Below are 288,358 nucleotides of genomic sequence, written 5' to 3'. Positions count from 1 at the left end.
TAGTTGTAATTTGTCATCATTTCTATTTGGTAAGGGTGTAATTAATTTCAAGTCCAAATCAGTCCTCGTCATACGCAACGGTTGATTTACTCCCCTTTTAAAAAAAATAGGATAAAGTACAGCAACACCCCTTGTGGTTTGCTAAAAGGATACGCATATGAAAGTTACCTGTTTTTGGGACAATGACAACCCTTGAAGATTGAAAAGTGGACAAAGGGCACCCCTTGAAACCAACTGGCATGAAAATTTGACCATATTGCCATTTGACCATTTAGTTAACCTTTTTAACTTTTCAAGTTAATAAATTGGATGAAACTACCCCTTAGGAACAAACAGTCATAGTGCTAGGAATATAAACTACCCCTAATGAAGAATATAGACTCTCTCTCTCTCTCTCTCTCTCTCTCTCTCTCTCTCTATATATATATATATATATATATATATATATATATATAAACAGATTAATAAATTGGACGAAATTACCAATGTGTGAATTAATAACAAAATTTTTAGTAAAAAAAAAAAAACCATTTGTTTTCATTCTGTCACAATTTCTCAAAATAACAACATTGCATATTTCTTTTGCTGTAATAAATTTTCAATTTCTTACAAAAAGAAGAAAGTTTGACCAATCTAAAAGGGTGTCTATAGGTGTTACTTATATCTGTCAATGTTGTTCAATTTTGCCTTAAAATAATTGTGAGAGATTATGGATGGGTATCCAACCTCTGAATGATGTCTTTCAAAAGCTAATTGATGCTATTGGGTGTTATTTCGCTGTGTAGTCCACATTGGATTCGCTATTTTAGTTATGGTAATAACAAAATTGATAACCCCCCATTTGTTAAAAAAAATAAAAAAATTAATTTCATTATGGGCAATTCACGGGTTGTTAATCTGGCGCTAAGTGGCGTTAATTTATGGCCATAAACTTTCAAGGACAATTGCGTCATTTTGACAGGTATGATATTTTGTAATAAATCTGAATTTAATGTTAAGTGACAAATTTATCTTCTCATATGATATAAGACCTTGTTTGGATGAAATTTCTTCAAAGTGTCATTGTTCCAAAAACATATGACTTTCGTCTGGGTATCTTTTTGACAAGCACCGATAGAGGTGTTATTATACTTAAACCTTATTATATATATATATATCTAGTTGGCCATTCATTATAAAAACTAGGACCACATGGAGACATGGTAAGGTGACACGACTATTAAAACTAGGACCACATGGAGACATGGAAACGTGACTCTACTTTATAAAGCAAGTAGGCCTAGTTAAATAATAGAGCAATGGTTGGGTCGTGTCTTATCAGGACAAAATTTGTCCTGCTGACGTGGACCACTAAAACACCAATATCTGTCCCAAATTAAAAATAATATTAAAAAGTTTAGAGATGGATCCAACCCGTTTTAATCGGGTGAATCCTTGAAAAATCCAGTCTGACGGCAGAAGTATAGGTCATTGAGCATTTCCAGTCCGATTGTTCATGAAGTTGGAACGGGTTTGAACAGCCAATTTCTGGGTACCCTCACAGGCTCTTTATTTTACTTCACCGGTTAGTATGCTATCTGTTTAAGGTTACTAGTAATGCATCTACAATATATTACTAACAACAACCACAACTTAATCATGAACTTTGTTTTATAGGAAAAAATTATGATTTAATTAGTAGTAATTTTTCCTTAGTTCTGTTTGGTGAGGGTAAAATTTCTCTCTTGGGCTTGGGATAGTGCATGAAGTGAAGTCCAAGTCAGTCCACTCGTGATACACACCTGTCGATTTAGTTCTATTTTCCACATGAAACCACTTTATTTATTAATCATCCTTTTGGGTGGGTCAGTCACTCTTTTCACTTTTTTTCTTTGTTCCCCAGAGTTGTGTATGGATAATTGTCAAACTTAAAGTTGTTTTGGACAATAATTTAAGAAGTTTATATATTAATTTATGTTCTGTGGTTTAGAGCTGAGCACTGGCTGATATTAACTACATATATCATTTGTGTGTGTTTCTTTGTGTGTGTTTCTCAAATGAAAATGCTTTTAGCAATAATTTCATGACTACAATCCCGGGCGACAAAAATTACTAAAAAGAAAAAAAGCTACTTAATTTGTTTGGATCTATGAACTGTGACTTAAAGATTGACCAACAAATCCTCAGGGTTATGTTATGATTTGTCATCAGAACATTTTTGTTTTCACCAGAGAAAGATAGCATTTTAATCATAGGCTTGGTGACTTGGTGTCTTATACTTACCATTTGAGGAGAGTAGCATTTGAAATAAATTAGGTGAACACTTCAATTTAATTGACATTACCTGAAGTCAAGTGCAAGTCAGTGAGACTCATGATACACACCAGTCGGTTTACTTTTATTTTTTATTTCCAAATGAAACTACTTTATTAATTAATCATTTGCCTTCTGAGTAGGTCAGGCACCCTCTTTTCACTTTTTTTCTTTATTTCGGGGCCTCTTTCACTTTTTCCTTTATTCCCCTGAGCTTTGGATGGATAATTACTAAACTTAAAAGTTGTTTTGGACAATTCTATATGTTTTGGTATTTTAGAGGTGAGCAGTGGATGAAATAAAGGACATATACAATTTGAGCTTAATTAGTTCTGTCAAAGGAAAATGTTTTAGCATCACAATCTTTCGTAAAATATTTTTTTTAAAACTTAAACGTTGTTTTGGACAATTCTATATGTTTTGGTATTTTAGAGGTTAGCAGTGGATGAAATAAAGGACATATACAATTTGAGTTTAATTAGTTCAGTCAAAGGAAAATGTTTTAGCATCACAATCTTACATACATATTTAGACTCAGTTTATTTCGACGTAAAATATTTTTTTTTTCAAATAAAATATTTTTTTATTTTTACTTTTTCATTGTTCTGTAAAAATTTACGTTGAGGTTGAGGTCGAATCTATCAAGTGGGGCGTGTAAAATAGCTTGTCGAAAATTTATGAATAAGTTATTTTTGTTAAATTTTAATATATATTTTTTTTCGTAAATATTTTACGACAACTAAATACCAAAAAATAAAAATATATTTTACATCCAGACAAACGAAGCCTTAATTAAAAATGATTTATTTAAGTTATAAAAAGTTGGTGGGTCAAAGTCGAACATGATATTTATAAATCATAGAGAGTATTAATTAGCTTGTCACTTTAGAATCATACAATTATAATCTGAACCCAATTTAGTCAAATTCAAAATCACTTTCCTAATAACATTTCATGTTCACGTCGCGTCAAGATTTGTCATAAAGATTTCTTAATCGCTTAAGGTCATGGATGCTTTGTTATTGCCCAATTAAGTTAAATACAACACTTTATACCTGTACGATGTCATAAGACTTTTAGATAGGCACGATTATAATTTTTGTCAAAAAAACTTGACATGAACACGACACGATTACTATTGGTGTCAAATTTTTTTTGTTATGAACGCAACTCAATTATTAAATAAGTAACTCAACATGAATATTGTAACATGTTTAATAATGAGTCAAAACCTGACACAACACAACAAGAGACATAATTAAAATTTTAAATTATTAAGATTACTCAGAACCCATATAAGTTCTAATACTTTAAAAAAAAATCCTTGCAACATTATTTGTTGTATAATTAGGAAAATGGTGAAATGCGTCCAAAATCAATAATAATGTTTGATTGAAACATGACCAACCATCTTATTCTTATCAATTAAACCATGTGCCACAATTCACAAACCCACACCTTCAGACCATATTTACCAGGAAAAAAAAAAAAAAAACATGAACAAGCATCAGTTGAATCAGCGGCAGAATGATTCTATTATTTAAATAAACACTACATGATACGTGGTTTAAACGAAACAAATTAAGAAAGAATTTGCCATTTGATACTCCCATATTCTCTTGCTTCTTGTTATAGTGTAACTGCATCATCACCAAACTTATCGAGAAAATAATAATAATAATAATAATAATAATAATTAATGCATGCCACCACGTCATGACTGCATCAGGAGCCTAAGCGACAACCGTGAAAAGGATTGCACCCACGGTTGACTTGTCCATTTTCACCAGGAAGGCAACTTCCGTATCCTCTATCACACCCTGCGCCGACTGATTGTTGTGCATTAAGGGTCCCTTCAGCCACTGATTCTCCATTCCCCTGGAGTAGCCTTCTAGTTATTTCAGGATCCATGGGAAACACCAGCTCTTCGTCCACGCGGCATTCTCCAATGGTACCATTGCAGGAGTAGTGTGAGTTGAAGATGACATTAATGCTATCCTTATGTGAGATAGAGAGAGATATATCTCCACATACAATTGTGCACAGCATTACCAAAAGGAATGCTAATGAACACCACCATCCTTTCCTCACAAATAATGTAACCACCATTTTACTAGCTACTGATCCAACCCAATTCCACTACTCTCTATCAATGCCAGCATTTACAGAGTAGTATCCTTTTATAATTGGATGCTTCTCATTCTTTGCTCCAACTTTTTTAGTTATTGCTACTTTATTCAAAGTAACTTCCCACTTTCTCTTTTTTATCTAGTGTCAAATATTTCATATCCCAATCATGCACATTCACTACATATTATTATGATTTTACAACTTAATCGATATATTATTGTTTTCAAAGAGATACGTATGATTTAGGCTTTATTTGTTTGGACGTAAAATATTTTTTTTCAAAAATATTTCTCATTTTTTGGTAAAATATTTTTTTTATTTTTATTTTTTTGGTGTTTGGTAAATATCTAGGTCGAGGTTAAGAACAAGTTCATCATATGAGACCTGTAAAATAACTTGTCGAAAATTGATACGTAAGTTATTTTTGTTAAATTTTAGTATTTTATTTCTTCGTAAATATTTTATGACAACCAAACACAATAAAATAAAAAATATATTTATTTAAAAATATTTTACATCCAAACATATGAAAGTTAATTTCAAGTCCAAATCAGTCCTCGTCATACACAACGGTTGATTTACTCCCCTTTTAAATAAATAGGATAAAGTACAACAACACCCCTGTGGTTTGACAAAAGGATACGCATATATATATATATATATATATAGTTGGCCATTTATGATAAAAACTAGGACCACATGGAGACATGGTAACGTGACACTGCTTTTAAAACTATGACCACATGGAGACATGGAAACGTGACTCTACTTTATAAAGTAAGTAGGCCTAGTTAAATAATAGAGCAATGGTTGGGTCGTGTCTTATCAGGACAAAATTTGTTCTGCTGACGTGGACCACTAAAACACCAATATCTGTCCCAAATTAAAAATAATATTAAAAAGTTTAGAGATGGATCCAACCCGTTTTAATCGGGTGAATCCTTGAAAAATCCAGTCTGACGGCAGAAGTATAGGTCATTGAGCATTTCCAGTCCGATTGTTCATGAAGTTGGAACGGGTTTGAACAGCCAATTTCTGGGTACCCTCACAGGCTCTTTATTTTACTTCACCAGTTAGTATGCTATCTGTTTAAGGTTACTAGTAATGCATCTACAATATATTACTAACAACAACCACAACTTAATCATGAACTTTGTTTTATAGGAAAAAATTATGATTTAATTAGTAGTAATTTTTCCTTAGTTCTGTTTGGTGAGGGTAAAATTTCTCTCTTGGGCTTGGGATAGTGCATGAAGTGAAGTCCAAGTCAGTCCACTCGTGATACACACCTGTCGATTTAGTTCTATTTTCCACATGAAACCACTTTATTTATTAATCATCCTTTTGGGTGGGTCAGTCACTCTTTTCACGTTTTTTTCTTTGTTCCCCAGAGTTGTGTATGGATAATTGTCAAACTTAAAGTTGTTTTGGACGATAATTTAAGAAGTTTATATATTAATTTATGTTTTGTGGTTTAGAGCTGAGCACTGGCTGATATTAACTACATATATCATTTGTGTGTGTTTCTCAAATGAAAATGCTTTTAGCAATAATTTCTTGACTACAATCCTGGGCGACAAAAATTACTAAAAAGTATATATGAATCAGTGGTTGATAATAAATCGTGTCTTAACATGAGTATCATGTTTAATACAATATCCACATGATTATAATTTTTCTTAAAGTACTTTCGGATAAACACGCTAAGATTATTAATATTTTGTGTCAAAACCCAGTATTACCACCAGGAATGCTAATGAACACCTCCAGTACCTTTTCTTCACAAATAATATTGTAACCACCGTTTTAATTATTACTTACTCATCCAACACGTATAATTCACCACTCTATTTCTTTCAACAATCATGTACACTTGGGTAGTATCCTTTTGTAATTGAATCATGTGCTTTGAATATTACATGAATGATTCTCGTTCGTTCCTGACCCAATCTATTTTGTTATTCCGACTTTAATAAAAGCAACTTCCCACTTTCTCTTCTTTTCATTTCATTTTTGTTGTACTTCAGTATAAATTAATGTCTTGTTACCATTTTTGTTAGAGAAACTTTATCAACATTCTAATAGTTCCTCTGGGTCAGCATATTTGAATTTAAGTATGACAATCAAACAAATGTCCCCTAATCAGTACAAGGTAACACGCACCCCTAACCGACCACAATTTGTTTTTATATAGACGAAAAAGCTAGCATGATTTTACGGTAATATATTTTTCCATTCGATAAGGGAATAATTTCTATCTTGGCTTGGGACAGCACTTGAAGTCAAGTCCAAGCCAGTGACTCATGCATGATATACACCAGTCGATTTACTTTTTTCCAAATGAAACCACTTTTATTAATTGGTCATTTGCCTTTTGAGTAGGTCAGGCAACCTCTTTCTCTTTTTTCTTTGTTCCCAGGATTTTTGGATGGATAATTATCAAATTTAAAGTGGTTTTGGGACAATTACTTCTACTACATATGTTTCGGTAGTTCAGAGTTAAGCATGCACTTAGGCAATAATACCAGCTTTTAGATATGTACCATTAGCTTCGCGTATGTTGTTTTCATTCCTGGCTCCAACTTGTTTATTTATTGCTACTTTATTAAAAGTAACTTCTCACTTTTTCTTCTTTTTATTTCTGTTAGTCTGTCTCAATGTCTTATTGCTAGGATTTTTCTTAGAGCCTGAGCCCCCGCTGGCACATTAAAAATTTGACTACTGCATGTTTATATGATGTATATAACTTTTACGTAATGCCTCTCTAAAATTATATTTTTCCAAAATAGCTCTCTCTATTTTCTTACTTCTTTTCATAGTTACTCTACTTTTTCTTCTTCATTTTTTTTCTTAATCGTTACAAAAATAAAAAAATAAAAAAATAAAAATTACACTCTTTCTTCAATCAAATCTTCATTTTTTTTTATCCTGCATGCATTCGTGTATATTGCCTTAGTTTGGGGGACAAAAATAATCATTCATGTATAATATGTCCTCCTAATCAAATTCCTAGCTCCGCCTTGTTCATGTCATATTTGAATTTTGGGTAAGGTACAAACACCTCTTGAGATTTGTCAAAATACTCATTTTTTAGATAATGACACCCTCTTTCTGAAATTCCAATCAAACAAAGCCTTAAATTATCTGAAAAGAAAAAATTACCCATTAATATTAAAATCAGATTTATTGTAAAATATCAGACATATTAAAAGGACACAATTGCCCCTGAAAAAACCCAAATTCATCTCATCTCTCTCCTCCTCCTCCTCCTCCTCCTCCTCCTCCTCCTCTCTCTGTCCCCCCTAATCAAATTCCTAGCTTCACCCTGTTCATGGCATATTTGAATTTTGGGTAAAGTGCAAACATTGTCAAAATATTTGTTTTTTTGGATAATGACACCCCCTTTCTAAAATTTCAACCAAACAAGATCTTAAATCATTTGAAAGGACAAAATTACCCTTTAATATTAAAATCAGATTTATTGTAAAATATCAGCCAAGTTAAAAGGACATAATTGCCCCTCAAAAAACCCCCCAAGTTAAAAGGACACAATTGCCCCTCAAAACACCCCCACCCCCCCAAAAAAAAAAAATTAATAATAATCTTCAAATCCACCATCTCTGCAAACCCCCACCAAAACCCTTTCTCTTTAAACCCTTACAGCTTCGCCATCATCTTGGAACGAGTTGTGGGTACTGAGTTGGATAGAGAGCGAGGAGTGCATGAGTCGACTCAGCCGGGACCATTAACAGACGATCGGATCTCTTGCAATCATCTTGAAGCCTCGTCACCGACACGTTCCACTGATGGGTCCCCGATGTCATCGACGCCATCGGTGTCCCCAAAGTCATCTTCAACGGCAATCGTTGCTTCGCTCATTGCGGGGCTCTGTTCCTGTAGATCCGTGCATTCGGATTTGATTGGCCTCCATTTTTTTGGGTCTCTGTTACGACTCCCTCATCGACGACAACGAGAGAGAATTCCGGCGACCACCTGACCATCACCAACCGCCGGTGGGGATTCAAAACTATGATTGCCAAGGCGGCTGAGACCGCTGGTTTAGCAGTGGCGAGGTCGGGCAATACAGTACAGAGGGAGAAAGAAAATTAGGTGACAGGGTGTTGAAATTACATATACATCCACAGTTTTAATGATGTCCCAGGTTGTAATAAAGGTTTTGTCCGAAAATTGGGAAAATACGGGGTGTTGAAATTACATTCACATCCACAGTTTTAATGATGTGGCAGGTAGTAATAAAGGTTTTTTTTGTTTGAAAATTGGGAATGTATATATATATATATATATAGTATTTATTTTTTCCTATATATGTATGTATGTATGTATATAAACCAGTATATATTGTATTATATAGGGAAAAGTGCATTAACACCCCCCTCCCCCGTTCGCGAATTTTCTTTTCTTTCCCATAAAATCCCCTTGAACTATGACAAAAACATTTAACCCCCTAAATTATATCACTTGTTGTTCACCGTTATAAATTTAATAGAAATGAGAGCACTTAAGTCACGTGAGGGGTCAAAATTTTTTAAAAGGACAAAATTAGCCTTTATAACATAACTAAGAGATAAAACACTTGCCCTCGTCAGAGTGAATTTGAGTCTCTGGCGTTGGTCCCCTCAGCCACATATCCTTCCTCTTCCCACCTGCAAATCTAAAAACTTAAAAAGTAATTTATCTCATATGGATTTGCATTCTTGGTCCACGGACTGGGTTGAATTTGCATCATCTTGACCTGTAATTTTTTTTTTTTCGAAAAGTCTGAGAAGATAATCACAAATAATTATCTTGACCTATAATTGCATTCCTTAAAACCCACTAAAAATAATCTCACCAAATCCACCAAATGATTAAAAAAAATGAAAATAAAATGCACTATATAATGTCTGTAATTGCGTTCCTTCCATGGCAATCAGAAACTTAATAACTTCTGCCCCCCCCCCTCCCAACCCACCTACCTGCCCACCCCGATCCACCCCAACATCATTGTTCTTTGCCGAAACTCAGTAACCTACGAAAACCACCCCTCAACCCTCCTATGACTAACTGTACTGCCTCTAGGGGTTCTTCGGTCGGGTGCTTTTCTTCGGGCTCCTCATTCTCCTCGGAAGAAGAGGAGCATGGTAATTGCTATTTCAGCAATTGTTTTCCCTTGTCATTTGATTTGATAGTGGTATGGTAGCATTCCTTTACTGCTACTTGATCTCCCCATATATTTATAATTTCTCGCCCATTGGGACCAATGTATCTCATAATTTGATGCAATGTTAACGGGACTCCTTCCATTCGATAGATCCAGCCTCGACCAATAAGTAGGTTGTAGGTCGGGGTGGATGTTGTGATACCCCTCGATTCTAGAACCACGGGTGATCAAGTCCGGGCACAAATCCGAAGGATACCAGACAATCAATATATAAACAAGCAGGAATAAAATTTGAATTAAGAATAAAATAACAAAATGCTGAAAGAATTCTAAAATAAAAATCCCCAACTTAAAATAATAAATTAATAACATTTAAATCCTTCAAATCTGTACAACTCGGGAATCCAACTAGTGGACCCCTAATAATCCCAACTGATAAAACTTTACAGATTAAAATCCAAAACTAAAACCAGAAAGAAAAATCCTATTTAGTCGGAAGAGTGAGTGACTGTATCTGCATCACCACAATCAAACCCTAAGCCTGGTACTCACGAACACCTAAAAAATAAAGGTGGGTCATACCCACATGCAAGTTCCATCCTACTACAATCCGTACATAAACCCGATACGCAGATACATCCTAGATAGCTCGGCAATAGCTAAGATAGTCCATATAAATATAAGTACACACTATAGGACGTTCACCAGCCCACATAATCCGTCTCAACCCGAGTAGAACAACCAAGGAAACATCATCAGGCCTGGTTATCAATCCTAGGCGATATACGCACCCTAACCATGATCAGAAGACTCAAGCTCGTATCACGGCACTTAAGTATATATTTAAATCTCTTCCTAATACAAAAAATTAAAGCAACCATCCATTATGTCGTTCAACTGTTTTAGTTGACAGGACATGCATCCATGTAGGAGTTAACTGTTTGACTTAATCCATTCCATATGTATGAAAGGGGTAGGACTTAGCTTTTTGATCTAATCCATCCCTGATATGTCACCGTCCCATACCGGTACATATAATGTAAATGATTCACAAATGATGCACATCCATTAGAACATCAAGTATATCCAGAAATCAGCATAATAGAAAGCAGATATTGATAAAATCCTATCATGCATCCAGTATATGTTTATAATCATAGATCCTCCTTTTAAATTGTTAAAATAAGAATAAACAATTTAAAACATCCATTTCCATGTAATTGACAGAACCAAAATTAAGACAGTTCAGCAACTATCCTCCATAACATAATATAATGAATATCAGAATTTTAAACTGCACATTATACTAGAATTCCAAATCAACACATCCATACTAGTTCATTTTAAATGTTAAAATGATGACTAGCATTTACATCCTCCCATATCCTTTACGGCATGCAAATTTAAAATTAAATCTCATGGCATCTATGTAATTCCCCATTATAAATTCTGTGTCGGATATAATGACACTCCAAAGTTTAAGTACATCATATGAAACTTCAAAAGTATTTTATACCAGTTTCATTTAATTTGCTAACACGAAACTAGCAACTAACTTTCCACTACTCCCGACAATATACAACTTATTAGATACGAGTACATGACGTCATAACCAACATTCCTGGAACTAAACTATGCTAAATATATCATTGATATAAATTGTAACAATAATTACAATGTCAGTCCAAATTAAGTTATCAAAACAACTTAGCAAAACAAGCATTCCTCCTTCCTTGACAGTAGGCCTATTATAAGCTTATGTTTTATGACATGCATTTAGGTTTAGCACCTTAGCATAAACCAACTATTTGAAAGCTTTAACAAGTTAATTTTAATCATTTAAAAGCCCCCATCACTTTCCAGTAATTACCTTTAAGCCCCTGAACTTCAGAAAAATTACAGAAAACACCCGTAGGGGTTTTTTTCCCATAGGAGCCGGCTCCCCTTTATTGGAGCCGGCTCATAGGCTTCTAGAGCCAGCTCTCCCTCATGGAGAGCCGGCTCTCTCTTCATGGGAGCCGGCTCCCACCATTTAGGAGCCGGCTCTCACCCCTGAGAGCCCCTCTCTGCTTCACTACTTCGTCTTTGCTTCCGACAGAAGTTCCAACTGTCTGTCCTAAGTTTCTTAAGGATTTTAAGAGTTCAATTTAAGCCCTAATACTCCTAGAAACTCCTTTGATTTCCCTAAGAATAGTTTGGCAAAAATCTAATTTGAAGACAAAAACAGTTTATGCAAACAACCAATTCAGTTCTTCTTCGCTTTCGGCGAAGTCCAGTGTCATATCCCAAACTTTTGTAGCATTCTTTGGATTCTATTTAAGTTTTTATAGTCCTAGAACCTCTCATACTCCAGTGTAAATCAAACGACAGAAATTAAACTCACAACAGAATAGTTTAAGCAACAACGGGTTTAAACTTTAAAAACACAGAACAGATTTCAGAAATCATCTAGCAATGCATAAAATCCGTTTTTAATAGTTTAATTAAGTTCCTGGAGTCTATATAAGATGCACAGAACACAAGTTTATGGGGAAAGAGATAATCTGAAACTTGCCTATGAGATTTTGAATTAAAACCTCTACGCCGTCTCTACGTTTCAGAATTCCACAGATTGTTTTCCTCCTTTGATAAACCTTCTATTCCTCTGTTGCTTCTTGACTTACCCACGAGTAACTCCTCTGCTCGTCCTCTATCCTTCCTCCATTAGCCTCACAGATTCTCTCAAGAACCCTCTCTATTTTCCTCTTAAAATACTATTCCGTGAATAGGGTTTTGTTTTTGTTTCTCCAACCCTAGCAGACCATACAGTTTTATATATATAGGCTATTATTTAACCTATGTTTAATTCAATTAAATTTACAAGTCGGCTACACCATGAATAAATGAAACCCTAACTTAAATTAAAATAACCCTAAAATATAAACCATATAAGCCATAAACAAGACACGTCAGTTAAAACCAATTAAATTAAAATAAATAATTAATTAATTTAAAACACCAATTCAATTAAACAATTAATTTAAAACCAATAAACAATTAAAATAAATCAATTAATCTAAAACAAATAATTCACACTTAATCAATTAAACAAACCAATTCACTATATAACAATTAAATTAAATACACACAAATAATAATAAATCAACTAATTTAACCAAATAACAAATAAGTCCAATAATTTAAATAAAAATGAAAAACAAACCAAAATATTCCCATTTTATCCTTTTGAAAACTAGGGGTATTACAGATGTCTACAATCACAAAGTTTTCCTTCAAAGTTCTTTTGGCTATGGTGACTAATAGTGTGATTACGCCTAAGAGCTCTACTCTTCTCCCATCGAATCCTACTAAGGGTTTCTAGTGGGGCGGACCAGATTCAGAGTCAATTTCCGTTGGTCGAATGTCCGCTTAGTTATGATGTTTGGTGTGGTGTCGTGCCAATGCACCAAATTGCAAAAAAGTGTGGCAAAGTTTGAATTTATAAAATGCCACTACTACCTCTAACTACTAATATAGCTAAGGTGAGTAGGGATCGTCCCAAGGGATTAGTTGCATATTTGAAATGGAAACAATGTTAGATTAGTAGGTCAAATGATCAAAAGATGGTTTGATTGGTTAATTAAACTAAAATGTAAATAAATTCAATACAAAGCAACTAATGTAAATAAAGAGTAGAGAACAAGAGAGAGAGATCTTGGGATTTAGAGGTCACCACTAAATATCACCATTCTAGATACTCAATGTGTAATGAATGAGGGGAAATATGTGTTGTAATACAAATAGGTATAATTCATTGAATCAATAAGTATAGATGACTAATTAAGTATGCATTGTCTAGACAACTTAGTGAATAGCACAATATATCAAACTAAGCCATTATTCATTCCTTAAATCTCATAATCAACACACTAACATGTTAGAGAATTATACTACTTGCATTCATAAGCATGGAACATCAAACAATAAGTATGGATTGTCCTCACATCTAAGAAAGTAAAGCAACTACACTACATCTAAGCTAAGGACAAGAAAATTAAACTAATTAAACTAAGGTAAATGCACAATCCATCAAGAAATGAGTATAAACCATCAAACAAATCACAAAAGTGTTCTATTTAAGCATTATACCTTGACAATCTCTAGATTTATAGTATCAACACACATAGACATGCATCAATATCACAAAACTAAGAGATAAACACATGAACATCTATTCTAGCATACATAGACATATGAATAGAATGAAATAATCAATTGGAAGTATTAAACAGCACAAATCATTGTAAAAACAAGATTCATATATAAATTAAATGTCAAGACAAGATTACAACACAAATCCCCTCAAAATACAAAACATCAAGATCTAGAAGGCATGCTTAGGGATAACTCTAGCCCCAAGAAGATGTTTAGCCACTCATTGATGTAGTCATCCAACCCTCAAGGGCCATCTCCATGGTAGGAATGATCTTCTTTTTAATGGAAACCCTAGATGAATGGAAGAACTCCCAAATGATGTGTATCTCTCTAATCTCTAGTCTCATCTCTAAGATTGTAATATATATATATATATATATATATATATATATATATATATATATATATTTATTCATTCTTTCCTTTTTTTTGTAAAATGGCTCAAAATCCTTATATAGGCAACTCAAGTGTCACACCCAATGGTCAGGTCTCGTGCACTAGGGCCCTCTCAATGATTGCACCACGAGCCATCTTTTAATGAGCTAGACTCTATTTTATTTCATATTTGAGGAGGTTCGATCGATCGAATTCTGATGAGATCGATCGAAGTATGACCAGATCGATCAATCTTTGGCAGCGCCTTTTTAGAATACGACATATCTGAGATATTTTTGGGATATTTTAGGAAAAAAAACAAAAGTGGTAGGTGGGAATAAGATCAAAGAAGTTTGATCGATCTAAAGGAAAGTTGGATCGATCGAAGATGGAAATTCTTGAGAATAAGGATAAGGGGTTTGATCCATCTTGGTGAGGCTGGATCGATCACTGTGAGATCGATCTGGGCTATGTCTGATCGATCGAAACTTGCTATTTTCCACCATTTTGCTCATTTCTTCCATTCAGCTTGAGATTGCTTCTTTTATGGTCTAATTTGGCTGAATTGACTTATTTTAGGGATAAGCACCTGAAAAGGGTAATAATATGAAATTAGTCTAAAACGGGAAAATCAGATAGATAAAGATCCTAGAATACTCGAGCTTAAGGGGTTTAAATGCGCACTTTTCAGCGCTCATCACACCCCCAAACTTAAATATTGCTAGTCCCTAGCAATGAGCCACGAAGTAAAGGAATGAATTGAGCAACTATACAACTATAAATCTAGAAAGCAATAAATGGATAACGCCACTTTTGTAGGGAACACGATTGCATTTAGCACATGAAACAAGCCTTTTAAACCCCTAGGTTACCCCTAGTAGACGAGTGAAGTCTCGTGAGGGTTTCCAAAAATGATACCTGCAAACATTAAGCTCATTCTCACAAAAGAGGCACCAATATTCCAAACAAGCATTGGGAGAAAACTACCTTAAGTATGAAATTTTTCAATTATTTTCAAACAATCTCCCAAAATTTCAACATCAAATAAGCAAGTATGGTCCTTCACACATCATGATCATGCAAATCAAAACAACTCTAGAATCCTTTTTTAGTGGACCAACATCAAATATGTTGTTATCTAAGCCAACTAAAGAAATGATCACATCCTTATCCTCAAACTAGCACACAAATATAGTACCGATCATCAAGACAAAGAGTAAACCTTTTATTAAAACTTTATTGATCTAGGTGCGTTTATTCTTTTCACTCAAATTTTTTTTTTTTTTTATTATCCTAGAGGATCAAAGATGGAAGCATAGTGCAATGTGTTGATCTATTAAGCTTTTTAGCAATCCATGAGGTCCAACGTTAGGTCAATGGATCCCAAACCATACAGCTTTAGGGCATTAGGTGTTAAAACACCCCTAAGAACTTATAAGCTCAAATCAACTAGGCTACAAATCAAAACAACCTCCATCCAATCATTTCACACTTCTCACCTTTTGGAGAAGTCCGCACTTTTTATTACTTTTTCAACTTTTTTTTAACAAGTTATTAATCTAGAGTTTGGGCCCTTCACCTTTCGATGCGAGAAATTCAGTGCTTGATGAGGCTAGAATCCCGACTACTTAGTGAAAAGGGTTTGTTATCCACCTTTATCAAGAATGAAAATTTTCATACTAGCTTAATTGGGATATAACCAATTCAATAATCAACAAAGCATATACCCCACAAATGAATGCTAGTGTGCATCTGTGCTAGTGTAGAATCCTAAAGTGAATCTCAAAGAAATCACAAAATCAGGATGATGTGGACCACAAGTGTAAACAAGATATCAATCTTTCAAAAAATTTACTCATAAATGGCATCCACAAGGCATACAAGGAGTATTGGACTCTCAAGTCAAGCAATTTTTAAATTTTAAGAAATATAGTCCTCAAAAGATCAAAATCATAGCTAGTCATGAACCAATCATAGAAAATCCCTCAAATACACAAGTCATGCTCAAAATTTTAAATTGAAAACAAACACTGCAAATAACACCCATTACCTCCAAGCTTAAATGGCACAGTGTCCTCAATGTGCAAAGAGAACAAAAGAAAGAGTATACCAGTGCAATTAAGGCAAAGGGTGGCTGGGACACAAGTATCTAAAGTGGGTGATATAACCCCCCCCCAAACTTGGGATTGACTGTGGTCCTGAAAAGATGGCACTGGGAGAAAAGCTGATCATATAACAAGGGGATAATAACAATCCACAGTGGACATGCAAGTGTAAATAGGATAATAAATGAACTAAGAAGAGAGGAATGAGAATGGTCCTGAAAAATTTTGTGCAGCACTCTCTCACTGAAGTCACTGGGATGTACCTGATAATGGAGTCAATCACAGATAAATAGATCAATATAATAACCTGACATCCAAAAATATCATGCATAAAATGAAGAAAATAAAAGCAGTATAAGGTATAACACATGATCTGGGCCAACATACTGGCCGCAAAAATAACAGTATTAATGTCAAAGTAACAGTCAAATAGCATAGATATATAAAACAATGAAAGAAAGATATGGAGATTAAGGAAATGACGTCGGTCTAATAGGGCGTGATCCCCAAATATCTCTAGAAATGCCCTGCAGTGCAGTCAGTTTGTCTGAGCAAAGAGTAGTCATATCTACTCGAAGAGAGACAACCGCATCCTCCAATGTCTAGATACGCTTTCCTAGGCTGGGTGTCAGAACTGAAGCGTTAGGGATGACTGGATCATGAAACTGAGGTACATCCTGACTCAGCTCCTGAGAATGTAATGGTGTGGTACCCCTCAATTCTAGAGCCACGGGTAATCAAGTCCGAGCACAGATCCGAGGGATACCAAACAATCAATATGTAAACAAGCAGGAATAAAACTGAAGTAAGATTTAAATAATAATAAACAGAAAGAATACTAATATGAAAATCCTCAAACCTTAAATAATAATTTAATATAATTTAAATCCGTACAACTCGGGAATCCACCTGGTGGACCCCTACATACAAATCTTTAGATAAATTTAAAGAATTAAAATCCAAAACCATAATAGGAAGGAAATCCTATGTAACTGGTAGAGTAAGTGTCTATATTTGCATCAACACGATCAAACTCAAAGCTGGAACTGGCGAATACCTGAAAAATAGGAGTGGGCCAGGCCCACATGCAAGTTCCAATCTACTACAATCCGTACATAAACCCGATACGCAGATACATCCTAGATAACTCGGCAATATCTACAATAGTCCATAAATATATAAATACACACTATAGGATGCTCACTAGCCTATAACATAATTCAGCCTGGGTAGAAGGTGACATATAAAACACGTTTTCCAGCGGCCAAGTACCTAGACCTACCAGGGAACATTAGCTATATCCAGCTACTCTACCTTTGCGATATACACACCCTAACCATGATCAGAAGACTCAAGCTCGTATCATGGTACCATAAATATATATATAAATTCATTCCTAGTGCAGAAAGATAAAACAAATATCCAATATGTCGTTCAACTGTTTTAGTTGACAGGACATGCATCCATGTAGGATTTAACTGTTTTAGTTAATCCATTCTTTATGTATGAAGGGGTAGAACTTAGCTTTTTGATCTAATCCATCCGTGATATGTCACCGTCCCATATCGGTACATATAATGCAAATGATCCTTGAATGATGCAACATTTTCAACAGTTCATCAAATCATACCCACGTAATTAACGAGACAAAGTTTAATAATTCATCAAGTTAAGATCCAGTATCCATCGATGTCATTGACAATTTAATTCATTTCATTAAATTTCAACTAACCCATAGTACAGTCCAGCAGTTGACAATATTAACAATAGTAAGAGTCAATTATAAAGCTGAGAATGCCAAACTATAACTCAGAAAAATCCACAGTACTAACCAATAGTTGCTGAAACATAAAGAACAGTTTAACCATTAAAATAACACTCTCCATTTAATTAATGGAACCTAATTTATTAGTTCCTTAATTAAAATCCAACCTATGCACAAATAAGGTCTAATAAATACATGACCCTATTCTGTATCTAACATAGATTTTAGAACCATCCTCCAGTCATCTAAGTTGCTAAATTAAATTTACACAACTAGATACTTTACAATCGCCAACAATGTGCGCCATTACTTAAAACTCCCACACTGTGAACCCTTAGCATATTAGGATAAATTATTCATGATGAGTTCTAATATAGCATAATATCATATTTAGATTCCATGCAATAGTCCGTTAAATTTTTAAAACAAAACTTAGCGCACTAGTCCTTCCTATCCGTTAGCAGCGTACAAAGTCGCTTATTTTTACACTGTTTATTCCATTTGCCCTATGAACCAAAATATACAATTAGAGGAATTAAAAACCCTTGAAAATACTTTTAGAATTCTCATTCCAGTCCCTAAAACCATTTAGAATTTCAAACTTAGCCCAAATAGCTCCAAAATGCATCCAAACGTGTCTTAACCAAGGGAGCCTGCTCTAAAATAAAAGAGCAGGCTCTATTCTACCTAGAGCCGGCTCCCTAACCTCTCGGAGCCGGCTCTAAGAAGGGGGAGACAGCTCCCACAATTTGGAGCCCTCTCTCTCTCACTTTGAGCCTTCTCCTCTGCTCCAAACTCATCTCTGCTTCGTTCGGTTGCCTTCTGTGCTTCCGGCAAAGCTTCCCATCCTATCCCCAAACCTTTGTAGCATCTTTAGACTCTATTTAAGTTTCTTACAGTCCTAGAACCCCTCATACTCCAGTGTAAATCAATCGACAGAAAGTAAACTCACAACAGAACAGTTTATGCAACAATAAGTTTAAACTTTAAAAAAACGCAGAACAAATTACAGAAAACATCTAGCATGCATAAAGTCCATTTTTAAAAGTTTAATTACGTTCCTGGAGTCTATATAAGATGCACAGAACACAAGTTTACAGGAGAGGAATAGACTGAAACTTGCCTTAAGATTCCGGTTTGTAATCTTCATCGTCGTCTCTAAGTTTCAGAGCTTCTCCAAGACTGTTCATTCCTCTAATCACTACTCCAGTTCAATCTCACAGTAAACCATTCCTTCCTCCTTGATATGACCTTCAGTTACATTGCTGAAAGCCTTTCCCCAGTTTTCCTTTTATGTTTTACCCCTCAGCCTCTCTGTTTCTCTTTTTCTCTAGTTACGGGAACATAGTTTGTTTTTTTTAAAACCCTTGCCAGACCTACAACTTATATATATATAGGCTCCATTAAAACCCTAATCCTAATTTCCATGACTCATTATATGACGGCTATACCACATAAACCCTAAACTTAATTTATAAACCATATAAGCCATATACAACACACGTCAGTTAAAACCAATTAATCAATCAATTAAATTAAAACAAATAATCAATTACTTTAAAATACCAATTAATCATCCAATTAAATTAAAACAAATAAGCAATTAATTTAACACAAAAACAATGCTAATTAAACATATAGCCAAATACTTACACAAAACACAAAATTCAAATAATTAAATAAAAATGAAAACAAAATTCAAAAAAAAATTAATTTAAATTCCAACTATATCCTTTTAAATATTAGGGGTATTACATTCTTCCCCCCCTAACAAAAGGAATTCCGTCCTCGGAATTCACGAATCTCTGAATTCTTTTATTTTAAATTCAGTTCCGTTCCGTTGTAGATTCTGCCGCTATGTACGGGCTCCACTGAATTCCATATCCTTAGAGAAAATTTTATGGTACCGTTAGTTAAGAAATACCAAAAACTATCCTTATGTTGTATTACGCAACAAATTATCCTTACCCAATATTCACATCAGGATACTAAGTTCATAATCCTTTAAGTGCCATAGAGTACACAAAAAATTCCTACACATGCAACGCTGAACATGTTGGTTATGTTGAACTATAGGCTATTGCCTAAATAGATACACAAAATCGATGAAAAGTCAATTTAATACGTAAAACTGACTTTCCTCCACAAACCACGTTGCTTTCTATATGGAAGACATCCCAACCAACCATTTCCAGATAGGAACTTAAAGACACGAGTTCAACCATTTACTAAATTCGACTACCGCCTTCAAACCACGCGCAATCCCCTACAAAAGAGAGTACGTATCTCCGATGTATCCTTAAAGATGACAAGGTCTTATTATATACCCTCGCTTCACGTCAGACCAACCAGTGAGAGGTCTGTACAACATACTATCCTAAAATCCCAAACATTGTCGCACTAACCCCCTTGTACCAACAACATCACAGATAATAACTGAAAAGCTAAGTAACCCTTTCAATGACCCATGCCAACCTAGGATATATATCCTAAGCATATTTGCCATGATCCAATATTATAGTGCGATTAAATCTTCCATTTAGAGATGCGAAACATAGTTGTTGCTCCAACACGTTCAAAGACTCCGTTGCCATAGCAGTGTTTAATACGTATAAGAGATAACCACCTACTACAACTCTGTTATTAGTGCAATGTAGAACTGACATAACACGCCAAAACAACACCACTCACAATGATGTCCACTGATGAGCGCTGAAAAGTACACATTTAAACCCCTTAAGCTTGAGTATTCTAGGACCTTTATCTATCTTATTTACCCGTTTTAGTACTTATTTGTGTTTTTGTCTATTTCAGGTCAATAATGTTAAAATGGGCTTAAAATGAGTTCTTAAGGCCTTTCTGGAGTCAAACTAAGTCTTAGCGATGATCCGGAGCAAAAAGAGGCTGATTTGGAGCAAAAAGAAGCTGATACTGAAAAGCTGAAAAGTTGGATGGATCGCAGAAAAAGTTGGATCGATCGAACTTTTAGTTGGATCGATCAGATAAGTTGGATCGATCAGAAAAGTTGGATCGATCGAAAATAAGTTGGATCGATCGAACTGGACATGCTGGCAGCAAGCTGTCACTTTTTCCGTGCGCGCCCAAAAGTTCACCTACCAAAAAGTTGCGGGATTAGATATTTTTGGGCATATATTCTAGACTTAGTGACTAAGAAAAGGACCTTCTATATAAAGGGAAGTGACCCATTTGTAAAGGAGGATTTTTAGCTTTTATCATGTTATTTTCTACATTGTAATTTTTATTTCTCTCTCTAGAAAAGTTAGAGATTAGGGTTAGAAGAAAAGAAAGAAGTGGAGGCACATCTCAAGAACACATCTCTAAATCTACTATCTCTCTATCTCTAGAGCTTCAAAGAAGAAGAAGAAGAAGAGGAAGAAGAAGATGGAGCCATGTTTGGAGCTCGATTCCATGACTACATCCACCTCCTCCATGATTGACTAGATCTACACTTAGGGCTTGGATGAGCCCTAAGTCTTGTGTAATCTAAACCCTTGTATTTCTATTTTTGGGGATTTTTATATATATTGTTGTGATTAGTGTTCTAGCCTTGTGAATTTCGTGAATCTTAGTATATTTCTATGATTTCCATGGTCTAATTCTTCCTATTAATTCTCTAGTTTATTTACATGTCTATGTGTGATTAAATTAGGAATTATGTCTCACATGATTCATATGGGTTAATTCTTCCATTGATTCTCTATTTTAATTACATGTTGTCTTATGTGTGATTATTTGGGGAATTGATCTCTACACTAGTTTTTTATATTAATTGCATGTCTATGTGTGGTTGATTGAGAATCTAGTGATGGCTAGACATTAGTGCTTAATGGAATGCTCTTGTTATGTCTTTTGATGATTCATACTTATTCCTTGATGGATTGTACCTCTCCCTTAGTTTATTTTCATGCTAGTAGTGTAGTTGTAGTGTAGTGTTAGATGGGGGAGACAATTCATGCTTGTTCTTTGATGTTCCATGCTTTTGAATGCAAGAAGCATATGCTCTAATATTGTGGTGTAATGGAATTTTGAGCTTAATGAAGGATTAATGACTTGTTATGATATATTGTATCTTTCACATGTGTTTAGACAATATATTCCTCTCCCAATAGATATATTGTGGCCTCTCACATGATGTTTAGACAATACATGTTTAACTAAGTCATCCTTGTGAATTATTTGGACTATGAGCTTAATGAAAGGTTTAATGACTTGATTTGATATTTTGTTCTCTTCACATGTTGTCTAGACAATATATTCCTCTTTCAATAGATATATTGTAGCCTTTCACATGTTGTTTAGACATTATACACTTGTTGAGTCACCTTTGCTAGTCGAACCATTTTTGTTCACAACAATGTATTCCCCATTAATGGAAAGCAAGTGGTTAATTACATGAGCTTAGTGGTGATTCCAACACCCTAAGTCCTCTCTTCTCATCTCTTAAATCCCTATCTCTACTTAGTTTTATTTTTATTGCATTTTAATTAATTCTTTTCTAGAAGTAATCAACCAACCCAACTTTCTTTTGCAATCATTTGGTACGCTAGAGTCGAAGTTGAAATTCCAACACGTATAATCCCTTGGGACGATCCCTACTCATGGTCAGATTTTGGCGCCGTTGCTGGGGATTAACGACTTTGTTGGAATTAAACTAGACAATAGTGTTCATTAGATTGCTTCTATTTTTATTTTATTTTTCATTGTATATTCTTTTCTCTTGATTCTCATTATTATTTGTTCAATTAGGTACTTGACTACAAGGAAGGCGAACTTTGGAACTTAAAGCAATCATTGGAGCTTAAAAGCTAAATCTGGAGTTGAATTGCTAAAGGACCATTGTGAGCAATTCTTGAAACTCTTGTATTTTAATTGTTTCACTTCTTTGCATGCTTGTGATAGCCCTTGTTGAGGCTCATTTTATTGCTAAATTTTTGTCCAAGCATAGGCCCTTGTTGAGGCTAATTTTTTCTTGCATTTGGGTTTTAATTGTGAATGGAGAAATTGTTTGATCCAAGTTTGGGGGGGAATTACATCCCTTCACCTTATGCTCCTCCATCACATTTTAATCCTTATGAAATTGAGTCCAATTCATTTCATGCATCATATTATTATGGACTTGATCACTCATTTAATCCTTCTTATGACTATTGCCCTCCACCACCATTTTATGATGAATCAATTCCACCACCTTCTAAGTACTCACCCGGATTTGAAGAAAAAGTGTTAGCTTTACTTGATGTGCATATTTCACACACTTCACTTATTAATTCTCATTCTCAAACTTTAGCCAACTTAGAAGCTCAAGTTGAGCAAATTGCAAGTACTCTTTCTCATCAAGAGGAGGAGGAAGAGGCAAATGAAAAAATGGCAAGAACTTCAATGTATATAGATGAGGATGATGAGAGTGAGGAGAATGAAACAAGTGAGCTAATGCCTAGCACTCTATCTTGTATAGAGGAAGAAGTGGCAAGTGAGTTAGTGGCTAATCCAATAGAACATAACATGATTAATGAGGACTTTCCTTATTTTGATTATGATTTTATCTCGGAGATGGCTACTCTAAAGAGTGAGGAGATGTTGACCACACTTGAGGTAGGAGAGAATGAGGAGGAATTTGTTGAAGAGGGCCTTCCTTCTATTATCTCTAATGACCCTCTTGAGGAGTGTCTTTTGGAAATGTATAAAAATTGTGGTTTTGACTTTAAAAGCTCTAAAAATGAAATAAACTCTCTAATGGACTCCTTAGCTTACTTAGAAGGTAAGGAAATGGTAATTTATGAGGAGGAGAAGAGGGATGAAGAGAGGGTGTTTCTTATTAATCCAAATGAGTCTTTGAAAGACAATGCCTCACCAATTATCAATGTGGATGATCATTTGAATGTGTTTTAAGAACACAACAAAGAGGCAAGCTTAACCATGATTGATTTTGTTTTCAAGACCGTGGATGAAAGGAACAATATCATCTCTTTTATTTCTTTTCAAGTCATTCTTTTGGAGGATGATTTCATTGTCATAAGTGGGACATTAAATGAGAAAAGTGAAAAGAGGGTCAATAAGGATGTTTCATATCCAGTTTTTGATTCGTTTGATTAGTGAGTTGACCTAACGTCTTGCTAGAGACGTTAAACACTAGAATTCGTAAAGTTTCACAACTCTATTCCTACCTCATTTCTTTTTATTTTTCATTCTTGTGTACATTCTTCCATCTATTTTTCAAATTTTCATTCTTGTTACCATCATTGGGGCTTAGCATAGGATTTTCTGCACTTTCAGTTCAAAATTAGGCATTTGGTGCCAGTTCGATCGATCACAAGAGCACCTTCGATTGATCGAATTGTTCTTCGATCGATCCAACTATGGATTCGATCGATCGAACTCCACTTGAGTCCCAACACTTAGAAAAATTTTGGACCTGCATCCAAATTCCAAAATGCATGCTCTCGGGATCTCCAAATTTTCAAAAGTTCGATCGATCGTAAACCATTTCGATCGATCGAACTACCTTTCGATCGATCCAACATGTGGTTCGATCGATCATGAGTCCCAACAATTAGAAAAATTTTGGACATGTTTCAATTCTGAAAATGCATGCTCTCGGGATCTCCAAAATTTACATGTTCGATCGATCGAATTTCATCTCGGATCGATCACAGCTATGTTCGATCGATCGAACTTCATCTTCGATCGATCACAACTTTGCCCCTTTGACCCTTTCACTTTTTGACTTTTTCCTTTTTCTATTTTTATTTTATTTATTTTATTTTATTTTATTTTATTTCATTTAGTTACCTCTCTCTCTTGACTAAAAAAAAAAAAAAAAAGAAGTTTTTGGAAATTTGTTAAAAACACAAAAATATTTTTGTTAATTTTATTTTATTTTCAAAAATTCCAAAAATATTTTTATTTTATTTTCATTTTTACTTTTATTTCCAAGCTTTATTTTTATTTTTATTTCAAATATTTAAAATTAAAAAAAAAAAATCAAATCCCAAAAACATTTTTCTTTTATTTTATTTTATTTTATTTCCTTTTATCTTATTTCCAAAAATCCAAAAATATTTTGTTTAACTTTAATTTTTAATTCTTCTAACTTATTCAAAAAAAAAAAAAAATCTTTGCATTCCTTATTTTCTTACATTTTTATTTACTTGCCTTTTTATTTTTATTTGTGTACATATTTGTTTTGTCTAAAAAAATAAAAAATAAAAAAATGAGACGATTTTTCAAAGAAGCATTCCGTCTTGCTAGAGACGTTAAACTTAGCACCCATTTTGCATATTTCTTACATTTTTCATTTTTCTTTGCATGTTTTCATATATATATTAAAAAAAAAAAAATGAAAAACAAAAAGTAAGAAAATTTTGTATATACTTGCATTGTACATATTCTTTCCATTTTTTTTGCATTGTACATGTTCCTTTTCATTTCTTGCATTGCACATATTATTTTTCATTTCTTACATTGAACATATTCTTTCATTACATTTTGCCTTATTTAATTTTCTTTTTATATTTTGTTTATGCATTTTATTCTTTGTTTTTCTTGCATTTTGTATATACTTGCTTTTATTAAATGAAAATTATAAAAAGATTCATCATTGTGCCCTTATGTGTAGTCATGTATACTTTATGCTTTAGTTAGGGCTTAATCTTATATCTCTCTTGCATCATGTGTTACATTGCCTTAGAATGCTTGATTTGATTATTCTTATCCCATTTGATATTTGATGTGAGTTTGCTAGCGTGGTTATTCAAGTAGGTTGTTGATTCCAAGTTTAGGGGAGACGTCTTTCGAATTGGATCATGACCGGGCTTCATGTCTACACCACCACGGTATACTCTTTCCACTTTTTTTTCCATTGTTCTCATTGCACATTGAGGACAATGTGCGGTTTAAGTTTGGGGGTAAGGTGTCTTGTTGCATTCTACTTAAGATTTTAGCTTTAAATGCATGATTGAGATTTGAGATTGATGTTAGCTATGATTTTGATCTTTTGAGGACTATATTGCTTAAAATTTAAAAATTGCTTGACTTGAGAGTCCAATACTCCTTGTATGCCTTGAGGATGCCATTTAGGAGTAAATTTTTCAAAAGATTGATATCTTGCTTGCATTTGTGGTCTACATCATCCTGAATTTGTGATTGTTTTGAGATTCATTCTAGAATTCTACACTAACACCGGTGCACACTAGCATTCATTTGTGGGGTACATGCTTTGTTGATTATTGAATTGGTTATATCCCAATTGGGCTAGTAATGCATTGAAAGCTTTCATTCTTGATAAAGGTGGATAACAACCCCTTTTCATTGAGTAGCCGGGATTCTTGCCTCATTAAGCAGTGAACTTCTCGCGCCGAAAGGTGGAGGGCCCAAACTCTAGGTTAATAATTGAAAAAAAAAAAAAAAAAAAAAAAAAAAAAAAAAAATTTGTTGCAAAAAGCAATAAAAGTGAGGACTTCTCCCAAAAGGCGAGAAGTGGGAAATGATTAGATGGTTGTTGTCTTGATTTGTAGCCTAGTTGATTTGAGTTTGTAAGTCCGTAGGGGTGTCTTAACACCTAATGCCCTAAAGCCATCTGGTTTGGGAGTCATTGACCTAACGCTCGCTACATGAATCGTCTAGAAAGCTTAAGAGATCAACACATTGCACAATATTTCCATCTTTGATCCTCAATAATAAAAAAATAAAAAAAATAAAAAAATAGAGTGAAAAGAATAAGCGCACATAGAAGAATAAAGCTTTAATAAAAGGTTCACCCTCTTATCTTGATGATCGGTACTAAATTTGTGTGCTAGTTTGAGGGTAAGGATGTGATTACTTCTCTAGTTGGCTAAGATAGCAACACACTTGATGCCGGACCTCTCATATGGATTCTAGACTTGTTTCGATTTTCATAATCATTTTCTTGATATGTGGAGGACCATACTTGACTGCTTGATATTAAAATTTTGGGAGATTGCATAGAAACGGTTGAAAAATTGCATACTTGAGGTAGTTTTCTCCCAATGCTTGTTTGTAATATTGGTGCCTCTTTTGAAAGAATGAGCTTAATGTTTGTGGGTACCATTTCTGGAAACCCTCACGAGACTTTACTCGTCCACTAGGGGTAACCTAGGGGTTTAAAAGGCTTGTTGCATATGCTAAATGCAATCGTGTTCCCTACGAAAGTGGCGCTATCATTTTATTGCTTTCTCGTTCATAGTTGTTTAGTTGTTCATTTCATTCCTTACTTCGTAGTTCATTGCTAGGGACTAGCAATATTTAAGTTTGGGGGTGTGATGAGCGCTGAAAAGTACACATTTAAACCCCTTAAGCTTGAGTATTCTAGGACCTTTATCTATCTTATTTACCCGTTTTAGTACTTATTTGTGTTTTTGTCTATTTCAGGTCAATAATGTTAAAATGGGCTAAAAATGAGTTCTTAAGGCCTTTTTGGAGTCAAACTAAGTCTTAGCGATGATCCGGAGCAAAAAGAGGCTGATTTGGAGCAAAAAGAAGCTGATACTGAAAAGCTGAAAAGTTGGATGGATCGCAGAAAAAGTTGGATCGATCGAACTTTTAGTTGGATCGATCAGATAAGTTGGATCGATCAGAAAAGTTGGATCGATCGAACTGGACATGCTGGCAGCAAGCTGTCACTTTTTCCGTGCGCGCCCAAAAGTTCACCTACCAAAAAGTTGCGGGATTAGATATTTTTGGGCATATATTCTAGACTTAGTGACTAAGAAAAGGACCTTCTATATAAAGGGAAGTGACCCATTTGTAAAGGAGGATTTTTAGCTTTTATCATTTTATTTTCTACATTATAATTTTTATTTCTCTCTCTAGAAAAGTTAGAGATTAGGGTTAGAAGAAAAGAGAGAAGTGGAGGCACATCTCAAGAACACATTTCTAAATCTACTATCTCTCCATCTCTAGAGCTTCAAAGAAGAAGAAGAAGAAGAGGAAGAAGAAGATGGAGCCATGTTTGGAGCTTGATTCCATGACTACATCCACCTCCTCCATGATTGACTAGATCTACACTTAGGGCTTGGATGAGCCCTAAGTCTTGTGTAATCTAAACCCTTGTATTTCTATTTTTGGGGATTTTTATATATATTGTTGTGATTAATGTTCTAGCCTTGTGAATTTCATGAATCTAGGGTATTTTTCTATGATTTCCATGGTTTAATTCTTCCTATTAATTCTCTAGTTTATTTACATGTCTATGTGTGATTAAATTAGGAATTATGTCTCACATGATTCATATGGGTTAATTCTTCCATTGATTCTCTATTTTAATTACATGTTGTCTTATGTGTGATTATTTGGGGAATTGATCTCTACACTAGTTTTTTATATTAATTGCATGTCTATGTGTGGTTGATTGAGAATCTAGTGATGGCTAGACATTAGTGCTTAATGGAATGCTCTTGTTATGTCTTTTGATGGTTCATACTTATTCCTTGATGGATTGTACCTCTCCCTTAGTTTATTTTCATGCTAGTAGTGTAGTTGTAGTGTAGTGTTAGATGGGGGAGACAATTCATGCTTGTTCTTTGATATTCCATGCTTTTGAATGCAAGAAGCATATGCTCTAATATTGTGGTGTAATGGAATTTTGAGCTTAATGAAGGATTAATGACTTGTTATGATATATTATATCTTTCACATGTGTTTAGACAATATATTCCTCTCCCAATAGATATATTGTGGCCTCTCACATGATGTTTAGACAATACATGTTTAACTAAGTCATCTTTGTGAATTATTTGGACTATGAGCTTAATGAAAGGTTTAATGACTTGATTTGATATTTTGTTCTCTTCACATGTTGTCTAGACAATATATTCCTCTTCCAATAGATATATTGTAGCCTTTCACATGTTGTTTAGACATTATACACTTGTTGAGTCACCTTTGCTAGTCGAACCATTTTTGTTCACAACAATGTATTCCCCATTAATGGAAAGCAAGTGGTTAATTACATAAGCTTAGTGGTGATTCCAACACCCTAAGTCATCTCTTCTCATCTCTTAAATCCCTATCTCTACTTAGTTTTATTTTTATTGCATTTTAATTAATTCTTTTCTAGAAGTAATCAACCAACCCAACTTTCTTTTGCAATCATTTGGTACGCTAGAGTCGAAGTTGAAATTCCAACACGTATAATCCCTTGGGACGATCCCTACTCATTCTTGCTACGTTAGTAGTGGTGTTGGTAGTGGTTTTTATAAATTTAAATTTGACATAAAAGGCTTTTCTTGAACCACACATTCACTACATTTAGTTTAGCGTATTGGAACGGCCGTTGTCATCCACCATCGAACTTGCTTATCCACAACTCTTAATCCATATGGAATTAAAATTTCAAACAATGTCGGTACTTTCTACCAACCATCTATCTCCTGATTAGTCCTACTTCCCTGTTGATATAGGAAGTGGCTAAAACCTCCAATGATATTCGAGCCTCAATTTTTCACCTTGTTAGCAGGTGATACACTTTGAGACAGTGATGTTCATGTCTCTATTTGTACCGTCTCACCAAGACGAATCTAGTAAGTCGTGCTGTAACTCCTATCCATTTGACTGCACCGTAAAATTTATGAATTTTACATCTCAGTCACTCCGACCGTCCGGGAATTAGTAAGACATCTACCAAGCCTCCTTCAGTAACTTAAACTCCTCTGAGTAAAGTACGACTTCCTGTGGGGTCAGCTCAAATATTCTAAGTTGACCGCCTCCCTTTCCCTGGTAATAACAAGCATTAATATTTCCATATGCTAAAACTCAATTACCTTCTCGGTTGATAAGATCATCCTCCTCCCTATTACTTTCACCAGATGAAGCTTAAAGCAAAGTGTGAATCCCCACATCTATCCATTCAATCCGTTTCGTAATTCATGCCATTCGTAGGAACTGATATCTTACTAGTTCCCAAAATAGACAAAGTGAAGCTGATTTAATTTTATCAGTCAACCGATATCCCAACCAGAATCCTGACCCTTGTGTAGAATTAGAAATCTCTCACCCAGATCCGTGGAAACTACTCTGTCAGTCCCGCTCTAGCATGAGAAGTGGCCGTAAGGATATATGATCTCTGACGGTCCATCTAGATTATTTACCAGACATCAGACTTTGAGATAGATATTAGATGTTCGGTCTCATCTTCAAGTCTTTAACATCTTACTTTTCTAACACAAGTAAGAGTCTATTAGACATCCCGTCTAACTGCAACCGCAAATGGAAATCTTTTCTTCCTCCAAATAGTTAACAATTTCCGAGCAACAACTATTTGTTGCGAACGGTAACCAAAAAAAAAAATTTCCATATTATTTGTGTAAATGAGTGACTCTGCCTTCTCTTTGATATGCATCTTTAACACCTCCTCCTAATGACACTCCCTGATGAAAATAAAATTCTTGTTTAAGAATTGACTGATGACTAGTAAATCCGTCAACTATTCTCAGTCGGTGTCATTCCAACAAGTACTTAAACCAGTACCAAAATCCTTCTACTGACTTAGGAACACCTGTTTAAAATTTTCCTAGAAGATATTCAGCCAAGCCAGTTCCTCCGATAAACCAGCATAACGTTACAGCTTATCAAATGAATCTATATCATTTGACTCAAATTGTTGGTTTTCTTATCCCATCCTGAACACATACTATAACCACGCATGTCTAGGTTCATTAGATTGGCTAAAGTTCGATATACTTACCAAATCCTATGATCACATGCCTAAAATCCTAGCGTAATTAACGCTATTCCTCTAAAACGGTAGTTAACTGATCACTCACTTGTGTCCCCAACTAAACAGTATTCCCAATCCTGAATACTTGACGAAAAAGAAACACATAAAGCACACACAATAAAACACAATAAACCCCTACGTAAAACATCGTTCCTCCTAGCAAAGAAAATCTCTTTTAGAAATCAACTTTACCCGATTGGTTCACAATCTCCTTTCTACAATTTCGGAGGTAATCATCCAACCTCGAAACATAGCTCAAAACAACTCCATTTGCCTCAGCAAATGCCAAAGGCTTAACCTTCATCCTCCTTATACACAGAATACAAACCGTCTAATGTAGTTGTATAAAGCAACTTAGATCGTTAAAACCTAATCCCCCTACTTCCCGGAACGTGCTATATAATCTTTGCTTCGTTCTGAGAAGAACTCCATCCGATTCCTAAACCCCTGAAGAGTTCCCTTTATCTACCTCGTTTAAAGGTAATACACAAGGTTAGCTATCCACCTCAACTTTATGAGTATTGTTCACTATACTATTAGCGAACAAGATCACTTTCACGTGATCCTTGATTTTCAACATTCAATACCCTTTTTCTTGGGTATGTTGAAATCTCCTCCACTAAAATCCTCTTTGGACTCCTATTCCTTGGTTGTCTCCTTTATGAGAACAACTAAAATCGTGTTAGTCCCTTTATACGGTGACCTAAAACACACTCCTATATCCCTCATTGGCTTATACTTCGAAAAGTAGCGCCAACCGGAACTAAACCTTCAATCCCAAGATTTGCTTCTGATAGAGAACTCGATAATGTACTCCTCTACTCCGTCGGGTCTGATTCGCTGTCACCTTCGACCCCATCCTCCTTCTAGTGTCAACCATTCCATAATTATGGAATATAATTGACATCAGTTGCTCTTCCTAACGAACCGTAACAGAGTACAATGAATCCTGATATAGCTCTAAGTTTTTAAGAGACGCAACGCGAAAGACTTCTAATGAAAGACACTCTTAAAGACACTAGAACTTGGAGTGCTCTGATACCAACTGTGGTACCCCTCGTTTCTAAAGCCACGGGTGATCAAGTCCGAGCACAGATCCGAGGGATACCAAACAATCAATATGTAAACAAGCAGGAATAAAACTGAAGTAAGATTTAAATAATAATAAATAGAAAGAATACTAATATGAAAATCCTCAAACCTTAAATAATAATTTAATATAATTTAAATCTGTACAACTCGGGAATCCACCTGGTGGACCCTTAAATACAAATCTTTAGATAAATTTACAGAATTAAAATCTAAAACCATAATAGGAAGGAAATCCTATGTAACCGGTAGAGTGAGTGTCTGTATCTGCATCAACACGATCAAACTCAAAGCTGGAACTGGCGAATACCTGAAAAATAGGAGTGGGTCAGGCCCACATGCAAGTTCCAATCTACTACAATCCGTACATAAACCCGATACGCAGATACATCCTAGATAACTCGGCAATATCTACAATAGTCCACGGATATATAAATACACACTATAGGATGCTCACTAGCCTATAACATAGTTCAGCCTGGGTAGAAGGTGACATATAAAACACGCTTTCCAGCGGCCAAGTACCTAGACCTACCAGGGAACATTAGCTATATCCAGCTAGTCAACCTTTGCGATATACGCACCCTAACCGTGATCAGGAGACTCAAGCTCATATCACGGTACCATAAATATATATATAAATTTCTTCCTAGTGAAGAAAGATAAAACAAATATCCAATATGTCGTTCAACTGTTTTAGTTGACAAGACATGCATCCATGTAGGATTTAACTGTTTTAGTTAATCCATTATTTATGTATGAAGGGGTAGGACTTAGCTTTTTGATCTAATCCATCCCTGATATGTCACCGTCCCATATCGGTACATATAATGCAAATGATCCTTGAATGATGCAACATTTTCAACAATTCATCAAATCATATCCACGTAATCCAAATAGTTGATATACAGAGTTTAAACAGTTCATCAACTTGCAATCCAGAATCCATCCATGTAATTAACGAGACAAAGTTTAATAATTCATCAAGTTAAGATCCAGTATCCATCGATGTCATTGACAATTTAATTCATTTCATTAAATTTCAACTAACCCATAGTACAGTCCAGCAGTTGACAATATTAACAATAGTAAGAGTCAATTATAAAGCTGAGAATGCCAAACTATAACTCAGAAAAATCCACAGTACTAACCAATAGTTGCTGAAACATAAAGAACAGTTTAACCATTAAAATAACACTCTCCATTTAATTAATGGAACCTAATTTATTAGTTCCTTAATTAAAATCCAACCTATGCACAAATAAGGTCTAATAAATACATGACCCTATTCTGTATCTAACATAGATTTTAGAACCATCCTCCAGTCATCTAAGTTGCTAAATTAAATTTACACAACTAGATACTTTACAATCGCCAACAATGTGCGCCATTACTTAAAACTCCCACACTGTGAACCCTTAGCATATTAGGATAAATTATTCATGATGAGTTCTAATATAGCATAATATCATATTTAGATTCCATGCAATAGTCCGTTAAATTTTTAAAACAAAACTTAGCGCACTAGTCCTTCCTATCCGTTAGCAGCGTACAAAGTCGCTTATTTTTACACTGTTTATTCCATTTGCCCTATGAACCAAAATATACAATTAGAGGAATTAAAAACCCTTGAAAATACTTTTAGAATTCTCATTCCAGTCCCTAAAACCATTTAGAATTTCAAACTTAGCCCAAATAGCTCCAAAATGCATCCAAACGTGTCTTAACCAAGGGAGCCTGCTCTAAAATAAAAGAGCAGGCTCTATTCTACCTAGAGCCGGCTCCCTAACCTCTCGGAGCCGGCTCTAAGAAGGGGGAGACAGCTCCCACAATTTGGAGCCCTCTCTCTCTCACTTTGAGCCTTCTCCTCTGCTCCAAACTCATCTCTGCTTCGTTCGGTTGCCTTCTGTGCTTCCGGCAAAGCTTCCCATCCTATCCCCAAACCTTTGTAGCATCTTTAGACTCTATTTAAGTTTCTTACAGTCCTAGAACCCCTCATACTCCAGTGTAAATCAATCGACAGAAAGTAAACTCACAACAGAACAGTTTATGCAACAATAAGTTTAAACTTTAAAAAAACGCAGAACAAATTACAGAAAACATCTAGCATGCATAAAGTCCGTTTTTAAAAGTTTAATTACGTTCCTGGAGTCTATATAAGATGCACAGAACACAAGTTTACAGGAGAGGAATAGACTGAAACTTGCCTTAAGATTCCGGTTTGAAATCTTCATCGTCGTCTTTAAGTTTCAGAGCTTCTCCAAGACTGTTCATTCCTTTAATCACTGCTCCAGTTCAATCTCACAGTAAACCATTCCTTCCTCCTTGATACGACCTTCAGTTATATTGCTGAAAGCCTTTCCCCAGTTTTCCTTTCATGTTTTACCCCTCAGCCTCTCTGTTTCTCTTTTTCTCTAGTTACGGGAACATAGTTTGTTTTTTTTAAAACCCTTGCCAGACCTACAACTTATATATATATATAGGCTCCATTAAAACCCTAATCTTAATTTCCATGACTCATTATATGACGGCTATACCACATAAACCCTAAACTTAATTTATAAACCATATAAGCCATATACAACACACGTCAGTTAAAACCAATTAATCAATCAATTAAATTAAAACAAATAATCAATTACTTTAAAATACTAATTAATAATTCAATTAAATTAAAATAAATAAGCAATTAATTTAACACAAAAACAATGCTAATTAAACATATAGCCAAATACTCACACAAAACACAAAATCCAAATAATTAAATAAAATTAAAACAAAATTCAAAGAAAATTTAATTTAAATTCCAACTATATCCTTTTAAATATTAGGGGTATTACAAATGGCGACCCTGCCGGAGAGTGATGTGGTGACTCTACTGGAGGCTCCCGCTCCAAGTCTATATCCATATACGCATCCGCAGCCACCTGTGGGTCTGTTGGATCATCTGCTGCTGCTTCTATTGCTGCTGTCTGCTCGTCTATCGCTGCTAACTCTGCCTCCTCTGCTTCCTCTGTTGCCAAGATGGCCTCATCCTCGAGACTCTTTATGAGAGCATTGTAGCTCTTGTTCCAATCCTTCTTGCCATAGCGGCAAGCCCTGACTCAGGATGTTCTACTGCATGAAAAGGATAATGCTGATCTCGGAGGATCTGGGTAATCAGATGTCCGAAGGGAAGAAAAGTGGCTCACCTAGGCTTGGTCTTAGTGATGAAGCTAGCATATAATCTCATCGTGACACATAAGTAGAGAGCAGGAACGCAAAACCAATGGTCTGTATAGAAGGCGTAGAGGGTTGCCTTGGTCAGAATCGACCGAGAAAATAAAGCAGTGTCAAAGATAGACTCATGCGCCATTGAAATGCGTGAGCATCTCCTGATAGGTCTATCTCGGACTTGGCCAGGCTGTGCTGGTGATGGTGAAGGGGGTGGTATGTGCTCAGCCTCATCGACCGATGAAGAAGATGAGGATGTAGAAGTAGAAGAAGTAGAGCGCTCAGACGGAGCTGGAGCTGGCTCATCATGCTCCTCAGGCTCCTCTACACGCTGTTGCACTCTAAGCTCATACTGCCGGCGGGCAACAGTCTTGACTCGAGCCATAGCGTGCAAAAGAAAGAAACACTCGCAATAGTAGTCAGTATAGAAAATAATATATGAGATATAAAATTTAAAGTACACAAATAGAAACATGTTTGTCAAGTTAAGACAGACAATTTAGAATGAATCACAAGTGATAATGCAGCCAGGTATAGACATTGAATGTTCAGATAAGTGAAGCATGCTAAACAATATAAGTATGAAATGCATCCAATGTGGAAAACACAGGCATTGGGCATAAATAAACTAGCATAAACACTATGGAGGGTGCAGGGGTATGAAAATGCAAAGCATTGAAATTCGATCGATAAAAAAAAAAAGATGAGATCGATCCAAGTTGGATCGATCTCGATCGATAAAAAAAAAAGATGAGATCGATCCAAGTTGGATCGATCTGGACATAGTGAGATCAATCTTTCTCTGATTGATCTGAGAACTATTGTGTGATACCCCTCGGATCCGAGACACGGGTTGATCAGGCCCAGGCCCAAACCCGAGGGAATATCAAACAATTAATATTTTATAATGAACACGGAATACAAAATAAATTAAGAAATGAAATTAAAGCTAGAAGGAACTAAAAATAGAATCCGCAAAATATTATAATTATTAAAATCCATCAAACCCAAACTCCAAAACTCCATCAGTTTACAACTTGGGAATCCATCTCTAGTGGACCCCTATTAAACATCCAAACGGAAGATAGAACAACTGTAATAAACGTCCAGAAATAAAACTATAAAGAAAACCCTACATCGTCGGAAGAGTGAATAGAGACCTCTGCTCAGCACGAACACGTCTAAGCCTGGAACTGTCGTGTACCTGAAAAATAGAAGTGGGTCAGGCCCACGCGCAAGTTCTATACTACTACAATCCAAACAGAGGCCCGATACGCATGTACATCCTAAACAATTCAACAATAGTTGATAGTCCGTAAATATATATATAGTCACACTAAAGGACTCTCACTGGACTACAGGCCGGTCTCAACCTGAATAGAGGTAACATGCTAAAACGCACACGAAGTGGGCATATGTACCTATACCTAAACAGGGTACACCTCCAACCATCGTAGCCAGCTACACATCCTGATACATATACGCTCCCTAGCCATCGGTCCTGAGGCTCAAGCTCATACCGAGGCACCATAACAGTACATATATAAAATCCATCCAAACTCCCTGGTATTGCCGCTCAACAAGTAGTTGCCATTACAATACAAATCCACATGACTTAACTTTTAGTTAATCCCATCCTTATTCCAAGTAGGTGGGTAATGGTATTGTTTTAAAAAACCAAACCCATCCTTAGTATGCCACCGTCCCATACCGGTGCCTACTTTCCAATCCTCCAGTAGTCAATAATACCAATAAATCAAGTATATATCAACTAAATTCCAACATCCAACATTCAATGTTAGCAGTGATAAAATAAGCATTGATAAACAGGGTCACAACAACAACATATACATGCCCAATTTAAGTTGTTCCCTTTAGTCTGATATAAAGACAGAATTAATTAAAACTTCCATTTAACACCTTACAAATGACATACAGATATGTAGGGTATGTATCACAAAATCCTAACATCCACAGTTGATACTAACTGTGATAATGTAAGCATCAAAACAATATTCACAGTATGTATGTAGACATGCTCAAATTATAGTGTTCCACAAAACCGATCTAGTGTTAAACTCAAATCCTCCTAGTATTTAAATTCCAACAGTTGTTATTATAGAAGTTAAGATAGCTATCATCTAGACCCATCCTTCCAATAATTTATACTAGCAGTGGTAAGGAAAAACGTGAGCCACAGAACCACAATGCATCCACAAACATGCTTAGTCTAGGTTGAACAAGCATACAACACTACTGTAACTACCAGTTTCATAGCAAAACAGATATCATTTTAGTTTGGTTTAATCTTCATTAATCCTGGAATCATTTAAGAGTGCAAAGAGTATGAAGCCTAAGGGAAAGAGTAAGGATAGAATCTTGCCTCAGAAACTTTTGCTCAAAGTTTCAACGTTGTCTTCTTAAAAAAAATCCCGGCGAGTTCCAAAACCCGGTTACTGTTCATGGGTACGAAACACTATTCCCGAACTCAAAATCTGATCTCCACCATTCAGATTGTGCGACACTGAGTCGTGAACCTCTCCTCCAAAATTCAGCTCGATCGGACCACGAACGAAGAAGGATCGGATGTTTGATGAAATCTGGGCAGAATGGAAAAAACCTGTGCGACCCGGTTACTGTTTACGAGTACGAATCACTGTTCCCGAGGTCAAACTCTGATCTTCACCGTTCAGATTGTGCATCACTGAGTCATGAACCTCTACTCCAAAATTCAGCTCGATCGGACCACGGACGAAGCGGGATCGGATGTTTGATGAAATCTGGGCAGAATGGAAAAAAACCTGTGCGACCCAGTTACTGTTCACGAGTACGAATCACTGTTCCCGAGGTCAAACTCTGATCTCCACCATTCAGATTGTGCGTCACTGAGTCGTGAACCTCTCCTCCAAAATTTAGCTCGATCGGACCACGGACGAAGCGGGATCAGAGCTTTGATCAAACCTTGGCAGAATGTGAAAAACTGCGTTTTTCCTTTTCCACTTCCACAAAACGTGTGCTTTGTTTAAAAAAAAACCCTACACAGACATCTACCTTATACTTATAGAGTTTTCCTAAACCCTAGGTTCATTTAAGTCCAACTCACAATCCTAACTGGCCCATCCAATTAACGTAGAAACCTACGACGGCTATAATATAAAACCCTAATTTATACTGTAATTAAAACCCTAGTTAGATGTATTTACCTAATTACCCTATTCACCATTAAATACTTAACAAATAATCTAATTGAACAAAATAATAATTAGTAAACCCAATTAAACCAAATAAGACACACATAAAATAAGACACACATAGAATAATTAAACCAATTACACTTAAACCATTAATGCCAATTAAATAATTAAAACACTAACAAGTAATTCCAATCAAATAACTAAACCAATTACACTTAAACCATTAATGCCACTTAAATAATTAAAACACTAACAAGTAATTCCAATCAAATAACTAAAAATAAATATCATTTAAATAAATTAAATCATCACAAAAGAAATAAATTAAATCACCACAAAAGAAAATAATTAAGCACCTAATAAAAAAAATAATGACACATAATCAAATAAAATGCACTTAAATAATAAATTAAATACCATTAAATACCAGGAATATCCTTTTTAAAATTAGGGGTATTACATATTGAGATCGATCGAACTCTGCAAAAATACGAAAAGTCATAGATCTGTGATCCAGGTGAGAAGGGCGCAGTAAAGGTCCAAATCAAGGGAGAGAAGTGGAGACCGAGAGAGAAAGAAGATCGAGATCGAGTTTGGAGAGCTTAGAAGGTCGCCGGAGATTCGCCAGAGATGGGAAAGAAGGTGAAATAGTGGTGGGAGAGAGATAGGGTCGAGATCGATCTAAATGACCCTTGGGTCATATTTTTAAAAACGATCTCCCACATCTTCAATCGATCACTAGGAAATTAGATCGATCGAACTCAGATCGATTATGAAATAACTCAGATCGATCGGACTCACAAAACGACAAAGTATTTTTGAAAAATTTTTGAATTTTTTTTTAAAATTAAATTAAAAACAAAATTAAAAAAGAAGTCAAAGTCAACAAAAAGCACTCAGATCGATCGAACATAGATCGATCAAAGCTTGATCAATCCAACAGGTGAAAACCTGCAGACATGTTCGATCGATACATAGAGAAGTGATTTTTCAAGGCTTAAAAAATTTTCTAAGTATGGAATGAAGATCAATCCAAGGAAAAACTGGATCGATCTTGGAATTTCAGATTGATCGAAAATGAAGTTCGCACAATACACAGAAAGCTGAAATATGTAGGAAATTTACGCACAATGGGACAGAGAGATGATTGGATGCAGAGATGATTGTTCGATCGATCTGACTTCTTCTCAGATCAATCGAATAGACACTAAATGTCAAATTCGAAATTGAAAATGCAAGCATTCTCAATCAAAGTCCTTAACAATGTGTATGAACTAAGAACATATTTAGACAACGCAAGAAATGAAAGGTAAAATAGAAATGGGGGAGGAATAGGGTTGTAAACCCTATGAAGCACTAGTCTTTAATGTCTCTAGCAAGACGTTGGGCTCTTTTATCCCGAATCGAAAATCTTGTTGTGCATCCCCTCCTTGACGGGGTGAAAGACACTTTGAATCCCACCCAACAAATGGTTCCCTAAAGAACTTGTTGGATTTGACTCAAAGGAGATTGATAGTCCTTTATCCATGCAATTCTTGGGCTTCCATGCCCTTGGAACACTTGGTATGCACACATTTTTCTTTGAACTCTTTTTGGTAAGCAAACTATGGGAATGTTCAACATCAAGCAAAGACTCAACTTTATCAAGTTAATTTTCAATACATTTTTCAACACAACAAACCTTTTCATGTTTATCCATTGAATTCGGGGTTGGATTAAAAATGTTTAACTTCACTTTCATGTGGCCAAATGTGATTTTCATTATCCCCGTCCAACAATTTATGTTGGCATTTGCTGTTGCCAAGAAAGAACAACAAAGAATAACGAGAATTTGGCTCTTGGGATTCGGAACCGATTCCGTGTCAATGACAACGAAATCAACAGGGAAAAAGAACTTATCAATCTTAATCAAAACATCCTCAATAATACCCTAAGGATTTTTAATAGATTGGTCGGCAAGTTGCAAAACTACCGACGTCGGTTTTAAGTCTTCTAAGCCCAATTTAACATATTCTGAGTATGAAAGAAGGTTAACACTTGCTCTTAAATCTAAAAGAACCCGATTAATGACATGGTCACCAATGATGCAAGAAGTGGTAGGTAAACCGGGGTCTTCAAATTTTAGGAGAGTGTTATGTTGCAAAATAGAGCTCACTTGTTCGGTCAAGACCACTTTCTTTGGTTCTTGGCTTTTAATCTTCCTCTTTTGGGTGCAAAGATCTTTCAAGAACTTGGCATAAGCCGAAATTCGTTTGATTGCATCCAAAAGTGAAAGATTAATCTTCACATGCCTAAATACTTCAATGATTTCATTCACTTTGGTATTTTGTTTATTAATTGAAATGGATCCTTTCAAAACATTCGGGAATGGAGGCTTTGGCTCAAAAGCTTTTTCAAAATCTTTCTTTGAATCACTTTCAACACAAGAAGTTTTCAAATCATTGTTCAAATCATTTTTCACCACTTTCTTAACAAGATGATCATGGACATGCAATGAATGAGGAATAGAATGTAAAACGGGACGTGTTTCAACTTTTGGTTGCACCGGTTCACTCTCTTCATTGGAAACACCAATTCGATTGTCAACAATTTTCCCACTTCTCAAGGTCGTCACCGTATTAACATGTTCAATTGTGTGACCTTCATTGGTATCTACAACAAATTGTTGCTTTCGTAGGGCATTTAGAGGCATCTTCCTTTTCTCTCTAGTATTTAAAGTACTAGCTATTTGCCCGACTTGGGTTTCTAGCTTAGCAATGGATTGAGAATGGGAATGAAGCAATTGAGTGTTTTCCTCTAGAGTACCCAAAGCGGTCAACATTTTCTCCTCAAAAGCGGGACTCCTAGAATTTCCTTGGGAATAAGATGATTGATTAGGAAAATGAGAGTTTGAAAATTGGTTTTCATGTGATGATTGAAATGAAGATCTATAACCTTGGGAACCTTGGCTTTGCATTAGAGGTGGAACATACTTTCCTTGAAAATCACCTTAGGGAGGGTTTGAGCCTTCCCATTGGCTTTTCCAAGAGAAATTTGGATGGTTCCTTCACCCAGGATTGTAGTGTGTGCCAAAGGGATTATTCCCTTGGTTGACAAATGCAGCATTAACTTGTTCATAATGCTTATTTTGCACCTATTCATGTGGACAATTGGAAGTAGAATGTAAGACACTAGAACAAGTCATGCATGTTTCATTAGATGGATGATGAACATGATTATGGGAGGAAGACACTCGGTTCACCGAATTATGGTTGATGAAAAATTGATCAAACCTTTAAGTTAAGGATTTGTAATACCCCAATATTTTAAAAAGATTTATTAATTGAAATAAAGTACTTTAATTTTATTTTAAATGATTTATTTGATTAATTTGAATTAATTGCGTTTATTTTCATTTTTAATTGATTTATTTTATTGAGTGCTTAGATTAATTATTTTATTTTAATTATATTTCGTGATTAAATATGATGATCGTTTGTGTGTGTGCTTGATTATTAATTGAATTATTGATGTATTGATTTTATTAGTATGGTGTGACTTATTTGTAATTTCTTATATTGTTTATGTGTTTCATGTAATTATTTATTTTAATTTAAGTATTTATTTAATTATTTGGTTTATTTAAATTAATTGGATTTGGGCTCAAGGGAAGTGGGACCAAAAGATGTGGTCTTGGGCTTATATAAAGCCTTATTGAGTTAATTAATAAAGGCCCATGGTTATTTAATTATTTAAAGGATCATTTTTGTATTAATTATAAATATATATAAAATTATATATAAATATAATTAATTAATAAATGTTATGGAAAGAATTATATAGAGATATATATTTATGGATATATATATAGGTGTATAAGATTTAATTAACCAATGGTTAATTATGGAAGGTATGTGTATATATATGTAAATATATATGTAATGTAATATATGTTTATGGATATTGATTATTTAAAGATTATTATCTTATTAGGTAGTTTTAGTTGGAATAGGATTTAGGTTTTAATGTATATAAATATACACATAAGGCTTTAAAGTTAAAAGTTTACACGTTAGAAAAATAAGTGAAGCAGAAAGAGCGGAGGAGAAGACTGACAAGGAGAATGCCGGATCTGAGAAAAAAGACGCTGGAATTGGAAGAAACAATTAAAACTTGTAGCGTCGGTTTCGTTTCGAAACTTTCAGGCGAGTTTTCTCTATCTTTCCTCTTAGAACTCATAAATATTTCACCTTGAGTATTAAGGCTTTAAATTAAATTTATTAATTTTAATCATGGATAAAACAAATTAATCAAAGCATTAAATTAAATTTATTTGATTAAATCATGTGTAGATCGGATTATTTAAAAGTATAAATTATTATATTTTATTCTTTTAGAATTTTGGAATTTAATTGGTATATATGTGTGTTGCATATTTTTGAAAAAATAAATTTAAAGGCTTGATCTGGACTCAAGAGGGTTAGATACGGGTTATGAGATTTTATAGTTTTTTTATAATTTGCTAGGATTTTTTTTATGTATTTTTTTTAAAGTTGTTTTATTAAATTAGTGGGTAAAAATATATAAACTACTAAGCTGTTAGTGGCTGTTGATTGGCACATCCCAAGGGATTTGGATTCGGTGTGGGCGTATGCATGGAAAGTGGGTGCACACACTAATCTTGACCATTAAAATTATTTAAAGGTAAGTGGATTGATTTGGTGCATCGCAGCACATGAAGGGTTGGTGCGCATGCGCATCTAGGCCATACAAATGGTTTAGTCAATTGTGGATTGATCTAGTGTAGCGCAATCCATGGAGAGTGGTGCTTACTCAGACTTGGTGGAGGAAAATAATCCAGTGTAGTTGCACTTATACAGCAACCGGGAGCTCAGCCAGTCACAAGAAGACACATCAGCCAGAGGGGGTTATCAGGCACGTGTACAGCGCGTGAGCGCGCGTGGGAACGCGTGAAGCCAAGTTGCTGCTTGTGGTGGCACGTTGAGGCTCGTGTAGAGAGTGTGAGAGCATTTGGTGGCGCGTGAGGAAGTGTTTAGGGTTTCGGTAAGCTTCTGTGGTGTCCGGTGATTTTCCAGAATATATTTTAAGCTTGTTAGGATTGAAAGCAACCACTAAAGGATGCGTTTGTGGTGTTTTGAGAGCTATACAATATCATTACGACATTTAATGGGTTTAGTCTATATTTAATTAATCACTGGGGATGGAAGGAAGTGTAGATATATATATATATATATATTTATACGTCCTTCCATACTAATCATATATTAATTAACTAATCATATATTAATTAATTCATATATATACATATAATATAATATAATATATATATATATTTATATATATATTTATTATTTTAATAATCAATGGTTATTAAGGAAGGTGTTACACACACACACACACACACATATATATATATTAAATAATATATATATGTATATATCATTTAAGATAATTAATGTTATTATTCTTATTTGGTATATCATGTTTTCTAGGAGTATGATTAATTAAATTATAATGGATTGGTTATTAAATTTATTTTATGCATATAATATGCATGAGATGGCTATATATGAATTAACTTACTGTTAAGTTTAAAGTTGATACATAGTTGAGTTATAGGTATGGATGAGTTGTCATAAGCGTAAATATATTGCCTGAGTATTTGTATGAATAAAATACATAAAATGGAAGTATAGATGAGTTGCTAGTTTATTAGTATAAATATATATACTTGTAAAGGCATGGTTGAATTGCCAATGTATAACTAAATATACTTTAAGGAGGCATGGTTGAATTGCCGATATATAAATAAATATATTTATAATGGCATGGTTGATTTGGCAAAGTGTAATTATAATGTTATGTGTTAGATGATTAAAATATATCATCTATGGTTATTGTATGGATAAGTTGGATTAGGATTAGATATTCTTAAATTAGAATAGTCTATGTAATACCCCATATTTAATTAAAGAGCTTAGTTTATTTAAATTCATTTAAGTGTAGATTTCTTTACCTATTATTGTGCATGCTACATTATTATATTAAGTTCATTTAATTGTGCATGTGAATTAATTGTGTATGTTAAAGTAGTAAATTTATTCATTTAAGTGTGCATGTATTCTTATTTTATATTTTTATTGGTAAGGTTTATATTAAGCAATATTAGTTAATTAAAGTATTATATTTATATTGTAAAGTATGATTATGATTGTAATGTATTCTTACAAAAATAATAATAATAATAATAATAATAATAATAATAATAAGATAATAATAATAATATAATAATAATATAATAATAATAATAAGAATATAATAATAATAACAATAATTATTATTATTATTATTATTATTGTATTGGTATTAACCAAAGTCATGTGATATGTGTGATTATGATGAGTTCATTTATGTTATAAGGAAGATTTAGTGGCATGCCTTAAAGTAATAATAATTATAATAATAATATTAGTAATAATAAGACTAACTAAATATTACTTAATCAATGTAATGATGAAAGAAATTAAATCTTAGGATAGGATTTCATTCCCATAGTTGAACCTTAGGACATTTTGCTTGACTTAGCTTGCTTGGCTTAAATGTGATATAGGTAGGAAGATGGGAAGGTGGAAAGTTAATGGAAAATTTGGCATTATAATATTTATATTATATAAGTTAGTTATATATATATATATGTTGCTACCTTTGAGTAGTTCAGATACGTAGAAGTAAGAAATAATATTGTGGGCTATTCTGTAAGTGTGGAAAAGAAAAGAGAGAAAGAAAGGAGCCTGGACCAGTGTAGGTATTTTTACCCGACTACGCGCAACCGACGGATTTATTTTAAATCCAAAAGACAAGTTATTATCTACTTTTCCCCTTTGAATCCATAAATTAATTGTTTAGTTTATTTAAATAATTATAGAGCATAGAGATCATGCTAGGAAATTTATTAAATTAATTTTTTTAATTTATTAAAGAAAGGAAATTTTAATTATTAAAGGTGATAGATAATTATTTTATGGCCTATTTAATTAAAATATAGCAAAAAAATAATTATTATGGCCTTTGGGATTTTTTTAGAATTTTCTAGAATTTTTCGGTAAGTTTCGGCAATTTCCGGCGACCTTCCGGTCACCGGCAATGGGGGAGATGACCGGAGTGATCCGGTGTGATGCGGCGCACCATAGGAGGGTATGCGCGCGCATCTGGGCCATTAACAGGAGCAATTGATCCGGTGCACCGTGGTCCATGTTACCGCGGTACACCCGGATCTGTGAGCGTTGGATGGAGGGAAGATAGGGTGAGATGATCCGGTGTGACGCGCCTATAGGAAGTGGATGCAGGAGCGAACCAGGAGTCGCTGCGTCAGCAAATGACTATTACGCACGCGTGGATGATGCCACACGCGCGTGGAGGCGCGTGTGAGAGTGGAAAACATAGGGCTGCGCGTGGGGGAGCATGGGGCGGCGCGTGGGGGTGTGTGAAGGGCCCTGTCAGCTGCTGAAAATTACCAGAATACCCCTAGGGCCTATTTTGTAAATTCCAGAACCTTAAACTTGGATTTTTAGGTACTGTATTGGTATTTACGGGTTTAACGGGCCACGAAATTATTATTTTAATACCCGTTAAGTATTATTATGGCCGATTAATATTTCTAAACCTTAATTGGCCTGTTTACCGTACGGATATGAATGTGATTCATTTAACAACATTACTATAGATGGTGTTATTATTTTATTAAATGGTATTCATTATTATTGTTCAAATATAATAATGTCACGGTTATCGTCATATAAATTATCCATTATATATTATGGGATATTTATACTGTTAATCATATATCAACCATGATTATTATGCTGTGTGCATTTCAGGGAATAAATGGACTGATTAATTATGTCACATTTATATTATATGGATGTGTTGCCATATAGAACCATGTGAGCTGGCTAATAAGTTTAGACTCATTTATACCTTATGCATTCGTTGCCATAGACAGATGTGTGGCTGTCGGGGTATATGGTTTAATATTATTGGCATGTGTTGCCTAAGTGATATGCTCAATACATTCATTAATACCTTGAGATGTGTTACCACTGTGTAGGACTTATAGTCTGTGTTGTCAGTACCGTGCACCATGTATTAATAGTTGATTTCCCAGGTAGGGAAAGGAGACACTTAACCACCTAGTGTGAGTCTAAGTGATCCCCGTCTATTCTGGTTGAGGTCATATTATACATTGGGTAGTTCCATTTGGATGTAAACAGATATAGTACTCATCCGATTCATAATGATTAATTTATTTGATTCTCTGATTTGGGTCATAGTAGAGAGGACTTGCTCGTGGGGTTGACCCACCATTGTTGTTATTTCAGGATACGGTCAGTACCCGTTCCAAGGTTGAGGTTAGCAGTGAGGGACCATCATCCGAACTCATCTACTCTTACGATCCAGTTCAGGGTAGAAGTTTTATGTATTACTTCAGTTTCAGTTTTGATTTACTTTTGACGTTGAACTCTCAGGTTTATATTTAGGAATCCTTGACATAGGATTTCCAAGTTGTAATGGAGTACTGTATTAAATAAAGAATGGATGGATATTGTATTATTTAGTGTTCATTTCCTGTCTAAATTCTTTTATTATCATCATTTTGTATTCCATGCTTGTATATTACCAATTGTTTTTGATATCCCTCGTTTTTCGTGTATAAGCCTGATCAACTTATGCATGGAAAATGTTGGGGGTGTTACAGTCTAGTACTTACAGGTTAGTGTATATTTTTATATATTAATAAAATAATACTGATGGTGACATGGATAATTTGTCAAAGCCTAGATCGTGGCTGTGTGATTTAAAAACTTAAAAATCAGTATTGGTTTTGGAATTTAATATAATGTTCCTTTAATTATATTTTATTGTTTAAATTATTAAATTGTTGTCTAGGATGGAATTAAGGTTGGAGGAGTTTCTATAAATAAAAAAAAAAAAAAGAAGAAGAAGAAGAAGAAGAAATTGTGGATTGGGCTAGTTATGATTATTATTTAATCATTCATAATGTTTTTGGAATTAATGTGCCTAGTTATAGATGTTGTTGATATGTTGTATATAATCAATTATATATATGTATATCATTATTTATTAAATGTAAAAGACTTTATTATGTTTGGTTTTGATCAGAGATGATCTACTTATTGGTTTTCAGAGGCCTGGTAGAGTGAACTTGCTCGTAGGGTTTAACCGACGATTTATTTTTCAGGTTATTAGAAGTTTAAGTCTCAAGGTTGAGGATTCGCAGCTGGAGGACTTATCTATTCTTTCTATTTTATTTCAAAGTAGGATAGTATTACTTCAGTAATTATTAGTGGATTTATGGATAGTGGATTTTGATTAAGGGGTCCTTAAGTTACGGATTCCCGAGTTGTAACCATTGAGAAGTTATTAATGGAAATTTTTATCTATTAGTTTTCTTCAGCGTATTATTTATTTATACTTGTTTAAAATACTTTAATTGTTTTGATATCCTCGGATTTTGTGAGCGGATTTGATCAACCCGTGTTCCGAAATTAGGAGGTATCACAGTTGGTATCAGAGCACTCCAGGTTCAAGTGTCCCTAGGGTATCTTTCGTTGTGTGACTTCCGCGTTGTGTACTCTTTTACTTAGAGCTTAAGTTTAGGATTCATTGTATTCTATATTCGATTCGTTAATGCGTCCTAAAGTTAAATCGTATAGTCTTATCAGCAAATGGTAGGACACCGATTTGGAAGGTATTAGAGGAGGTAAAAGTGTAGGTGACAGGATCGAATACTAAACTAGTATGTAGAGAGACAATATCTAGTGTGGAAACTGCTTGTATAGCTTAGACTACGAAGGTCGATCGTTTATGTTCATATAGTACACACAGGTGCAAGATTGAGTAGATAACTGAATTGTGGAAAGTTATTACTTCTACACTCAGTATTATCCAGGGAGGATGAAAGTAGTTGCAGATATTCTCAAACCTTCACACAATATAAAATGGTTGGTATGTTTAGAAATTATCTGGTTTAGGTATAGTAGGAAGGTTGGTACACCTGCAATTACTCACAAGGAGACTATGGGTCAACTTGAAAACAGGGAGTTGATTTTCGGAAAATTTTTATTTATTTTTACTCAGTGGAATTCGACAGAGTATGGGTGATAGGAATTGACTAATAGGTCTTTGTGATAATTTTTAAGGAAAGTGATGATGACTGAAGAGCTTCATTCTCTATTCTCGATTATTCAGGAGCGCATGAGAAAATCATGGAGGTTATTACCTCATTACGTGGGTTCTTCCTATTTGCTATAATTTAGCAATAGACTGTTGTTGGCGATGTTATCTATTTTGCGTGATGTGTGTAAAAGGGTTTTATTTGTTTTGCTGCAAGAAAATACAGCCATGGGAATATTTATTTTCCTAACGCATGTAAGTTGGTGCGGTTGGGTTGCAAATAAATGCAACAAGTATGGGTTAGCTTAGCATCGTCTTAATAAATTACGAGATATGTCTGCTAATTATGAGGGGGTGTGGATGGATTAATTTCACACAGAGAAAGGAATAATGAAAATTTGGATTAAATAAGCAGAGTTTCATGTCATGGATTCGTGAATTCCGAGGACGAAATTCATTTTGTTAGGGGGGAAGAATGTAATATCTTGATATTTTAAAAAGATTTATTAATTGAAATAAAGTACTTTAATTTTATTTTAAATGATTTATTTGATTAATTTGAATTAATTGCGTTTATTTTAATTTTTAATTAATTTATTTTATTGAGTGCTTAGATTAATTATTTTATTTTAATTATATTTCGTGATTAAATATGATGATCGTTTGTGTGTGTGCTTGATTATTAATTGAATTATTGATGTATTGATTTTATTGGTATGGTGTGACTTATTTATAATTTCTTATATTGTTTATGTGTTTCATGCAATTAGTTATTTTAATTTAAGTATTTATTTAATTATTTGGTTTATTTAAATTAATTGGATTTGGGCTCAAGGGAAGTGGGACCAAAAGATGTGGTCTTGGGCTTATATGAAGCCTTATTGAGTTAATTAATAAAGGCCCATGGTTATTTAATTATTTAAAGGATCATTTTTGTATTAATTATAAATATATATAAAATTATATATAAATATAATTAATTAATAAATGTTATAGAAAGAATTATATAGAGATATATATTTATGGATATATATAGGTGTATAAGATTTAATTAACCAATGGTTAATTATGGAAGGTATGTGTGTGTGTATGTGTGTGTGTGTATATATATATATATATATATATAATATGTTTATGGATATTGATTATTTAAAGATTATTATCCTATTAGGTAGTTTTAGTTGGAATAGGATTTAGGTTTTAATGTGTATAAATATATACATAAGGCTTTAGAGTTAAAAATTTACACGTTAGAAAAATAAGTGAAGTAGAAAGAGAGGAGGAGAAGGCTGACAAGGAGAATACCGGATCTGAGAAAAAAGACGTTGGAATTGGAAGAGACAATTAAAGCTTGTAGCGTCGATTTCGTTTCGAAACTTTCAGGCGAGTTTTCTCTATCTTTCATCTTAGAACTCATAAATATTTCACCTTGAGTATCAAGGCTTTAAATTAAATTTATTAATTTAAATCATTGATAAAACGAATTAATCAAAGCATTAAATTAAATTTATTTGATTAAATCATGTGTAGATCGGATTATTTAAAAGTATAAATTATTATATTTTATTCTTTTGGAATTTTGGAATTTAATTGGTATATATGCGTGTTGCATATTTAAAAAAAAAAAAAAAAAAATTTAGAGGCTTGATCTGGACTCAAGAGGGTTAGATACGGGTTATGAGATTTTATAATTTTTTATATAATTTGCTGGGATTTTTTTTATGTATTTTTTTTGAAGTTGTTTTATTAAATTAGTGGGTAAAAATATACAAACTACTAAAATGTTAGTGGCTGTTGATCGGCGCATCCCAAGGGATTTGGATTCGGTGTGGGCGTGTGCATGGAAAGTGGGTGCACACACTAATCTTGACCATTAAAATTATTTAAAGGTAAGTGGATTGATCTGGTGCATCGCGGCACATGAAGGGTTGGTGCGCATGTGCATCTAGGCAATATAAGTGGTTTGGTCAATTGTGGATTGATCTGGTGTAGCGCAATCCATGGAGAATGGTGCTCACTCAGATCTGAACCATTAATTGTGACTTGATGGAGGAAAATAATCCGGTGTACTTACACTTAGACAGCAACCGGGAGCTCAGCCAGTCACAAGAAGACACATCAGCCAGAGGGGGTTATCGGGCGCATATGCATCACGTGAGCGAGCGTGACAGCGTGTGAAGTCAAGTGGCTGCTTGTGGTGGCGCGTGGAGGTGCGTGCAGAGAGTGTGAAAGCATTTGGTGGCTCGTGGGGGCGCGTGAGGAAGTGTTTGGGGTTCCGGTAAGCTTCTGTGGTGTCCTGTGATTTTCCAGAATATATTTTAAGCTTGTTAGGGTTGAAAGCAACCACTAAAGGATGCGTTTGTGGTGTTTTGAGACCTATACAATATCATTACGATATTTAATGGGTTTAGTCTATATTTAATTAATCACTGGGGATGGAAGGAAGTGTATATATATATATATATATTTATACGTCATTCCATACTAATCATATATTAATTAATTAATATATTAATTAATTAATATATGATTAGTATGGAATGACGTATAAATATATATGTATATATATATATATATTATTTTAATAATCAATGGTTATTAAGGAAGGTGTTATACACATATATATATATTAAATAATATATTTATGTATATATCATTTAAGATAATTAATGTTATTATTCTTATTTGGTATATCATGTTTTCTAGGAGTATGATTAATTAAATTATAATGGATTGGTTATTAAATTTATTTTATGCATATAATATACATGAGATGGCTATGTATGAATTAACTTACTGTTAAGTTTAAAGTTGATACATAGTTGAGTTGTAGGTATGGATGAGTTGTCATAGGCGTAAATATATTGCCTGAGTATTTGTATGAATAAAATACATAAAATGGAAGCATGGATGAGTTGCTAGTTTATTAGTATAAATATATATACTTGTAAAGGCATGGTTGAATTGCCAATGTATAACTAAATATACTTAAAGGAGGCATGGTTGAATTGCCGATATATAAATAAATATATTTATAATGGCGTGGTTGATTTGCCAAAGTGTAATTATACTGTTATGTGTTAGATGATTAAAATATATCATCTTTGGTTACTGTATGGATAAGTTGGATTAGGATTAGATATTCTTAAATTAGAATAGTCTAGTACTTACAGGTTAGTGTATATTTTTATATTAATAAAATAATACTGATGGTGACATGGATGATTTGTCAAAGCCTAGATCGTGGCTGTGTGATTTAAAAACTTAAAAATCAGTATTAGTTTTGGAATTTAATATAATGTTCCTTTAATTATATTTTATTGTTTAAATTATTAAATTGTTGTCTAGGATGGAATTAAGGTTGGAGGAGTTTCTCTATAAAAAAAAATAAAAAAAAAAAAAAAAAAAAAAGAAATTGTGGATTGGGTTAGGTATGATTATTATTTAATCATTCATAATGGTTTTGGAATTAATGTGCCTAGTTATAGATGTTGTTGATATGTTGTATATAATCAATTATATATATATGTATATCATTATTTATTAAATGTAAAAGACTTTATTAGGTTTGGTTTTGATCAGAGATGATCTACTTATTGGTTTTCAGAGGCCTGGTAGAGTGAACTTGCTCGTAGGGTTTAACCCACGATTTATTTTTCAGGTTATTAGAAGTTTAAGTCTCAAGGTTGAGGATCCGCAGCTGGAGGACTTATCTATTCTTTCTATTTTATTTCAAAGTAGGATAGTATTACTTCAGTAATTATTAACGAATTTATGGATAGTGGATTTTGGTTAAGGGGTCCTTGAGTTACGGATTCCCGAGTTGTAACCATTGATAAGTTATTAATGGAAATTTTTATCTATTAGTTTTCTTCAGCGTATTATTTATTCTTTTTATTTCATTTTATACTCTGTACTTGTTTGAAATACTTTAATTGTTTTGATATCTTCTGATTTTGTGCACGGATTTGATCAACCCGTGTTTCAAAATTAGGGGGTATTACAGAATTTCACCTCGGCGACTATCTCATTGGAATAGTCAACTTGATATAAGCCGACATTCTTCCTTCCACCTAGAATTTTATCATTTTTAGAGGACAAAGATCGATACATGGAATTTTCACTCATACTTTCATACAATTGCCAAACATCATTTTCATGTTTATCAAGATAAGAACCACCGATAGATGCATCTACCATTCCTTTTTTATTATCCGGCAAACTTTCAAAGAAGTATTGGACTAATTGCCACTTAGGAATGTCATGATGTGGACACTTCCTAAGCAAATCATTAAATCTTTCCTATGCCTCATGAAACGATTCCCCATCCCCTTGAGAAAATTCACGAATAGAAGTTCTCATAGCATTGGTCTTTGATACCGGGTAGGACTTATTCAAAAACTCTTGTTACATTTCTACCCAAGAAGTTATCGAAAAAAGCCTAAGATTGTTGAACCAATATTTTTCTTTGTCTTTAAGGGTAAAAGGAAAAAAGTTTGAGTCTTAAAACCTCTTTCGGCATGTCCGTGTATTTCACGGTGGAACACACTTCAAGAAACTCATCCAAATGCTTGTACGGTTCTTCACTTGGAAGTCCATGATAGTTAGGAAGTATTTGAATAGTTTGCGGTTTAATCTCATAGCGATGTGCTCTAAATGGGGGCAATTGAATGCATGTCGGTGCATTGTATGCGTTTGGAACATAATAATCACGCAAAGCAATGAGAGGATTCCCAGCCGGTGATGCTAAACGAACACCATGATTAAGTTGAACCATGGGATGTTGTGGAACAAAATTGGCTGAGGCATTCCAAATGGAATTTACCTTGTTGTTGTGGTTGAATGAATGGTCTAGGCATGCCTAATGGTATTTGAATGTTATCAAGATGCACATTAGAGTGGAGGATGCCTTGTTGATCTATGTGACCAAGGTCCTCCACAAGGTCGTCATTTTGCTCGTCCATTGATGAAATGGAGTGATAAGAACTACCTCTTCCCTTAGGATTACGAACAACCGCTTTAAGATGAAAATCAAGTGGGACAAGGGTATGATTTAATGACCTACGACCATGCATGCACTAACAAAACAAATAACAAGTAATTAATCAAATAACAATCACTTCGCCCCCACAACAAATCAATCAACGAACATCCTCCACATACATTGATCTCATACTCCCATGCTTTGAACAATATGCGAAGAAAAGTAAATTGCCTCCACGCGGGTTCACGATTATCTAAGAAAGTAAAAACATGTCTCCACGCGGGCCGACGATTTAACTAGAGATTGAGTTAAGAAGAGCTTACAAATGGTCCTTAAGCAACTTCAATTCATTTTTCAATTTTCGCTTAGCTTTGCAAATTTTTTAGATTTTAGCATTTTTATGCTTAGCTTAGCTCCTTACTTTTCAATTCTCCCTTACTTAACTTCCTTTGCTCAATTCACCTAGCCAATCAAGAACAAACACAATAAGTAACTAAAAGTAAAATAAGGTAAAAACACGATAAAAAGAGTACTAATTCCTAATTGTTCCCAAAAATACTGCGTTGCCAAATCCCCGGCAACGGCGCCAAAACTTGGTGTGGTGTCGTGCCAATGCACCAAATTGCAATGAAGTGTGGCCAAGTTTGAATTTATAAAATGCCACTACTACCTCTAACTATAGCTAGGGTGAGTAGGGATCGTTCCAAGGGATTAGTTATGTATTTGAAATGGAAACAATGTTGGATTAGTAGGTCAAGTGATCAAAAGATAGTTTAATTGGTTAATTAAACTACAATGTAAATAAATTCAATACAAAACAATTAAAGTAAATAAAGAGTAGAGAACAAGAAAGAGGGATCTTGGGATTTAGAGGTCACCACTAAATATCACCATTCTAGATACTCAATGTATAATGAATGAGGGAAAATATGTGTTGCAATACAAAGAGGTGTAATTGATTGAATCAACTAGTATGGATGACTAATTAAGTATACATTATCTAGACAACCTAGTGAATAGCACAATATATTAAACTAAGCCATTATTCCTTCCTTTAAGCTCACAATCAACACACTAACAAGTTAGAGAATTATACTACTTGCGTTCATAAGCATGGAACATCAAACAACAAGCATGAATTGTTCTCACATCTAAGAAAGTAAAACAACTACACTACATTTAAGTTAAGGACATGAAAGTTAAACTAATTAAACTAAGGTAGATACACAATCCATCAAGAAATGAGTATGAACTATTAAACAAATCACAAGAGTATTCCATTTAAGCACTATGCCTTGACAATCTCTAGATTCCAAACATCAACATACATAGACATGCATCAATATCACAAACCAAAAGATAAATACATGAACATCTATTCTAGTATACATAGACATATGAATAGAATGAAATGATCAATTGGAAGTATTAAACAAAACAAATCATTGTAAAAATAAGATTCATATATAAATCAAATGTCAAGACAAGATTACAACACAAATCCCCTCAAAATACAAAACATCAAGATCTAGAAGGTATGCTTAGGGCTAACTCTAGCCCCAAGAAGATGTTTATCCACTCATTGATGTAGTCATCCAACCCTCAAGGACCATCTCCATGGTAGGAATGATCTTCTTCTTGATGGAAACCCTAGATGAATGAAAGAACTCCCAAATGGTGTGTATCTCTCTAATATCCAGCCTCCTCTCCAAGATTGTAAAAAGAAATCTATCTATTCATTCTTCTTTTGTGTAAATGGCTCAAAATCCTTATATAGGTAGCTCAAGTGTCACACCCAATGGTCAGATCTCGTGCACTAGGGCCCTCTCAATGATTGCACCACGAGCCATCTTCTACTGAGCTGGATTCTGTTTTTTTTCGAACTTGAGGAGGTTCGATCGATCAAATTCTGATAAGATCGATCGAACTCTGGCCAGATCACTCGAAGTATGACCAGATCGATCAATCCTTGGCACCGCCTTTTTGGAATACGACAGATCTGGGATATTTTGGGGAAAAAGACAAAAGTGGTAGGTGGGGATAAGATCAAAGAAGTTAGATTAATCTGAAGGAAAGTTGGATCGATCGAAGATGGAAATTCTTGAGGATAAGGACAAGGGGTTTGATCCATCTTGGTGAAACTGGATCGATCACTGTGAGATCGATTTGGGATATGTCTAATCGATCGAAACTTGTTGTTTTCCACCACTTTGCTCCTTTTTCGCTCCTTTCTTCCATTCAGCTTGAGATTGCTTCTTTTATACTCTAATTTGGCTGAATTGACTTATTTTGGGGAAAAGTGCCTGAAAAAGGCAATAACATGAAATTAGTTTAAAACGAAAAATTAAGATAGATAAAGGTCCTAGAATACTCGAGCTTAAGGGGTTTAAATGCGCACTTTTCAGCGCTCATCAATGTTGGCACTGCTACCTGGGTCGATGAGGACACGCCTGACTAAGTAGTTTGCTGCGAGTAGGCTGATCACCAAAGGATCTTCGTGTGGTGTTGCACTCTCTTGAGGTCTCCTTCATGGAAGAAAATCTACGCTGAGTTCAACCTACATTTGACTACATTGACTTCCCCGATTCTTCGTAGTTTGTGCGCTTGTTTGAGTTAAATCCTGCAGGAATTTTCTGGTTGTTCATCCTCTTCTGGATGGCCATAAATCATGTTGATAACCCGAATGGGTTGATTGTCTCTTACAGCCTTTGGGGATGGTCTGGTTTGCTCGGGTTGCCTCTGGTGGCCTGATTCGGTGAGATATTCGGCCAATTCGCCTTTGGCTATCAATGTTTCTATTTGTCTTCTCAGATTCCTGTAATCATTGGTTAGGTGCCCAAAATCACTATGGAATGCACAGTGTTTACTTTGGTCCCTTTGTTCCATCGGTTGTCTGATTAGTGGGGGGATTTGGAAAATTTTCTTGCCCTTCGTCTCCTGGTACAAAATTGTCAGTGTGACTTTGAGAGGTGTTACCTTCTCTGCTATTCGTGACTTTTTCTCAGGAGTTCTTCCTTCAATGCTCAGGGGTTCCCGTTGAGTTCTTGAGGTGTTCGGCCATTCTTTCGGTCAACTTTCCACTGTAACCAGCGTTGCCCTTCGCTGCCTTATCATCTCATTCTCTTCGAGTCTGATATAATTTTACGCTCTTGCATTCAACTCCAACATGTCTATTGGAGTCTTTTTCACCAACGAGGAATGGAAATGTGTACCTTGTACCATGGCAATTTTAAATGTCTCTATTGCCGTAGCCTGGTTACAGTTCGGAATGCCTGAGGACTCCATGTTGAACTAAGTGACAAAGGTCTGAAGGCCTTCCCGTTTCATTTGCCGAATTATGAAAAGACTGAAAATGGTCTTCTTCTGCTTCTTGTTTTCGTAGTACTGGGCTAAAAACGCAGTGCATAGTGTCTCAAATTTTGAGATCGATTTGTGTGGTCGGTTCTTAAACCATTCAAAGGCTACTCTTGTTAGGCTGGAGGGAAAGATTTTGCACATGAACAGATCATTTTGTGCTTCTAAGGTCATCTCCTGTGTATAATGATCTAGATGCTGGAGAGGATCACCAGTCCCATTAAACTTGATGAACTTTGGCATCATGAATTTTTGGGTTTTTCGACCTGTACTATTTCATCTGTCATCCGTGAAGGGAGTTCTGATTATAGAAACGGTAAACTCCCTTGCCATGTTCTTGGGTGTTTAGGCCTTCAACCCTTTGATACGCTTGTCCATTTCCTTTCAGAATTTGGTAATGACGTCACTCCCTAGCAGTTGTTGATCGTCGACCGGAACCCACATGCTTTTTCTTCCCGACTCGGCATGATCTTTTGATGCTGGGACTTTGGTGGTTCATGGTCCTCCCAATGTAGAGTCTGTCATGACACGAGATTGCCTTGCTATTTCTTAGCCATCGTTTCGGTCCAAAGAGTCGTGTTGGACGTTGAACTGCTGTCGTGGAGGCCTTGGCTGTGGAGAAGGGTTATGAAGTCCAGGCGCTATAGGCGGATCCACTAGCTCGTTCTGGCATTCTGGTTGAGGGGCGATTGGTGGATCGGCCTGTTGAACGGTGACCCGTAGTCCTTCGTTCTCCTGACGCAGAACATTGAGTTGTGTTATATTAGCTTCGTTAGCTTGTTTCAATGCATTGATCTGCTCGGTACTAGCCTCATTGGCTCGCCAAAGGATGTCAAACTGTGTTTGCATCTCTTCACGCATTTTCTGAATGATTTCCTGCTGTTGTATTTATGCGGCATCTGACCCTATCGCCATTCCGGAACGATGTCGCATGAAAATGATAGTGAAAAGACTTTTTGTAAACGTCTTCCCACAGATGGCACCAAAGTGTAGGTGCAGGTTTTTACACCCGAACACTTAAGAAAAATGCAGAAAATTATGAACAAGAAAGTATGACTGGATGTAAGCAATTTGGACAACAATGGAAATGTAATTGGAATTTGATGGATCTATCTTTTCATTCATCCTTTATTTATATGTTTTTACAGAGCTTTTCAAGGAGCCGTTGCTGGTGGTTTTCAAATGTGGGCATTCATGGTCCCTTGTTTCGCGGCATTTCCTTCATGGTGGGCATTATAGAGCTTTGAATGTGCACGGCTTGGGCCATTTGCTGGTCTGCATTTTGCTGAGTGAGCTATATTATACCAAATGGGTTGATCGAGCCTTATTTAGGTTTTCTTATTAGGCCTCTGGGCCGTGTTGGGCTCCAGGACTATTTGCCATAGATATGGGTTTTCCTTATTCCCTGGACACATGGTTTATTATAATTGGTGGAAAATTTTCCCTCCACAGTGGTCCAATTGCTGTTGTCGAAAATGGAGAAATCATCACAATGACATTCATAAGAAGAGAATATATGTTCATTTATTAGATCAAGAGATGGAGTAGTGGAGGAGGACGCTTGCACATAAGGCTGATCGAGGAGTTTTGTACAAGGTATGTAAAATCTTATTTGAAGACCATATGAAAAGACAGAAGATAGAGAAGGAAAGATGAAAATCGTAAGCATGAGAATAGGATGGAGAGATAGAAGAAAGAGAAAGTGTTGTATCTTGAGAGAGAGAGAAAGAACAAAAACGTCAGATAAAGAAATTGAAACTCATAACTATTTTTTAATACAAAAGGTGTCGTTTCCAGGTACAACATGACCAGGATACAACAAAGGATCCCAATCATATTCTAACACCCAACGAGGGGAGGAACTAGTAATGGGCTAACTTGGGTTATAGCCCAGGTCTAATTGAAAAAAAAAAAAAAATTTAGTACTATTATTCTTATAAGCCCATGTATTATTCTTCCTCTTCCTATCAGCCCAGTCCATAGTTTATCTATAAATAAAAGGAGTTATAAAATTTACAAAGGTCAAGCCTTAAATATGAGCAAGTCCATGAACAATGGACAGACCCAATCACAAAAGAAACCATAATAAAACATAATAGGGTCCAGTCTAGCAAACCAAACACATTGTTAGTCTATAGAAAAGACCTAAACTCAATGTTTTATTAGTGTTAATCCAGTGAAATATTGATTTTTATTCTTGTAAAAAAAAATAAAAAAAATAAAAGCTTTGTTGATGACTTGATGGTTTCTTGTTAAATTGGATAATTTACTATATAATGGATTAATAACTAGTCAGGGGCGAAACACATAGGTCTTACTCTCTAATGTGAAATTATTGATAAGGAACATATATATCTTGCATTCTTGAAGGCGTTTGTTTTAATACTTGTATGAAACATATTTTAGTGGATTCTTGACTTTGAAAACACATTAGAGTTTGGACGTGTACTTAAATGTGTTTGAAGGTTGTAGATTATTAGGTTTAATTGAATGACTGACGCATGAGAATTTTGTATTTAGAGTATGAATGACACACTAAGTAATCATGTGTTTAATTATTTTTAGTCCTCCCTACTTTACAATCTTGGCTTCGCCCCTGCACCCAACCTTTATATGCACAAAACCCTCATCCGGAGTCGCTGTGAAGCAAGAAGCTCTAAGGTTTAAAATCTTTCTCCACTTCCAAACTCTAGCACATAAATGGTACTGCTTGCCTCTTGCTCCCCTTTTTCATTCATACTACATACACAATTTCAGTTCGATTTTGCCAAATGAAAATGTTTTTTAACAATTTCATAATTAAAATCCTGGGGTGATAAAAATCACTAGTAAAGATTTTAGAACTCAATAGAAAACAAACGGAAACAAAGCTACTTTGTTTGGATATTTGAACTGTGACTTAAAGATTGACCAACAAATCTTCAGGGTTATGTTATGATTTGTCATCAGAACATTTTTGTTTTCACCAGAGAAAGATAGCATTTTAATCACAGGCTTGGTGACTTGGTGTGTTATAATTACCATTTGAGGAGAGTAGCATTTGAAATAAATTAGGTAGACACTTCAATTTAATTGACATTAACCGAAGTCAAGTCCAAGTCAGTGTAACTCATGATACACACCAGTCCGTTTACCTTTATTTTTTATTTCCACATGAAACTACTTTTCTAATTAATCATTTGCCTTCTGAGTAGGTCAGGCACCCTCTTTGCACTTTTTTCTTTATTTCGGTGCCTCTTTCACATTTTCCTTTATTCCCCCAAAGCTTTGGATGGATAATTATTAACCTTAAAAGTTGTTTTGGACAATTCTATATGTTTTGGTATTTTAGAGGTGAGCAGTGGATGAAATAAAGGACGTTTACAATTTGAGTTTAATTACTAATTAGCATCACAATCTTACGTACACATTTAGTTAAAAATGATTTATTTGAGTTATAAAATGTAGGTGGGTCAAAGTGTAACACAATACTTATAAATCATAGGGAGTATTAATTAGCCTGTCACTTTAGATTCACACAATTATAATCTGAGCCAAAATTAGTCAAATTCAAATTCAATTTCTTGATAACATATCATGTTCAAGTCGTGTTAGGGTTTGTCAAAAAGATTTAAGGTCATGGAAGCTTTGTTATTGCCCAATTAAGTTAAATGCAACACCTGTCATAAGGCTCTTAGATAGGCATGATTATAATTCTTGTCAAGAAATCTTGTAACATGTTTGACAATAAGTCAAGACCTGACACAATACAACAAAGGACATATAATTAATTTTAAATTATGAAGGTTAGAACCCATATAAGTTCCAATACTTAAAAAAAATCTCTTGCAACATTATTTGTTATATAATTAGGAAAATGGTGAAATGTGTCCAAAATTCAATAATAATGTTTCATTGAAACATGAACAACCATCTTATTCTTATCAATTAAATCATGTGCAGAACCCTAGCCACAATTCACAAACCCACACCTTCAGACCATATTTACCAGAAGAAAAAAAAAAAATTATATATATATATATAATTTAAATCATGTGCAGCAGAATGATTCTATTATTTAAATAAGCACTACATGATACCTGGATTAAAAGAAACAAATGAAGAAAGACAACAAATTAAGAAAGACAAGTGATACATGTTTCTTGAATTTGGCATTTGATACTCTCATATGCTCTTGCTTCTTGTTATAGTGTAACTGCACCGCCACCAAACTTTACGAAAAAAAAAAAAAACTTAGGGCATGACACAACGTCATGACTACATCAAGAAATTTAATTTTTGTCTTAGCCCAGGCGACACTTATCAAAAATTTTGCACCCACGTCCGGGTTTTCCATTTTTACCGGGAAGGCATTTTCCGTATTTGACTCTGTCGCACTTTGCGCCGCCTGCTGTTTGTTGTGCTTCAAGGGCCGCGCCAGTCACTGATCCTCCATTCCCCTGGAGTAGCCTTCTAGTTATTTCAGGATCCATGGGAAGCACCAGCTCTTCGTCCACGCGGCATTGGCCAATGGTACCATTGCAGGAGTAGTGTGAGTTGAAGATGACATTAATGCTCTCCTTATGTGAGATAGAGAGAGATATATCTCCACATACAATTGTGCACAGCATTACCAAAAGGAATGCTAATGAACACCACCATCCTTTCTTCACAAATAATGGAACCCCCATTTTACTAGCTAGCTACTCCAACCCAATTCCACTACTCTCTATCGATCAATGCCAGCCTTTACACAGTAGTATCCTTTTATAATTGAATGGCTCTCATTCTTTGCTCCAACTTTTTTTGTTATGGCTACTTAATTCAAACTAACTTCCCACTTTCTCTTTTTTTTTCTTTTCTTTTTTTTCTTTTTTTCTGTCATTTCTGTTCTGTCTAAATGCCTTACTGCTATTTTCCATAGAGAAGTTTTATCAAGTATCTAATATTTCATATCCCAATCATGCACATTCACTACATATCATTTTGATTTTACAACTTAATCCATATATTATTGTTTTGAAAGAAAAAGTATGATTTAGTTGTAATTTTTCCTCATTTCTGTTTGGTAAGGGTGTAATTAATTTCAAGTCCAAATCAGTCCCTCGTGATACACACTTGTTGATCAGGGCCCTTTTTCACTTTTTTGTCTTTATTCCGGTGCCTCTTTCACTTTTTTCTGCCCTCCCTCCCGCCCAGCTGTGTATATATAGATAATTATCTAACTTGAAGTTGTTTTCGACAATAATTTAAGAAATTTCATGAATTACTATATGTTTTTGTAGTTTAGTGGTGAGCCCTGGCTGAAACAAAGTATCAATTTGAGTTTGGCTCTGTCAAATTAAACTGTTTTAGACTCCGTTGACGTGCGATATTTTTAAATTTTTTTTTTTTTTGTTTCGTTAAAATGTTTTTTTTTTATTTTTACTTTGTCAGTATTTGATAAAGGTCTACGTCGAGATTGAAGTCGAGTCCATCGGACGGAGCATGTTAAGTAATTTGTCAAAAATTGATGGATAAGTTATTTTTGTTAAATTTTAATATATTTTTTTATTCACAAATATTTTACAACAACCAAATACAAAAAAAAATAAAAATAAAAATAAAAATTTTAAAAAATATTTTACGTCCAAACAAACGGAACCTTAGTAATAAATAATTTCTTGACTACAATCTTGCACAACAAAAATCACTAAAATTAGTTCTTAACTAGGGGTTGGTAATCTGCTTGTGTCGGTTTGATTATTATGTTATATAGATGGATATTATTATCATTCTTATCAAGAAATTTTAACATGAACAAGACATAATTATTATTTGTGTTAAGAAACTTTGACACAACATACCACTATTATTAAACATGTTTTAATAATGAGTAAAACCTCACATGACTCAATAAGAGACATTTAATTAAAATTTCATAATAAAAATTAAATTATAATAAAAATGATACTTGTGTCCGAAATTTTACCTAGTAATATTTATGAAAAATTTAATCATCCCAATTAATCATAGGAAATATTAAATTAATATTATTTTCAAGTTTTTAAGAGAAATAAATTGACAAAAGATAAAATAATTACAGTAATGGCTATTATGGCATTATGATTGGGCTTGATTTAACACAGAGTTGCACCTTCCGGACATAGGTTTTTTTTTTTTTTTCGGTTTTTTAACAGGCGGCGGAATAAAAACTCTATAGAAATAGCAAACATATCATATTGGAAGTCCGTAATCTAACTAATGTAACCCCCAACCCACATACACAACCCCCAACCCAAAAAAATATATATATATCTTATGGAGGCCCTCTGCTTTCACGACAAATTGGTTTTTAATTACTCTTATATTGTTTGTTTAGATGGTAGGAAACAGAGTAAGAACTATGTACTCCAATGTGGAGGAAACAATCTGCTTGCTCCGACTTCTCAAAAAGATGCATGAAGCATCTGCTTTAAATAATCAAGGTTTCCAAAAGCATGTAGAGGATTGACAAATGAAATTGGTTAAAGAGGATAGGACTGCAATAAACGTCAGAGCTGAAGCATGTTCCTTGAATTTGAACTTTCCTACTAAAAAATGAAATTGGTTATAAATACATGTATGAGATCAACGTTCAATTTTACCTTAAAAAATAAACAAATTAACAGAATTACAGGTGATTAAACTTCCACTTTCCCAGTAAATTAATGTTAGCCATCAAATCACTACCATAAACCATGTAGAGATTTTAATGAGGCTTCCCCAAAAGCTACCTTCTCCAGTACCACTTGTCAATTGAAACTAAAAAAACATGTGTGTTTACAAAATTACATATTTCTGGGAAGCAAGTCTGGAAGTCCTTGCCCATTTTGATCATAGAATTGAAACTACCGCACGTGCTGATTTGGCTACAATTTAGTTATAATTAAAAGTGAGTATATTAGTCCCGTTAGAAATGTTTTTTTAAAATCTTCATAGAACCTCCATTATCTCATATTAAGAGAACATACTTTTATCACATTTCAAATAATGTTATAAATGACAAACAACATACTTATTTTTTTTCTTAGTTGGTATTCATATAGATATGTCTTTATTGAGGTTTGAATCCCTGATCTCTCTCTTTGAGAAATAAGCATCTAATACCGCTAGACCACTACCCAATTCGTAAAAACAACATAAGACAACATGTAAAATTTACCAATTAATCAATCTAAACATCAAAACTATGAAAGGAAACAATGGAACACTAATAATATGTTAGATAAATTGCACTGACACCCTTGAGGTTTTGGTTAACGTCTCTCAGCGGATGGTCAATGAATTTTTTTATATTGACATTTATTGAGGTTTCAAAAATGTACATTGACATCCCTTCCAAACCTCTAAAATCATATAAAATTACCTTTTAACCATTTGATTTGTCAACAACACCATTTAAATTATAAAATTACAAATTTAACATCCTAACTAAATTTAATGGACCAAATTAACCTCTTCATCTCTTCTATACATATAGATATAGTTTATATATAATAATACTTATACCACCACCACAACATAATTATAAAAAATAAAATTAACTTTTTAAAAATAGTCAGATAAAGAACCACCACACACAAACAACCATAGTAGAAAAAAAATTAAAAACCACTATGGGCAATCCATACTTAAATGTCCAAAATGCCACCAAAACCACCACAACACCAAGACAACACCACCAACACACCCAGATGAACCACTACAACTACACCCAAATCACACCACGAAAACTACCACCAGAGTAAAAAATAAAATAAAATAAAATAAAAACAGTCATGGCCAGTCCAGACCCACCACAACGGGAAAAAAAATTAAAAAAAAATAGCCACGTCCGAGATCGGGAAGAGTGAGTGGGAGTGTCGGCGGGTAGGTACTAAAATGAAAAATAAAAAATAAAAAAGAGAGTTAAAAATTATGATAGAGAAAGAGACTTAATGATGATGATAGATTTGTCAATTAATATGGCTGATATTTTGTAAATTAATTAAATTAAATAATCAGGCACAAATATGACATTTGAAATCACGGTGGTGTCATTTTTGAAAAAGTCGTTAACCTGTATTCGAGTAACATTGGCCGAAGTCAATGCAATTTACCCTAATATGTTAATGCAACCTGGAATACAATTTGAGATAATGGCATGTTAAAAATATTTTACCAGGGGCAATGGAAAATTATCCTAAGATCATCTTCAATAGTTGTCTATATATATATATATATATATATACTATTATTAAATGTGCAAAGTGTTTCATAGTTTCAGTATTTCAGTATTTATTTATTTATATATAAAAATATTTATTAATTGATATAAAAATAATTTTTGTAAAAATAGTTTCTATAAAACTCTAAAAATTACCTAATAAAATCAATCACACTCTATATAAAACTCTTATTTTTAGTTATTTTTTATGGATAATTATCACAGTATAACCGGCTCGGCCCAGTTATGATTATGTTATTATCAAAAAAGGACACATGCCATCATCATATTCATCAAAAAGCCCATAAATAGATGCATGGAGGAAGGAGAAAGGGGTACAGAAATTAAGAATTCTAGAAATTCATAATTCCAGAGTAAAATACAAAAGCTCTGCCAAAGAGTTTTAGTATTTCAGTATTTATTTATTTATATAAAAAAATAATTATTATGTAGAAACTAAAACCTACATAATAAAATTTAAATTAACTCATTTATCTATTTATTATTATGAATTTCTTAATAAAAGAAAATCTAAGTAGACAAGAATTATTAATGTTGATGTGTAAATCCTCACGACTCAGAATGACGGCGTTTACCTGCAAAATAAAGGGATGTCACCTAGAATGGCACCAGTGGGGTGCCAGCAAAGGACCCTCCAACGATCAAATTAGTACTTGTAATCATATCACATAATAATTATGTATATTATCTTTAGGGTTTTTTTCACGTACCTTTTTTAACGGCTTAATGCCCTATTTATGGCTATCAATCATAACTAAATTGCCGCGGGAAATCTGCTTGTACAAGATCAGAGGAAATCGTCTGTTGCCAAATTTGTCGAGGATATGATTTACTCCTTTGACTTTCTCAAATTATGCCAAGGTTATCCTCACCCTATTAAACCACATCGTCATTCATTATCCTAGATAAGAAATGTCATCATTCTTATCCGATGGAAATCTTTATCTCTGATAACGAAATATGTCGAAGAGGTCTGGCGGCTGGTCAAGGTAGGTTATTTTTCCCTATCAGTTGCCCCCCATTCCCAAGCTTGCTCGTCGAGCTTTGAGAATGTAATTTTTTTTTTTTTTTTGCCATAGGAACAGTACCCCGCAGGTACTGTTCATGTGAACAATAGAAGGTTTTTTTTTTTTTTTTTTTTTCTTGCCCTGGGAACTCTTCCCTTGTGTAATTTTTTCCCTTGGGTACTCTTCCCTCGGGTACTATTTTTAGTACCTTTGGGTAATCTTCTCGCGGGTACTATTTTTAGTACCTTTGGGTAATCTTCTCCTGGGTACTATTTTTAGTACCTTTGGGTAATCTTCCCTGGGTACGATTTTTGATACCCTTGGGTACTCTGCCTCTGGGTATTCTTTTTGGTATCCTTGGGTACTCTTCCCTTGGTAAAGAAATAAATTGGATAAGCTTCACTCAGGTCATCACTCCTTTAATAAGGGAATTAAATTTTACGAGTTTTATTCAACTCGTCCCCTTTAGTAAGGAATTTTTATTTACTATCCCTTATAGTACAGGGATATTAATTACGGGGTTCATTCAGCCCGGGTCCTTGTAGTACAGGACATTTATTTACTATCCCTTACAGTACGGTGATATTGATTACGGGATTCATTCAACCCGAGTCCTTTTAGTACAGGACATTTCTTACTATCCCTTATAATACGGGGATATTGATTACGGGATTCATTCAGCCAGTCCCTTTAGCAATGGAATAAATTTTACGAGCTTCACTTAGTTCTTCCCTTTAGTAAGGGAATTAGGTTTTATGAGCTTAACTCAACTCATCCTTTTAGTAAGGGAATTAATTACCACATAAGTATAACACATGAGGGGGAGAATCGTTTTTTGACCTGACCTTTGTAGGTTAAGTCCTGATCTCTGATGACCATATTTTTGTCAGTTAGGCCCTGGTCTTGGTCTCTGATGACCAGACTTGGGGTGACCGGGCACTGATCTTGGATGACCAAGCCTTTGTAGACTTTGGGCAATCAATTCTTAATCTTGGTTAACTAGGCCTTGGTTTTGGATAACCAAGCCTTGATTTATGATAACCAAGGGTTGTACCATTCCCGGTGTGTAGAGACTTACCTGGTTATAGTTTCGGAGGATCGAGCACCGGTCTTGGACGACTAGTGCCCCCGAGGGGTCGCTAAAGGAAAGAGACTTAAAACCCGACTAGCTCGATGTACCAAGGTACGTCAATCTTCTAAACCTTGTCATCATATGTAGATCGACGATTGATATCGTGTGATCCACTATTCTGCCCCCAATACTGGGATCTTGAGTGATGACCCATTCTATGGACGTTTATACAACGGACGGGGTGTCTGGTGCTGCAACAATTTACAGTTATCTAAAAATATTAAATTGTGTTAGAAAGAATTACTGAAAATTAACCTGCAATGGATTGTCAATCCAAAATTCTACATAATCTGAAGTCGATAGGTAATTCCTGCAAGGGAAGAGAGGTGACGACTGTCGTCTGGTAGGTGGAGGCTTAGTGTCCAGCTACTAGCTTGATGCTTGGTGGATAGGGGCGTGGCACCCAACGGCTGACAAATGACGGTCTGGTGGCCAGTACCAGATGACGGACTGGTGGCCAGTGCCTCGTTGGGTTCAATGATCGCCCTTAACTTAGGAACCTCCTTGGGAATACAGATCTAAAGGGACATTGAACTCTTTGGACCTGAAGGCCTCGATACATTCTTGGGTGTAGAAGGCCACCCTGATTGCACAAACGGACGGAGTAATGAGACTCCGTTGCTAAAGACATCCTCAGTAGTAGAAGCTTTACTAGTAGGTAGAGACTCCTTTGTTGGTGGTGATCTTCTTGATGGGTGGAGACCTACCCATTTATGTAGGTGCAGAAGGACCAAGCCTTAGTCTTCAACGATCAGGCCTTGGTAATTAGCTGCTGCCCGATTTGAGATGGAGTCTGGTCTTAGACGACCAAACCTCAGTAGTGAGGGGACCAAGCATCGCTAGATGGAAAACACCATATTGGACTGCCTGGGTCAACGTGCCAAATTTTGATTATTGTCATCGTACACTGGATGGCATCACGCAACCCACTGTGTTGCCCCTAGTATGATGGACGGGTAATCAAGATGTAAAGTCCCGTCCTTATATAAGAACATAGAAACTCGTTGTCAACTGATGACTTTGGGATGGTTTCCATGATCGGAAACTTTGTCTTGCCGTCCGAGCCAAGTCGCGTCAGAATTATTATTTCTTCAAAGAACTAATCGTTCCCACAGACGACGCCAACTATTGATGCGTAAATCCTCACAACTCGGAACGATGGCGTTTACCTGCAAAACAAAGGGACGTCACTTAGAATGGCACCGGTGGGGTGCCAGCCAAGGACCCTCCGACGATCAAGTTAGTACTTGTAATCATATCACATAATAATTATGTATATTATCTTTAGGGGTTTTTTCACGTACCTTCTTTAACAGCTTGGTACCCTATTTATGACTGTCGATCGTAACCAAATTGGTCCCGCGAGAGATCTGCTTGTGCGAGATCAGAGGAGATCGTCTGTTGCCAGATTTGTCGGGGATATGATTTACTCCTTTGACTTTCTCAAATTATGCCAAGGTTATCCTCACCCTGTTAAACCACGTCATCATTCATTATCCTAGATAAGAAATCTCATCATTTTTATCCGATGGAAATCTTTATCTCTGATAACGAAATATGTCGAAGAGGTCTGGCGGCTGGTCAAGGTAGGTTATTTTTCCCTGTCAATTAATATAAAAAATATTTATTAATTGATATATAAAATAAAATAATTTTTATAAAACTCTACCACAAATTAGCTTTTATTATGAGTTTTTTAATAAAATTAAATCTAATTAAACAAGAATATATTAAAAGAAAATAAAATAATTTCTATAAAACCCTATTACAAATTTATTTTCATTAAAACTCTACTAACAAAGATATATTTAAAGAGTTTCTATAAAACTCTAACACAAATTACCTATTTATCCACTTATTATGAGTTTTTTAATAAAAGGAAACCTAATTAGATAAGTATTATTAATATAAAAAATATTTATTAACTGATATAAAAAAAAGGTTTTAAAAGAGTTTTTATAAAACTCTAACACAAATTACCTATTTATCTATTTATCATGAGTTTTTTTTTAATAAAAGTAAATCTAATTAGACAAGAATTATTAAAATAAAAATATTTATTAATTGATATAAAAAGAGTTTTTAAAAAAGTTTATATTAAACTATAACACAAACTCTATCAACAAAGATATATTTAAAGAGTTTCTATAAAATTCTAACACAAATAACCTATTTATCGATTTATTATGAGTTTTTAAATAAAAGAAAACCTAATTAGATAAGTATTATTAATATAAAAGATTATTTATTAGCTGATATAAAAAGAGGTTTTAAAAGAGTTTTTATAAATAAAAAAAAAAAAGAAAAAAAAACTCTATAAAACTCTAAAATCAACCTAATAAAATTCAAATTAACCTAATTATTTATTTATCATTATAAATTTTTTAATAAAAGTAAATCTAACGTTTCAGTATTTATTTATTTATTTAAAAAATATTTATTAAATGTGTAAAGACTTTCAGTATTTCAGTATTTATTTATTTCTATAAAAAAAATATTTATTAATTGATATGAAAGGAGTTTTTATAAAAAATAAAAAAACTCTATAAAACTTTAAAATCTACCTAATAAAATTCAAATAAACCTATTTATTATTATGAATTTTTCAACAAAAGAAAATATAATTTTCAGAGTAAAATATGGAAAATCTGTCAAGGTGTTTCAGTATTTATTTATTTATATAAAATTTATTTATTAATTGGTATAAAAAAAGGTTTTATCTATGCTATTATTAAATGTGCAAAGAGTTTCAGTATTTAAATATCTATTTATATAAATAAAAAATATTTATTAATTGATATGCAAAGAGTTTTTATTAAAAAATAAATAAAAAAAAAATAAAAAAAATAAAAAATCTATCAAACTCTAAAATCTATCTAATAAAATTTAAATTAACCTATTTATCTATTTATTATTATGAATTTTTTAATAAAAAAAATCTAATTAGAGAAGAATTATTAATATATAAAATATTTATTAATTGATATATAAAATAAAGTAATTTTTCTAAAACTCTACCATAAATTAACTTTTATTATAAGTTTCTTAATAAAATTAAATCTAATTAGACAAGTATATATTTAAAGAAAATAAAATTATTTCTATAAAACTCTGTCACAATTTATATATTTTATTTTCAATAAAACTCTATCACACTAGATAAAGATATAATATTAAAGAGTTTCTATAAAATTCTAACACAAATTACCTATTTATAAATTTTATTAAGAGTTTTTTAATAAAATGAAATCTAATTAGACAAGTATTATTAATATAAAAAATTATTTATTAATTGATCTAAAAAGAGGTTTTAAAAGAGTTTTTATAAAAATCTAACACAAATTACCTATTTATTTATTTACTATGAGTTTTTTAATAAAAGAAAATCTAATTAGACAAGAATTATTAATATAAAAAATATTTATTAAGATTTATTAATAAAAGGAAATCTAATTAGACTAGAATTATTAATATAAGAAATATTTATTAAGAATTATTAATGTAAAAAATATTTTTTAATTGATATAAAAAATAAAATAGTTTTTCTACAACTATATCACAAATTACCTTTTATTCTCTAAAAATTGCCTAATAAAATAAATCACAATAAAATATTTATTAATTGACATAAAAAGAATAATTATTTTTTATGGATAATAATCACAATATAACTGGCCCAGCCCAATTATGATTATGTTATTATCAGGAGATGACGCATGTTATCATCCAATTAATCCAAAAGCCTATAAATTGAGGTATGGAGGAAGGAAGAAGGGGTAAAAAAATTGAGAATTTTAGAAATTCAGAATTCCAAAGAGAAATTCAGAGGGGGTATAAACCCAGAATTACAGAAGCTCTGACAAAGAGTTTCAGTATTTATTTATTTATATAAAAAAATATTTATTAATTGATATAAAAATAGTTTTTATCTATAAAATACGAGTTTCAGTATTTCAGAACTTATTATTTATTTATATAAAAAAATATTTATTAATTGATATGAAAAAAGTTTTTATATTGAAAAAAAAAAAAAAAACTCTATAAAACTCTAAAATCTACCTAATAAAATTCAAATTAACCTATTTAGCTATTTATTATTTTGAATTTTTAAATAAAATAAAATCTAATTAAACAAGAATTATTAATATTAAATATTTATTAATTGATATATAAAATAAAATAATTTGTTTCTAAAACTCTACAACAAATTAGCTTTTATTATGAGTTTCTTAATAAAATTAAATCTAATTAGACAAGGATATATTTGAAGAAAATAAAATAATTTCTATTAAACTCTATTACAAATTACATTTTTTATTTTTATTTTTTTAATAAATTAAATCTAATTAGACCGGAAAATATTTAAAGAAAATAAAATAATTTATGTAATACTTTATCACAAATTACATATTTTATTTTCAATAAAACTCTATCACATTAGACAAAGATATATTTAAAGAGTTTCTATAAAATTCTAACACAAATTACCAATTTATCTATTTATTATGAGTTTTTTAATAAAAGAAAATCTAATTAAACAAGCATTATTAAGATAAAAAATTATTTATTAATTGATATAAAAAGAGGTTTGGAAAAAGTTTCTACAAAACTCTGACATAAATTACCTATTTATCTATTTATTATAAGTTTTTTAATAAAAGGAAATATAATTAGACAAGAATTATTAATAAAAAAATTATTTATTAATTGATATAAAAAGAGTTTTTTAAAGAGTTTCTGTTAAACTGTAACACAAATTACTTATTTATTTATTTATTATAAATATATTTCCAGAAAATAAAATAATTTTTATAAAACTGTATCACAAATTATCTATTTTATTTTCTTTAAAACTCTATCACATATAACCAGTTTTTATCTATTTATTATGAGTTTTTTAATGAGGGAAATCGAATTAGACAACGATATATTTAAAGAAAATAAAATATTTTTAAAATTTTTTTTATATAAAGCTCTACTACAAATTACCTATTTATGTATTTATTATGAGTTTTTTAATAAAAGAAAATATAACTAGACAAGAATTATTAATATAAAAAATATTTAATAATTGATATAAAAAATAAAATAATTTTTCTAAAACTCTACCACAAATTACCTTTTATTATGAGTTTTTAATAAAAGAAAATCTAATTAGAAAATGATATATATATTTAAAGAAAATAAATAATTTATATAAAATTCTACCACAAATTATCTATTTTATTTGCAATGAAACTCTATCACATTAAACAATGATATATTTAAAGAGTTTTTATAAAACTCTAACACAAATTAACAAAACTTTACCACAAATTAACTATTTTATTTTCTTTAAAACTCTATCACATATAACCTGTATTTATCTATTTATTATGAGTTTTCTAATAAAAGAAAATCTAATTAAACAAGAATATATTTAAAGAAAATAAAACAATTTTTAGAACTCTATTACATTAGACAAGGATATATTTAAAGAAAATATATAATAATATAATAATACATATAAATAAAATATAAATATTAAAGAATTTGAACATTTCAGTATTTTTTTTTTAATATAAAAAATATTTATTAATTAATATGAAAAGAGAACTCTATCACATATAAGTATATAACCCTTGTATTTATCTATTTATTATGGGTTTTTTAATAAAAGAAAATCTAATTTTACAAAGATATATTTAAATAAAATAAAATAATTTCTATAAAACTTTATCACAAATTACCTATTTTATTTTACATTAGAGAAGGATATATTTAAAGAAAATAAAATATAACCTAGGGTATTCCAAAAACCACAAACTCCATATAATAAATTTTTATATCAATTTCAATCTAATGTATGTATGATTAGTATAATTGAATTTCTATTTTAAAATTTAATTAAAAATTAATATAATTGAATTTCTATTGTAAATTAAAAATTATACTAAATTTCAAATTACCTAATAAAATTCAAATTACAAATTACCTAATAAAATTCAAATTACCTAAAAGAATTTGTTACTTTGCAAAACTCAAATATTTCACTATTAAAATAAAAAAAAAAATTATTAATTAATAAAATATAAAATATAAATATTTCAGTATTAATATAAAAACCTAAAAGAATTTATTAATTTACTAAACTTAAACTCTACCACCAATTTCAAAATATTTGAGTATTTCTTTATTAATATAAAATAAATATTTATTAATTAATATAAAAAGAGTTACAAAAATTTGCAATTTGTTTGTAAGTTTATTATTACAAGCTTCAAATCAATAAAAAAAAAATGAAAGCAAAAATTCTATAAGTTACAAAACATTCACGACGTGTATCGCACGTGCCTTTTCTTAATATATGCATATGTATGTATGTATGTATTTATGTATGTATGTATGTATAAATTTGATGTCTACAATTTTGGACTACTAAAAAATGAAATTGGTTAAAAATACATGTCTGCGATAAACATTCAATGTCACCTTAAAAAATCAACAAATTTACAGAATTACAGGTGATTGAACTTCCACTTTCTCAGTAAGTTAATATTAGCCATCAAATCACTACCATAAACCATGCAGAGATTTTAATGAGGCTTCCCCAAAACCTACCTTCTCCAGTACCACTTGTCAATTGAAACAAAAAATCATGTGTGTTTCCAAAATTACAAATTTCTGGGAAGGAAGTCTAGAAGTCCTTGCCCATTTTGATTACAGAATTGAAACTACTGCACATGCTGATTTGGCTACAATTTGATGAAGACATGTAAAGGGACGGGGTATCTTACATGTAATCTTAATATGTGTTAAATGGAAGATTTCTCGTAACGTATCCGTTTTAACACGATAGAGTATACATATGCTAATAAATGTCGAACAAATATTTCCAAATCGAACACCTGGACACTCAAATTTGAGATGGCAGAAAGAAAAGTTCAAATTTTATATCAAAGAATGGTTTCCTACTTCTAAAATAGACGGAATTATTATTAAGTATATTTTAAAGAATATCAGCATCAAGTGTTACATTTTGATGCCTCGTCCTTAATTGCAATAAATATCAAATTTTATTGTTTCTGCAAAATTAAATTACAATAACGTAGTTTTTTTGGACTTAGAGCATTAGAATTTTTTTGGGAGTTCGATTTTATAATTTTTTTTTTAGAAAAAAAAATATATGTTTAGTTAAGTAATGTATTTCTTTTTTAGCGCCATGTAATAATTTCTCCCAAGCCTTTCATGGGGCATGGAAAAATTGAAGGGGGCTCATTTATTTTCTTTTAGAAACCTAAAAGTGAAGAAAATGAGTAAATTATATTATTCGAAGAAAACTTGTGAATTGGATTAATTAATATTTCCCAATTATAAAGAGAATTCTAATAATCAATACGTTTAGAATTCTCTAAATATATATAGATACATTCTTTGGAGTACATTCTTTGGAGCATTTAAAAAAATAAAATAAAAATAAAATAAAATTTGACCGATTGAAACTTGTATATATCTTGACCATTCATGTTTTTTGACCTCGACTTATATAAAGAGGTAGAGTTATAAAGAGAAATAGTATAGTGATCAAATTTGACTGAAGTATTACTGTATTATGCAACCATCACATCCTCAAAATCGACAACATTTCTATCCTTAAAAAATTTTAAGTGTTAAAGACGTGTACCTGAATCCAAATTTTAGATACGTTTCAAGCCTAGTCTATGTATCCTAAGATCTAGTATTCAGGGAGGCCCTGCACTTACACACATACCCGATACATGTAAACAAGTACAAGTAAGGTAGATTCTAATGATTGTAATTCTGACAGTTAATATGCTAACTTGTTCGTGAACATGTAACTTCCACATAGCACTTCTGAACACAAATATATATTGGTATGGATCAATTATACCTTTGCCACCCCATCAGCCTCTCCTTACCTCCCAGTTACAAAGGAATACAGAAAAAAGGTCGAACAAAATTTCCCAGCTGATGAAGATCCTAGAGGTATAGCCACAACCCTGCATGCTATTAGGGACCAAACTAACCTCTTCTATCTCTTCTATACATATTGATGAAGAAAAGTTTAATTCTTTTTGCTGACACTAAAAGAAATGAAAGAATAAACAAATGCAGGATAAAAAGATATCCTAAACAAGAACCTCCAAGTTCTAAGCAAAAGATGGAATCTTGCTAAAACCGTGACAATATATAATGAAATAGCAATAAGAATCTACTTGTGGTGGGTGGGGGGCGGGTTTGGGGTATTTTTCTTCAATAATTCCAACAATGACATCAGAATCAGCAATCCATTTGTTGGCGGGTTTAGGGTATTTTTCTTCAACAATTCTAACAATGACATCAGAATCAGCAATCCATTTGTCGTCGAATTTCATCACAGGCACTTCCACTTCTGGGTTGACCTCCAAAAACCTAGCAACCATCACGACAGAAATAACACAAACCCAATTGTTTAATACACATAAAATCACACACAAACACGTTTTGAGAAAATAAAAAAAAAAAATGCACTCAAATTAATAGTTCTCTAATCTCTTACCAGTTCTGTTTGTCGCTGGTACTGATCAGATGCAACTGGTAAGGGATTTTCTTCTCCTCCAAAGTCAGAAGTAGCTTTGGTTAAATGGACCTAAAACCCAAATATGTATTTGTGGAACAAATTCGTGGGTGATGTGTTGGTATATATGTGTGTGTGTGTGTGTGTATATATTGATCATATTTATATATATTTGTGTGTGTTTAGCAGAACCCAGAAACCATCACATCACGCACAAACTTGTTACAGGATCAGAAATATCTTTAACCACAACCCATGACACAATTGATCACATATATATGCATGTATGTTGTGTGTTTGTGTAGATTATTGAGAGCTGGGTGAGAGGCTGAGAGCGACTAGAGTCTCCAAGAACATTGCTGAGAGCGTTGTCCGCGGTATCTGTCTCAGAAAACAGAAGAGGCATAGAGGATCATATATGTATTACTGTAAACTGATAACGGTGTAGTGTGTGATTTATATATATATATATATATATATATATATATATAGATCCAATTCATAATTGGGTGTCAGTGTGTGACGCCAAGTGCCTGACCCGAAAAGCATTCAGATGAGCCACTCGGATAAACAGGGTGGCCCGACCACAACGAGAGCATTGCAAGTTCACATCGGATTTATCCAACAGCATAAACTTTTGAGATGGTAGAAAGTTCTGCTAAATATTTCCTGCCAACCACAAATTACATGTTTTTTCACAAGACAAGAAATGTTAGAAGTCCGATTTATAGAAGCATAGAGTTGAAGTCTTGCACTCCAAAATTCACAGAAAGCACTAACTCACTCAACTTGCTATTTGAAAATAAAAGATGATACCATATGAATTAATGCTTATAAAAGTAAAAATTAAAATCTTATTGACACTAATTTTTTTTCTTTTTCTGAAGGATGGTGCTTTCATTAAAATACAAAAAATAAGGGCGGACAAAATGAAAGCATAAAAAAATATTACAGAATAAGGTACAAATCTGCCAAAGACATGCCAAGGACAAAGGAGGGACACAAGGACTGAAGCAACACTAATTTGATGGTAATTACACACCACAACAAAATTTTTATGACTCCACGTAATATTATCAGCATGGGATATATATATATGTAAAGCCCTTCTCTCATTTTTCCACAACCAAAGCGCCTTCGAATGTGGTATATATAGTACGGAGCAACATATCATTGTAAATCAATGTGTAAAATGAATGAATTGTATTACTTAGAAAGGGTTAAGTGTAAAAAACACTCAATATATAAAAAATGTGTAATTATTCTTTTATTGTTTAATAAATTCTTTATATTTTTTTAATTTTTTAATTTATGCAAATAAGGACCATGGAAGAAATTGAACTATGAATTGACTAATGCACCCTTATAATAAAATAAAATAATATATGTGTAAGTATAGGAGAAAGCTTTATGTTCGATACTTTTCATTGGTGCTTAAAAAATGTCCTTATGTGGCTATTTGTTTAAACTCCTATTTTATATAAAGCAAAACATTTTACATATGTTCTATGTACTTGGTGTGGAGTCATTTGATGCTCAATTTTGTTAATACATTGTGCCCTACCAAATTAACAATGATAGTTCACTTCACACGCTATACCTTTTTAATTTTAATAATTAAAATAACAAGTTTATCTTTTATCTCTTAAATTACGTTTATAGGATTTATTTGAAAAATAATATTAAAAAAAAGGACAAAATAATCATTTCAATTTTATAGTCTTTTATATAAGTAACCGTCATTTCAATTGCTAAATTTAATACCCCATCATTCTAAAATATTTGTCCACCTTATAAATTTTCAAGATGAATAAATATTTTTGAACGGAAGGAGTAGTAGAGTGCCGGGTCCAATATGAAATGTTTGTGTTTTTATCTTTTTACTAAAAGCCAAGCAAAATGGTATAGAAAAGTTATAATAGTCAAACACGGCACAACACGAGACACAACAATGAGCAATTGGGCATGCAGAGGTAGGCTGAAATGATTATTTGGAGTTCTGTAATATTCTTTATATCAGTAAATCTAGTGGTACTATAATTTCATTTTCCCTTATCCAAATTTCAAAAGATGGTTCTCGACAAAGCATGAACGTTTTCACACATCTATGATTTTTTATTTCGGCAGTCTTGCTAGAAAGGACGGATTCAGTTAGAAGACACAAGAAAGACAGGCTACAAACAGAGTGGTACGAAAAATATTTTTAAAAAAATAATAATAATAGGACAATACATAATTTTTTTTTTCCCTCCGTAGTTACTTTTGTTTTCTTAAATTTGATAGGATTACTTTTGTTTTCTTAATTTTATATCATTTTAAATTACATTGAATCTCATTCTTCTAAAAAAAAAAAAAAAGGTAATTACAAATCATTATCCAAAGGTGTCTCAAACTTTTCCTCAACGTGTTCATGACCTATCTCAGTCATGTCCATGTGTGTCTAATAAAAAACATAAAAATATTCAAATTTTATGACACTTTTAGCCATGTCCAGATCATGTATTGTGTATGTTTGGGTCTCGAATATCGCCACCACATTTCTAAAGAGAAGTGTATGTACTTCCTAAATCCTCGGTCAAAATTTAGAAGAATTTGAGTCTAAATAATTAAAATAAAATAAATTGAAGGCTCCACAATATTCAGGCTCCGCTTGTTTCGATATAAAATATTTTTTTCAAAATTTTTTTTTCTTTTTCAAGTAAAATATATACGTAACATCAATTTTGACCAACACATTGGTATTTGGCAAATGTGTTGGTCAAAATTAATGTTAAGTCGATCGAGCGGGGCATGTAAAATTACTTGCTGAAATTTGGTGAGTAAGTTATTTTTGTTAAGTTAATTTTTTTTCTTGGTAATATTTTAGAAAAACCAAATATCCAAAAATTTAAAATAAAAAATAAAAAATTTTTATATCCAAACAAAAAAACCTATATTTAATTCGAATTCCGAATTCATTGTCTGGACCCAAATCATAGTGATCTTTAATGGACCAACAGAGTCAAGGACCAGCCCAGCTTCTTATCCAGACTTTTGGGATTGCTCAATCAAGGCCCAAGCTCTATCAAAGTATTGGGATGGTGAATCACGTGAAGGCGATTTGCCGCACGCGTCGATTCGTAGAACGAAATATATGGCATCTTAAAACTTTAAATTACACAGATTTTTTTTTTATATTTTGTTAAATTATACACGGATAGTGGCTCGAAATATATGGCATCTTGAAATTTGTTGCATAACTTACATGTGCTTAACGAAACTCCTTCTCTTAGTTTTTTTTTAATTTATAAAATGGTCATATTGTCCTTCCTTTGAATGGGAATATTTTTAAAATAATGTTGGACAAAAAATAATTTTTATTTAAACAAATTAAAATATAAAGGATATTATTGACTTTTCATACTTACAGGAGAGATCAAGTGAAAAAAGATCAAACAATATATCCATATGCCATAAGAGATGCTAGTGTAATTTATTCAATTTTTAAATAAAGGAATATTTTTATCGGGCAAGAGTTGCCTACTCACCAGTGAGTGTTATTCATACTCACCGCTAATGTGGTAGAATTACAAATGTACAAATAGGTTGTAATTACAAAATTAAGAATGTGATAAATAAGAATAATAATTTTTTATTTCATTTTTAAATTGAAAATTAAATGTATATTTTTTATTGGACCACATTAGTGAGTAGGCAAATTTTTTGTCCATTCCTATATCTCCACTCCAAATTGCTACCTCAAATATTCAACAAATCATAGAAAATTTTAATTCATTGACCAAACATAAAATTAGATTGTTAATGATTTAAATATTTAGATTAAGTTAACCGGGTAATTTCATTAATTTACTATGAATTAACAGTTATTTTTTTGGAGAAGAGGGTGTAAGGTTCGAATACGAATTTCTAAACACAAAGAGCAACACAACCACCTGGATAATATAGCATTTGTGAACCAACAATTATTTCTTGGTGTGGTTAACAAATAAAGATTTTTTCTGATGCATTACAGGTTTGGCTATTGTGGAAAAGAATAAACCTCATAAATTTCAGAAACATTTTTTCAGAAACTATTTTTAAAAAATATCCCAAACGAATGTTTCCTTACTTTTAAATTTTAATAAGGAACTATTTTCATAATAAATGGACGGTTAAAAATATTAAGATAAATCAATTCAGTGCTTAATTCTGAAGCCTTTTTTTATCCAATTAGGTTTGTTTGATAACATTATTTAAATATCACTGAAAACATTAAACAACACTTAAAATGGAATAAAATAAATTTTAAGTGACAAGGGCATCACTTATTACTGAATGCTGTATCTTGAAATTTTTAGAAAATATTTAAATAAAATAATAAATAGAATCAAATACACCTATAAATCCTTAAATAAGTATACACGCATTTTAAAACAAAAATACATATGTATATATCAATATATAGATAATTGAAGAGGAAATTAGACCATCTCTGTAGCTATGCGAGTATATAAGAATAACTTAGGGATAAGAAAAATAATCTACTGCCATTTAGTACATTATAGACAACTTTGAGATGTTCTTCCTTATGGAAGAAAAACAAATTGGTGAATTTAAATAGGTTCTCTGATTTCATTAATTTTTATTTTATTTTATTTTTTTTTTTCAGTTTGAAAAGAGTTTTAGTGGGAGAAATAAATGATGGAAGCAATCAAGCGGAATGAATATAAGAAAATAAATAATAAAGAAATTGCTTACAACTCTAATACTTAGTCTATATACAGGGATAAATATAAATATATATTGATATTGTTGAAAAAATGAGTTTTAAAAATATTTTCAGAAGGTGTAATATTCCAGAGACCCTTGTTTATGCGTAGAAATTAAGTCATAGATTTATTTGGAATATGTATGATTGATATATCATAACTTCGTATAAGATACATAAACCTAAAACAAGGGACAGACCTAAAATTTTACAACCAGTATTTGAAAAAATCTCAAAACGCCACTTGCATACTTACTCGTGAGTAGATTATCTCTATTCATCACCAGTGTAATCCAACAAAAAATGCACAAATAGTATATAATTAAGAAATAAATAAAAAAATTAAGAGGGTAATTGAATTTATTTCAAAAAAAAAAAATTGTCATGCTTATTATTACTTTCCAAATTTTATAATTATAGAGTTATTGAACCACATGATGGATCTCCGTGAGAACGAAAAACTTGTCCAATTTTTATACAGGAACTACTAACCTGGTAGGCCTCTAAAAGTTTAGTAGGTACTGAGTGATTAATATTGCGAAGCCGCACTCTAGTATTCCTTGTTAAAAATAGATTATAAATTATCATACCTAAGATTTAGTCTCTTTCGAGACCTGGACCCATTATCGTGACTTTTGCTCGTTGCATATCTTAATCCATTAGCATACAAATAATGTTTTCTCTTACAGTTTGAGTAAAAAAGGTGTCCCACTTCTCCTACCCTTAAACTCACAACTGCGAAAGCTACTAAGGGGCATGACCTAAATTGGTACTTGGCTCTTAATTATGAGCCAAATATTATGAATTTAGCATTTATCTAAGTATTGAGCTTGCAACAATCTATATAGTTTGATATTTACTGAGAAAAAAGATGTATATATAGTTGATAGATGCGGCCTAAGTTTGGATAAGGAGGACCAAAAATTTTGGACCGCCATAATTCAAAAAGCAAGGTAGTCTATCACGAGTGTCACTGTTCGCTACCACCATAATTAAGCCTTGTCACCTATATTGGCTTCCTTTGAAAATACACTGAATACAGAATCCAATAATGTTTAGCGATGAAAATAAAATGGATAGAGAGGACAGTCCATCCCAGTCCCATTTTGTTGCTTCTTCAAAACGATGAAGTAACATTTCCTACGTAATTGTTTCGAAGGTATGTAATATAGTATATGTTTGTTATATATATGAGTTTCTCCAAATCAGGAAATAAAATTATCATCTTTATGACCTTTGTTTAGGGTTTGGATTAAAAAAAAAAAACAAAAAAAAAAAGCTTAGCCCAATACTTGTATATGATGTTTTTTTCGTTTTTCCTCAACAATGAAAAATAAAAGTTAATTATTATTAGAAGATTTAGTCGGCGATCGGAATAAAAATCCGGGTGTAACACATGACACAATGATAAAAGTCCCATTATCCTTTTGACAATTAACTTATCATATGCAAAATTATTATTTTTTTAAGACCCATGGCTTATCACATCACCCTTTAACCTACCTATATCAGTCCCAACCCTATCCAACACCAATCACCTCACATTCAAGGGTTTGTGTTGGTTCTTGCTGGTACAATAACATTGATTTCGTTTTTTTTTTCTATTTCAAATAACAGCTTTTTACAGACAATATTTTTTTCAAAATATCTAGACATTTTCAAAAATTTCTCTAATTTATCACTCCCAACCCTAGCGAACACCAATCACCTCACACATTGGTTTTTTTTTTTTTTTTTTTTCCTGTTTCAAATAACAGCTTTTTACCGATCTCAATTTAATTCTTACCCTTTATATATAACAATTTTTTTGAAAATATCCTAGATATTTTCAAATTTATCAATTTCTATTGATTTTCAGAATCCATGACCTTCAGACTCTATCTAGAGTTTTGCTGGTGTGGGTGCTTCCGGTTGGGTCCGTCCTTTATTTAGTTATTTATATCTCCTTTGTGAATTTTTTTGTTTTAATGCCTAAATTAAATTAATAGCGTTAAATAGTCACTTAAGGTAGCAGAAGAGAAAAGGTGGTTTGATTGGTTATGTAATTACTTGTAGGATTGCATGTAATGCGACTACTTGTCATTGATTGTTTAGTTAATCTAATTGCTAATTTAATTATTTAATTTAAATGTTGACTCTGTATAGTATTTGCAAGACATAACAAGATAAAAGGTAATAAGAGAATATATAAGGTCCCTGGTAGGCTGGTATCAATCTTTTATCATTCAGTAAGTTTCATTTAGTAAATAAACATTATCTAGTTACAATAGTCAAGGATTTAGGTGGACTATAGCTAACATTAAGTGTATACGCCTGTCCGTGTGATTCATAATATTCATTAGTCAAGGATTTAGGGTGGACTATAGCTAACATTAAGCGTATACTGATTCATAGTATTCATTTAGAGGAGAATGCTTAAACATCTCGTGAAATGTAATAACGACTCAAAACATTATTGATGTGAGTATTTTATTTTATTATATTTGTTTTATTACATTATTTAATTCGCATGTTACATCTGTTAGTGGTTAATAATGTTTTTTCAGAACCCTATAAAAAAAAATAAAAAAAAAAACATATCTGAAATTCAATCACTGTCTAATTAATTGCAAAATATTATAGATTAATAAAATTTTAATTTCCCAATTAATTAGTAAGTGCAATGGAAATATGAATGCAGAGTGTACACGTGACTAAGATAATAAAGGAGAGCCAATCTTTTATGTTGTTCAACAACTTGAAATAAGCATATCTCAAAGTGCTGGTTATTGAAAAGGGGAAGATGCTTCCTTCATAATCTTTGATTTAAGAGAATGCCAGCCACTTATCCTACAAGAAAAGATTGCATATTTTCCTTTTGGTATCCAAATTTTTTTAGGACCCTGTGAGGCAATGAGCTATAGTAGGAAGGAGTGTAAGGAGAAGATTGAGATTGCTCTTTCAGAGGAGATCTCATGGACACAAAACTCTCGAGCTTTGTGTGGCTAGTGGAGGGTGGCAAAAATACAAAAGGCTGAGTGAATGCTCATCCGAGAGGAAATCATATAGGGATAATAAGGGTTGATGGACAAGTGTTGATTAAGGAGGAAGAGGTCAATAATGTTACAAAGGATAGGCTTTTTAATAAATCCTTAAATGGACATGTCACTTCTAGTGAAATACAACTCGTGCCAACAACCAAAGAGGTACATATATGCATAGGTACATATATGCATAAAAAAGGTTATTCAAGGCGATGCCACATAAACGTTGTTGGTCCCATGCTAGTATCATGGACAAGCCTAAACACATGTGGTTTTGTAAACATGTGGTGAGACTGAATTAGGCCCAAAGCATAAAGAATAATATTTATAAAAGGAATACTTACCCGCGTGTCCATGCCTTTGGACTTGAGGATTTGATGAATCTGACTCTCACGCCCAATCAGCCTCTGAAACACATCATTGCAGTTTCACGACAATAGCGTCATAATTTTATCTCATCATTACTTTATCCCTAGACACAAGTTTGCCCTTAATTTTTTTTGGTCTAGCTATGAAGGACTTAATTGGTATTGTGACCAAAGCAAGTCGAGGTAAAATAAACTCAGCTATATTTGTCAATTTACATGAACCCCTTACCTCTCTTTTGAGGGAGGAGAGATTATACAAACTGGACTAATGACTAGTGATTTTTTTTTTTAACACAAATAATTTTGAATATTTGAATTAATTATGACAAAATTTTACTCTATTATCATCATTCTCAAAATGCCTATTAGTTCATCTGCAATAATTTCGATTAGATCGGGGGCATAATGTAGAGGTCTTGGGAGGGAGCACTTGCTGCTGCGACTGCTGCAACAAAATTCAAGCTAGGTGTTGAAAGAAGCCTGGATTTTTTATTTTTTTATTTTTTATTTTTTTATTTTTTTTTTTTTCTTTCTATCTTCAAGATAGCTTCCCACAATTACTTGGAAATAAATTAAAATTGTTCACAACTAAGGCTGAGTAAACCCTTTGGCTACCAAATGAGCCTTGTACCGATCAATAGAGCCATTAGGCAGAAATTTACTTTTTGACCCTTTTTGGCTTGTGGGTTGTGTACCCTAATTAGTACTCTTGTAGCCCGATATATAAGGGCATTTAGGGTTTAGAGTGTATGATCGAGAGACACCCAGGACTAGCCCATTGCAAGGTCTGGATAGCTTTAAATGTATGTACCCCGTACCCCCTTACTCCCACATGCGGATATACTATTCTTTTTAGGCATTTTTATGGTTTGAGAAAAAAGGTTTGGGTTTTTAGGGCTTTTGGTATGGTGCAGGATTGTTCTTGGGGTGAGTGAGGGGCTTAATGACATCAATTTAGCTAGCATGAAAATTTTGCAAGAAAATTATGTAAAATTATCATTTTGTGATTTGAATAGTATGTAACTATTAAAAAAAAAAAAGACAATATTGTAAATTCACAAATTTTTCTCAAGAAATCAAAATTTTCTAGTATTTTTGGGAAGAAAATTTTATGGGAAAATTAGGTGGTTATGAAAAGTGATTTTCTTCAAAATTTTCCTTTTCTGCTAATCAAAATCCTAAAAATTCTCTTCCTTTTTAACTAGGGCTGCAAATGAGCCGAGCTGTTCATGAACAGCTCGGGCTCGGCTCGTTAAGGGCTCGGCTCGGACTCGTTCATTAAGCAAACGAGCCGAGCTCGAGCCCAATATTTAGGCTCATTTAGTAAACGAGCCGAGTTTGAGCAACGCTGGGCTCGGCTCGCTTAGGCTCGTGAACATGAGTTCGTTTAGGCTCGTTAATGTTCGTGAACAAAGCTCGTATAAGGCTCGTTATATTTATATACGTAATATATTATATATGATTTTATTATAATTTATAACATAAGTACCCAAAAGAAAATAGATTAAATTGGGTGGCTATGAGTTTTTATGTATGCCTAGAATATTAGTTTTCAGTTTTCTTGATGATGTTTCTAGTGGTTGGGTTCTCAATTTGGATGAAATTTTACTTTCTTAGCTTGTTTCTAGTTTGTACTCTGTAGGTTTCCTAAGACCTCTATGGCAAACACAATGAATATTGTAATGACACAAATATAGCAATTTGTTGTTATTGTTGTGTTTTTTTTGCATGATAGTGTGTATGTGGCCTGTAGAATACTAATTAATTTTGAATTTTAATTTAATTTTTTTGTTAAACGAGCCGAGCCCGAGCCCGAGCTGATCCCATAAACAAACGAGCCGAGCCCGAACAGCCTAAAGCTCGGCTCGGCTCGGCTCATTTGCAGCCCTATTTTTAACTAGTTCATGTTAACTAAACGAACCCTTAACCAAACAGGGAATTTTTTTTTACAAATTGGTTGGAGTGACAACTAACCAACAAAACCTTTAGCCAAGCAATGAAAGTCTTTCTTATTTTTGTGGATTGCTCACCGAGCAAAATGTCTAATCAAAGTGCACATTTTAATTCAAACTTTTGTTCAGTTCGTTTTCTCAATTTTAAGAAAAATAGTATATAATTTGAGATGGATAAATATGCATCCTTCACAAGATGAACTCTGCAATTCTTAATTCCTAGCAAGATTTTCCAATGTGAAGTGAATCAATTAAAAACAAGCTAAACCTCCGAACAAGATTTTAGAGTATCCTTCTCACCGCAAGAAAAGTTGGTGCTTATATTGTAACGAATTAAAATACAAAATGTGTTTGGTAACGTTTGTTGGGATTTTAATAGTGCATAAACGCTTCTAAGAGAGAGGCCAAAATTGAAAGTACCAATTTGGTGCCTATGTAACAATGAACAATACCAAAAAAAAAAAAAAAAAAGTTCTCTAAAATGATTTTTGTAAGGAGGGATTTTATTTTTCAAACTTGCAATATTTTTTTACCAAACTTGTTTTTATATTTTTATTTCTAAAATTCTTATAAGAAATATATGTTATCAAACATGCTTCAAAACAATATTGAACACACTCCAAAACAACAACATTACTTTTACTTGAGGTGAAAGCAAAAACACAAAGTAACTATGATTCCGAAACAGGGTCTTAGTGTAGTAACTTTTAGTTGTTTGTCTTTCTATTATTAAAAGGTTTTGAGTTTATTTCAATGACACTCATCCTACCCTCTAAGGTTTGGACAAATCTATACCCAAATGACACAATGTTAGAAACATATAAAATGACAATTTTACCCCTAACATTTTAATACTTTCCGGACTAAATTATTAGATTATCAAAATAGTAGATTATATATCTTTAGCCATGATCTGAGTGGTGCATCCATGAAGAAATAAGTGAGATGAATTATATTAGAGGATCAAACAATGAACTTAATGCGATACATATTTTTTTCTCTTTACCATCATCTATCTCTTTACGTTCCCTTTGTTGAATGTTACCAAACATTATTGTTTAGATTATTGTTTCTCTATACAACAACTCGTCAGTCAATCATTCCAATTATATATATATATATATAGTCGATCATAACTATATAGACGAAATACTACTAAATTCTCTCTCTCTCCAAAGCATTTTAAAAAGGCCTTTCTACCTTATCATTCAAAACTAGCATAAACTACCTCACTTCTCTCTCTCTCTCTGCATATATATATATATATATATATTATACATATTTAGTGAACATGTAAGTATGGGTCTATGCCTGCTTCCACCATTAACGGCTACTTCTCCGTTCCAGGTGGGTGCTTTGTTTATTCTAGGCCTTGGGCTGTTAAAATAATGTATTTTCCTGTTTGGGCCCTGGGCTCTCTTTTCCCCATTGTATGGGTTTGTTTGGGCCAAAGCCTCCCATGAACAGTGCTTTTTAATTTATAATACTAGCTTCAACTCTCGGAAAAAAAAAAAAAAAAAAAAAAAAAAGTATGGTTGGGAAAGTGGACTTTTTTCGGTGTGTAAAAAGGTAATTCCATATTAATATTTGTGGCAGTTATTTAGTGATACTTACACCAAACTCTAGCGGTGATACTTACACCACACCGAACTCTTACAGTTAATTGTCTAATTAAATAATTTTTAATTGCCTATTTATATCAAATACAATTAAATAGAGGATTTCACTTTCTTATTTATTGTATAATTGACCAATTAAAATAGTAGCACTATCAACTCACTGCAATTATTCGGTGTAATAATCATTTTTTGTGAATTGCCTAACCTAATAATTTTTAATTGGCTATTTATACCAAATATAACTAAGTAGAGGACTCCACTTCCTTATTTGTTGCATAAATGACCAATTAAAAGAGTATGTCTGTTAATTCACTCCTATTATTCTGTGCAATAATCATTTTCCTATTTTTATACATAGGTTTGGCTATGTATATATAAAGAATTATTCACTTGCTCCGATTTAATTTGGATATAAATTCCTTACATACCAATAAACAGGTGAACAATCCTAATATATATATATATATATATATATATATTTCCCCACTATTTGATATATTTGGGTATATAGTGCATTCACACGTATAATTAATATATATTAATGTTTTCATCTGATCACTTGCGAATGCGTATATTATATAGTATTGATATAAATTATAATATAAATATATATTATATATAATAATCATAATTTTACAATTACAAAGTACTGAAACCAAATTTGCAATCAGCAATGAAATTCTCTAGGTAAAAATATATAAAATATTTTTTGTTTTTGTTTTTAATGTCTTCTGTTATTGTTGCAAAGTGATTTTGTTTGCCAAAGATATAGGCCCTGTTTGGGGGAGCTTCTTGATGCCAAGAAGTCATTTACTAAGAAAGTCCTTGAAGAAGAACTTTCGATAAAAGGAATTTAAATCAAAAAATATGTTTGGTATATTTAATTTTTAAAGTCCTTTTGAATTAAGAAATAATTTCAACCACATAATTTAATATTTTTAAAGTGACAATGTTATCCTCACATTTCCTGAACAAGAACACCATGTATTGGAGAACCAATTATGAGAGAAAGTATATGCAGCATTACAAGTTATAAGATACAAGTATATACATATAAAAATACACAATTAATCATTTTCCCTTAGATTTGGATAACTCCATAATTATTCATCTCCATGTTAATCTTAATTTGGTGCAAGTCCATCTCAAACGAAAATATCACATCAAAGCTACCTCTTTCGGGTCACAGTTTACACCAGAGTCATATAAATGCACCATTACCATGAAACACACTTGCGTTAGTTCAAACCCTTCTCATATATATATTAACTCCCCCCATTTCTAAGTCATTTTTTTTTTTTTTTTTAATTTTATCATCAAAGAGGCTAAAAAAGGGAAAATCAAGCAAAGCACATGTTCACACCCAACAAAAAAGAAATAATAAATAAATAAATCTAAACATGATTCTTTATTTTCTGGTCAATGGAATCCATGGCGACGCACAGAGGTGATGCATCACCAATCGGCTGGTGGTGCCAACAAAGAAAACTTAATGCCTAAATCCGAATAAGGTTGCACTGTTTTAATTTTTTGAAAACTCCACCAATCGGCTGGAGGTGGTAGCGGTCACCATCAATTATAACAATGCCGGCAAACAAACTGGGATATAAGAGAGAGGAAGGAGGATGAGGGACTCCTGATGTAGTGTGTTGTACAGAAAAACAAAGGTTGTAATTCAATAAACAATAAAGGTTAATATAGGCAATGTAATCAATATTTAAGGATAAAATAGTAATCTTATAATATTCCAACAACCCTATGAAGCACGGATACGGATACGGGACACGGGTACGACACGACACGGATACGGCGACACGGCAAATTTCAAAAAAATAGGACACGGACACGGCGGGGATACGCCTATAAAATTATATTTATATATATATATATATATATATATATATATATAATTATATATTCAAAATATAATTACTAGAATCTTGTACAGATAAATAAAATAACAATAAAGAACAAAATCAATTTCAATAATTTCATCTCTGTTATAAGAAAAATATAGACAAGACAAAACAGAAAATAAATGAAAAATAAAGTTGATCCAAATTCTAAACGAAAATGTGCAGAATAGACATAGCTATAATGAACTAAATATGTATATGAATAAACATATATACTTTCAGTCTTTTACAAAGTTTTGTTTATGTAACTTTTATATATATATATATATATATATATATATATATATATATATATATATATCTTGTTCGTGAAGAGAGATAATTGAAGAAGAGGAGAGACTGAGAGGAGTGAGAGAAAATAAATTATGTCTCATAGAAGTGTCGGACCGTGTGTCAGAGTCTCGGATACGCGTGTCCAATAAAAAATAATATTTGAACACTTTACAGAAGTGTCGGATACGTGTTCGAGCCTCGGATACGGGTGTCGGTGTTCGAAAAATATCCGACACTGGTACGGGGCCCCTGGGAGGAGTGTCCGTGCTTCATAGCAACAACTCATATTTTGCATGTTTTGAGAAGCCCTATATTGGAAGCATGTATTTGTAGCTTTGGTTAACAGGCTTTTGATGACTTCCACTTTTGTTAAAAGCCCATCCCATTCAAATTTTTTTTTTTTTGAAGGAATGCCTTTTTGGGCTTAGGAGTAAGCCCTCAGGAAGCTTAGCCACACAGGGCCATATACTCTAAATGGAAAAGTTAGAGACACGTAATTTTTACGGTATTTTTTTTTTCCTATAATAATACATATACAAAAAGGCCATCTTTTACTTCATAATTTTGTTGTAGCCGTGGGATGCAAAAGTAAGTTGACCCTCCATTCGTAGCTGTTAGATTACTGATGGACATATGACTCTATATACACCTTTACATATAAGGCAATCTAATGGGGTATAAATGTCATTTTAAACATCAAACAATTATTTTCTAAGTCAACACAAAATCAAAAGGTTAATAATGTCATTTTATGTGCAAAAAGTGTCATGATACGACTGAAGAGTGAGTTTGGAATGTAAATGAAAAATGGACTAAACTCTATAATTTTGAGTGATATTTATTTTCAAAATATGTCTTTACGTGAGATTTGACCAAATTTTAAATGATGTCATTGAAATTAATTCTAAAATTTTTACATTTATGCTTCGTTTGGTTGGAGGGATGAAAAAATGGATGGAATGGATAAGGGAATGGATGGATGAGGCATCCCTAAGGAATGGAAGGTGTCTCTTTCACTTTTTGTTTGGTTGAATAGAATGTATAGTAGAAATGATGGATGTGGTGACATATTTTTTTTGTTTGGTTAGAAGGAAGGGAAATAGGGTTTTTATATTCTTTTTACTAATATGACCTCAGTATTTAAAAATTCTATATCTATCACAAATTTTTAGAAAGGTTAGAAGTGAAAAATTGATATTTGTGTTAGTTATTATTTCTTTCTCTCTCCTCTTCCTCCCAATTTTGGGCGGATAAAGAAATACAAATGAAGGAGGGATGAAGCCTTCATCCCTCCTTGCTTCCTCCCGCTTTTCCCTTCCCTTCAACCAAATACGAAAAAGTTAGTTTATTCCCCCTCTCATCCATCCCTCCTCAATCCTTCCCTCCAACCAAACATAACTTTAGTTACAAGTTTTTTGGCTTCTTTTTCGTGTTTTTGTTGTAAATGTTGTATAGTTATAGCGAAACAAACTTTTACCAAATTAATGTTTTCGATTGTTTTCTTATTGTAGTAACAAACACTATCACGATGAACAGTGCCTTAAAAATTTACAATACATTTTTACCAAATATGTTTTCATATTTTTACTTAAAAAAATCATTCAACAAATTTTAGGTTATTAAATATGTTTCCAATCACTATTAAACACATTCCACAACAAAAACGTTGTCTATTTCGAATGAAAACAAAAACACAAAACATTTTTGATTGCGAAATAGACCGGTAGCAAATGGTGAATCTTTGCAATTGGAAAAGAAGGAATGTAAAAAGGAAGTTGCAGGAGACGGTGAATCACCTTGCAAAACTAGAGAGGCTATTACATGTGTATAAAATCATAACAGTAAGGACTGTAGGTATGGCACAGGTTGCTGGAAAGACCATTGAGATTAGGCAGCCATATGTGTGCGAAGAGAGACCTTTAAACCTACCCAAGAAGGGGAAATCATTATATAGTCTTGGGGGATTATTTGTTTTTTTTTGTTTACATGTCACCTTACAATTGATCGGAACCAATGATTTCAGAAATCATGTTTGTTAATTATTTCGATGCATGCTTTCAAACTTATTGAAAAAGAAACAATATAGTCAAATAGAAGAAAGTAACTAAAATCATAGATCTTCTTCAAGCTTAAATAAGTGGTTGCTATGTGCTCAATAAAACCGCCATAGAAGGCTTTAGATACTCCCTAACCCTCTTCTCAAATAAAGTTGTTTTTGTGGCAAAACTAAACAACTCGTTCAAAGTCCCACATGTGGTTTTTATTTTTATTATTATTATTTTTATTTCAAGAAGTTGCAGAAACCGTGAACATTCTTGGAGAAACAATTTGAGAAAAATTAAATCAGGACAACCAAATTCTTTTGGGATTTGGAATTGGAAACAGAAAAGGAGAAGGAATGGGATTCAATTTGAAATGAAATTCCATTCCAGTGTTTGGAATCAACTGGGATTTAATTATAAAAGAAATAATATTTTATCATTTTATTTTTATTAATTTTGATTTTAATCTTGTGTTTATGGAAAAAAGAAGGCCAAGTTGGTAAAGTTACATACCTAAAACTAAATCTAATTTACAAATCCTATCAAATTCCACAAATTTTCATGGGATTTGAGGTAGTTGTAATTTGGGATTTCAAATCCCATAAAATCCAATTTCGTTTTAAATTCCTTTGATTAGAAACACTAGAAATTTCATTTTAAATTCAAAACTCCATCAAATCCCATCATATCAAACAAAAAGTTTTCTATTCAAAAATGATTTTGTAAACAAATACATCAAACAAAAGTAAAAATAAAGCAAATACTTATTATAAAGCATGTTGGCCAAGACTGCTTAAGGCTTTCTTAGGCCTCTGACTCCATTAAATACAAGTTTTAATTCAAAGGATTTTAATTATCTTATTAGGTTATGTTTGATGTAGAAAAAAGGGAAAGAAAAATATTGAACAATATGAGTTATGTGGTAAAAATAGAGAAAAAAAATACATGTGTGTTTGGTTGATTAACATAAGAAAAGAAAAGAACAGAAAATTAATGTTAACAACTAAATATGTTGAAAAGGAGACACAATAAAAAAAAAATTATTGAACTTATCACTAAACTTTATTTACATTAAAGGGCTGAGCTGTATTTTGTATATGTTCGTGAACATATCCAGTGAATTTTTTAATTAAAATTTGTTTACTTCTACATTTTCCTTTTTTGGAAGGAATAGTTTTTCCTAAATTCCTTTTCCATCCCATTCTCTTGAACCAAACTGGATTTAATTGTCCAAAAAAGTACGTGGTGGACCGTGGAACCAAGGACGTTTCAGTATTTTCAGACAAGTCACTCCGCATTTTCTTCTCTATTTCGTCAGAGTCCTTACCTCCAACTCAGATAGAGAAACTGAAGAGAGACAAGCTGGAGAGAGGGAGAGAGAATGGAGGATGGCCATGAGCTTAGAGCAAAATCTGCAGCATCCATGCCCACCACAGCAATCCCTAATTCAGAGGCCGACAACAATTGCTCTAAAAGCAAAGAAGAAGGCGAGCTCTCTTCATCAGGCGACGATGTAATTCCTTCCAAAACCCTAATTCATGAAAGATTGTTTTTCTACTGTGATTCGTGTTGTCATATGATGATATTGATCGTGTACGTGCCTGTCTTTGCATCTCTATGTATGTGGGAGGCTCTTCACTGTTCTCTGTATTCTTTGGTTTATTTCTGTTTGTGTCTTTTTTTAGGGATTTTTACTTTATGTCACATTTTCATCTCTTTCCTTGTTGTACTGGTTTTTGCTGAATCTGCATTTACAGTTCGGTTAATATCTGGTGTTTAGGGTTATTATTATTATTTTTTTAATGATTTCGAAGCCATTTCAATTTACAGAATAGGGTTTGGTCTGTTCTTACTTGATTATACTTTTACTTGTTCGAAGCCATTTCAACTTACAGAATAGGGTTTGGTCTGTTCTTACTTGATTATACTTTTTCATGTTTTACGCTTATGGATCTGAATGGGTTTATACTCCATTTATATTTAATCCCTTTCTAGTATCAATTTTTGTTGGGTGTTTCTAGATTCACCTTACTTTGTCAATTTATATTGGTTTTGATCTGCAATCCTGAATGAGTGAGCTTGACTCCACAGGGGTTTCCCGCTGCTTCTCAGTTCAACAGTACTGCTCCTAGACCAGTGCCTGTTAGAGCTGCTTCGTTGAAAAAAAACTCCCGAAGTCTTGAGGCAGGTGAGTGTCATTAGCCATTACCTAATAATATATGCACTTGAACAGTTGATTTATTTTTTGTTGCTAACCTAGTGGTTGGATCATTTGTATATCAGTGCCCCCCCATTTCCTGCTTTTGCTACAAAACATGCCCAGACATGTTTATAGTTGATCTTGTCTTTGCCTTGCCATTAATGAATCATGATGATATCTACTGCATAAAGATTTTTAATACATATATGAATTTCAGATATTGGAACAAGAATGATGACAATATTTTCTAATTAAAATTTGGGACTTATTTATTCCCATATCTAAATTATGCGCATGTGCACTTTGACGCTAGCTTCTGGCAATTAAACAGTGGACATGGTTAGAGTTTGAGATGATCTTAAAATCATTCCCCCTAATGCTGAGTTTTGGTTCATTTGCTTTTATATATCTATTAAGCTACACTCAGTGATGTCTAATTTTATTGCTGTTTTTCTTAGCAATGCTTTCTTCCTTCAATTGTAAAGTAGTTCATATGTTACTGAATTTGTGCCTATAAAAAAATCGTATTGAACTTGCCTTTTGATGGTTCCTACCCACTTTGCAGGGACGACTATTTCTACCGTTAATCCTGCCAGTGCTGTTGATATAACTTCCAAAACTACTGTGCAGCGGAATTATGGCAAGAGTGCTGGGAAGAATCGAGGGCCATTTGTGCCATTTTTGATAGGATTCTCAGATGATGACAGCGGTAGTGACTCTGAAGAGTACAGACTAGGAAAAGCTTTAAAAATCACAGGCAACTCTATTGGAGTGGATGATAGAACAAGTCCACTCCCTTCATTGATGGAGAAATCGCAAATATTACGACCAACCACAAGAAATGAGACGAAAGTGATACCTAAAAAAGTGTCTTCGAGTCACACATTTGTCTCCTCAATGGCTAAAACTAATAGAGCCACTTCCAGCAACAGTACACCCTCATTAGTTGGACAAAGATCTCGTTTAAGAACTTTTAATACCCTCAACAGAAAATCAGCTGGCCGGGGACATGGAGGTGACCAGAGCATGCATTTGAATAGCAGTAAACTTCAAGACTTACGCCAGCAGATAGCAATTCAGGAGAAAAAATTGAAGCTCAAGTCAGCCCAGCAAAATAAAGAAATGTTCTCAGGTTTGTGACAATGTTTACTTTTGAGGTTGCCTTGGGGCCTTTGTTGGTAACTGCCTCTGGCTGGCTAACATTGGGTCGAGAAGGTGTATTAGCTATCTAGTGAAAAGTATTGTTCGAGAACTTTTATTTTCCTTAATGTGGGAAACTAATTAACTTTTAACAAGGGTTCTTGATAAAGGTTAATTTTATAATTAGTCCACTTTAACTAAAGTTTTGGATTTTGGGGCTCATTCATGATTTGGGTGTTTTTAGCCATCCCAAAACATCCATAATACAGGTTATCATATTCATTACCATGAACTTTGTGAAGTCCAATTTTTAGGATTGTGTTTATTTCATGTCTAATATCATTAATGGTCAATAACAAAGGAATTTTATATTTATTATTATTTTTTGTTAATATACTTGGATTTTGTAGCAAATGTTTGCAAAGGTAGCTCTTATATGCTAACTGGTTTGATGCATGGAATGCGACCTCTTGATCCTAATCTTCTTGGCGAGTGAAAGAAAAATAGAAAAGAGTGTTAAATATTATAATGTTTAATTTTATATTTGCCTGTGTCAAGAATAAGACCATAGTTACTCTTGAGAAATGAAAAGGTAAATATAGAACACTAGCATTGATTTTTCACTCTCATTGAGAATTAGAGCATATAGCAAATATCGGGTTTATTTTTGCTCCTAACAGTCACTTGGAGAGAGAGAGAGTGAATTTTGGAACATTTAGTAGTGTTGACTTGATTTTTCTCTTATCTAGAACAAGATGAATGTTAATATTGGACTTATTATCTTCTAGGAACTTGGAAAGTTAAAATGCACGGGGAACACTTGTTATTTTGACTTTATTACCACGAACAAAACCAAAATTACTGGAATTAATGTTGTCCTTTTGGGCACTTGAAAAATGAAAAGTGGATACGGAACATGTGGTAGTGATGACTTGACTTTTTCCTTATCAAGAATAAGATCAAAGTTAATGCTGGTTGTAACTTTATTTTAAGACGCTTACAAAATGAGAAAATAACTGGGTAACACTTGGTGGATTTCAAACCTTACTTCTTTAGGCATGTATATATATTGAGAAATATTTTTTGGCACTTGAATAATGAGAAGAAAAGAAAAGGATTAGCATGGAACATTAAGCAGTGTTCATGATTTAACCTATGTAATGAACGAGGAAAAGTGACTGGCAGAGCCTTTTTAGGTATTTAGAGAAAAGAAAAGTTTGAAAATTACAGTAAAACAGATCCTAGGACCATAGTAAGCTCTTATTTTATTTTATATTATAGGCTTTTGGATATTTATGACTTATTTGCTTCATACATTAACCCTCGCATGTATAGTTTCTTAAAGTAGGTTGATGGATGAAGCAACTGAATCATAAAATATCCAAAAACTTTTAAGAAGCTTTTCATGGTCCTAGCTGCTAGGAAGCACGGACACGCCTAAAAGGTCGAAGTGTCTGTATTTGACACGTGTGAAACACTCACATTGCCCGACACTTGTTGGACATGCCAAAAATATGTTTGAATTTTTTTCCTTTTTGGACAAATGATGGGTCAAAATATAAAGTAGAAATTTTTCTCCAAGTAGTTGCGAAAAAGGCTTTGTTGTTGTTGATGTAGAATTTTTTGAAAATTTTCAAGAATATGGAGGTCAAAACATAAAATAATAAAAAGTTTTTCAAATAAATTCGTCAACACATTTTATTTATTTGATCATTCTATGGTTATTACTTTTTTGAGATTGTGAAAGATCACAAAGAGAAAATTGTAAGAATCTTGCTCTTTTTTGCAACTTCTTGAATGGTAGCGAACCTCCTCCTTCAATAAATTCTCTCTCTCTGTCCAATTTTTCCTTTTCTTTTTGTCATCTTCTTCATCTTACAAGCCCCTTTCTTCCTCTACGTAGTCTCTCTTTTATTATCAACAAAGTGCCATTTTTTTTCTCAACAAAACCATACTTTTCCTTATTTCTTTATTTTTTTCTTTCTGTAGTTGATTTTATCTCTCTCTTAATAGATTTCTCTTTCCTTTTTTTCAACGAAGTCCTAATTGAGAAAGGGTGAAGAAATTCTACGTCAGCCAATTAACCATAATATTTTGTTTAGTTATGGATTTGGATTACAATAAATAAAGGGAGTTCAGGAATTATACTTCAACCCATTCTCTTTTCTTTTTTCTCTTCTTAAATAATGGAATTGTTGTTGTAGTTCATTAATTATTGTGATTTGGATTTTTGTTTATTAATTTGATGAAAGTTATATTAATCTTCTATGATATATTATCACATAAAAAAATATAGAATTTCGATTCACAGTGTCTCCTCCGTGTCCATGTCTTAAATTTTTAGGATTTGTCATGTTGTTGTGTCTGTGTCATGTCCTATCCATATCCGTTTTTGGTATCCATGCCTCTTTTAGTTGTAGGACATTTTTTTTTTTTTTTTCCTGTAAGTTCCCTGGTTACCTTTGCCTTTCTCTAAGTACCTAAAAGAGCATTCATACATTTTCTTTTCTTTTAAGCTATTGTAGGATTTTGTGCTTCCTTAATCATCCTTCTCATGAATAAGTTTCTAGTAGAGCTTGGAAAACAAGTGCAATACCACATACAGGTTTCTTTTGATGGGTTTTGGGATTTTTGGGATTTGGTTGCATCATTTGTCAACCAGGACTTGTTTCTAGGAACATTAAAAAAGTAAATGCCGTCTGCATTAGATTCATTCTTCTTCCAACTGAAAATGGTTGCATTTTCACTTCCATATTTCGCTCACATAATGCGTTGCATGTCACTCGCAGCTCTTTTAGGAAAATGAACTTATTAATAAATCCTAGATAGTAGGGAATGCACCGAGAAATCCTCTGCTCGTGGTAGCCATACTTGAAGGTGTGGCGGGATGAAGTCCATGAAAGGTTATAAGAACTTGTTTTTGGACTGTTTCAATTTAATGGTTTTCTTTGGGGGAAGATTTAGACTAATTTTGGCATCATTTCGCAAAAACAACACTTCATCTTATTAATGGTCAATTTTTTTTGACACAAATTTTGGCATTAAATGGAGATGATTGGGATAGAAGGTGAGAATGATGGTGATGAAATGTAGATGATTGGCCTTCAGTTTGATGCCCTGTCAAAACCAAACCCGTGTCTTGATGCATTTCAGCTGGTCAACTTTACTCAACACAGATCGTAGACATTTATGAGGTGCTTAGGCCCTTGGAGGATGGGAATGACAGCTGCCAAAGTGAAACAGATGATGCATTTTTTGCATTTCCCGCCAAAAATGCACATATTAATGCGTTGTGGGCATTTTTGTAATCAATGAAACTTTTATGGCTCGACTGTCATTTCTGGATAAATCTGGAGCCAAATTTGAGTGGTCATAAATCTGGGGCAAAAATGGAACTTGCAAAACGGAAGAGACCTCCTGTAAAATTTGACATTTTATCTTTTCCTTGTGTTTTACTGTTTTCTTTCTTTTCCTTTTTTAAAGGCGGTGGTGAAAATGGGGGTGTCTAAAAAGTTTATGCAGGGATTATAACTTTATGAAATTAAACATGATGCAGCTAGGAAATGTGAAGGAACTTCTTCTGACTTTGTACGGTTTGAACCAAAAGAGCCGGACAAGAAGCGTGTAAAAGTCGGTGAACCTCATTCAAGCCCGTCAATTTCAGAAGACCAACAAGAATTGCCTGTTATAACATCGGCATTGGCATCTCAAAAGTCTGTGTTGGAGAGCTGTGCTCAGCAGAATATAAATGATCATAGGTGCCGTGACAAAGAAGTTCTATTGGGGACAATGCACTCGAACATTCCTCAATGGCCAAAGAAAGATGTTGACCGGGGCCATGTATCTTCAGCAAATCTGTCAAAGGGGGTGCAAGATGGTGATTTATTTATTTATTTCCTGTTAAATTTATCTTACGCTGACCACCACCACCTAGCTTTGGCGTATCTCTTGCCATCCCATAAGGAGGTGCAGGGTTCAAGTCGCCCAGTTGGGATGTTGGGACATTGGTGTGTGTGTCTTTTTGTTTGTCCTGCACTTTCCAACCATCACCACCACCAACAACAACCACCACCACCACCACCACCACCAACAACAACCACCACCACCAAGCCTTTTCCCAATTATTTGGTGTCAGCTACATGAATCCCATATTTTCATTCTGCTCTATTTAAGGTCATAGCCTCAGTCAATCCACATGCTATCATATCTTTCTTTACTAACTCTACCCACGTTAACTTTGGTCTTCCTCTTCCCCTAGTATTACCCTCAATGTGGACTATGCCACTTTTCCTAACCGGCACACTTAAAGGTCTTCTTTGCACATGTCCAAACAATATTTCTTTACTAACTCTACCCACTTTCCAACCGTCCTTCAAAAAAGAAAAAAAATTAGGGAGAAATTTTCTTTTACCTACGCTGAGGTGTCTAATGAATGGGTGTTTTTGGTTGTGCAGGTACTGACGTCATCACTAATAGAAGTCGGTGTGACAGGAATACTAAGCTGGTGGAGCCTTATACTCTGTCACAACAAATTGCATGCCTGGTAAATAGAAACACCGAACCTTTTCCAAAGAAACCAGTGCAATCTGTATTTTGGTTGAGATTTCTTATATTCTATTGTATGTGGGACACATCTGCTGGGAAAAAAATGGCATGACAGACTCTTAGTTTGGATGTTTGCAAAAAGTTATTTTCAGTTACCTCTAAAGTGTCATTTTCATCAAAAAATTTATTACACAGTTACTATTGTCACCTTTGCTACTATATGTTTTTTTTATTTATTTAAACACACATTGTTAGGAAAACGTGTTGTGGTTATATTCCGTGAGCAAAAGTTATGTTCTATATGTCGTGTCACTTTAGTGGAAGGTATGGATCGACATTGAAGCTTTGATTGTAGATTGAAGACTAAGCCGAAGGATTGCTTCAACATTTTACTTTTACTTTCATCAATCACACAATACAAAGAAGGTAAGTAAATTTATGAGACCATAGGATTCAAAGTGAATAATTTAGGAAACTTGAGTGAATTTGGAGTTAAATTCAAATCTAATTATTGATTAGTTTTAATATAATTAAAATTTAATGTTGGATAGTGTTTAAATGGGAATGAATTTAGAAACATTAATGTTGGTTAGAAAACTAGGATTTTGAATTCAGGTTGAATTTTACAGTTGATTTTGGTGAGGATTTCAAGTAGTAAAATTTAACCTTTATGCCTTCGAAAAATAATTAGATATAAATTTCACAATGAGCTATATATTTATAAACTAGATTCAACAAACTTTCCAACTAATATATGACTATTGACTAATTTCTAATCCATATGACCCCTTAACAAAGCATCATTTGAAATTATGCTGTGTAGTCAGGTTCAGCAGTAAAGTTCAATCAATTGAATCTGAATCTCGATCGATTGATGTCACACCAGAATAATTTGACCAAAAGCTTGATCAGACGAGAAAAACCCAGAAGGTGCTGATACATTGATTCCCAAAGTCAATAAAAAATGTGTTTTAAAGTTAGTAAAGGCTTCTAAACTTTCCCCCCTCATCCAAAACATTCCTAATGAATTTTTAGTCATTCCAACACTATAAAAAAGTGTCTTAGGGTCCTCCATAGTCTATACACCAGAAAATCATAAGAGACAATTACACAATTGTGAGAGAGGTTGAGAGCTCCTTTTTTAATCACAAGTGAGGTTCTTCATAGAATACCTTGTTATATTGAGTGATTGTGTTCTAAACCAAGAAGTTTCATCGAATACTTGAAGATTAGTCAACCATAACACCTCCATATCAATGGATTGGTCCACTGATCATAATAAAATCATGGATTAAAGAAGCGAATCACATGAGATACAGTTCTATTGATGAAGGACTGTGTGCCTGAAGAAACTGGGTGAGAGTTTGGTGGATTAGATCCGTGTTTGGAGGCAACTAGGGGTTCCAGGGTTTGGGAGCTCTTAACCCCAGGGTAAATCTCTTTCTCATTGTACATTTGATTTGTTTGGACTAGGCCTTGTGATATTTTCCCATTGAGGTCTTCCACTTAAAAATCAGTGTTCAGTTGATTGTTCAAATTGAAATTCAGTAAAAATTATCAAAGTGTGCAAGAGACCTGTTCAACCACCTTCCCCTCTTCCCCTGTCCAGGTATCAGAGCCTTGGGTCACAGTCCCTAGATTTCTCATACATAAATACATATGTTTTTTGTAATAACTTACAGATTTGCAGAAAGATGGCGATATTTGGGAATAGGATTTACTCATCTATGAATCATAGATTAAACTAGAACTCCTAATACTTGATCTGTATGCAACATTAACATCTATTTTTGTTATTTTTTTTTGTCTCTCCAGATTAGTTTTGGGTTGCATTTTTGTTTACAGCTTTTTGTTTGTAGGAGCCAAATGATGTACATTTTGGGGAAAAACATATTTTTTGGTAGTTTTTAATAATATATATATATTTTTTATAGAACCAACTAGCTATTTATGAAATCTTTGTGGAACCTTATTTAGTTATTTTTCTTTTGCTTCTAATTTTCGTAAATAGATGACCCAGACTCCAGCAAGGCTCAAAGTTTACAAGCTGTGCTTTTTGTTATTTTTTTCCCACTTTACCTACAAGATGCTCAGAGCAATGATGGTGCCATAATTCCTTTTCTCAACCCATTGCCTTTTTCTTTTTAAGTATTTGCTAGCTGAACAAGATCAACATCAGTAATTCACTCCCTTCCCCCGTGTGTAAGATATTGTTTTTTGTGCTCGAGGCCATTGCTTGACAAGCTGGTTAGTGTATATTTCCTTTTTTCTTTTCATTTATATCTGTGTCAACTGCCCAAAATGTGAGTGGTTGGATAAACGTCAGTCATGGTTTTTATTTATTTTTTCCGAAGGCAGGCATTAAAGCTTGACTTTTGCTCTCTCGCTCACTTGTTATTTTGGTCACTTTGGCCATTTTATTATGTATCTCATAAACTCCCCCTGGATTTGTAATGCCTTTTGTATTATAATGTTCACATCTATCTCAGATCTGAGTATCTTGTATCCGTTCCTATCATTTGTTCTTTAGTTTCCTTAAGATTTTGTTTTCTTATTGATTTTTCCCCTGATCCAGTCATGCACCAGAGGTGTCATTTCTTTCTTTTTTATTCCTAAGTGCCAGAGGTGTCATTTTGTAAGGGCTAAGGTGTTGTAGGGTAAAAACTGTACTGGGATTTAATTAATTTTAATCAGAAACTGTAAAAGTAATGCAGTGGTACTCGTTTTTGGAATTTTTGTAATATAATGTTTATTTGGAATACTCTCTCTCTCTCTTTTCCTATCTCATGCAGACATGATTACTAATCATGTTCTAAATTTCCAGAAAGCCAAAACAAGCAGCCAAATGCAAATTAGCTTTGAATTTCTATTTCTTGTACAACTTTGGTGGTGGTAATGTTATTTCTTGGCATGATACTGATTCTTGCTTTGAAAAGTTGTTCGCATCTGAAATTTCTCATAGTGAATCTTGGAAGAGAGACTCTCTTACAATCTCCTTGTGAGTTGTGAGGATGAGCTTCAATGCTCTCACCTGCGGTGCAGTGAGAATTAAAGAATTTTCTACATGCTTAATAAAGCTTTTGGATCTTGTCATTCATGTATTGGCTAGCTCCGGGGCTCCTTACAACATTATATGCTAATATACTTTGCAAAAAATTAGTGTGCTTTAAGTGAACTTACAATGCAAATTATTCAAGTATTCAACATTGACCTGTATGTATTATTAATTTTCAATTTATGCTTGTTACTTTACAGAGAGCTGAGGGTTTGGAGTGTCCAAACGGTCTTAGTTATCACCATACATCCAGTTCTGTACCAAACAAAGCAACACGTGAACAAAATTTAACAGGAAGCTGTCAGTTTCATGAAATCAGATCTGATGACAAGACAGATAAGCCGACATTGGATGATACACCTTTGGCACGCTCTCTCCACGTTGCAGATAACAACTTAGAGACGTCAGATGTATGTTCTGGATGTATTTTAGTTGTAGTGACTTTTTTTTTTTTATCTTTGGTTTTGATTGTGACTGCTTTTTATTTAATTTGTGGAAGGCATCTTTAAACAATGCAAGTCTCTGGGATTGTTTGGGTAAGGTAAACATCTCAGGGAATAGCAACATGGACATACAGTCATTACTGGAATTCGAGGAATTGCTAGACAAGGAGCTGGAGGAAGCACAAGAGTATCGGCATAAGTGTGAAGTTGAAGAAAGAACTGCTCTTAAAGCTTATCGTAAAGCACAAAGGGCTTTAAGTGAGGCGAATGCTAGATGCTCTTATCTCTATCAAAAAAGGGAACTATATTCAGCCGATTTTCGATCACTTATGGTGGCGGATTCGAGTTTGTTCTGGTCCTCTAGGCTGCACAATCATGTTGGATCTGGGCTGAATTTCTCAAATAAGATGTCTGAAGTTAATGTGCATCTGGCACCCACATCAAGCCATCAAATGCAGGCTGAATCCAATGTTCGTAATCTGTCTGATTCAAATATCCATTCTGCTAAGGGATTACTTCAAAATGGGTCTGGCTGGCATGCGGATGGACAAAATTTGGCTGCCAATCCATGCATTGACCCTGATGCCAGTACATCAGAGCCTCACAAGGATGATGGTGTGACAAATGGTGTCTGTTCTCCGTGCAATGATTTAGAAATTTCAGGAGATGAAAGTGAAGATACATTTCCATTTGACCATAGATCTGTTCAATCCAATCCAGATTGTCAGCTAGAGGAGATTTATGAAGAAAGTGTAGACATGAATGAGGTGTCAAAAAGAAGATCCTCTTTTGATAACTCTCAGGATTCTTTGCTTCTTGAAGCAACCTTAAGGTCTCAACTGTTCGAAAGACTTGGAATCAAAACTTTGTCAGAGAAGACAGGCTTAACTCATAGCATGAAATGTGCAGTTGGAAAAGAGATTGAAGATGATGATGGCGGGGAAAAAATGGAGATGAGTATGGGCATTATGCCATGCTCGGAAGAAGAGAAAGACCGACATTTTGATCTTGGAGGTAACTTTCCTTTAAGGAAGTTGTGTTTGAGTCAGTTTTTAGTATGGTCTTCTGTTGTTCCTTATTAAGAATTTTATAACTCATTATATTAAAATTAAACTTTGTTTAACCATATGGTCCTTTACTTTCCCATTTTTTTTCCCACAAGTTTTGGGAGATCTTCATTGAAATTTGTGTTAAAAGTATTAATAATTGGTATTTAGCATTGTTTATTTTTGCTGATGATAAATGAAAGAGAGTAGGAATCTTTTGATTTGAGAAATATGTCGTTTCATGTACTCTATTCCTGTTTAATGTTGTCGACATTTACTTCCTGTACGACACTTTTCATTTCCTTATTTTGTTTTCCTTTGACAAATTTTATTTTATTTTTTAATTTTTTGGGGGGTGGGATTGTGTCTCTTTTATTTATTATTTTGCATTTGGCTTTTTTTCTTTGCTTCGCTGTCTTTTTTTTGGGAGGGGGGGGGGGGGGTTGGGGTGGGGGTGGTTGGGAAAGAAGTTGCAGACATAGTTCGAGAGTACACTGGTGCTTCAAATATCCCTACCATCTTCTATTCTTGCCATGAGGTTTATACCGTACCCATTTTGCAACTAAGGGTTACACTGGACTATAACAGCTTCTGATAGTTGCAGTTATATGTCCTCACTTGATATGTTTACCACCCAAAATGTTGGTTATTTTGTTTTCGCCTGTTATTTATTTATGTATTAAGTTCAAAAATGGTACTGATTGGGAGGAAGGGAATATCTATGAGCTTCCTATCAACAACCGCTGCCATGATCAGAAAGGTTCTTCTAATTATGCATCTCTTTCTAGTGCTGATCCTTTGGGCTGCTTTTTTTTTCCATAGACGTTCACCAATCCAGAATATCCCTTATGCCTGCAAGCCCTATTCTGAGGAGTGCATTTGGGCCCATGAAAGCTAAAGCCTTGAGCGGCTTAAATGTATTACAGGCCGGAAATCAGCTGATTCACTCTTATGATATTTACAATGGCAAGGGCAATGGTGTTGGCTCTGATGAAGCCCAGCCAAGAATTCTTAGTGTGAACTTGATGGAAGATACTTCGATCGATAAATGTTTCAAAAACGATGGCTCTTACTCCTGCAATCTTGCAATTGACCCCTTTTGGCCACTTTGCATGTACGAGCTCCGAGGAAAATGCAACAATGACAAATGTTCCTGGCAACATGTTAAAGATTATGCTAACATAAATATGAACCATGATAAATCTGACAGTGCAGGTAGGAATGCCATTTTTGATATATAGAAACCTACCTTTCGTAACTGTACATATTTATGAATTCTTTCCCTTTGCAGATTGTCAGGTTGGATTGTCATCAAACAGGGGAAATTATGGTGCAGCAAACCTTTCTAAGTGTATCAATTGCCTTGTTTTGGCTCCACCCACTTATACTGTGTGCTTAGATATTTTAAAAGCTGATTTGCATTCATACCGATCTGTTTTAGACCGATGCATTGGGCAATGCTGGATAAAGTGTTTCAGCTTTTACTTGGTTCTTTCAAATTTGCTTCCAACTGATTTGGCTTCAGATGAGCGACTCTTGCATGGCAGTGAAGCTCGTATTGAAGTCCATGGGACTTGGAATAAACAATCATTGTATTTTCGCACTAGAAATGGCACATTGGTTTGTCAAAGCTTTCTTTTTCTTTTCTTACTTATATATATGTTTTATTATCTCATAATGTTCTTTGTTGCTGCAGTTTCCTCTTTGGTATTTTATTTGCTTTTCGTATTTCTGTCTCTTTTTTTCTATGTTTTGTTTTTTGTGCTTTGCAATTTTTGCCAGTCAGGTTACAGAGTAATAGGAAATGCTTTTCAACTGGAAGTTAATCACAAGTTCTTGTTGTTATTCATGGTGTTCTTTGGATGAAACAATATCTTTGGGTAGTGAAGCATAAAACATTAAGCATACATGTTGTAGCTAATCACTAGTTCTTCTTGTTATTCGTGGTGGTCTTTGGATGAAAGTGTTTCTTTGGGTAGTGAAACATAAAATATTAGGCATACATCTTGTGGTTTTCTTACATAAGGATTGAAACGCTGATATGTAGTGGATTTTGATGCTATGGTGGTTGCAGTATACTTCAATGCGGACTTTGGATACTTATGTTTTGTTTCTGTATTATGTCTTGAGATTTTGTACAACTCTAATTTAACAAGACCTTAATCCCAACTGCTAAGTGTTAGCTAGATGAATACTTCTTTATCCATCCAGGTTCATACAGAGCTAAGAAGCACGGACACTCCAAAATGGGCGAAGAATCCGTGTCCGACACGTGTCGGACACGCCCCGACACGTGTCGAACACGCCAAAAAACGTGTCTGGAATTTTTTTATTTTTTTTTATTTTCGGACATGGCTTGGACACGGCTCGGACACGGCACAGACACGGCTCAGACAGCTCGGACACGGCTCGGACAGCTTGGACACGGCTCGGACACGGCTCAGACACGGCTCGGACACACTTTTCTGGATTTTTTTTTTTTTTTTTTAAAAAATTTTAATGCTGATATGTTAATTTTTTTTTTTTTTTTTTTTAAATTTTTAATGCTGATATGTTAATTTTTTTTTTTGTACTACCCTAAAGATGGTGATATATATATATACTAACCTAAAGATGCCACAATTCGCCGTGTCCGTGTCCTAAAGATGCTGATATATATATATATACTAACATATCAGTGATATATATATATATATATTCCAACCTAAACATATCAGTGATATATATATATATATTCCAACCTAAACATATCAGTGTTTTTTTTTAAAAATTATTAATGCTGATATATATATATATATATACATATATACTATTCGCCGTGTCCGTGTTCTAATTTTTTTGGATTTGCCGTGTCGCTGTGTCCGTGTCGTGTCGTATCCGTGTCCATGCTTCTTAGATACGGAGTTATGAATGTTTACTTTCAGGCAATATGTCATCTCTCCCACCATTGACATGTGTTCTCAACTTTTTCCCTGGCAATCATGTCTTTTTTCTGTTAGATTTGTTGAGTGCTGTCTATTCATTTTCCCTCTCTCTTAATTCTTTAGAATTAATTGAAGTCATGGATTTTCAACCTTTTTTTTTTTTTTTTCCCATAGTTGGTACTCACACACCCCCCTCTCCAAGGAATTGTTTGCACCTAAGAGGCACCAGGGCAAGTGACTTACCCACTTGAGCCAACCCCTTGGGTGCAGCTAATACACAAGTGATTTGGAAATTTCGTCGACCTGCTAATTAATATTCCCTAGATTTGTTAAAAATAAAAAAATAAAAAATTGTTTACTTGTTATGTTTTGATATGAGAGCTTCATCAATTCGAATATTATTCTTGCTTACAAGTTATTATTATTATTTATTATATGGTTCCATGTCATTGATTTGACCTATTGTTATCTCTTTGTTCTTTGATTTGGAAGATTTAATACTTCTCTTCGCTACGATACATCTTTTAGTCCTGTAAAAATTCCTTGTTTCATATTACAGACAAATAATTGTCTTCTTGTCTTTTAGGAATGTGCTCTTATTTGCTCTAACTTTCCTATTTGCATATTTACTTTAGAGTCAATCGGGTCAATATGTGGTTGACAATGATCAATCCCTAGAGATGGCTCTCCTTACTCTGAATCAGGAGGTCAATAAAAAAAGGGGTAAATCAGAGGTAAAGTTATTACTTGACCAGAGATTATTGACCAGTAGCGTTGTGATTATGTTCAGAAATTTTTGTACATGTCATCTTATTCATATTTTGGAAATGTGTAGGCTCTTAAAGTGCTTGGTCGAGCTGTTGTAGCTGATCCAACATCTGCAGCTATCTGGATTGTTTATTTGCATATTTACTATAGCAATGCAAAGCCAATTGGAAAGGATGACTTGTTCTATCATGCGGTATGCTTATGTGTCTTATTATTTAAACTAATACTATGTTGTTTTCAACATTATGTGGACTCTGACAAAACCTTAGAGACCCATATCTGCACTAAGCTGTTATTTAATTGATCTTCATGTCAAAATCTTTAATGATTGTGTCGGTATATGCACCTGTTGAATCTTCCTGATTTTTTATTTTATTTTCTTATTTGAGATTAATGACATTGTGGATCAATGTTCTTGGTGCTCTGTGTCCTTGTCTTGCCATTTAAGGGCAAAAAAAAAAAAAAGGGACAATTAAATAACACCTTATATCTGAAAGGTGAGGAGAGGAGATACCACTAGGCCACAGGCCTTGGTAATTTAGAATAGACTGGACAATCCACATTATACATCTGACAATTTCTGTGACTGTCTATTTGCTGCAATATATTGATGACTGCAATCATACTTTTTTCTTTCGTATTACATTGTGAATCTTGATCATGGTATACTTTGGAATTAGTTTTTTCCCTGCTGAAAGAAAATTTTGAACTGCAGTAAAATCCACTTCATTTCCTTCCCATTGAGCTGACATCTAGTACATTCGGCTTTCAATTTAAAAACATTCTATAACCAGACCTGAGATTTTCATCTCATACAAGTCCTCCTTATCTGCATAATGAGAATTATACATGGAATAAAATGTAAATAATAAAAGATTCGTCTAGTCTACATTGCTCTGTTTTAATGTAATTTTGAGAATTAAGTGTATAAACTGTAAACAGTTTTATTCTGTTCTTCAGGTTGAAAAGAACAAAGGATCTTATGAGCTCTGGCTTATGTACATCAATAGTCGGATGCAACTTTCTGATCGATTGGTTGCATATGATAATGCTCTCTCAGCGCTTAGCCGTCATGCATCTTCTTCTGACAGGGACCCATTGCATGTTAGTGCATGCATCCTGGACATTTTTTTGCAGATGATGAATTGTTTTTGCATTTCCGGGAACATTGGCAAGGCCGCCGAAAAAACCTATGGGCTGTTCCCTACTACAAAAAGTTCTGATAATCCTGGCCCTCTATTGCTTTCTGATATCCTTCCATGTCTAACGATTTCTGACAAATGTATCTTCTGGATATGTTGTGTGTACGTCGCAATCTACAGGAAACTCCCTAATGCGATACTTGAATTATTTGAATGTGAAAAAGAACTTTCTGCACTAGAGTGGCCTTTCACTCGTTTAACAACTGATGAGAAACAACATGCAGTTACGCTGATGGAAATGGCAGTAGATTTTCTGGCGCTGCACATTGATGGGGAATCACTTAAAAGTGAAACTACTCTTAAAGCGGCACACCTGTTTGCTGTCAATCACATTAGGTGTATAACAGTGCTTGAAGGCCTAGAATGTGGTCGAAACTTGTTGGACAAATACACCAAACTGTATCCATCTTGCTTGGAACTTGTCTTGATGTCAGCACGAGCACATGATCATGATTTTGGTGATTTGAGTTTTGTAGGGTTTGAAGAGGCTCTTATTAACTGGCCAGAAGAAGTCCCTGGAGTTCAGTGTATCTGGAACCAGTATGCTGAGTGTGCTCTCCAGAATGGGAGGTTTGATTTTGCGAAAGAACTCCTGGACCGCTGGTTTCATTCTGTTTGGGAAGTTCAATATTCTCAAAATCAACTTTTGAATACCATGTACGGTGAGAACTTCCTCAGCACGCCAGAATCAGCTGAAGCATCAGATCCTCACAGTTGGATTTCTAATTCTAATCAAATAGATATTTTGTTTGCTCTTCTTAATTTCTGTCTCTATAAATTGTTGAATGACAATCGCTTTGAAAGTCGTAAAGCCATTGATAGGGCATTGAAGGCTGCTGCTATTGCTGGTCCTGAGTACTATAAACATTGTGTGAGAGAGCATGCTGCGTTTTTGCTTATGGATGGTTCACAAGGTAAGATGGATGCTCCCAGAAGTGGAATATTGAAGATCGTTAAAAGTTATCTGGTTGATGCTAGGGTTTTTCATGCCTCCGAACCATTGTCTAGAATGTTCATTCAGAGCACCAAGAAACCTGTCCAACATCTAATTAGCAAGATTTGGAGTCCAGTGTCATCTGACTTTTCACTGCTGAACTTGGTTCTTGAATCCTGGTATGGCCCATCTCTCTTACCCCAAGGGTCCAGTAATCTAAAGCAACTCGTGGATTTGGTTGAAGCCATCATGGATATTATGCCGTCCAACTATCAGCTTGCAATATCTGTCTGCAAGCTACTGAACAGAGGCTCTAATTCTTCCGATGTAGCTTCTACCGGTATTTCGTTCTGGGCAAGCTCACTTTTGGTCAATTCACTATTTCAGGCTGTTCCAGTTGCACCAGAGTTTGTGTGGGTAGAAGCAGCTTATATTCTACGCAGTCTTATAGATATTCAGTCCATCACCGAGGGCTTCCATAAGAGAGCTTTATCTGTATTCCCATTCTCCATTATGCTGTGGAAATCCTATCTCGATTTGTCTAGGGCTACTGGAAATATGAATGCAGTCATAGAAGCTGCAAGAGAGGTGGGGATTGAGCTTGATTGTGATCTCAAGTAATGAAGATTACTGGTTGGTATGCATTGGGTGTTCAACTGATGCATATTTGATGTCCTCTTGATTAGAAGTGATTTAGGAGTTTAAGGCCAAAGCTCAATTGTAGATGATACCAAATTAAACTGTATATCCTTGTCTAGACAATTTTGGGTGGATAGGAGGATCATGAGTGCTGATGTCATGTCAAAATAGGAACCTCAGGAGTATACATAACAATACTGTTGATAGATTTGTCTGTCAAACAAAAAGCAAAAGAGAAATAGAGGTTTTTTGTGGAGTGCTTCTGGAGAACTTGTAGAGAATTGTTCTCTCAAGTAGGAAGAGAGCTATATATGTTTTTTTCATGTGTTTTCTTTTCTAGTGCAAAATTCAGAGTGAGTTCTGTACTTAGAAAGATAGACAGCAAAAATTTATTACAGATGCTGAACCTAATTTGTATGTGTTAGTATAACAAAGTAGCATTGAAGAAAAGAAGAAACTACTAATCTTGTTTAACACACGCACACGCGCGCGCACAGACAGTAAGTTTCCTGTGTGTTACTTTCTGCACTCTTTTCATCTTTGTTTTTCTTTCGAGCTTAGTTCATATTCATTCTTAAAGAGATTTTTTAATTTATTTTATTATTATTATTATTTTTTTGTGGACTGCTTGTTAGGGTAGAGGATAGTAATTTGGAAATGTGATTCAGTTTGTAGTGAAAGAAAATATTTTTAATTTACTTTGGCCATTTGAAGTGGATTTTGATATAACTTGGACTAGTGCATCAAAATTGTGTGTGGATAATTGTCAGGGGAAGGAAAAGAAAAATAACATCAGTTACAAGATGATAGAAAGGAGAGAACTATTTCCCATGTTTGGATAATTAAAGCGTGAATATAAAAATAGAAATGTCATTTGAAGTGGATCTAGTGTATCAAATTTCTGTTCGGACAATTGTTGGAGGAGGAAAGGAAGAATAACACCACTTGCAACACAATAGAAAAAAAAAAATAATAATGAAAAAGTATTAACTACCTCTCATATTTGGATAATTAAATAGTGGGAAGAAAAATAAAAATGATAGTAGTTCCTTGCTTGTGAGGAAGTCAGTTCGAATATTCCTCTTATTTTCCTTCGTCACCATATCAGTTTCGTGTTGCATCTTAATTACGAAAATCGATTTTCTGAATGTCCCTTTCCTTTTAATTTTTACGTACATAAAAAAAAAAAAAAAATGCCGCTGGTTCTTCGATCATGTTTGTAAAGTTTATGAAGAGAAAAAGAAAAAGAAAAAAAGAAAAAAAGAAAAGAACCCAAAAATAAAATAAAATAATAAAAGAAAAAGATAAGAAGAAAGATAGATTGTTTAATTTTTGTAAGTGATGGAGAATAAAATTCAATTAGTGGTGTTTGGTAATTCAATCCCGTGTTTAATTCTGAACGGATTAAGCACTTATCTAATTAAGAGTGTTATGCAATTTGAATATCACTAAAAAAAATTTAAAAAATATCAAAAATCATTTATTTTTTAATTATCACTTAAAAATTTCAACAGTTATATTTTAAGTTATAAAATTTTCAACATTTAATTGTCAATTTTATCAACAACACTTTTGTATTATAAAAAAAGACAATATGATAATTACTATTCCCTTGTCAAAGTCAATATACATTTTTTTTCTTTTTCTTTTTTTTTTTTTTTTTTTTTTTGTAATATTACCAGCATTGAACCTATATAAAAAGTAAATTATCACGTCACTAAGATTCAATAAGGATAAATTTTGTAATTCATTAAGTATTAATATAATACAAAATTAATAAAATTTAGGGTTAAGTGCCACAAACCCCCCTAAATTATTGCCCTTTTGCAAATAACCTCCTTGAACTAAAAACTGCCTCATGAACAATTGATTTGTTGCAATTAAGAACAAATCCATCACAAAGACTATTTTACCCTTTCTCATTAAAATTTCTATTTCTTATTAAATTATTTTTATTATCTTTTCTCTTATGTAAATATTAATTATACTATTTACCTTAATTTTATTTTTACTATCAATTTATCATAAAAATGAAAAAAAAAATAGATAAATAGATTTGTAACTACCATTTTCTAAATTGATTAACTTATTATTAAAACTTTATTATTTATAATAAAAAGTATTATAACCAATATAAACATTTTTTTCGTAAAAAAAATATCATTTTTTTCATACAGTATATTGATGAAAAATTAATAAAATACTTTTGAAAAAAATACCTTCTTTTCATGTAATATACTCATTAAAAATTAAAAAATTAATTAATTTTTAAAAAAATTTCTACTAAATTTTTTTATTTAAGTAATTAATTAAAAAAATTAAAGGTAAATTTATGCAAATTTAATGAAAAATATCTCATCAAATTAGTTTGAATTTTTTCATAATTTATTTAGATAAAAAAATATATATATTAAATATAATTCAATAAGAAGGGGCATTATGGTCATTTAATGAAATATAGTATAGTCTTTGGGGTATGTTGCAACAAAATGAGACAGCTTAGGGGTGGTTTTATGCATAAAATATAGTTCAAGGAGTTATTTACAAATTAAAACATAGTTCAATTGGATTTTTTGCACTTTATCTTAAAAACTTAAAATTCAGATAAGACACTTATTTAATTTTGGGAGGGATGGAGTAGTATATATTATTTATTATTTATTTTTCTCATTTATTTTTTATTTTTTGAAGGATAGATAAAGAAGGGTGAAGCATTGTTTCACTTCCTTTTTCTTTCCTTTCATTTTATTATAATTCCTTCTATTTAAAAACAAAATATATGGTGGACTCAAGGTAAGTCACTTACGTTAACTTCATTACTGTTAAACCCTCAAAACCCTCCGAGAAAGCTAGGGCACGACTCTCTCTACCCCCTATCTTCTCTCTCTATTTGGCAGTTATTCTTCGAGTATTTTCGTGCATTTTGCTCAGTTGGAGATGAAGAATCTGAAGCAATCATGGGAGTTCTCATCAAACATCGAGTTGCTCTCAAAGGAAGAGGTCCTTCGATTCGCAGCAATCGATATCGAGCGAAACCGCTTGTTCTTCGCTTCTTCAACCAATTGTATATATACCACTCACCTTCCATCATCCCATGTAAGTTCCTAAATTTTCATTTCCATTTTATAATAAATATTTCGAATATTAAATAAATCAATTAGATTGACTATGAAATCGGATTTGAAACCCAAATCAAACCTCACAACTGGTTTATTTGGTTCTGATTTCTGAGGTACTACTTGATAATATATGTGAGCGCATGTTAGTATTCTGATGAATCAATTGTGAAATTGACGAGTAATTAGTAGTAGCTGTGGCATAAACTGTACCAGCTAATAGAGAATGCAAATTTTTTAATGGCTGATTTTGCTAGATTTGATTTCTTTAGTTGCAATTCAAACTGGGTTTTACCAGAAGGGTTTTGCAAGGGCTTCTTTCTCCATGTGGGTCCTATCAGTTCAATTTTTAGCTTCAAATATATGTTTTCCCATTGGCAGTGGTCAAGAGTTGAGGTCAGTTAACTAAATTAGACAAATTAGACTAGAGGGAAGTGATGTTAACACTGGTAATCCACTATGCAGTCTATGCAGTTATCTGTTTGTTTCAAAGTATGTCTCAGACAGTGTTCTAGAATGGCATGTGGTTGATACGCGCCTTTGCATTAAACATAGGAAATGTATTCAGGATTCTCTTACATAAATTCGGAGCATCGGTGTCGCAAGATTAAGCGGAGATTTATGTACTTGATAAAGAACTCAGATATAATGTACTGAACATGGAGATAGTTTAAGAATTCTTTCACTACAGATACTGTTCATAATACGATTATTTCTTATGTTATTATACAGATTGTCTTTTCCCTTATGTTACTACACACGGTTGTTTTCCTAACACTAATTATGTATGTGCCAGAATGAAAGAGCATGGACCAAAACTTCTTCATGTGTGGCAATCGAGTCTGTCAATTTAGAACCTGGAGATTTCATTACTTCTATGGATTATCTCATGGAGAAAGAAGCGCTGATCGTGGGAACTTCTAGTGGATTACTATTACTGTATACCGTTGATGATAATGCAACAGAAACTGTTGGTAGAGTGGAAGGTGGTGTTAAGTGCATTTCACCTAGTCCAGATGGTGATCTGCTTGGTGTAATTACTGGTTTTGGTCAGATACTGGTAATGACTCATGATTGGGATTTGTTATATGAGATGGCTCTTGAGGATCTTCCTGAAGATGTTGACGTACGTAAGGACTTCTTTCCAACATTCTTTTGCTTTTATATTTTCTAATTATAAATGCTCTTTTATTTATATTTGCAGTTTTGGCTAGTTATTTTCTTATGGAAAAAAATAAAAAAGAGAACCACTTCATTTGTGCTCCGGCCCACATAAATTTTTTGTATGCTACATCATCATCGTCCTTGCCTTAAACCCATATGAATGGGGTCGGCTAAATGAATTCTCCTTTACCGTTCCCTTTTTTTTTTTTTTGAGGATGGAGATTATACCATTGGGCTAAAGGTCCTTTTTCCATTCTTTTCAATTACAAGACATCTCTCATTTAATATTTATTTAATCAATTTTTTGTATGCTACATGAAGTGGAAAATACAAAACAATTTATTATTTATTTTTCCCAACCCTAAACAAAGAAAATAAGAGGGCCCAATCTAACTGAAAAAGGTATGCTATGATTTCTTCACTATAAGTTGAAAACAATTGATAAAAAGAAATGGTTTCATATTGTAAACAGTAACACAGTAAAGCAAAATTTAACGGAACACCAACACTACAGAGAATAAGACATGGCTGCATTGAACTCTGGTCTAATCAGATCACGCAATAATGTTTCTCAATTTCAGAAAATAATTTTTAATATGAATTTGAAATGACAGTTGGCTGTTCATTTGGGAAAAGGAACAAATCTAATTGATAGGTCTTATAACCTGTGGAACGTAATTTGATTACAAGATTGATAATATAATAGAGGCCAAGCACCTTAGATGTTAATCCTTCAAAAAAATTGGTTTCATTGATGTTGAATGTAATTATGTAATTTATGCCAGATCAATAAACTCTGAGGACATAATTTTGTAAAGTAACATTGAATATCCAGCACTTCTTTAAGCTAATTTCAATATAAGAAAGTATAAATTTTATTCTTCTTCAAATTTTCATTTATCATAAATTTTATAATGGGGAATGTGTCTCTAGTCTATGATATGGTTGAATGATTCTTTGACTTGACACTTTGGTTTCAGGTGAACCAGCTTCTTCCAATTATTCATCTGAGTATTCCATTTCTTGGCGAGGTGATGGGAAATACTTTGTGACCTTAAGTGGGGTGCATGATTCTGTTTCCCTGCTCAAGAAGCTTAAAATTTGGGAAAGGGATTCAGGGGCGCTTCATGCTGTTTCAGAACCAAAAGCTCTCATGGGAGCAGTTTTGGAATGGATGCCCAGTGGAGCAAAAATTGCAGCTGTTTATGACCAAAAGGCTGAAAATATATGTCCATCAATAGTTTTCTTTGAGAGAAATGGGTTGGAAAGAAGCTCATTTAGTGTCAATGAGGGAACGGAGGCAACCATTGAGCTTCTAAGGTGGAACTGTAATTCAGATCTTCTTGCAACTTTGGTCAGATGTGAAAGATATGACTCCCTAAAGATCTGGTTCTTCAGCAACAATCATTGGTACTTGAAACAAGAAATTAAATACTTGAGGCAGGATGAAGTTAGATTCATGTGGGATCCAACAAAGCCACTGCAATTAATTTGCTGGACTCTTGGTGGCCAGATCACAATCTACAACTTTATCTGGATTTCAGCTGTCACTGAGAACTCAATTGCACTAGTCATTGATGACTCCAAAATACTAGTAACCCCCCTTTCCCTGTCCCTAATCCCACCACCTATGTATTTATTCAAGATAAAATTTCCCAGTGCTATTCGGGATATGGCTTTCTGTTCCAGGAGTTCTAAGAACCGTTTGGTTGCATCTTTGTCAGATGGCTGTTTGTGTGTTGTAGAGCTTCCTGCACTTGAAACTTGGGAAGACCTAGAAGGCAAAGAATTCATTGTTGAGGCTTCATATTCTGAAACAACACTTGGATCCTTTGTACATCTTATATGGTTGGATTCAAATGTGCTTCTCAGCATTTCTGGTTCGAGTCATAGTGGCTGCTCTCTGGAAACCTCATCCAGTAAGGATGGGCCCCCTGGATATTACTTGCAGGAAATTGACCTAGTGTGTTCTGAGGATCGCATCCTTGGTTCAGTGACCAGCTCAGGCTGGCAAGCAACAATTTCCAATCAGACCTCTCTAGAAGGGCTGGTAATTGGTATTGTTCCTAACCCTGCTAAAAGATGTTCAGCGTTTATTCAGTTTGATGGTGGAAAAGTTTTTGAGTATACGTCGAAGTTAGGCATCATGGGGGGACCTCCTGAGCCTGATCTCCAAATATGTGATGATATGGGATTCTCATCCTCTTGCCCATGGATGAGTGCTGTTCCTGTTAGAGACTGTGGGCTGTCAAAGCCTTTGCTTTTTGGGCTCGATGACAGTAGAAGGCTGCATGTTAGCGAAAGGATATTATGCAACAACTGCAGCAGTTTCATATTTTACTCAAATTCTGCCGACGTAGTGATTACACATTTGATTCTTACAACTAAACAGGATTTGCTTTTTGTTGTTGATATTGGTGATATTTTGCATGGACAAGTACAGTATCAATACCAGAACTTCATGCCTGTTATCAAGAAGAGGAAAGAAGAAGAAACAATTAAATACATTGATATATGGGAAAGGGGTGCCAAAGTTGTAGGGGTCCTCCATGGAGACGAAGCAGCTACTATTCTACAAACAACTCGTGGAAATCTAGAATGCATCTATCCAAGGAAGTTGGTCCTGACCGCAATTATTAATGCTTTGGTTCAAGGGCGTTTCAAAGATGCACTGCTCATGGTAAGACGGCACAGGATAGATTTCAATGTTATTGTTGACCATTGTGGTTGGCAAGCCTTTCTTCAATCAGCTACAGAGTTTGTCAAAGAAGTAAACAATCTGAATTACATAACTGAGTTTGTTTGTTCCATAAAGAATGAAAATATCATGGAGACTCTGTACAAAAACTATACTTATTTAACCTCCCCAAGGGACGCCAAAGTTGTTGAAGCCAAAGATTTCAAGAGTTCTAATCCTAATAGCAAAGTCTGTTCTGTGCTGCTGGCCATAAAGAAAGCTCTCGAGGAGCAAGTAGTAGAAAGTCCTGCAAGAGAGCTTTGCATTTTGACCACACTAGCTCGAAGTGACCCCCCAGCTCTTGAAGAAGCTTTGGAGAGAATTAAAGTTATTCGGGAAATGGAACTGTTAGAATCGGATGACCCAAGAAGAAAATCTTACCCTTCTGCTGAGGAAGCTTTGAAGCATCTCTTGTGGTTATCTGATTCCGAGGCCGTTTATGATGCTGCTCTAGGTCTTTATGATTTGAACCTTGCAGCTATTGTGGCATTGAACTCACAACGGGACCCAAAGGAATTTCTTCCGTTTCTGCAGGAACTTGAACGTATGCCAACATTATTGATGCAATATAATATTGACCTTAAACTGCAAAGGTATGAGAATGCACTCAAACACATTGTTTTGGCTGGAGATGCTTATCATGCAGATTGGATGAACCTCATGAAGAATAACCCTGAACTATTTCCCCTGGGACTTCAACTGATCACAGATCCTGCTAAGAAGAGGCAAGTCCTTGAGGCGTGGGGAGATCATCTTAGCAACATAAAATGCTTTGAGGATGCTGCTACAACTTACATATGTTGTTCTAGTTTGGAAAAAGCTTTGAAGGCTTATCGTGCCTGTGGTAATTGGAGAGAGGTGCTGACAGTTGCTGGTCTCATTAAACTGGGAAAAGATGAGATTTTGCAACTGGCACATGAGCTCTGTGAAGAACTACAAGCCATTGGTAAACCAGGGGAAGCTGCCAAAATTGCCTTGGAGTACTGCAGAGATGTTAATAATGGGATCAATCTATTGGTGAGTGCAAGAGATTGGGAAGAGGCTCTGAGGATTGCTTTTTTGCACAGGAGAGATGATTTAATCTCAGAAGTGAAGAATGCATCTATTGAATGTGCTGGCACATTGATTGGTGAATATGAGGAAGGGTTGGAGAAAGTAGGCAAGTACTTGGCCCGCTACCTAGCAGTTCGACAGCGAAGATTATTACTTGCTGCAAAGCTCCAGTCAGATGAGAGGATAAATGAACTTGATGATGACACTGCTTCAGAAACTAGCAGTAGTTTCAGCGGAATGAGTGCTTACACCACAGGGTATGTCTTTTAAATGTGTATTGCATTTCTTATATTATGCTTCACTAGAGCAACTGGTGTTGGGGATACAGCTGATTTTCTTCAACTCAATTCATCTCAACTAAACCTTTTCTCAACTATTTGGTATGGAATGATTCAATCTAGTTTGAACTTTGAAGGTGCTGTACCAGACAATAGGGAAAGTAAAAAACTTGAGGGTTCAGGCAATAATGAAAGAGATGGCTTGATAGCTTGTGATACAATAGGTAGTAATGGACAGAAATGGAGCTTCATGGAAAGAAAAATGTGTAGTTAGATGAGTTTTGTAGCTTATTGAGTTTAATATATTATCCTCCTTAGGCCCCCCATGAAATTTGGAAAAAAAAAAAAAGGAAAAAGAAAAGAAATGTCAATACTCAGGAAAAAGGTTTTTCTCTTTATTGGTACTCACACTTGGCCATCCAGTTGGTTCTACATGCATTTGAACATTTATTTCTCTTATTATTCAGAATGCCTCAAGTGAATTATTTATTATTATTAATATTTTATTATGAGCAGGACAAGAAAGCGCTCTGCTGCTTTTATTATTTAGAATGCCTCAAGTGAATTATTCTTATTTTTTATTACCTCTATTTATTATTATTTTTTATGACCAGGACAAGAAAGGGTTCTGCTGCTTCAATCAGCTCATGTACCTCTAGTAAAGCAAGAAACACAAAGCGTCAGCGAAATAAAGGGAAAATCCGTGCTGGCAGGTATATTGGTCATTGAAATTTTAGTCATCTTTGTTCTGTTATTCGAGTTTCCTATCAGTTCTCATTGATGGTATAATAATCTATCATATAGCCCGGACGAGGAGATGGCTTTGGTAGAGCATTTGAAAGGGATGTCTCTGACTGCTGGAGCAAAGCATGAGCTTAAATTATTGTTGGTTTCCCTTGTAATGCTCGGCAATGAAGATATTGCAAGGAAGTTGCAACGTATTGGAGAAAACTTTCAATTGTGTCAAACAGCAGCAGTAAAACTAGCTGAAGATGCTATGGGCAGTGACAGCATAGATGAGCATGCACATTCTTTGGAGCATTACGGTCAAAAGATGAGAAAAGAACTGCTGCATTCAGAGGCTTTCTCTTGGCGACTTAAAGTATTGCTTTCATTTTAAACAGGTAACCTTGGCAAAAGACATTTTTTCACTGCAATGGTTCCTGTATGATGTGCATATATTTGTTTTTCAATAGTGTGGATCTATGTGGAAACCTGCACGATCTTGAGATGTTCAGTCATCTTCTCCGCGATGTGTCTTGTGCTCCAAAAACGAGAAGACTAAAATAAAGTAGAGTGGACAAATAAAGAAGGGGAGCGGAAATAGGGTACCGAATGCAAGAATACCAGAGGGGGAGTGCAATAAGAAATCCCTACATCTGTTTTCATTTATCATCATCATCATCATTATAATTATGTTTTATTTTTTGGGGGGTGTGCTTCTAGTCTTTTTACTATTATCACTTTTTTTTTGGTGGTGCTGCTCTTTTTTGTTTTTTGAAGCGGCTTCGATTGGGATCTCTTTTATGGATTGGCGTGGCCTCAAAAGTAGCCTTATTTTGCATCATGTGTCTTTGTGGAATCCCAGAACCAGAGAGTTTGATGATTATAATTAGTCTGTCCATTTTTTGGTACTTGATATTCTGTAGTGAAAGAGTAAGTATTCTCTTAATGGATGCTATAAACTTAACAGTAGGGCTGCAAATGAACCGAGCCGAGGAGCTTGAATCTGTTCAGAGGAGCTTGAATCTGTTCAGGGTATGCTCATTCGTTCGTGGGCTCAGTTCGGGCTCGGCTTGGGATTGTAAGGAGCTCTAAAAGCAAAGCTGGGGCTCGGCTCATTTGAAAACAGAAGTCATTCGTGCTCGATTGAGCTCATGTTCAAGATCATTTTGGCTTGTTCATAAACAACCTATAGAAGCCTATGTTTATGAATGTGCTCACGAGCTCTATACAAGTTATGTTCACGATCACGAACATATACGAGCCTACACGAACCAAATCCAATATTGTTCAGGATCAGTTCGTTTACTAAATGAGCCTAGAAATTGTGCTCGAGCTCGGCTCATTTGCTTAACGAGCTGAGTCCGAGCTGTTCAGGAATAGCTTGGTTTATTTCCAACATCGATTATTCATCTAAATTTTCTTTTTCAATTTTTTTTTAAAGTGATGATCAAGCTGGCTCAATTGCAGTAAATGTAAATCCATGATTAAAATTTTAAAATAAAGTATACTTTTAAAATGAGGATAATTTGTAGAAGAAAATTTTCCTTCCGAATTATTCCACTTGCTCTGTTATTTAAGTCGCATGAGCTTGTACTCATCTAGTACTAGCATTTTTTCCTTCTTTTTCTCATTCAAATTGGTTCCCAATTCTCTCTAATCCATAGAGAAGTACCTTTCTTTATCTCTGTGTCAAAATTTTCACAATTTTTTTGCTCATCGTTGGGGCTTAATTGAAATCTTATAGCCAGTAATTGCTGTGAATCAAACCAAGCGAACCTGAGCTAACCATTACTTTGCTCAGCTTGGTCCAATCATCTGATCCATATTAGTGTTTTGAGTCATGAAGATGGAAATTAGGAAAAAGAAAGATATAAAGGATAGAGCTAAATGAATGGATTAAAATATCTTCAACTTGCCCATTCCTGTGTGGCATAATGGTCTTTCTACGAGAAGCGTGATTTATAAATTTATGAATTTGGCAGATGCTTGCAAGTATTACACTGTAGGGTGGGTTCTAATGTCTCATTGTAATTGAATGGCTCCATCATATCTTACTTGCCATTTGAAGGTACATATCCATTATGATGAACGGGTTCGCATTAGAAATTATAACCATTTATAGGTTAGTTTGAGAAACTGAATGAACCAATACATTGGTTCTATTTGGCTACAGCATTATACTTAGTTTCCTTGAGACGTATGTACTTGGTTTAATTTTTACTGGTTTATATCTATAGCTGCACACACACGTATGTATATATATTACTGTACTGCACGTCTTTATTTATCTTTTGTTTGGAAACTTCAAATGTGAGATAGGTCATAGGAGATACCAAAGCATGTTCGTGTATTGGGTTGTGATCATTTGTTAATTTTTGCTGCCTATAGTCTTATATATACCTATTCTGTAAAGGTGCAATTATTTTGCTTGCCTTGTGGTTTTACAGGCTGAGATCTGAACCTGATATGCGCGCCGATTGTTCCAAACACTGCTGATACTAATGAAAGATTGGAGGTAGCACGAGGGCAAAATTTGAGGTTGTACTGGAACTTCTAGTAGATTTTTAACCTTTCTTGTTTCTGTTTACTGTTTTTGTGGTTGAACAACATATTTGCTTAGCAGTACTCATATTAGAATTTTGGTTTAATTTCATATTTATTTTATTTTAACATGATAATTCATTGTCTGGATATATATGATTTGGCATGTTATTTCTATAATAGTGATTTTAATTTGCGAACTTGACTTGAGAAAATACTTCACGACACTGGCGTCAGTCATCTCATATCCTTTCATAATTTGCATTTTTCAACTCTTCCCCCATTTTTTGCATCTGTAATGGATGGAAACAAAAAAAAGAAAAAAAAAAAAAAGAAAAAAAAAAGAAGAAGAAATTTGAGTAGTATTCTGATATCAAGCTAATTAGTAAAGATTTTTGATATTGTAAGTTTGTGGGTATGAAAGTTTTCATTGATGCAGACTGATATCAACTGGGTCATTCCTTTGTCAATTTCTGCGTAAATGATACCGGAACCAAGCAAAGCCCTCTGCTGCGTAGGTCAAGTTGTGTCTCTCCTGTTTCCTGTGAACAAATCCAGTTTATAGAAAATGATGAGAAGAAGAAACCTCATAGTTGTATATGCAGAATCAAGCAAATGAGCATCTTGAATTCTACCTGTGAATACGGAGACTTTGTGCCGATATACGTCTGAATTAAATTCTGTTAATAACCCATAAATGAAGAACAATCTTTAGTGAATTATTGATGCTTTGTATTTTAATCCAAGAAGTAAACTTTCACAGCAGAGGAACTTTGATTTCAGTTTTTTTGGGGCTTTTTATTTTTTATTTTTATGACAATTTATTACTAATAACATGTATGGGAAGGTGATGTGAAGCTGTGTACCTGAATTTGATCCTGAAGTATCTTGATAGAAATGGAAGCCTCTTGAAGTACTGAAGCTGTGTCAGTCTGCAATAAATTCAAATTCCCAATTTCATTGGCTAAAACAATTAAACTACTTCCATTTCCATAACAAAATAATTTTGACAATAGCTTTTTCCTATAATAAACCCTAACTTTGGTGGAGATGCTGACCTTGCCATAAGGAGAAACTAGCTTCTGAAGAGAGGTGATCCTGTCACTTACCTTTTGGCTTCTCCTCATGGGAACCTGCAATCACGAGAAGAAAGAATGAAAAAAAGAACTTCAGAGTAAAGGGAGAATTTTAAATTTGAATTAATGTTGTGTTTGAGAATACCGAATTGATTTAGTTGAAATTTCATTATCGAAACTGCTGATTTGCTTATTTAGCTACCAAACTCTACTGAGCGTCTAGTTTTAGAACTGGGTTCAATCAAAGAAACTCGAAATTGAAATGAGTTGGGAGGGATGGTGAGCATGTTTGATTTATCAAGGAAAGTGATGGAAAAAAGAAAAGAAAATAAATAAAAGTAAAGTTGAAAAAACACATACTGATCTTGGTCTTTGGATCTCCCTTTGTTCTTCTTCCTCGACTTGCCATTGCTTCTCTGAGCACGCAGTCTTCTTTTTGTTTGTTGCCCACTCCATCAAAACTGGTTGCTTATTGCCGACCCCATTATTGAATCTCATTTCTGGTTCGAAATCACGATTAACATCAATGGGGCGTTTCCTTGAACTTTGTATTGCTGGAGTATTCTGAAAGAAAATTTAACGAGTTTTAGATGACACGACCTTTAAAAAAAATAACTCTGTTATGTGCAGTCATGACCATACATACAACAGTAGCTCTTGATCCTGTGAAGTTTTAGAAGACTTGGGCTTTAAAACGAGAACTCTTATGTGTAGTCGTGATTACATAACTGCAACTCTTGATCTTGTGACTCTCACGATAGGGTTTTACGGACTCAAAGATTAATGTCTGATTAATGTAATGCGACTATAATTATCATTTCCGGCAACAAATACTGGATTAGACAGCCCTTATATCATTGTAATCAATAATTAATATAATGGTCACAAACGAATCATATTTATATATATATATATATATATATATCATGCCCAGCACATCAAATGGTCATGTGGGTCACCTGTCACATATATTTTCCCATAAATTTAGAGGTTTATTTGAGAAAAACAAGCCAAGTGATGGGGACAAGCCACTTGGCGCTCCCTTGAGAGTTGGCACAGCGGTCTCAATCACCAGTTTCTCTAAGCATAGTGATTACCTGATTTCTATGACTTTGTGGTCTAAATACATTTAATGGAACCAATTGATGTACAAATAAGCTGAAAATTACATTTAAAATGTGATTGAATTCTCTTCTAGAACACAGCAGGCGTAATGTAATAAGTTATTATAAGTCAACGGTTCGAATTATTCGTACGTATAACATAGTCATACGTGTGAGTAATTCAGGTCGTTCATTGCAATAGAGCAAACGTGTTATATTATAGAGGATCGGAACTTTAAGTTAATTTATGGGTTATATTATATGTGTGTGAGAGAGACAAAATCTACATACAGATTCAAGCTGTGAAACAAAAAGACTTGGATGCAGAAATATGCTGAAAATAATATTAAAAAGGTGTTCGAATCATCTTCTAGTAAAACACACGTAATTTAATAAGTGGATGGTTGGAATTATTCACACGTATAACATAGTCACACGTGTGAGTGATTCAGATCGTCCATTGCAATAGAGCAAACGCGTTGTACTGTAAAAGATTCGGACTCATGATCTCATATGCGAATAAACTTTAAGTTAATTTATGAGTTATGTATGTGTGTGTGTGTGAGAGAGAGAGAGAGAATCTACATACAGTTTCAAGCTGCGGGACTGAAAGCTTCTTGCTGAAGGACAATGGCTGCTGATCAGAAAAACTCTCATAGGTGGATGTGGTGATAGTTGGATAACCCCCTACTAGAAAAGGGCAATCTAGTCTTTTGATTGTCATTGAGGAGGAAGGTCCTGATCAAAATTGAAATATATGCAAGTGTGTGTGTATGTGTGTGTATATATATATATTTATATATATCAGCAAGAGTAGTTGAAGAAAAAGTGAACAAAATTAGGCCAATATGGGTAGAAATATTTTACAAAATTAATGACAGATAGAGAGAGATTGATGGAACCTGATTGATAATCAATTGGTGATTGAAAAGGAAAAGCAATCCCTCCAACTCCAAACTGGCCTTCATTGTTGTTGTATAACACTTCTGAATCCATGCAAAAATTGTTGACATAGACATTTCTGTTCAAAGAAAATCAAACAAAACATTATTTGAATTTGAAGAGAATAAACCTAACTTATTTTTAACTCTGATGCTTCAGGTTTGGAATTTAATTATATATATATATATATGTATATATATATCATCAATTCTATGTTCTTATTGAAAAGAACAAAAAATGACTTGAGCAATACATACATTTACACACACATATATGGAAAGGGAAGCTAAAAAATTGAAGGCACTGCCAAAATTGGTAAATGCAGTAATACAACATCACATGACAGGTTATCATAGTGCATCAGAGCCTTCAACTTCTTGTTGTTTGGAGGAAAGGAAAAGAAAAGAAAAGAAAATCCTATATTGCTAGGTGTTTATTACATTCAAACTCTAAAACATTCACCCAAAAATATTATTTTACTCCTAGAATTTAGGAATATGTTACACACTTCTTTTTTAGATTCTAATTTGTATGTAGTTTCCAGATTAAGTTTGATTCTCCCAAAAATCCTGTGTTTGGTTCCAAGGAAAAAGAATCAGAGACCAGAAAGAAAATGCTTGATCAAGGGACTTTCTCATCTCATCATTAGTCTTGATCAACACTCTTCCCACAACCAAACACTTGATTAAGTTCCCAAAAAATCTCAAAACAGAACAGAACACATACAATTTGCTGTCCATCTGCAGTGGGACATGATCAGAAATTGCCTCATTGTTCCCTGAAATTAACAAGAATCAAAAATGAAAAAGTTATAAAAAAAGAAAAGAAGTTAAAAAAAAAGAATCAAAAATGAAAAAGAAATGATTGAAATTAACCAGAAAGTTTCTAAAGATTTAAATAAATCTGACCATAGATATAAAGCTGTGATGAAACCGGAGGCAAAATCGCGTTCTTCATCCTGAGTAACAGCAATTTCCAAATTCAAACAACGGAGAATCGGATCAAAAGGCTGCAATCAAATGCCTTGTGTAAAGCTTTGAGCAGTGTTCTTCAATGACATTCAGGAAAAAGGAACATACAGAATAAAGTTATTAAACAAATCATGTAATTTTAATATCAAGAAATGTAGTAGTACTACACATTATGATTATCATAAAATGAAATTCCTCTTACTTGGAGACTATTAATTCATTTATATTCAAGAAATAAGTAGATTAAATAGGTTAGTGACATGTGGTTTTTTAATAACAAGCACAAAAATTAGTACAAGCATGGATAGATTTCGAATATCGTATAAACCTTAGCTCAGAATGCTGTATGAAATTAATATTCATCTGTGCAAATTTTGCAGAGGATTTCAAAGAAATTTAAATTAAATTAATATTTGATTAAATCATTTTTCACTTTCATCTATAGACCATCATAATTTACAAAAATATTAAAAAAAAAAAATGTGATGGTGAACATGTAATGTGTGTGTTTGTGTGTGTGTGTGGCTTTTCTTCCTCACCTCTGATATGCACCACAGACCCTCCTCCACCTTAAGCTAACCCCCTTGTTAATTTGGTCACCAATGTTGACAATCTATACATGTTCATATGCATATATATACACACACATTGACATGCACATAAAGGGTGTTTTTATTTATTTATTTATTTATTTTTATAATTATATATAACGGCTATATATATATATATATATATATATATATATATATATATCATTTGAAAGAGAGTCTAAATAAGGTCACAGCTTATTTTAATGCATGGGGGAGAAAATGAGACGTCCAAAAGAGTAGATAGATCATAAAATAGTTTTTCTTACTTGCTAAGGGCGGCTATATTAAGCAAAATTTTGTTTCATTTCACTTTCAATTAATTTGACTTGTTTATATAGGTTAAGGAAATTAAAGTATTCCCTTTAAATCAATTAAGAAAATGTTGAGATTGATTAAAAAAATACTGATGTTAACACGTTGGCCTAGTTGAACCAATTTAAGAAAACTCTTTTTAAAATGTAAACGCAATGGATGTTTTTTTTTTACCAAAAAAAAAAATTCAAACAATCGCGTAAACACTCACAATATTTTTTCAATTTGTGAACCAATGTTGTTATAACGTGGCGTGTATATATATATATATATATATATATTATCTCATCATTATCAATTGGTCACATTTATTTCCATTCTGATTATTTGTACATACAATCAAGTCACTGCATATATTACACAAAGTTGTACACAACTCAGAGAGCCTTGTGTTACATATACTAATATATATATATATATATATATATATATATATATGTAGAGATTAATAGTGTTTCCCTTGTCGTCCTCTCCTGTTTTTGTTTCTTGTCGCTTGCATATGCCACGGCTATTGTTGTACTCTAGTTCGTAGAAGTTAAGAATAATATCATGTTTGAATCTTCCATTATTATACAGCTTCATCAAATTTAAATTGTTTGACTGACTTATGACTTTAAAGTCAACAAACAAGTTTCTACTTTCTTCTAATTTTTTTATATTATTTTTGCAATGGTCTGCTTAATATAATACATATAGAGATGATACAAATCTTTACAGGATAAAAACATGCATGTAGCGATATATCCTAGATAACAATTATTATGTTTTAATCAGCCTACCTAATCATGTTCCCAGAAATGTTCTTTTCCTCTAATCTCTATTACATATCTTATATAATATATATACATATGTGTGTGTGTGTGAAATTAAGTGTGTGTTTGGGTGTGGCTACTATAAAACTGTGTTTAATTATATTCTCTAATGTTTATGTGGAAAGTCAGCCTGTCTTGTTTTAAGTAAACATTAGGGCTCAAGAACTATATGATGACATGTGGAGTATGCACATAGTTTAGAACTTGTCATCAACACACCAACCATAATTTCACTAAGAGATTAAATTAATTAACTTAATATATTAACTGATATTCATCTAAAATGTCCAACATGTGGAGTAAATTTATGTACTAGTAGCAACAAAGGACAATTGAAGAAATGCATGTATGACAACCGTGGTCCATATATGTTGATCCAATGGTTAATTATGAAATTCTAGGCATGGTTAAAGCTGTGATTGTAAATAATTAATCCACAATTTTAGCATCTAATGAAAGGAAGTATTAGAACAAGCTGTTGAAGATCGAGATTAATTAGTTTTTACTAGCAGTGGATGGTCGACTTAAGATTGAAAGTACTATAGGGGTGTCAAAGTAGGTTGCAAAGTAGCTAATAGTACTCGTATTTTCTTTTTGATGTTGAAATTCATTATTTTCTTGTTTGATGGAATGATTAGAATCCGGATTTTCTCTTATGCATTGGACAATGCACTGTGGAAGATGGAGATCGATCATTCCACAAGTCAACTTAAATTGACAGTACCATAGGAGGTGTCAAAAGTAATAGGTTGTAAGCTAACTAACAGTACTCGTATTCTCTCTATGATTTGTTGAAGTTCATTGTTTTCTTGCTGGATTGAATTTTTTTTCCCTAAATTGTTGGATTGAATTACTTGAATATGGATATTCTTTTGTGCATTAGATAGTCGGTGCACAGTAGAAAATAGAGATCATCTCGCATGCCGTCTTAGGTTGAAAGTAATATAAAGGATGTCAAAGTAGGCTGTAAGCTAGTTAACGATACTCATATTCTCTCTATGATGTTGAAATTCATTGTTTTCTTGCTGGATTGAAAGACTTGAATATAGAATTCTCTTATGCATTAGACAGTTAGTGCAAAGCGGAGGATAGAGACCATCTCACATGTTATTTTAGATTAAAAGTACTATAGAGGGTGTCAAAGTAGGTTTTAAGCTAGTTAACGATACTCTTATAATTAAGTAGGTTGTAAGCTAGTTAATGATACTCATACTCTTTGTGATGTTGCAGGATTGAATAACTTGAATCTAGATATTTTCTTGTGCATTGGACAATCAGTGCACAGTGGAGGATGGAAATCATCTCACACATCGTCTTAGATTGTAAGTACTATGAGGAGCGTCAAAATGGATTGTAAGCTAGTTAACGGTACTCGTATTCTCTCTGTGATCGATGTTGAAATTCATTATTTTCTTACTTGATTGTTTGACTTAAACCTGGATCTTCTATTAAAGGGTGGAGATTACCTTACAAGCAGAGTGAACCTTATTGGTGTGGGATGATCACCATTTCACATGAGAGGATTCCATGTATTGAATGACTTACACCATGCAAATATGTTATTGGTGCATGACCGTCAACTATATGTGTGTTTTCAAACATATATAATATTCATATAAAGGATGAATGAATGACTACTACCCATGCTATTATCTTATTAGATATGGTTTTCTGCCAAGGTCTACTCTAAGGGCCTGTTTGGAGTTTGTAGTGTGGTGTGGTGTAGTGCTTTAGCCTAGGACAGAATAAGTGTTTTGTAGTGTGGTGTTTTGAGATGAGAACAAAACATGTTTGGCGCGTTACAATTGCTTTGAGAATTTTGGAACAAAAATATGGTAGAACATGTTTGGCAATGTGTTTCGTTCTAACAATTATGAGAACAAAACATGTTTGGCAAAGTTAAAGTGTAACCAAAATCAATAAAAAAATATTATTAAAAATTAAATATATAGTAAAAATTAATTATTGCATTATTTTAATATACAATTAATATAACATTTAATATATTTATACACATATATATATATATATATATATATATATATATATATATATATATATATATATATTGTTAAAAATTCTTCTTAATTTATTATAAAAACCAATAAAATATATTCTAAATTTTAAAATTTATTAATGTTGCATATTATTTTGACAGCATTATTTCAATATCGAACTGAAATAAACTTTCAATATATTAAACATTACATGAAATTGTTTATATTACAGACATTAGTTTCATAAATATTACATCATTTGTCAACATGCACAATAAAAGTGAGTACAAAATAAAATTAAACTAATATATTACATCATTTATCAACAACCACAATAATCAACAACAACAACAACATGAGAAATAACATAAAGAATATAGTTATAGTAAGACAACAACAACAACCATAGATAATATAATTTTGCCGATTTTGTTGAGCTTGCATAACAGCAACTACATCCTCTAACTCTTCCTCCACATGACCACCCACTTGTAGATGTTGGTGCATGTCATCCACCCATATAAATGCACGAGCATGTGACTAAATCAGAACAAAGACTTGTATATTATTAGAGTGCACTTGTGACACACACATGTAGTTAAAAAAAAAATTATTAATTAAAAAAAAAATGTATACCTCCCAAGCTGGACATCTATAGAATGAACGTCCATAATTCTTTGAAGTTGCAGCCGTATAAAGATTCATTCGACCCCTTCCACATGCACACGGTGGCCCGTCACCCTGTATCTTATACATGACTGCATATACAAGTTATTAAACTGATCCAAAAAAGTTAAAAGTGAAAATTAAAATAAAATAAAAAAGATAATCATATAGTTACCACAACTTTTACATTTATCGAAATCGTAAATTAATGTTAAAATAAATATTTTATTACAGTTATCCAAATCCATACAAATAGTTAAAATAAAGTAGTTGTTACAGTTATCCAAATACTAACAAATAGAACAAGTATAAAGTAGTTCTTACAGTTATCCAAACATGATAAACATGTAAATCCTTTTTCAATGGTGCTGACTTGCATTCCATATAGTGTCAGCAATATTATCGCGTAGAATATCCATTGGTCGCGAGCGAGACTGCGATGCATTAGGCGGAACATCAACTTCATCATCTCCAAAAATTTCATCTATCATCGCCTCCACAGTTGCATCATTAAATATTGGATCTACATGCGCCTCATTTTTTATAAAGTTATGAAGTGTGCAGCAGGCTAACACAATAGCAACTTGAGCTTCAAACTTATATGGGGGCATTTGCTTCAAGATGGGGAATCTCATCTTAAGCAACCCAAAACAACGCTCAATTATATTTCGTAATGACGAGTGCCTGTGATTATATATTTCCTCTCTACCTTGGGGTTGGCGAGAAGCTCTACGGTACTCTTGGAAGTGGTACCGTTGGCCCCTGTAGGGGGCCAAGAAACCCGGTTGATTGGCATACCCGGAGTCCACCAAATAATATTTCCCTGCCATTTTACAAACTATAAGCCACATTTTTTTACCATGATATTTTAAATAAGTATTGCAAAATTATAGCAAGTATGACATTTACCGTCTGGAGGCATTGGGAAATGCAAATCCTCATTATTAATGGTCTCGTTCAATATCTTAGAATCATTAGCAGACCCCTCCCATCCTGCTACGACGTACGTGAACATCATATTAAAATCACAAACAACCATTACATTTTGTGTGGTATCTCCCTTCCTACCACGAAATGGTATTTGCTGGTCCACAGGCAAGTTCGCATGGACATGAGTTCCATCAATTGCCCCTACGCAATGCCTAAAAAAAGGGTGGTACTTTTTGTTCTTCTTTATATGGTTAGGTTCTTCGCTAAAATCTAGGGCGACAATAATCTGTTTCCCTAAATCACAGACTTTTTGTAAAACTGTATGGAAGTATTTTGAAATTGTATAGGTGGAGTGTTGAAATCTTTCTGCGACCACACGATTTCTTTCATTATGACCTAAAGTAAGCAAGAATATGCCAACTTGTTCATAAACACTTACACCTGTAGAGTCTTTCAATCCTAATGACTTAAGTTCCCCACATAACTTCAAAAAAACAGGGGTGGACATCCTGAAATTTTCAAAACATCTATTTTCATGCCCCTGCAAGATCTCCATTATATATGCTTCCCCAGTTAAAAGAGAATCCCTACAAGGTTGTTTATCGTAATGTTTCCTATAATACTCCAACATGCATGCCATTATGATGACACAATCATTCTCCTCATCACCTTCGTCATACAAATCAATTATTGTCCTAATATCCATCTGTATAAGTCAAAATTTAATAAACGAGATTAATTACAATCATCCCAAGCGAAATACCAAATAATAAATAAAAGCAAGGCAACAAATAAAGTTAAATCAGTTCATTAAATAGATATATTGTCATGAGCTTCAAACTAAATAACATAAATTTGAGTGTACTTAATATTACAATCAATTAAAGTCATAACAACACCAAATAAGAAATAAAAGCAACACATCAACTAAAGTATACTTAATAGTACAGTCATCCAAAATCATAATAAAAGCAATATACCAAATTAAAGTCCATTGATCCAACTAACCCTCTTATCATCAGGACAGTCATTAACAAAGAAATCCCTCAAAATTTCATCATTACGTAACATCTGGGTGACCTTACCATATTGTTTCATATTAACACCCTCCAAGTTATTCAAAATATAACAACATAACTTAAAATCACTTTTTGTCTTGTCGGGAGAATTGACTTCAACCTCCACATTTCCTTCATTAACTGTAATCATATTAGATGATGAAGAAGCGACTATGGCTCTTTCAATTCGATCTGCTTTCTCTTTATCTCTCTCTTTCATATAGTGCATAAGCTCGCTCATTGTGGAGGCAAAACTCTCTCTCTTTGGTTTCTTACCACGAGGTTCAGGAGAAGGACTGAACTCATGACCGCTTAACTCAGCAAAATCATCATTAAGGTCAAATGAGGTATGTATGTCTGCATGGTGTGCGGGGGCTTGGTTCATAATGGGTGGACTATACGAAGTATGGACATGTGCACCTGTAGCGTGTGTGCCTCCAAATATGGTGGTGAGCTTGTCAAAATGATTGCATGGCTTCTTTCGATACTTACTATATTGGGCATTCACCTACAAATTATTAAATTACTATTAATATTAAGATAAGTATACTTTTTTGTAAAATCAACAGACATTTATTTTAATAACTAACCTTGATCAATCTATTCCATCTTTCTTTTTCAACTATAACCATGCCTGTCTCAGCATTGAATCCCACGCCTGTTTCTCCTAACAGACTCACAAACGCTTTGTAGTCTGTTCTCAAGTGGTTGAATTTACTCTTAAGTTGTTTCAGTACAAGATTGTTGCCTATACGGACCATCATGCCTTTTAGTATATTCTTCCAACCAATTGCACTAAAAGTTGTGTTACTCCGATTACCAGCCTTCACTTCTTCCTCCATACAGATGATGAAAGCTTCAACCTGAGAATCATCCCATACTAGTTTTCCATCATCGGTATTGTCTGTAAGGTCCTCTATTTCTTCTCCCACCACATTGTCAGCATTGATATCCATCTAATTACATAGTTTTAGTAAAAATGTGTTAAAAGGGTCATACATGCTCTAAAACTCTCCATCTTCCCCATTACCAAAATCTTAAATCGCAATACATAAGAGATATATAGATAATAGTGTATTTGTTTTGTTAAAATAAGTAATTAGGGAAGTTTTGACTATTAAAATGATTTGATATATTCAAACTGTATAGTTTTAGGAATTTTAACTTTATAAATTTAGATTTATGGAACACGGAAACAAGTTTATGATTATTTTCTTTTGCTTTCACCCTTCAAATTTAAGAGATTTTATAATTTCCTGTTTGTGTGATTATTACACTTTTTAATTTTTTTTTTTTTTAACTCTGTCTTTTTGGCTTTCTCTTTTCATATATATCTATATAATTATCAATAGATAACTTGGTAATTAGAAAAGGCACATTTTTCCAAAACAAATTAGAATCCAAAAGATAGACAGAGTATAGACAAATGCTTAATAATCACTCCATATTTTTAAAAATAGGAAAACTGATGAAAGTGGTAAGCAATTATGAGGAATGGGGTAGATCCCTCCTTTTCTGCATATGGTCTTAATTATGGAGTACACATTGGAGTCATTTCTTCTATCTGCATTTTCCAGTGATACAGCAATAAAGTTGCTCCAACTGGAAAATCAAAAACCACATGCCTCTATTATACCAAGTAAAACCGCTTTAATTTTCAAAAAAGAAACAAAAAAGTAAAATCGCTTTAACAACTGTTTTTTTTTATGGTCGATGAATAACCAAAATATCGAAATAGGGTTTGGTAAATTTTTTTCTTTTGTCAGGTTTTGAATAGATATCGTTTGTTGCAAGAGTCCAAACCGAAAATACCAAATTGATATTTCTCAAGACCTGTTTGACGATGGATTTGTCTCTTGTACGATGTGGGTATTTTATTATAAGGAAGCAAAACACTATTTGATAATTTTTGTTACAATTTGAGTAGTACCATGTTTATTGTCCGAAAAAAGGTCCAAATCCAAAACAATACCAAAAAAACCCTCTGAATGAACTTTTTTTAACCGGCCATTTTTTGTTTTTTCCAATTTTGCATAAATTTTTAACAAACATATTTTCATATTCATGCTTCCACAAATCTTGCAGTAAATTTTTCGTTACCAAGCATATTTTCAAATTCTAATCACTAGTAAACACACTTCAGGAAAAAAAAAAAATTTTGTTTCTAGTTTGAAAAAAAAAAAAAAAATAGGGGTTAAAGTCATAAAAGCTCCCTCAACTTTTAAAATCGTGCATAAAATTTCCAAACTCATAAAACTTATTAAGTTACCTCAAACTCCTATTTTTTTGCTCTGAGAATTTTCTCATCAATATGAACTGAAATAACATAAAAAATTGTAAGAAATCTCAACATACCAAGATGAGAGAGAAGAGGAAATAGAGAGAGAGCTTGGGTAAACCGAGAGTGCAGAGAGCAGCAGCGAAGCTTGGTTTCGCCGGAAAATGCAGAGGTGAGACAGACGGAGGTCAGATCTTCATACAAACATGGTCGATTTGAAGCCCGATCTTCAAACAACGGAATCCACGTTAGACAGAGCACAAGGAAAACCAGAAGAAGAAGCAGAGGAACTCACCAAAGAATGAAGAAGACGACCTTCAGATCTGATTCAACCCCACTGTAGTGACAAGAAGAGCACTATGACTCGCCTCTGGAACAGCTTGCTTCGTGAACCTTACAAAGTGTTCTGCGATTTTTTATAGCTGTGGTCAAAAGTGAGTATTTTGTTCTTCTCGCTACAGTATTATGTGGGCCGATACAGTATGGGAACAAGCAAGAACACCTATTTTTTGTTCCAACAATTGGCCCATTTTTGCCAAATGTTCCAGCACTGTTTAAAACAATACAAGCCATGCCAAACACGTTTTGGGCCAAAATAGTAGAATTTTGCACTGTTGGGAAGGGAGTAGAACATGGTAGAACAATGCTCAAACAGGCCCTAAGACTTCTTGGAATAGTCAAAGTTGTACTGAAATCCTCAAACATACCCAAATTTAAAATATGAATAACACAAACACATATATGATTGCATTTTTTAAAATTATGCATGCAGGCCACTGTAAATAGTTTTTGACAAGTTGATGATGCAATCTTTTTGTTATTGTCACTCCTCAATGAGTATTTGTAGTAGAGAGGATACGGGGGAATCTATTCTCATTATGTGCATCAAAATAGAGCCGTTTTGATGCACAAATTAAAAAGGAGTCCAACGTTTGTATTGGGGCTTCGCGACTGTGCATTAAAACGACATGATTTTAATGTACATAATTTCATCTGCATATGAGACAATTGAAAAGTTTAAAGTTTTTGACATTCCCAAATCGAAATATAGCTACAGAAACTATAGCAAACTCATGGGGAGCAAAAGGATTGATCTTTGAATTGTTCATTTGAAAATCGCTTAGATGTAGAAATTGAATGTTATGCTTTGCAACTATAGTAAGGAAAATATAAACGGAAAGGAAATTAGAAGAGTAAAATAAAAGGATAAAGACTAATTTCTCCCATATTTTAATGGGATTAGAAATTACAGAAATCTCAAAATGGTCAAAAGTAAGAAAAAAGGAAAAGGGTAATGACTTATTAGTAAAAATAAATAAATTCCCCCTTACTTTCCCTTTATTTTATTTTCTTTTGCTTTTTGTCATTGTAACCAAATTAACAAGGACATATTTTACACATTTCTTCTTCTTTCTCATTAATATATTAATCATCTATTTTAAATGAATTGATTTCGCTAAAGAAAAAGGACCGAATAAATAATCAGTCGAAAAGATAAGGATTGACAAAAAATAAAGTTCGTTTAAGTTAGAATTGATGTTACGTGAATGAGGTAGTGGGTTGGTCCAATTCGAACAACAAATTATTTTTCTTGTCCAATGTACCAAAATTGGGCTTCAACCTTCATAGTCACAACACATTTATTGCATACTTTCTTAGTTCTTAGTATGTACCATGACATAACTCTTTAAATGTCCAGTCAACTACTGCACCTCAACTCGTTTCAAAAAAAAAAAAAAACAGCTAGTTTTAGGTTCGAGTGACATTTTTATATTATAGAATTGACCCTTAAAAAAAAATAAAAATAAAAAATAAAAAATTACCCTAGTAGGCAAAGCAATATCCAAATGGGCTACATTAAAAAAAAACAAATATCCAAATGGGCCAACCTTCGGGAAAAAATATAAATGGGCCTATAATTTACCCAAAATAATAATGAAATGGGCCTATTAAAATAAGTCTTAACTCACCTTAAGAAATGAGTCACACCACAGATAGGGCCGTACGAAATGGGCTATTACGAAGGGAAAAATTATGGACCTACACAAGGGTAATTTGGTCATTCGAAGTTCGGCTGCCTCCAAATAAATATATGCGCTAGGGTTTTCCTCTTTCCGTCTCACTTCTCAAAACCCTAGCTCTTTCTCTCCGCACAGCCTCAGAGCAGCTTCTGCAGATCTCACCTCTGTGGTAAACAATTCACTGTTTAATCGAAGTCTTCTGATTCATAATCATTTTGTTTGTTCTGATATGCAATATTCGTTAGCACTGTTCGATTTGATTTGTCCGATCTCGTAGTTTCCATTTGTCTGATTATAATCGTGTTTGTCCTGTAAATGAATTGTGATTCTGTGTTTTTGGACATAGATGTTTGTGTTAATCTATATACATATGTATATGTATGTATATATATATGATATTTCCATTTGATTTATCTTGATCATCTCATGTTTTCTCCGTTTTTCACACTTGCTAAGTCTAACGTTAGAATTGATTTTTCTTTTTTACTTCACCCAACAGCTTTATCTTTGTGAATCGGTATATGCGTTTTGATCTACAATGTTCACGGAGTGAATGTTATGTTGTTGATCTTCGGAATTAAATTGCGATTGGGTTTCAAAAAAAAACCTACATTTGTGCTTCATTTGAACTGTTTGCAAGTTTTTTTTTTATTCCATTGCTATGGATATCAGGTAGAAAAAAAGTCTACCTCTCCATGTATTAAAATGATCTGTTGGGTAGGTTGAGTCGTTGAGGGTGATTTATAAAATTATAATGCAGTGGATATATGATGCTGGGAGGGTTTATATATATGTGTGTGTGTGTGTGTGTTAGTTCATAACACAAAGTTTTCTAAATGTGTCAATATCTAATTCTTTACTTTGTGATTGTTATGGTGGTAGTGGTTGAAATGTTTTTCTTTTCAAATGGGGTTGTCTCCTGGTGTTAGAAAAGGGCTTTCTCTGCATGTAATAAATTGTTATGGCAGAAATTGAGGTTTTAATTTTGAATCACCAAGCGGATGTGATGCGCCACTTTTGGTTTATAGCTAAAGCTTTTCTGTGTTATATCATGCTGAATGTTTAGAAACTAGATAATGTGATTTCTTGCCAGTGCATTTTTTAATAAATTTACCAAACTATGTGTATAACAGAATAATGGCAACAAAGGTTTTTCATAATATATTATCCTATATTATTGATGCAAGTTCAGTTTGCCATAATATATTTGTCTTGTTATATGTTTCTTATTGTCGCTGGACAATATAAGATCAGATATTTATTTGATACATTTCTTAAATTTCCTGCGACCTTTTTAGCAAATATGAGAGTTAGTGTTTTGAATGATGCTCTTAAGAGCATGTACAATGCTGAGAAGCGCGGAAAGCGTCAGGTCATGATTAGGCCATCCTCAAAAGTGATCATCAAGTTTCTTCTGGTGATGCAAAAGCATGGTATGGTCCTCTACTCCCACTGTAGATTATCTCACCTTTTTTAAAGTTGATTTAAATTTCCCTTTTTTTTTTTTTTTTTTCCAATGTAAATTACAATACCTGTTAATTGTCTGTGCCATCTTGATTCCTCCCTGTAGGATACATTGGGGAGTTTGAGTATGTTGATGATCACAGGTCTGGGAAAATTGTGGTCGAACTAAATGGAAGGCTAAACAAATGTGGGGTTATCAGTCCGCGATTTGATGTGGGTGTCAAAGAGATTGAACCATGGACTGCAAGGTTGCTCCCCTCGAGACAGGTGAACACATGAAACTACTTGTTAATTTTTATAGGAAACTGCTGGGACAGTGATTACTGAGCACTGAGAAGGCCGTCTATAGTATATGTCTTTTGATTAGGGATGTTCAGTATTAGGTGATATTGGTCATCAGATCAGGTTAATCAGATTTTTCTTCTTGATGGTTCTCGTAAGATTGCATTTCCATGTATTCTTCTGTCTTCTGTCTTTATTTAGATGCATGTCCGGAATCATAATATATTACATCAATTTTTTATTTTTTGGCTGATGTTACACGTATGGAATCCTGCAATGACCATTATTGGTTGAAAACTTGCAGTTTGGATACATTGTGCTGACGACTTCTGCTGGCATCATGGATCATGAAGAGGCCAGGAGAAAGAATGTTGGTGGTAAAGTGCTTGGTTTCTTTTACTAGACTGAGTTTGTCCAGGAACGATTCTGCATTATTCTGCTTATGAGGAAGTTTTTGATGTACTTCGGAACTTGTTTTCAATTAGGATAGTTCAATGTTCTATTTGATTCGTGCTTTGGTTTGAATGCTAGCAGAGTTTATTACCTGCTTCTTTAAAACATAAATTATGTTATTAATTTTGTTTACCTTCATTGGAAGAGCAGAAGATATTTGGTTTTTCAAACAGCTACCTATTTGATAGTTCTCTCCTTATTTAGCATGCCTATGGCATGTACATGCTTTACTAGTTCGCAACCATACAGGGGTAAGCTTCTATTTTTTAAATGATATGTCCAGACATAAATTATCCAGTATAATGCAAGCTTATACTCTTACATGTCATGCATGTTTGGTGATCATTGCATGTTTAAATTCCACAGTTGGGTGCAAAATTTAGTATTTGGCAACCTAAGGTATTCGGTTGGTTTGTGGCATTTTATTTATCAATTGGGTGAATGACCGTCTAAATCCTGCTTAAAGTAACACAGAATTTGGTGAAATATCGATCCTAATTTGTGGTGTGTGAGTTTAATACGGATCATTTGGGCATTATTGGGCGAGCATTTGGTCTAGACATGAATTGAGTAAATCCTATATAGAAAATGCACTTTGACAACTTCTACAGCTTACTCTTTTGCTTTTCTGATCTAGTGAATGGAACTCGCGATTGAGCTCTAAATATTAATCATAAGAGCTCTCTCTCTCTCTCTCTCTCTCTCTCGTATTTGTTGGGGAAGTTTTTGTTGGTGAATGGAAATTACTTTCTATCAGAGTTTTAAATTTTCTTGGTTATTTCATTGTTTTGGACCATGAGCCTTCTGAATCTTTTGATGATTAAGTGAGGCTGGCATAAATGACGCTAATGGTGATGAGCATCATAAGTCGGCGCTCGTGGTGGTTTAGGATCCACGCCACGAGGTTGAGCCCTGGGCCTCCCCGGACCCCGTGCGAGCCCAGTGTCCGCAACCTGTTCCCCAACCTGCTCATCCACCCCAATGTGACGAGATGGATTAGGATCCACGCCACGAGGTTGAGCCCTGGGCCTCCCTGGACCCCGTGCGAGCCCAGTGTCCGCAACCTGTTCCCCAACCTGCTCATCCACCCCAATGTGACGAGAAGACTCTCCGCGAGTCAAAACCATGGTGCTACATACATAAGGGACAAGGTCAACAACAACGTTAGTCGATAAGACCTAATGCAACTCACGCCATGAATACACAAGGTGGTAGGCATACCTCAGAAAATCACCATCTGGTATGCATTAAAAAGTTTTAGCTATTTGCAGTACAGAAAATGGAAAGGGTTTCAAATCTGTGACACTGGCATTTACCAACGTTTGAATTTATTTATATTCAAATGGAAATCCAGGTAAAAATTATAGTGAAAGCTATAAAATCTAAATGACTTCCTTTGTGAAAGGTGGGTGTATATCAGCGTGTAACTTTTTTAGCCAATAGACTTCTCAAACTTCAAGATTAAAGTCGTCGACTACCACACGAATTTGGCATCAAGCAGGCAATATGGATTTGTGAATGTAGTAAATAGCCTGAATTGATTACACAACTAACTCAATACAATTTTTTATTTATTTTTTCTTTCTTGAATGTGTTGTTTTTATTAATACAAAAAGGGTACAAAGAAGTACAAAACGAAATGTCCCCCAAACCTACAAACAAACAAAAAGAAAGAAGAAAAGCTACTAAAATAGCATTTGTCAATCACAGCCCTTGAGGTGACTCTCTTCTAATAGAAGAATTGAAAGACGGCAGATGTTACAATTATGGACAAACCATTTTCCCAAACACTTGCACCATAATCACAGGTCCGAAAGAGGTGGTCGTTTGAATCTTCTCCGAGAAAACAATATGGCAAATAGAAGGAAGAACCCTCTCCTCCTTGAATACAATTTAAACAAACTTATTGGCTTACATTTTATTGATAAGGATGGTTGTGCATTGACGAGATTGATAAGGATGGTTGTGCATTGACGAGGTTTCTCTCACGTTGAGGTCGCATTATTATCATTATTTTTGTATTAATCCCATATGAATAAAGTCGGTCAAATCAATTCTTTCCTCTCCAATTTTTTTACTAAATGTCATTTCACTTCATCCCATATTATTTCCAATCTCCCTCTCTATCTCTTACAAATAGTCTTCCTTGTTTAAGTCAAACGTCTCTGATTCTCCAACACTCTGATAAATCTATCCATACTAAGTCTACTCTATTTAATATTCTCACCAACCTAATTTTCTTCTCGAAAAGATGATCACATCTCTTTTACTCACGGTTATGTATCTCATCATTCTCAACTTCACAAATATTATTTCTCAACTGCAAAGCAAGTTCCATTGTTCAACAACCACCAAAGCTACACTTTCTAGATTATTTTGAGGAATAAAAAATAATAAAAAAATGAGTTAGTTACTTGTGAAGGTGTAAAAACTAAAAATTATACGTTTATAATAAAAAATAAATAAATGTTACAACGGTTCAACAAACCAATTAGAAAAAGAGAAAAAGAAAAGGTGTAATCAAGTGTATTAGGGCGTACAAGCAGACTCGGTCAATTGTCCGTCGTTGGATGGCAGTAATAAGTAGAGAGATGTAAACACGTATCAGACGCGGAGAGAGCAAACTCTGCGGAGATCCTTACTGAGTATCTAATATCTCCTGTCCCCGTGTCGCCGACGACTTGCTAATCCACTCACGGTGAGTCCTCTCTCTCTCTCTCTCTCTCTCTTTCTCCCTACATACAGACCTGTTCTGGCCTAAATGTCTAATCCTTTACATGCATCGATCATATATATACATCTGTTTATGAGGATGTATATTAACAATTTCATTTTTTTGGCGCAGAGACGGATCGGTTTCGTTTTTGCAGTGTTTACATTTGTTCTCTATATATATAATGGCCGCTCCACCAGCTAGGGCTCGTGCGGATTACGATTACTTAATAAAGCTCCTCCTCATTGGCGACAGCGGTTAGATTTCTATTCTACTTTATATTTTCTCCTATATTGAGTCCATATTTAGGTTTCAAATGGCAAAAATTTGTACAATTTCTAGATTTGTCTATTTGTTACATTTGATGTCTTCATATAGTTGTTGGATCTGATATATAATTGCTTATTGAGATCTGGGTTTGCAATAATTTTGTGCATTTTTTTTTAATGTGTCCATTAGTACATCAGATTGAGCTTAAGTTCACATTTTGCAATGATTAAATTTTATGTATGATGGGTAATGCTTTTGGTGGTGAATTGTGTGGCTTACATAGAAGCAGCTTGAAATAGACAACTTTTATCTTCACTTGTTTAATTATTAGGAACCACTTGGTGCAATGGTGAAAGGTTTGGGCTACCAAGCCAGGGAATATAGGTTTGAGTCTAATTGCAGCCACTTTGTGCAAAAGTAGTGTCAAATGTTAGGTTTATATGCAGTTTCCCTCTTTCAGCATCCCGACATTGGGTAATGGCATTGTAGTTCTGCTGTGATGGAGAGTTTCTGTATGGGTTTCTAGATTTTAATGTTAGTTAAAGAGTTAAGTGCTACTTGATACCCATCAAAACCATATTAAACACAAACCCTCTGCAAATATAAACTGAAGATCGCATCAAAAATAAGGAATTCTTATTACGAAACCATTTATTCTGATCTAACTTCTAAGATATTTTCTTTTACTCCTTTTTTTTTATTTTTTATTTTTTTTTTGGGAGGCAAGGGTCAGTCAGAAAGCAAAACAAAATAAATGAATAAAATAAAATAAGAACTTGCTTCTCAGTCAAAGCAAGATGTTAGTGCTTTTCGATGTAAAAACCTGGGTGTCTATGCTAGCTTTTCTTCTTATTGGATTTTACCAAATATGCTTTAAACAAAATTTTCAATTATTATTTTTTTTTTTGCCAGCAAAAAAATTGATTGATCACTTTTGTTTTTCTATAAATACTTTAAGATAGCTCCACCAAGCAATGCTAAAATTTCTTTTAAATTTCAAAACAAATATGAAGTAGAAATAGGATGTGATTATTCAGAAATGACTAACTGGCATTATGTTGGTGGTCGCATCACTCCATTGAACACTGCACTAGTAATTCTGCAAGTTACTTGATCACATGAACTGTTTGAGTCGTTATCGCTTCAATATAGTTGTGAAATTTTCAATGCTTTATTATATATTTGTGATAGTTCATATTAACATTAAGGTTGTTGAATTGTTAAGTTAGCTAACTTGAACACAAACTCGGTTGCTTATGAACTAATATGAACAGAGTATTGTTATTGAATTACCTTAGACATTAGACCAAAGTTTGACTTTTTTAAGAGGAATCAGCCGGTTAGCTGATCTATGTATTTGTTATTATATTATTAATTCTCTCTTGCACACATCAAAATTTAAATATGGCATTAATTAAATCTAACACTCAACTGTTCACCGAACTTGTTAGGGCAATCAGATTTTTTTTCTAAATATCAACATATGATTGCTTAAAAAAATCAGTTCTATGAAGCATGGATACTTCAGTTAGGTTGACGTACCTGTATCCTCGGATGCTGACGGATACATGTCCAATACTTCTTATGTCCATAATTTTAATATATATATATATATATATATATATATATATGACAATTATCCAATACTTCGCAGACACTTTGACCACGCATATGATACTCCTCGAAGCTTCAGAAGATATATTTATCTAGCTTTGAACGTTAAAATGTAATTTTTCCAAGATACTGTTATGGTATATATATTTGCACTTAAGAGGAGTCGAACCTTAGATTTTTTGATGCTTCCTGAGGCACGAAAGCCAAGTGACTTACCTACTTGAGCCAACCCTTTGGGGTTTACTCTAATAGTATAATTGTTAAGACCAGTTTCAAATTTCTTCTAAAAAGAAGTATTAATAGATATGAATAATTTAGTTCAAAGTTTTTCCATTCAAAATAACTCTCAGTTCATCTTGTTCATCATAAGTTTATAATAAGAAATGTTAATAACAATATATATAGCATAAACAATTACTATTTGAATTTTTATCCATAGATACATATATATTTATTTTTTATGTATCTAGGTTTATATAATATATATTATTGTGTCCTTGTTGTAACAGCCTCTCCACATGCAGAGGTAGGGCTGTGAACATCTAACCCTCCTTAAACGCCGCAATGGTAGGAGCCTTGTGCACTGGGTTTGCCTTTATTTTTATTTTTTTTGTCCTTGCTGTATCTGTATTCTCTTTTTAAAGAAATCATTGTATCCGTATCATGTCGTGTCCGTATTCTGTGTCTTTGTCCATGCTTCATTATATTAGATATGTTCTTTTAATGTTAAGGTAATCACCATCTAACTAGAATATCAAGGACTAAAGTGTTTTACGTTTCAGCTAGTAATCTATCAAAACTTTTTGAAAGGTTGTTAAATATTATGAGTGTGGAGTACATATATACTCAATTGATGAATGTAGTATAGATAAATAATACTTCTGGAAAAAGCTCAGGACCAAGGCTGAGGTTTGGAATTGTATAGAGACACCTTCCAGTTCCAATTTAGTAATAAGTCTTAATGCTTGACACATGATTACATGGATGCAACGCAATAGGAATTGACATAGTTTGGATTTTATGTTCCATGATTGCTGCCTTTTTTTTATTTTATTTTTTTTATAATAAGTGTATGTTTGGAACTTTATATTCTGACTTTTACTCTGGAGTTGGGATTATGAACCTCATCAAAGCTAGTTTGCAGAGATTCCCTTTGTTTGTTTAAATTTTGAAACAACTACTATGGTTTTGATCTATAATTGTGTGTGAGTTGGAATTGATGCAAATTATTGTTGGTAACCTCATATTAGTTGTGTTTTGGTTTGGAGGCAGCATGGCACAATGGGTTGTTGGTTATTCATTTTGACGGCTTTATCACCCGACATTTAGTTTCTCCTCGTATTTTATGATATATTGAGTGCAATTATACTCATAAGTTGTACACTTCTGTGCATTTGAAATACGCGTGTATCACATATCAGTCAAAAATTGGTTCCATATTTCATATAAAAGTTGGCTCAAGGCATTTTTATCGTTATACTTCAGGCGACTTTTTATTTATTTATTTATGTTTTTCAAGATGTGTTGTCATATTACTGCAGGGAATGGTGTTAGTGTTTTGTTTGAGCATTGTGTGGGTAATAGTAAGTTTATAGTTCATTGTCCGTGTTATTTTACTTTGATCTTCCATCAACATGTGCTTTGCATAACGATAATTGCTCTTGCCACAATGGGTCGGTGTAGGGATGCAAATGAACTGAGCCGAGCTTTGACATGTTCAAGCTCTGCTTGCCAAAGCCAGGGAGGTGCTTGGGCCCGGCTCAGGTTTGAACGATCTTGATCTAGCCGAGCTTGAGCTTGGTTCATTAGTAATCCAACAAGCTTGGACTCGACTCAACTTGAGTTCATTTGTCCCAACACATACAATCTCAAGTTAGAGGTATACTAACAAAGGTTTATAAATACTGTACAAAGGCATGCACAGATTATACACAAAGCTTCACGTATGCAAACAAACCATTCATATATATAGAATTACATATATATATATATAGAATTACATATATACATACTTGAAAGTTGGAGGAACTTGCCAATGTGTAGTCAACCGTTCTCCTTCCGTCCATTGCATCTCCTCAAGAAAAATACTAATGGTTATCATCGGGGAAAGAGAGGAATGAGAGACTGAAGGACTGGATGGAGAAGGCGGTTGTCAGTGACTGGGGAAACTATTTTTTTTTCCTGAATGAGTGACTAGGGAAAGTAGAGATGACAGTGACGCTAGGGGCATGAGATTACGACAGATGAGAATGGGATAGATTAGGGTTACTTAATTGTGGATGCATGGACATTAGTTGGATTAGTGAAGGGAACATGGGCCATTTTTGTTGGGCTTGTTATTTGGTTTACTATATCTTTTCACATATGGGCTTACATATATGATTGGAATGAGCTTATTGGTTTAATGCAGGCTTGGAAGTATCATTTTTATTGGACTAATCTTGTGCTAAAATAACACTAACTATGAGTAGATGATGTTCACGAGCCTAGTGAGCCGAGCCTAACATTGTTCAGGATCGACTCATTTGTCAAACGAGCTAAAAAATCGAGTTTGAGCCAGCTGGTTTATTTAATAAACGAGCCCAACCGAGATTTTAATGAGTCCCCGAGTTGTTCATGGACAACTCAATTCATTTGCATCCTAGGTCAGTGGATCACCTCAATATAGCTTATATTTTTGCAATATCTGCTTCTTGTTTTGTTTCTGTTTTCCTCGGTAAATGCTCTACTTGTTCATAAAAGGGCCAACATTTTTCGTGTCTCTTTGGCTTGCAAAACTACAGTATTTTTTATTTGTTTATTTTATTCTAGGTTGAAGTTGTCATATTTTTTAGCACGAACACCAGAGAGTATCTGCTTCTAATTAATCTAATTGCATGTCAGTTGTCAAAGAAACCTTTATAGTTCCTTTTTGTGTTGCTAGCACTTCTCTCTAATTTTCCATGTGGAAGTGATAGTGTGAATTCATTTGCACTCTTGGGATTTTTTATTTTTAAAATTTTTTTATTTGAAGTTTTTTACCTGTGTATTGTGTTAATCGACATGTTAGTACTTGGTTCTTAGTCTGCCTGAACTTGTGATTTATATATATTTTTACATTCTTATAAAATGTCTTTGCAGGTGTGGGGAAGAGTTGCCTGCTTTTGCGGTTTTCAGATGGTTCCTTCACAACAAGTTTCATTACGACCATTGGGTTTGTATTGTGGAAAAACCTAGATCCTTCGTATCTCAGATTTGCTCAGCATGATACTGTATGGATGTGGATACCAAGAGGACTATAAATAGTCAGTAATAATTGGACCTGCCTAATGCAATGTAAAAATGAACGATGATCAGATGATTATCAAGTCATTTATCATCTAGTTTTACTCTATATATCTGCTGGTTAAAAAACTTTAATTGAAGTGATAGATGTTCAAAAGTCGATGGATGCAGTCTTCCTATCATGCTAAAACAAAATAATGTATTTGAAAAATCTCTTAGGTGGAGGTCTGTTGGTGGCTCCAGAACTAATGTTCGTATGCACTCATATGCAATACGTTCAAGGACCCATTGATTTTTTGAGGCTGAGTTTAATGTTTCTACTTTCGAAAATTGTTTCTGAATATACAGTAATATCTTAATATGGCAGCATTGATTTCAAGATAAGAACTATTGAGCTTGATGGTAAACGGATTAAGTTGCAAATTTGGGATACAGCTGGTCAGGAGCGGTTTCGGACTATCACAACAGGTGTGTGGTATGAAACTAGTAAAAATTATGACTCTAAAGCACTGAATGATGTATTAACTTTGATTGTTAGAATCCTATAATCAGGTTGATATGCAGATGCGGAGAGAAATAAACTTTCAATCTCATATCAGTTGGTTACTTGTTTCCTATACATGTTTACTTACCGATTTATGGTCTTACGGATGTTCCATTCCAATTTTTGGTTACTGTTTTTAATTTTTTGGTCCTAAGCTGTATTTTGTATTGTCTTAACTTGGTTCGGAAGTTTACTTCAAGTACCTTGTCTATTTTGCAGCTTACTACCGAGGAGCCATGGGTATCTTGCTGGTATATGATGTCACAGATGAGTCATCTTTCAACAGTAACTACTCATCTTATCCTATCTTTGCTATCTTAACTTTATGTTGCAATGCGTGTTTGATTGGTTATATAATTTTCCATTTCCATCCACTTGATTCATCGGTCTTTTCTTAATTGAGCATGTACTGCTTGCATTTATTCTTTTTTGGTGGCCATGGTAAGCATTAGAACTGGTTTTTCATGATTCAGATCTGTAGTTCCATTGAGCTGGATGGTGTAGGAGTTGCACCTGGCTTTTATGGGACAGAGCTTCACCCATATTCTATGGACTTGCTGCTTCAATAATTTTTAATTTTCTTCCACTTCTTCATTGAGCTAAGCTTTTCTTCATGTTCAGACATTAGGAACTGGATTCGCAACATAGAACAACATGCTTCTGATAATGTCAACAAGATACTGGTGGGTAACAAAGCTGACATGGACGAAAGCAAGAGGGTAGGCTGTTGACCTGTGATTATTTAGTTATGGCTTTATGGGAATTGCTTTCCTTCATCAATTTCCTTTTTCTTTTTTCCTTTTTCAAAATCTGGTTGGTTCGAATGTGGAGCATATGGTGTTTTTTGCTGCATAACTGAAAATTTCAGTTCAAGCCCATATATATGCCCGTCCCACCATGGGGAAAAAGATGAATTGTGACAGACTTTTTACCTCCTTAATTCCTTATAGCCAATCCATATGTACAGGCACTATTACCTTTCATTTGCCATCTCCATAACACATATCCATAACCAGCAAGGTTGTTCTTTTTTCGTTTTCCCAGGCTGTTCCCACCTCCAAGGGTCAAGCTCTTGCTGATGAGTATAATATCAAGTTCTTTGAAACAGTAAGTAGAGATTTTCTACCACAATTGGATCCCTTTAGAAATCATCGGTTTCTCTTTGTTTACTACTGTGAGATAATGTGCTGCAGAGTGCAAAGACGAATATGAATGTGGAGGAGGTTTTCTTTTCAATAGGAAGGGATATAAAGAAGAGGCTGGCGGAAACTGATTCCAAGGCTGAGGTATATATTCAGTTCCTTCCACCATCCTTTTTCTTATATCGAGAAAAGGTGTAGCCAACTGCTGTTCAAGGGATCACTGATTTATATTTCTATTTTCAAATGTCTTTGTATCTATATATTTGGTTGGTGGTTGCAGCCTCAGACAATTAGGATCAACCAACCAGACCAGGCGTCTAGCAGTGGTCAAGCCGCCCAGAAATCTGCCTGCTGTGGTTCATAATTCGGATAAAAACATTGTTAGAGGGGAAGGGTCCTGCAAGTGGCACTTTGAGGGTGCAAAAACTAACAGTTGATGACGAAATGGCCGTCCACGACTCTATTGCCCTACTTATTTATACGACCAATACTTGCATTAAGAAGTTGTTATTTTGCTTTGATTTGTGGAGTTTACTATATGATTTTTCCCTTCATCCCTCTTCTGGCTTATTTTATTCTTGTTTTCCCCCTTCGTTTAATTTTATTTTTGTTTATTTTAACCCCTTGCGGAACTTGTGGTTATGGATTCTTAATAGTGGGTTTGTGGATTTGATGTAAGATAAATAGAAGAATCCTTCTGATCTTTCAAGCAATCTAGGATGTTATATGTGCTTGTTATTGTAATTGGTATTATCATAGAATAATTATTAAGTATGATTTTTGGCTCAGTTTATTTTAACCTAAAATAATTTTCATCTTAAAAGCTTTCACTTGTAAAATATTTTTTCTTTAATTATTTTCCGATGTTTGGCTTGGGTTTAGATGTGTGTGTATATTGAAAAAAAAGAAAAAAAAAAATCTCGGATGAACTAAAAAAAAATTGCAACTGTTCAATTGAGTTTAATAGATAATAAGGGTCCGAGTCTTCAAAAGAGAGAGTGGGTGAGAGCAAAGTGTGGGTGTGTGTCTTATCAATGGCCAAAAAAAAAAAAAAAAAAAAAAAAATGGAACCAAATTACATACATATTCTTGTACTTCTATACCTTCGTACACGTGTAAAGTGTAAACACACAAGTATAACAGCACACACGGAGGCGAAAACTTCAACTTCTGAAATATTTGTAAAAGCAGAGGCCAATCAAAAGTTTGAATGGAGGACTGAAGCCAAGAACACATCATTGACTTTGAGTCTGGGTGTCTTGAATTTAAAATTAAATAAATTTAGTTCAAATTTTCAATTAAATTTCTTCTAACCCAATTAGCAACTCCTAGTTATATATTAGAGGTGAGGAAGAAAAGCTTACCCATTCGAAAAAAAAAAAAAAACTAAAATAAAAATAAAAAATAAAAAAAAACTCCTATTTATATGGCCCACTAACAATTATCTTTTCCCAACCCAACACAAAAAAATAATAATAATAACACAATAGAATAAGACATCAATTGGGCCTTAATTTGGTTTTATTTCCAAGGCCCAATGGGTATTATGATTTTCGTATATACATACATATAATAGATAGAGATAATATTATATGAGCCTACTAAAGTAAAGTCAAATCATTAAACCCAAGTAAAATGTGGTTTTCAAGTTCACACTTAAACAATAGTTTTGTTAGGGGTGATCACAGATTGAATCGGATTAGGCATCAATTCTAATTCAATTCGTTCTCAACTGATTAAGCAAATCTTAATCCGTTACCGATTCGTTATCCCACGAATTAAATTTAATCTAAATTATCTATTATTATTATTATTTTTTATAATTAATATTATTTATTATTTATTTGTCTTTTAACCGTAACTCAATAGATAAAATTTTAATTTATTTATATTAAATCATATATTTAAATAATTATTAACTAATACATCTTTAGAATCTATTAAATTGTCATTAACTAATTAAATTAACTAATATATTATTTGAAATATATATATATAAATTTCACGGATCGGATTGGATTAGATTTTTAATAGCCTAATCCGTGATTCGATTCGTGAGTTACAAATTCAATTTTTTTTAATCCACCACCGATCTGTGAGTGTAACAATCCAATCTGATCCACACGGATCAAACCAAATCGGATCAGATTCACAGATTATTTGCCCACCCCTAAGTCTTGCTATTTGGCTTGATAAATAAAAAACATGCTACTTCACCGAGTCTATATGGTTACCCAAATATAATGGATTCATTTTAAAATAAAGGCAAAAGTTCAAAAAAACCCTAAACTATCACAAAAAGTGAAAAATACCCCCTGAACTATCTAGGGTTACAAATTGAACTCTCATCTATACCAACGTTGCAAAAATGACCCTCCCGGTCATTGGACCACATTTTTTGGCGCCCAGAGAGTCAAAAGTATCAAATAACCCCCACTTATTAATTTATATAAAAATTGTAAAATGTCATAAATGTGTAATACCCATAATACCATTCAGGGCATTATTACAACTAATCAATAATTCAGGGTTTTTTTTTTTACAATTTTGCTTAATAATAATAAACAATATCAATAATAATAATAATAATTATTATTATTAATAACTAATAATAATAGTAGTAGCAATACTACTAATAATAATAATAAATAAATTGCTTAGTTGCAAGATATGTGAATCACTTTTAGCCTATGCGAATTAACAATAACAATAATAATAATAACAATAATAATAATAGTAGTAGCGGTAGTGGTAAAATTTAAAATAATAACAAAAATAAATTGTTTGATGGATCCATATACCTATAAATAATTTTTCAAGCTCATAAATTATCAAAAAAAAAAAAAAAAAAAAAAAAAAAAAAAAAAAAAAAACAAATAAATTAATTAAAAAAAATGATGATAGTAAATATGAAAATACTTTTTAAAGTGAAAAATTAGGCGAATTTTCATTTGTTTTAAAATATCTTCCTTGAAAAATATTTTTTATATAAAACCTTTTGAGATAAAATACATATTTTTTAAATTTATTTTTCGGTGTTTGGCAAAGGTCCTGAAATTTTTTTTCAGAACAAAAGCATAAGTTATTTTTTGTTAGGTTTTGGTAAATTATTTTACTCAGTAAATATTTTACTTAAATTTTGGACAACCAAATACCAAAAAATAAAAAATATTTTCCATTCAAACAAATAAAAGCCCAAAACAATAGTAAAGAAATAGAATATTAATGAGCTAATGTAACACGTGGAATCCACATAAATTCGTAATCTATCTATTGGTCACTTTCTTTTTGAATCGGTTAGTTTGGTATTTACTCGTGTACATATATATAATTAATAAAATTAAATATTTCTGCTGTACTTTTTTGTTTTTGGCGCACTGTTAGTCCGTTGCAGATATTATTATTATTTACCCCCATAAAATACAGATATTACTATTACACAGTCAACTCAACTAACACATCATATTTTTTTTTAATTTATTTATTTTTTGATAATTTATGAGCTTGCAAAAAATATTTATAGGTATATTGATCCATCAAGTAACTAATCAAGAAATTTATTTTTGTAATAATTTTAAAATTTTATTATCATTACTACTACTACTACTAATACTATTATTATTACTCTCTCCATCCCAATTTAAGTGTCGCTTATGGGAAGTAGTAATTTTTAAAGGGACATGTGGTACATGCATTGTCTGCCTAGAAAATTACTAATTTGCCCTTTTAAGTTTTGAATATTCAAATTTGAAATTTTAAACTCAAAGAACATATATGAAAAGATATAAAATATGTTGTTTGAAAAAGAAAAATGGACTATTATTTTGGGACAGAAAAAAAAAAAGAAAGTATGACATCTATTTTGAGATGGAGGGAGTATTATTATTATTTTTATTAGTTAATTTGCAGGGGCTAAAAGTGATTCACATAACGTGCAACTAAACAATTTATTTTTTTTATTTTACTATTATTATTTGTTACCCAAGTATTTACCCCGGGGGGGGGGGGGGGGGGGTGGTGAATAAGGTCATTGGCAAACTATGGAACTTTTTCGATTTAGCTTCTCTAAGCTCATTTTACTTGTCTCTTTACTTTAGAGCCAAATATGATTCATTATGATGAATGCTCTTCTAGTGAGTTGTAGTGTAGATATCACTTAATATTCAGAATGTAAAATAATGAGCTTACTACACTTGAGTAGATTGCTTTAGCAAATGACCAATTCATTTTATACATCGAATCATATGAATTAGTCATACAATTAAGTGTGATCATCATTGATTCAAATAAATGAATTCTTTTAAGCTTCAATGCATTCAATTGAACAAACTATTTAGAATTAGCATTTGCAAAATTTTGATGTGAATAATATTCAAAGTGCAAATGTCATAAAACACATCATCATAGAGCTTATAACAAATTTATCAAACACTTGGTGTACATATAAACTCTAAATATGAAGGTTGTGTTGAATATGCATTTTGTTAAACACTTGATGTGCAACATGATTTTAGCTATATAGGAATCAAATATAGAACATATAGTCTAAGCTAAAATCAATCATGCACTCAACTTAATCCAAGCATTCATCCCATCCTCCTCATACAATTAATTAAACTTAACATACTAGTTAATTGATTTATATAACTCATTCTGCTCAAAATAAACTAAACATTTGATATATAAAGATTGAGCAAATAAAGATGCAATCAAATGTAAAGAGAGTGGAGATTAGAGAGTAGAAAAATTTCAAACCAAGGGACACACGATGTACATGGTTCGGCACAAGCTTAGCCTACATCCATACCTTGAGAAAACCTCTCAAGGATTCCATTACGACACCTTCTTACTGGTGGAAAACAAACATTTTCATGTTCTTACTTGTGGGTGAAGAACCGACCTTATAATGAAGCCATCTCGCTTCTCCTTCTTTTGACGGCTAAGAAGAACCATTGGTCACTCTTACGGGTGGAGAGCTCTACCAAATCCTCTCATTAGAGAGATACCTTCTCTCTTTTATGGGTAAAGAAAGAAAACCTTTACAATATCTTAAACAAGCTTTCCCTTGCCAAGAAAACCTCTTGGTCTTCTTCTCTCAAAAAGAGATATATGATGAAACTTACAATGAATGTCTCTCAAATAGACAAATATACAAATCAAAACTTTCATACTTAGAGTTACAAATGAAATAATCAAATGAAAGCTCAACTCTAAATTTGCAAGATGAATCACATGAATGATATGAAATTCATGCTTCAATGGTAATTCCTAGAAGATATTTCTATCAAGAATGATAGTCAAGTTCCATCCCCAAAGGGAGATCTCTCTATGGGTCTCTTGCATTCCCACAATGTCCATACATTGTATATTTATAGGCCTTTGGAAGAATATAGCTGTTTGGGGGCAATATGGTAAGTTCCCATGAGGCCAAATCGTCAAAATAGCCGTTGGGAAGCTTCTACCCATACATCTAACTGGTTACAAGGCTTAAACTACTCGAATGGATGAGATTCAAATCTCATCTAACCGGTTACAAGATTTGTCTAACTGGTTACATGAAGGTAAATGCCCGAAGTCATTTATTTGGTTTAGTTCAACTGATCGATTACTTTGTGTGAACTAACCGATTACTTCATGTTAACTACTCGGTTACATGCTCTATCTAAATGGTTACATCATGTGTTCTAGAGAACATCTTTCTTTGCCTCAATGCATCTAATTGGTTAGATAATTCATTCTAACTGGTTACATGGTCATTAGATTTAAGTAGATGTCTTTACTATTTTTATATGTCCATTTACTTTAAGTTTACAATGTAAATAAAGAAGTATCCCCCAGTTGGATTTAATAAAAAATATAAGAAAATTGAAATCTAACTAAATCAAAATGTGAAAATTCAGTTTTAGTACAAATTGGGGTTTCCGACAGTTTTGGTAAAACTTGATTCTCCGTGTAGGCCAATGTAGAATGGATAATAAATTCTCATAAAATCACATTAGGCCATTTAAAGTGTAAGGAGTAATTACTGGGAAAAATTATCTTGAAAAAGTGTTTGCTTCAAAAATCAAATTTTCACACTTAAACAAAAATTCAGTTTTTCATGAAGCGCATATAAGGGTCCTAAAGTCTGTTACCAAGTCGTGGTAATAAAGGCTTCATATGCCTTAACCTTTACTTTCTAGTGACTAATATGAATCATGTGATTGATGTGTATGGTCCTAACATTCTAGCACAAGTGTTAAGTCCTTTCAAAGTCAACTCATTCTTTAACAATGGCTTCATATGTCAATTACATATGTGAATGAAGTTCATAGTCTATTACTAATGGTCATAGGAACTTATGAATGATAATGATATGTATGGTCCTATAGAAATTAGTTTTCAAATTAAGTTACTTCAAAAATAACTTTACAATTTAAGCTAGCACTTACCAAGCTACATACCCCCTTTTTCAAACTTTGTCCATGATCTTTAGGTTTTAAGATATTCTTACTTTCTTCATTTCTTTGAGTTGCTTTCTTACTCGTTGTAATCGAAGCTATCTTTGGATGGACTTTGCATTTGGTTCCTTGTAATTTCATGTTCCTTTGTCACATTTGTTTTCCATAGATGTGATTTATAGTAATGGAATACTTGAAATGATCTTTATGATTTTCATTGAGATTCTTCTTTGAATGTAAATAATCTATAACACTCAATGTGAACATTAGTTCTTAAACATCATTAATGGTTTGTTATCATCAAAACCTCTAGATTGTCTTTGGATGAATACTTATGGTCAGCATTATTAGTATTATTATTATTATTAGTTTTACTACTACTAATATTATTAGTTATTATTAATATTAATAATAATAATTGTTATTATTAATATTGTTTATTATTATTAGGCAAAATTACAAAAAAAAAAAAAAAAAAAAAGCTCTCAACTATTGGTTAGTTGCAATATGGCCCCTGAAGGGTATTATGGGTATTGTAAATTTATTATATTTTATAATTTTTATATAAATTAATAAGTGGGGATATTATGGTAATTTTGACCCTCTGGGCGACGAAAAATGTGGTCTAGTGACCGGGAGGGTCCTTTTTGCAATGTTGGTATAGATGATGGTTCAATTTGCAACCCTAGATAGTTTAGGAGGGTATTTTTCACTTTTGGTGATAGTTCAGGGTTTTTTTTTTTTTTTTTTTTTTTTTTTTTTTTTTTTTTTTTGTACTTTTACCTAAAATAAAAGGTAATTGACTATTTGGAAAGTTGTAATCCTTTTTCTAGGTTTATCTTAATTTTGTAACCACCATGTACATGTATATTTGTTTTATATTTCAAATTACACATCTATAAGGACTATTGAGATACTTCAGATTGTGTCTTTGATCATTAATATTCATCTATTACTTTAATATGCATTTGCTTATTGCTATAATAATTAAAGCTAATGATTTATCTAATGAAACAAAAACAAGAAGAGAAATTAAAAAATATATATTTGCAAAACATGGAAAAATTATAAAAAGAGTCTTGTTATTTACCCCCGACAAATAAAAACCTACTATTTCATTGAGTCTATTTGGTTACTTATGTGTTGAGGCAAATATACAAGATTGAAAAATGAAGAATGATTTGTGGCTTTGAGGCGTGTAGTCACTTTCCTTAAGGTGTTATTTGCCCCTACTCTCAAAGAGTTCGGTATCGGGTTCCATAGCAAACACCTCCAGGATATAACAAAGCCTTAATTCCTGCAGTTAGCAATACGGAAGGAATTTCCTAAACAATAGTTGAAACTGTTATGACTAGATACAAGAAAAAGAACAGAAAAGAGTTAATCATAATGTGCATCACCCATCGTTATTTATAAACTTCCAAAAAGTGTAAACTAGAAGTCACGTATCATCTGAATGGTTGTAACCTATTCAGAAGGTGCAAACCAAAAGTCATATACCTTCTTTAACAGTCACCTTTTAGAAGCATGGTAGTTATTATCATCTGAATAGTTGCAACTATTCAGATCAATTGTAGTAGACACATTTTAGAAGCATGCATGTTGTATTACCGTTGTTTTTGTATCTCACATGCATCATGTGTATATATATATATATTACAATATATTCAACAATCCCCCACCATATTGTAATACATTAAGTATCTAGTCAATGTGATATTATCAAGCATACAAGAAGGTATCTTTCGATTTAAACCTTCAATTAGTTAAAGTATTTCAAAGTTTTAATGAAGAACAATGGTGGCCTTAGCTTAAACCAAGTCTCCTTAATCTTAAAACCGAAAAAACCACACGCATGATTCTATCTAGTTTATTTGAGATGTTCATAGTTTCTTTAGCACTATTTTGGTCTTGTGTTTATCCTGGTTTCATGAACATTTACAAGAGTAAACCCTAATAACTATTGCTAGAAGTGGCACCATTTCTTATGTTCATATATGAGAAGTTCCAATATGTGTCCCTGCTACTATAGACACTTCAAAATTTTGAACTTCTTTAATAATATATAACTCATCCTCAAAACGTAACAGTCTGCACTGAACATCCTGGAAGGGGCATTCATAATATAATCAGTATTTAAACAATCACTTATCAGTAACTTGTTATTACCCATTAAACTTTGCAACTAGTGATTTTCTAGAACAAAGTCGGGTTACCATTACAGGTGATTTTTTTAAGAATAGGGTTTCAGCCCTCATTCTACTAGATGCATTTTTTCACTAGATTTCGAGATTCCCATAAAAGATGTTACCAAGTCAAGACTTCCAAAATATCATATTTAATTTAGTCGTTTGATGTTCTCATTTGTCAAACAAATGTGTCTATAGACATTTTCTTGTACTTTATACTTTCGTATAACTAGCATAATGCAAAGAAATAGTTGGCACCAGTTGTGGCCACAACTCTAATTTTTATTTTTTATTTTTCATTTTTTTTGTAATTGTAATTCCCAGCTATTTAAGTTCTTTGTCCACTTTACTAGTATTTAAATCTAAATCATTATAGATGCAATACTTGCATTTTTTTTCTTCTTAGAGTCCAAAACCAACTCCTCTTCAATATATATATATATTTTTTTAGTATTGTACAGTACATATCATATATTAATGATATATTTGCATCAATATCCTCAAGTTGTGTAACTTCTATGCCAAGATTTTAAATCGGCATTTGTCACCAATTATTTAGGCATGGCATATAACTTATAAACACCTTCATCTTTGTAACTTTAAGAAGTTACACATTAGCCCCACATTACAAAGTATTTTTATGCTAAAATAAACTATTGTATAAAAACAGGTTACTCATATATCAATTATCCATCATGCATGATAAAACAATTTCATGCTTCTTTAGTAAACAAATCAACCAATAAATATATCTTTCATATATAGTAGTGAGTAACAAAACTAGTAATCAATTTCACTAATAAGTGTCTATCACACATATCCATTAATTATTAACTGTTCATCAAACTCAACATAATATCATATGCACGCATTTTAAAATAAATAAAATGCAATGACTGAAGAATAAATTCAAATTTAAGACATACCTAAAATATAAAATGACGTACATAGTCACTACAACCAGACTTTGATCTCACTTAACCTTTAAAACTCTGTCTGAACATAGAAACTTAATTAAAAATCAAATTCTAGAGATATTTGAAACGTCATTTACCCTTGCATGCAAATTTGCAAAGAATATTTATGCTGTCACAAATTTCCTTCTTACAAATAACACCTTAAGATTGTTTAGGCAAATATACAAGATTGAAGAAGGAAGAATGATTTGTGGTTTTGAGGCGTGTAGTCACTTTCCTTAAGGTGTTATTTACTTCCACTCTCAAAGAGTTTGCTATTAGGTTCCATAGTAAAACACCTCCAGGATACAACAAAACTTTAATTCCTGCAGTTAGCAATACTGAAGGAATTCCCTAAACAATCGTTGAAACTGTTATGACTAGATATAATAAAGAGAACAGAAAAGAATGAATCATAATGTCCATCACCCATCGCTATTTATAAACTTCCAAAAGGTGTAAACCAGAAGTCACGTATCATCTGAATGGTTGCAACTTATTCAAAAGGTGCAAACCAAAAGTCATGTACCTTCTTCAACAGTCACCTAGCAGAAGCATGGTAGTTATTATTATCTGAATAGTTGCAACTATTCAGATCAATTGTAATAGACACATTCTAGAAGCATGCATGTTGTATTATCGTTGTTTCTGTATCTCACATGTATCATGTGTATATATTATATTACAATATATTCAACACTATGTATCAAATATAATATGACCCATTTTAAACTATAAGGTAATTAACTATTTGGAAAGTAATAATCCCTTTTCTAAGTTTCATCTTAATAAAGGATCTTTGTTGGGGATTAAAGTTTCAAATTTTCAATCACCATGTATATCAAATTGTATATGTGCTATATATATATGCATCACATTGCATCTCTCTATAAATTGTTTAGTTACTCAAGATTGCATCTCCTATATATAATTACATAGTGTATCCCCTAGTTATATAAAAAGATGATATCTTCGGTCATTAATATTCATCTATTACTTTGATAGGCATTTGTTCATTGGTATAATGATTAAAACTAATGATCTATAGGACACCCATAAACAAAAACAAAGAAAGGAATTTAAATAAAAATTGCAAAGCATTGAAAAATTGTAATACATTGCAGTTTTTTGTTCTAGATTTTGTACAAATCAAATTCTTATATTTGAGTACCACGAAAGTTGTTGTGAAAACGAAAAATATGATACAGCTATGGAAAACTGAAAAGATAAGGAAAGGGAGATGAACATATTTTATTAAAACAAATAAGAGTAATAATGATGTATATTTAAGTTGAAATTTAGAATATCACAGTCATATATATATATATATATATATATATATATATATATATATATATATATATATTATCTGTGTCGGTTTTAACTTGGATATTAAAGTAGTCAATAATATCATTTTCCTCAGAGTAATGATACTTGCACCGATTTGTTGCACCAAATGTTTCTGATTGGTTATTTATGCATAGTACATGTAAGTGGAGGGTTCCACTTCTTTATTTATGTGATTTGTTGTAATGAATTGTCAAACATATTTATTTTAATAGGTTTATTTATGAATAAATAAAGAAGTGTGGCCTCCACTTACATGTACTATGCGTAAATAACCAATTAGAAACATTCGGTGCAATAAATCGGTACAAGTATCATTACTCTTTTCCTTATATATATACGAGGATGAAGAAATTAATGATACTTTTTTTTTTTTTTTTTTTTTTTTTTTTTGAGTTGTTGTATGATTTTAAAATTCATAATCTATTTTTAAGTAGAATTTTTAATTGATAAAGAACTCTTTATTACCAAATGCATTTTAATAAACAAATCACTAATTTTTATTTATTTTTATATTATTATTAACCATTTCATAGGATTATTATTCCTTACTTGTGGAAGGAAAAAAAAAAAGAACAAAAACCCTTGCACCTCACTCTTTTCTGAAAAGTGAAATTTCTATAAAATGCTCATAAAATTTATAATAAAAATGTGAGCAAGGGTTCTAGTAATTATTTATTTCGAAAATTAAAATTTTTCCAAAAAAGAGGTAAAAAAAAATGAAATTCTTATTTAAAAAAAAATTGAAAAACAAATTATTTGGTACTGGGCCTTCCAACTTGACTCTGGCCACAAAACAATTTGGCCCAGCCCAACTTTGAGAAATCTGTAGAAACTTCCATTTCTGTGAACAAAAAGGTCAAAGGAAAGAAATTGACACAGTAAGAAATAAAATATAGGGATGAGAGATGGTAGATTTTGTCCGAAAAACCTTATTTAAAAATAGGGTAAAGTACAGCCACACTCCTTGAGGTTTGGTAAAACAACATTCAGAGGAAATTTACATGTTTTTTGGACAAAGACACCCCTTTACATGAGAAATTGACCAAATTATCCTTTGATCGTTTATGAGACTTTTTTAACTTTACAATTTAATATATTAGACCAATCTACCCTCATGAACAATTTATGCATAAAAAAAAAAGTAAAAAAAAAAAAAACTTTATATTGTTCACTTTTTTTTTTTGTTTTTTTTTGTTTTTGTTATTTAGTTTATAAATGTCCTAACTTCTTAAAAATGTAGACGTCTAAAATAATTTTTTGATCCAATACATATATTTCAAATAAATTATATTTTGTTATTACTTTTTATTTATTTATTTATTTTTAAATTAAAATGCTTAATTCTTTCATCTAAAAAAATTAAACCTATCTCTTTTTCTTAAAAACAAAAAATATGGTATCAGTATAACTTTATGCATCTTAAATTATATATCAAATATTATGCATTTCTGAACATGAAAGGGAAAAAAAATAATAATAAAACAAAGGGAAAAATATGTTGGGAAATGCATAATATTTGATATATAATTTAAGATGCATAAAGTTATACTGGTACCATATTTTTTTTTTTTAAGAAAAAGAAATTGGTTTAATTTTTTTAGATGAAAGAATTAAGTATCTTAATTTAAAAATAAAAAAGAAAAAGAAAAAGAAAAGAAGTAATAACAAAATATAATTTATTTGAAATATATGTATTGAATCAAAAATCATTTCAGACGTTTATATTTTTAATAAGTTGAGACATTTATAAAGTAAATAAAAAAAAAAGTGAACAATATAAAGTGTTGTTTTTTTTTTTTTTTTTTTTTATATATATATAAATTATTTATGAGGGTAGATTGGTCCAATTTATTAAATTGTAAAGTTAAAAAAGTCTCCTAAACGGTCAAAGGGTAATTTGGTCAAATTTTCATGTAAAGGGGTGTCTGTGTCCATTTTTAAATCTTCAGGGAGTGTCTTTGTCCAAAAAATAGGTAAGTTTCCTCTGAGTGTCCTTTTACCAAACCTCAGGGGGTGTGGTTGTACTTTATCCTTAAAAATAAAAAAAAATTATATATATAAAAAATAAAAATAAAAATAAAAAAAACATAAAAGAGGCTCGGTGTAATGTAAAATTCTCACACCCTACGATTTGGATATGTTTATATACAAAGGCAGGGGCGGAGCTGGTGTTTGTCCGAGGGGCACGTGCCCCTCCTGCCTAGCTGTGCTTACTATAATATATATATTAAATTTATGAATTTTTATATGTACTAGTAAAAGACAGATGCACGTGGTCAAAACTTAAAAGTTAATTTATAATAAAAATTTCTTTTATAAATAACTAATTAGAAACTTGTTTTAAATAAGAGATATTTAATATTTATAAGAGTTCAGATTTATTATTTCTTTATTAATAAATTTTATAAACAATAATTAAGTAGAATTAATAATAAAATAAACTAAAATAAACAATAATCAATAAAAATAATGTAGCTTCTATATGTAAAAAATTAGTTGCGATCCAAAACTAAATGAAACCATAAAAAAAAATTAATTACGAGTCTATTTTGTCGGAAAGTATATATACTACTCTTCATAGTTGTGAAATTTTTGTTTGTCAAGGCGGACTTCGAAAGATGTCTACATGTGTTGATTGTTCAACATCTCTTTTTTTTTCTTTTGGCTATATCTGTGACTTCTTTAATCCTCTTCTGTCTTTCCTCCCTTAGTAGATAAATTTGTATAGTATTTTCTATTATCTAAACTCCTTTGCTCTTTTACATGTGTTGGTTGTTCAACGTTTCCTTTTTTTCTTTTGGTTGCATCTGTGACTTCTTTAATCCTCTTTTGTCTTTCCGTAGTAGATAAATTTGTATAGTATTTCCTGTTGTCTAAACTCCTTTGCTCTTTTGTTCAATGTCTTATTTTTTTCTTTTGGTTGCATTTGTGACTTCTTTAATCCTCTTCTGTCTTTCCTCCCTTAGTAGATAAATTTGTATAGTATTTCCTATTGTCTAAACTCCTTTGCTCTTTTACATGTGTTGACTGTTCGACGATTCCTTTTTTTCTTTCGGTTGTATCTGTGACTTCTTTAATCCTCTTCTATCTTTTCTCACTAGATAAATTTGTATAATATTTCCTGTTGTCTAAACTCCTTTACTCTTTTACATGTGTTGATTGTTTAACGTCTCCTTTTTTTCTTTTAGTTGTATCTGTGACTTCTTTAATCCTCTTCTTTCTTTTCTCCGTAGATAAATTTGTATAGTATTTTCTATTGTTTAAACTCCTTTGCTTTTCTACATGTGTTGATTGTTCAACATCTACTTTTTTTTCTTTTGGCTGCATCTGTTACTTCTTTAATCCTCTTATATCTTTACTCGGTAGATAAATTTGCATAATATTTTCTATTGTCTGAACTTCTTTGATTTTGCTTACGTGTGGGTGTCATTCAAGTATGACTAACAAATTTAAACATGTGTATAGATAAAGAGATATGTTAGAAATGCTTTTATAAAATGTAAAAGACGGTTGGCATTAGAGAGACAATGAAAAAAAATAAAAAATAAAAACAACCTAAGAATAAAATAAGAATCATATATATATATATATATATAAAGACATTTAAGATGAAAGAGATGAAAAATTCAGATTATAAAATCAAGATACAAAATTGAATAACTGAACCATGTTCTAATAAATTTAAAAATTTAGTAACACATATATAAGCAATGTGTAAGTTTAAGAACTTCGAAACTTAGCATATATAGCATGTATGCATGAACCTAAGACATACTCAAAACTTCTTTTTAAACCAAAATTTGGCAAATTTGTTTTCAATTAAAAAGTAAGCTTAAGAAACCTGGAAACTTAGCATATATAGCATGAACCTAAGACAAACTCAAAACTTCTTTTTAAACCAAAATTTGGCAAATTTGTTTTCAATTAAATTTGTTATATTGAGAGAAAATTAACAATATTCAAATTTAATAAAAAAAAATTATAATTAAATTTAATCAATCAAAAGGCATATTTCAACCTCTCTAGCAGTTCACTAATTACACTAATTACTACAATGAACTGTTTTGTAGAATGAACTTTAAATTCAATAATAAGCTCAAATTCATATATATATATCACAAACAAAGAATGGCCAAACCAAATGATTAGATATGGACAAACATACAGGACTAAAAAACATGGACTGTGAATTATGTGAAAAAAATAATAAAACAATGCAGGATAAGACATAGCTAATGAGTTACCCTACCAGTAGGGGGTGGGGGTGACACGTACTTGGAAAAATACAGAAAACTGATGTGATTAGAGCAAGGAAAAAAAAGGCATATATAAAAAAATATTTTGTGTTAGAGTTTTATAGAAAATTATTTTAATATTAATTAATAAATATTTTTTTTATATTTTGTGTTAGAGTTTTTAAATATTTTTTTTATATTTTGTGTTAGAGTTTTATAGAATCTCTTTTAATAAGTTTTATAGAAACCCTTTTTAAAAAAAACCCTTTTTATATCAATTAATAAATATTTTGTATTAATAAATATTTTATAGTTTTATAGAAACTCTTTTTAGTAATTTGAATTTTATCAGGTAATTTTTAGTATGCTCGGATTTCTTATTTTTATATTAATTAATAAATATTTTATAGTTTTATATATAGAAACTCTTTTTATAAAAACTATTTTGTTAATTTGAATTTTATTAAGTAATTTGTAATTTAAATTTTATTAAGTAATTTGAAAATGGTGATTGATTTTATTAGATAATTTATAGAGTTTTATAGAGTTTATATCAATTAATAAATAAACACTCAAAAATTGAAATACTAACCGAAACTATTTGCACATTTAATATAATAAAAATATATGAAAAAATTCATATAATGCCCTCCTGAAATTTTTATTTTATAAACTTATCTCTTAAATTTTTTATTTCTTCTCTTTGTTATTCTTTAAATTCTTTTAATTTCCTTAAAAAAAAGTCAAATTTTCCTTTTAAAATCAAAGTCCAATTTTTTTTTTTTTTTTTTTTTTTCTCCCTTTCTCTCATTTTTGTTTCCTTTTTAAAATATTTTATTGTGAGTAATTCTTCTTCTTTACCTCTTGATTTGAAGAATTTATATTTATTGTTATGTCTATTGATTTTTTTTTTTTTTTTTTTTTTTTTATACCCTATGCCTCCTTGGATTTAATTTCTAGCTCCGCCCCTGTATACAGGCATCTATTTATATATATCCATGTTGGTTTTTGTAAGTCAATTTCATCATTTGTTTGATATGAGTTTGAATCAAATTTTATCCAACTTTAGATTGTGATACTTGGAGTGATTGAGACCTACGGAATGCATTTGTGTTCTTTTTGATTCATATGATTTTCAATAGATTAGTTTTTATGTAGATTTCTAATTTAGTTCGTTATCGACTTGCTTTTCCCTCCCCGACCGTGTTCATTTATGTTTGTAATGATTGTAGATTATAATTTCTTTTGAACTGCTTATCAATTAGTTAACATTCTTCAAATTTTTGTATTCTGTTGTAAATTTAGTTACAATGAAACATGGAATAGATTAATCTCTTAGCTTCAGTTACAATGTTTGTGTTGTTCTGCACCATGCTTGAAGATTTTTGTTAGTGATTTTGATTTTTTTTGGTGGATTTGGTAGGTTGGGGTTTGTTAAGGAAGTGTAGAGACGGAAATGATTGTTATTAGTGTTCGAAATTGGTCGTTGAAGTAGGAAATTTATCAAATCTGTATTTTTTTTGAGGGTTGGAATTAGTAGCAATGGCGTGGTTTAGAGCGGGATCCAGTGTCGCGAAACTTGGCATCAGAAGAACATTGACACAGGGTGGATCATATGCAGCAAGATCACGGATCGTTCCGTCACAAAATCATTATTTTCACACAACAGTTTTTAAATCAAAGGCGCAAGCTGCTGCGCCTGTCCCTCGCCCTGTGCCGCTGTCAAAATTAACCGACAGTTTCTTAGACGGGACGAGCAGTGTGTACCTAGAGGAGCTTCAGAGAGCTTGGGAGGCTGACCCAAACAGTGTTGATGAGTCATGGGACAATTTCTTTAGAAACTTTGTTGGTCAGGCAGCCACTCCTCCCGGAATTTCAGGCCAAACAATTCAAGAGAGTATGAGGTTGTTGCTACTTGTGAAAGCTTACCAGGTTTATGGTCACATGAAAGCAAAGTTGGACCCATTGGGATTGGAGCAGAGGAAGGTTCCTGAAGATTTAGACCCAGCCCTTTATGGATTCACTGAAGCTGATCTTGATCGGGAATTTTTCATTGGTGTATGGAGAATGTCTGGGTTTTTATCTGAGAATAGTCCGGTGCAAACCCTTAGAGCAATACTAACCACACTTGAGCAGGCTTATTGTGGGAGCATTGGTTATGAGTACATGCACATTGCGGATCGTGAAAAGTGTAACTGGTTGAGAGACAGAATTGAGACCCCAACACCAACACAATACAATCGGCAGCGACGCGAGGTTATCCTTGACAGGCTTATATGGAGTACGCAGTTCGAGAATTTCTTGGCCACTAAGTGGACAGCGGCAAAGAGGTTCGGTCTTGAAGGTGCTGAGACTCTGATTCCCGGCATGAAAGAGATGTTTGACAGGGGTGCAGATCTTGGGGTTGAGAGCATAGTTATTGGAATGTCTCATAGAGGAAGATTAAATGTTTTGGGTAATGTTGTTCGGAAGCCGCTACGTCAAATCCTTAGCGAGTTTAGGGGCGGTACAAAACCTGTGGATGAAGTTGGCCTCTACACCGGAACTGGTGATGTCAAGTATCACTTGGGAACTTCTTATGATCGGCCAACTAGGGGTGGGAAAAGAATCCATTTGTCTTTGGTTGCGAACCCAAGTCACTTGGAGGCCGTGGATCCTGTTGTGGTCGGAAAAACTAGAGCAAAACAATATTACTCCGGTGATGTGGATAGGACAAAGAACATGGGTGTTTTGATACATGGGGATGGTAGCTTTGCAGGACAAGGTGTGGTGTATGAGACATTGCATCTTAGTGCACTTCCTAACTATACTACTGGTGGGACTATTCACATTGTGGTGAATAATCAAGTAGCATTTACTACTGATCCAAAGGCAGGGAGATCTTCAGAGTATTGTACTGATGTTGCCAAAGCCTTGAATGCTCCCATTTTTCATGTAAATGGTGATGATGTGGAGGCAGTCGTCCATGTCTGTGAACTCGCGGCAGAATGGCGCCAGACTTTCCATTCAGATGTTGTGGTTGATATTGTGTGCTATCGTCGATTTGGACACAATGAGATTGATGAGCCATCTTTCACACAGCCCAAAATGTATAAGGTTAGCCCTATTGTATTCTTTAGACTTCTTATAACTTCACTTATAAAGTGATTTATTTGATTTTTTGTACTTAGTAAAATTGCTTACATTTCTGATATGCTTTGGTGCTATTAGGTCATCCGGAATCATCCCTCAGCGCTTGAGATTTACCAAAAGAAACTTTTAGAATCCAGTCAGGTGTCAAAGGAAGACATTGATAGGATACAGAGCAAGGTCAATTCAATCCTTAATGAAGAATTCTTGGCCAGCAAGGATTATGTAACACGAAGAAGAGACTGGCTTTCAGCGTATTGGGCAGGATTTAAGTCCCCTGAACAGCTTTCACGTGTCCGAAACACTGGGTATGTCTTGTGTGTTTTTCAGTTATCACTTCCTAGCTTTATTAGTTTTCAAATGGCATAACCTCAAATTTATATGTTGTTCTACAGGGTAAAACCAGAGATTTTAAAGAACGTTGGCAAAGCAATCGCAACCCTTCCAGAGAATTTTAAGCCTCACAGGGCGGTAAAGAAAATTTTTGCAGACCGTGCACGGATGATTGAAACAGAGGAAGGCATTGATTGGGCTGTTGGGGAATCACTTGCCTTTGCGACACTACTTGTAGAAGGGAATCATGTGAGGTTGAGCGGTCAGGATGTCGAGAGGGGTACTTTTAGTCATCGCCATGCTGTAGTCCATGATCAGGAAACCGGGGAGCAGTACTGTCCTTTGGACCATGTTATCATGAACCAAAATGAGGAGATGTTTACTGTAAGTAACAGGTAAATGCTGGTGGGATATCTACCTTTACTTGTATTTAACATTTTATTTTTGTCGCACTATTTTCCTTTTACAGTATGTTTTTTTATTGTGAATCTCATTTTGTATGTTGTTGGATTGTTGGAGAAGTACCATGTACATTCATTTGGAACATAGATTATACATTGGTGGTGTTGTATATCTTCCGATGCACATTCATATGGTTTAGAGATTTTTCAATGCACGCTCATATGGTTTAGAGATTTTTGTTACAATTTATGTGACTCAAAGTACAGTCATCTGCTCATCTCTACTGGTTACACGCTAATACTTTGCGATGTAGAATGTTTTTCCTCCTAATTAGGGACATAACATACTGCAGTGTTAGTATGGCATCTGAGACACATCATACTAGTGAAAATTGGTGCTTCATTGACAAAAATTTTATTCCTAATCAATAGAACATATATTTTTCTTTCCCTTCCAGCTCTCTTTCAGAATTTGGTGTTGTGGGATTTGAATTGGGTTATTCAATGGAAAATCCAAACGCGCTGGTAATTTGGGAAGCTCAATTTGGTGATTTTGCTAATGGAGCTCAAGTGATATTCGATCAGTTTTTGAGTAGTGGGGAGGCGAAGTGGCTGCGTCAAACTGGGCTTGTCCTCCTGCTACCTCATGGTTATGATGGCCAGGGCCCTGAACATTCAAGTGCACGATTGGAGCGTTTCCTTCAGGTGTTGCCTTACAGTTGATCCTACATATGAATTCATGACTCTTATCTGTTAACATACCCTTATGTTTTGGTCTCTCTCTCTCTCTCACACACACACAGCTAGGGAATATACACATGCTAGTTCTGTGGACGGAACCTAAAATTGTATCCTGAATATCAAAAGAAACCTAGACCTGAGTTCCATTAATTTACCGATAGAAATACTTGTCTACTTATAATATATAATGATTTATGGTTCTGCTGATATTTTTTACACTGATTTCCCTTGAACATCATCAAGGATGATTTGGGAAAGAAATTCAAAGAATAGAACTCTTTTTAAGTGAATTTACTTTTTCTAAATCTATCCATTTGGAGTTTTGATACTGAGAACTGTACAAGAATCCTCAAAGTTGGATCTGATTCTTACTTCATCAAAAACACTTCATTGCATAGTTGGTCTTTTTCTGTACTTCCTTTTTACAGTTCCAAATTCCTTGATATGGCTAGTGTTGGATTGTAATTAATTCAGTCCCGTTCTCCAGGTCAATGTAATTGTGCTCAGAACTTGATTAATGTATGCTAGAAATTTTTTATTGCAGATGAGTGATGATAATCCGTATGTTATACCAGAGATGGATACAACACTTCGTAAGCAGATCCAGGAATGCAATTGGCAAGTTGTGAATGTAACAACTCCAGCAAATTATTTCCATGTTTTGCGGCGCCAAGTGAGTGCAGCTCATTTCTTAAAGCTTGTGAACCATTTTCTTCACTATCTTATATATTATGCCTTTATCTCCCAGATACACAGGGAATTCCGTAAGCCTCTCATTGTGATGTCTCCGAAGAACTTGCTTCGACATAAGGACTGCAAATCAAATCTATCTGAGTTTGATGATGTCCAAGGCCACCCAGGTTTCGACAAACAAGGGACCAGATTTGATCGCCTTATAAAGGACCAGAACGCCCACTCAGTTCTTGATAAGTATATTAGACGTCTGATCCTTTGCTCTGGGAAGGTGTGTAACAGTATGTGTGTATATATATATATTAATATATATGTATAATCTACATTTATTACTTACTCAATAGAATGAGTCTTAACCTAATATAAGATATACCTTCACAGGCGGACACACAGGGGGGCTTGGGTGGGCTTGAGTCACCAAAAAAAAATTTTTAGTATTGTATTTTCAGCCTAATTTTTTTTTAAAATTTTTTTTTAACCCATTCAAAAAAAAATTGCCATTCAAAAAAAAATTGCTTATGAAATTGTGTAATTAAATTTATGTTCAATACTAGCCCCCATTGACAATTCTTGAATTCGCCCTTGTATACCTTGCAGATATATATAATATACATTTGTTATGTAGTATGAGGGTTTACCTAATATATAATATAACTTATGCACACCCATGTAGATGCACACATGCGCATGCTTACGGTCAAAAAACACGTATATGCTTGCACAGAGAATTGAAGAGAATTGAAAGGAACATGAGTTTATCAAGTCGACTGAAAAATATTTTTTTTAAAAAAAAAAGAAAAAGAAAAAGAAAAAAAAGAAAAAGGGAAAACTGAGAGACTACATGTTTTATTGAATTGTGGAGCATCAAAGTTATTGCATGTTATGCAGTTGAATTCCTTTTTTTATTTTATTTTTTATTTTTTTATTTTGGTTCTTTTTCTCCCTCTGTTGGTTCTGCCACTAAATTCAAATTTCTAAATAATACTGCATCCGATATTCAAGGTTTATTATGAACTCGATGAAGAGAGGAAGAAAATCAATGGCAATGACATTGCAATATGTAGGGTGGAGCAGCTTTGCCCATTCCCATACGACCTCGTCCAGCGTGAATTGAAGCGATACCCAAGTATGTATTTTACAGTAGATTTTATTTGCAACTGAAGGAGAGGTTACCACAAATGTTCCTTGTCTTTTGGCTCCACGGATTATAAGGAGTAGCCACTTTTTCCAGAGAACATAAAAATTGTTTTTATTTTATTTGTCTATTGGTGTGTGTAAATAAATTTTGCAGCCGTCAAGACACCCCTCGTCCTCTTTGACATCTGCACATTTGGGTGTGCAAATGCTGCAATTCGATCTATAATGAAAAAATGAATGGAGGCAGATATGACATGTCGAAGATATTGGGTGAGCCGGGCATGCCATGTCATTGGCATACCTATCCAATCAGAGAATATACCGTTCAATGAATTGGACCCCCCACTCAAATGAAAAAATTTCCCTCAACTAATTTGAATGGTGTAGACTGATTGAGTGGGCATATCAATGACGTGGTATGCCCGGCTCACCCAATCCTCTATTATGATGCCAAAATAAAGCCAGACCTTTATGAGTCTATAAATCTTAGAGAAAATCAAGAGTAATGTTTTCCCCCTTCAAAGGTTTTAGATGACTTGTATGATATTCTGAAGACTAGTTTAGGAGTTAAAGACTGCCCAATTGTTGATATGGTCTTTGGGACTAGTAGTGACCTGTGAGTGAAATTCATGGTTGTTCTTTTAGATGTTAGGGTTTTGTCGAAATCATGTTTCTGACTTTGTTTTACAATCCTTGTTGATTCTTTCAGATGCAGAGATTGTTTGGTGCCAGGAAGAGCCAATGAACATGGGTGCATATAGCTACATTTCACCCCGTCTTGGTACCGCGATGAAAGCACAGGGCCACACCATTGAGGACATCAAATATGTCGGCCGTGCTCCTTCTGCTGCCACCGCCACAGGTTTCTACCAGGCCCATTTGAAAGAGCAGACTGAACTTGTTCAGCAAGCCGTCCAACCTACACGGATCGAAAATCCTTCTTGAAGTCTTCCAATCCCAATCAAAGCCAATTTTAACAATAGTAAATTATACACAAATGTTTCACAAGTAGTGAGTGTCTGTTTTATCTAGGCTAGCCATTCAGCAAAGAAATTGGTGGTCGCTCTTTCTTTGTGTTTGTTCTTGTCACACAAACTGCCAAGTGGTACAAATCTATATAATCCCAGTTTGTTTTAAGAATAAAAGTGTGTTCAAGTGCAGTTCGTCTGTAAGATATTGGATGACATTTTTCTGTATTAGTAAATTGGCTTTACTTAATAATACCTCCTTTTGGCGCGCTTTTATGGTTCCATGGTTCCTATTAAGTTTGTCATTATCTGTTCAGTTTTTTCTACTACACTTTATTGACAGATTTCGCATTTGTATTATATTAAGCATGGTTCATAAAAATGTGTACAGGTACATGTGTATAAATTATTATTAGGGTAAAATGCAAAAAAAAATTTCCAAATAATGAAAACCTGCAACTAACCCCCTGAATTACTAAAAATATAAAAAACTCCATGAACTATGTAATTACAGATTATCTTATCTAGCCGTTAAATTTGGTTGATTTTAAAAAAAAAACCATACTGCCCTTAGAAGTATAAAAGGAGAAGAGTGTCCTTAATTTCCAACCTTTGACTGCAATATCTAAACATGGCTTTAACCTTGTGATTATCCAAACATGGCTTTAGCTAGTGACCACAGTGACGGTGAGAATGTCGGCGAGCTCGTGAGGACGCCCAATAAGGTAGCAAAAAGGGCTTACGACGAGCTTGAAACGGAGGGGAAGTAAGGATTTAATGGTAAGCACACGTGACTTAGAATGAACCTCACCGGCAGTTCTGTGATGGGTTGCAATACTTGGCGGGATGGAACGGCGGTGCTTGCGGCGGTTTTGAAATCAACAAGTATGAGCGTAGAGAGAAGGAACGAGCGATCATCAGACGGCCGTAATTGCCCTCCGCCTCAGCTATGCCTGCTCCAGCGACCGTAATTGCTCCGCCTCAGTTACTTTCTCTTTATATTATAAGGTTTGTATATATATATATATATACACACATACACACACATACAGACATAAAATCCGGGCTCGCTTCCTCTGCTCTCGCACAGCCAAGTGGCGAACCAATTCGTTAAGAACACCCTTAATCTCTCCTGAAATTTCTTCGCCAAGGAATAACAATTAATTGACGAAGATGTGATGATGCTCACCAATCAAACTTTGAAAAGAATGGAATCCCAAATGGGGATATATATACTTCTTAGCCGCCTCAAAATTGAGAATCCAGAATGGGTTCTCAAAACCTACTGTGCAGGACAGCGCTCCGACAACCTCCAGTAGAACAAGACGAGTCAAAACAGAACAAGTCACCCGTTCCACTGTCATCTTTGTCATCATCGCTGTCATAGCCAAGGGGCTAGTTTTTGGGGACAAACAGTTATTTCTGATCGTCAGGGAGGTTGAAGAGAGAGAGTGAATCGGATTCGCCTGAGTGCGCGACTTGGGAGGGTATTGAGTGGTGGGTGAGTTGGAAGAAACCGAGTTGAGAAGAAGCAGAGAAAAGATTGGTTAAAAGAGTTAGGTTTGGGTCGGAGAGAGAGATGAAGGCAGGAGAGGTGGTGGGTGGTGGTGGTGAGCGGCGAGTAGGGAGGGAGATTGGGTGGGAGGCGATGAAAGAGTACGTCGGGAAAGAATATCTACAGCGGCAACGTTCGATGAGGAGAGAGGGTTGGGTTGGATCGATGGCATTGGCGGCGGAGTTGTGATGGTGCCGTACGAGTTAGGGCATCAATAAGTGCAATGATACTGCGTCGTTTTATAGGGAGGGCAATTTTGTCTTTTTTCTTTTCCGGTGGCCTAAGTGGGCAAATTGCAACAAATTGAAAGTTCAAGAGGGTTTCTTGTAGTTCTAGGGATTAGTTGCAAATAGTTCAGGGTTTTTTTTTTTTTTTTTTTGCATTTAACCCTTATTATTATTTTATTTAAATTTCGTTTGGTGAAAAAGAAAAATACTTATATAATTCGTATTAAGTATATAATTCCTTTACATATACAATTTATTTATTTATTTATTTATTTTATATATATATATATAGAAAAATCAGTCTTTAATCGTTTAATTATAAGGAAAAATGCTTATATATATATATATATATATATATATATATATATATATATATAATGTACAACTATAACAACAGATATAATTTTTTTTTTTAAAATTCCATTTGCTGGAAAAGAAAAATATTCCGGACATGCTTGGTTTGTAATTAGTTTTCAGAAAACTGAATCAAGCAGAATTTTAACCGAAAATTGTTCTCATAATTACAAACCAAGGAGCCTCTCAATATTTTTTAGTTGAATTGCATTATATACGTATTACCATTTAATTATAAAGAAAAATGCTTATTATTATTATTATTATTATTATTAATGTACAAAACTATAGCAACATAACTAAAGAAAGTAAGTAGTTTTTGTTTTAGATTTTGTACAAATCAAATTCTTATATTTGAGTACCATAAAAGTTGTGAAAACGAAAAAGAAGATGATACAGCTATGAAAAACAAAAATAAATGAATATATTTTATGGAAACAAACAAGAATAGTATTTATGCCTGTTTAAGTTGAAATTTTAGAATAACAAGTCATGTTTTTTTTTTTATTTTTTATCTATGTTGGTTTTAAGTTGGTTATTAAAGTAAACAATAATATCATTTTTCTTATAAAAACATTATAGTTTTTGCTTTAGATTTTGTATAAATCAAATTATTAAATTTGAACAGCATGAAACTTTATGTGAAAGCGAAAAAGGGGATGATACAGCTATGATAAACTAAAAAAATAAGAAAAAGAGTCTAAGATAAGGAAAAAGAAATAGACATATTTTATGAAAACAAACAAGAGTAATAATGATGCCTATTTATATCTAGTATTAAAGTTGGCAATAATATTATTTTTCCCCTTAATTTTGGTAGGCTAAAAAGAGGTGCTATAGTCGATGGTGAGGGGACCAAATAATTTATGGATTTAGTAGGGGCATTTAAAACAGCAACGAAGGACAAGCATTATATCTGCATTAATTGGACAAATTCAAACTATTTATTTATTTATTATTATTATTATTTTGTAAATAAAGGCTATTTCATTATAACATTAATAATATTGACGATAAGATGATAATGTTAGCCTCAAATCACATTAGACATCAAATTATTAACCATATATATATTTTAAAGCGTTAATCTTACTACTGTTATAACACCACACCACCAACTTACCATTCCATCATTAATTTACCAAACGTAATTAATTAATTATAAATATGGTATCTTTTGGACTAAAATTTTCAAGATAACAATTACGGCAATTTCTCATCGCACTAAAACTTGCACTTTAATTACTTTTTGGCGCTAAAATTTTCAAGATACCAATTACCATTAAGGTTCCCTCTTTCGATTTTTCTCTACTATCATCAATCTTTATTTGCTACAATTTAAGGTTTAGAAGATTTCACAATTTTTTCTGGGTTGAAAAAGTAATTTAAGATCTTGGTACATCAGATAACTCAAAGCTCATTTCATATAGATTTTCTCTACCTTGCATAGTTGTATCCACTCCAACAAAAATTTTACTGTTTTTTCTGGGTTAATAAATATGGTATCGGACTAAAAATGTCTTTGTTCTTTCTCATCCAATTAGTTACCTTGCTACAATTGGATTAGTTTCGAAATTTACAGTTGAAAATAATTTAATTAAGGGTGTGAGTAAAAATAAAAATAAAAAAAAAAAGTTTATTTGTGAGTAAAAATAAAAATAAAAAAAGTTTATTTTACTCTTAAAATTGAATTTGCAAAAAAGTAAAGTAAAAGTTTTAGCGGGATGGAAAATCTCCCTAATTATTTTCTTAAAAATTTTAGTTCAAAAGATACCATATTTATTAGTTAATTAATTAAGTTTGGTAAATTAATGATGGAATGATAGGTTGGTGATGTGGCGCTATAACAGTGATAGAATTAAATAGTTAGAAATATTAGGAGAGAAATTTCTTTGGAGAAGATCCTTTTTCAAAAAATATGTGCCAAAACAAGCTCTAAAGAGTAAAGACAAGCTTAAAAAAACCGGAAAACAGTTCAAAGTTCTTCAACAAAATTCAAGATAGGTAACCTTTGGAAAAAATAAATAAATAAATAAAATTCAAAGATAGGTGTCTCACGTAATCCTTTGTCTTTTTCTTTTTTATTTTTTTAAACTTGTTGAAAAGGTAAGGAATATTTGTTTTCTTGGAATATTTCGGGTCAAAATAAGCTACTACCCACCTATGCAAGGCCCACTGAGGCTGACCAAGCACAACATTGACAGAGAATTCACAAGCTTGTGGTTTCACACAATCACAGTTTGAATCCTTCTTTTTCTTTTTTTCAAAACAGAAGTTGAGAAAATGAAATTAAAATTACCAATTTATAAACAAAAGAAGAAAAAATATATATATGAATGTAAAAAAGCTCCAAAAGACACTATTTTTACACTCCAATTTTCGAGTAAGCATTACCAACTATTCTGATCTTAATTATGCTTAGTGTGATACAATTGAAGAAGAATTTACTAATGGTATTGCACGTTTATGTTTGGAGCACATAAACAAGGAATTCTTCTTTGTACAAAAGTTACAAAGAACTTGGAACGAGTACGAAGAAATTAAAAATACTTTTCTATTTTTGAGTTGTTGTGTACCTTTAAATTTAATATTTTATTTTTAAGTAAAATTTTTTAATTGATAAAGAACTCTTTATTAACAAATGCATTTTAATAAACAAATCACTAATTATTTTTATATTATTATTAACCACTTCATGGGATTATTATTCCTTACTTGTGGAAGGAAAAAAAGAACCAAAAAAAAAACCGTTGCACCTCATTCTTTTCTGAAAAGTGCAATTTCTATACAATGCTTATAAAATTTATAATAAAAATGTGAGCAAGAGTTCTAGTAGTTATTTATTTCGAAAATTAAATTTTTTTCCAAAAAAAAATGAAAATTTTATTTTTAAAAAATTGAAAAACAAATTATTTGGTCCTGGGCCTTAAAACTAGACTCTTGCCATACTGAAATTCGGCCCAGCCCAACTTTGAGAAATCAGTAGAAACTTCCATTTCTGTAAAGAAAGAGGTCAAAGGAAAGAAATTGATACAGTAAGAAATAAAATATAGGGATGAGAGACGGTAGATTTTGTCCGAAAAACCTTTAAAAATTTTTTAAAAAAAAACATAAAACAGGGTCTGTGTAATGTAAAATTCTCTCACACCCTGCGATTTGGATCTGTCGGCGTAAGCTTCACGGTGATGTATCTGAAACTTTCTCTCTCTAGTTTCCGTTATATATATTTATATATATATACAGGCATGTATTTATATATATCGATACTCTGGTTGGTTGATTTTTGTAAGTCAATTTCATCATTTGTTTGATAATTTCATCCAACTTCAAGATTGTTATTTGATACTTGGAGTCATTGCGACTCAACTAAATGCATTTTTGTTCTCTTTGATTCATATGATTTTCAGTTGATTTGTTTTTAGGTAAATTTCTAATTTAGCTCGTTACCGACTTGCTTTTCCCTCCCCTACCGTGTTCATTTATGTTTGTAATGATTGTAGATTTTAATTTCTTTTGAACTGCTTATCAATTAGTTAACATTGTTCAAATTTTGCTTTTTGTTGTAAATTTAGTTACAATGAAACATGGAATAAATTAATCTTTTAGCTTCAGTTACAATGTTTGTGTTTGTTCTGCACCATGCTTGAAGATTTTGTTAGTGATTTTGATTTTGAATTTTTTTTTTTGGTGGATTTGGTAGGTTGGGGTTTGTTAAGGAAGTGTAGAGATGGAAATTATTGTTATTAGTGTTTGAAATTGGTCGTGGAAGTACGAAATTTATCAAATCTGTATTTTTTTTGCGGGTTGGAATTAGTAATAATGGCGTGGTTTAGAGCGGGATCCAGTGCCGCGAAACTTGCCATCAGAAGAACTTTGTCACAGGGTGGATCATATGCAGCAAGATCACGGATCGTTCCATCACATAATCGTTATTTTCACACTACAGTTTTTAAATCAAAGGCGCAAGCTGCGCCTGTCCCTCGCCCTGTGCCACTGTCTAAATTAACCGATAGTTTCTTAGATGGGACAAGCAGTGTGTACCTAGAGGAGCTTCAGAGAGCTTGGGAGGCTGACCCAAACAGTGTTGATGAGTCATGGGACAATTTCTTTAGAAACTTTGTTGGTCAGGCAGCCACGTCTCCCGGAATTTCAGGTCAAACGATTCAAGAGAGTATGAGGTTGTTGCTACTTGTGAGAGCTTACCAGGTATATGGTCACATGAAAGCAAAGTTGGACCCATTAGGTTTGGAGCAGAGGGAGGTTCCTGATGATTTAGACCCAGCCCTTTATGGATTCACTGAAGCTGATCTTGATCGGGAATTTTTCATTGGTGTATGGAGAATGTCTGGGTTTTTATCTGAGAATCGTCCTGTGCAAACCCTTAGAGCAATACTAACTCGACTTGAGCAGGCTTATTCTGGGAGCATTGGTTATGAGTACATGCACATTGCAGATCGTGAAAAGTGTAACTGGTTGAGAGACAGAATTGAGACCCCAACACCAACACAATACAATCGGCAGCGACGCGAGGTTATCCTTGACAGGCTTATATGGAGTACGCAGTTCGAGAATTTCTTGGCCACTAAGTGGACAGCGGCAAAGAGGTTTGGTCTTGAAGGTGCTGAGACTCTGATTTCTGGCATGAAAGAGATGTTTGACAGGGGTGCAGATCTTGGGGTTGAGAGCATAGTTATTGGAATGTCTCATAGAGGAAGATTAAATGTTTTGGGTAATGTTGTTCGGAAGCCGCTACGTCAAATCTTTAGCGAGTTTAGCGGCGGTACAAAACCTGTGGATGAAGTTGGCCTTTACACCGGAACTGGTGATGTCAAGTATCACTTGGGAACTTCTTATGATCGGCCAACTAGGGGTGGGAAAAGAATCCATTTGTCTTTGGTTGCGAACCCAAGTCACTTGGAGGCCGTGGATCCTGTTGTGGTCGGAAAAACTAGAGCAAAACAATATTACTCCAGTGATGTGGATAGGACAAAGAACATGGGTGTTTTGATACATGGGGATGGTAGCTTTGCAGGACAAGGTGTAGTCTATGAGACATTGCATCTTAGTGCACTTCCTAACTATACTACTGGTGGGACTATTCACATTGTGGTGAATAATCAAGTAGCATTTACTACTGATCCAAGGGCAGGGAGATCTTCACAGTATTGTACTGATGTTGCCAAAGCCTTGAATGCTCCCATTTTTCATGTAAATGGTGATGATGTGGAGGCAGTCGTCCATGTCTGTGAACTTGCGGCAGAGTGGCGCCAGACTTTCCATTCAGATGTTGTGGTTGATATTGTGTGCTATCGTCGATTTGGACACAATGAGATTGATGAGCCATCTTTCACACAGCCGAAAATGTATAAGGTTAGCTCTATTGTATTCCTTAGATTTTTTAGAATTTATCACTTATATTAGATTTCTGCAAAAACACACTTAATTTTTTATATTTCTTTTCTAGTTTGTTTCTTGTATAAGTTTGAATACTCTTCTCTATTTTTATAAAGTGATTTATATGATTTTTTGTACTTGTTTGACTGCATCAGTAATATTGCTTACATTTCTGATATGCTTTGGTGCTATTAGGTCATCCGGAATCATCCCTCAGCGCTTGAGATTTACCAAAAGAAACTTTTAGAATCTGGTCAGGTGTCAAAGGAAGACATTGATAGGATACAGAGCAAGGTCAGTTCAATCCTTAATGAAGAATTCTTGGCCAGCAAGGATTATGTAACACGAAGAAGGGACTGGCTTTCAGCGTATTGGGCTGGATTTAAGTCCCCTGAACAGCTTTCACGTGTCCGAAACACTGGGTATGTCTTGTGTGTTTTTCAGTTTTCTATCAGTTTTCAAATGGCGTTACCTCAGCTTTTTTAGTGGTCATCGCTGAGTGTTCCAAGCATCTGGATTTTGCTTAGATTTATATGCTCTACAGGGTAAAACCAGAGATTTTAAAGAATGTTGGCAAAGCAATCACAACCCTTCCAGAGAATTTTAAGCCTCACAGGGCGGTAAAGAAAATTTTTGCAGACCGTGCACGGATGATTGAAACAGGGGAAGGCATTGACTGGGCAGTTGGGGAAGCACTTGCTTTTGCGACACTACTTGTAGAAGGGAATCATGTCAGGTTGAGCGGTCAAGATGTCGAGAGGGGTACTTTTAGTCATCGCCATTCTGTAGTCCATGATCAGGAAACAGGGGAGCAGTACTGTCCTTTGGACCATGTTATCATGAACCAAAATGAGGAGATGTTTACTGTAAGTAACAGGTAAATGCCGGTGGTATATCTACCTTTACTTGTATTTAACATTTCGTCACAGTATTTTCTTTTTACAGTATGTTTTTTTTATTGTGAATCTCATTTTGTATGTTGTTGGATTGTTGGAGAAGTACCATGTACATTCATCTGGAACAAAGATTATACATTGGTAAAAAATTTAATGTCATCAATAATCACAAAATTATCGCTACCAACATCATTAAAATTAGGTGATAAAAGCACTAAAGAGCTGGAGAGGTGGTGCTATGTTACATGATTTTGTGGTTATGGTTGAACTGAACCATCTTCCGTTGTGACGTTTATCTCTATAGTAGAAAGTTTGTTTCCCCTGTTAATAGCCATCAAGTGAATGCCCAGATTGATTATTCAATTAGTTATTTCATGTTCTCTTAGCAAATGTCTTTAGCTTTGGCATATTGCACAGTTGAAATTTGTACTAATTCATGGTGGGTGGTGGTGTTATTTTGTCATGTCACCCAAACGTAAACCTTGGTTACCCATTTTAGTTTACATTTGAATTAACAATATGGTATGATATAAAGTACAAGTATTACTGTGGTAAAGACTCCAAAATTAGAATATTAGGTCATAAAACATCAAATGTATTAAGTGCTACATCACAAAATTAAAGGAAATATAGGAACCTAAGGCAGGTTATTGTGGAAAGTTTCTATGATCACTATTTATTTACATTTTAGGGTAAGGCTATTTTTTTTTTTTTTTCCGTCAAAAAACAACTACTTTAAATTGATTATTAAACTGTTGAGTGGAGTGAATGATCTTCCTTTTTGAGAAGAAGTTGTAGTGGTTTCATTGTCCTCCCTTTTACATAAATGCCATGGATTTGCTTTTAGTTTTTAAAAGTACATTTGCTAAATTAGCTATAACTTATACTCCCTCCCTCCCAAAATTCTTGTTTTTTTATTTTATTTTTGGATGTCCCAAAATTTATCTCCCATTTGACTTATTAGGGAAAACAAAATCATCTCATATTTGAAAAGTCAAATGTAGAAAAATTGTATATTTCCCAAAATATCCTGAACTTTTGAAAACTTTTCCCAACCAACAATATAACCTTTAAAATTAAGTGGGCAGTTTTGGAATTTCAAAAGGGGAAACTGCATTAAATGTGTTTCCCCTTGAAAGAGTTGGGAGGGACAAGAAGTTTGGGATGGAGGGAATATTTGTTTGCTGCTGGTGTAGGGTTGTCCTTTTGGGATTTATTAACCTCAAAAGATATTTACTTAAATTTTTATTTATATCATTATATGATTACACATTTGTAAGATAATCCATGGAATGGATGTCTCTCAGGTGCCCCACAATTTCTTTTCTCATTCTGCAAAAGTGGGTGATGGAATAGGTTCTTTTCTTCCTGAAAGTGAAATAGCCACGTTTACTTAATTCCTGCATCCTGTTTATCTTCCAGGTGCACATTCATACGGTTTGGAGATTTTTCTTATAATTTATGTGACTCACTACACTAATCTACTCATCTCCACTGGTTACACACTGATATTTTGCAATGAAAAATGTTATTCCCTGTAATTAAGGACATGCATGCTGCAATGTTAATATTGGTTTCATTGCCCTCTTGTTTTACCCTCCTTTTTGACCATAAATGCTAGAGAATTGCTTTTAGCTTTTAAAAACACATTTGCCAAACTAGCTATAACTTATAATTTGTTTGTTGCTCGTGTGGAGTGGTCCTTTTAGGATTATTAAACCTCAGACGTATTTTCCTCTATTTAAATTTATGTAATTTTTTGCATATATATATACATATATATATATATATATATATATATATATATATATATATATATAGATTTGTATGATAGTCCCAGGAATAGCAGCACCCCAAAATTTTCTCATTCTGCAGAAGTGTGATGGAATGGGTTCTTTTCTTATTGAAAGTGAAATACGAGTGCTTTAACTTAATTCCTGTATCCTGTATATCTTCCAATGCACATTCATATGGTTTAGAGAGTTTTCTTACAATTTATGTGACTCAAAGTACAGTCATCTGCTTATCTCTACTGGTTACACACTAATACTTTGCGATGTAGAATGTTTTTCCTCCTAATTAGGGACATAACATACTGCAGTGTTAGTATGGCATCTGAGACACATCATACTAGTGAAAATTGGTGCTTCATTGACAAAAATTTTATTCCTAATCAATAGAACATATATTTTTCTTTCCCTTCCAGCTCTCTTTCAGAATTTGGTGTTGTGGGATTTGAATTGGGTTATTCAATGGAAAATCCAAACGCGTTGGTAATTTGGGAAGCTCAATTTGGTGATTTTGCTAATGGAGCTCAAGTGATATTCGATCAGTTTTTGAGTAGTGGGGAGGCGAAGTGGCTGCGTCAAACTGGGCTTGTCCTCCTGCTACCTCATGGTTATGATGGCCAGGGCCCTGAACATTCAAGTGCACGATTGGAGCGTTTCCTTCAGGTGTTGCCTTACAGTTGATCCTACATATGAATTCATGACTCTTATCTGTTAACATACCCTTATGTTTTGGTCTCTCTCTCTCTCTCACACACACACAGCTAGGGAATATACACATGCTAGTTCTGTGGACGGAACCTAAAATTGTATCCTGAGTATCAAAAGAAACCTAGACCTGAGTTCCATTAATTTACCGATAGAAATACTTGTCTACTTATAATATATAATGATTTATGGTTCTGCTGATATTTTTTACACTGATTTCCCTTGAACATCATCAAGGATGATTTGGGAAAGAAATTCAAAGAATAGAACTCTTTTTAAGTGAATTTACTTTTTCTAAATCTATCCATTTGGAGTTTTGATACTGAGAACTGTACAAGAATCCTCAAAGTTGGATCTGATTCTTACTTCATCAAAAACACTTCATTGCATAGTTTGGTCTTTTTCTGTACTTCCTTTTTACAGTTCCAAATTCCTTGATATGGCTAGTGTTGGATTGTAATTAATTCAGTCCCGTTCTCCAGGTCAATGTAATTGTGCTCAGAACTTGATTAATGTATGCTAGAAATTTTTTATTGCAGATGAGTGATGATAATCCGTATGTTATACCAGAGATGGATACAACACTTCGTAAGCAGATCCAGGAATGCAATTGGCAAGTTGTGAATGTAACAACTCCAGCAAATTATTTCCATGTTTTGCGGCGCCAAGTGAGTGCAGCTTATTGGGTTATACATTTCTTAAAGCTTGTGAACCATTTTCTTCACTATCTTATATATTATGCCTTTATCTCCCAGATACACAGGGAATTCCGTAAGCCTCTCATTGTGATGTCTCCGAAGAACTTGCTTCGACATAAGGACTGCAAATCAAATCTATCTGAGTTTGATGATGTCCAAGGCCACCCAGGTTTCGACAAACAAGGGACCAGATTTAAGCGCCTTATAAAGGACCAGAACGACCACTCAGATCTTGAGAAGTATATTAGACGTCTGATCCTTTGCTCTGGGAAGGTGTGTAACTGTCTGTGTGTGTGTGTATATATATATATATATATTAATATATATGTATAATCTACATTTATTACTTACTCAATAGAATGAGTGTTGACCTAATACATGATATACCTTGTAGATATATATAATCTACATTTGTTATGTACTATGAGGGTTGACCTAATATATAATATACCTTGTAGACAGTAGGTTTTCATTTAAACTCCCACTTTGTGAATGCAACCCATGTAGATGCACACATGCACATTCTTACGGTCAAACAACACGTATATGCTTGCACAGAGAATTGAAAGGAACATGAGATTATCAAGCCGACTGAAAAATATTTTTAAAAAAGAAAAAAGAAAAAAGAAAAAAGGAAAACTGAGAGACTATGTTTTATTGAATTGTGGAGCATCAAAGTTATTGCATGTTATGCAGTTGAATTCCTTTTTTTATTTTTATTTTTATTTTTTTTTATTTTGGTTTTTTTCATCCCCTGTTGGTTCTGTTACTAAATTCAAATTTCTAAATAATACTGTATTCGATATTCAAGGTTTATTATGAGCTCGATGAAGAGAGGAAGAAAATCAATGGCAAGGACATTGCAATATGTAGGGTGGAACAGCTTTGTCCATTCCCATACGACCTAGTCCAGCGTGAATTGAAGCGATACCCAAGTATGTATTTTACAGCAGATTTTATTTGCAACTGAAGGAGAGGTTACCATTAATGTTCCTTGTCTTTTGGCTCCATGGATCATTAGGAGTAGCCACTTTTTCCAGAGCACATAAAAATTGTTTTTAATTTATTTGTCTATTGGTGTGTGTAAATAATTTTTGCAGCCGCGGTGTATCTAGAACAATTTCAGACATTATGGTCAACATGTCAAGACACCCCTCGTCCTCTTTGACATCTGCACATCTGGGCGTGCAGATGCTGCAATTCGATTTATAATGAAAAAATGAATGGAGGCAGATATGACCTGTTGAAGATATTGGGTGAGCCGAGCATGCCATGTCATTGGCATGCCTACCCAATCAGAGAATACACTGATCAATGAATTGGACCCCCACTCAAATGAAAAGACTTCCCTCAACTAACTTGAATGGTGTATACTAATTGGGTGGGCATACCAATGACGTGGTATGCCCGGCTCACCCAATCCTCTATTATGATGCCAAAATAAAGCCAGACCTTTATGATTCAGATAAATCTTTAGAGAAAATCAAGAGTAATGTTTTCCCCCTTCAAAGGTTTTTAGATGACTTGTATGATATTCTGAAGATTACTAGTTTAGGAGTTTAAAGACTGCCCAATTGTTGATATGGTCTTTGGGACTAGTAGTGATCTGTGAGTGAAATTCATTGTTGTTCTGTTACGTGTTAAAATCATGTTTCTGACTTTGTTTTACAATCCTTGTTGATTCTTTCAGATGCAGAGATTGTTTGGTGCCAGGAAGAGCCAATGAACATGGGTGCATATAGCTACATTTCACCCCGTCTTGGTACTGCGATGAAAGCAGTGGGCCGGGGCACCATTGAGGACATCAAATATGTCGGCCGTGCTCCTTCTGCTGCCACTGCCACAGGTTTCTACGGGGCCCATGTGAAGGAGCAGACTGAACTTGTTCAGCAAGCTGTCCAACCTCAACGAATCGAAAATCCTTCTTGAAGTCTTCCAATCCCAATCAAAACCAATTTTAACAATAGTAAACTATACACAAATGTTTCACAAGTAGTGAGTGCCTGTTTTATCTAGGCTATTCAGCAAAGAAATTGGTGGTTGCTCTTTCTTTGTGTTTGTTCTTGTCGCACAAACTGCCAAGTGGTACAAGTCTATACAATCCCAGTTTGTTTTAAGAATAAAAGTGTGTTCAAGTGCAGTTCATCTGTAAGATATTGGATGACATTTTTCTGTATTAGTAAATTGGCTTTACTTCAATAATTTCCTCCTTTTGGCGCGCTTTTATGGTTCAATGGTTCTATTAAGTTCGTCATTATCTGTTCACTTTTTTCTACCACACTTTATTGGCAGATTTCGCATTTGTATTATTATATCGAGCATGGTTCATAAAAATGTGTACAGGTACGCGTGTATAATTTTTATTTATTTATTTAAATTCCGTTTGCTGAAAAAGAAAAATATTGGTATTAAGTATATAATTCCTTTACATTTACATTTTTTATTTTTATTATTATTTTTTTTTATGTAGAAATAAATGATAAATCAGTCTTTAGTCATTTAATTATAAGGAAAAATGCTATATATATAACAACAGATATAATTTTTTTTTTTTTTTTTTTAAATTCCGTTTGCTAGAAAAGAAAAATACTCCCAGCATGTTTGGTTTGTAATTCTGAAAACAATTTTCAAAAATTCAGAGAAGAAAAAACAGTTTTCAGAGAACAATAAAAGACAATTTTTTGAAAACAGACATTTTTATAACTAAGTTTTCAGAAAACCGAACCAAGTAAAATTTTTTGTACAGTTTTATGTTTTTCAAAAAACTGTTCGAGTTACAAATCAAATGCATCTCAGTATTTTTTAGTTGAATTGCATAATACACGTATTATCATTTAATTATAAAAAAAAAAATGCTTATTATTATTATTATTATTATTATTAATGTACAAAACTATAGCAACATAGCCAAAGAAAGTTAAATAGTTTTGTAGTTGTGAGTCATAACTAGTATCAATGTATCATCTAAAAATATACATCCAGCTTATTTTTATTTAGACCCCATAACATAGATTTTTTTTAATTTTTTATTTTACTACTCCCCAAGGGCATACTTAGATTTCAGCACAACCCAACACTAGGTAGTAAATGTCAACTTATCCAAATAAAAAAAAGGGCAAAAAGAAAAGACAATGGTAAAAGTGACATGGATAGACAGTAACTAAAAGGTTAAGATATTTTACTACTCCCCAAAGGGGCATATCTAGGTCCCTGCACGGCCCAACACTTGGGATATCTGCCATGTTCAAATTAACTCATGGAAGATGGTTCTGAGCTTTGATCCAATTTTTTAGTATTTAAGGCACAATCAAAATTGATACATCTTCTAATGGACAAAGATAATAATTGTCTTTAAACCCCATCAGATAGATTACTACACCCCCAAAAGGGCATATTTAGATCCCGACACAAACCAACACCTGGAGAAGAATGTCAATAGTATGCCCAACCAATCAGAATACACCATTCCAATTAGTTGAGGGAAGTTTTCGTATTTGAATGGACCCATCACTGAATGGTGTACTCTGATTGCATTTGGCTCACCCAATATCTACACCAACAACCTGGGATATCTCCATGTTTCAAACTAATGGAAGATGGTTCTGAGCTTTGATATAAATGTTTAGCATTTCAGGCACAATCAAAATTGATAAATCTTACTTCTAATGGAGAACAGATAATAATTTTGTCCAAAAACCAGAATAAAATTAAGGTCTTATTGAAAAGATTAAAGCTAAAGTAACAATAACAATCCTTTGCCAAACTATCTAGAACGGCAAACTTAAAATTTTCAATAATGAAATATCATAGCTATGCCCTTTCCAGGTATTGACCAACCTAGCAGATTAGTAGGCGATTCTGTTATCAAGCCGGTGTCTTCACTTCATCCTTTCCAAAAATACGCTGAAGTTCACGGGTTGCAGCTTTAAATGATGCTGATGAGAAGAGTAAAAATGAAAAACTAATGTTAGAGAAAATAGAGAACTGCATGTTGATGTTAGTTAGATTAAGAAAATTGTCACAAGACTCACAACATTATGTTCTCCTGTTTGTTTTAAACAAGTTTCTAGAAATCAACAGAAAAAAAGTGATCACTTCACCTTGCCAGATATTGAAATTCTTCTGATTGATAGGAGATCCGGTCACGTTTTGAATTACTTCAAATAACTTGTCCTGAGGAGTATTCTTCAGTTCTTGAACCACTTGGTAGATGGTCTTTCCATTCTCGAAGTACACGCGGTTATTCGGGTGTTTGGTCTTGCAACCAGCATGACCCTCGAACTCAAAAGCATTGAGAGCCTGCATAAAACAATTGAATAACCAGTTAGTCATGAAACTCAAATTGAACATTTCCTTGTTGGATTTGCTTTACAAAATTAAAAAGAAAATGAAGTACTTCTTACCTTGGAGTACTTGCAATCACGGCAGCCACACAAATAACTATTCCCCTTTATAACTCCTACAACATTCTTCTGCATGCAGATCATTTCACCGTGCATCAGAATAAGAAAAAATAATTAGAATGGATTAGAAAACAAGATTCACAACTCACCTCCCGTGACCAGGAAACGTACTTCACAGGAACTCCATCAAACATACCGGTTGATAGTAGGCTTTTGACATTCGAAGGGAAGTTGTTTGAAGGTACCTTTTTAGGCATCTTTTTCTCCTTATTCTTGGAGATGGTGTTTTTCCGAGAAATAGCTGCTGGAGTAACACTTGCAATTGGATCATCATTGCACTCAACAGAAACTTTATGTCCTGCTGCTTCAGAAGTTTGAGCTGAAGCTTGGCTCGGCAACAAGTCACAGCTGTTAATGATCCTTACTGCAGGATTTCTCCCAGGTTGATCCTGAAAGCCACCAAAAGACATTGTACCGCTCTCACCCTCGTTGTAATTCTGACCCAAAAGCATGTTGGAATCCCCGTCAGGGATTGGACCCATTGAAATGACATTATTGTTCCCCTTTGCATAAGAGGGACCCAATGAAATGAAATTTTCATCATCTTTATTATTGGATGGTCCCATCAAAATGAAATTCTCATCACCCTTGCTATGAGCAGGACCGGTTGATGTGATATTGTCATGTCGCTTCTCATGGCGCTGACCTGTAGATATAAAATTGCCGTCTCTCTTGTCAAAGGGCTGAACCATTGCTAAGACACTGTTGCTTCCCTTGTTATAATTATGATCCATCAACATGAAATTGCCATCTCTATTGTTGAAAGCATGACCCGTAGAAATGAAATTGTCGCCTGCTTTAGTAAAGGCGGGGCCCGTTGAAATGGTACTCTCATCGCCGTTATAATAAGTTGGGCCAGAAGATATGTTGTAAGCACTCCTATTATAGGTGGTGTCCACTGAAATTGTATTGGTATCCCCTCTGGTATAGGGGTGTCCCATTGGTACATGCATCTCATTGTTGTTATCCACTCTGGTATAGGGGTGTCCCATTGGTACATGCATCTCATTGTTGTAATACCCGACATGATTGACTTTAACTTCTCCAATTCCAGCATAATTGAGACATGAAGAGGGATCTTTCTTAGTATTCCATAGAGATAAGCCAATCGAGGACTCATTCCCAAATTGATTCTCAAAACCCTTTCTTTCCAGATTCAAATTTCCAGTACCAAGAGATGAAATGTTCCTACCAACAGGATTGAAATTCCTTATAGGCTCAGATCCAAATAGGTGGTTGGTAAACTGCGCTGGAAATGTTTGAAAATTGGAAGTTTTCTCCCATAGAGAAACATTCACATTAGAAATTCCTGACATTGGTCCGCTGTCAATAGCTTCTATTGCTTGCTTCTTGTTGCAGAATAATTCAGGTTCAGAAGCATCTACAAGAGAACGTTTCAGTTCTATTCTTGAGGAAGTATTATAACCCATATCTCCATCAGTTACACACCCTGCATCCTGTGCCATCCAAAAGCTATTGTTCTGGAAAGACTGCAAAAACATACATTTAGGATAGTATTACACTAATTGGGTAACAGAAGTTACTAGATCATACGGCTTTGAGTAGTTTCAGAAATGAAACAAATACATTTACCTAATCTTTAAAATGATAAACGCATCCACAGAAGTAAAAGAAAAAAAAAAAGGAAAAGAAAGAAAGAAAGAAAGAAAAATAAGGATAGACAAATCAAGAGCACTTAAGAAAAGTTTAAAAAGAGAAGTGATAGATCTTCCGACTTCAATTGCCGACTACTCCTCCGAATATAACGTGGTTGGGAATGAGTGGAATAGAAAGAGATGTTTACGGGAATTTTTTTAAGAGTTCCAATGGGATCCAACCACGTTATATTCGTAGAAGAGTTGACAATTAACGTCGGAAGACCTATCATTTTTCATTTAAAAAATATATATATTTATGAAAATCCTATCAGCATTTCATATATCCAAAGTGAAATAGAAATTGAGTCAGTAGAGTTTGATTCATGCTACCTCAAATGTCAGACAAACTTTCAAGGTAGCACCCAGCAGTAGATTACGCTACTTTAAAAGAGTGAATATGTATGTCTGCAATGAAATAAAGACCGAGTCATAGAGACCCTTTCAGATTTTCGCCTAAGATACTTTCCATAGTCAATCACATATGTTTTGTTGTTCTTTCAGATTTCTAACTATTGCTGAACAAAGAAAACAAAAAATATCTGGTGGGAAGAATTGGAAAGATTTTGTGCTGACAGGGAGATCTCTTTCTTTCCTCTCATAACATTGTCGTAATGAAATTTTTTCCTTAAAGCCTGCACCTATATTCAAACCAGTTTAGCCAAATCCTCGAGCACAATTTTTTAAGATTGTTTGCACAAATAAACAAGGGAACACACATATGGTAACCAACTAGCATATTTACTTACATAATGTACATATGAAATGGAAGCTTCTTTGTACAAAACGTATGATGAATATTCCTTAAATGGTAGTAGAATATTAAAATCTCTCAGAGGCCACCTTCATATCTTTACAATGGTAATTTAAGAACTCCCTAATATGCAGTTCCTGATGTGACTGAGCAAATTCACTAATTATGGACAGATCATCAAAGGCATTGACAAAAAACATTAAGTTTTTCATTCTAAAGCAAATAAGAATACCATTTTGGCCAAAATCAGGTTCCCCGTCATCACGTTGTGATCTAAAATGTCCCCTGCAAAATTCCATCATACAAATCCAACCGCAATTAATTCCATTCCTTACAAAAGTTTTAGGAACATGGAAACCGCACAATGCACAGTGAAGACAATGGAACCTAGACACACTACTTCTATGATTGAGGATAATAATAAAAAATGTACAGCCCCAAGCATCCTGATCAACAAATGATTTCAATGAAGCACATTCCCACATAGTTCCTGAAAATTTAACATTAGAAGGCAATGTATACATATGGTATCTAAGTTCTGAATAGTCGGTAACTAAACCAAATCTATCTATGACGTGTTTAAGAGAAGAATCCCAGTGTCGATCTTTAGCAATGCTAGATGTTATCAGTCAAAGTTTTGTTGAGACTCAAGCCATTAATTCCTTTAGATCATCAGTTTAGCTAACATCTTGCAATGAGATTTGGGTAATTCACTCTAATTACATCTGAGGAAGTGGAAAAACAAGTTAAACAATTAACTAATATACTTTTCAATTTAAATGCTATACCATTCCTCTGCAAACTTTCCAACTACATTTTTATTGGTAGGTGGATTGCTTTGAGTGGTATCTCCTCTGCCTTAAAAAAAGAGAAGGTTGAGGGTTCAAGTTTCGGAAGGGAAAAGTAGGTGTGCGACTGTCTTAACTCTTACATATCACCAAAAATATATATATATATATATATATAATGATACACATACAGACTTGGTCCTAATTGGGACTAGACCTCTCAAATTCCGCTGTGAAGATGGAGGAGGTACCACCAAACAAATGCTTAGTAATTAAGAACTTCTCAACTACATCTAATACTATCACTGTTATGCTAATACTTGTCAAAGTTATTATATAAAAACTTATCAGAAAAAGGAGGGCTCTTGGACTGGTCATTTTATGCATTTTGTGCTGACAATAATCTTCTTTCTCTTGCAACCAAAACAGCAGATAGAATATTAGTAAAGCAAGATGAGAAAATCACCTCCTCCAGTCCACAAGATAATGATACTACCACTCATCTATGTTATATGGACTCGGGTACGTGTGTCGGGTACGGGTACGTATCCATATGTCAGAAGTGTCAAATCTCCAAATAGAAGGACACATTGGCAATGCTAAATATTCATTTTATTTAATTATTTTATTTTATTTTCTAGAATAAAGTAATGTTCTTATGTAACAAAGTGTTCAATAAAGGCATTTAACTCATTTTAAAGTAATAATATAACAAAATTGAATGATTGGATATACTTTGTAAGTAAATGTCCAACCAAAAGTGTCGGACACATATCCCATACCCATGTCCAAGTAATATGTGTCCAACATGGGTACTTCACTGCTTTTGAAGAGTCCACGTAACATAGCCGCTCGTTGAATATACCAATATGGAGATACCATTACATGGTGTTGTGGCGGGCTACTTCACGTTCTCATGCTTGTCAACCTAAGTTTTTACCATTGTACCAAGCAATGGCCGGCCCCTATCACTATGGAAATCACTAGGGAAAATTACCAATAAGTCCATTTCTCCTTTCTAAAGACAAGTAAGGTTTTTCAATAAGATCAGTAAGCCCTACTTTTGAAACCTTCTTCCACAAAAGTTCTAATCACACAATCTTCTACCCATACCCCTACCGAATTGAATGTTTTTTAAAATCTAGTATGAAATTCAATCTCTTGGTTGATCTGAACATGTTTAAAATTTTCTTATTAGCAATTTTTTTGTTATTTTAAATACTTTAACTGTTTTTTTTTTTTTTTTTTTTTTTTTTTTTTTTTTTTTATAAGTAATAATTGCATAAGAAGCATTCAAAAGGGGAACACATCCCAAGAAACTACACAAGGCCAAATAGGGCCTCTATACCCTCAACAAATCCAAAAACTCTACAAGCTCATCCATGGATTTACAATTTCTCCCTAGAACCCAACAAAAAAGAGTACTAAGAATGGAGAAATTTAACATTCCAATAGGATTTTCCTTTCCTTCGAAAGGATCTTCTATTTCTTTCAAGCCATAGACACCACAATATGCACAAAGGCGTAACCCTCTAGAAGTTACAAACTTGGGCCCCCACTATACAACCTCTCTAAGCCTCAATCAAACCTTTGGTAGACCGGGCATAACCCACTAAACCCCAAACAAACCCAAAAAACAAAAACCAACAAAATACAATTTTCTAAATAAAATTACGTAATTTCTATGCAAGATTTTCTAAAAAGAATTAAATTTATATTAATTATAATTTATTAAAACTCGTGACATAATATTAATTGATTTACTATAAATAAATTAAATGATAAAATAAATTTAGTACTTTTAAAGACAATTTTTTAAAGCATTGACGAACTAGAAACCAAAAAAATAAAGAAATAAATTATAATTACAAATTACAAGGGTAATCAGAAAATTTGAGAGATTTAGAAAATTAGAACTAATATGGAAACACTTACCAAATGTATGACTCGCTGGTTTTATTGAAATTTGATAAGACATTCGTTTGTAAAAGGAATAAGGAGGACTTCTCGGTAATTTTCCCAAATAACTAGGCCTAAAAATAATTTCTCACATGCCCGATGTGTGCGCCATTCCGCAAGAATTACGAAATTGAAAAATAGAGAAAAGAAAAACTATGTGCATGGATATAAGAGATTGTGTACTTCAAAAGCTAAACTAAAAATAAGGCAATGCCATCAGGTGAAAAGATGTATGATGGAAGGAATTAAGGCACCTACTTTATCTAAATCATTGAATTATAATATTTCTAAATGAAAATATCATTTCTAAATTGGAATCAACGATATCAATCAACATGTTCAAATGATAATATCAACAACGAATTTGAGAAATTTACAAAAGAAATGAAAATAAAACTCTTTCTCTAATTTTGGGTGGGTTTTTTTATTTTTATTTTATAGAATTTCCATAAAATGAAGATGACTCATTACATGCCAAATGTATATAATCACAAAGTCCACTAGAGTCAGCACCTAAAACAAATTTTCAAAATGTCACCTTTTTCAAATGAAACTATTTTACATTGTCTACATATAATGTGGATTGTCCAAAAGCAACGTGTTTCAATTTTTCTTTTTGCAATTAGTTGTCACTTAATGGTGAAGACGCAATCAATAATATATCAGTGGAATCACTCACTGGGAAAATATATGTCTTGTGGATTACCTTCACTGATATAGTAACATTTTATAATGTATGTAGAGGTGGGGTACCACTGCATTGAACGTAATAGCCACAATACCTTGATCAGTTGACATTTTTATGTCAACTGATCAATATTTCTATGTTTTCAATATTCTAAGCTGCTCATTAGTACATTTCCTAGATTCTAGAATCTCTATGAACCCAAAATTACTTGGGTTATGATATTTGAATTTACATTCTAAAAGCTTGATATTTGGCAAATCCTACAGGCTTACTTCCCATGTTGAGACGTGAGGTAAAACCATTACCCGTATAATATTAAGAACATTATTCTGTAACATCCCATCGCTAACAATCTCTCAACCATCTATACAAAGCCCATTTACATCCTCAGTAAGCATAAAAGTCTCTAGCAGGTATCTGCTGCTATCCTCCTCCTTCCTCTTCTACCTTTTTGTAGATCATATGATCTCTCCCTCTCTGTGGGGGTGTTTATGTGCATGGTGTCTAAGTGTACGCAGAAATGACTTATACCGCAACCAATTTCAAACCTAAAGATAAACCTTGGGCAACTTTAGGACTCAGTTTTGATTTCAGTTTAATAGATTGCATTAGAAAGTTATAGATTCCTGGGGTATCTATTTTCAAATCTCATTGACAGGCCACAAGGATAATCCAATTAAAAACTCTCACTCCTTTCCATTCTGAGATCTAAACAATCAAATTTGGCCCATTTGACACAGTTTTACAAACAGCTTTTTGGAACTATAAAAAATCAGAAAACAAGGTAAAAAATATGTTTGGTTCATTCTTAAAAATTGTTTGCAAGAAATGAATTAGAAAAACTCTCTGTTCTCTTCCCCCATTTTTCTTCTTCATAATCTCTCCATGCAGTCCTTAACCTGCTTTGTTGCTAGGATATTTCAATATAAACAAAATATTCCATTTCAGATTTTCCCTGTGGGTTTAGTAAGATAGCAATTAAACATTCTAACAATTTAGACAGTGTCAGCATGTCCTAAGATTCGGAGATTAGGTAAATGCAACACTGAAACATTCACCCACATTTAATACATACACCTCAGGCCATGCAACATTGTCTGAAGTACCGTATAATGAAACACATCTTTAATTTCAATGCAACAACTCAACAAGCTACCATCCAACCTTCCAAATACAGAAACATGGAAAATATATTAAAGCCCAATAAGCACTAGTTTGCATGAACGAAAGCCGGTAAGTTTATAAGATGTAGGAGTTTCAATTCCATATCAACAAGCACACCGAAAAATAAGGCGGCCACTTAAAAGAAAAGAATCTCAAACTAGAATAGACAGGGTTTGACTACTTTAGTTAGGTAAATTAATCCCGATACAGGAAAATGTGTCTTGTACATTATAAACAGAAAGGAACTATGATTTATAGTGGATACAGAGACAAGCATTATCTTGATAGGAACTATGATTTATAGTGGATACAGAGACAAGCATTATCTTGATACTTTAACAACAATCTCACAAGAACGTGCCTTATACATTATCTATGTATGTGTATCTCACTGGGACTGATTATGTGCTTTCTAGCAGAACTAACATTATGATCTCCAACAGTAAGCAAGGTATATATCTATTCTTATTTAACTCACAGCAACTGATCGATAAGATCTTATGCTTACTTGATTCAGGGAAACTTGTAAACATTTATTGTTCCATTACTTGCAAGCTTGATTTCAAAACTGCAAACCACTTATTAGTTCTTTTTTTCTTCACATGTCTGTTATGTGTAAATTAAAGATTTTGTTGAAAGCTTCTAAAATGTTCAAATGTAAAACTCATGCATATATTTTGGAGATAATAAGGAAATGGTTTCTGGTCAAGCTATCCAAGAACCTAATCCCATTACCAACCTACTCAAATTTAACCAGTTTGCAAAATTAGTTGGCCCAAATCCAATTAACTAGCAGTATAACGTGCTTGAATTAGATTTGACATCTCTGTGTTACTATGCAGAATGGCTTAATTTTTTCCCATCAACATAACTCCTTTACTAATTTTAACATGACCCCTTCAGTAATATATATATATTTTCATACATATTTAGCGCCTTAGAGCAACCACTTTGTGAAACACCGAAGGCTAGGTCTGTCTCGAGTCCTCCCTCCCCAGGATCTGCTGCAACCAGACTATAACTGGGTAATGTCCTTGTTCTCTATCTGTGTGTGTCTGTGTGTTTGGCGCATGTGTGTCTGTGTGTTTGGCGCGTGTGTGCCAAGCTCTCATCGTTTTTCCTCATTAAGAGTTCTATCACCAATTATTAATGCTCATGTTACCTTTCAAGAACCTCTCAGCTAAGAATATCCACATGGTAAGACAACCATCACTACATCATTAAAAGATCTAATAGAATAGAAAATATGTCGATAAACAATCTATGAGGAAAATTATTTAGACTAAAAATATAAGGAAGATATTGAAACATCTAAATTATAGTTTCTAAAGATCTAGCAATGCAAAACAATTATTAAAATAACATATAAAACTACTAGAATCATAGGCTGAATTACCACAAACTAATACTTAGGAGCATGATATAGGTTTAAATGGAAACTTTTTCCATCCCAATCTCAAAATCAATGCCAATGACACCATTCAACCAAGCTCAGGTGTGTAAATCAATTGTGTTGCAAAGTCTTCCACAGAATAAATAAATAAATAGAAATAAATAAAGACAATCTATTACCAATTCAGAAAACCAAGCAACTAAAGAACAAAAATGTCAAAATTATACAGACAACAGGAACACACACAGAGAACATAATTGTTAAAGCAAAAAACCATTAAAAAGCCCTTAAAACAACACAGCATTTGCATGGAAACGCCTCAACCAGAATTTAGAGCTTACCATTTTCTCGCTCGCGAATCCAACTCGTACTTTTGATCAAAGCGGACTCACTGACTCAGCTCACTCGACAATCGCAATGGCCTCCTTGAAATCCGTCAAGCTCTTTCACCACTCTACCGTCTCCAACAATCCACAGCCTTTACGACGCCGTTTTACCTGCAAAAATCCAATTCCACCAACCATGCAAAACATCAAAAAAAATATAACAGAGCTCAAAGCTTGTTCTCAACGGCAAACAACAACAAAACCTAACATCTGAACATTAAACAGTCATCGAAGTTCAAAAACTATGTGATTTGAATTTTAATTCAGTAAAAATATATAGATATACATAATTAAAATGCATTAAACAATCAATCAGAGAAATAAATGGAGACGATCAATGAATTGCGAAATCAACGATGGAGACAACAATGAAACACTAATTCTAGAAATTGAAACTGTTAATAGAGTTTAAAGAGAACGTACATTCGCCTGCGGTTACACAGAGTGACCGACGGAAAGATTTTCCGGCGACATGTCTCCAGAAAAGAAGAGCTGAAGCTTGTGTGTCTGTCTATACTCTACAATCTATATATATATACGCGCAAACAGTATACACACACGTATGTGTATATGTGTAACTGAATTGTGTGCGCGTGTGTCCAAATTGCATGACTCGTTTTTTCAAAAGGGCAATGCTTAATATACTTGAGTCAAATTGGTAAAAATTTAAGGAAAATAATCAATAAATATATTTATATGAGTCTCACATATATATTATTTCAAGAATATTGGCTATTCTTCTTCATTTGGATTCTACTTTTCTATTGGAAAAATCTTTTTTTTATTTTACAAAAAAATATATATTAAATTATATTAAAATATTTGTATAAATATCTAAAATGTACAGGTTTCACTATAATATGTGATGGAATGTTCAAAATATTCTCATGAACACAAGAAAATGATGGTTAATTAAGGGGGAGCAACCTTATTTACGTCTTGTGGGACCAATATAAAAGACAAATGTTTATTTTGTAGTAGGAATTCGTATACATACATTACATTTGTTGTTACTAACCGAGCTAAAAAAATTTTATTTACGGCGGGAATTATAGTGTCACCTACTCATTATTTTACGATACTGTAATAAATATGCAAAGTGTTACCATTATCCAAGTTATTTTTAACTATATATATATATATATATATATATATTTTCAATTTCAATTTCAAAATGCCAATTTCACACTCTGTCAAACACAATATAAATCTATTTTAAAGATGCTTGGTTGGATTTCAAAATTAATGTCAAGGTCTTGTAAACCTACATGACAAGTGTCACATTTTTATAGGTTCCAAGTGCCATATGTGGTGCATTTAATTAAATTAGGCAAATTGAGGTTAAAAAAACATTAAAAAAATTGGCATTTTATTTCAAATCTATCTCGAAGATGTCATGTATTGATGGCAAGACACTGTATCATGCATGATACACACTACCTTGAGTCTTCTACATTAAATGAATGTTTGTGTAATCTCTGAAATTAAAAATGTCCCAAAATGTTAAGTGAGAATCCTTATTAATTTCATGCACATGTAATTACTAATTTCAGTTACTTCTCATTTTATAGCATAAGTTGGGGCACTCTCGCGTTCACACTTGAGCTGAGATTTGAATGCCCAATTTTGGAGAGAGAGAAAAGATTGTGTACCCCACCACTATAAGATTATATAATAGACTTTAATGCGACTTAAAACAAAATTTGCCCAAACTCTTCCCCAGTAGTTGATAAATGTAAAATTAAAAATTGAATATAATAAATATAGAAAAAATGTATATAAAATTGAATACATTTGACATTTTTATTCTTTATTTTATTTTATCTTATTTTATATGTAAGTATAGATAATATTACTCATCCACATTTAATGTAGTGGGATGTGCCAAACTTTTAAATTCTATGTCAAAACTCTATAATTATTGAGTAATATATTAAAATGGCCAAAGTTTTCAACCAAACACTTAAGTGTGTGTGTGTGTGTGTGTGTGTGTGTGTGTTCACATTGTTAAGGAACATTTAGCTAAATGGGCCTAATAATCAAAGAAGATCTACCAATTGTAGAATGCGGGCTTATTAATTTTCATCTTATAGCCAGTTATGTATATCAGGGGCCATATATTAGTGTGTATATGTTTGGGCCTCAATCACAGCAATAAGTATTCTTGCTACAAAACTCTAAACAAGCAGAGGAGCCCAAACAAGTATAGGCCAGGCCCCATAAGCTTAAAACGAATACAAGAAAAATGAATAAAAAATTAATCAGTAAATCCTACAGGAAAGTGGACCTCATTTCACGACTATGGTGGCTTTCATCACATGCCATCAGACTAAAGGTCATGCGGTTAGATTTACACCTTCCATTCAATTCATTTAGCATCTCGAATTAAAAAAATATATTTAGTCTCTCTCTCTTTTTTAATTACATTAATCAAAATTAGTTTTGTAGAATACAGTTTTACCAATTTTATATGATCTTTAGTTTTTTATTTATTTTTGGGTTAATTTCAATAATACCCTTTGAGGTTTGGCCAAATCTTACATAGAGGCACCTTCCAAAAATAATTATAACTTACATTTTAAATGTTTGATCCATTTTTCACTCACACTCCAAACGTCACCTTTAAATTATGTCAGGCTACTTTTCATATATAAAATGATATTTCTAACCATTTGACTTACCAAAAAATTGTTTCATATATAAAATGACTTAGCTACACCTAAGATCCATTTTAAATGACCAAAATATCAAAAAAATTGAACTATATATATATAAAAATATATCTATCTGTATATGTATATGTATGAGAGAAAATTTTCAAAACCCATTAAAAATAATACCATAATTACAAAGAAAATAGAAGTAATTGGTGATAAATTTGAGAATTTGGACTACAAACATACTTAATATGTATATAAATGCACAACACTATAATTAAGTACAGATTAATTATATTAACAAACTAGTAATGAAAGAGCAACAAAGTAATCAACCTTAAGCTAGCAATCAAAGATCAACAAAGTAATCAACCTTTGGGCCAACAGGATAGCAAAAGTATAGGTGATTGTAAAGAGAAAATTGTATTGGCCCTGGTAGCAATTTTGGGTTTTGAGCACCTATTGGTATGTCCTGATTCGAGAGGGATGACTTGTGGCAATCTGTATGCAATATACATTGACGATGTATATATATATATATAAATAATTCTTGAGCGATATCAATGTTAGAGGTGTGTTAGAGTTTCGTAGTTGTGGTTAGAAAGAGTGAGTCTGTGAAAGAGAGACAAAGGTGAGTTAGTGAGATGACCTGTCAAGAGAGAGAAAGGGAGTTACAGGTCAGGGAAAATTAATGAGGGTAGTTCGGTCATTTCAGATTTCTGATACTTTAAATTAAAATATAACAAATAAATAAGGGTAAAAATGTCTATTCATATTACTTTAAAGGTGATAGAGATTGAAAAGTAATTTGGGGTTTAAGTGATATTTATTTTTAAAAGATATTTTCATGTAAGATTTGGCCAAACCGCAAGGGCGTCATTGAAATTAAAAATTTTTTTGTTATTATAATTATTATTTTTTTTTGTGTTTGTGTTTGCTGGGCCTCGGTTTTGCCTTTGGGCCGTGTATGACTTTTTGCCTGTTTGAGGGCTTAGCCCTCCTCCTTTTTTGTTCTATTTCCTTTTTTCGTTTAATTGAATTAATTTACCCCAAAAAAAGAAAAAAAAAAAGTTGTAATTATTGATGAAAGTATCTCATTTATGTGAAATTACATCAAAAATTGGTGGTACTCTAATTTATACACGAAACTCTAAGCGAATAGTCTTATAGTAAAGACTCTCCGATCATATTCTAAAGGTCAGATCAAAATTTATTAAATTAAAATTTTTTTTTATTAATAATTGTTCGATACATATGGAACGATGAAATCAATTTCTATCTATGGAGGTAAAGTGAGATGGTTTGACATTTTTTTTTATTAATAATTGTCCCACACATTGAAGCCAACAAATCAATTTCTATCTATGAATCCATGAAATTTGTGAAGTAGTGATAAAGTGAGATTTTTCGACAATAAATATCTGTGATGAAATTTTAATGATTTTTTACATTTATGTTTGGCTTCTCTGACTTGGATAGCTGAAAAGTTCCACGCCAAATCATTTCAATGCCCAGTGATACATGTATGTAACATTTTCATCCCTCACGGGCTTCTTGTTGTCTTAGTTTTAGTGTGCACGAGAGATTGTGTATTTAGTTGAATTTCTATCTGAAAAATGAATCTGGTGTATGATTAGTCTATGCAACCTGTGCACTTCATTGTCTTCGATCAAATTATGCTAAATGAGTGCTACCACTTCTATATATTGATAATTTTTCAGGAAAATGAAAGGATCACGTTGCAGGAGTAATGTTTATTAGGTGCAAATAATTCATTAAAGGTCATACTCTCACGGACATAGTTTTTATTAAGGATCACACTCGCGGACGTAGTTCAGACTTCACTGAATCCGTATGAAAAACACCTTACACGGTCCCGTGAATTAGTCGGGCAAAGCCCCGAACACCCCATTATTAAAAAAAAAAAAATGATTTTCATTTTATTGAGAACTTCAGGAACAAGCATACATCAACCAACAACTGACACAGTAGACCACATGTGATGGGTGCGCAAGGGCGGATCCAGGGGTGGGCTTGGTGGGCTTGAGCCTACCCCATAATAAATTAGCCCATCTCATTATGCATTTCTGAATCCACCCTTGTGAATAGGTCCCATCACATAGTGTTTTAGTTTTCCTTATATCAGTGATCACACTTAAAATGGTTATGTAACGCATGCCTATTTTGTATTTAATAAAACTTGAAGTCTTCATCTCCTATTTTGAAAGGTAAAAGGAAATATTTGGTTGTTCTATATATAAAATATATGTTTGAAGTTTTAATTTTTGGTATAAAAAATTGTTTAAAGAGATGTTTGATAGCGAGTTGATACCTTGATCAACAAACACAATCATAAAGAGAATGACAGATCAGATTAACCTTATCAAAATACAAAGGATATGCAAAAAAAATTAACCTATTTATTCAATCCAATCTTGCCAACTCCACCGAGATTTGGATTGTACAGCTTAAAGATATGTTTGGATGGGGCGAGGCCATAGCCCATAGGCAACTAATTTTACCAGCCAACCCAAACCACTACCATGCCATCAAAGTCATTGATGTCCAAGGATGTCTATATATCATGAAACATGCCCCTTTTTTTAATTAAAATAAAAAATATATATTTTCGAAGTTAAAGCAAATGCACACACCCATTATCTCGATCCCTTTTTGGATAAAAAAAATCCTACTATATGAGCTAAAGAATGTTACATATACCTAAAAATCAGTAGTGTTACGGTGCATTCTATTCAGCATGATTTCCCCGGGCTGTAGGTACACTTCATTGTCTTCAACAAAAGTTCAAGCAAACATGCAAATCCACTATATATATATATATTCTTCCCTCCAGAACTTGCAAACACTCAACCTCTTAAAATAAGAGGAGAGTTTATGCCATATAGGTTATAGCCCATTGATGTGGTTTATTATTTTTAATCTTGAGCAAATGAAAGTTAGGCTAAATGGTTCTATCACTTTTATGTATATATAGTTTTTCAGGCAAAAGGCAAGGAGAGAAGATATTGATTTAATTTGTTGAGCTTTTCTTTATTATGTATCTTATTGGTAATTATACTGAAAATAGTTAACAAAACGATTGTTCACCGTTGGACTCAAACCTTCACCGCTCTTAATTTTGAGGAAAAAGAGATTATACCAAATATATATATATATATATATATATATATATATTCAGCAAGTATAAAATTGAACCAAAAAAAAAAAAAAAAAATACAAGTAGATGATAAACACAATAATAGAGAGAATGAAAAATCAGATATTAAGCTACGTACTAAATTAAATACAAAGGGTATGAAAAATAAAAAATAAATAACCATGTATTCCATCCAATCTTGCCAACTCCACTGAGATTTGGATTTTTTACCTTAAAGATAAGTTTTGCTCGGGTTAGGCCATAGGCAACTTTTAACATATCTATATATCTATCTCTCTCTCTCTCTCTATATATATATATATAGCTGGATTGGCCTTCAACCTTACCACAAGTCACTACCATGCCATCCAAGTCACATTGATGTCTAAGGACGTCTACATTTATATCATGAAACATGCCCTTTTTTCAATTCAAAGAAAACTTCCGTATCTATTAAATATACCAACATTATATACACACATATACTATATTATAAGATGTACAAAAATGGTGCATGGCTGTTGATCTAGCACCATCAATAATATATCGAGGGATCAATCAAAGTCCAAAATCACACAATAGTACTACACAAACGTTTTTCCATGCCACCAACTCCTCTCTTGTTTGGTTTCAGAATTTTGGACCCTAGTGTCACTATTCCTAAATTTGTCCATCAACATGACAACGGATTTTTCTTCTTATTATTATTAATAATAATAGCTTGAGAAAATAATAATAATAATAATACTGTGACATCATCTGTGTATCATGATAATATAATAATAATAATTTTCCTCATATATAAAATATTAAATATAACAAAAATTTTACAAACACATAAATCAAATACCAAATGAATAAAAGGTATATATGATCATGGTCTTCATATTGTATATAAATTAAATAAATCAATAAATCAAAACATATCATACAAGATTCAACAAAAAAGAAAAAAAGAAATTTAATAAGAACTGTATGGGACAAAAAGGAAACGATCATTCTCGGACGGAGTCAAGTTCAAATCCAAACACAAAACCCTCCTACTCTTTGATTTCTTCACAACTGGTACTTGTGTAGGAAACAAAGACAGAGGTGTCTGGTGGTTCTCATTCATGCCAGCTCGGTGCCTCCTCATGTGACCTCCCAAAGCTTGTCCTATGGCGAACTCGAGCCCGCATACCGAGCACTCGTGCGTCTTGGGCTTCACCGGCAAGCTCAACAACTGGGCTTGTGAGTTCATCCCTCCTTCCATCGTCCTTGGCTTCTTGTGACTCGCTCGGTGGCCACCAAGAGCTTGAAACGACGAAAACTGCCGGTTACACGTTTTGCACTCGAAGACACGGCCACTAGAACTGTTCATGAACGGCTCGAACTCGGCTCCACGGGAGAGCAGCATCAAACAGCTAGCCATGGTTGTTATGCTGTCACCCTCTCCTTCTCTGCACCTCTTCATACCTAAATACACCATGTATAGAGAAAAAGATGACACTAGGGTTTGCTGGGGGTTTTGCTGTGTGAAAATGTGTTTTTGGTACAAATTCAGAAAGCAACAATGAAACTGTGACTCGAGGGAGGTGGTCTATTTATAGGTTCAAGTTGGGTGAGTGGTTTGTTAAAGTTGCTACTTGACATTGACAAAAGTGCCCTTACTTTCTTGTGGGAAACGGAAGTAAGAGTGACGGTGATTTGGGTAAAAATATAATTATTTAATATAGTGGGGGTAAGTATAAAAAAACGGTGTGAGCCGCCGTGGACGTAAGCGTGAGATATTAGCTTAGCTAACAAAAAAACACACAAATTGGGTCGTGAGTCGTGGCTGGCGAGCTCGGGCGAGTCTTTCCTCGAAGCTTCGGTCTTCTAGAATATTCTTGAACTTTTTTTTTCTACCCCCAACTAATTTAAAATTTCACAATTTTTAGTAATAACGTTTCGCCATATTTTACAATTTTTAGTAACTAATTTAAGCTTCGGTCTTCTAGAATATTCTTGAACTTTTATTTTACAAAATTGTATTTAAATGTGTTGGGTAATTATTAAAACACTTTTAATCGTTTTTAATTACTTCAACATAGTTTTTGAATGCAACTAAAAATTTTAATATAAGTTTTATATTTTTCCCTAAACATTTTTACTATTATTTTTTATTTTTTATAAAGACAATTTCACTGCTTTTATAAAATTGTTATTATCAAATAAGTATTATTCTATTAATAGACATTAGGATTAAATTAGCAATCATAAGTGATATAATTAAAAAATATATTCATCAAATAAATTAAAATTAAATTAAATTGTATAGAGTCTTTGTATAAGTTCTACCCACAAAAATGCTTCTTTAATTCTGAAAAATGTCAAACACAGATGCAGAATATTGGGAGAAGATTTAAGTGGCCTACCTATAGATATAGATATATATATATATATATACACACACACACTAGATGGAACTACGTGCAATGCACGTGATTGAACTTAACAATATTTTGAGATAGCAAAAGAGCTTAGATGATATAAATCTAAAATGAAATTAAAGTAACTTATAGATAAAAGTGCTAAATTAATTTAGTTTATATATTTATAAATTTAGAGCAAAATAAATTCAAAACTTGAAGTTATTATTAGTCATCCGAATAACTATTTGACTATTAATCTCAAAGATAAATAAAACTTTTCATCATCTTCAAAGTCTCTTTATCTAAAACCTTATGCAATTAATCCTAATATTCTTGTGGTATTTATAGCCGAACAATTAAAGAATATAATTTTATTTTGCAAAGCAATAAAAAGACTATTGAATCAATTGTACAATAGGTTTATTATATCAAATCATATGATGTATCAGAAAATAATAGTACATTTATAAATACTACATATAACACATTACATTTTTTTATAAATAGATTTAAAAACATGTAATAAAAATTAAATAATTATATGTGCACGTTTTATATCAATTATTTATTTATTTATTTGTTATGTATGATATGACTGAATAGAATATAATATACATGATAGCATATTATATAAAGACCTTAAAGTTGTTCACACATAATTATTATGATATAGAGCAAGTATTATGATATATTCATAAATAAAATCCATAATTATGAACACTCTAATTTTTCTACAAGTGTTTGTTGTTAATAGTGTGTCTCTCTACGCACCGAAACGTTTCTGAATTTAGAAAAGGATTATAACACTTGCATATTTCACTCTGTATAACACTTATAAGTGTGTCTTTCTAAATTTAGAAAAAGAATATAACATTTACGTATTTCACTCTCATCTTCATGACACTTTCATTTTTATCCAATAAATTCTTCCAACACTCTAAATAGATTGAAATTCATACTTTTTCATATGAATAGATTTCAATACATGGAATTAATACATAGAGATAACTAAAATTCTTCAGGAGAGATTTATTTATAAATGAAATTTATAACTTTCAACCAGGTTTGTTTAAAAGATGTTTAATAATATTAATTTCAGTAAAATTGAATAACTTTATAGACAAGAATGTTATGAGCTTTTTATTTCAATACGGTTGAATAAACACAACTTTTAATTTTTGATTTAGACATATATTTATTAATTTATTATTTAATATTAATAATTTATTATTTAAAGAGATTGACTTTTAGTCAAGGATTGTAAAGCTTCTCTACTTACAAAAGAATTTAGAAAATAACTTTTACACTGCTTGATGCACGATAAAATTTTAAATTTAATCAATCACGTTTTTCCTTAACGGTAAAGAAAAAGAGTGAAAAAGAAAAAAAAAATCACAATTAAGAAGAGTTTTAGTTGACGATACTTTCCTAAAAAAGATTGTGACTTTCAGTAATATATATATATACACACACTCTTTTACTAGAGTTTCAACTTTCAAGGATCATGTTGCAACTTGCAACAATGATGCGTATTTAGGTAGGTCATGTTGTGTCAAGTGTTTGTGTGTAAAGCAACTAGCTAGTAGTACAAGAATGCAAATTTTATATAGATATGAAACAAAAATTCATTACACGATACAAGACCAAGGAAATTAATTTATTTTACCGACTTCTGGTGTACGTGCACGTATGTGTGTGTGAATGTTGTTATAAGTACGTGATTAGTCTATATTATATAAACTTCCTCTTTTCAAACTCCTACCAAGTTGGTGTGTACCCAGTATATTAATTACCTAGTCTATGTGTGTATGTATGTGTTTGCGTGTACGCAGTATTATATTACTTAGTCTAAGGTTATGAAATATATATATATATATGTCAAAATGATGGTCTAAACCTACCAACCAAATTATTTTCTCGAATTTGTTAGTGAGCTTACAAAAAGAAAAAATTCTGTGTTGAATGTGAATTTGAGTTTAGTTTACGGTTGATTAACAAGACCAATAAAACAACAAACCCAGCTAGTCAACTACTATTGTGAAGTTTTATTTATTTATTATTTTTTATTATTGGAAATTGAACTACTATTATGAAGTTTCTTGTCTGTCGACATGTATACGTGAACAAAAATAAAATAAAATAAAAAACGCAAACTTTAGTGTAGAAAGACTTCCGCCATTAATGCAGAGTCTGAAAAGGATTATTAGATGTGCAGAGTCTTAACCCGTGCTCATGTATATATATTTTGTATATATACACACAAACTTCTCATTTATTCTTTTTAATGTATTTATGGACTGTGTGATAAATGAGTTTTATAAAAAAATCCCTTACCTGTCTGTGTGTGTGTATGTGTGTGAGAGACAGAGAGGCTTAGAGTGATGTAACATGTAAGATTAAGATACATAGCGTGTATAATTGGTATCCATCTTAAATTCAGACACTAATTTTCCAGGTCACAATTATTCTAGAACAATACTAGAAGATTTTTTTAATGACAAAATTGCACTGCCGTGCAGTTCACTACGTAATTTAGTCATATCCAAAGGCTGCGATATCTATAGTGTCTGTATTAGTGTGTGTGTATATATATATATCTATCTATGAGTGGTGATACTCTCACACTGAATATAATTAAGTCGATGGTATCATTTTCTTATTTGTTGCATAATTGACGAATTAAAAGAGTAGGTCTAGTAATGTACTGCAACTATTGGTGTAAGAATTATATTCATATATATATATATATATATTAAAAATATATTTAGTCCTTTTAGTCGTTATTTTGTTCACACACTTTTAATTATATATTTCAACTTTGCTTAAAGTCTTACAGAAATAGCACGCAATGTTAGTTGGTGGACTCTCTCTTCTGTTTAGTGTTGACTGCTAGTGTTAATTAAGAAGTAGATTGATGTATGTGCTTTGGTATGTATCACAAATTGATTTTAATTAAATCCAACAAAGAAAAGTCCAACATTGTATTGTTCCAATTTAATTTTGAAGCTCCAAGCTTTTTCTAGACGTGCGTGACACTAACAAGGTGTGATACATAATTGGACACGACATGTCACGTTGGCGTGGGACAAATGAACCCTATCTTATATAGTATATAGTGAATATATATATATATATATATCAAAACGAGCAGCTATTTAAGAAAAATCTCATTTAGATATTCTTCCACTCCACATTATCATTGTTACTATCCTTTCATGGTAATGCTAAGGATCACAAAATTATTTTGACAATTATCCGTATCACGGTTTGATATATATATATTCATTACATCTAACATTATTTTAATCACAACTTCATAGCAAGCATCCTTATTATTTGATTATCAATGAAATTCAATATCTATTTAAAAAGATATAGATGTGACATAGACATGACTGTATATTTTTATTTATATATTAAGACGATATATTATAAGACTTTTATTCATTTTTTATTTGTAAACTAAAAATTACTCCAACATAATTTTGAAAATGAAATGCTATTATTTTAATAATTGTTGTATCATATATGTTATTATTTTACTACTTACATATATATATATATATATCTTCACTTGTGACCATGCATATAATGATTTTTAAAAAAAAAAAAAAAAAAAAAAAATTACGGTTTAAAATGTATCCTTATTATTTACAGAATAGCTAAGGCAACTTTAGATATGCTTGTATTATGTAAGACTTGTATTCGACCGAAGCATCGAAGTCTTAAGTTTCCAGAAGAACAAAATTGATGAATTGTCGTCAATCAATTTGTTTACCAAAGGGCGACTCTTCCGTATAAAATATAGAAATGTCCCGCTTCGTTAGGCTCCTAAAGCCATCATATATCATCATCTAAATGGAATACATACGTTCTTAACCTTCAAAGTCCGACACGTTCTTTTAACCTTCCTCTTTCTTTCACTCTGGACTTGGACCAAGTACTCCTTCATATTTTGTCATGTGTAATGACACGTGTCCATTGAACAATTTGTGAGGGAAAGGATATTAGGTGTGTGAGCACACCATTTTATTAGTATGTCGAACTAATAAAAATTAACCGAACAATAAAAGTGATCGCACATACTTACAAAAAATAAACTATTGAGAATACTAATAATATAATATGACCAATTCACCAAATATTTATGGTAAGGGGATGATTCCTCTTTTCCGATGAAGAGACAAACATTGCCTCCTCTCTCTCATTGTTTTTGCTAAGGGTGCACATGGTTTGGTTTTGACTAGTTTAAGAATTTTTTTGGAACTAATTCTAACGGATTCATAAAATTTGGAACCAAATTGAACCATTTGACCAAAGGAATCAAACCAAACCAAATCATGAAAAACCAGTTTGGTTCGATTCGGTTCGATTCCACAGTTCTTTTTTTTTTTTTTTTTTTCTTTTTTTTCATATTTCAAAATTCACATCCACAACAATAAACCAAATTACCAATACATTCAAAACTATTAATATATTCATAACTTTCAATTCATTCTTCTCGATCACTTTTGGAATTGAACTGATTAAATTCATAATTGTTAATAACTTAATACATTTAGAATTACTAATTCAACAACAAACAATATTTAACCACAATTCAAAATTTAGCCACTACATAAAATTAAAAAAGAATCATCTAATAAATTGATAAGATCTAAGAGAATTAAGAGTGGATCATAGGATTGATATTTACAACAAACTTCTAAGTGATTTGGATTGTAAAATTATATTATATTATATTATATATACTATATAATTTAACATATATATATATAAATAAATATATATATATATAACATAATGGTTCGGTTCGGTTTAGTTCAATCCTAAAGGACCTCAAATCGTGACCAAATAATATCTTTACAGTTTCACAAATTTAAAATCGTGACCGAACCAAATCATTAACAAACCAAACCAAACCAAATTATCCGATTCGGTTTGAATTTTCAATTTGATTGAATTTTTGTGCACCCTTAGTTTTTGCCAGGAGGGATAGAACACGAGAGAAGTTGAAAAAAGGGAAAATTACATATAAATGGAGTCAAAGTTCCATATTTACTTAGAGGCTGAGTCAAAGTTCCATATTTCTCTAAAATGGATTGCTGAGGTGGCACATGGTTTTTTACTGTTTAGAAATTGTGGTGCCTAAAATACCTTTCCGCGAAGGTACTACTTTTTCTTCGAAGGTACTACTTTTTTAAACTGAAGGTACTACTTTTTGGTTTCCAGGTACCATGTTTTTTAAACACCCGCGAATGTACTACTTTTTCTCCGAAGGTACTACTTTTTTGAACTGAAAGTACTACTTTTTTGTTAGGGAAGGGCATTTTAGGCACCACAATTTTCTAAACAGTAAAAAATCATGTGCCACCTCAGCAATCCATTTTAGAGAAATATGGAATTTTGACTCAGTCTCTAAGTAAATATGGAACTTTAACTCCATTTATATGTAATTTTCCCTTGAAAAAATCTATATTTGGCGCTAAGAATCCTAACCCTAATGAGGAGGGCAATTATGACATTATAAAAGTTAGAACCAAACCTTCTATGGTGTAGGGGCTCTTTTGTAATTCCATTTTAAAAGAAAAAGAAAGTGGAATGGAGTGTCAATATCAACTCCCTATAAGACTTGTTTGTGTTATATATATATATATATATATATATATATATATTTCCTGAATAGTTTGTAATTAATGCTTTTAAATATTTGCTTTATACGTTTTCTATTAACATTGAAATTTAATTGGTGGGTGAAGAGGGCAATCTTTCATTATAAATTTATTATAATGAAAGTCAATATTTTGATGTCACACAAAAAAAAATTCCATCAAGGAATATGCCAATTTTTCCAAAAGTTAGAAAATGGCCATTCTTAGTTACTGCTGACTTGGGGAGTTAAATACAATTTAAAAATACCACACTCTCAAGATTTAGCTAAAGCTTTACTTGAATTCTAAGATAGTACTAATTATACCACTTAATTAATCCATGTTGACTTTGTTGTGCAAATAAACAAACCTTCATTGTCACCACCACCACCTTCATCATCGTTACTGGTTACCATCATTATCGCTGTCATCATCACCCTACTTAATATACCACTACTAGTTCCTAATTGTAGCCACTTACGTGACAAAGCTGCCAAAGAATTACTATTCCCTCAACTAGCTTGGCAGCCCCCGGGGGCAACTGTGGACAAAAATTTTCGATAATTACGTGATGCACGTGAGATAGGAGAATTACATCTTTGTCCATAAGGTGAACTAGGTGCATGTGAAACAAGGAGGGTCCAGAGGTGAATTGTGGAATGCTTCAAGGGGCCCAACCCACAAGAAAAACTTATTTGCGTCTGTTGTAGTGATGACATGGTATCACCAGTTAGGACCCACTAAAACAAAATACTTTTACTTACGTGATATGATATAATTGGTTAATGACACAAATAACGAAGTATTAAAAGTGCATAGAAGTCTTTCTCTGATGCCACCATCATCAAATACACACACACACGCGCACAGAGAGCTTGCCTTTCCTTGAATTAAGACTATTAAGTTCAACAAACTTTGATTATCCTCTTTTATTAGATCCCAAATATGGTGAGAAGAAGCAACTTCCCAAATAAAGAATGTGTTTGCTCTTGTTTCCCCTACAGTTCATTTCCTTTCTTTTCCCTCCTATATATATATATATATATATAGCTTGCCTTTCCATGAATTAAGACTATTAAGTTCAACAAACTTTGATTATCCTCTTTTCTTAGATCCGCAATATGGTGAGAAGAAGCAACTTCCCAAATAAAGAATGTGTTCACTCTTGTTTCCCCTACAGTTCATTTCCTTTCTTTTCCCTCCCAACAAGCTGTTAGGCACAATTCTAAAGGGTTGGCTCGTGTGTTAAGTCACTTGTGTCTGGTGCCTCATGAAACATCAAGTGTAAGATTCACGTGGTTGAGGCAAAGCTCCAGATTAGCGGGGCAAAAAAAAAAAAAACTGTTAGGCACTATTCTATATATTGTTCAGATCAAGATTATTCTAGCATAACATCAATCACACCTAATGTGTTTTTCATTTATTTTGCTGCAAGGAGTAAAATGAATCAAAACAATCAACCAAACATAAAGTAAAAACAAATTGAACTAAATCCAACATGAATCAAATCCAAAGATTACTGCTAAAAAACAGGTTGAGGAAGTTACAAGCACAAAGTGATCTTAAATAGTGGAAATCTTGCAGTTATATTTAGTTCATTTCACTATTAAACTTATTACATAAAAGAGTAAGTTTACCATGCAGTTGCTCTCAAGGTGAGTTCGCGTCCTTAACCATTGTCAAAGTGGTGAGTTCATGTCAATAACCATTGTCAAAGTCGTGAACCAACCTAGCTTTTTTTCTTACAAAAATCAATTATCGTGGTCCAATACAATTATTTTTGTCTCATGTGAGAGGAAACTTGAAGCTTTCCGTGTCACAGAAGTTGCCAGTCTAGTCATATGGATTTACAACCAAGAAAGAGATTAAAACATCAGTAAGATTAAATCTTCATTCGTATTACAAAAACATAGTTCCTATAACAAAATAATATTGAATGGAAACAAGTTGGCCTGTGCCTTGAAAAAATTACTAGTCTTTAAATATGGTTATCCTGTACTTTCAAGTAAAATAAAGAACAAACTTATCTACATACAAAAAAATAAAAAATAAAAAGTGTCATGCTCTATCATCTTCCTCTACTTGTCTAATTATCTACCTGTACTGGCTATTATGGAATTAGATTAAGCAAATGCAAAGATGGTCAAGTAAGGGGTGACGTTTTCAGACGGCCAAATCTAGAAGGAAGTTGGCGTATAATATGGTATATGTATAATGGGGAAGTCATGGCTACCAAGTCCAAGTGTATCTCTCACCTGTACTTTTCTTCTCTCTCTACTTTTACAACTATATGCGGAAATATAAAATAATTTAGGATAAATTACATGGACCTCCCCTATGGTTTGCTATAATTACAGACCTCCCCTGTAGTTTAGGAATTTACTTAGACCTCCCCTAAAAATGAAACTATACTACACAGACCTCCCCTCTTAGTGAGGGACCGTCAAAAGGACTAACGGGCTTGTCTAATTTACTTAAATACCCTCAAATTATTATGATAAATGACTTAACTACCCATATGATTGTATATATATGTATATATAAACATCTGAAATCCATCACTTTGTCAGTGTAATCTACTTATGGTTGTCATCAATCATTTTGTTACCCATCAGTCTACACATAAGTTTTCTGCAATAGAAGATTCTTCAGAAGTTTGCAAGTTTTCGACTGCCATTTACATATCAGTTGTAAGTAATATTTCTGTATACCCAAGTAAGAATCCCTAAAGTAATTGGAGTTGAAACCCTAGGTTGAAGTACAATGAAAGTTAACATTAGAAGTATTGTGACTTTCAACTTGCAATTATGGAAAGGAGTAGCTAACAATTGATTCTTTTGGGCATTTTTCAATTTTTAGGTTTGGTTTCTCAGAATTTTGACTTTAGCCCTTTTGATTTACCAAACCTCTTGCTGGTCTTGATGAGCGATTTAGTTGATGGCGGAAAAGATTCCCCCACTTTTTTCCAATTATCCTTGTTGATGGTGATTTAGTTACTAGCCTAAGTAAAGGAAAAAAATTAGGAAAAAAGAAAAGAACAGAGAGAAACAGCGACCTGGGAAGTAATAAAGAAGAAAGAAAAGAGAAAAAGTAAAGAAGAGAGAGAAGGTACCAAAGTTACATTTATAATATATAAACATATATATATAATGGTAGGGTTATGGGTATTTTACTTAATTTAGTACACGACGTCAGCACAATCCATCATTGACTAACGTTCACTTTAATAGAAGGAAGGTCTGTGTAGGATAGTTTCAATTTTAGGGAAGGTCCGAGTAAATTTTCAAACCACAGGAGAGGTCCTGTAATTCTGGCAAATCATAAGGGAGGTCCGTGTAATTTACCCAATAATTTACAATAACAAGGGCAAACCCAGTGCACAAAGCGTCAAATACTATGCCTAGCATCTCAATCAGGTCTGTTTACTCTATAACCCCAAATACTACGCCTAGCATCTCAATCAGGCCAGTTTGTCTTAGCTTTAAGTAACATCAATTTCAACTACATGAAGAAATAATACAAGACAATTTCACAGAGAGAGACAGAGAGTCATAAAAACAGAATAAGATATAGGTAGAGAAGTCAAAAGAAATGCTCTAAAGTCAGTAATATATCCATCATTGGCCTTATCAGAAAAGGGTTATGTGGGCAGTTTTTTACATTGCTGGTAGAGAAACCTTTGACTTTAAAAGCAAATGGATATTGGACTAACAGATACATAAGTTGGTTGTGTGACAAGGAGGTGGTGGTGCCTAGTTTTGTGAAAGCTTACATATGAACTAATTTCCATGCTACATTACAACACATCATATTCAATTTCTAACATGGTTCGCTAGGTTTCTAATAGGCTTTTCAACTAGTTAATTCACTAAGTTACTTCGTCGTTCATAAATTTTGTTTTCTAGAGACCACATTTCATGCTAACTTGGTCCCACATGAAGACATTTTTAATGGTGTAATGTCTTTTAGTGGCTGCTACCCAGTTAAAAATCCAAAAGCATGAAGTATACATGTCAAAGGCATATATATACATCCAATAAGCATATCATTTAACTCAAATTTCAAATTTACTATACAATTACACATAAGAACAGTTCAATTCTTACATGGTTGCTCCAAATGAATGACCTTCCCAGGCTAGAGTGCTATTTTAAAATCACCATGTTATACTAAGATATAGAAGCATAACATCAAACAATTCAACTAACCCAGCCATGTTCCTGTTTCTTTAATTTGGCAACATGCATCTGAGTTTCTATTAAATAACTGCTAACTTAAACACAGAGTTGTATAACTGATCAAGATCAACATATTACGTGAGTGGTGGTGAATTATTGTTTTTTAAAAATGCCCTACTTCGCTATTCATTTAAACATGAATCAAAACACCAGCACTCGACAAAACCATCTTCTCATTTCATTGAAGAGTAATAGAGTATGCTGCAGTTGATTATGGCATGCATTATAATAAAGAACATAAACCTAGCCAACATGTTCCCCAAAATCTCACAGAAAAAACTGTTAGTTACTAACGGAATATTTCCATTCCAGCCATCCCTTTATGGTTTCCATGCAAAGTTACAGTCCAGAGGTTCCACTGTTCTCAAATTTTCATACTAAATGAGATCCTGCACATAAGCAATGAACCCAACACTGATGCAAATAATATATATAAATATCAAAGGGAGAGAAGGCTGCTAATTTATCCTTCTTGAAAAAACCTCTTAGTCTGTGTGGCACCCATGGGCAAATCAGTAAAGTTTAGAGTCAGTTTGGTTGGAATGAAATGGATGGAGAAGAAAAGAAAGGAAATTGAGGAAAAACTTATTTTGTCTTTATTATTAAAAAATAATAAAAAATAAAAAATTAGAGGGAAATGGAAGGATTTGGAGGGAGAAGAAGGGCTCACAAACTTTCAAAGGGGCACAGAGACAAAGGAAATGACAAGTGAGTTAGTATATATATATTTTTTTAATAACAAGTGATTACAGTTTATCTCTTATTGCTCGCAAAATAAAACAATCCTCATCACTAAGGTCGTTCTAACATTTTTTGTTCTGATTTCCTACATTAAACATTCAAAACTCTTAATGAGATACAAATAGCTTGCCAGTAAGGAAAATGATTCCATAGCGATCTCATTTATAAGTATAAAACTAAACTGTTACTCAACAACTTGTGAGGTGGACCTTACACACTACTTGTACCACTAATTCCACAGTATTACTTTTAAGGAAAAAAAAAAAAAAACTTGAAAGAGAATAAATGAGTACTTAAAACTGTGAACACCCTAGGGCATACGGCTTCCAAGTAAAATACAAGAATATAAACTGTTTAGTCAATGGAATTTATTTTGGTTAATTTCATTATAAAAGCTAGAGTCAGTAATTTTATTTAACTTTTAGCTAAAAATTTCAAAGTTATTTAGAATTGGTTACCTCCTCTCCAAGGATATATTCAAAAGACAAAGATATATTCAAGGGCAAAAAGGTATATGTATTCACCAGTAAGGATCATTCATTCATCAATTAGGGTCTCATATTTTACATGATTCATAAAAATCCATTTTGAATTGCATAAACTTGTTTTTGAAAACTGCCTACAATTAAAATCCTAATGGGAGAAGAATAGGGCACTTTGATCGATTGACAGATCAATCGAAGGCCACTGGTCTTGTGACGATCGATTGAGACTTGGCTCAATTAATCGAACTATGAGAAATTCAGTTTCCATATTGAACTGGATCTTTTTTGAACCTAGTCCCTATAGAATTATAAACTCTATATAATAATGACCTCACATGTTCTAAAAAAATATAGAGAAGAAAACAATAGTTTTGAATTGCTAGAAATATTCATCATTGCATCTCATAATGTGAGTAATTTGAGGTGTTGATCATCAATCATGTTGCGCTTACATAGACTTCAACACCAAAAGGAGTTCCACTTCCACACAATGAACGCATTGCCTAGATGACTAGCCTTGAAGATCAAAGTGATTGTGGAAAAGTACATTGCATGAGGAGCAAATCTATTCACATAGGGGAGTGGAGAGTTTGGCGTCAGTATATATCAGGACGTAACTAAGGGTTTCCTAGGATTTCAAAAACTGGCAACCTAGTTTAATAATCTCTTTCTCATAGTGAATATGATATGTCTAGACCGGTCCCGTGGTTTTTTTTTCTACGTAAAAAAACTGTGTTCATCATGTGGTTGCTATGTTTTGCCTTGCTTATTTTATATGTTTTCCCAACATGATGAACAGATTAATTTATATACTTTCTCATTAGTTTAATTTCTGAATTGTTGTTATTTTAATTACAATTTAAAATAGTTAAAAACAACTAATTAAGCAATCAAGACCTAGTCACCCCCCTCAAGGTCAAGATAACGGGCTTTGGCAACTCTACATTAGAGCTTAGGGTTACGATCCTATATTTTTCATTAACAATAACTCAGTATAACATATAAATTCAATTAAAATGATTAAATTATTTTGGTCATTTTCATGTAACCATAATGTGCTAGACATTTATTATATTTTCTTACTTTGTAAAATTGCTACAAAAGTTCTTCAAATCATTTGGCCAAGAATCAAATGATCATTACAATTTTTGACAATAGCTTTCTCTACGGTGGGACTTCATCTTTTAGAAGAGTTTCATTTCATATCCCAATGCACACCCTCTTCACACACCTACTAACAAAAGAGCCCACCAGTCCCAATGTAAGCATCCTCAAAATATAAAAGATTCCATATTGCCCCACAAAGTATGAATATGATTAAACCCACATAACCCACGGAAAGAAAATCAAGACATTCACTTTTGTAACTTAATAGTTAAAACAAAATGATGAAGGTAAATTTAAAAGGGGTCCAAATATGCCCAATTATAAGCTTTTCCTTAACAATTTTTATTCATTGACAATACGATTTTCAGAACCTATTAAATTGGGAGGAAAGAAGAATAGAAGAATAAGCAAATGGCACTCCATGTTTTCAAAGAAACACCACATCCAGCATCTCAGCAGACCTTTTATCTTAATCCCTTCACGAGATGATAAAATTAGCCCAATTCTCAATCAGATGAAGAAGACTCTTAATTCAAGGGGGGAAATTATTCAGAGTAGAACATTACACATACGAAAGTATCAAGGATGATTTGCTGGCGGCCACTTAAGTTTCCTCTTTGAACTAGCCTTTCCATTTTATTGATATCTTGTCAATTTGTAATGAGATCTGCAATTGCAGACTCGTTACAAAGCCAAAGTAATGTTATAAAAGCTTCATTGAACACAAGATAACCACCCAAGACTTTTCTAATTATTGTCAACAGAGCCAGTGCCCAAATACTGAGTTGATAAGCATAGAAGTTTAGAGGCCCTATTTGGCCTTTTGTAGCTTTTGAGGGATGTGTTCCCCTTTTGAACGCTTTTTATATACTCTTACTTGTCAAAGAAAAAAAAAACAGACAGGCAAAGAAGTTCGTGAACATTGTATATTCCAGTTACACATAGATCACATGGCTTCTAGCCAAACTTCAAGGACATATAAAGCTTCAGTCTATAACATCTCTTGCCAATATAGAGGTGTTATGATACAGGATATAGATACCAAGTCATTAACTCTTTGATGACTTGTCAGCTTTAATACCTAATTCACCCAAAGAGGGCTATGAACTCCCCTAGAAATTTAATTAGAGGACTGCAAGCAGAATCCTTGCAAAATTTTTAAGTTTTACTTTTTCAGTTTTTCATATTTGAATTAATCATTGGACGGTTTTGATGTGCTTTAATGGTTTTCAGGCTGGTTTACCACTAAATAATAGAAGCTTTCTGCATGGAGAATCAAACGTGAGATCACTGATAAACATGCAACTCACAGAAGCCACCCAGCTGAAGTTGCTCTATTGCCTAATTCTCATCTTAAATTAGATCTATAGGGTTACATCTAAATCTTTTTTTCCCCTAAATGAAGAAAACAAATTATAAATGGAACAATATATTACAAGGCAAAAAATGAGGGCATACCCTCACAGCAGACACAAGAACCCTAACAACAGCAAGGACCTTGTTAGATCTAAACCTTAAAAACCAAGAGCCACCTAATAGGTAATATCTTGGAGGCATACCCCCAAGATATCCATAACCTCCCATAAGATGCATTTGGCAACAGTATTAGGATCCCTATAATTATTGCTATGGATTCTACCATTTCTTCCACTCCAAATAAAATACAAGGTACCTGAAAATAGCATCCTAAACATCTTGTGTCTAATTCCATTGGCTGAGTACTGATGATAAAAAGCCTGAGCCACATCCAGAATGGAATCCACTTTCTGAAGATTCCATCTGCAAATGCCCTCCAGACAGCTCTATACAGCCCAAGTGAACTCACAACATCAAAAGACATGATCCACACTCTCCTCTTGCTTGAGACACACAACACATCTAGAGGCCAGAGAGATGCCTCTTCTTTGAAGATTCGAGGCAGTTAAAATAACATTCTGCAGAACCAAGACACAGTGAGTAGACCACCTAGCCCTCGCTCCATTCCAACACAACCCAGCCCAATTCACCACTGGTTCTTTCACTGCAGGCTTCCCAAGCTGCTCTAAATGAGAACTGCTGAGACTGCCACAGTTACATCTAAATCTAGATATATATCAATATGACATCCCCTCACCCCCACACATGCAAAAAGAAGAGGATAGTAATGCACACGAAAAAACAAATAAATAGGCCTGTGGCCACACATTCTAGAACATATAATTTTTCCAATTCTGAAATGATCATTCTCACTCTGTGTGGGACCAACTTCTTACAGTGAGTTACAGTTGCGATCCTAAGCTACTAGATGAAAGGTCAGCCCGTCACAAGTCCTCTGCTCCACTCTTCTTCAATGTCCTATTCTCCACCATACTGGATAACATACCCCTCTTCCCCAAGATCTCTCTCTCTCTCACACACACAGAGGCTCATAAATAGAAACACACAACACACGCATATGCACACTCACAAGCACACTCTCTATTCCATTTTGCAGAAAATATAACGTGAAAAATTTTAGACATTAATTTATTTCAGTTGCATCAGGTGCTTTTATGGCATCAAATTTGGGGTATATCTGTGAGAAAACCAATTAAAAGGAACAAACCGTTGTTGGAACTTTAAACCACTCCATCTAATCACCATTTCTTGATTTTCTTTCCAATTCTATAGTCATCCTTTCAATTTTTCATTTTGATCCCTTAAATGATAATCTTGTCAAGCAAGAGAGAACTGGTCAAGAACCCATCTCCACAGCTGCCTTTCTTTTCGGAGCGGGAAGGGGAAAAAAATGCCTACACCAACTCCACATTTGATATATACAGAAACGAAGACTCCAAATTTTATTGAGGGCAAGAGGTGCAGACATTTAGATCTTCATAAATAATGTTGGAGCTCTGGAAGAAGATTTATGCAACGTCCCTCGCCTTAAAAAGTTGTTCAAGTAATTGGCTTTATCAGTTTGGAACAATGTAAGGGTCTCATATACTACCATTTTCTGTTCAAAACATATTGAAATTTGAAACATTTAAGCAAGCCAATGACGCATTTATGTATAATAAAATAAACTAAAAATAAAAATAAAAATAAAAATCACATTTCAACTGAATGATACATTTCCAAGCCCATTCATAATAGTAAGCAAGCCAATAGAGAAAAATCACATTTCAACTAAATGATTCGTTTCCAGGCTAATCATCACCGTCATAATATCAAGCAAGGCAATAGTGTAAAATTTTGAGAATATAAAAACTTTGGGTCAACCCAAACATATATTTACCTTCTTTAAAAATTAATTTCAAATTTCAACAATCGAGTTCATAACGCATCATAAAATCAAGTAACTCTTACAAGTTTTTGAACAGTCATGTGAGGTTTGACCCTCTATGAGTCCTTTTGATAGTTATCTTGGTCTAGGGTTCCAAAATTCTGATCGTTATCTTGGTCTAGGGTTCCAAACTTCTGCTTGAAGGAGTCTTGCCTCTGTAACCACATCATGTGACCCTGCAACCCCAATTCCAAGATATAGAACCAATCATTTTCCATGTATATACATATATGCATATACATAGATACAGATATACTCGTGTATGTATATATATATATATATAGAGACAGAGACAGAGAGTTGTTACCTGGAGAGCAGCTGCCCAAGTAACGAGGGCAGATGCAAACCAGAATTTCTTGTCCTTGAGTAGCTTCTTCACATCGAACTTCTTAGCTTCCACCCCTAAACCCATCATTAACTAAAACCCTAAACCCAACCCCTACTGTACTGATGATCGTTTGTCGATAGTTTGTGTTTTTTGACCCTGGAATCGGCGGCCTTTTCAAACAAACGAAAAGAAAATAAGATTAAGATTAAGATTTGACCCTCGAATGAGAAGAATTGACCTGTTAGACTGAAGGGTTATAAGTGTCGTCATATGTTAAGTAACATAATATTTTCGTTTTTTAAAATTTCTTGGCAAAACTAGAGGGAGGAGGATTTGAAATCCGCTACACATGTTTGCTTTATCAATTAGGTTATTGGATAATGCTCTGACATAAATAGTGAGAACCAATTTGAGAGCGAAAATAATAATTATAAATAGCGGGAACGAGAGTAAGAGCGAGTGTGAGAGACAGGTTCGAAATCACCTCATAGTTAGTAGGAATAATTTAGTGAGAATACTAGATTTGTTTTTCCCCTCCTACAACTTTATGAATCCATCCGTTGAAAAAGATTTCATAACTTAACATAGAGTAATTTTGTAATTATATGTTTTTAGATGCAATTTATAATGTATTATTAATTAATTAAAAAAATAATATAAATTTTCTTTTTTTTTCTAGTTAGTACTCACACACACATATATCTTCACCACTAGACCACTGGCCTATTAGTAAAAATAATATAAAATTAAACAAATAAAAATAACAAACATCTAATCCTAAATTCAAAATTGATAATTTTATTCATTATTATAGGATAAAACACCAAAAGGAATATTATTTATATATATAGTAATATATATTATATTGATATTTTTGACGCATTCATCCTACTGGTGTCTTATTTTTCCGACATTTGCAATATCGGCAAGTAAGTCATTGTCCAATTATCTGTGCTTCTGAAATTCACAACCATTTTTCCGGTGTTTATTTTAAATAAACTTTTTTTATTTTTTTATTTATAACTAGAAGAAAAGTAATCAATCATGGAAAACCTTCTATTATCATTCTTTATAATCGAAGCTGATAAAATATTACATTAATTTATCTCTCAGTCGACTAATTTATACTATAGTCACTCTGTACGATTATGTGACATTCTTGTGTCATTGAGACAAGGGGAAAAAAAAGTTTTTTTTTTCTAAAAACGGGAAAAAAAAATTGAAACGACACGAAACTGAGCTCTGCAATCGTTTTTTAAAAAAGTATTAATTAAAATAAATAAATAAATAAAAAAAAAAAAAAAAACCAATGAATTTGCATCTATGAGTACCTAAGCTCGAGGTCTCTCTCTCTCATCCTTTACTTGGGAAATTGGATCACACCCTTCATGTTCTAATTAGCAATACGGGGGATCTAGAGAAAAAAGAAAAAGGTAAGACAAGCTAAGGAGCATGCTCTAGTCGTTACAGTGCTAGTGCTAATTGTATGGGGGCGGCACCTTCATGTGACAAAAATGGGACGGTAAGATGAATGAAGGGAGTGACTAAGAAAGATGATCATTAATGAGTGAGAGAAAATTAGATATAACACCGATTGAGAAAAAAATTAGAGAATAGATTTAGATGTCTATAAAGTCATTAATGAGATTGAGAGAAAATTAGGTATAACACCGATTGGGAAGAAAATTAGAGAATAAATTTAGATGGCCTGGAGACTTGTCAGTTTTAATTGTAACAGAATGTAAGAAATGAAAAAGTCGGACTTGAAATAACATGGGATGAGGTTATTAAAAATGACTTTAAAAAGTTGAACATAGTAGAAATGAAATGTAATAGGAAAGATTGACGAGAAAATTCAATTCACGTCGCCGACCCATCACATGAGATTAAGGCAGGAATGATAATGAACAACGGCCCTGTCCTGTCAAGAAAAGTAGTAATGAACCGACACAAAACATTAGAAAAACGCCAAGAAAGGTCTACCTTAATGATATTTCCTCCTACCGGATGTGTTAGTCCTTATCTACCCACAGGGCCACACCCACAAATAATACTAATAATAATAATAATAAATTAAAAAAAAATAAAAATAAAAATAAAAAATCCATAATAGAAAGTAGTTCTATCTGGACATGATAGGGTTTGTGAAAGTTGAAACCACCTGGTAATGATTAGCATTTTAAGACCATCAGGGCTTGTGATCTTATATGTGAACAGAAGATTTCTGAAGTTCATAGAGACTTAGCTTCTTGCATTCATAATATTAACATATATTTTCCACCACAACTAGTACATATCAAGAATACAAAGCTCTCTAGTGCCCAATAAATTCTCTCTTACCATAAGAAAATAATCATTCAAGCAAGCAGATTCTGAAACGACCAAAATCATCTAGGTCAATGTATTTTGCGTTCTTGGAGATCCACCAATTCGGATTCTTAAGTCCCGTACCATGTAAACTGAAGACTGAACTTGAAATATGAGAATTAATGTCACTAGATACACTGTTTGCTTTGAATAAGGCCTTAAAATTGAAAACTTCATCGATACAAAGTAATCATTAGCTTCTGTGACAACTATAACACCCCAATCTAGCAAACACAAAAGTAGTTAGTCATCAGATCAATTGAATATAGTCAGTCATTCATAACATATATATATATATATATATAGGGAGAGAGATGCTTTCAAGGCGGCAATCTTCCAGACAGGTAGAGAGAAAGCTTCTCTCTTAGAGTAGAGGCAGACTTGTCAGTAGAATCACAAACTTGTTGTTTATAGCCTGAGTCATGATGGTGAGACAAAAGCATCCCATCTGGCACCTCATTCTCCAAATCAATGACAATATTGTGCAGCAAACAACAAACAAGAATAATCCTTGGTAACTTGTTCTTATCGGGTTTCCACATCACTCCTTCAATAATCCTCCATGTATTTTTCAACTTAAACAATGCCCTTTGTGCCACCACTCGTGTTGCAAAATGCCGCTTATTAAAGTTGACCTGAGATTTGGAAAGGTTTTGTCCTTGGTAAGGAGCGAGAAGCCATGGCAGAAGGGGAAACCCTTTGTCGCCAACTATATATTCCCTCAATTCTATGCCTTCTGACAGCTTAATCTTTGTCCCATTTAGTTTCTTCCCTACTTCAGCATGATTAAAGAAATTTGAGCTTTTGAGCGCAAGGGAGTCGGTCACACTTCCTGGCCAGCCTGTGACAATGTCCCGGAATCTCATCTCTGGGTCCACAATTGCCTGCAGGATCATACTATGATTCTTCTCTTCGTCACACCATACTTTATTTGATTGGTCAAGAGAGGACAGGCACATCAAGATGTGTGTGGTGTCAATGGCACCACAACAATTCGGAAGGCCCCGGATTTTCTCAAATTTGGACTTAATCTCATTCATCTCTTCTTCTGTAGAAGGCCAATAGAGATGGTGGAGTCCTCTTTCTTCCATGGCTTCCACAAACCGCCAGGTTATTTGGGCAACAGTAGATTGGTTTATCCCTAATGCATCTCCAACAGCTGATAATGACTCACCAGAGCTCAGCCTTCTTAAAGCAACAGCAACTCGATCATTTAGACACAAAAGCTTTCCGTTAATATCAAAGAAGTTTGCAGGCTTAGCCATCATTTCTTCCTTCACAAGGGAACATATATAATTAAATGTCTTTCTGGAAATCTTGAAAAAAGATTCAAATTTAGCTGAATTATCTGATTCGTACAAAGACCCTGAAACACAACAATAAGGAGGAGATAATCATTCATGGCTGTGAAATGTATAAGACAAGAAGTTGGTAATCATCACATAGACCCGAGATGATGGGGTGTCAAGTCCAAACTAAATACTTAAAAGATGTGGGAAATCTAAGAAGGCATGATTGCCAATATGCTTGAAGAATATTCAATAAGTTGTTTAGGCAAACACAAAATGACAAAGAACACTATACTAGTAACTTCAGCTAAAATTCAAAACCTGGTTAGTTATAGTATGCCTACTCAATTATTCAAAAGACACAGAAGAAGGAATTACTAGCACATAATTATACAATACTCAGCAGAGGTAAATCCTTCTTAGTGAACCTATAGCACGAAAAGGTTATTAAGAAAGTTACTCCAAGGCTCCACTTGGTATTTACAGAATATAAAGGAAATTGTTTTAGAAAGAACCTCTCACCATCATATATTGTCACAGCACAGAACTTCTTTTTTTTCCTAGTTCGCAGCACAGAACTTCATTCATTAGTATTTAAATTGTACTCCAAAATAAAGAAAATGAATTATACATTTTAGAATATTTTATGATGTACTTCTTGAGGAAAAAGGCTGGTTGTCCACGTTTCATTCATCTCATACATTGAAAATGCTTCAGTACTACTACACAGGAAAGACCTTATCCAGCAACAGCAGTCCCTTTCAAGAGTTGCTCTTTGTTGTGAAAACTGAGTGTTTAACACATTCATCTTCTTATATTCGCGAGTGTTGATGAGATCAAATGAGTACCTCAAGAGTCTAAGTACATAGAATAACATCCTCATGGTTATTACTTCATCCTTCCCTATAAGATTGACGTTTTTTCAGAAGGACATATATGAAGGAGATGTGATCAATGCATTCCATCTCATTCATTCAGGTTTGTCTTCTGATATTATCTTTTCATTGTTTGATGGTAGAATTTGGAAACAATATCTTCATTTTTACAGGTGTACTGTGGGAATAACAGAACAAATTTCAAACATAGCTTTTACAATGGTTTTAGCATGACATAATAGGGAAAAAAATTTGAACTAAGGCCAGTATTCTGTGGTACAGAGGGAGTAACAAAATGAACTGCTTAAAGTTAATATACAGAAAATATGGGAAAGAATGTAGATAAGGAACTTGAACGTGTCCCATGGGCTCCATCTCAAAGCTAAATTTACTTACAACACTTTATTATTTTGATGCCAATCTATGCTTCGTCCTTGAAACCCTTTGGAAGGATGACAGTATTTTTTTTTTTTTGATAAGTGAAGGATGATAGTATTTGATGAGGACCAAGCCCTTGTGAGCACACATTTAGTTCCTTAAGGTAACCATAATTGGGAATCATAACCTAACATTTATAATGATGCAGGAGCATTCACAATGTCATATATACATATATACACAGAGAGAGAGAGAGAGAGAGAGAGAAAGAGAGAGAGAGAGAGGTGTCAGCTCAGAATTGTTGGAAAAGGCTCACCTAGTGCTAGTCTTGCGGCTCTTGCCTATGCCGAGTGTATAAGGAAATAACAGAAACAAACCTAGCCTTGTGGCGTTGCTCTGTACAAGTGGTTGCTCTCATACTTGAATCCCCATTCTCACGCTTGTTAGCCGAAACTTTTAAGATTACATGAACCGAGTCAACCGACCCTAGGAAGCCAAAATAAAAATAAAAGTTTATTTTCCCTTTTTAGTATCTCATTTGTGTTTGCTTGCTCTGTTACTACTTTGTTAGAAAATAGTGGGCTAGAAAACACTAAATCACTTTAAGGGAGAGAAATGGAGGAACTTTACTCTGAAATCTTTAATTCCACTTGAGAACAAATACCAAGAGTCCATTGGACCTACCACAGTACATGTATGTGCAACATTTCATACATTCATGATTAATTTAAATGATTCGTGGAATATGCATAAATTAGCGAACCACCTATAGCATGTACTAACCAAAAGCATGTGCCCATGTGCTAGAAAATATGAGGAAAATACTAGAAACTTAAGTAGTTTAAAATAAATTTAATCACCAACAATTTGAACCTTGGGTAGGTCTTGCCATCTTTCGTTTGGCACCCAAGTGTCAAATACCTGGGCGTTCTTGAAGGAGGTGCTAAAGAAAATGAAAGAGAGGCAAGTGTATGTGGCACAGAGGAAGTAACAAAATGAACTACTAATATTTCATTTAATATACAGAAATGATTGAAGGATGCATTAGAAAAGGAATTTGGAAGTGTCCTAGGGCTGCATAGTCCAAAAATAACTAACTGACAGCATAGTCCAAAATTTGATGTCAAGATATGCTTGCTACTTGAAAATTATTTGAACATCAAACAGAGGCTGTTGAGCAGTTCCTTAATGATTCATGAGGACCAAACCCATGTGAACCTAATTGTCCAAGTGGTATTTCTAATTCTGTTGGTAATCAGGGAGAGGGAGGAAGGTGTTGTTCAGCACAGTTGGAAAACCTTTCATAGTATGACAAAAACACAAAAAATAAAAACTAAAAGAATACAAGAAATATCTCTTCTTTTTTAGTTAATGTCATTTGGTTCCAATTATCGTAACCTTATGTCTTAATGTTTGTATATTAGTATGTATAAAATGAATAAAACATATTCAATATAAGATTTCATGGTGCATTTTTTTTTTTTTTTTTTCAGGAAACAATTTCATGGTGTATGTTATTTGCTTTTAATCCATGAAAATACAACAGAGATAAGTATAAAATGAGAGGTCTGGAGAAAAGTTTGAAAGTCAAGAGGTTTTAAGAGAAGTAATACTATGAAAGTGAATACATTCTCTTTCCAGTTAGCTTGTGATGTGGTGTGCTTCACAGCTATCTGCAGGATCTCAACAAAAACCTTCAACCATGACAAAAGAATATATTTGAAATGGCTGTCATCACATTTATTTTCTGATTGTGCATCGAAGCTCTTCTTTCCCTAAACTACATTCATGGTACTTCTTTCAAATGAAAAGGCTAATTACATTGACCAGATAACCTCTACTGGCTTTGTCAATCATGCAATGATGAAGACTTGAATTGAGTGTACCTGATCATTTTGATATGAATACATCTGATACAAGTAATCGGTAATCTTAAAAAAGGTAACAAGCAAGAAGCACCGCTGCCCCCCACCCCCACACCCATATATAATTTAAAAAAATAAAAAATAAATAAATAAATAAATAAAAAGCAGAAGGTTATTTTGCCTCCAAAAAAGGAGATTTCATAGTCCTTGTGTCATGCGACCACTAACCATCATGAGGGTTGGTCATGTCTGCAAGTAAATACCATATTATACTAGGAGTGGACTAACAAGCACCTAGTATATGTTGTGAGTCTAGTAAAATGTTAACTAGGTTGTTTTCTTTAGAGAAACAAAAAATCATATTTCAGCAAAGGTCTGAAAATTAAGAAAACATCCCAATATACCAGTATCTTGAGTTAATATCACTACTTCTCATACCACCTCTTTCTAAAGCAATAAAATTAACTATTAAAATCCAAAATCATGCAACGAAAACTCTGATACCAAAATACTATAACCACTATAGCAGTAAAAAATCATTAAAGCACACCAACAGAGCAAGATATATGTGATTTGGCAGCATACCTTTTCATCAAAAGAAGGGAAAGCATTAGCAGATTTGATAGCCACGAAGAATGGCATAGAATATGTTGTGATTTGATATAGATTTCATTTCATTTCATTTCTTGTAATACGAGCATGTGCTCTTTTTATCTATAAATGCTAGAGTTGTGAATGAGTGATTCATCTCATTCAAGCCTTTACACAATTCCTTCATTTTTTCTTCTTTTTATATTTCTTCTTGGTATCAGAGATGGCACATTTCCACACCTTCCAACAACCTTGCTACTTATGCGACAGCCACCTTAAGCTGTTTGCAACATCTTGTGGTGTTGCCTACACATGATTTTCTGTGTTACTGTTTTGTGATAAAAAATAAAAATAAATAAATAAAACAGGTAATTTTGAGTTTTACAATTTATTTTTTACTCTTCCAGGGTTGGGTAAATTAGGATAGTTGGTGTCCAACACCTAGAAGCTTGGGTAAAAATTTTTGAGTTTACAAAGAGGTTCCAGATATTGAGAAGGAAGTTGTCCGGCTATATGTAAGCGGGCAGCGCTCCTTGAAAAGACTATATTTTGGAATTTTCAGGAATGGTTTGAGGAGACATTGTTATTGTTTATGGTTTGAGGAGACCCTTTGATTTATTAATAGAATTTGTGGTGTTTTCGAAATTGTTTATTTGTCATGTGACAGATTGTGGCAGATTTAGGGTCCTCGACTATTAATTCTCATGTCTCAAGTTCTGTGGGTGGTGATGCCATTTTTCCCACCAACTCATCAGAAAATCTAGGACTTCAAATCACCACAGTGAAGTTGGATAGCTCCAACTATTTGATTTAGGCATAGTCCGCCAAGATGTTCATTGGTGACAAAGGCAAGATTGGCTATATTACTGGTTCTGAGAAAGAGCCAGCTCAGTCAGAGAAGGTATATCCACAGTGGTTTGCAGATAACACTATGGTTATGTAAAGCTGCAATCGAGCCAAGCCGAACCGAGTCGGGGCTCGTTCGAACTCAGCTCGACTTTATGGTATGGTGTTTGAGCTTGGCTCGACCATGATCAAAATGGTTTGAGCTCGGCTCGGTAGCTCGATTAAATATCAATGTCGATTGTGTATGCATACATTCATACATATATATATATATGTATATATATATATATGGGGTACAAACGCAACAGATCTCCTGGTTTTATCTAAAACGAAAAACAGATCTCATAGTCTCTATCTGTATGCATCAGATCTCATAGTTTAATTTCCAGAAAGAAAAACAGATCTCATAGTCACTCTCTCTATATGTAATGTGTATACATTTATATATATACACACACATTCATACTCATGGTACAATGAATCTAACACTATTCTCAACCCAAATATGATATTTGCTTCAATAATCACTTCCGATTCCACCATCCAAATGGAGGAATATTCACTTCCAATTACGGAAAAAGTGAAAGTGGTATAGAGAGGGTGACAATGTATTTCGGGCATGATGGAGTGTAACATCGTCGTCGGCTTTAAGTAGCAGGTTGCCACAGTGCTTTGGCCAGAACGCCGCTTCCAATAGAGGTGTCGATTAGGCTAAGGTTGGAGATCGAGATGGGAAAGAAATGGATATGGGTGAGATACTGATGATTAGGGTTTATATGATGGGCTTAGGAATATGGGTTTGGGCTGATCTATTATGTTTATTTGCATTGTGTGAAAACATAAATTGTGCAACAGAAAGAGAAGGAGAATATAGAGTCTGTATCACTTCATTACATTGAACCCTAAACATAAAAAGTATTATATACAAACATAAGAAAGGCCTAATTGCATACTGGCCACAAACTATACGTAATTACAATCTGACCCAACACAAATATATATATATATATATATATACACACACATATAAATGTTCTAACACTTCCCCTCAAGCTGGAGAATATATATATCATATAATCTCAGCTTAGAACAAATCGCCTTTAACCAATTATAACCAAGAGCCTTAGTAAACATATCAGCTAATTAATCTTCAGACTTCACAAATGGATTAGAAATGTTCCCACTCAATATTTTCTCTCGAATGAAGTGACAACCAACTTTAATATGCTTGGTCCTTTCATGAAATACAGAATTGGATGCAATGTGAACAGCAACTTGGTTATCACACAACAATGGAGTAGGAGTCTTGACTATTAACCCAAGTCCCTCGAGAAAATGTTGTAACCATGTTAACTCACTAAAAGTGTGGGTCATCGCCCTGTACTCGGCTTCTGCACTATATCGAGCTACCACTATCTGCTTTTTACTCCTCCATGTAACTAGATTACCTCCAAAGAAGGTGCAATACCCTATAGTGGATCTCCTATCCGAAGGGGAGCCAACCCAATCCGCATCTGTAAAACCTTCCACCCTGAGATGCCCATTTGATTTATACAACAATCCAAGTCCCGGAGCTTGCTTGAGGTATCGAATAATCCGAAGAACACCATGCCAGTATGATACCGTAGGGCCTACCATGAACTAACTCACAACACTCACTACATAGGAGATATCAGGTCGAGTAATGGTGAGGTAAATTAACTTACCAACTAGTCGACGATACCTACCCGGATCATCAAATGGATCTCCCTCATCAGACACAAGTTTATGATTCGGATCTATAGGAACATCAACGGGATGACCACCTAACAAACTTGTTTCCTCAAGTAAGTCTCTGAGACAAGATTATTCCTAGCTTAGATCAAGCAACTTCAATTCCCAAAAAATATCTAAGTGTGCCCAAATCCTTAGTATGAAAACATCGTTGCAAGAACTGTTTTAGTTTAGCAATACCCGCTAAGTTATCACCAGTGATGACGATGTCATCCACATATACAACCACAAATATAAAACCTGCCTCAGTATGTTGATGAAATACTGAATGATCCGTTTAACACCAACGGAGACTATATTTTAATGCTGCCTCAGAGAATTTTCCAAACTATGCCCTTGGTGATTGTTTCAACCCATACAAGGCCTTCTTTAAGCGACAAACACTGTGACGATACTCCCCCTGAGCAACAAAACCAGGTGGTTCCTCCATATAAACCTCTTCTGCTAAGTGACCATGCAAAAAAACATTTTTAACGTCTAACTGAAACAGAGGCCAATTACGATTAGCAGAAGAAATCTTAGCAACGAGGGCAAACGTCTCATCACAGTCAACACCATAAGTCAGGGTATAACCCTTGGAAACAAGATGTGCTTTAAACGCTCAACGGAACCATCTGGAAGACACTTCACAGTATATACCCACCGACAACTAACCGGGTTGCAACCAGGAGGTAAACGAATAAGATCCCAAGTTCCATTATGATGAAGGGCATCCATTTCATCGATCATGGCAAAGTCTTAGGAACAAGAGTAGCTGACAATTTGGATAAAAAACAAGATAAAGAGAGCGAAACATGATTATATGACACAAAGTTAGAAATAGGATGTGCAGTAACACAAGATCGAGTACCTTTGTCCAAGGCAATAGGGAGATCGTCAACAGGAGGAGGATCCCCAAGAGAAATAGACAATTGGTGGGAGGCTTCTCGTAGGCGTCGACTATACACTTGAAGTGGTTGTGGTGTGACAGACTCAGTTGAGGTAGACACAATAGGTAGCGGAAGCAAAAAATCATAAGTTAATAACGAACCACGTAAAAAGTACGGAGTGTCCTCAAAAAAGGTCACATCCATACATACCAAAAAATGACGAATGCTAGGATTCCAACATTTATATTCCTTTTGAGTGCGAGAGTAACCAATAAATACACATTTAATTGCACGAGGAGATAATTTATCAGTGCCTAGACGTAGCACATGAGCAAAGCACACATAACAAAAAAACACAAAGGGAAAGTGCAAATAATGGACGAGTGGGAAAAACAATAGAATAAGGAGACTGCCAATTAAGAACAGAACATGGCATACGATTAATTAAATAGCAAGCAGTTAAAACGGCATCTCCCCAAAATTCGTTGGGAAGATGCATATGGATCAGTAAGGTTTGAGCTATTTCAATTAAATGCCTATTTTTCCGTTCTGCTACGCCATTTTGTTGAAGAGTATAGAAGTTTGGTGCAAAATACCATGAGAATCACAAAATTCAGAAATAACACCTTTGACATATTCCATAGCATTATCAGATTGTAGTAAAGCACATCCAAATTGGACCTCAATTTCTTTATAAAATGATTGAAATACAGAAAGAAGCTCAGAATGATCTCTCATTAAAAACAACCATGTCATCCTTTAAAAATCATCTACAAAAGTAACGAAATAAGAACAACCAGAGAGACTAGGGTGATGAACAAGACCCCATATATCGGTATGCACCAATTCAAAAAGAGAAGACCGACAATTATCGATACGGGGGGAAAAAGAAACTCTATGATGCTTGCCTAATTGACATGACTTGTATTCTAAAGTAGACACCGACTTGAGAAACGGCAGTGCAGACTTCAAGTACCTCAAGGAGGGATGACCCAATCGATAATGCCACTAGTGAGCAGAAACTCTGGAATGGAGAGCCACACTACGGGCACACAACTCACAATCCAAGTAATAGAGGCCATTTCGTTCAATGCCACCACCAATTGTTCCCTTCGTCTTGAGGTCCTGAAAGACACAAAAAGAGGGATAGAAGGTCATAGAACAGTTAAGAGCTTAAGTTATTTTACTAACATATAATAAATTAAAAGGAAATTGAGGAACCAATTGCACAGAAGATAATGAAATAGAAGCAGTTAGCTTAATTGTCTCTTAACCAATAATAGAACGAGTTCTACCATCAGCCAAAGTAACAAAAGACGTGGAATTGGATTTGCGCAAGTGAGAAAATAAAGATTCATTACCCGTAAGATGGGTAGATGCCCCAGAATCGAGTACCCAAGGAGAGGATAGAGAGAAAAACATGATGGAGCAAAAGTAGCAACATTAGCTGGAGACCTGTGTTGTGCCTGATTGACACAACATCAGCTGGAGACATCAGTTGGCTTAATTGTCCCTTGACCAATAATAGGACGAGTTCTACCATCAGCCAAAGTAACAAAAGACGTGGAATTGGATTTGTGCAAGTGAGAAAATAAAGATTCATTACCCGTGAGATGGGTAGATGCCCCAGAATCGAGTACCCAAGGAGAGGATGGAGACTTTAAGTCTGAAAAACATGATGGAGCAAAAGTAGCAACATCTGGAGACTTGTGTTGTGCCTGATTGACCAAGGCACTGAAATCGGGTCAGGATAGTGTTACACTATCACTAGTAGATGAAGTGGTCTCGATACAGGTGTACGGTAAGCTAAGTGGTCTTGGCCAACAAAAGGTTGAGAAGAAGCAATGTCAGAGGAAGTAACTGTTGGGTTTTCCATGAAGATCCCAACAAGCATCAATGGTATGATTAATACCATGACAATGGGTACAATAGCGAGCAACAGCCCGTCCATGACCACGGCGATCACGACCTTTATCACGACCACCATTTCCGCGAGTACCACTTAGCATGCCCCCATGGCCTCAGTTGCTACTGAAATTACCACGTCCCCAGGGAGGAGTAATAACAGAAGGGATCACCATGGCTGAATTGTCTCTCCCAGAGAATTTGGCAGATGGTGATTCAGAAACACGAAGTAATCGAGCATAAATGTTTCCTAAAGATGGGAGACCTCCATCACTGGCAAGAATCTGGTCCTGTATACTCTGAAGGTTATGATCTAAACCAGCAAGGAAAATAGAAGCATAAAATTCCTCACGCTGTTGCTTGAGAATTTCAAGGTCATTAGTTAGGGGATGGTACTGATTCAACTCATCCAACAGCCCTTTGAAGGTACTGTAATAGTCCCCAATGCTTTGACTAGACTGGCGGGAATGAAACATCTTCTCATACAAAGAATAAATGCGGGAGACATTCGTATCCATAGAATATGTTTCTTTAACTGCATCCCAGATTTCCTTTGCAATGTTAACAAACAAGAAATTTGTTGCAATGGAGTGTTCCATACTATTCCAGAGGTATAGTTCTCAGTTTCCCAATCAGTATAACCTTTGTCAGTTTTATGTGGAGGATCATTTAGAATAATTTTTAATTTGCGTCGAGCACCCAAGAAAATTTTCACAACCTATGCCCACAGTAAGTAATTGGAATTATTCAACATAATAGTGGTAATTTGTAATCCAACTTGATCAGTAGATGTAATGGGGGTCTTAATTTCAGTAGGTGCAGACATTGGAGAAATTGTTTCTGACATGGAAACACAAGGTGGAGATATAGAACCAAATAACAGGAAAAAAAAAAAATTTGATGTCGGAATAACGAACACCACAACGAGCCTGTACCGCTGTCTATGAAGAAATGAGGCACAGAATAACGAGTCTTCACTGGGAAGAGGAAGAGAGGAAAAAAAAAAAAAAAAAAACTGAATCTGAACCGGGTCTGCCAAATCAGGTCGGATCAACAATAGGGTCAGGTTATGCTAACTTGGTTTGGGATATGATAACCATGCTTCGGATATGCTAACCTTGTTTGGGATAACCGCACACCCATAGCCAAACACCACTCTTCTTCTTCACAACCACAGACTTAGAGATGCCGACAAGGAAGCCCTCTACAGCGATCTGGCCAAACACGAGCTTAACTAACGAGAGAGGATAACTACAACTCTACAGACGCAGGTGAGGATCACAACTCACCACAAATCTGCCGCCGACAACAAAATCACGCACAAACAGCGACTACACAGCACTGTCGATCTCTGCAAACTTCTTGACGACAGTAATTCGAAGGTCATTGACAAAATTCCGGCAAAGAAAATGATGATTTCACAGCGATGAGCAACACGGTTCAGATCTTTCAAAGACTACACACCTTAGGATCTGCACACTGGTTCGTGACGATGGCACGGCGATGAAAACAACACTCGAGGCTAGTACATACCCTAGCGCTTGTGGCGGCGTTAATGACACAGATAGGATCGCCGCTCTGATACCATGTGAAAACATGAATTATGCAACAAAAAGAGGAGATTATAGAGTTTGTATCACTTCATTACATTGAACCCTAAACGTAAAAGGGATTATATACAAACATAAGAAAGGCCTAATTGCATAATGGCCACAAACTATACGTAATTACAATCTGACCCAACACAAATATATATATATATATATATATATATATATATATATATATGTATATATATAAATGTTCTAACACGTTGGATTGGGTTGGGTCGGGTTGGGTTGGGATGGGCTTTTATTTTTAAGTCAACATAAAATAAATTGTGCATGTTATATACATGTATATGTATTATATATATATTTATATTCACGAGCTCGAAAACGAGCCCATTAACGAGCTTGTTCACGTACATGTTTGCGGACTAACGAGCCGATCTAGAGTGTGTTTGAACTTGGATTGTTTATTAATTAAACGGATATATTTTGTTGGGCTCGGTTTGTTTATTAAATAAACGAACACGAGCTGAGCTTTTAGCAAACTAAGCCCGAACTGTTCAAAAACAGCTCAGCTCGTTTGCAATCCTATGGTTATGTCTTGGCTAGTTAATTCGATGGAGTCAAACATAGTTGTTGGCTATATATTTATGAAAACTACTAAGCAGATTTGGGATTCGGTTCAACGCACTTATTCTCAGAGGTAATGCACGGATTTTCCAGTTGGGGTGAGATAATGAGATATCACTAGGATTTCTCAGGACAGTTTCAGGTTACATCGCCAAGCTTCATGCTATTTGGGAAGAGATGTCATATTATGATTCCTTTCACTCTTGGAATGATACAGATGATGCAGTTTTATATACAGGGATTGTGGAGAAGAATCAAGTGTTTCAGTTTCTTATCGGGTTAAACGACAAGTTTGAGTATGCATGTGTTCAATTATTGGGCTTATCTTCATTTCCTACGCTTGAGGATGCATACTCCTATTTGATGTCAGATGAGAGTCGTCGGACTCATCCATTGAGTGTTGTTTCGATTGATCATTCTGCCATGGCGGTTCATGTTCCCAACCTTTCACGAACTGCACCATCCTAGTCAATTCAGAGTTCTACCATCAGCCCTCCTCTGGGATGACAACGTGGGCGGTGTGACCATTGCAGGAAGCTTGGTCACATCAAATCATGTTGTTATGCACTACATGGACGCCCACTGCAACAGAAACAACAGCCTCAATCCTCCGCACATTCTGTTACACAACCAATCTTGTTGTCGACTCCTGACAACTCTTCATCTTCTGCCACAGTTTACTTGACTCAAGCTGATTTAAATAAGTTCAAACAATTCTTCAATCAAATGGAGGCATCATCTCACCCAACCTCCATTTATGCCCATTCAAGTACTATTGCATCTACACATAGCGTATCTACATCTTCGACACCTTGGATTATTGATTCTAGTGCTTTAGACAATATGACTGATATGTCCTCATATTTCCAATCTTAAAGTATCTGTTCTTGTCATCGCAAGGTATGCCTTGCGAATGGCTCTCCATCTTCTATTGCTGGGAAGGGTCACATATCAGTTACTCATTCATTAACTTTGTCAGATACACTTCATGTTCCACAGTTGACTAGAAATCTTTTTTTTGTTAGCAGCATTACTAAATAATTAAATTGTAGTGTAACATTCTTTCAGGATCTGGTGTCGAAAAGGACAGTTGCAGTAGGCGTGAAGTGGACGGCCTATACCTGTTAGATGTTCCTTTGTTACCTCAAGCACATTCAGTTTCATTTTCTAATTCTGTTTCATCCAAATAAAGCCCAGCTTATGCATTGGCACAAGAGTATAGGACATATTTCTTTCGGTTATTTAAAACATTTGTTTCCTTCCTTATTTTGTAACGTGACAGATTTATCCTGTGAGACGTGTCACTTGGCTAAACATATTCGTTCCAATTATCCTAGTAGTAATAAAACTGCTTCAACATCTTTTGATCTTGTTCATTCAGATGTGTGGGGCCCTTGCCCAGTTACTTCTAGTCCTTGATTTCAATATTTTGTGTTGTTCATTGATGATCATAATCGTGTTACGTGGGTCTATCTTATGAAAACCAAAAATGAGGTGTGCACCATTTTTTTTTTTTTAAAAAAAAAAAAAAAAGGAAGAAAATTGACAATAGTTCAAAATCAATATGGTCGTACCATTAAAAAATTCAGATCTGACTACGGTACGGAGTACACTTATAGGGAGGTTTAGTGGTTATGTACATAATTTAGGATTGAGCATCAGATGTCTAATGTTAAAATCCCTCAACAGAATGGCCGTTCTGAGAAAAAGAATTGCCACATCCTTGACTTAGCCAGAGCAATCTGCATTGGCATGAATGTTCCCCAGTCATTTTGGGAAGATGCAGTTATTGCAACTGTCTACATCATTGATAGGACCACTTATAGGGTTCTTAACTTTGCACCCCCACTCTGAATCTTACATCCCAATCAATCTCTTTTTTTTATTCCTCTACGAGTCATTGGGTGTGTGTGCTTTGTTCAGCAATTGGGGCAACCTCGTACACAGCTTGACCCAAGGCTTTGAAGTGTGTGTTTCTGGGTTATTCTCACTCTCAAAAAGGTTATAGGTGTTTACCATCTTCCCAATCATCGGCGGTTTATATCCATGGATGTTTCTTTCTTTGAGTATACACCATACTATAAAAGTTCAATTAGTTCTCAAAGTGAGTGGTTCCCATTGAACACAATTGATGATCACCTTCTTCTGTCTTCAACTCCTCTACCTTTGCCTGTTTCATCTTCTATTATTCCTCCTCATGATACCCCTCCAATAGGGGAATTGTTCCTTTTCCACTGTTTTATAGTTATAGATAACAAGTACAAGCTTCTACTCCTATGATCGACTGCCTTGTTCCTTCGGCACCAGCTCCGCCTTCTCAAGCTATTGTTTCGCTAGATGATCGCCCCATTGCTCTTCGGAAGGGTAAAGGTTCTTATATTTATCCTATTTCTAATTTTGTTTCTAATTGTGCTCTCTCACCCTCCTATCAGAGTTTTCTTGTTTCTATTGCCTTGGTTCCTCTTCCTTCTAGTGTTGCACATGCACTAGCCCAACCTCAATAGCGTGATGCATAGTTGTTAAAGGCTCAAGGCGCACAAAAGCGTAAAGGCCTCATTGCGCGCCCGACTGAAGCAAGGCACACGTTGAATAAAAAAAAAAAAAAAAAACCACCCAATAAAGATGCAAAAATCAACTAAATCAATTATCTTTACATGTTTGACTGTGAGAGTCCACCCATCATCCCAAAAACAAAGGTAAAAAGGGAACCATTGAAAAGGAACCCCATCCATGGCAAGAGGATTGAAAATGTTAGCAGCTATATTTGGAGCAAAATCCAATTACTAAAAGAACTGCACTCACCAACACAAAAAGCAAACATACCCACATGTTTTAGTGGAACATCAGTACCCTAAAATCAGCAACAAAATGTGCACCATATTTCATGGCAACAAAATGTGCACCACAGATTTCATAAAAAAATAAAAAATAAAGAAGAATAAGAATCAAAAAAAGATTTTTGCCATACAAGAAGAAGAAGAAGAAGGAGAGAAAAGAAGAGAGAAGAAGAATTTTGCCGAAGAAGGAGGAGGAGGAGGAGGAGGAGAAGAGAGAGAAAGATTTCTGCCGAAGAAGGAGGAGGAGGAGAGAGAAAAAAAGAGAGAAGAATCTGCCGAAGAAGCAGAAGAAGAAAGAGAGAGAAAAAAAATAGAGAAAAGAAGAGAGAAGATCAAAGAAGAGAACTTACCTGGATCGTGATTTGTGAGAGAGCAGTCGCAGATTCACTTTGAGTCTTTGAGTCGATCGCAAGCCCTAGCCCCTTCTTTGAGTCTTCTGTCTTCCTTTTTTGTTACTTTCCTTTTATTTTTATTATTTTTCTTTTTTGTTTTGTCTTGTCAACTAAAACAATAATATAAGTTATAAATGGTAATAAACATAGCATAGCATAAGTTAATAAGTTATAAAAGTTAATAAAAATAATAAACAAATCATTTAAAAGAGGCAACTTAAATTAGGCGCGCCTTATTAACGCCTGGAGCCCCTCGCCTTTGCATCAGAGGTGCGCGACTGTTCTAAGGGTCTCGCCTATGTCCTTGGCAGGCGCAGCTCATGTGCCTCGGGCGCGCGCCTTCGGCGCTTTTAACAACTATAGCGTGATGCTATGACAAAAGAATTACAAGCACTTGAGAAAAATCAAACTTGGGATATGGTTCCGCTTCATATTGGACAAAAGGTTGTGAGTTGTCGTTGGGTGTTCAGTTAAACATAATCCAGATGGGTCAGTTGCTCGTTACTAGGCCCGGTTAGTTGCGTAGGGTTATGCTCAGAATCATGGCATAGATTACCAAAAGACTTTTGCCCCTGTTGCCAAGATGAATACCACATGTATTATTTTCCATTGTTGTGATTCGATCTTGGCCTTTATTTCAGTTAGATGTTAAGAATGACTTTCTCAATAGTGATTTGCAGGAGCAGGTGTATATGGGACCCCCTCCGGGCTTACGTTCTCCTGCTCATTCCAATATGGTCTGTCATCTTCATCGCTCCCTGTATAGCCTCAAGCAGTCTTCTCGAGCTTGGTCTGATCGCTTTGGCACTGCCATGCTCCAATTTGGTTTCCATCAGAGTGCAGCTGATCATACCTTGTTCTTACGTCATTCAGGTGGTAAGATACTTGCTTTTATTGTGTATGTCGATGATATAATTCTTACCGGAGATGTACTACCAAAATTGCTGAGGTTAAGAGCTATCTTGGCCGTCAGTTTGAGATTAAGGATCTTAGTCCCCTTTAGTACTTCTTAGGCATTGAGGTGGCTCGCTCCAAGGCTGGCATACTAATCTCTCAACGCAAATATGTTATTGACTTCCTTTTTGCTTGTGGCCAGCTTGGCATTCGTCCTGTTGATACTCCAATTGAGCAGAATCATCGGTTAGCTGATTCTAAGTGGGAGGAGTTGTCGGATGTCGGTCAGTATCAACGACTTGTTGGGAAGCTCATCTATTTATCCATGACTTGACCTAACATTGCTTATGCCGCGAGTGTCGTGAGTCGATTCATGCACTCTCCTCGTACCCCTCATCTTGATACAACTATTCGGATCCTTCGCTACCTAAAGGGGTGTCCAAGTCGTTGTATTTTGTTTGCTAATCATAGTCACTTACCTATTGAGGCTTGGACAAGTGCTGATTATGCATGATCAGTTTCAGATAGGAGGTCAACTTCAGGCTACTGTACCACTATTGGTGGCAACTTGGTTACTTAGCGGAATAAAAAGCAGGATGTTGTCTCTCGATCTAGGCAGAGGCAGAGTATATGGCTATAGCTTTTGGGGTATGTGAGTTGTTATGGCTGAAAACCTTGATGACAGACTTGTGCCTTCCAATGTCACTTCCATTCTCACTTTACTATGACAACTAGTTCGCCATTAGCATAGCAGCAAATCTCGTCTAGCATGACAGGACTAAGCATATAGAGGTGAACCGTCACTTCATTCGAGAGAAGATCATCTCTAATCAACTTTGCACTCCATTTGTCACAAGGTCTCAGTAGCTTGCAGACATTCTTACAAAGGGTGTTTGCAAGATTGTGTTTGAGAATGCATTGTCCAAGTTGGGTGTTTCAAATATCCAAGCACCAACTTGAGGGGGAGTGTCAGCAGATATGGTAGCCACGATTTATCGAATGACTTACCATATTAGCAGAGATTTGATAGCCATGAATAATGGCATTGAATATGCTGTGATTTGATTTAGATTTGATTTAATTACATTTCTTGTAATATGAGCATGTGCTCTTTTTATCTATAAATACTAGTGATTCATCTCATTCAAGCCTTTACACAATTCTCTCATTTTTTTCTTCTTTTTATATTTCTTCTGAAAGCAAATTTACCATGTGTGAGAATTTGAGTTTCAACAACTTGTCAACAAAAAACCCAAACATTTGGTTACATAACTATAATATTATGCTTCACGGATTAACTAAAAAAAAAAAACTCAACGCAATGACAACTAAGCAAGACCAATAACAGTAGGGTTTTTAGCACAAACATCCCTGATGTCAATAATAAACTGGTTATTGGAAATGACAAAAACCATTCTCCATTAATGTGGTAATCGTTGTCGTATAGATTCTAGGACAAGCCCTAGGGTAGGTACGTATACCACCATAACAGCCACCACCAATAAGCACGCCACCACAAGTACACATTACATGTCATAATAGAAACATTAACACTGTTACAACCCTCACTACCATCACTGCCATTTTAGTTTTTATTATAGCCATATGCATAATCTCCTCCTTAACTACCACCACTAGTCCTGCCACTTCCACCATTATGAACAGTAAAGCTAACACAACACCAAAATCACCAATTCCTCTTTCCATTACCACCAATTCTTCACTGTCAATATCTGCATTAATGATAACATTCAAAGCAATGTTGCCACTAAAACACCACCAGTAACAATAGATAATCACACCCGATTTCTTCTTCAGTAAAGTGCTATTTTTGCATTCCAATTATTAAGATGTTTTCCGGTATTGTATTTGCAGCAAATATGATGAAAACAGTGTGGCACAAGAGTTTCTTTCCTGCTTCTCAAAAGTAATTACAAGAATTCAAACAAAATGATTCTCTCCTGCTTCTCAAAGTAATTAAAAGAATTCAAACAAAATGATTCTCTATGGTGTTATTCAGTATAAATTTATGTTGTATAGAGTAGAGTGTAGGCGTTGAAAAAGAAAAAAGAACAACACATTCATGTAGCATAAATGAATGAGGATGCTATGATGGACAATAGGAGTGACTAGAAGAGACAATATTAGTAATGAACGAGTGAGAGAAATATTAGGAATAACACCTATTAATGATAAAATTATAAAATGCAAACTTAGGTAGTATGGTCATATACAACATAGATCAAAAGATACAGTGGTTACAACAGAAAGAGTTGCTAGCCTAGAAGATAAGTGACAAAGAGGCAACCAAAACTTACATGGGATGAAGTAATTAAAAATGATCTTAAAATTTTAAATATTAGGGGATACATGGTATATAATGGGAAAAAATAGAAACAGAGAATTTATATGGCCAATCCCATCCGTATGGGACAAAACCAAGGATGATGATATATTTTTGTTGACCTCAATTGGCTACCCCTCAACATTAGGAACAAGAATTACATTATGTAGTTCTAAAAGTCAATCACCTTCTTCAAGATGCAACTCAACATCAACATGGAAATCAAATTATATATATATATATATATATATATATATATATATATATATATTTAAAAAAAAAAAAAAAAAGAACTCAAGATTTAGAAAATCTAAAGCGAATTTGTATTATTTAGACAATGTTAACATTGGCTTTTAGCCTAATCTTCACTGAGTTAAAAAGAGGAATGCGTGCTGCTCACATAGGTATTATTTAGACACCCACATAAAACCACCTTTTAACCAAAACCCATTGTTCCCAAACAAATATAAACAAATTGACTGCCACAAATTTTAGCCAACTGAATCAATTGACAAAAGCACCTAATTTTGCTGTTCTGAGCACCTGCTTCAACAAATTGATCAAATTGTCCCAGAATACTCCAAACTTTCAGCTTTTTCAAGTATCCAGCCACGTAAACCCTTTTGACCCAATGTACACCAAAGGTGATTTTAAATTCTCTCTTTAACACATATTGAACATATATTAAAATGACAAGAGCTAGAACACAAAAAATACGTCTACCAAGCTATGACTTTACTTCTATTTAGTTTCTCTCAGCACAAGCTAGGATCCTTTTAGATGGACTGTTTACCATTGTTTTCTCCGCAACCAAACAGAACATTGAGATTTATGTACAAGAAAACTAAAAAGAAAATGGAAACTGGAATTGGAATAGGAATATAAATATAATAATAAAAAAAGGGCAGATACCCAAGAGCATTCCATGTCCAAAATCAGCATGTTTGAATGAAAGAACACCAATAAATCAACTAATTTACATAAAACGGGATTTGACCCAAGTCATGAAATTCCACCAAATACAGAGAAAACCTAACCAATGCCCCATAAACACCATTCAAAGCATACCCAGTAACACCAATAACATTTTAATTACCACAATCAACAAAAGCTCAACACCATAAATCAAGAAAAGCAAATAAACATATATATCGGTAGAATATATATATGTGTGTGTGTGTATATGTATTTACCAGAAATCCTCTTGGAGAAGTTGTCCCACCAATCGAAGGGCTTGGGTTGGGTCAGCTCTGTACTTTCTTTCTCTAGTTTCTTTCTCCTCTTGAACCCTCTAATGGGTGCCATTGAAACTCCAAGACCCACTTGAGAAAAATCTTGAAAGACCCACCAAACCCAAACAATAATGGGAAAAGATGGTGTTGATGACGAGAGGGTACAAAAAGGGAAGAGAGATATTTTAGTTGCAGAGAGTGCTTTTTATGGTTTGTTTGGTTTAGTGTGTATTTTTCAGAGCATGCAATGATATGCGAGAAAATATTTTTCCAGATACGTTCCTGGCGACGTGCGTTGATGATATGTTTGGTCAAAGGAGAGACATTGTCGAATTGAATAGAAAAGAAAAGAAGTAATGCAAATAGGGCAACTTCGATTTTCAAACTGTTAGTGTTATTTTTCTTATTATTTTTTACCTTTACCTTCACAAGAATTACCTTACATTGAGTCAAGATACTAAATCATTGAATTACAGAAAATTATTACACCGTTTGACAATTATATGTTCCCAATCAATCACGTTTTTGACACGTAAGTAAATATATTAATTTTATTTTTTATTTACTTGATCGAAATCATATAATTTCAATTATGTAATAATTTTTTTGAGATGGTCGATTCACATCTCTCTTTCTTTTCTCTTTTTTCTTTTTTTTTTATTGTTATTTTTATTTTTTTTCTTTATTTTTAATTTTGTTCTTGATTGATGTAGAAAGAAAAAAGACATGTTATGGACAAAAATATTGACTACTCACATTCATTATTAGTCCAAACGTTCATTGTAGTAAGAACAATGGTTCTCTCTTTATATATTTTTGTTCCAAAAAAACATATTTATTTATTCTTCTTAAAGTTTAGTAAAGAATTATTGTCGTGTAAAGAATTATTGTCGAGTTGTCAGTATTTGCTACCGAGAGAGAGTTGATAGAAAGCTTTGTGGTCGTCGAGATTTACCTGTCTTATAATCTCTTGATGGGAAAAGGGTGGATTCACAAGATTCAAGGTGTCCCTCGACTTTGCACCAGGTAATGAGGTGCATGAGTCCAGATGGAAGTAAAGTGATTAATATATATGGAGATCAAGTGACAACAAAGGAATGTTATTCTGTAACCTTAAAGGCCAGCGGGAAGAGAAAAACGTCCATCCAACCTGTAAGCCCGAGATAGCAATTACAGGAGCCTCCACCCAAAGAGGTGGGGGAGGAGGAAGAGCTTTCGATCCTTACTGAAGAACCCCTTGTGGATGTACAGATTGATCCTCTGAGACCAGAGTCACAGACAGAACCACAAGAATAAGATCAAGGTTTGTAGTGGAGGAGAAACGACAGCTAGTTGATTTCTTGCCTGAGAATGCATATGTGTTCGCTTGGAGCCACTTGACATGCCAGGAATCAATCCCTCTGTGTCCTATCACTCTCTCAGTGTTGATCCGAACATCAAGCCAGTAAGACAGAAGCAAAGAAGGTTCGCTTCAGAGCGCAATCAAATCATAGCCGATGAAATTGATAGATATGCACATGAAACATTAGTGATTATATCAAATTTATACAAAACAAAAAGATATTCTATTTAATTCAGTATAAAATATTTCTTGAATAGAACTTCTAGCATTGTTGTTTTTAGGTGTGTGGCTGCACATGCAACTAAAGTAAGTTTTTCAGTAATAATCAAACTAGTGGTGGGCGTTTGATCCTTCAATCCGTGAATATGATCCAGTTTGTGGATTCCATCCGTTATTCCACGGATCTGATATAACAAATTGATGAAAGATTTAATTTTTGTTAATTCATTAAGACTATGATGCACACAGTTCAGATTTGATCGATTTTAAAATATTTTGGAACCAAACCATTCTTAAATGTTTCATAAAAATTGGATCCGAACCCAACTAAGCCAAGAGAAAACGGTTTGATTTGGTTCGGTCCCACGGTTTTAGGATTTTTTATAATTTAATATAATATATATAAAATTAAAAATATATATTATTCCATTACGGAGTATAATATAATTTTTATTATATATTATGATATATAGTTGAGGGGTTAAAAGACAAATCTTATTATTTTATTATTTATATGAAATATAAAATATATAAATATATATACAATTTATAAAAACAGTTTGGTTCGGTTTGATTTGGTCTTTTAGAAGTTTAAACCATAATCGAACCGTTTATAAACGGTTCTATATTTTTGGAATCAAGACCAAATCAAAACAAATCTTAAAAAAATGGAACCAAACTTATTAGTTTGGTTTGGTCCAGTTTGATTAATTGATTCAACCGATTTCTTGTGCAATCTTAATTGTGACTGGATCAAATCAAGATTTATGCCTAATCCAATGGATGGTGACCCCTACAATCAACTCACTCACTAGTAATTTGAACCATGCATGTGATAGTTTATAGACATTGAATTCCCACAATCATTTACAAACAGGGGCAAGTGCATAAAACACTTTTAAAGTATGCTCCATATAACACTTTTATCCTCTATTTAAAAAGTGTATAAAAAATATCCCTAATCTTTTTACATTGTGCAAAAATATCTCATCTGACATAAATTAGTGTTATAATACCCATTTTGCCGTTTCACTTTTTCGAAAATGTTCAAGGAGATATATATATTCTTTTTGAAACTTTTCTCTCTTTATATATCTCTAAACATTTTTTTTTTAAACTTTGAGAATTTGTAGAATAAAGATTTGAATTTTTTGAGATTTTAGTTTACTCTTTTCTACTAATTTTTTTGTTTCTTTCTTTATTTTTTTTTTTTTGTACCAACACTATTAAAAATATATATATATCCCAACATCATGGTGCACTGGTTTTCGGAGTTTGGAAAAATTTTGTTTTCTTTAGTTAATTTGCACTTTATTTTTGTTTTTTATTTTTTTATTTTATCTTTACTTGTCTATTTTCGTCCTCCTCCAATAGTGTCATTTTAGATCATTTTATAAAATTATTTATTTTTATATACTTTATAAAATAGTTCAGTAAGGGTAATTTAGTCAATTTAGGGTTTAAATTTGTCAAAGGAACCTATTTGCACCAGATTGAAATTTTCGGACTGTTTTTTGCACGAGAGGGGCATCTCCATTAGTATCCTTTTCAATTATTTTACAAAATTATTTATTTTTATATATTTTATAAAATGGTTCAATAATTTAGTCAACTTAGAGTTTAAATTTGTCAAAATAACTTATTTGCACCAAATTAAAACTTTAGTAGTGTTTTTTTGCACGTGAAATGTTTGATATGCACTAAACATAAGAGTGTTTTATGCACTTCACCCCTTACAAATAAGTTAAATAACATGTATCATTTAAAATAGAATCTCACCTTAGACAAGGACTCGACCAGAAACTACCTTGAAGACTTTACCAGTCATAATATAAAATATTTTACCAAATTTACATCATTTCTGAACATTGGTTTGCGCTTCCAAAATCCATAAGTTGTTTAAAGGATTTTGTATGAGTGCAGCTGATAGGTAACAGTTATGAATCTTATAATGGTCAGTGATTATATATATATATATATATATATATATTGGTAATTACGATAGTCAATGATATTGTGTTTAATAATCTTCGATATGTATTTGTAACCAAGTCAAAAACCATTAAGAAATTATTGTTTTATAATATAGAGTAGAGATTTCAATTCAGGTCCTCTCATTACAACGGGAATTGGATTAAGAGGATAATCAAACTCCTATATTAAGAGGTTCTGGTGAGTTTGAAATTTGTTAACAATTCATGGAGAAGGTATTGGGTGCAACTGACACACACTGCACATCGAGTTCATCCAAATTGTATGTACACACCATGCACCCGAATGAACACAATACTCACGGCCCGGATGAGCCCAATGATTGTTTTGATCAGTCATTCCTGGCGGGGCTGGGCTTTGTTTGCTTCATTGTGCTAGTTTGAAGTGGACTGCTACTTCCCTGTGTTGCCTGGCCCAACTTATCTAATGCCCAAGCCCAAATGCATATCTAATTTATTTATTTATTTATTTTTTTCATTTACAATGTATAGGAAAAATAGTTACATAAAATCTTTTAAAATATAAAATCATCATCAATTCTTAATTGTGCCAACGAAACAACAACAAATTTCCATTAATTTAACAACTGAAGAAAGTAAAAAAAAAAGTACTCTTACACATTCCTAGCAAATAAAAGAAAATCACACACAATAAACACCGACTTAAACATTCAGGAAAAAAAAAAATTAAAGAAAATTCAGGGAAAAAACACCTACTTAAACCCACAATTCCATTTCTTGAACTACTGTAAAACTTTCCCAATTTAATTCTCTCCTTAGTCTAAAGAGAGAAAATTTTGGTAATTATTGGAAGAGAAAATTTCTAATAATTTGTGGCGGGTAATTGTTGATGGGTGTTCTCAACGATGAAGATGTTGTCGTAGACAATGGCTGCAATGGCCACTCCGATCAGTGGGCCGACCCAGTAGACCCATTGGTGAGTCCAGGTCCAGCTAACGACGGCCGGGCCGAACGAGACTGCCGGGTTCATGGATGCACCATCAAAGGCACCACCAACTAAAATGTTGGCACCCACAATGAAACCAATTGCTATAGGTGCAATAATGCCCACATTTCCCTTCTTTGGGTCCACTGTTGTGGCATAGACCGTGTAGACTAGTCCAAAAGTCATTACAATCTTGAACACGAGCACATTCCACACCGAGACATTCGTTGACAATGCGAAATGTTTCCTGCATTGAATAGAGCACAACGTCTCATGTTACATTTGTTATATATAAATAAAGCATCGCTATTCATTGCGACTATCAGAATAACAGGCTATTCACAAAGGTCTGTGTGGATCTCATCATACGATGGACTCACGGGCACGTGAGTAGGTTATGAAAATGATTTGTATTTGTTAAATTACTTACTAGTCCTCTTGTGGCGAACTTAAGAAGCAGGCAAGCAACAATTGAGCCTAGCAATTGTGCAATCCAATACAAAATGCCCCTCAGCAACGTTATGTTCCCACCGAGGAAGGCGCCGAACGTCACGGCAGGGTTGACATGGCCACCGGAAATGTTGGCGCCGACGGAGACCGCCACGAAAAGGGCAAATGCATGGGCTAGTGATGCACCTATAAGACCCGATGGTGTGGTTGATCCGTTATCTTTGAGCTTGTCAGCATAAATATTTCCCAATTAGTACACTTTATGTCCCTCTGACTAAAAAGAACTAGTCCAGAGAGTGATGCATATGGTTAATCTATGTACACTTTTGTAACTCTTGACTAGTGTTATGATATTTTATTTGATCAAATTAAAATGTCCATCATTTTTTCATTATTTACAAAAATGCCATCACACATTGCTTGGGATGGCACAGGCACATGGTTTTCAATTTTGAAAAAGAGTGTTAAAATGGTGGCTAATGCCTTACTATGGAGGCCAATTGCTCCAATGATTATATCATGTGGAATAATAAAAAAAAATTCGGGTAATTATATTCGTATCGGTTTTTTTTTCAATCAAAATTACCAAAGGACTTTCGTAAGGTTATAACTTATCCATCCTCAAAGAGAAGAGAAAGATTTCGAGCCCGAACATAGACTATGTGCGTAGGTTTTATCATTAAAAAATAAAAAGAAAAAAAACCTCAAAAGTTGAAAAGCTTACTAAATGCCATGCCGAACCCTTCACCAGCAAAAACAAATATAAGCGTGGAGAAGAACTCGGCTAGCGCGGCCCTTCATAGTATATGTTTTGTCCTTTTACTCTTCTGAAAATACTCAAGAGGGTATATATATATGTGTTACTAATTTCATAGTCTATGGGTGTTATGTACACATTATCTTATATATATATATATATATATATATATATATTTAAAAAAAAAAAAAAATTCTCTATGCTTATCTCTAAACTTTTTTTAAAAAAACTTTGAGAATTTGTAGAACAATGATTTGAATTTTTTGAGATTCCAGTTTACTATTTTTTACTAAAATCTTTTTTTTTTTTTCTTTCTTTATTTTATTTTTTTCATACCAACACTATTAAACAAAAAATAATAAAAATAAAAAATTCCAATATCACTGTGCACTGGTTTTCGAAGTTTGGAAAAAATTTTGTTTTCTTTAGTTAATTTGCACTTTATTTTTGTTTTTTATTTTTATCTTTACTTTTCTTTTCTTTTATACTTTTATTTTTATTTTATATTTTTATCTTTACTTGTCCATTGCCGGCATCCTCTAATAGTGTCATTTTCGGTTATTTCATAAAATTATTTAGTTTTATATATTTTATAAAATGGTTATATAAGGGTTATTTAGTCAACTTAGGGTTTAAATCTGTCGGAGGGACCTATTTGCACCAGATTGAAATTTTAGGGGTATTTTTTGCACGAGAGAGACATCTTCCAATAGTGTCACTTTCAGTTATTTTACAAAATTATTTATTTTTATATATTTTATAAAATGGTTCAGTAAATGTAATTTAGTCAACTTAGTGTTTAAATTTGTCAGAGTGACCTATTTGCACCAGAATGAAATTTTAAGAGTGTGTTTTTGCACAAGAGAGACGTCTTCCAACAGTATCATTTTCGGTCATTTTACAAAATTATTTATTTATATATATATTTTATAAACTGGTTTAGTAAAGGTAATTTAGTCAACTTAGGGTTTAAATTTGTCAGAAGGACCTATTTGTACCAGATTGAAATTTTAGTGGTGTTTTTTGTAAGAGAGAGGCATCCTCCAATAGTGTCTTTTTCAAATATTTTACAAAATTATTTATTTTTATAGGGTAATTTAGTCAACTTATAAACTTATTTATACCAAATTGAAACTTTAAGAGTATTTTTTTACACGTGAAAAGTATGATATTCACTATAAACATGTTTTTGGAGTGTTTTCTGCACTGACTCTTTGCAAATAACATGCATCATTGAAAATAGAATCTCACCTTGGACAAGACACAACCAGAAACACTACCCTTGAAGATTTCACCAGTCATAATATAAAATATTTACCAAATTTACACCATTTCTGAACATTGGTTTGCGCTTCCAAAATCCGTAAGTTGTTTAAAGGATTTTGTATGAGAGCAGCTGATAGATAACAGTTATGAATCTTATAATGGTCAGTGATTATATATATATATATATTGGTAATTACGATAGTCAATGATATTGTGTTAAATAATCTTCAGTATGTATTTGTAACCAAGTCAAAAAAACATCATGAAATTATTGTTTTATGATATAGAGTAGAGATTTCAATTCAAGTATTCTCATTAGAACGGGAATTGGATCAAGGGGACAATCAAACTCCTGTATCAAGAGGTTGTGGTGAGTTTGAATTTTGATAGCTATTCGTGGAGAAGGTATTGAATACAACTGGCACATTGTACATCGGGTTCATCCGAATTGAAGGTGGCGCGCCCACAGGTAGACAGCTTGGATGAGCCCAATGATGGTTTTGATCAGTCATTCCTGGCGGGGCTGGGTTTTGTTTGCTTCATTGTGCTAGTTTGAAGTGGGATGCTACTTCCCTGTGTTGCCTGGCCCAACTTATCTAATGCTCAAGCCCAAATGTAGCTCTAATTTTTTTTCATTTACAATGTATAGGAAAAATAATTACATAAAATCTTTTAAAATATAAAATCATCATCAATTCTTAGTAGTGCCAACGAAACAACAACAAATTTCCATTAATTTAACAACTGAAGAAAGTTTTTTTTTTTTTAAAAAAAAGGTACTCTTACACATTCCTAGCAAATAAAAGAAAATGACACACAATAAACACCTACTTAAACCCACAATTCCATTTCTTGAACTACTTTAAAAACCTTCCCAATTTAATTCTCTCCTTAAAAGAGAGAAAATTTTGGTAATTATTGGAAGAGAAAATTTTTAATAAGCTGTGGTGGGTATTTGCTGATGGGTGTTCTCAACAATGAAGATGTTGTCATAGACAACGGCTGCAATGGCCGCTCCGATCAGTGGGCCGACCCAGTAGACCCATTGGTGAGTCCAAGTCCAGCTAACGACGGCTGGGCCAAATGAGACGGCCGGGTTCATAGATGCACCATCAAAGGCACCACCAACCAAAATGTTGGCACCCACAATGAAACCAATTGCGATAGGTGCAATAATGCCCACATTCCCCTTCTTTGGGTCCACTGCTGTGGCATAGACCGTGTAGACGAGTCCAAAAGTCATCACAATCTCAAACACGAGTGCATCCCACACCGAGACATTTGTTGACAATGCGAATGCTGATGTTTTCTGCATTGAATAAAGCACAATGTCATGTGTTACATTTGTTATATATAACTGAGCATTTTTATTCATTGCGACTATAAGAATAACTGACTACTCACAAGAGTCTGTGTGGATCCCACCATACGATGGGTCCATGGGCACATGTGAGTAGGTTAAGAAAATGATTTGTATTTGTTAAATTACTTACTAGTCCTCCTGTGGCGAACTTAAGAAGCAGGCATGCAACGATTGAGCCTAGCAATTGTGCAATCCAGTACATAATGCCCCTCAGCAACGTTATGTTCCCACCGAGGAAGGCGCCGAACGTCACGGCAGGGTTGACATGGCCACCGGAAATGTTGGCACCGACGGAGACCGCCACAAAAAGGGCAAATGCATGGGCTAGTGATGCAGCTATAAGACCCGATGGTGTGGTTGATCCGTTATCTGTGAGCTTGTCTGCAGAAATATTACCCAATTAGTACACTTTATGCCCCTCTAATTAAAAAGAACTAGTCCAGAGAGATGCATATGGTTAATCTATGTACACTTTTGTCACTCTTGATTAGTGTTATGATATTTTATTTGATCAAATTAAAATGTCCATCATTTTTCCATTATTTACAAAAATGCCATCACACATTGCTTAGGATGGCTCTGGCACATGTTTTTCAATTTTGAAAAAGAGAGTTAAAATGGTGGCTAATGCCTTGCTATGGAGGCCAATTGCTCCAATGATTATATCATGTGGAATGATAAAAAAAAATTCGGGTAATTATATTCCTACAGTTTTTTTTTTTTTTTTTTTTCTAAATTACCAAAGGACTTTCGATCTAAAGTTAAAACTTATTCATTCTCAAAGAGAAGAGGAAGATTTCGGGTCCAAACGTAGACTGCGTGCTTTTGTTTTATCATTAAAAAATAAAAAAATAAAAAAATCCTCAAAATTGAGCTAAACTAAAATAGGGTTTTGAGTTGAAAAGCTTACTAAATGCCATGCCGGACCCTTCACCAGCAAAAACAAATATAAGCGTGGAGAAGAACTCGGCTAGCGCGGCCCTGAGTGCATCCGGGTGGCTCGCCTCCCTCGGTGTTCCAATGGCAATTCTGTTAATTGGCATTTTTTTTTTTTAAATATTGCCTTCACTCCTTCCTTCAACTATGGAATCTTGCAAAACCCTTGTTCCTTGCTTGCCTGCTTTCTTTTACACCTCAATTTGTGTGGCTTACTTAGTTACTTGGTAGAAGAAGTTCACTCTATAAATACCTAAAATTGCGGCGACGGAACCGGTACAACCGGTTTCGAGTAATAAACATTCTACAAGGTGCCATTTCTCGAAGCCACCTGTCGGTGTCATTTACCAGCTGGACGTAGTTTTATAGTAGTAGAGTAGTTCCTTGTGGTTTTGCCACGTGTGTGGTGGTGATACAGTGTAGGCCCTGATGGAACGGGAGATATTAAGGTTTGAATGGCAGACCAATTGACGTGGTGGGTCCCCCTTGATTGTAGTACGATTTAACCTCATGGAGCTAGAGATGGCCGCCTACTTATTGGATTTGATATAACCGACAATTGAATATTCAGCTTTATAGGAGTGTGTGTATATGATGAGTGTTTGAGTGGGGATATATAATATACAACCAAAAATTAAATTAACATATTTAATTACGTTGTAATTTATGATTGGTTAGAGTTATATACTCTCCAACCATGTTACACTCGTTACTTTTTTGTTCTAAGTATGATTAGTTTTTATTAAGGTTGATTTAATGATATGAGAAGGAAGCTTCATAAAAATGCCATGCACGTGACATAATATTTAATATATATAGAAAAAGAGAAATCTATGAAGCCACATGACATAATATATATAGAAAAAGAGAAAACATAAAAAAAAATCCACGTGGCACTTACCGAACTTCATGTCATTATACTTTAATATCATACTGTTGCAAACATGATCTTTATTTGCTTTGTTTGTCACGTTTGTTTTTTGTTTTTTTCTGAATCCATGTTGAAGATAGAGTGGATAGAGACTTATTTAAAAAATGCATCTCTATTATAAAATAATTCAGTAAGACTAATTTTGAAGAGTGATTTATAGTGAAAGAGAGGCCCATTCCTACACAAACATAACCTTGTTATATATATATATATATATATATATATGAGGTCCTATCTATGACATCGTAACAGTCGAAGAAGAAAATTTTTCTTTACATGTAACGGATAAATACGTATATTTATATATACAAAAATCATCTCTTGTACATAGATAAAAAAAAGTAAAAAAAATAAAAAAAACTACATTAAGCATAGTTACAGTTTAATATAATTATTATTTTACGTTTAAATTATATTCAATAATTGGTGTGCTTATGTGTGTGTATATATATACACACACGTGAGAGAGATTGGAGTAAATTTATCCAATATCGATAGAGACAGACCCTTTAGGGTTAGGTTGGGTCGGTTCAATTGGTCCTACAGTGGTACATTCACGTGAACCGTCCAATGTCTGACCACCATGATCTAAGCGTGTGTGTGGGTCCACATTGATTGCCATGGTGTGGAGGTCTTTGGAGAAGTGTTTTGAAAATTCTAGATCTATCTACTGTAGTAGTTTATACAAAAGATCATTAAAAGTTGAGTAGATCTTGAAGCTTGTGATACATAACATCTGAAAAAGTGAATGGTTGTATACGCGCTTGGTATTAATTTCACTTAATAATTTAATATTTTAGATTAGATCGTAAAATACTCATTTGTTATAATTAATATTAGAGTTAGACTTAATTTTTAATTTAATATCACGTCAAACGTTCAGATTCGGTGGACTTTCAGATGGGCTGAGCGTCCCAAGACCCAACGAGAGGGTAAGAGAAAATGTAATAAGGAGTTGGATGAAAAAATGAATAGATATATATGAACTGAGTGTTAGACTCATCTAAAAATATAAATTTTTGAATCAAATCGTGAAACACCAATCCGTTATAATTACCGCATAATGAATAAGTGAACGGTAGTTACCCATTACAATTACCACATAATGAACAAGTGAACGGTGATTACTGACACTGCTGCTGAACATTTTCTTGGTGATGAGAGGAGAGGAGCCCAACCCTATAATAATTCAAAATTATTATACTATGAGACAAATGTCAAATGAATGATTGTGAAGAAGAAGATAGGACAAAAAAAGTCACTCACGCCATCTTTCGATGTTTGGGACTTTGTCCTAATGTTAGATACTCGAATTGATTGACTGTGGAATACAGTGAAACAAAGATCTAGTTAAATCCAAGATTGATTGGACTACAAATGTACTATTGAAATTCTATTTTGAATTGGCTACTACAGCGGTAGTTGGATATTGACTGTTTAGTGTTTATTCTGCAATGTTTTGGGTTGTTCTCTAGTGTTACAGTATCCCATTTAAGGACATATGTTGTTTGGCCTGTCTTGTTGTGTTCTAAACAATAATGAAATACTTTCAGAACACATTCATTATTTGACCCAAAAGGTGAAACAACAATTTGATATTCTAAGTTGTTCTAAGTCCATCTTTTTTACTGTAGCGGAGATAATTTTTATTAGGGCAAATCATTTCAATCTCCCAATCGCCTCCGTCTCTATTATCGTTCTCAACTCTGGAACTTGCTCCCTCTCTCTCTCTCTCTCCAATTGCAAACACAAAATCTACAAGGATCATAAGTTCAAAACCCGCCTCAATCTGTCACTGCCCCGCCCCCCCCCCCCCCTCTATATCTCTCTCTCCAACTGCAAACTACAAAATCTACAAGAATCAGAAGTTCAAAATCTACAATTTTTTTGAACTCTACAATTTAGATTGTGAGTATGGGTTTTGTTTTAATTTTTTTTTAGGGCAAATCATTTCAGCTTCCCAAACACCTCCATCTCTATTCTCGATCTCTCTCTCTGCAACTGCAAACTGTTATGGGTTTTGTTTTTTTAGGGCAAATCATTTCAGCCTCCCAAACACCTCCATCTCTATTCTCGTTCTTTCTCTCTCTGCAACGGCAAACTTGTATGGGATTTGTTTTAATTTTTTTTAGGGCAAATCATTTCAGCCTCCCAAACGCCTCCATCTCTATTCTCGCTCTCTCTCTGTGCAACTGCAAACTTGTATAGGTTTTGTTTTAATTTTTTTTAGGGCAAATCATTTCAGCCTCCCAAACGCCTCCATCTCTATTCTCGTTCTCAACTCTACAATATTTTTTTTAGGGCAAATCATTTCAGCCTCCCAATTGCCCTAGTCTCTCTCTCTCTGCAACTGTAATTCTGTGTGTATGGGTTTTGTTTTAATTTTTTTTTTCTAAATCAACTAATCAAGCTCTGTAATTCTTGTTTTGCAAATTAATCAAGCTTTGTAATTAATTTATTTTAATCATCAAAATAATAATAATAATAATTTCTATTCCAAAATTCTCACTCCAAATTTTCATCCCAACAAATGTTTTGTTCCCATTTCAAAACACTACATCACAAAACACTTGTTCTGATCTAGGTTAGAGCATTACACTACACTACACAACACTTCCCAAACGGGCCCTTAGTGGTTGTAATTTTAATTGGATTTAATGTAGTCCAAGACAAACAACAATTTGCATAAGCATACTTGTATAATAATACATGTAATATAACATAAGGTAAAAGTGAAAAAAATACTCATAATATTTATATTTTGAGCAAATTATACTCTAATGGTTCATATTGTATATATATATATATCTTCTGTTAAATTTGATAAAATGAGTAAAGAAGAGTTTGAAGTCACTATTTAATTAAAAATTTAGTCATACGTGCATATGATATTTTTAAGATATAAAATTTCAAAAATATTCATCTGTCTTCCAATAATGCCCATATATATACACATTGAACCAAAAGGAGGGTCACTTTAGTCATTTTATATTTAATTTATTTTTTTACTTATACTTTTTTTTAATTATAGAGGGATAGTTGAGTCTTTTCAGCAGTCAAATTCTTGTTTGTTCTAAAATTAAATATTATGAATTTTTTACAATATATATGACATTATATACACTCTATATGCATATCATAGGAGTATTTTTTACTCGCGCCTTATAAAATATATATAATTTAAAAAAATTCATAGTAAACTGATTATGAAAATGTTGGTTTGGTCTTTGAACAACATTTCTTTCTCTCTTGATCTCTTTCTCTCTCGATCTGAATATATATAATTGTGTGTATATATAATTTGAAGAAAAAAAATACATATTTGAAACATAATAAAAAAAATTATGAAAAAAAACATAATAAAAAATACTTATATCTTTGTAATGATGAATCTAATATACTTTATAAACATCTTTTAAGTTATATATAATTTTAAAATCTTGCATATATGCAAAGTGATTTTTTTTTTGTTACCTTCATCTTCGTAACTTTAGCAAATGATGATCAAATATTTGTTAGGATCCACCGTCATTGATGCAATATGTCCCACCAACCATGACTCAAATCAAATTATAATTTATTTTAATTTTAAAAATAAAATCTTCTTGAGTTAATTTATGAAATTTGCTCCACAATGATAGAAAGTGTTGAAATTGTAAAACATGTAATAAATTTTCTTAATTAACTAAACCTATGAATACTCGATAGTGACAAATTTAAGTATATAAAATCTATATGGATATACTCTTACAAACTAGTAATGTATTTGTACAAACAAATGTTTACATCATTTCTCGATTATTGGACCGACCAACTTATTATAATTGATCAACTCGGCCCATCACCTAAAATTGATTGACGGGAGATATATATATATATATATATATATATATATATATATATATTTGCACATGTGTGTCGTAATTGTCATTATCAATTTAAATCATTCGCTATGATTGACTCTGTTGCTCTTGGACTTACAATTCGGTAAGAATCCTTTATCAGAACAAAGTTGAAGATTTAACAGTTTTGCAATGATGCAGAAAATGTTGCATGTTAATATATTTTATTGCAAGTGTGTTTAAAATTTTGAATTAAATGTGTTGCATAAAAATTGAATTTTTGACATAAATTATACATAATTATCTAAAACTCATTTGCTTAAAAGTCAGTTCCTCCAAGGCTGGGCGGGAGGTCATGGTTAAAGCTGTGCTCTCTGCTACTCCCACTTATGCAATGCACTGTTTTAAGCTCACTAAACACCAATGCAAGGTTTTAACGAGCTAATTTTTTAATTTTTGATGGAGTGGTGAGGAGAAGTCTTCCAAAATTAAATGTATTAGTTGGGATACCCTTTGCACTTCTAAAGATGTGGGGGGTTTGGGGTTTAAAAATGTTGAAGCATTCAACTTGGCACTCCTTGCAAAATTGGCTTGGCGGATGGAGATGGAGGATGGCTCATTATTGTTCAAGTTGTTTAAGCAAAAATACTTTAGTAAGTGTGGTTTTCTTGATTCTTCAAATTCACCCGAGTCTTCGTGGGTTTGGAAGAGTATGTAGGCGGCTAAAGGTGTCATGAGGAGGGGACGAAAGTGGCGAATTGGGGATGGTTCAAGTGTAGACTGTTGGAAGGATAATTGGCTTCCGGATAGGTCCAACTTTACTATAACTTCAAAACAGACTTATGCTTCCATCAACTCAGTTGCGGATCTGATAAATGAGTCCATTCACTCTTGGAATGCTTTTTTGCTCTCTCGCTGGTTCAATCACAGAGATAGTGATCTAATCCTTCAAATTCCTCTACGTCAGTTGGGCGGGACGAATAAAAAAATTTGGGGGCTCACCTCGGATGGTCAATTTTCAGTCAAAAGTGCATACTATGTTGCTCTCTCTTTACTTACACCACAGACGCCTCGTCTGAAATCTTATGCTGACATGGCTAGCTGTAGTTTTAACTCAGAAAAGAAGAGTCTGTGGAGAGAAGTTTGGAAGATTAAGGCTTTTCGGAAGATCCAACTTTTTTTGTGGCGAAGTTTACATGATAGATTGCCGGTGCTCCAACAACTTTCTTTTAGATGGGGGTCAGACGCGGCTGTTAGCAAATGTTGTGGGTCTGCCATTGAGACTATCGATCATATTTTGTGTACCTGCCCTTTTGCTTGCAAGGTATGGAAACTTAGTCCTTTTCATTTGGATTTTAGTTGTCTGTCCCCTTCTAGTTGGTAGAAAAGATGGGTCTGCCTTACCGAACAGTGGAACAAATGTAATGGCTCGTCGGAATGTATTAGTCTGGCTGCTTTTATTTGTTGGTCATTATGGAAGTGCCGAAATGATCTCATGTTTTGCATCAAGCTATGGGATCCGTTCGATGCCGCTCAACTGGCTCTCAAGAATTTTACTAATTTTCAGGATATTTGCTCTCAACATGCTCTCCTCTCTTTGCTTTGCCCTCTGCCCCTATCCATCCTCCCTCTTGGATTGCTCCACCGCTTGGAAGTTTTAAGCTTAACTTTGATGCCTCTTTCAATCCGATCTCTAAGTTCTGTGGGGGAGGTTTACTTCTTCAGAATCATCTGGGCCAGCCTGTCCGGATAGCTACAATTTTTTTCCGCAATGTATGCAGCTCTTTTGTGGCGGAAGGTTTGGTGCTCTGAGAGTCCTTTCAGCTAATTAAGTGTTGGGGTTACAGTAACGTAGTTTTTGAAGGTGATTGTAAACCTGTAATGTCTCTTTTTCCCACGGAAGAGGCTCTTGTGGTTATTTTTGAAAATGTTTCTATTCTTCTTGCGTCTTGCTCGGGGGCTTCCCTTGTGTGGACTCCTCGTTTATGTAATGTGGTTGCTCATTTGTTGAGTAGAACAGCTTTGGAAGCCAATTGTGGTGACTTGGAGTGGCGCATATGGCCCAAGTGGTTATTAAATGCCCTTACTCCCGACTGTTCTCCTTTGGGTGTTTAATGTATTTCTCGTTTGTTTGCTAAAAAAAAAAAAATCTAACTAATGCACTGATTTCTTTTCATGCATGCAAATTTGTATTACCTACGTTCAAAAAAAAAAAATGTCACTTTTGAAAAACAGTGTTAGTTCGATTTGTGAGAATCACAATTCTTCAAACATAACACTTTTTATGAAACGGAAAGAGTATATACGTTGAATTAACAAATGGCTAAAAACTTAATATAAAATTTTAATTAATATAATTTCATATTCCCTCCGTTTCACAATAAGAGTCATATTTTGAGAACCGTGACTCAATAAGAGAAATGTGTGAGTCACGGTTCTCAAAATATGACCTTATTATAAGAAGGAGGAAGTATAATGGATCCTTTATATGATGTACCATTTTATTTACATAAATAAAATTTGATATTTACACCCCCCCCCCCCCCCCCCCGCGCGTGCCCGAAATTACTACTTTAGGTCTATTTATAACAACTAATTTTTTGGGGAGCGATATCCGCACTCCAGTTTTCTACACTTACGTTACACTCTTAAAGGAAATGACTCTTCTATTCTTATTTTTTTATAAATAAACAATAATTTTTTTAAAATACCACAATTACCCTTTTAATTATGGAAAGATATTGATTTACCAAAAGAAAATATAAAAAATAATATATTCGTTTGCCTCTCTCCCAATTGACGTTTTGTATCCCCTCTCTCTTTACTTAGGGTTTAGTTTTTATCTTTGCAAGTAACATGAAAGATCTCAAAGATGAAGACATGGTGGAGTTGAACAAAGTAATTGATCTTATTAGTATGAGAAGTACAGAAGAACTATCAAACCTTCATGAGCCATTCAACTCCATGGATGCTAATGGTGATGGTAATTTTTTTTTATTTTATTTTTCTTTTCGTATTATGTTCTTTGATCGAGTTTAATTTGATTTTTTTTTCTTTCGATTTAAGTGATTTTTAAGAATTAATTTGGACTGTCTTTGAATATTAAATTTTACCTTGTTGAGAAAAGTCCTAATTGTTTTAACAATAAAATTTCTATAAACATGAATTTTGTGGGAAAAAAAAAAAAAAAAAAAAAAGAGGAAAGACAGAGAGATGTGTATTATATATAATTTTTATACTTTTTGACTTGTTTTAATGTTTAAGCATTTGTAATTCTAATCAATTTTTGTTATATATTGTGTTTTAATAATAAACTAAACCACTCCCTAAATTCACTTGCCACAGCCTTCTTGTACCGGTGGGAATGATTAGAGATAAGAAAAGTAGTGCTACTGTATTCAATTCTTGTTTTCCTCCCTGTTCGTAGGCAGTACGTTGGGTTAAGGGGAGTATAGTATTTCTTTTTTCTTTTTTTTTTTAAAAAAAATAAATTTGGTAATGTTTTTTCATTCCATTGGGTTGCTCTATTTTCAATTGTTTTAGAAACAAATCCGTTCTCGCATTATCGCCAATTTTTATCACATGCTTGCATACTCAACTAAGTAGTCATGTCATGCATTAATCAGTTTTGATGGTAATAATCTTTACTTTTGATAAGATACTTTTCATCATGTCATGCATTAATCAGTTTTGATGTTTGTATTATCCACTTACTAATTGTTACCCACTAACTGCCCTTGCTCAAACATTGGTTTTGACCTAGCTTGTTCATAAGACTGTGCTTTGCTTTGAATGATTTACTTGTGATATGTAGTTGGGCATTAATTATACAAGATAGTGCAATTAATAGTGGTTTCAAGCAAAGAGTTAAGATTCATATGGTAATTTTTGTGTTATAGTATTATATTCTCCTAAAACAACGTGATTCTTACTATATGTCGAAAATATTTGGTACAAAATATTGAAATTTATTTATGATATATTTGATGATTGGGATACATTTCTATCTATTTGGACAAATTTGATAAACTCTCCTGATGAATCAACATTTGATGAAGCTTGGAATCATTTTGAAATTCAATATAAAGAACAAAGATCTATTTTAAATTACATCAAAAGCACTTGGCTTCCATTCAAAGAAAGATTTGTAAATGCATGGACAGAGAAATATACACATTTTGGAAATCGTGTCACTTCAAGGGCTGAAGGTGCACATGCAACACTGAAGAGATATCTACAAGTTTCAATAGGTGATTTTCGGGAGGTAAAAGAAAAAATTTCTCTTGCAATTGAAAATCAATTTCAAGAAATAAAGACAAATCTTTTGAGTGAAAAGGTCTGTATTCCACATAAATTTAACATTTCTTTCTTCAAAGAATTTATTAATCATGTTTCTACATTTGCACTTGGGAAGCTTTATAAGCAATATGAGATAACCAAATCTGATAGACCATTGCCTCCATGAAAAATCATTTTTCAAGTACTATGGGTCTTCCTTGTGCACACAAGATAAGGAATGAGAAATATATAATTTTGCAGCTTGCTCATATAAATCCACAGTGGAGAATTGATAGATCATTTTTTGATATGGGTGTTGGTTTGATTAATCAAGAAGACCATATTGATGATCTTCTCAAGGAGTTCCATGATAAATACAAACAAATGCCACTTATTGAAAAGAAGATTCTCGGAAGCAAATTGCTCAACTTGTTGATACTTCCGTTCCTGTGATTCTTGCACCTAAAATTCAACCCCACAAAGGATGTCCATTGGGTTCAAAGGGAAAAAACAATAATAGTTCTACAAGTCGAGATCCTTCTGCATTTGAGATCGCTGAAAAGATCCGATAATGTGGTGTATGCAAAAACGTTGGGCATAACAGTCGCACTTGCAAACAGAAAGTTTGAACAATTAGATTGAGCCCTCAGTAATAGTTTTCCATGGAATTAAAGCGCTTTTGTAAGTTTTTTTATTTTTTTATTTATTTTTATTTTTTTATTATTATTTTAGAAGTTTCTTGTTATGTCCTTATTTTTATTTTTTGCAGGTGTAAAATTAATTTTTGGAAATTAGCTAAGATGTTGATAACATCATTATGCATGTAAGTTTCTTTGCTAGGTATTGATTTTACATTACGTATGCATTGAAGTTATTATCATATGAAAGAATGTTAATACATTTTTTACTCATTGTGCAGGTGATATGTCGTTTCCTTTGAGCTTGATTAGTTTATAAATGCTAATGGATGATGAAAATAGCTGGATAAATTATGAATGAAAAATGTAATTGAAGTAGTTTTTGTCATGTTGATTTCATCTTCACTTTAAAGATGATGTTAAAACTTATTGATGATTTCAGTGACTTTGAAATTAGATAATGGTTTTGGCTCTTTCAATGGCTTCCCCTTGATATCAAATCTTTTTTATTTTGCTAATAAAATGTTATAAATTGTGTTGAAGAATAATGTTTCTCCTAAATGTATTGCATTTTGACATAGAAAAGTATATTGCATGATGGGTATTTTCATACCCAAAAAGCTTCAAATGGTTACAGATTCCTCTTCGTGGCTATCGCAAATTCACCAAATGGGCTGAATTAAGTTGCTGTCACAATTTCTTAGATTGACCATGTATGGGAGACAGCAGTGAATCCGAAAGTGCTTGATAACCAGTTCGTCTAGCTACCCAAAAACAACTAAATTCTCATAGAACTTTCTGTCTTTGGTGGAGAGTTGGTCTTATTGGCAAATCCAGCCTCATATTTATATGGTTCTATAATGTTTTGTATTCTTTTTGCTTTAAAGAACCGGAAAGAAAACCAACCTACATTTGATCTCAATATTTGAACTAACAAGACGTATATTTGGAGTTCAAACTCGAAGTGATCGTAACAGGGACGCCACTTTCATATAGGTTTACTTACCGTCGGCGTGTCTAGGCATATGGTTATCAAAATGGTTTGTCAGATATTTCCACATCCAGGTACAAACTATGAACCCTCTCGCACGAAGCCAAAAGTCGGGTGAAACCCCTTCCTAACCGGAACCTTAGATGCTTTTCAGAAAAGGGGCATAAAAATGAGAGATACTTACCGTGTTGCGCTGAAAGTTTCTTCTAAAAAAATATCATCATTTGTTCACCTTTTAAATGGAAAAGGAGAACAATTTTCCTTTTTAATTTTTTTCCTGGATTGGCATACTTTTGGAAAGTATTGGGTTTAGAAAGGGTAGTTATGGTATAATAAAATAAGAATTGATGCATTAATTAGTTTAGGGGCATTTTTGTCATTCATTTTTAAGAGAAAAGAAAAGTGTAGAAGTGGAAAAAAATGGAGTACGATATTGCCTCCCATTTTTTATATGCTAAATGCTTAATAAACTAATCTCTCATTTCATGTGGACAAAAATGGAAAATACAACGATCTGAACCTAAAAAAATAAATAACGATATATCAGTAACTGCAAAAATTAATTTAATATCCCTTGATCAACCAGTTTCTTATATATAGTCCTCTTTCTAGAATTCTCTAAAAGGTCATTACCTTACACCTAAGCAAGGTGTTGACACCCGAAAATAGAAAATAGACCTAACCTTTAGAATAAGGTGCTGAGAGATGCGTATGGCATTACCTTCTACTTACACTCAGTGCATCTAATGCTGTAGAAGGACCGCGGTCGGTCTTGGTGTCATGTCGGCACTACGCAACAAAATCGGTTACTGCAGTTGTGATATTTTTTCTTCCATTCTTAAGATATTTTGATAAAGAAATATCTATTTTCATTTTTGGAATTTTAATAAATTTTATTTATTTTTTAAAACTCATTTAAAATGGGTAATGATTTATTTATAAATTATAACTACCTGTCTTTTTTTTAAAAGTTTAGTAATTATATATTTTGACTAAAATCAATGAATACTAGTTGAATTAAGAATGAAATAATAAACATTTATACCATATTTAACATGTTAGAAGAAAAAAATTTATAATAGAAGTAACCTTCCCATGTTTTTAACATTTTAAAATAACCTATCATTGAAAAAAAAAAAAAAAAACTAAACTAAATTAATAAATATTAATATTGAAGTATCATAAACTAAAATAAAAGTAGGCTTTTCAAATAGTAGGTCAATAAATAAAGATCATTCGTATAAATGGTCTGAATTTCAACTCACCCCGAAATTTTGGTGCAAAGGGTTCGTACCCACCTAATCAACTGGTCCGGCGAACCATGGTTTCCTTTGGGAATTAGTTTGGAGGGGACTGGTCCGGCGAACCATGGCTTTTGGGAGTGAATCCCCTTTAGTTTGGAGGGGTCCTGCACCCAACTACGTCATTTTGAAACACAAATACGAAAACCAACATGAATTCTATATCATTTTGATGCACAAACACGGAACCCAACGTAGGCTGCATAGAGCCCCAAACAACATTGTTTTGGTGCACAGCACTATGCACAAGACCCTCCAAACAGGAGGTGATCCTGATCCACTTTGAAGATGTGAACCAGACACACATGAGCAAAGTACCACCTAGCTTAGAGGTGGTTGGAATATTAACAGTTTTAACCTGAAAAGACGGAAGTCCCATAAATATTAACGGTCTAAACCTGAAAGGATGGAAATCCCGACTCCTCCACAATGACAGAAGTCCCGTGCACTAGTCCAAAGTCGTAATGCAAAAAGGCATATATCACACCAACTAAACCTACAGACAATGAAACAGTCTCATAAGCAAGCACACAAATTGACGAGTGCATCGATTATCAAAAGATTCACTACGGGTGCATTCCATCAATTTATTAATGAGACTTACTTGTATAAGATAACAAGTTTTTGTGCAGAAGCAGGTAGACCTGTTCAAGAGAGAACGCAGAGAAGGATATATATATATATATATATATATATATATATATATATATATATATATATATATTTCAAAAGAAAAAAGGAAGGAACAGCTGATAAATTATCTACTCTCTTTATATACAAAAGCAGGTTTTAACAAATGCTTCACTTTGTCCTTCAAATCTTCTATACCTTTCACAAATAGAAAATATACAGCAAGAAAATGAATGAGAGAGCCCAAAAATAAAGACACAGAAGCCACCTCATAGGAATATTACAACTAACAAATCAATATACCATGGAGACAAAGCACAATCATAATCCAATGATACTTGCCTCCAAAAGAATATGCATCTAACTTAAGAGCCTGTCGAATTTCCAACCCCATATGTCAACCCCAAATTTGCACAATGTAACTGTAACAGCCACTGCCCATATATCAATGCAGCTATGCGACTACCACTTCTAGCACTAAGCCCCATATAAACAGTTTTTGGAAGCCTCAGCCATTCTCATCCAGCAACTGATTTTTTAAGAACTGGCAGTCCAATATTTCCAGCAATTTGAAAATTTTACAAATAGTGCCAACCAGAATTATAATCAAGCACCAACCCCCACCTAAATAAGTCTGTGCTGACGCAAGCCCCCCTTCCCAAAGTGAGGTTGCATCAAACGGAGGTACAAACCATTCTTTGCCACTAATGAATCATGGGTCCCTTCCTCAACAATTCGCCCTCCATTAAGAAGTACAATATTGTCAACATGCTTCATCATGGCTGCTCTATGTGCTATCAGAATGGTTGTTTTGTTCCCCATCACCAATGTGTCAAGAGCTTCCTGCACCACTCGGCTTGACTCTGACTCGATGGATGAGCTTGCTTCATCCAATAACAAAATGGGTGCATTCTTAAGCACAACCCGAGCAATTGCAATCCTTTGTTTCTGTCCTGGGGTTAGATCAACGCCCCTCATCCCCACATGTGTGTCATAACCATGAGGCAAGCCACTGATAAAACGATGAGCATTTGAGATTCTTGCTGCCTCTTTCATCTCAGCTTCACTTGCATTATGTCTTGCATATATGATGTTTTCCCTAATGGTTGTTGAAAAGATGATTGGTTCCTGCTGAACAAGACCAAGGTGGTTCCTCAACCATCTCAAGTTGAAAAGTTTTAAATCTCGTCCATCCAGCAAAATCTGACCAGCAACTGGGTCATAAAATCTCTCTATCAAAGATATTATACTGCTCTTCCCAGACCCTGAAACTCCCACCACGGCTACAGTTTGTCCCCCATTGACTTTAAGACTGAAATTGTTCAATATCAACATTTCTGGACGAGTTGGATAAGAAAAATCGACATTTTTTAACTCAATACTTCCATAGACATTAGGGGGTTTCAATGCCGAGGTATCATCTGGGTCAATCTTAGGCACTCGATCTATAATTTCAAATACTGAAGTAAGAGACTTCCGTCGTTTAAGTATATAGGGCGCCAAGCCAAAGGGCTCCACAAGTGCAAATGTCACGAAAGAGAACACCATGTATTCCTTAATAGCCGTTGGTAGATCCATGTATTGATTTTTAACAGAAAGTGCAGCGTACCAGAGAAGAAGAGCATTGCAGGCAAAAAGAAGGAACTGCGAGAAGCCGAAGCCAAAACCAATTGCCATTCCATGTAGGAAGCTCTGTCTGAATGTTTTCTGTAATTGCAATCTGTAAAGCTCCATGACTTTGTTACCAGCACAGAAAGCAACAACAGTGTAGATGTTTCTAACTGCATCCTCAAGGACCAAAGATGCCTTCCTGTGCATCTCCTGTATGCCTTTGGAGAATCCAGCAAGCCACAATTTCTGTAAATTAAAAGTGGTAGCCACTCAGGATTTACTGATTTGGAGAGCAAAGGATCAAATAGATTATAGTGCTTCATTTTCAATTTTAGAATTTGGAAGCAATACATGGAAATAAAGCTTCATCATTGAGGTAGTCTTCATTTTTTTTTTTTTTTTTTTGGGCTCCATATAGAGGTAGTCTTCATTCAAGAAAATAAATTCAGTTTGCATGCTTCCTAATGAGACCAAGAGAGAACAACAATCCTCTAGTAATTCTGATACAATAAGAATAATATAAAATCCTTTGCACGCTTCCATATAATCTTCACACCAATCCCCAAGAGTTTTGTGGAGTAAATTGTAAGTGTTGGGCCTCCTTCATTATAGATAATGTAAAACATTCCTCCAAGTTAAAATACACAATTGTCCTCATTCGTCCATTTATTTAAATAAATAAATAAAATTGAAGTTTTGAGGATATCTTAAACAGAAATATTGGAAATTTTGTCCTTCCACATAGGCCAAGCGCGTTGATTATCAACCAAGTGAACCACAAACCATTTCTTCAAAAGGTAAGAGAGAAATGGAAGCCAAAAAGGTGTGCAGCAAGGCATAAAATTCCCCCGATTATCTCATTCTCGGCCCTTTAAAGGGTTCTCCTTCATTACAGATAATATAATACGCAATTGTCCTCATTCATCCATTTTTTAAAAATATATATTTTTAAAAAGGGTCCTCTTTTAGTTGAAGTATTGAGAATATCCTCAACAGTAATATTGGAAAATTTTTCCTTCCACATAGGCCAAGCACGTTGATTATCAACCAAGTGAACCCCAAATCATTTCTTCAAAAGATAAGATAAATGGAAATAAAAAGGATCAGTAAAGCATAAAATTCGTAGAGTCGATTATCTCATTCTTGAACCTTCAAAGGTGAGAATCAACCCGCCATGTATACAAGGAAGGGGCAGAGCTAATACTTTTGTAAATCAATCATTTTAATCTTTATAAATCCCCTTCAATGTTCTATTTTTCATTAAAGAATAACCCCGTAAACCTGACTACACTACAATGTCATTTTTCAACCCATACGCAAAAACAGAGAAGAAACTAAAGCAAGAGTTTTGTGTCCCCACGGCAATCAAGAACTGCTTTTGATCCAAATTTATATTTTTACTTCAGTTTTTTTAAATTTAGCAGACACGGGATGTAGGCTGGTCAAACTACATTATTGGATCTTTAAAAGTGGTCTTCAGTAGGTTTAAGTAGTCTTAATAGGAGAAGTTTCATAACCACCAATTTCAAAGTCATAGTCCTTTTTTTAAAAAAAAAAGTATATTTCAAAGTCATAGTCCTAGTAGCCTTCAATTCAATAGATCCGAATCATGAGAATTTGAAATTGTGTTTTGTGATGCAACATTAGGGAGGTTGGTGTAATTGCGGACATTCTTTTCACACTAGTGCAATTAGACCTAACCTCAAAACACACTGTATGTGATTATTCCTGTTCTTTATGACATAGGATTATTGTTGTTCTTTAAAAGATTTTCTTTATGGCATAATCACTATTAGTTTCATTACCTAGAAAAGCAGAGCTATCAACAGGTCAAAACCAAAAGGTCTAGATAGAGAGCTTGAGTCTGATCCCATGGCATAGATGATTGGTTCTAGATGTTTATACCCAGAAATGGTCGAGAAAATAAAGACGTGATAGAATACAAGAACTGAGTTAAACAATGTAGGGAAAAAATGTGAATGTATTAAAGTAAGAATAGAAGGATTTGACAAAGAAACAATCCTTATGTTGAATTAAATAGTAATCAGTATTAAATTAGTAAAAATAAAGTACTTGAAGATTATATTTTAAAAGAGTCATCTTCTAAAAACACTCTTAAATGATGATTTCAAGTTGCAAATTCTAAGAAAGAACTCTTGTTACAAGAATGCGAAAATGTAACAAATGACCATATATTTTCGAAGGTACAATGGTCAGCAATGAAAATAACAAATAGAGGTTTAACAGACTTGTCATCTGATTGATATTCAGGATCGTATATATTTGTGTACAGTAATAGCATCCCCATTTAAAGCCTTAGAAAAGGGAGACGTGTTGGAGTATATAGCACAAGATGTTATTTCAATTGAAGCTTAAAGTTGCATTACATCTGCATATCTTGGCTAATGTTACAACTATATTATAAAGGCAAAGATGCCAAAAACATGGAAGAAAAGTGCCAAATGTTAATATATATATATGTGTGAACATTATATATGCATATCTTGGGTTACAACTGGATTATTAAGGCAAAGATGCTAAAAACATGGAAGAAACTCATCAAATATCTATAAATAAGATTTTTCTCCCTTTTTTATTAAGCTTATCAACCCTTCATTCTTCTGTTTTTCCCCCCTTAAAAAAAATTTACTAAAAAAGATTTCTTTTTAGTGAACTTGTCACAGCTTGCTCCTATTTTCTTTTATTTTGTTAAGAAACGAAGCAAGAAGTTCAATTTTATCTCCTTAACAGCAGTAACGAAGCATCAAATTATCAGCAAATTTATGCCTTTTTTCTACTTCTTATCCAAGTGTCTGGGTCTTTTTCCTGCCAACTAGGGCCCTTCCTTCACTACTCACATGAGAAATAACTACTACTATACCTCAGGAAGCTTACCTAGCCGGCAGATCTAATCAAAGTTCTATTAGAAGTGTGGCACTAGCATCAAACATACAGGTCATGCCATATTTCTCTAGGATATGGTGATTATGCAGAAGTAGATATTAAAACCATGAGTGTCATGAATCAGTATTGTCTTTTTCTTTCTATTCCTTTTCGGGTACTGTTAGCATACATGATAGCCACTATTTATGGAATGACTTACAATATTAGCAAAGATTTGATAGCCACGAATCATAGCATAGAATATGCCATAGAATATGTTGTGATTTGATTTAGAATTGATTTGATTTCCTTTCTTATAATTCGAGCATGTGCTCTATTTATCTATAAATACTAGAGCTGTGAATGAGTAATTTATCGTATTCACGCCTTTACACAATTCTCTCATTTTTCTTCTTTTTATATTTCTACTTGTTGATTTTTCCATCTACATGTTTTAAACACGTGTATGAAGGGAAATGGTCTGAAGAGACATTGTTTGTTGTTTAGGGTCTAAGGAGACGTGATTGGTTGTTTATGGTCTGAGGAGACATTGTTTTATATATATATATATATAAATAAAATGTATTAGAAAGCGTTCAAAAGGGAAACGCATCCCAAAAGATATACAAAAACCAAACAAGAACCCTATGGACCCAAAGAACCCAAAAAGTCCACAATTTCTCCCCATCACCCAACTAAAAAGAGAACTAATAATAGCAAATTTCAGCGCCCCAACGGAGGTTTCCTTCCCATCAAAAGATCTATTGTTTCGCTCTTTCTAGATGCTCCACCAAACACAAAGGGGGATCACCCTCCAACAGACACAAGCATGGCCCCCCACCCTTTGCCCCTCCAAATGTCAATCAATTCCCTTGAAGGCCAAGGCATAACGCAATGGATGCCAAAAATACCAAAAATAAGACTCCAGCACTCATATGCCATAGAATATGTTGTGATTTGATTTAGAATTGATTTAATTTCCTTTCTTGTAATATGAGCATGTGCTTTTTTTATCTATAAATACTAATGTTGTGAATGAGTAATTTATCTTATTCAAGCCTTTACACAATTCTCTCACTTTTCTTCTTTTTATATTTCTACTAGTACAATCAATATATTTATCATATACATGATCGTCACAAAAAAAAGAATTCCTTAGACGGTTAATGCAAAGGTTTATCTTAGAAATCTGGAGAGTATCATATGTCTATCTATATGGCAAATTTTAGAGAATAACTATATATTAATTTCGTATACTGTCATGAATGATGGTATGAACACCAAAACTCTAACTTGGTTGAGGACAAGTGGCATGCAAACAGATGAGTTTCATTCTTCAATAGACTTGAATCAACAGGTGATACGGTCAATTTTAACCAGGGATAAAACGATTGGACATATATAGGATGGAGACCAATGACTTTGGTCATATAAAGGCAGCATTTCAACTAGTGAGGCTACCAGAAGGCATAAGCACATTGTGTAAAGATGATTTAGAATACACACCTTTAAAGATAAGCAAAACAAGGGATAATATAATTATATATGTAATAGAATCATCAAAAGCTTTGGAATAGAAGCACGGAGAATGGTTAAGATGATGACCACGAGATTTCAAAGCAAGACCATTTTCATTATCTTAGTTATATATTCAGGAGAGTATGAGAACAGAACTGAGCTAGATATATAAAGTGAACATGCAGCATGCAGGCCCAGGGTGGTGAACAATTGTCATATACTTATCAAATTAAAATTGGAAAAAAAAAAAAATAGAAAACCAAGATAAGACAAGTATTGCTTCGGAGAATGCATTGTTGTTGAATCAATGCAAGTAATAGGTAGGTGTTATGGGTTCTTGTCCCACATTGAATCCGGATGGGGAGGTCTTGGGCTTATAAAGGTGGGTAGGTAGCACCACCTAAAAGCTTAAGCTTTTGGGTCGGATTACAAGCGCCAGACCAGCGTATCAAAGCAGGCATAATCCTTGATTCGGTGTCACGCCAAGCACCCACATGGAGGGTCGCGTCTGTGACCATGTCTTTACCGAGTCCTCCAACGCTAGGGTGAATGGGTAGGCAAGGTGGTTTGACCACAACGAGGGCATTGCGAGTTCAGTTGGGAGGAGAATGTTATGGTTTCTTTTTCCACATCGGATCTGGATGGGGAGGGTCTTGGGCTTATAAGGGCGGGTAAGTAGCACCACCTAACATCTTTAACTTTTGGGCTGGATGGCAAGCACCTGGCCCATTACAGTAGGTGTCTATGAAATCACTGTAGCTTTCAAGATATGACAGTTTAAAAAGAATGCATATATTAGCTAATTGATTCATAATATTCAAATGAAAAAATGTAGTAAAGCTAGATGAACAAGTCAGAAAATTTGATATAGTCCAATAGACCATAGCAGTTCCTTTACATGGAGTAATCTCTCTAATCATGGATAAATTGAAGCTAGCAGATCCCACAAGTTATTTTGCAAATTAGTTATGATTTAGTAGTCTTTTACTAAAGCTTCACCAAGAAGACAAAATCTCAAATGATTCAGTAAAGCTCATAGTGATTATCGATCTCTATCACCAATTCATTATAGTTTTACTATAAATTTTAGGGCCCGGTTTCTCCCTTGGGAACTAAGTTGAGAAGGCCAGCAAAATGGTAGATTTCAGGTTGTAACTTTACAATAATTTTTAGAGGAGTTGTCCCATTTCTCTTCTGTTGTACATTGAAAATGAAATAATTATAAGACCTTGAACACAAAATCGGACTTTAGACTTTACGTGAAAAAAGAAAAGCAAAAAAGAATTGCATTGATAGATTTGTTAGTGCTTAGACCATTTCCTAATCATTGGGGTAATATATTTCAAAGAGCTCTCAAATAATTCTTAAGAGGAAACATAAATACTCTTTTGACAGAGAATGGTCACCAATCGTTTGACAGAGAATGGGCATTATAAACGAAATAAAATGAGTATATATCCATATATGTTCACTACGTTCATTAGTGAATTGAGAAACAAAATGGGAGTCAATTGTTGAATTTATCTTGAAAACAGGTAGATATGGCACAAACCTGGGCAATAGCAGAAACAGTAAGAATGGGTAGGGTTGCCAAAGCCACTAGTGCCAATTGCCACTGTAGTAACATCCCTATAAGAACAGCCACAACAACAGCTGCACTGTCTTGTATAAATATAGAAAGCCGGTTGCTAAAAGCAGCTCTCACAAACGTAGCATCATTTGCTAAACGAATGGATAAGGTGTCAGCACCATTCTCATCTTCATCAAACCATCCAACTTCACTGCGCAACATTGCTGTAACAGTAAATGAATAAGAACAAATCAAGGTTCGGACAGCTTATGCACTCACAAGAAGGTAGCCGTGCATATGCATAACAATTGGAATGGAGATGGACTGTTATTCGCCATGAGTTAGAAGTACACAAAGAATATGCTAAACTGAAAAATATATATACTTTTATTCCAAGAAAGAGTAATATACCTGAGAACATCATTCTCCTTACTCGTTCAGTCATTTTCTCCCCCATTATACCAAAGTAAAAGTGCTGCAGAAAATTGGCAACCACTGTCACAATACCCATGCAGGCAATGATTAAGCACCATTTGTCTACTTCCTGTCGTAGGCTATTATGATTTTCATTCTCTCTATAATATGCTGTAACTATTAGCGCAATAACATAAGCAAGAAGCGGATTAAAAGACCCAAAGATAGCGGCACCAATGCTTCCTAAAGCAGCATAAAGCCACTCTGCAAAGCTAAGCTCTACAAGCCTCCAAAATGATGGCGCTTCCTGACATTGTGTATCCTTTGCTTCCTTCGTTTTCATTGGTATGTCGTCAGATTGGTTATATGGTCGACTAAAAGTTTGTGAATGAGAACGTTCATTTTGTGGATCAGATGTCAGGAGTGGTGAAACGGGGGATTCAGGATCTAAACCATTGGATGTTTGTCTGTGCGTAGACTGAACATCAATCTTTGGTAACTCTGGCAGCAGCATCTCAAAACTGTCCTGCCTTCTTATAGATGGTTCCTTATCCGTCGCACCCAAGTGCCCACCATTTTCCACCTTTTGTTCTGGTGGGCTATGAAGTCTTGGTGATTCTTGTGAGTTGAATGTAACATCCGTAGGTCGAAATACATGGAGGGAAGAAACTCTCTGAAGAGATGGTGATTTGATTAGTTTAGGAGATGATGGTTCTTGGAAGCTGTGACCTGTGGATGAATCTTTTTCAATTTGAAAAGCAGAAGTTTCCTTATAGTTCCTCATTGGCATCCTGGACAGACATATAGGACATAAAAGAGTAAAAAAAATCAATTTTTAGTACTTTAAAAAACTAGATTTCAATTATTGATGAATGACTAATTGCAGTAAAAATGATAATCTTAAAGACACTGTGTCTAAAGGAGAACCATGATAAGCTTGGGAAACCCAGTGTTGGTCCATCCTATGCAGGGCTGGGAGGGGAGAACAGGGAAGATAGCTAGATATAACCTTTGGGATTATATTGGGCAATTATACAAGATAATTTACCATGTTCAACAAAAGCATAAGTTTGCTCGTGTACAGTACCTCCTAGGAAGTTTTGCTGCCTCTTCACATCTAAGAAGTTCTGCATATAAACCATCTGTGGTTATTAATTCATCATGTGTACCCATTTCAACTAGTTGACCTTCCTCCATCACCGCAATGTAATCAGCATTTTTTATAAGACTAAGCCGTCGAGCAATAATTATAGTTGATCTTCCTAACAACAGGAGATCTAGAGCCTCCTGAACAGATGTTTCAGCTTCAATGTCAAGTCCACCGGTAACCTCATCAAGAAGAAGAATAGATGGACTGGAAAGAACAGCCCTTGCCACGGAAAGTTTTATTTTCTGTTCTTCTGTCAGTGGTAAACCAGCCCTACCCACCTGCAGGTTGGAAGAACTATAAGAGAAGATAATTGCCAAATGGCAAAAGAAATGATCAAGAGAGCTCCCAGTAAATAAAATAGGTTAAGGTAAATATTTATTCTTTCAGATTTTACCTGTGTCTCGTATCCATTTTCAAGCAAGCTAATAAATGTATGTGCATGCGCTATTTTAGCAGCTTCTTCAATCTGATCCGAAGTAGCGTCTGACCGCCCATAAGCAATATTGTCTCTAATACTCAAACTTAGCAAGGCAGGTTCCTGGGTGACCAAACCAATTTGGCTTCTTAGCCATTCCAATTTCAAGTTCTTAATATTTTCTCCATCCAAAAGGACTTCACCTGCACCACGTAACAGAAAAACAATTGGAATATGCGAAAAGACAGCATCCCTCATGGTTTTAGTGAAACCTTAAATTAGATAATATGTGCAGCAATTGTCATGAGAAGTTAATTTGGTCATAATACCTAAGTTAGGGTCATAAAACCGTTCCATGAGCGGTATAATACTGCTTTTTCCAGAGCCATTTCTGCCAACAAGTGCCACAGCCTTTTTAGCAGGTACAGTGAGGTAAAACCCACTCAAGATTGGAATTTCAGGACGGGAGAGATAGCTGAAATATACATTTCGAAACTCGATGTTTCCTTGTACTGAAACTAGAGTAGTTCCATCTTGATTAACAGTAGAGGATGAATGCTTTATCATATCAAAAAGTCTATGAGCAGCAATTCTCCCTTGCTCAAATGAATAGAAGTTTGTTGCCGCTTGATTCAACCCACTATGAAGGTACAAGAAATCATATATAAGAAACACATTAAAAATGAGAGGAAGGAAAAGGAAACAATTAGTTGCTTACAGGCCACTTAAAATAATGGCAAACAGAGCTGTAATAATTTCACCACCATGCGCTTTTCCATGTATAATCAGGAACCTTCCAACCCAAAGTTGCAAGGCACAAGAACAAATAGCAAGCCCATACGTAAATCCAAGTCCAAGTCCTTGCACAAGACTTATCATTATACCATATCTCAGTGTCACTTGTAGCGAAGTTGCATAAGAATATTTGGCCAATGTTTCGTTTGTAAATGCATATAAGGTTCTAATATAAGAGATCGCCTGCAAATTTAGAAAGATAATGTTTCACGTCATATAATCAATAGCAATTAAAAACCTACATAATGACAACTAGCAAACCAAGCACTAGGGGTGCAACTTGGGCGGGCTAGCCCAGCCCACCCGAATCCAACCCATAAATTTTAAAACTTGGACATATAAATTCACAATTCGGGATTAAGTCGGATTGGGTTTTATCAAAACACAACCTTATTCGGTTTGGGTTGGGTTCAATCCAAACCCAACCCGAAAGCCCAAATTAAACATTTCATGCCAACACAACCCAACTTAGCAGCAAATTTGAATCATCTAACCCACGATAAACACAAACCCTAACTTTCTCTCTCCTCATCCTTCTCTTCTCTCTCTATATCACCTTCCTACTGATCTCCCGCGAAAGTCAAAATGAGCAGTGATATTTGTATATATATATATGTTATAGCGACTTAAGCTTGGTAATGTTATTGATTGTTGTTCAAAGAGTACTGTATCGTTGTTGTTCTTATAGTGATATATGTATATATATATGTATGTATATTGAAAATATTCCACCATTGACTAACAGGGGTTTGAAATCTTCTATGGCCTTCTGAAGGCTATGACTATGTGTGCATCAGACTAATTCATAGAAAACTTGTGGAATATTCCTAGGAATTAGGCAATCTTTCTGGGTTCAGTGATTGATATTTCTAGGAAAAGTAGTGGAATCTTTAGCAATTTTCTTTTACCCCTAGTGTTACTGGTTGGGATTTCAAGCCCTGTGAAGGTGGTTTCAAGATATGGGTTTTGAACTTTTGACTCTTGCAAATAGATAGATAAACTTTAGTATATGGGTTTTGAACTTCTGATTCTTATAGATTTTGTAGTTTGCAGTTGCAAAGAGAGAGAGGGCAAGTTTGCAGTTGAAAAATATTTTGTTTTAGTTACTAAAAATATAATCAAATATAAAATACTTGTGTGTGTGTGGGGGGGGGGGGGGGGGGAGCTCAACCCGTGGACCCGACCCGACCGAAAATATTCGGTCTGGGTTATAACCCAACCCATGTTGGGTACAATTCGGGCTGGCCCAACCCAACCCGATTTCGGGTTGAGGTTGGGTTGGGACTGGGCTAGGTTGGGCCAGCCTAACTTGCAGCCCTACCAAGCACCCATCAACATCAAACTTATGTTTACTTACTACGTTCAACACTTGTATGAACACTTAAAAAGAAGCCCATTATCACGTAACTAAAAGAATATGAAGTACTAGGGTTTTATGCCTTTCTGTTCAACAAGAAACTTTATCATCTTTTTACTACATCTGCAAATGTTATACTCAATGTTTCTTCTGCATTAATGCATACCACACAAGAATCTATAAATACCAAAATTCCACAAATTTGAAACACACATAATCGGGTTACCATGCATAAATTTTATAAGTGAGGCAATAAATATGAGAAACGGAAAATGAACATTTGAAGGACACGGGCATGGCAGTATCCTTCTAAACTATACTTACATAGATTAGCAAACAACGAAGGACACATATCATATAATTCTCAAACAAGCACATATGCATATAAATGGCGCAATTACCAAATAATTCAAGCACAACTTCACGGAAGATCAAGAAAAGCCGGAAATGGATGGCACCCAAATCTTTCATTAACATAAAATAAAATTCACAGCCACAAACAGATATATTAAAGCAACCATTTAGCACATTGAATTCTAAACTCTATGCTACTACAAGTAAAATTTTGCATGTGATCCTGTGAGAAATCCCAGCTAAATTACCAAAAAAGTTAACCAGAGTCAACGATAAATAACCTTCAGTAGACAGAAGGGTGTAAAAAGAATAAAGGGGTTGGGGACCGACCTGTTCAGCAATGCTTGCTGCTTCAGCATATGCATCTTGAATATTCTCAGCAAGCCTATGAAGAAATATATTTGATACTCCTCCTGCAGCAACAATAAATGGGCCTGTGGCTAAAGTTATCAAGGCAATCTGCCAACAGTTGACAAATCCAATCACCAGGCCACTGAAAAAGGTAGCCATGTTGTGAATATAATTTCCAACCTGTCATGTCAAGAGCCAATCAAGAGATTAAACAAAACATTTTTATCAAGAAACCAACTTAGAAAGAAGCCAACTTTTGTAAAGAAAATATATAAATCTCTTTTAAGACAACATGTTAGATCTAAACATACTTTTTCACTAAGAGCAGACTGGATGAGCAGCACATCACCTAATACTTGGCTCACAATATCTCCATTGTTCCCATATGTATCAAAAAAGCTCATGTCCTGGTTAAGTAAAACTTGAACATATTTTGACCTGATCACGGCAGTCTGTCGTTCTCCAGTAAGAATCCAACATGACACCTCTAACATAAAAATGAGTTAGTATTGATACCTACAAAGGAGCATCATCCATGAGACAAGACAAGCAATCGAAGAATATAGTTATATAATAAATTTGTTGCTTACCAATCCAACCAAATGCAAAAACACCCGCGGCAATATAAACAATGGTCAAAGCAAGCTGCAGAAATAACAAACTATAGTTAATAGACAATCAACTTCTACAAACACACAAAAAAAGAAAAACAGAAAAGAAATAGACAATCTGCTTCAGCTTGAAACTTCTTTTTAACAGATAAAAAGTACAATGCATCAAAGAAGTCACTTCTGCAGATTAGATATTTTCCAAATGATTAAAATGAACGAAACTTGGTATCAGCATTAATTGTCTTTCGTGTTTTTTACTTCAGTATTGGTGTAAGAAGAGAGTGGCAAGAAAGAAAGGGGGTGTTGGAGTTAATTTGTGTGTTCTCAAGGAAAGAACATTTAACTTACTGCAAAAGAGAAAGGCAAATAGAATTCTTCCCACCTGCTATCAATAAATCAAGCTCATGAAGGGTTGCCCAAATAGGAGAACAACAAAATAAAAACACATACAACAAACCTTTTCCCAATATCTGGAGATAATATCTGGCAACACCGCCAGTAGCATAGAAACATTTGGATCTAGAATGGATCAAAATTAAAATTTGAGCAAGAACATGTGGCCAAAGACAAGTGTTTTAACAGGGTGAAGAAAGTTTGTTAAAAGATGAGTATCTAGTTCAGTGTTCTGCATTGAAGTACAATTTTTTAAAATCATACCACAAAAACGGAAGTCATGCTAAACCAATATGGCTTTTCCTCTTGCCCATTTCACCAAACCAAAATCTTCATTTTGACAAGTAAATTTTTAATTCTAGTCTAAACTTATCGTAATGGCATTCCAGAGGATAAGGTTTAGAAATATGCTTGGTTTGTGAATTTTTTCTGATGGACGAATTTAGAGAGTCTGGATTTATTCACAATGAGGGAAAACTAAAGAATACATTGCTATCCTACTTCTATTAATTGTTTCAGAACTAGGAGACTGAAAAAGTTACTTTATTCCTTCAGATGTTGTATGACACTAGTGAAGGTGCAAATGCGATTCTTTCAAGGAGGACATCTAGCAGTTTCCCTCTGGTTGCTTCCTAGTACAAGTATTTTCGAACTCAGACATTCAATAAGCTTCACTTCAGTCAAGACATTTTCCACTCACCCCTCAAAAATAAGTACTAGGAAGTCCATGCACTTCTGTCTTCTTCTCTCATTTTCTCCTTTTCACAGTAGTTTAGATCAACCTATGTTAGGGACACTCCAATATGGGTAGAATTGTACAATTCAGGTGCCAGACAAACATGACTTGGTATACTACTGTCTGACAATTCCACAATAGTAGCACCCAGTGTAAGAATAAAGGGATGTACCTTGTCTGCTCAATTTTTCATTGGATACTTTCTAAATATTTTTAATTGTTATGACAAACACAGCGAACCCAAGCAACAATCACAAGACACAATAGAAAGTAAACACACCACATACAATGAACACAAAGATTTAGCGTGGTTCGGCATAGCCTACATCCACAGTGAAGATCCGGCGAAAGTTTTCACTATGCGAAAATCTAAAGATTACGAGTTTCAGCCCCCACCCCCAAACCCTAGCTCTCGTTCTCACTCTCTTTTCTGCAATTTTCAGTGTCTTTCAATATCCCACTCCAAACCCTAAACGCCCTTATATATTGGGTTACAAGAGAGTACTAATTAGGGTCCAAGACCCACAAGCAAAACCGATCAAAAAAAAAAAAAAAACAAAGCTCATTCAACGGGTAGTCGGGTCGTAAACGAGACCCGGCACCAAATTCGTGCCACAACATCACATTAATCATTACATGAAATTGCTTGGTGAAATTGCAAATGCTGGGGCTAGCAAGCTTAAGGACACAAGTTCAATATTGAAAGCAGCTACTTTGTGAAAAATTATACCAAAGGTTAGGCATGTGACATGCCTCCAATCTTATGCTCCTAGCACCATGCATTTGTATTAGCAGCAACAACAATGGACATGAAATTTTCAAAATGATGAATTTAAAGAGGAATGTCAGTTGATTAATTTAAAGGTGAATTAAAAGAGCGGCAAACTACAATGACCTCCCTTGAGGTTTAGCCTAATTGCAACTAAACCTGAGGTTTGCCCTTTTTTTGCACCGTGTCCCCTGAGGTTTGCCCAATTTTGCAAAGACCTCCCCTCTGTACAAAAAATGGTACTCTTTGTCAGAAAATTTGGTTGAAGTGACTAAAATGCCCATCAACTAAGTGTAAAAGACCTCATTACCCTTATAGTGTCATGAAATAACAAAAAAAATCATGCATTAGTGGACCAAATTACCCTTTATATATATGACATTATGACCCATTATAGTAAGCTTTAGTGCACATATATATATATACACACACACATAAACACACAGAGAGCTCCATCTCTTTATTAACCAGAATAGCTTCGAAAAAGCTTCAGTGAAAATAAAATATTGCATAGATACAGATTGGGTAAGAAATATATATATGTTTATATATACAACCATATGTTAAAACCAACAATCAAATATATATAAATATATATATATATATATATACACACACATATATATACACAATCGTATGTTAAAACCAACAATCAAATATATATAAATATATATATATATATATATACACACACATATATATACACAATCGTATGTTAAAACCAACAATCAAATATATATAAATATATATATATATATATACACATATATATACACAATCGTATGTTAAAACCAACAATCAAATATATATATATATATATATATACACAAAACCCAGCATGTAACCCAACTATCAAGTATCAACCAATTTAATATAAATATGTAGATTGTACATATATAATACCTATTTAGAGAGATAAAGTGAATTAATTTTTTTTATGTTGAACCCGCCACCAAATCCGAATCACCATCTCCATCATCAATGTCTGCACCTTTGAAGCACAAACCCTACAAGAAATGGATCAAATTCTGAATAAATGTTCACGGCAGCTATGGCTTCAATTGTGGCAATTTGGTATTCAATTTCTTCACTAATTTTACAACTCATTTAAGCAATTATTTGAATTTCATCATTCTTTTCAAATCTTTTCCATTATCCACGTCGGAAGAACCATCATCGCCACCGCTTCCTCCGCCATCACCTTCCACTTCCAGTCGCTCAAGCACTGTGCATAGCTTGAGAGACCCAAAATGAAAGCACTGTGCATCAGCTCTAAAGAGGCGGCGACATACCCAATCGGAGAAGCTCCATCAACGCAAAAATTGGTCAGTGTAGTCACATCACTATCAAAGTCGATGATCGGAAAGTTTCAGACGGTGGCTTGCCGAAGCGACATAGCTCTTCACTGAACTGAATCACATGGGACTAAAGCACAACGGATTAAAGGTCACCAGACTAAAACACAACTGACTGAATCTCGCCGGAACTGAAGCACGCCGAAACTTGGTGGCGATGGTGGAAATGAGAGAGAAATAACAGAGAGAAGAAAATGGTCCTAAGAGATGGTGGTGGTAGGAGGTTGATTGGTGGTGGCGATTAGGGGTGGGGTAGTGGCTGAAGAGAGAAGAGAGAGGAAAGAGAAGGATGGGAGGACGAAAAAGAAAGAAAAAAAAAAAAAAAAAAAATTGTGGTTGTAAGTAAAGGGGTAAAATAGTCATTTGATATTTTTAGATATTTTTAATAATAAAATAGTAAGGGTAAATAAGTAAATTCACAGCAAATTTTGACATAGGGGGTCTTTGCAAAAAAATGGCAAACCTCAGATTTAGTTGCAATTAGGCCAAACCTCAGGGGAGGTCATTGTAGTTTGCCCTTAAAAGAGGTCTATGACAATTCATCCAAATCCCAGGCCCTAAATTTAGGAATTAGACAAATCTCACACCAAGACAAGCATCGATATGGAGCATGTGCAGTCGAGTCCATGTAACAAAGACACCACTCGATCAGTAAGTTGACTAACCAACACCACCTTTATTCTAATCACTAGAACTGTACACCTCACATCCCAGTTAAAGTTATTCAAAAAGCTAAGACCCAATAATTATGGGCCATTACTGAACTGTACAACTCACATCCCATTGTCAGGTTATTTAAAAATCTAAGACCCAATGAACGTGTTGACATTCCATCAATTAGGCACTAATTCACCAAAACTTGTATTAGTTTGTAGCAGGGGTAGAACCAGAAATTTTGATTTGGGGGCCGAACTAATATTATGTAATTATTATTGTTTTATTTTTTTACACCAACATTTTTATTTGTATGTGTGTCTCCTCACTTTAGGTCAACAAATGCATTGAAGCAAACATGAGATAAAAAATCCAGTGTTTCACTAAGATTGAGCAGTTTAAGCAATCCACGTAGACCAAAGCCTTGTCTCGAGGAGATAATCTGGTCAAAAATCGGCTAGGCCCAGAAGGGGACCTTCTTCTTATCAGTCAATTTGATATGCCCTACCATCAGACTCACATAAGCCCTGACTTGTGTGCGAGTGATGGTGGAGTAAGCTTCAGCTTCTGGGAATGGCCAGGGAGGGGTATAATTGGTAAAACCAAGGAATGGCCTTAAGAACTAACTGAAACTTAGTATCAAGGGCAACCACGCCATACTCTTGCAAAAGAGCTTCAATCTATCATCACCAGACTAAATACCAATACTTTCCTTGCTCCATTTGATTTCTGATCTACGACCACCCTTGCACAAACTCTAAAGAGGCATGAGATATCCATAGACGAACCTTCTTCATGCTCAGCCAAACAGTTCTTAATATAATTTTCTTCAAAATATTAGTCACAGTGTGTGTGTGTGTGTGTGTGTATATATATATATATATATATATCGAGAAAAATGCAACATAAATAAATAGAGATGAAAAACTGATTGAGAAAGAAAAAACATAGAGAAGAGGAAACGATAAGTTCCAGGTAAAAGAGAATAGGTAAAGAAAAAGTATTGTTAGAGAATCAATTTCCCCGCACCAATTGTTTAAATTTTTCAATATTTCAATTTCTGAAGAAACAAAAAATCGAGTACTTTGATTTCACTTTGGTAAAGATATATATCATTATTACCTTGATACTTACCAAAAAAAAATATTACCTTGAAGAAAATTTAAGAGAGAAAAAAAAAAAAAAAAAAAATTTAACTAAACAAAATCTCACAACCTTTAACAAACCACGAATATTAGGAACAAAACAAAGAAGCACGTTAATAACTTATACAATGAGTAATTATACAATTTGTTATTTAACAAGTGGTATTAGCATATATGCCCTCTTGTTTAATCTCACAAGACTCGTCAATGGAGGTTAATATATAATTCTAGATATTTTTCTTGTAAACACCATCTTACAAAAATGTCTGACAAAAAAGTTTTATGTATTTTTATTAAACAGGAGGGAACATTAGTGTAACTTTCTCCTGTTTCTCCCTTGAATTTATATATTAGACATTATACATGTGTAATTGTGGATATGGAAATGAAGTAAATTAATGATGTGCTGCGTTAAGGACTACAATAATAATGAACTTACATTTTATTTTTTCCATGGAGATAATGACTGACTTTTTTTCCCAGAAGGGTTGGGCTTTCAAAAGTGTGGCTAAGAGGATCCAAGTTGAAATTTTCTATGAGTTTTAAGAGACACGAGTTAAATTTATCTTCAAACTCACAATTAATGGAACAACAAATAAGATTTTTAAAAATATATATAAGGGTGGCAACAGAAATTTGTAATGAATTTTGGGGACCACTAGTTTAGATTTTTTTACACATAACTAAGAGGCCATAAACAATAATTTTCAAAATAATTTGGGAAGGGGAGGCATGCCTTTGCTCCGCCTCTGGTTTGTAGCATCAACAAAACCCTCCTCCAGTCCTACAATCAACCATGCTATCTCCTTTAAACATATATGAAAAATAAATAGCATTAAAAGAAAACCTTTTATCTTTAATTTTAACATTCCTCACGAACTTTATAAATACAAGGTGCCAAATTTAAAATTTAAATCCCATGAAAAGCTTTTCTCATTAGATATTTTCCTATTCACATTTGGAATCAAGTCATCTAGCTGTTATTCACCAATTGACCATCCATTTTGCATTGAGAGCCCTCCATTTAAATTATGGTAAAATGAAAAAAATATCAACTTCAATCTTAAAAAGAGCACACGGATAAAAGCCAAGCCTCCTTCCACACAAATCAGAGCACACAGATAAAAGCCAGAGTTCACATGTGGTATAGCAAAAGATAATCCACCTACTTGCTATGTCATCCACTCAACAAACCACAAACTCTCAACAAGTAGTCAAACTAGTAGCCCTTATAATTTCTGGCAAACATACTAGTAGCATTCTGAGATTATCTTCTATTTTGAAGAATCCTCTTGAAAGTTCAGCCTCAATTCACTTCCAAAAAGAGGGGAAAAAAATTTGAACCTCAATTATCAGCGGTGACATTAACTTCGAGCCAACTTTGAAAAATCTCCCCAAAGAGTAAGTTATGCTACAGGTTCCTCAAATTAAATTTCAGACATTATGAAAATTATGCTTATTCTTATGTAACTTATACGAGATGAAATCATGTAATACATTCTTCATAAAATGTCCAATAATCTGAAGCAACAAACTAATTGAACCCTCAATTCTTCACAAGCCACAGAAAGACTAAACACCAGAATTCTGATAAAGGCATCTTTGTTAACTTCGCTCTTTAATCTCCTAATTACTAACCAAATTGCTTCTAATTATAGCAAAAATTAGTCCTACTAACAAAAAAACGAATAGAAAGGTTCAAAAAATGTACTATATAACAAACCAATCATCACAAACCGCACTGCTTGTTGACAAATAGAGTATATTTACTATGAAAATGTCATTGAACAGAAAAATTTACCTCCGTGAACTTGTGAAACAGCTCATCCTCTTCCACCGGCCGATGGTGCCCTAACAAATGAATAATTTTCGCGAAGTAATGCAAGTAAACAACCAGTGCAGTCCCGTGAGCTGCCGCCGCCAGCGATCCGAACACCATCAAGACCCAATCGAAGCGATCGGCGCAGGCAAAGAGCCGCGAGAACGGCGCGGCCTCAGGGGGTGGCTCGATCTCCTCGGCGTCCTCGATCTCCTCGTCCACCTCCACCGGCACCGCCTCGATGCTCGACTCGAGGTACGGCGATGGAGACTCCGGAGGCTCCGACACCTCCGAGACCGGCGTCAGCGGCTGTATGTGTGGCGGCGACCACCCGAACAAGCCTCTCGAAACCATCATCTTGTGAATAATACAGATTACACTAAAACCACTCTCAAAACCCTTAAGCAATCAAAAGTGTGAAGGTATAGACTTAGCAGATGAGTAGATTATCAGATTCAAATGTGCTTTGTTGGTTTGATTGTGCGAGTGAGCAAATAGAGGCTGTGGTGGCGACTCGGTGTAGTCGATGACTCGGTCAATGAAGGCGGAGCGAACAGAGAGTTGACTCGCAAACAAAGGTGGTGGTGGTGGTGGGGGTCGTGGTTGTTAGGTTGATAAACGGGACGTAAACGGACGGCGACGTCTTCAGGTGTTGGTTTCTCTCTCTACTCTTTCTCTCTCTGTACTGTCTGTCAACGGTCGTCGGGGTTTAAAGCAGAAGAAATGTTTGTTTCCATTGCTCGCGCTGTACAGCTGTGTATGTTGAGAGTTGGCTGACAGGTGGCAGTTAGAGAGAGTTGAGTTGGTAAATGTATAATAAGTCTTTGAATGTATATTAAGTCTATGAAGACAGAGAGGAAGGGGACGCTAGTATTTGTGTATCCATTTTAAATATTCTCTGCAACATTGCAGCCCTTTTTCTTTCAAATGATTGATTTTGTAAAGAAAAAACATTTTATTGTGATGAGTCAGTCTATCATGTTCGTCTTATTGCATCTTAAGTAAGTTACACGGAGTATCATTCTTGCAAAAAAAAAAAAAATGTTTTATCATTCCTAAATTATAGGAGTATAAGAAATTTTTGGTGTTATTACATGGGCTTAATTAAGTCCAACCGACTTTATTGAGTTCAAACTACTTTTAGATTGAATAAGATTGTAAGGATTTTTTATTTTTTATAATTTTTTTTTTCTCTTTTTAATAAACAAACATCTCAATTAATTTGAAGATCATGCCTATATAAAGGTTGACATTTAAATACACTCCCTCTTCCATAGTAATAATCTCATTTGCAAAGTAAAACTTTTTCATGTGAGATGTAATTAATGTATTGTTTACTTTTAAAATTATCAAGTTATTCTTTTAAATTTGAATATATATATATATATATATATATTTGATAAGTACAAAAAAAATACTTGGACTTTTCACCTTAGACAAATATTGTGAGACAACTAATATGTGGGATAGAGTAGGGTATAGAATTCTTAGAGCATCTCATAATTTACCATTTGTTAAAAGTTTTATGAGAGTGGATAACAATAATAATCATTTTCTAACATATTTTTGACTATTGCGAATGGAGTAAGGCTTACGACATAGTGAACTGTTCTTTTCTGTGTAAATTTATGAGCCATTTGGGGTTTGATCAAGAGATGGGGTAAATTTAATGATGGAATGCATTAATACAGTTGCATTAAATGGTGAAGGTAATGATCGTTTTACTCCTTCCAGAGGCCTTTGTCAAGGTGACCCTATTTCTTTGTATTCTTTACCGAGAGTTTTTCCATGCTGTTTCATGAGTTTGAAAGAAGGAAAAAATCTTATGGGTCTCAAGATGGGTAGAGGTTGTCCTTCTATTACTCATTTACTTTTTGCAGATGATGCCCTATTGTTATGTAAAGTTAAAGATTCAGAGGTGCCAAGTGTGAAAGTTATCCTTGACAGATATGAAGCCTTAACAAGACAAATTGTTAATCTGGACAAATCTTGCATTTATTTTTCTCCTAGCACTTCCAGCCCAAAAAGCTTGTTGTCGACAAACGGTGGGCATTCATAATGTTGATTGGTGTAATAGATATATTGGTTTTGTTGGGTTTGCGGCTTAAAATTTGTACAGAAAATTAGTTTCCTTTTTCATTTTGAAAGCTGCGAGAAACAGTTTCCTGATTGGTTTTGGAATCCAGAAGACTTGGGGAAAAAGGCTGAAGATTTGGGAAAGAAGTTATACTTGCTATTTTAGAGTTGAAGATGGATATAGTAACTCCTTGTAGGTAAACTGATCATTGTCCAACAAGGAATTGGATTTGAGGAATACTTGTCTAACAAGGAATTAGGTTTTGAAGACTCTATAAATAGAGATGGGTATGAGGGGTTTAGAGAGAGAGAAAAAAAAGATGTAGAGGGTTTAAGGGTGAGAGTTATGAGGAGATGGAAGAGTATATGTAATTCCCGGGTGTATACATGTAGCATCAAAAGAGATGATAAATGAGTGAGTGGGGTTTTGACATGTGGTTGTATATTCTTTTTCTTAATTCATAATAGTGAAATCTCTCTCTCCCATGGACATAACCCTAGAGTTAGGTGAACCATGTAAAATATTGTGTTGTGCGTTAATGTGTATGATTGTTATCTCCATATATGTTTGTGTTAATGTGATGTGATGCTGCTTCCGCTGTGTGTGATGAAGGAGGGATTTAACTCTCAACAACAGCCGACTGTTGAGTGGGTTGGAGGGAGTTAATTATCCATAACAACTGGTATCAGAGCCGATGGTGGGTCAGAGCCTGTGATTGGTCATGAAGATCAGTAGAAGAAGATTGCTGCGAAGTTTGTCAAAGCAGAGGATGATAGTGAGGTGCTATGGAGATTCAATCAAAGTTGATGATGATACGAATGTATGAAGAAGGTGATGGTGTGAAGCCCATAAAGAACAAGGCTTGTGACAAGCCAGAGGATGCTCGTTTTCAAGATGGGGCAAAGGTGATAGAGTTGAAGCCCACGAGAAACAAGTTTTGAGGATAAGTCAAGAGTGGGTGCTAGTTCTTAAGATGGGGCAAGGGGTATGAAGAATGAAGGGGTTTGCTCTAAGCCCGATAAAGAGCAAAGAGGAATATGAAGAGGAGAGGTTTGTTACTTTAAACCAGAAAAGCAATTGATGAAGATGAGTTGAAGATTGGTGGGTTGTCATGCGTAAGCAATTGAACACCAACGGGGTGGATAGATAAGATAGAGAAAATTAAGAATGATGAATTTGAGAAAAGGTGGAGATTGTTAGAGTGTTTCTTAAGTTCATCATAGTGCTTTATTTGAGGTGGAGAAATCTTTAGTTGAGGTGGAGTTGTGAAGAAATTCTTATTCAAGGTGGAGCTATGGAGAAGCACGTAAAGATTGAATTTTGAGCTAAGGTGGAGATAGTTGGGTTTGTGGCTCAAAATTTGTGTGTAGAAAATTAGTTTCCTTTTTCATTTTGGAAGCTGCAAGAAACAGTTTCCTGATTGATTTTGGAATCCAGAAGACTTGGGGAAAAAGGCTGAAGATTTGGGAAATAAGCTATACTTGCTATTTTAGAGTTGAAGATGGATATGGTAACTCCTTGTAGGTAAGTTGATCCTTATCCAACAAGGAATTGGATTGAGGAATACTTGTCCAACAAGGAATTGGATTTTGAAAACTCTATAAATAGAGATGGGTATGAGGGGTTTAGAAAGAGAGAGAAAGAAAAGAGAAAAGATGTAAGGGGTTTAAGGGTGAGTGCT

The 288,358-nt window shown here is 33.8% G+C and overlaps 15 protein-coding genes across 19 annotated transcripts; 6 read left to right on the top strand and 9 right to left on the bottom strand.

Annotated features, from left to right (window-relative positions):
• Positions 1 to 4,017: 4,017 nt before the first annotated feature.
• LOC132314324 (uncharacterized) lies at positions 4,018 to 4,401 on the bottom strand. Its single transcript, XM_059813200.1, has one exon. It carries the CDS (start codon positions 4,399 to 4,401, stop codon positions 4,018 to 4,020), a length of 384 nt encoding a protein of 127 aa, XP_059669183.1.
• An 88,568-nt stretch (positions 4,402 to 92,969) lies between these two features.
• On the top strand, positions 92,970 to 111,037 carry LOC132312029 (uncharacterized). The gene is made up of 12 exons (XM_059810240.1): positions 92,970 to 93,180; positions 93,759 to 93,855; positions 94,433 to 94,999; positions 98,564 to 98,884; positions 99,462 to 99,550; positions 102,808 to 103,017; positions 103,107 to 104,064; positions 104,919 to 105,311; positions 105,388 to 105,716; positions 107,656 to 107,754; positions 107,856 to 107,981; positions 108,749 to 111,037. The coding sequence occupies exons 1-12, from the start codon at positions 93,049 to 93,051 to the stop codon at positions 110,543 to 110,545; spliced, it is 5,118 nt and encodes a 1,705-aa protein (XP_059666223.1). The 5' UTR covers positions 92,970 to 93,048; the 3' UTR covers positions 110,546 to 111,037.
• Positions 111,038 to 113,345: 2,308 nt separating this feature from the next.
• Positions 113,346 to 123,094, top strand: LOC132312027 (elongator complex protein 1). Its single transcript, XM_059810237.1, has 6 exons — positions 113,346 to 113,659; positions 114,476 to 114,809; positions 115,824 to 118,890; positions 119,526 to 119,624; positions 119,716 to 120,035; positions 122,085 to 123,094. Exons 1-5 carry the CDS (start codon positions 113,501 to 113,503, stop codon positions 120,029 to 120,031), a joined length of 3,975 nt encoding a protein of 1,324 aa, XP_059666220.1. The 5' UTR covers positions 113,346 to 113,500; the 3' UTR covers positions 120,032 to 120,035; positions 122,085 to 123,094.
• On the bottom strand, positions 122,613 to 125,372 carry LOC132312028 (transcription factor bHLH154-like). Of its 2 annotated transcripts, none has more exons than XM_059810238.1 (6): positions 124,947 to 125,372; positions 123,615 to 123,818; positions 123,237 to 123,311; positions 123,045 to 123,110; positions 122,814 to 122,858; positions 122,613 to 122,720 (listed from the first exon to the last, which is right to left on the bottom strand). In XM_059810238.1, exons 1-6 carry the CDS (start codon positions 125,079 to 125,081, stop codon positions 122,634 to 122,636), a joined length of 612 nt encoding a protein of 203 aa, XP_059666221.1. In that variant the 5' UTR covers positions 125,082 to 125,372; the 3' UTR covers positions 122,613 to 122,633. The 2 variants fall into 2 exon arrangements, with proteins under 2 accessions (XP_059666221.1, XP_059666222.1); XM_059810239.1 differs by lacking the exon at positions 124,947 to 125,372 and adding an exon at positions 123,901 to 124,051.
• Positions 125,373 to 137,009: 11,637 nt separating this feature from the next.
• LOC132312026 (small ribosomal subunit protein uS8) lies at positions 137,010 to 139,303 on the top strand. The gene is made up of 4 exons (XM_059810236.1): positions 137,010 to 137,103; positions 138,233 to 138,367; positions 138,505 to 138,665; positions 138,985 to 139,303. Exons 2-4 carry the CDS (start codon positions 138,238 to 138,240, stop codon positions 139,081 to 139,083), a joined length of 390 nt encoding a protein of 129 aa, XP_059666219.1. The 5' UTR covers positions 137,010 to 137,103; positions 138,233 to 138,237; the 3' UTR covers positions 139,084 to 139,303.
• Positions 139,304 to 141,686: 2,383 nt separating this feature from the next.
• On the top strand, positions 141,687 to 149,468 carry LOC132312025 (ras-related protein RABE1c-like). Its single transcript, XM_059810235.1, has 9 exons — positions 141,687 to 141,831; positions 141,979 to 142,103; positions 146,851 to 146,923; positions 147,362 to 147,462; positions 147,758 to 147,823; positions 148,160 to 148,257; positions 148,583 to 148,645; positions 148,732 to 148,824; positions 148,961 to 149,468. Exons 2-9 carry the CDS (start codon positions 142,031 to 142,033, stop codon positions 149,042 to 149,044), a joined length of 651 nt encoding a protein of 216 aa, XP_059666218.1. The 5' UTR covers positions 141,687 to 141,831; positions 141,979 to 142,030; the 3' UTR covers positions 149,045 to 149,468.
• A 15,909-nt stretch (positions 149,469 to 165,377) lies between these two features.
• LOC132312024 (uncharacterized) lies at positions 165,378 to 171,493 on the top strand. Its single transcript, XM_059810233.1, has 8 exons — positions 165,378 to 166,946; positions 167,061 to 167,287; positions 167,375 to 167,707; positions 168,172 to 168,418; positions 168,999 to 169,127; positions 169,203 to 169,418; positions 170,150 to 170,273; positions 170,994 to 171,493. The coding sequence occupies exons 1-8, from the start codon at positions 165,393 to 165,395 to the stop codon at positions 171,227 to 171,229; spliced, it is 3,066 nt and encodes a 1,021-aa protein (XP_059666216.1). The 5' UTR covers positions 165,378 to 165,392; the 3' UTR covers positions 171,230 to 171,493.
• Positions 171,494 to 176,414: 4,921 nt separating this feature from the next.
• Positions 176,415 to 185,105, top strand: LOC132312023 (uncharacterized). Its single transcript, XM_059810232.1, has 9 exons — positions 176,415 to 176,570; positions 177,089 to 178,758; positions 178,978 to 179,204; positions 179,327 to 179,659; positions 181,885 to 182,131; positions 182,713 to 182,841; positions 182,929 to 183,144; positions 183,683 to 183,806; positions 184,562 to 185,105. The coding sequence occupies exons 2-9, from the start codon at positions 177,208 to 177,210 to the stop codon at positions 184,798 to 184,800; spliced, it is 3,066 nt and encodes a 1,021-aa protein (XP_059666215.1). The 5' UTR covers positions 176,415 to 176,570; positions 177,089 to 177,207; the 3' UTR covers positions 184,801 to 185,105.
• A 1,449-nt stretch (positions 185,106 to 186,554) lies between these two features.
• On the bottom strand, positions 186,555 to 196,638 carry LOC132312021 (uncharacterized). Of its 2 annotated transcripts, XM_059810230.1 has the most exons (7): positions 196,545 to 196,638; positions 196,077 to 196,232; positions 189,976 to 190,028; positions 187,424 to 188,824; positions 187,275 to 187,343; positions 186,972 to 187,170; positions 186,555 to 186,806 (listed from the first exon to the last, which is right to left on the bottom strand). In XM_059810230.1, exons 3-7 carry the CDS (start codon positions 190,003 to 190,005, stop codon positions 186,736 to 186,738), a joined length of 1,770 nt encoding a protein of 589 aa, XP_059666213.1. In that variant the 5' UTR covers positions 190,006 to 190,028; positions 196,077 to 196,232; positions 196,545 to 196,638; the 3' UTR covers positions 186,555 to 186,735. The 2 variants fall into 2 exon arrangements, with proteins under 2 accessions (XP_059666213.1, XP_059666214.1); XM_059810231.1 differs by lacking the exon at positions 189,976 to 190,028.
• A 6,151-nt stretch (positions 196,639 to 202,789) lies between these two features.
• Positions 202,790 to 203,478, bottom strand: LOC132314920 (zinc finger protein ZAT12-like). Its single transcript, XM_059813691.1, has one exon. The coding sequence runs from the start codon at positions 203,401 to 203,403 to the stop codon at positions 202,897 to 202,899; it is 507 nt and encodes a 168-aa protein (XP_059669674.1). The 5' UTR covers positions 203,404 to 203,478; the 3' UTR covers positions 202,790 to 202,896.
• A 16,291-nt stretch (positions 203,479 to 219,769) lies between these two features.
• On the bottom strand, positions 219,770 to 220,494 carry LOC132314919 (uncharacterized). The gene is made up of 2 exons (XM_059813690.1): positions 220,162 to 220,494; positions 219,770 to 220,030 (listed from the first exon to the last, which is right to left on the bottom strand). The coding sequence occupies exons 1-2, from the start codon at positions 220,267 to 220,269 to the stop codon at positions 219,911 to 219,913; spliced, it is 228 nt and encodes a 75-aa protein (XP_059669673.1). The 5' UTR covers positions 220,270 to 220,494; the 3' UTR covers positions 219,770 to 219,910.
• Positions 220,495 to 222,630: 2,136 nt separating this feature from the next.
• On the bottom strand, positions 222,631 to 243,157 carry LOC132312020 (protein ALP1-like). Of its 2 annotated transcripts, none has more exons than XM_059810228.1 (2): positions 242,781 to 243,157; positions 222,631 to 223,915 (listed from the first exon to the last, which is right to left on the bottom strand). In XM_059810228.1, exons 1-2 carry the CDS (start codon positions 242,890 to 242,892, stop codon positions 222,870 to 222,872), a joined length of 1,158 nt encoding a protein of 385 aa, XP_059666211.1. In that variant the 5' UTR covers positions 242,893 to 243,157; the 3' UTR covers positions 222,631 to 222,869. The 2 variants fall into 2 exon arrangements, with proteins under 2 accessions (XP_059666211.1, XP_059666212.1); XM_059810229.1 differs by having other exon boundaries at positions 222,631 to 223,823; positions 242,781 to 242,889.
• Positions 243,158 to 247,194: 4,037 nt separating this feature from the next.
• Positions 247,195 to 249,826, bottom strand: LOC132314323 (aquaporin TIP1-2-like). Its single transcript, XM_059813199.1, has 3 exons — positions 249,776 to 249,826; positions 247,767 to 247,993; positions 247,195 to 247,564 (listed from the first exon to the last, which is right to left on the bottom strand). The coding sequence occupies exons 1-3, from the start codon at positions 249,824 to 249,826 to the stop codon at positions 247,195 to 247,197; spliced, it is 648 nt and encodes a 215-aa protein (XP_059669182.1).
• Positions 249,827 to 250,495: 669 nt separating this feature from the next.
• On the bottom strand, positions 250,496 to 252,320 carry LOC132312019 (aquaporin TIP1-2-like). The gene is made up of 3 exons (XM_059810227.1): positions 252,064 to 252,320; positions 251,284 to 251,534; positions 250,496 to 251,099 (listed from the first exon to the last, which is right to left on the bottom strand). The coding sequence occupies exons 1-3, from the start codon at positions 252,194 to 252,196 to the stop codon at positions 250,725 to 250,727; spliced, it is 759 nt and encodes a 252-aa protein (XP_059666210.1). The 5' UTR covers positions 252,197 to 252,320; the 3' UTR covers positions 250,496 to 250,724.
• Positions 252,321 to 264,820: 12,500 nt separating this feature from the next.
• Positions 264,821 to 285,435, bottom strand: LOC132312018 (ABC transporter B family member 20-like). Of its 2 annotated transcripts, XM_059810225.1 has the most exons (11): positions 284,583 to 285,435; positions 277,709 to 277,763; positions 277,430 to 277,605; positions 277,098 to 277,298; positions 274,980 to 275,239; positions 274,591 to 274,901; positions 274,241 to 274,464; positions 273,784 to 274,124; positions 272,694 to 273,487; positions 272,265 to 272,506; positions 264,821 to 266,557 (listed from the first exon to the last, which is right to left on the bottom strand). In XM_059810225.1, exons 1-11 carry the CDS (start codon positions 284,955 to 284,957, stop codon positions 265,325 to 265,327), a joined length of 4,212 nt encoding a protein of 1,403 aa, XP_059666208.1. In that variant the 5' UTR covers positions 284,958 to 285,435; the 3' UTR covers positions 264,821 to 265,324. The 2 variants fall into 2 exon arrangements, with proteins under 2 accessions (XP_059666208.1, XP_059666209.1); XM_059810226.1 differs by lacking the exons at positions 277,709 to 277,763; positions 284,583 to 285,435 and having other exon boundaries at positions 277,468 to 277,520.
• Positions 285,436 to 288,358: the final 2,923 nt, after the last annotated feature.

The sequence above is a fragment of the Cornus florida genome, unplaced genomic scaffold (genome assembly GCF_030987335.1).
Source record: "Cornus florida cultivar Cherokee Brave unplaced genomic scaffold, ASM3098733v1 CherokeeBrave_3.0.0_Hap2_Chr06, whole genome shotgun sequence".
Lineage (NCBI taxonomy): Eukaryota > Viridiplantae > Streptophyta > Magnoliopsida > Cornales > Cornaceae > Cornus > Cornus florida.
This window is presented reverse-complemented; position numbering and strand designations above follow the sequence as displayed.

Bases quoted from the DNA above. Each gene is read 5' to 3' on its own strand.
- LOC132312028 (XM_059810238.1), bottom strand. From the start codon at position 125,081: ATGACAATCAAAAGACTAGATTGCCCTTTTCTAGTAGGGGGTTATCCA. The intron at 123,819-124,946 runs GTATGTAGATTC...ATTTTCTTTCAG, and splicing joins CAGTCCCGCAGCTTGAAACT to AATACTCCAGCAATACAAAG. The intron at 123,312-123,614 runs GTATGTGTTTTT...TCGTGATTGCAG, and splicing joins AGATCCAAAGACCAAGATCA to GTTCCCATGAGGAGAAGCCA.
- LOC132314323 (XM_059813199.1), bottom strand. From the start codon at position 249,826: ATGACTGGTGAAATCTTCAAGGGTAGTGTTTCTGGTTGTGTCTTGTCC. The intron at 247,994-249,775 runs GTGAGATTCTAT...TATGCTGACAAG, and splicing joins CTGGTTGTGTCTTGTCCAAG to CTCAAAGATAACGGATCAAC. The intron at 247,565-247,766 runs GTTCGCCACAAG...TATTCAATGCAG, and splicing joins GTTGCTTGCCTGCTTCTTAA to GAAACATTTCGCATTGTCAA.
- LOC132312025 (XM_059810235.1), top strand. From the start codon at position 142,031: ATGGCCGCTCCACCAGCTAGGGCTCGTGCGGATTACGATTACTTAATA. The intron at 146,924-147,361 runs GTTTGTATTGTG...TTAATATGGCAG, and splicing joins AGTTTCATTACGACCATTGG to CATTGATTTCAAGATAAGAA. The intron at 147,824-148,159 runs GTAACTACTCAT...CTTCATGTTCAG, and splicing joins AGATGAGTCATCTTTCAACA to ACATTAGGAACTGGATTCGC.
- LOC132312020 (XM_059810228.1), bottom strand. From the start codon at position 242,892: ATGGCACCCATTAGAGGGTTCAAGAGGAGAAAGAAACTAGAGAAAGAA. The intron at 223,916-242,780 runs GTAAATACATAT...GTTGTGTTTCAG, and splicing joins CTTCTCCAAGAGGATTTCTG to GGTCTTTGTACGAATCAGAT.
- LOC132312027 (XM_059810237.1), top strand. From the start codon at position 113,501: ATGAAGAATCTGAAGCAATCATGGGAGTTCTCATCAAACATCGAGTTG. The intron at 113,660-114,475 runs GTAAGTTCCTAA...TGTATGTGCCAG, and splicing joins CTCACCTTCCATCATCCCAT to AATGAAAGAGCATGGACCAA. The intron at 114,810-115,823 runs GTAAGGACTTCT...CTTTGGTTTCAG, and splicing joins TCCTGAAGATGTTGACGTAC to GTGAACCAGCTTCTTCCAAT.
- LOC132312024 (XM_059810233.1), top strand. From the start codon at position 165,393: ATGGCGTGGTTTAGAGCGGGATCCAGTGTCGCGAAACTTGGCATCAGA. The intron at 169,128-169,202 runs GTGAGTGCAGCT...TTTATCTCCCAG, and splicing joins TCCATGTTTTGCGGCGCCAA to ATACACAGGGAATTCCGTAA. The intron at 170,274-170,993 runs GTATGTATTTTA...TGATTCTTTCAG, and splicing joins TGAATTGAAGCGATACCCAA to ATGCAGAGATTGTTTGGTGC.
- LOC132314324 (XM_059813200.1), bottom strand. From the start codon at position 4,401: ATGGTGGTTACATTATTTGTGAGGAAAGGATGGTGGTGTTCATTAGCA.
- LOC132314920 (XM_059813691.1), bottom strand. From the start codon at position 203,403: ATGGTGTATTTAGGTATGAAGAGGTGCAGAGAAGGAGAGGGTGACAGC.
- LOC132312021 (XM_059810230.1), bottom strand. From the start codon at position 190,005: ATGACGGGGAACCTGATTTTGGCCAAAATG. The intron at 187,171-187,274 runs GTAAGAAGTACT...TGTTTTATGCAG, and splicing joins GTGATTGCAAGTACTCCAAG to GCTCTCAATGCTTTTGAGTT. The intron at 186,807-186,971 runs GTGAAGTGATCA...TCTTCTCATCAG, and splicing joins GAATTTCAATATCTGGCAAG to CATCATTTAAAGCTGCAACC.
- LOC132312029 (XM_059810240.1), top strand. From the start codon at position 93,049: ATGGAGGATGGCCATGAGCTTAGAGCAAAATCTGCAGCATCCATGCCC. The intron at 95,000-98,563 runs GTTTGTGACAAT...AACATGATGCAG, and splicing joins AAATAAAGAAATGTTCTCAG to CTAGGAAATGTGAAGGAACT. The intron at 107,755-107,855 runs GTAAAGTTATTA...GGAAATGTGTAG, and splicing joins AAAAAAGGGGTAAATCAGAG to GCTCTTAAAGTGCTTGGTCG.
- LOC132312026 (XM_059810236.1), top strand. From the start codon at position 138,238: ATGAGAGTTAGTGTTTTGAATGATGCTCTTAAGAGCATGTACAATGCT. The intron at 138,368-138,504 runs GTATGGTCCTCT...TCCTCCCTGTAG, and splicing joins TCTGGTGATGCAAAAGCATG to GATACATTGGGGAGTTTGAG. The intron at 138,666-138,984 runs GTGAACACATGA...GAAAACTTGCAG, and splicing joins GGTTGCTCCCCTCGAGACAG to TTTGGATACATTGTGCTGAC.
- LOC132312023 (XM_059810232.1), top strand. From the start codon at position 177,208: ATGGCGTGGTTTAGAGCGGGATCCAGTGCCGCGAAACTTGCCATCAGA. The intron at 178,759-178,977 runs GTTAGCTCTATT...TGGTGCTATTAG, and splicing joins CACAGCCGAAAATGTATAAG to GTCATCCGGAATCATCCCTC. The intron at 183,145-183,682 runs GTGTGTAACTGT...TCGATATTCAAG, and splicing joins TGATCCTTTGCTCTGGGAAG to GTTTATTATGAGCTCGATGA.
- LOC132312019 (XM_059810227.1), bottom strand. From the start codon at position 252,196: ATGCCAATTAACAGAATTGCCATTGGAACACCGAGGGAGGCGAGCCAC. The intron at 251,535-252,063 runs GTAAGCTTTTCA...ATATTTCTGCAG, and splicing joins AGGGTCCGGCATGGCATTTA to ACAAGCTCACAGATAACGGA. The intron at 251,100-251,283 runs GTAAGTAATTTA...TATTCAATGCAG, and splicing joins AGTTCGCCACAGGAGGACTA to AAAACATCAGCATTCGCATT.
- LOC132312018 (XM_059810225.1), bottom strand. From the start codon at position 284,957: ATGATGGTTTCGAGAGGCTTGTTCGGGTGGTCGCCGCCACACATACAG. The intron at 277,606-277,708 runs GTAAGCAACAAA...TTTTTATGTTAG, and splicing joins TTTTGCATTTGGTTGGATTG to AGGTGTCATGTTGGATTCTT. The intron at 272,507-272,693 runs GTATATTACTCT...TTACTGTTACAG, and splicing joins AAGGAGAATGATGTTCTCAG to CAATGTTGCGCAGTGAAGTT.
- LOC132314919 (XM_059813690.1), bottom strand. From the start codon at position 220,269: ATGATGGGTTTAGGGGTGGAAGCTAAGAAGTTCGATGTGAAGAAGCTA. The intron at 220,031-220,161 runs GTAACAACTCTC...TTGGGGTTGCAG, and splicing joins CTTGGGCAGCTGCTCTCCAG to GGTCACATGATGTGGTTACA.